At 60.5% G+C, this 276,380-nt stretch overlaps 4 protein-coding genes across 8 annotated transcripts; 3 read left to right on the top strand and 1 right to left on the bottom strand.

Moving 5' to 3' along the window:
• The first annotated feature begins 63,020 nt into the window (after positions 1-63,020).
• Positions 63,021-84,915, top strand: VIPR2 (vasoactive intestinal peptide receptor 2). Of its 2 annotated transcripts, XM_037516585.2 has the most exons (13): positions 63,021-63,083; positions 64,833-64,932; positions 71,130-71,237; positions 71,449-71,546; positions 77,532-77,629; positions 81,218-81,359; positions 81,724-81,874; positions 82,282-82,342; positions 82,808-82,877; positions 83,270-83,361; positions 83,997-84,126; positions 84,189-84,230; positions 84,684-84,915. In XM_037516585.2, the coding sequence occupies exons 1-13, from the start codon at positions 63,021-63,023 to the stop codon at positions 84,855-84,857; spliced, it is 1,329 nt and encodes a 442-aa protein (XP_037372482.1). In that variant the 3' UTR covers positions 84,858-84,915. The 2 variants fall into 2 exon arrangements, with proteins under 2 accessions (XP_037372482.1, XP_037372472.1); XM_037516575.2 differs by lacking the exon at positions 63,021-63,083 and having other exon boundaries at positions 64,626-64,932.
• Positions 84,916-89,265: 4,350 nt separating this feature from the next.
• DYNC2I1 (dynein 2 intermediate chain 1) lies at positions 89,266-113,847 on the bottom strand. 2 transcript variants are annotated; one of them, XM_037516562.1, is made up of 24 exons: positions 113,789-113,847; positions 109,543-109,596; positions 108,617-108,995; positions 106,976-107,064; positions 106,344-106,649; positions 104,602-104,657; positions 103,549-103,603; positions 102,402-102,479; positions 101,744-101,963; positions 99,732-99,834; positions 99,015-99,144; positions 98,127-98,238; positions 97,763-97,851; positions 97,283-97,412; positions 96,565-96,737; positions 96,168-96,330; positions 93,823-93,936; positions 93,688-93,749; positions 93,451-93,502; positions 92,304-92,364; positions 91,572-91,671; positions 91,353-91,484; positions 90,138-90,361; positions 89,266-89,591 (listed from the first exon to the last, which is right to left on the bottom strand). In XM_037516562.1, the coding sequence occupies exons 1-24, from the start codon at positions 113,801-113,803 to the stop codon at positions 89,417-89,419; spliced, it is 3,072 nt and encodes a 1,023-aa protein (XP_037372459.1). In that variant the 5' UTR covers positions 113,804-113,847; the 3' UTR covers positions 89,266-89,416. The 2 variants fall into 2 exon arrangements, with proteins under 2 accessions (XP_037372459.1, XP_054548759.1); XM_054692784.1 differs by having other exon boundaries at positions 101,765-101,963.
• Positions 113,848-116,912: 3,065 nt separating this feature from the next.
• ESYT2 (extended synaptotagmin 2) lies at positions 116,913-161,206 on the top strand. 2 transcript variants are annotated; one of them, XM_037516542.2, is made up of 23 exons: positions 116,913-117,242; positions 129,360-129,401; positions 130,069-130,203; positions 131,203-131,279; positions 135,039-135,111; positions 135,303-135,392; positions 139,574-139,629; positions 141,486-141,606; positions 143,352-143,528; positions 144,291-144,373; positions 145,306-145,354; positions 146,470-146,559; positions 146,832-146,927; positions 150,679-150,741; positions 153,431-153,505; positions 154,057-154,143; positions 155,688-155,837; positions 155,955-156,331; positions 157,226-157,324; positions 158,618-158,749; positions 159,861-159,966; positions 160,630-160,679; positions 160,780-161,206. In XM_037516542.2, exons 1-23 carry the CDS (start codon positions 116,913-116,915, stop codon positions 160,823-160,825), a joined length of 2,604 nt encoding a protein of 867 aa, XP_037372439.1. In that variant the 3' UTR covers positions 160,826-161,206. The 2 variants fall into 2 exon arrangements, with proteins under 2 accessions (XP_037372439.1, XP_037372446.1); XM_037516549.2 differs by lacking the exon at positions 150,679-150,741.
• A 7,654-nt stretch (positions 161,207-168,860) lies between these two features.
• Positions 168,861-210,592, top strand: NCAPG2 (non-SMC condensin II complex subunit G2). Of its 2 annotated transcripts, none has more exons than XM_037516530.2 (28): positions 168,861-168,888; positions 169,602-169,721; positions 172,824-173,009; positions 173,346-173,460; positions 174,901-175,055; positions 175,496-175,630; positions 176,229-176,323; positions 177,622-177,691; positions 179,992-180,078; positions 183,089-183,184; positions 183,550-183,675; positions 184,477-184,656; positions 186,705-186,857; positions 189,511-189,733; positions 189,836-189,933; positions 192,811-192,984; positions 194,343-194,413; positions 195,162-195,315; positions 195,394-195,567; positions 196,400-196,516; positions 196,622-196,762; positions 197,160-197,259; positions 200,075-200,262; positions 200,953-201,093; positions 201,943-202,046; positions 202,675-202,775; positions 203,668-203,767; positions 206,624-210,592. In XM_037516530.2, exons 2-28 carry the CDS (start codon positions 169,644-169,646, stop codon positions 206,673-206,675), a joined length of 3,414 nt encoding a protein of 1,137 aa, XP_037372427.1. In that variant the 5' UTR covers positions 168,861-168,888; positions 169,602-169,643; the 3' UTR covers positions 206,676-210,592. The 2 variants fall into 2 exon arrangements, with proteins under 2 accessions (XP_037372427.1, XP_037372418.1); XM_037516521.2 differs by having other exon boundaries at positions 189,836-189,939.
• The last annotated feature ends 65,788 nt before the right edge of the window (positions 210,593-276,380 follow it).

Genomic DNA, 276,380 nt, shown 5'->3' with positions numbered 1-276,380 from the left:
TCAACACTCCTTACTGCAGTATTTCTCCTCACTTTTTTCTCCTCAGAGGCCCGTCTTCTCCTCAGAATCTGCTTTCCAACGTGTCATTTCACCTCAGATATTTCTCCTCAACACTCCTTACTACAGTATTTCTCCTCAGATTTTTCTCCACTAGGCCTGTCTTCTCATCAGAATCTGATTCCAAGAGTATCATTTCTCCTCAGATATTTCTCCTCAACAAGAATTACTACAGTATTTCTCCTCAAAATTTCTCCTCAGAGGCCTGTCTTCTCCTCAGAATCTGCTTCCCAGGGGGTCATTTCTCCTCAGATATTCCTCCTCAACACTCCTTACTGCAGTATTTCTCCTCAGAGTTTTCTCCTCAGAGGCCTGTCTTCTCCTCAGAATCTGCTTCCCAGGGGGTCATTTCTCCTCAGATATTCCTCCTCAACACTCCTTACTGCAGTATTTCTCCTCAGAGTTTTCTCCTCAGAGGCCTGTCTTCTCCTCAGAATCTGCTTCCCAGGGGGTCATATTGCAACAGGGTGGTCCCCAGGAAAGGGGGAGGTTCCATGTTCCCTGCCCCACCCAAGGGAGGGTGGAGCTAAGCAGGAAGAGGAGAAGCTGGAGAAGAGACTGAGGAAGGAAGGAAGCAGGATGGAGCCAGGAGACCTGGAGGAGGCACATGGAGCCTAGAGACACGTGAAGAAACTGCGCTTGTCTTTTGGTCGTGGACTAGGTGACACAGATGTCGGTGAGACCCGTGGGGAGGTGACAATGGCAGCTTTTATCTTGATGTTGATTTTGCTCTTTTCCTTCCGGGCTTGTCCGGTTGTTTGTGACCCTTTGCTGTGGGTCCCCACTGGAAGATGCTTTAGACTTGTGGCAGGCTTTGGGGCCTTGTTCTGGGCCGATCCCATATGGATGGACTTTTACCCACGAGGAGATGGGTAACTTTGGGTGCTTCATTTAGAAACTAGACTCTTTGCCTTACCTGTGTTGTTTCCTAGTTTTATTAAAGTTCCTTCCCATTAAAGTCTCCTATGTTTTGTGTTGATGCGGCGGATGGCAGAACCCATTTAGAATAGGCAGGTTTGCGGGGTTTGGGCTGCCCCTCTCCCTGTCCTATAACAATTTCTCCTCAGATATTCCTCCTCAACACTCCTTACTGCAGTATATCTCCTCACTTTTTTCTCCTCAGAGGCCTGTCTTCTCCTCAGAATCTGCTTCACAATGTGTCATTTCTTACCTGATATTTCTCCGCAACACTCCTTACTACAGTATTTCTCCTCAGATTTTTCTCCTCAGAGGCCTGTCTTGTCCTCAAAATCTGCATCCCAGGGGGTCATTTCTCCTCAGATATTCTTCCTCAACACTCCATACTGCAGTATTTCTCCTCACTATTTTCTCCTCAGAGGCCTGTCTTCTCCTCAGAATCCGCTTCCCACCAGGTCATTTCTCCTCAGATATTACTCCTCAAGACTCCTTACTGCAGTATTTCTCCTCAGATTTTCTCCTACAGGCCCTCTTCTCCTCAGAATCTACTCCCCAGGAGGTCATTTCTCCTCAGATATTTCTCCTCAACACTCCTTACTACAGTATTTCTCCACTAGGCCTGTCCTCTTGCCAGAATCTGATTCCAAGAGTGTCATATCTCCTCAGATATTTCTCCTCAACAAGAATTACTGCAGTATTTCTCCTCAAAATTTCTCCTCAGAGGCCTGTCTTCTCCTCATAATCTGCTTCCCAGGGGGTCATTTCTCAGATATTCCTCCTCAACACTCCTTACTGCAGTATTTCTCCTCGATTTTTCTCCTCAGAGGCCTGTCTTCTCCTCAGAATCTGCTTCCCAACGTGTCATTTCACCTCAGATATTTCTCCTCAACACTCCTTACTGCAGTATTTCTCTTCACTTTTTTCTCCTCAGACGCCTGTCTTCTCCTCAGAATCTGCTTCCCTGGGGGTCATTTCTCCTCAGATATTCCTCCTCAACACTCCTTACTGCAGTATTTCTCCTCACTTTTTTCTCCTCAGAGGCCCGTCTTCTCCTCAGAATCTGCTTTCCAACGTGTCATTTCACCTCAGATATTTCTCCTCAACACTCCTTACTACAGTATTTCTCCTCAGATTTACTCCTCAGAGGCCCGTCTTCTCCTCAGAATCTGCTTCCCAACGTGTCATTTCTCCTCAGATATTCCTCCTCAACACTCCTTACTGCAGTATTTCTCCTCAGATTTTCTCCTACAGGCCCTCTTCTCCTCAGAATCTGCTCCCCAGGGGGTCATTTCTATTCAGATATTCCTCCTCAACACTCCTTACTGCAGTGTTTCTCCTCGATTTTTCTCCTCAGAGGCCTGTCTTCTCCTCAGAATCTGCTTCCCAACGTGTCATTTCACCTCAGATATTTCTCCTCAACACTCCTTACTGCAGTATTTCTCTTCACTTTTTTCTCCTCAGACGCCTGTCTTCTCCTCAGAATCTGCTCCCCAGGGGGTCATTTCTCCTCAGATATTCCTCCTCAACACTCCTTTCTGCAGTATTTCTCCTTACTTTTTTCTCCTCAGAGGCCTGTCTTCTCCTCAGAATCTCCTTCCTAGCAAGTCATTTCTTGACAGATATTCCTCCTCAACAATCCTTACTGCAGTATTTCTCCTCAGTTATTTTTTCCACAGAAGCCTGTCTCTCTTCAGTATGTGCTTCCCAAAGTGTCATTTATTCTCAGATACTTCTCAACAATCCTTACTGCAGTATTTCTCCTCAGATTTTTCTCCTCAGAGGCCTGTCTTCTCCTCAGAATCTGCTTCCTAGGGGTTCATTTCTCCTCAGAAACTTCTCAACACTGCTTACTGGAGTATTTCTCCTCAGAGACCTGCCTTCTCCTCCGAATTTGCTTCCCAACTTGTCATTTATCATCAGATATTTCTCCTCTGCACTCCTACTAAAGTATTTCTCCTCCCCCTTGAAGCCTGTGTTCTCACTATGTGCTTCACAATGTGTCATTACTCCTCAGACACTTCTCCTCAACACTCCTTACTGCAGTATTTCCCCTCAGATTTTGCTCCACTAGGCCTGTCTTCTCGTCAGAATCTGATTCCAAGGGTGTCATTTCTCCTCAGACATTTCTCCTCAACACCCCTTACTGCAGTATTTCTCCTCAGATTTTCTCCTCAGAGGCCTGTCTTCTCCTCAGAATCTGCTTTCCAACATGTCATATCTCCTCAAATAATTCTCCTCAACCCTCCTTTCTACAGTATTTCCCCTCAGTTTTTTCTCCTCAGAGGCCTGTCTTCTCCTCAGAATCTACATCCCAGGGTGTCATTTCTTATCAGATATTCCTAGTTCACTGCCTTTTCAAAAAGAAATAGAGAACACAATAGAATGAAAATCCTGTATTCCAAATCAACTGTCACAGATCGATATAAATCTACTGTCCTGCCAAACGGAACTCGTTCATTTTATGTCTCATCCTAGAAATGAAAACTTGATTATTTCAGCATAGGTTCCATCATTGACAGGAAAGAGGGTGGTATCAATTTTATATAGATTCTTTTGTGGTAGTTCAACAGTGGTTTTATTTCTGCATAAACTTGTAAACCGTACAAGGTCAGAAGTTTCATAAATGAAAAGGGTGCTAAGGCTCAAGGAAATGGAAGAAAAAAAAGAACAACTGGAAATAGTAAGAGGCATCAAGGAACCAAAGAATGCCAACAATATTTAACTCCCATTTTTTAAAAAGGGGATTTTATTTTTGGCTAAAAAAGGTACCCTTGAAATAAATTTTGTCCACTGTCATTGAAAGGAAGCCACTGACACAGAGCACACGGGTATTGCCATGTCTATCCGTGACCTTAATTGTTTCTGACACGGTGACTTTCAAGGTAGCAACAATGGCAACAGGTGTTCTAGTCTCAACCCATTTGAGCAATGTTGAAACGGAATTGCACACAGGCCCCACAAAATGGACATCCTCACCAACATTTCCACCCCAGACGTGAGGACACTCAAGCCTTCCCCATTCATCTTACATTTTTTTACATTGTCACCATCTTCGGAGGAAACATGGACTATTTACCTGTAGCTCACTTTGAATTTCCACACCGTCATGATGCAGGGGACTATCGGGTGGGTGTCACCACCATGAGTCCCATCCTGCCCTGGCCAGGCTCCCGTAAGACTTGGAGTGAAGTCCCAGCCTGGGCCTGTGGGGGGCAGGGGGGACAGTTAAGGGGGGAGTGGGGCCAGCATGGGTGGGGGCAGGAACCTGGTCCTGCAGGACCCAGCGGGGAGGCACCCTCTGCACTTCCATCTGGGCAGGACGGGAGCCCAGAGGGAGGGGAGAGTGAGGAGCATCTCCTGTGGGCAGCTGATGGCAGAGTGGGGGGCACTGGTCAGGAGGGCCCAGAGGAGGGAGGGCTGGATGTGGAAAACCGCCAGGCACTGGCAGGTTGGGTTGTGGGCATGGAGGAGGCCAGAGGTCCAGGTTCACTCCTGAGCAACCCATTGGGTCAGAACTCGCACTGTGAAGGGGGGCCAGGAGACCCACCAGTGCATGAAACTGTGCTCTGAGTGCTCTGAGCGCTCTGAGCGGAGGACCCAATGGAACAAGATAAAAATGCACCGCGCTCCACCCCGGAGCTCGCCCTGCAGCTGTGTCCACCACACCTGGGTCCCACTGGAGCTGGTCACCACCTGGGACAGAAGCTGCACAGACTCTCTGAGCCCCTGCACCCTCACCATGGCCGGAAGCCCAGCCCTGGGGCTGTGACAACCACACCCTCTCCTCACTGCCCACGAGGGATGAGCGCCCGCCTGGCAGGGTCATTCCAGGAGGCCCCTGACTGCTGAGAGAGAGGTGGGCAGGGCTGCCCCGGCACCTCCCCCCAGCTGGCACCAGAGCTGCGCCTCTGCCTGCACTGAGTTGGGGAGAGAGAGGTGCCGACAGGCCAGAGCCCAGAGACCACCCGCTCTGACAAAATGGAAGGTTCTACGCTCATCAGGGAGGCCTGGAGTTGGGGAAGATAGTTTATTCCTCTAATACCTGAGCCTCCATTTCCTTATCTGTACAAAGGAAAGTATCCCCTCGATTTGAGAGGCAGACAACCCCTTCACCTGTTGTTGCTGAGCGCCCACTGTCTGCTGGATGAGGACACAGGCTGAGCCGAGCCCACAGCTCAGAGCACCCTCAGGAGCAATCAGGGGCACAGGGAACCTCAACAGACCCACAAGAATTGTGACAGGGAGCTTGAGACGTCACAGCCTTCCCTGGAAGGGACACCTGACACGCTCCTGGCCGAGGGGGCGACCAGCAGGGCTGCTGCGAAATGACCCTTGACACCGTCTCGGTCAAGTGAATGGGGAAGCCGGAGAGAAGGAGGTTGTCAGAGAGGGGCCGCGGGCCTGACACAGCAGGAGCAGATGGCAAGACTCTCGTAAGCTTGTCTGGAGGCTTGGACTTTAGCCTGAGCGCAGACAGTGGGAGCCACTGAAGAGATTTTTGAGGCTGTAGATAAATGACGTGACAAACAGGTTGTCTTGTGAGGGCAGCGAGGACCGAGGGAAGGACTGCAGACAGCCCTCGGGAAACATCTGCTTCCTCCCTTTCCTCTCCCAGGGAGGCAAAGATAGGAGGACGTGACCCAATCCGCCCAAGGCAGCAGCAAAGTGCCCTTGCTCGCCAGGTACAAAGTCAGACCCCAGGCCCAGCTTCAGAAAGGACCATCCACGGATCAGTGGGTCTGGCCCTGCCTCGTCCAGTGGCGGGTGACCAGCCCACAATTGAGGACTGTGGATTTTACAGACACACGTGACCAGAGACGTGGCTCTAACTTCATTATCAACTTCATGTTTTCCAGTTTCACCTTTGAATTTCCTGACTTAATTCCTTTATAAAGCGTGCAAGTAAGTCACTTACATGCAACATTTTCTCTGGTGGCACCATGAAGCAGGTGACAAAGGGATGATCTTACTGAGCGTTCCATCAGCAGAAATGTGGATTAATATCCTAGTATTATACGATCAATAACTGGTCATCTATTCTATGATAAAATGCCATTGCCTTTCCATCTGAAACATCCTTTCTTCATCTCTAGAGAACAGACCTATTTTGTCTGTTTTAGAAATCATAGAAAACAACACCTTTTTAGAAATTACAGAAAATAACACCTACATTTTTTTATTAACACTCGTTTTATGAATGTTCCATAATTGGAAAACCGTAACAAACCTAGTTGCGACTTCCTATTTGTATGCAATTTACAGATTCCATGCAATGCCAACACAAATCACAATGGTGTTCTTCAATGAAATGGAACCAATAGGGCTCAAATTCATGTGGGATCACAGCAACCTCTAATAGTGAAAGTTCTTCTGACTAAAAGGGTGGAGGAGAAAGGAGCTATTGTTGCGTTGGGCAACACCACGCTGATAAAGAAACGGGGGTCAGGAGTCGTGGAGCAGGCTACATAATGCGGGATGCTGCTGAAGCACAAGATCCTGGCCTTCTTATTGATCCACAGCATCGGTTGTAAGGGTGAGGAGCAAAAGGAAAGGGGAAGGAGATGAAGGGATAGGAGATGAAAGAAAGGGGAAGAATGTAGAAGATCAGGGATTGTGAGTCTGCCCTCCAGGCACTTCTCATCTGCTGGATGACTCGGTATTGTCATGGAGGTCACACCCTAATCCCCAGCCAAGGTTCTAATCTTATCAACAAGGCTTCCACTGATCAGCTTCTGGGGTCCTTTGTTATGCATTGGTCCTCAGGTCCCCAGGCGTTCCTGGTCATACCTCGTGATGCATAGCCTTCCCAGCGTGATCCAGCTTTTGTGCTCTTGTTTGATTTGAAAGGGCACCTTGAAGGGTTGGGCTCTGCATCTAACTGACCAAGCCATCTTGACCTTGCTTAGAACTATAGGTGACAAAATGGTGGCCAAACAATCTACTTAGGAGTGGCAGACCCACAAGGTATTACACTCCCAGCCATCAAAGAATACTACAAAGCTGTTATAATGAAAACAGTATTAGAACAAAAACAGACACAGAGACCAATGGTGAACTAACCAATTGTTAGGGGGAAAGGATGTCCTGAGCTAATCCCATACAGGCTTTGTGGACTCCACCCCACTCCAGACCAAAGCCATCAGGACATTGGGAAAGACAAATCCTGTCACCACCAAAGGGAAGGTGGCAGGGACCTGAGGGAGGAGTTAAGCAGCCAGGGTTGGGTATAAAAACCAAACACGTGGGCCTTGGGGGGGGGGCTCGCTCTCTCGCTCGCCTCCTGGCTTCACGGTTCCTGGCTCGCAGCCAGCTCTCAGAGTACCATTTGGGATTCCAGATTGGTGGATTGGGTAGGATGCATTTAAAAATTTGTCTTCCATTTTTCTCCCTGAGTTGTACATTTCCTCATTTGCCCTTCCCTTGTAAATAAACCTTTTATTAACCTTTCGTGTGTGCCTGCAGTAGAGTATTGATAAGTCCTTTTAAATGCACGGGTGAGGACCCACAGTTGGGCAACCCGTTTTGTATTGGGGCTGCCCTATAACACTATGACACAGGAACAAAGAATATACATTGGAACAAGAATAGCCTCTTCCATAAATGGTGCTGGGGAAACTGGATTGCAACATGCAAAAGAATGGAACTAGACCACTACCTCACACCATACACAAACCAACTCAAGTGGATGAAAGACTTGCATGTGAAACCTGGCACCATAGAATACACAGAAGGGAACACAGGCCAACACTCAATGACACTATGCTCAGAAACGTCTTTGAGGTTTCTTCTCCAGAAGCAAGGAAACCAGAGAGAATGTAGACAGTTGGGGCTAACCAGCAAGAGACGGTCAACACAGAGACACCCGCCAAATGGGGGAAAATATCAGCACACCGCATGACAACTAAGGGACTGATATCAAAGATTTACAAAGAGCTTACATGACTCAACAAAAACATCCCAGTCAAAAAAAAATGCCAGAAGTAAAAAGACACTTTGCCAAAGAAGAAATGCAAATGGCCAGCAGGCACAGAAAAGACGTTCAGCATCACTGATATCAGGGAAATGCAAATCAAAACCACAATGAGCTGCCACCTCACTCCACTGAGAAGGCTCCACATTGAAAAAGAAAAACTGGAAACAACAAATGCTGGAGAAGCAGCGGAGAAAAAGGAGCCTCTGACACCGCTGGTGGGAGCGCAAACTGGTCCAGCCACTATGGGCAGATGTGTGGAGGTTCCACAGAACACTGAAAACAGGTCTACACATGATCTGGCATTCCACTCCTAGGAATCTACCTAAGGGACAAAAACAAAAACAAAACAGGAAACTTGAACTCCTGTGTTTATTGCAGCACTATTTACAGTAGCCTTGACATGGAAACAACTCAAATGCCAGAAAATAGATGAATGGATCAAAACGTTGTGATATAATTACACCACGGAATATTACTCTGCAATCAAAAAAAAAAAGACAAATTCATGCCGCATGTGGTGATATGGATGGAGCTGGAAGGGATGATGCTAGCCACAATAAGGCAGGGGAAAGATAAACATCAGATGGTTTCACTTACATGTGAAATATAGAGAAACAGAACAAAAGATAAAGAAAAAGACAACCCTAGCAGGCTGACCAAGACCTGAGGCATTCTGCAGGGAGGGGGAGGGAGGGGGTAAACAGAGGGGAGGGAAGAGCACAAGGTGATGGATCATGGGTGCTATGGTGGTGGGAGAACTATGGGGACCACCCCTGAGGGGAGAAACCAATAACTAGACAGAAATGAATAACTATGTAATAAAAGAACAAAAGGACCTCCCTGGTGGCTCAGGCAGTTGAGTGCAGCGCTGTGAAGCTGCCCGCAGCCTCTGCAGTGCTGGTTTGATCCCCACTGGCCACAGAGATGCTCACATGGTGCAGCAGACATCTCCTGTCTCCCCCAATGCTCCCCTCAGCAGTGTATTTCAGTCAATCTGCCTGCTCTGCTCCCCGCTCTGTCTCTGGTGACTCCTTTCACCCTCCCGTGCATCTGGCCTATACCCCAGTTCTTGTATAAATAAATAAATAAATAAATAAATAAATAAATAAATAAATAAATAAATCTTTTTTAAAAAAAAGAAAAGAAGAAAAAAAGAGATGCTCTTTAAGGAAAGGGAAGACCCTAAGACAGGGCCTCCCCGGTGGCGCAGCGGTTGAGTGCTGGGCTGCGAAGTTGCCCGCAGACTCTGCAGCGCCGGTTCGATCCCTGGCCCCCGGGTGAGAGTCCCACATGGCACACAGACCTCTCCTGCCACCAGCTGGTCCCCTCAGCAGTGTACTTCATCAGTATGCCTGTTCTCTTCTCCACTCTGGCTCCGGTGAATTCTCTCACCCTCCCGCATTTCTGACTGTACCCAGTGCTTGTATAAATAAATGAATAAATCTTTTTTTAAAAAAAGACCCAGGCCTCCCCGGTGGCGCAGCGGTTGAGCGCTGGGTTGCGAAGCTGCCCGCAGCCTCTGCAGTGCCAGTTCGATCCCCGGCTGCTCCCCAGCCACCGGAGGAGGGTCCCACATGGCGCGCAGACCTCTCCTGCCGCCCGCTGCTCCCCTCAGCAGTGTACTTCGGTCCTTCTGCCTGCTCTGCTCCCCGCTCTGGCTCTGGTGAATTCTCTCGCCCTCCCGCGCTTCTGACTGTACCCAGTGCTTGTATAAATAAGTAAATAAATAAAAATAAATCTTTAAAAAAAATAAAAAAAATAAAAAAAAAATAATAAAAAAAGACCCTAAGACAATATAAATAAATAAATGCTCCTAAAGGGGGTCTCATCCTGAACAATTTTGCAAGCACTGCTGAGGCATCCCCTCCTCACCAATTGTTCTAGATCTCCAGGAATTTTCTCTGGTAGGTGCAGCAATTAAACCTGCTGTGTGGGAATCATTAGAAAACTGCTGTTTTTAACTGCAGTCTCTTACGAGTAGCAATCCTGTTTGGGATGAGAGTCATTCTAAAACTATGAAGTCATTCATGTTCAATATTAATGACATCATCTTCACATGGTGCAATGCAACGTGAAAGTTTTGTTCTGTCTTGTTTTAGGTCGAAGCTCCTTCCTTATGGAGGACACCCAGCACCCAAGGACCTGTTGTGAGGATGGGTGGGGGCGCCTACACGCCTTCCCTCCCCCTGGCCTCCAAGAGGGTTACAATTTACCCTCATTTTAAAACCTCCAGTTCAGGACAAAATACAAAGATTTGGGAGTCCAAATATATCTGGCCCTTGTGCTTATTTTTTGATCTCAGAGAAGTCACGGATCCCTTTTGGACCTCAGGGTCCACGACTACAGGGTAGAAATAATATCTCTATAGCGTCATTAATGGAGATCATGTAACTAAAGCGATGAACTTGTTGCTCCAGCAGGTGCTCAATAAATGCTGATTCCTTTCTCCTTTGCAGAGAAATTCAACTTCTCTCCAAAGCAAGCATAACAGAGGGATTGGCAAGGAAGGAGGTAACATCAGTTTAACATATTAAAAGGTAAAGTGCAGCCTCCCCCTGCCCAGTGGCCTAGGGGTTAAATCTCAGTGCTGTCACCACAGTGGTCTGAGTTCAAGCCTGGCTGGGGAGCTACCCACCTGGTGCAGCAGACCTCTCCTGTCTCGCCTGATGCTCCCCTCAGCAGTGTATCTTGGTAGATCTGCCTGTTCTACTCCCTGCTGTGTCTCTGGTGAATCCTCTCACCCTCCCTCACCTCTGGCCTGCACCCCAGTTCTTTTATTAAAAATAAATAAACAAAAGCTTAAAAAAAAAGATAAAGTGGATTATCTCCAAAATGTCCAGTTCCCACATGAGTCACTGTGGTTTACGCAATCCCTGAAATAGGAGGAATCCTCTTAGCACAATCTATAGAGAAAAGATCTCAAGAGCTTGGAAAAGGGCCCTTCAGTGTCTCACATATTCCCCATGAAGAAACTTTCCACCCCAACTGGTGACAGCGCCCAGCTGTCACTGCTGTGGGGTTTCTCGGGTCAGTCCTTCAGTGATGCAGAGAGGGCCACTGCTTTCAATACACTGAATCGGTTAACAATAACCCATTTTAGAAAACCAAAGACTTGTAGCCAGAGTATGGCAGGCCATGTGGCTCCTGGTCACTCAAGGCTCAGGGAAGTCTGGATTCTTTTCAAGGGCTATTGTAAAGTCGCCTCATGAGGCAGTTTCCAGGGTCAAACCCCCTTCAAGGCTCTGAATGGCCACATCACCTGCACGACAGGTAGTGACGCCTCGGCCCCCAGACGTGGGCCCAGGCCCAGCACAGGCAGCATCTCAGACCCCATGAGAAATGCAGAGTGCCAGGCACCATGCAACCCACTTGGTCAGAACCTGCACCCCGGGAGACTGGGACTCGACTCTGCCCTCCTGCCTGCTAGACCTGGCGTGGGGAGGGGGATGTCAGCCCCAGAAAAGTTTACAATACGTTCCCCAAATTATATCCTATGTCCACAGAAATAAAGCACACAGGTCAATGGAACAGAATGGAGAACCCAGAAAACCCATCCGGGGGTTGATCAGTGCAGCAGGGAGGCGCCGGGAGCAAACACGGGGGACGAGCTTTCATTCAGGGGCGCTGGGCACCCACAGGGTCACACTCAGGAATGTCCTGACCCCCATGTTCCTCCAGGACCCAAAATGACCCGCGCAGAGCTCTCCACAGCCAGCCAGCCCCGCCCTGGGCCCCCTGACTCACCGCTCTGACGGCAGCCACGGGCAGGGAGATGTCCTCACCTTCCACTCCCTCTGGGGCGGCTCCTGAAGAAACCGGGTTCCCGCAGGCAAGGACTTCACCCAAAGTCCGGAGAAGCAAGTGCCAAGGTGAGCCCGGCCACTTGGGAGGCAGGAGCCAGTGTTGGGCTGGGGAGGGGCTGCAGGTGCAAAGGAGGGGCTGCAGGGGAGGGGCGGGGCTGCAGGGGCAGGGGAGGGGCTGCAGGAGCAGGGAGGGGCTGCAGGTGCAGAGGCAGGAGCAGGGGCAGGGCTGGAGAAGCAGGTGCGGGGCTGCAGGAGCAGGGGGGGGGGGCAGGGGCGGAGGGGCAGGGGCAGGGCTGCAAGTGCGGGTGTACGGGCCCCAGGGCCAGGGCACGCGGGAAGGCCCCGGGGCGCTCACGGGCGCCCCCGCCCGTCCCGCTGCAGCTGAAGTTTAGAAAATCCAACGGAAACGAGGAGAAGCGCCCACATCTCTGAAGGTGCCGTGACCCTGAAATTCCCGCAGCCATGGAAACAGCAGGTCGCGTCCACGTGCATCAAAAACATGCTGGGGACACTGACCCGCGGCCACAGAGGGCCCCCCAACCCCGCTGCCCCCCACAGTGAGAGCAGGAGTGTCCTGCCCGCCCCAGCGCCTCCTCAGGATTCCCCGCGAGGCCGCAGTTCCCCGCCTCGCCACCAGGCGGCGCGCGCTCCCCTCACTCCTGCGCGCTGCCCCCGGGGCTTCTCCTTCCTCGGCCCGCGGGCCCGCTCCGCCGGGGCGGGCGCTCCTGGCATCCGCATCTCCTCCACTTCCGCCCTGGCCGCAACTCGGCGTCAGTGCGCAGGGGCGTGACGCCAACACGCAGGGGGCGGGGCGGGGCAAAGGAAGGAGAGGCTCGCGGGGGAACCAGGGCTGGAGCAGCGGCGCGCGCCGCCTGGTGGCGCGGAGGGGCAGTGCGGCCGGGGCGGCGGGAGGCGCAGAGGGGATAGAGCCGCTGCCGAGGGGTGGGTCGGCCTGGCCAGGGGGGACGCAGCCCGGAGAGTCGTGGGGGTCCGCGCAGAGGGGGAGCAGGAAACGGGTGTGACGTCAGAGCTCTGAAGATGGGGAGACGGAATGACATGGAGGTAGGAACCCGCTGAGATAGGGGTCCTCGTGCATTCGGGGAAGAGCACAAGGTGGGGTCGCCCTTCCGCGGGGACTCGGGATTTAGCTGTTAGCACTTGGGACGTTACATAGATGAGTGTGTCTGTATTAAAGGAAATAGTAATTCAGGATTTGAGACATGAGCTAAGGAAATGCTTTCACACACACACACACACACACCTTTATTTGTAAACATGCTAACCAGCATTTTCTCATACTTACAAATACTGGAAACAATCTAAGTCAAAATTCCAGGAAACAGTGACATATGTAGCGCTATGTACATGAAACAAATGTAGCGATGAGGCACAATAATCTGAATAGTTTTAAATGACTTGGAAAAGACTTATAATGTTACATGAAGGAGGAGAGATATAAAATTGTAGGCATAGCATTATTCCAGATATAAAGTGAACATAATATGATTCATTTAAATTTTAAAGACCAGACAAAATTGAAATCACGTGTTGTGTCTGCATTTAGTGATACACACTTAGGTGATGAACTGTCATGAAGGGCAAGGGAAATAATTATAATGACAGACACATGTTCCTGCTTACTTGGGGAGGAAGATTATGATATAATGTGGTCTTAGGTTTCTTGACCCAGTTAATGGGAGTTCATTTTTGTAATTCTAAAATTTCACATTTATAGTCTCTGCCCTTACACATGGGTGTTATAGTTCACAGTACAAATTATTGGAAATTATGTGGAAGAAAGTAAGCTAATTCTTAAAAATATCTATTTCAAAAAGATTTATTTATTTTTTTTTTTTGCAAACAAGAACTGGGGTCTAAGCCAGAGGTGCAGGAGGTGAGAGGATTCACCAGAGACAGAGCGGGGAGCAGAACAGGTGGATACCCTGAAACCCACTGCTGAGGGGAGCAGCAGAGAAACAGGAGAGGTCCGCTGCGCCTTGTGGGTCAACTCCCTGGCTGGGGATCAAATTCAGGCCACAATGGCTGGCAATAGCTTGATAGCACTGAGACTTTAACTCCTGCACCACTAAGGAGACCCTAAGAGTATTTATCTTTTGAGGAAAAAAATCACAGTTCCCTGTTTCTCATTTTATTTCATTCTAATGTTCAAATATTCGACAATGTACACAGCTCCCTTTCAGTTTCAGAACCAGTCAACCAAAGCAAATTTAAACATTGGTGCAATCATTGGTGCAATTACACCCCTGCTCCTTGGCAGTTGAAAAGTAACCATAGATTTTTTTAAAGAAAGCCTTAAAAATTCTGTTGCAGTTACAGAAATTTTGAATGGAGCCCTGACTTTCCATTAAACAAAATTTGAAATAACTGATAAAACCTTCCTGTGATTAGTTCATTGCCTTTGCAAAAAGAAATGGAGAACACAATAGAATGAAAATCCTGTATTCCAAGTCAACTTGTCACAGATTGATATAAATCTACTGTCCTGCCGAACAGAACACGTTCATTTTCTGTCTCATCCTAGAAATGAAAACCTGATTATTTCAGCACAGGTTCCATCACTGACAGGAAAGATGGTGGTGTCAAAATTTATATAGATTCTTTTGTGTAGTTCAACAGTGGTTTTATTTCCGGGTAAACTTGTAAACTGTACAAGGTCAGAAGTTTATTTTTAAGATTCATGTGTTTATGCAGCAGCCGGGCAGGCCGGATGCGCGGGCAAGAGGCTCCGCCGAGCTGGGCGGGAGCGGGACGGGTGACAATGCAGCCGCCAAGGCGCGGGGACAGGAGGGGTCGCGCCCTGGGGCTGCCCCGAGGCCGCGGTGTGGACGCTCCCCAGACCGTGCTCACCCCGCTGCGCCCCGGAGGCCCCAAATACTTACTTTTTCAGAGGAAATAGTAATTTTATTTTTGGACATGACCTGAGGAAACGATTTCAAATTCGGATAAAAAAAATCTTTATGTGTGAAAATGCTCACGAGCACTTTACTTACAGCGCAAGGATTTGAAACTATGACTAAAACCCCCAGCAGACACAGCAGCGACTGTGACTCTGGACGCAGACAGGCTCCTGGGGTGTGGCCGTGGGGAGCGGCGCCCCAAGCGCCGTCGCCCAGGGAGGCGCGTTTTGGTGACCCCACACGCCCGCCCGCCAGCCCGCCCCATGGGGAGGGACGGGGGCGCCTGCGTGGGCGCTGCAGCAGAGAGGGAGCAGCCCCGCCTATTGGGAGCCACGCTACTCGTGTGTCTGACAAACGTCCGGGCATGGGGCAGATTTCTGAAAAATCAGGAATCGCGTTAGCTGACTTCAAGATTCTCCTCATTTGTTTATGGCTAGTTTCTACCATTGCTAAAATACGCATTTAAAAAGTAAAACAGCAAATACTGATCAATCACTGAATAACCAATTTGATGACAAATGGCACTGCATGATACAAATGTTATGTTTTTTAATAAAATTCGTAGTCCTCTGCCAAAAAGGCAGCAATTCAACATTTGGCTTTACATTAACAAAGGAAAAAACTTCTAGGAACAAAAGGCTGTGAACATCTATCGGCCAATTCTTTGATACAGAGATGTGGTCTCTTGAGGCAAGAGCTAATTGGAGAAAGAAATTCCTTTACTTTAAAGTTAAAGATAACAGTTGGGTGGCAGAGGTGAGCCATGCTCCAAGTATAAGAAAATTCCTGATAAACCAGGAGACGCCATAGTGACTCCTGCTAAATCCTTCCTGTTTGTTTAGGGCTAATTCCCCTGGATGTGAGAATTGGTATGACAGCTGTTAGAGTGTGCGTTCAGGAACAAGTCAACAGCAATGTTGTGAGTGGTTGAGCTAGACCAATGTTACAACTACTGATATGTCACATATGGACCATTTTTGAGAATCAAAGGCTATAACCATGTCCACCCTGCCCCTGATAAAATATTTGTGGTTCTTTAGAACAACAACCGGCAACCTTATGGAAGAGGAAATTGCCCCTGATCTTAAAGTTAAATACGAAACTAGGCTGACTAGATACGTAGAGAAGTGATAGGTAGAAAACTCTTCTGTTAGATTAGGAAACCTCCTCCCTTGATTGAGAGCTGGGGGCGAGGGAAGAGCCAGTGCGACTTGCCTGGCATGAACGCCCTCCAGGCCCTTGGTTCCTTAATATCAAATCAGTATTAAAACAATATACTATAAATGCTGATTTCTATATAAAAGCCTTCTGTTTTTTGCTTTAATCAATTAGTTATATGTTAGTCTAAACTTTATAGGTTAGTTAAAAAAACCTGTCTCCCTTCCCCAGGTAACTTCCTGCCCCTTGTTTCCTCTGGCCCATAGTTAGGCGTCCAGTGGCAAACTCAGAAATGTTAGTTGCAGACACGGGCTTTCTGCTCGTGATACAGTAACTGTTGGGTTGTTTAAAGTAAATGTCCTGAAAACATTTGTTTAGCAACGGTGCCTTCTTGAAGACAAAGAATAATAATGTCACAACCTCTGCCGGAGGCCACAGGCCCGGGCTGCTCCCGAAAAGGCGTGACTGTTACCGTCCTGCCCCGAAGCCCAGCTCGCGCCTCCGGGTGCGCGTGTCCTGCACCGCCACGGGCTGCGGGACCCTCCGCAGGACGATGTCCGCCCTGGCCAGGCGCCCGCGGCTCCTCGTCCGCCCCCCCCGCCCCGGCGTCCCCCCCTTCAGACCCCTGACCGCCCCTGCCGGGCTGGCTCGCAGCGCCCGCGTCCCCGCGGCGCCGCGCCTCGCCTCACGCTGCTGAGCGACCCCGAGACGGAAACAACGGGTTCATTCAAGTATCAGAATCACACAGAATTAAAATCACACTTTAGTGACGCAGCGACCCCCCGGCGGCCACGCCCGCCCCGCGCTGCCCCCGCCGCTGCCGGGGAGGAGGCGCCGCCCCGAGGGCGACACGTGCGCCCCGCACCACCCGCCCCTGCGGGGCTGGAACAGCCGCGGGCAGAGGGGGCCCGCCCGGGGGCGCCCTCCGGACCCCGAGGCGCGGGAGCAGCCCGCGGCCGCGGGGTCACGCTCAGGGCCGGGTCTGCCGGTGTCCTCCGCGCCCCGCGCGAGCCCCGGAGGCCGCGCCCCGCCCGCCCCGCCCGCCCGCCCCGCCCCGCCCGCCCGCCCCGCCCCAGCCCCAGCCCCGCCCGCCCCGCCCAGGCCCCGTCCCAGCCCGCCCGCTCCGGCCCCAGCCCCGCCCGCCCCGGCCCCCAGCCCGCCGCCGGCCCCAGCCCCGCCCGCCCGCCCGGCCCCGCCCCGCCCCGCCCCCCCCGCCCGCCCCCCCCCGCCCCGCCCCGCCCTCCCGGCCCCGCCCGGCCCGCCGCTCCGCCCCGCCCCGCCCCGCCTCGCCCCGCCGGCCAGAGTCCACCGCTGAGAAGGACGCAGCGGCCCCGCCCGCCCCGAGTCTCCCGGCCCGGCCCGCGCTGCCCGAGAGGAGAGGGCGCGCTGGGCCTGCCGGCCTGGGGAGCCCCGGCGAGGGACAGGATGGGAGAAGGGGGACGCGGGGGCGGCTGGGGGACGCGGGGAGGGCTCCCCGCAGCCTCTCTCGCGTCTCCTGCTCCAGCCGCACAGCCGGCGCTGGTTCCTTCAGACGGTGCAGGTGCAGTGGGTTGTGCCTACAATGTGCCCCACACATGGGTGCCTGGTCAAGATTTCAGTGGAGCCATGGGCTCTTGCCGGGAATGGGGCAAGGGGCGTCCCGTAGTCTCAACCTGCTGGGACCTGAGCTGCAGCCTCTACCCACCTCTTAAGAGGCTGTGCTGTCTGGGGTGGGCTCTGTGGCCACATGGTGTTCCTAGGCACAAAGGCAGGTGCAGAACTGGCGCCCCTGAGCCCCGAGCTGTGGTGGGGCCAGGCCTTGCACCCAAGCCCATGGCATGTGAGGGCTGTGCCCCTGGCCTGTGACTGTGGTGTTAGCAGGGCTGAGAAGAGGGGGAGCTCCAGATGTCTGGGGTGCAGGTGTTCTGTGGAGGAGGCCCTCTGAGCTCCTGCCTGTGGCCTCTGTGGGGTTGCCCCCACCGGCTTGGGGCCTGTTCCCCTCATGGGCTCCTGTGGATGGGGCCTTAACCCCCTAGTCTTCTCCCTGTCCTGATACCTCACTGCAAATGGCAACATGGGGTTGGGGGTTGCCGCCTGTGCCTATGTCCCGCAGGGGTCTGTGGCTGCACCCCCTGTTGGTGGGGTGCCCCGCCACACTTTGTAGGAGGTGGGCCCCGGCCTTGTCTTCGTGTGGTGGCCAGGCTGTGTGTATATTACCTTGGTGCCGTGGACACACTCACGCCGCTCTTGGGAGTTGGTTGTCCCCCCCTGGAGCCCTTCAAGCCAGGGGGATGGCCCTGCTCAGGGTGAGGGGTGCCCAGGAGGCCAAGGCTCCACGCCGGTGTGGCGACTGCTTGCCCTCAGTGCCGCACCCCACTCGCCCCCTGGCAGGGGCTGCTCGCTAGGAATGCCCCATCCCCCACTGCCACTCGGGGGTGTCGTGTCCCTTCCTGGATGGCAGATGACGCCCTCAGGGGTGGGGTGTGCATGGCCCAAGTCCGGGGCGCAGTTGGCCCGGTTCCACCAGGAACCGACACCGGGCGGCCTGGGTCCTGGGGCCCTCCTCCTCACTGGGTTGCCGGTGGGGAGGGGGCTGCGGCCGCTGCTGCGCCCTGCTGAGGTCGACCCCTTAGCTGAGACGGGACGGAGCGCAGCGGGACTCGACGGGACGCGACGGGGCAGGACGGGACGTCGCGGGACACAGCGGGACAGGACGGGATGGGACGGGGCGGGATGGGGCGGGACGGGGCGGGACGGGACAGGGCATGGCGGGACTCGATGGGACACGACACAATGAGACAAGGCGGGACAGGCAGGGAGCAGCGGGATGCGACGGGGCGGGACGCGAGGACAGGACGGGACGCCACGTGGATACAGTGACCCTATTCAGATTTGTGTCCTTTCCCTTTAGATGCCCCTTCTTGTTGGGGTTACTGCACCCCAGGAGCAGGATGGGGAGAGAACCCCCATTTCAAACCCGCATGTCCTCCTTTCTCTAGCATATCAGGGAAAGGCCTCGGAATCCCAGTCAAGTGACACGAAGGGACTCCCCTTCACCATGTCCTTGGGGTTTCTGGCGTGAATACCTTATTCTCGGTGGAGCGACGCTCTATTTCCATGTCCAGTCGCAGCCGCTGCGCTCAGACAGCACAAATGAGAAAAAAATTCTCATCCTCACAGGGTTTCCCGTAACCTTCATGGGCTTGGGACGGGGCGGGCCAGAACACAGCGCGCGCAGGGTCATAAGCAGAGTTTAGGGTTGTACACGTGGAAAATCAGCCTCAAATGTCCATGACACACACACACACACACACACACGTCATGATCCAGGCAGGCCGCAGCCAAGGCTTCCAGAAAGCTTGGGAAAGCAACGGAGAAGCCACATTCCCACAGAGCCAGAAATCAAGAAAATAACTTTTTGAGTCAGTCCAGCCATTGCGAGTTAGAAACAGGACGGTGGGACATAAAAAACACAGGGCAGCCAACTTCAGGATGCTGCTGAGGCTGGTTCTACCACGGGATCATTTGTAGTTGGAGAACACAAAGGATTCACCCTCCACATTGACACGAGGAGTAGAAGCACATTTTTTCAAACCCAAGACCTAACGAAGGGAAGCACATCCCAAAGCTGGAGGGAAATGGGTATAACCCATCCTGATGCTGTTTCTTTGGAGAAGTGAGAGGAAACTAGTCCGACACTTACAAATCGACCAAAGAGGGAAGGGTGACATGGTAAAACGAAGGCAAAGCAACAAAATCCATCCTCAGGATGAATAAAAAACTGCAAGGGATGCCGGGGAGCCAAGAGTCGGCCCTCCCTCGCTCCAGGACGTGATCCCTCAACAGCGGCCTCTTTCCAAATGTCAAGGAACCGACTCTACAAGCAGATGAAAGGGTGAGCGAGTCCTCAGCCGTGACCCCGAACTTGACAGACACGAGACTCCTCCGGAAACAAGACGGGAGGGTTCAGTACTTGGAGAAGTATCAAATGCCCCAAGGACACAGGTCAGGAAGCTACTAGCACTGTCCACCCCCCGAGCTACCTCCGTCCACCTTCTGCGAGGTCGGGCTGCACGTCCAGCTGGGGGCACCGGCGAATCCCTGCCCCCCCTCCCGGTGGGATAGAAAACGTTCGCATCGAGGATGACTTCGCTCAGGGACAGGGGTGCAAGGCCTCACCAAAAGGTTAAATGCAACAAAACAAATATCCCGATGGGTGCTGGGAGGGCACTTGGTCAGCCTCAGTGGCCTGTCCTGCCGCTAGCCCGGTCACTTCCTCCTGGACGCACAGAACCCTCGGCGGCGGTGGCACCGGCACTGTGGTCAGAGGAAAAGCACCAGGGGCCTCCCAGTCAACACCAGGAACAGGGGGAGCACACACACCACCAGGATGATGGCCGTCTGCTGGGGCGCTCTGGGCCACTCCAGGAAGCCCTGAGACAGAAGAGGGGGTGACAACGGCTGGGGGGGGCTCCCCCGCTTGCAGGACGAGGATTAGGCCCAGGGATGGCTCGGCCAGGCATGTGCTGAGCTGTTGCAATTTCAGGGGGACGCGACCGGGTGACAGATAAATACATAAGCCGTGTCCCGGGTGCCCGGCAGAGGGCGCTGCCATACGGTCCTGCCACACCCATGCTGCCTGGGGGGCCGAGGGTCACCCCAGCGGCTGCACCCTGGCGGAGGGAAGGGGAGACTGTCCCTGAGAGGCGGCTCCACGTGTTCCCCACTAGCAAGGCTCGTGGGGCTAGAGGCCGTTCTGATCCCAAGTTTCTGCACCCAACCCTCTCCTGAGCTGCGTCTGGCTCCCGCCTCTCCCCGGGGATGGCATGGGCTTCTTGCCATTTATGGAGCCCAAGTAGCCCAAAATCCCTCCACCCCACTCCAAAAGCTCCCCTCAACATCCCCTTGTCTCGGCTTCGGGCCCTTCTGGGCTGCGCTCCACCTGTCGCCTCCCCCCCAACACACACACCCCGAGGCTGCCCAGTTCCCCCACTCTCAACTAGGTGTTCTGCTCTCCACCCAGAAGGCCTCTCCCCCCGTAACCGGGGCACAGGAAACTCGCTTGAGCTCCCTGCAGCCTGACAGAGCCTGTCCTGGTGACTCAGCTAGCAGCCGGGGGCGGGTGGGGCTCAGTTCCCGGTGGGGAGAGAGGGGTCCAGCTTTCAGGCCTCTTTGCCTCATGTCACGTGGGGCGACAGGCCGAGGCAGGGGCGGGGGGCTAGGGGAGTTTGTGTCCAGGCCCCTGAAAGTGTGGCCACAGCATGAAGTGGTGGGAAGGGCCGGCCGAAAGAGGGACGACTCTCCTCCACGCAGAGAAAAGAATAAATTGGTACTGCCCTTCTGCAGGGAACTTTGAACTTAGGGGAAAAAAAAAAAAAAAAAAAAAAAATATATATATATATATATATATACACACACGTGTAAAAATTCAATTTTTAGGCAAAGACTAAGGAAATAATTTGAACCCCAAGTAAACATCTTTATGAAATTTTTCCCAAGCACTTTATTTACAGTAACAAATGATTGGACACAATTTAAATGAAAGCCCCAGGAAACAGTCCAATATATTACAATGTATACATAAAAGAAACTAGCAATTACTTACAATAGTTCTCAATAGTTTTTTAACATTTATTTATTTATACACACAAGAGCTGGTGTACAGGCCAGAGGTGCAGGGGTGAAAGGACTCACCAGAGACAGAGTGGGGAGCAGAGCAGGTGGATCTGCTGACATCCACTGCTGAGGGAGTAGCAGGTGAGACAGGAGAGGTCTGCTGCGCCCTGTGGGTCAGCAACCTGGCCCGGGATCCAGCTCTGCTGCAGTGGCTACGCATAGCTTCATAGTGCATCATCACTTCCAACTCCATCCATGTTGCCGCAAATGGCATGAGTTTGTCTTTTTTGATGGCCGAGTAATATTCCACTGTGTATATGCCACATCTTCTTGAGCCACTCATCTATGTTTGGGCATGTGGGTTGTTTCCACATCTTGGCTGTTATAAATAGTGCTACAGTAAAGACAGGGGTGCAGGTTTCCTGAGAAAGGTATTATGTCCAATTAACTGATGAGATAAATAAACCCAATGGGAGGTGGCAGAGCCATGAATGAAACCCAGACTCTTTAACTGTGAAGAAAACATTCTCAGGCAACAAACTTCACTGACTCTCAGCACCATTGTGCACCAGGTCACTTATGGACACTTCAAGTTGGAGTAATAAATTTTAAAAATCTTAAACAGCAATACTAATTGTAACATGTAATGAATTAGAACATAGTATTTTCATGAATTATATTATTGGTTTTAAGAGCTTCAGGCATCCAGACCCAGACCTTATTCTTAATTTCCCTTGAATTTGGTGGACAAATTTCTAGCAAGTTCTGAAGGTGCTGCATGCAGAACAGCCACACAGTGGCAGCAGCGGCTAACAGCTCGAAGCCTGCCTGCCTTTCTCCTGAAACTGGCTCTAACATGGTTTTCGGGGTTCAGGGTCAGTCTCGGGCCTAACCAATCGTGACCCAGTGGCCCGGAGGTATTTGATATTCTTGCTTATTATCACATTTAATTAGGAAATAATGACAACTTGTAGTCCACCTATTTTTCAGAAAGATTTTGGGTCACCTAACGGTATTATCACATTGAACAGTCCAGTTCAGAGAAAAGCAGAGAGAACCAAGAGCCCCAGCCTGGCGGGCCTGGAGCAGTGGCGGCTGGGTCCCGCAGCCCTGCACCTCAGCCTGCTCCTCCCAGCCCCCCTTCTTCTTCGTGACTCTGCATGGCTGGTCTTGACTCACATACTGTATGACTCACCCTGCATGCTGCACGCACCTCCCATTACACCCTATCCTGTCATTTAACTGTTTTTCTCATGTTTTCCGCTAACTGTAGTTTGCATCTTCCTAGTGATTTGTTGTCTTGTTGCTTTGCATGGCTTAGTTGGGGGCTGGGAAGACCCTCAGAGCATCAGGGGCCTGGGTCCAAGGTCTAGCACCGCAGGGAAGCCTGGTGCAGGCACTGCTGACCCAAAAGTGAGGCCTGGTGCAGACCCAATACCAAACGCCAGCCTCAGTGTCCCTCAGCCAAAAAAGGAAACAGAGTTGGAGGAGAAAGAAAGTAGTTTGTCGACAACTGAGGAGGGCAGCAGACTTGTGCCTGAAAGACCCCGTCCTGCTCTCCGGCAGAGGGCAGGGGTATTTATATAAAGGAGTAAAACAAAAGGAGAGAGCGAGGGTCAGGCAATGGGGATGTCAGTGGGCACCAGCTTGCCTTGTCCAGCACCTAATGTTTAACTTCCTTACTGTCCTTAGGGATGTCCTTCCTTCTCCTTAGAAGGCAGGAAGACAAACGTTAGCTGCAGCAGACAAGGGTGCTTATCTGGTGGGGCAGGAGGAGGGACCTGTCCTGTTTCACTGCATCAGGCCCTGCCGATCCGGAGGCTCCTGATGTCATGTGCTCTGTTTATAACTGAGTTTTCGCTTTTTCTGGCAGAAAGCGAGACACATTCAGAAATGGCGGCGTTCATTGTAACAACAAAAGCTGGATACAACACCAGTGTTTTTCGGTAGCAGAATAGATAAACAAGTTGTGGAACAGATAACAGAATACAGCCATAAACATGGTCTAAGAACAGCCATGCACAGCATCACATGTCTCACACGCATGGTGTTGAACAAAGGGGTGGAAACAGCTTAAAAACAGTCAACACGGAGCCGACTCTACTTTGCCAGACTTGGGGATGCAGCAACCATGCAGGAGGGCCGGGCCATGCCTTGGGAGTATGCAGGCTCTTGCTCTGCCCTGGCCAGGAAGTTTCCACTCCTGACTGAACTGTGGTCTGCACTCAGTCAGGTGGAGCACATACATTTGTCGCCAAGATATTTTCAACTTCCAGGGAGCATGTCAGGACATCACCGAGCCTGCAGGCTGGCCAGACCTGGCTTCGGGCTGGAACGGCTCACACTGCACCAGCAGAAGCAGGTGCTCATCCCAGAGACTCGGTGGGCCCAGAGCCACCAGGGGGTGGCCCAGGAGCCGCTGTGTCCAACAGGTGGGCTGGGGAGGGTGAGTAGGACTCAGAGCCACTGAGCCTGCCCAGACTTAGCAGGTCCAGGATGAGTTGTCCAACAAATAACCCAAAAACATCTAGTTCTGCAGAGGAAAAGCTAGTACCCAAATAAAGTGGCCTGCCTGAGGTCAGACTGGAAGGTGGCAACAGAGGGGCTGGGACCTGGAGTGGCCTCCAGGGAGGGCCGCACCATTCTTTGCCTGGAGGCCACCTTCCCCAGGAGACACTCGCCTCAGTCACCCGCCCAGCCTGACCCCTGCCCAGCCTGACTCCCGGCCCAGCCTGACCACCCCCCCCCACCACCCCTGTGGGATCAGGCCGCCCCACCCCCCCGCCCCATCGCCTGACCCCGGCACATCAGCCATCGTGGCCGTCTCCCGCTTGCACGCAAGCGCTTGGTGACTCTGCAGCTAGTTCCCAAGGAGACGGTTCCCAAGGAGGTGGAAAGCCCTCAGCAAGTGGCAGATAATTCCCTGTTGGGCTATTTATTGTTCTGATTGTTGGGACAGCAGGAGGGAAGTGTGGTCCTGGTGCGACAGTTTGGGGGTTGGGGCGGCATGTGTCGAAAGCAAGGCTGGAGGATGGGGGAAGGCCAAGCAGGGGGAGCGGGCCAGGGTGGGGGCGGTGCCAGGTAGGGGCAGGCCAGGGCGGGCAGCAGCCCAGCAGCAGGGAGCACGCGGTGAATCTTCTGCTGTTGGGACCGGGATCTGAAATGTGGGAAATGGGGATGGAGGCCCATGACCCCCTCCACCTTACGGGTAGAGCTGGAGGCGGAGAGTGCCAGGTCTGAGGGACAGGGACCCCAGCCCCCCAGTCACATCCCACAAAGCTGACTAGGAGCTGCCACAGGGGAAGTGTGGGCTGCGGAGAGGAGGCTGTGCTGAGCGGTCTCTGGGGTCTGTGGCTTTGATGAGTGGACAGTCTCAGAGATGGAGCCAGCCCCGCTGAGAAGGACGGAGGCCGCGGTCAGAGGAGGACGGTGTCTGGAAAGGGCCTCTCCTCGGAGCACAGGGGCACTGAGTCAGTCTCTGTGGTTGGAGCCTAGAAACCTGGACTTTAATGGGCCGCACAGGTGATCCCTGCGAAACAGGAGCGGTCGGGGCAGGAGGCCAGATGGGAGGACCGAGCGGCCGCCCACCTGCCTGGGCTCTGAGGCAAGAGGCGCCAAAGAGCCCCAAAAAGCCAAAAACCAAAGCCAAGGGCCATAGCCAGACGACACCCATAGGGCCTGTGGCTCCAGCTAACGAAGGTGGGCCTGGTGGAGGACAGGCCGCCCGCAGGTCCCCTAGCGCACAGCTGCAGGAGCCCTCAGGCTCCGAGAACAGCCACCCCGGGGTGCATCTTACAAACAGGGAGACAGAGAGCTCAGCGTGGCCACAGGTGGCGGCCGCCTCCCCCAGAGTGTCAGGGATGGTCGCCACCATCAACAGGAGTCTGGACAGCGCTGGCCAGGAGTGGCGGTCACCAGAGGTCCCCCAGCGGTGTCAGAGACACCCAGTGTCGCAGCTGTGGGAGCTGCTGGGCGGCACAGCCAGGCCGGTGCCTGGGTCCCCTCAGGGCATGAGCAGCAGGGCCGAGGCCGTCTCTGCAAAGGCCTTGGGCCCCTCCCCGCCCCTGCGGCCGGCGGCCGAACGAGGCTTTGCCTCAGAGGCCAGGCCCGCGCCTTCGCCTCCAGAGCCCGGACCCCTTAGGCCTCTGCCGCCGCCAACCCCGGCTTATGTCCTTTCTCGGGGTGTCACCCACAAGGCTGATTGGACCATTTTTCAATCCTGTGGCTGACTGGACCATTCAGCACCAATCAGCTCATAGCTCGCACCTGACTGGTCCCCTCCAGGAGGGCCTGTTACCTGACCGGTCCCTGCGGCAGCCCCGGGAGAGCCCTGGCTGCGCTGCGGCCGCAGGAGCCCGGGCGAGGCCGCCGGGAGACGGGCCGCCACGCGCCGGGCTGTCCACGTGCCGCACTGTCCACGCGCAGGACTGTCCACGCGCCGCACTGTCCACGCGCCACACTGTCCACGCGCCGGGCCGTCCACGCGCCGGGCTGTCCACGCGCCGCACTGTCCACGCGCCGGGCCGTCCACGCGCCGCACTGTCCACGCGCCGGGCCGTCCACGCGCCGGGCCGTCCACGCGCCGCACTGTCCACGCGCCGGGCCGTCCACGCGCCGCACTGTCCACGCGCCGGGCCGTCCACGCGCCGGGCTGTCCACGCGCCGCACTGTCCACGCGCCGGGCCGTCCACGCGCCGCACTGTCCACGCGCCGGGCCGTCCACGCGCCGGGCCGTCCACGCGCCGCACTGTCCACGCGCCGGGCCGTCCACGCGCCGGGCCGTCCACGCGCCGGGCCGTCCACGCGCCGGGCCGTCCACGCGCCGGGCCGCCACGCGCCGGGCTGTCCACGCGCCGGGCCGTCCACGCGCCGGGCTGTCCACGCGCCGGGCCGTCCACGCGCCGCACTGTCCACGCGCCGGGCCGTCCACGCGCCGGGCTGTCCACGCGCCGGGCCGTCCACGCGCCGGGCCGCCCACGCCCAGGCCGGCCTTGGGAACCGTCCGGGCAGACGCGGAGCCTGGCCCCGAGCCGCGGCCCGAGCGCAGGGACATCTAGAACCGGGCAAGCGCCGCGGCCCCGAGGCCTCCCCCTGCGACGTCCTCCGGAGACGCGGCCCGGGCGGGCGGGTCTGGGCGGCCTCTGCGGCCGGGGCGCCGGGAGAAGCGAGGTCGCGGCCGCAGGGGACACGCGGGGGGAGCTAAAGGTTTTGCTGAGGGCAGGGGTGCCCCGCGGGCACCCCGGAGGGACCCGGCGCTGACCGGCCCCGGCGGCCGCCGCCTCGACGGCTGCCCTCGAGGGCGCCCCGGCCGCCAGAAGCGGGGCCACTGCTGGCTCTGCGGCCGGACACGACCCCGCCCCACATTCCCCGAGGGAGGCGCGGGGCTGGCGGAGGGAGGGCGCCCCGGGAGGGGGAGCCCGACGACGCCCCCGAGCCCCTCGCCTTGTTTCTCCGGGCGGGTCAGCCCGGCCAGGCCCCGCTCAGGCCGCTGCGGGGCCCGCGGCGCCCCCAGGCCTGGCCGGAGGACACTGAGAGCCAGACGGGCGCGATCACCCTTCGGGGCTCCGGCGACGCCCCCTGCTCGCCCCGTGCTCGCGGGCGGCCGCCCCTGCCTCGGGCCGACGTGGCCTCGGGACACGGAGCGCGTCGCCCGGGGAGGAGAGGGCGGGGGGCGCGGGCCGGGCACCCTTTCCCGCCGGGGCTCGCGGGGCTCGCAGCGGCGGGGAGACGCCCCCCAGCTCCGGCCTCGGTGCCCGCGGCGCGGGGCGGGCCGGGGGGCCTTCGCGGACAGCAGGGTCGGCGGGCGCCGGCCAAGCGGGGGGGGGGGGGGGGCGCAGAAGGCCTGGCGTGTGGGCCTGTTTTACTTGGGTGGGAGCTCGGACTAGCCCACCCTCTCCCTCCCGCGGGGGGCGCTGCAGCTCTGCTCCGCTCCCACCTCTCTGCTCTCACTCCCGGGCGACCCCCTGGGGCGTCCACTGGACGCGGGGTGACGCGAGGCGGCCTCTGCTGGCAATCCGGGGTCGCCACCCCCCCATTGCACCGTGGCGATGAGACCCGCCCCGAGTCCCTGGGACACCGTGAGCGTGGCGGGTGGGAGCTGATGTTCCTGCGAGTGTGCACAGTGCCTCAGGCCCAGTGTACCCCTGGCCCCATGGCAGGGCCGGGCCAGTGCAGAGGCTGCGCTTCCAGGGCCACTGGCAGAGGGCAGTTCAGAGCCCACAGCCAACGTCGGGGACTAGCCATGTGGGCAGGGAGAAGGCAGTGAGCCCCGCTCCACCCTAACCTCGGGCTCAGGGCGAAGCCCAGAGACCACAGGGGTGGCTTAGCTGGAGCAGGACTGTGAGCCTGGCCACCTTGCAGCGGGTGGCTGGACAGCGCCCAGCCTGGCTCCGCCTGTGGTTTCAGGCCCTGGACCAAGTCCAGGCAGAGCAACTGAGCTGCTGGTGACCTTCAGTTGACCTTCAGCCTGTTTTCCTAAGAAGCAGTTGCTGTTCTGGTTCCTTCTTGTGGTGTCCCAACCACCTGGACTCATGGTTCTTGAAGCTTCGTTGTTATTAAACCTGGTGGCCAAGGAGAGGCCCTCCTCCCTGCGCTGGGCTCCACTGTTGTTCCTGCCCCCTCTGCACCCCCTCCCCCCAGTGGTCACAATTCTGTCCTATATTCCCCCCACGGGAAAATGTGTGGGCCTCAAATTTCATTTTCCAGAGATGTTTTTCACTAAATAATTGGAGATCAAATTTTTTGGCCACAAACAAATGCCAAGGTATTACTCATTGACATTGTCTAGATTTATTACCATCTCCTAAACTCATTTACATTTTCAGAAGAGAAATTCCTGGAAGTGCCTCGGCCCAGAGGGGTCCCTGCAGGATTTGCTCAGGTTCTGGGGAAGGCAGGAGGAAGACGCCTTCTGGTGACAGTATGTTCCAGCCCCGAGCACAGAGCTCATGATGGAGGCTCCGGTCTCAGTTTTACTTAAAAGACTTGTCATTTAGGGCCTCCCCCGGTAGCGCAGTTGAGCGCTGGGCTGCGAGGCTACCCGCTGCCTCTGCAGCACTGGTTCGATCCCCGGCCACTGGCGAGGGTCCCACATGGCGCGACAGACCTCTCCTGCCGCCCGCTGCTCCCCTCAGCAGTGGACTTCGGTCCTTCTGCCTGTTCTGCTCCCCGCTCTGGCTCTGGTGAATTCTCTCACCCTCTCGCGCTTCTGACTGTACCCAGTGCTTGTATAAATAAATAGATAAATCTTTAAAAAAAAAAAAAAGACATGTCATTTAGATTCTCATTTTATAAGAACCTTGCCACACAGGTTGTGGTTCTCCTTATTTCACAGCTGAGCACACAGAGGCCCAGAGCAGTCAGTGAGCCTGGCCACACCTCGGGGGCGGGCCCAGCAGGGGCGGGCATCTCGGGAGTCCCACCTGCTCGGTGAGCATCTACTCTCAGGGCTCGCCCTGTCTGCTCCCCACGAGAACACCCAGACTGCTTTCTGCCTCCTGCCTGTGATGTTGAGAAAGTCTGAGGGACTGGAGGGGAGACAGTAGAATGCCAGAGCCCCTGAAATGCCTCCTTTTCTTCTCCCAGATCTGAAGCTGAGCTTCCCTTCCCTGGCCATGAAGACAGTTCAAGTGGCAACTTTAAATATTTGTTTTATGTCATGTTTGAGAAAGAAGATGTGATACGAATGTTTGTTCTCCTGTGTTTACTTTATACTAATGGAGCTAAATGTGAGCTCCTTCCCTGCAGCCCGCTGGGCCTAGTGAGTCCTTGTGGCTCTTCCCACTTCACAGCGCAGATCTTCATGACGTTTTACTACACGCGGGAGGCCAGGGGAGGAGCCGCCCTGGCTGAAATGACGCTGAGTCCAGAGGACGGCTTTCACTCAGCGCTGGCCACATGCTGCCTGGGCGCCCCCAAACTCTGCTCCCAAGACCCTGGAGGGTGCCAGTCCCTGCACGCCCAGATGCAGGCTCAGCAGGGGCTGGGGGTGGGGCAGCTTCACCCACAGCTGACATGCACCGCGCGTGTGTCACGGCGGTGACCTCACAGTGAAGCTCAAGGCCAGACACACTGGGAGGACCTGATGCGAGTTTATTCCTTTTCATCTGGTTACCCTAGTTTTCAATCCCGGAATTTCTATTTAGGGTTTAATATATATATATATATATGTATATATATATATATATACATATATATATATACTTTCCGTCTTTTCACTGGCAGTCTCTATTCAATGAGAATTATTCTCGTATTTTCCTTTACTACTCAGGTATGGGGTTTTTATTTCTTTGACTACTTAAGACCCCGGACTCCAGCCCACCGGCGGCTGTGTCTCCGTGTGGACCGCCTGTAATGTTTCTTGAAAGCTGATTTTGAAAGAACATGACAGGGAAATGGGTCCGATGGCCCCTGGGCCTCTGCTTGTGTGTCCATCTGTGTTAGCAGTTGCCGTTTGCTTTCTCCTGGCGTTTCTGAGCTAATTCTGTGAAGTGTTTTCTTCCTCATTCAAGAACCCTGAAGTCTGTTGGGTTAGCTTAGGGGCCACCTGGGGACTCCAGGCTTGTCCAGGCTCCTGCATGGCCAGCGCCACCCCCCTTACCTGGCCCCAATCCCCTGCAGGTGCCACCCCGCCCCACACCCCCTCCGCCCGAGCCCTCCAGGCCTGGCACTCTGGGCCGCGGGTTCCACGGGCTGGGAGGCCTCGGGCCTTCTCTGGGCACGGCCAAGCTGGCCACAGCCCCAGGCAGCACCCGACCTTCTGGGATCCCAGCCACCAGACCTTGACACTGCGTCTGGGACCTCTCCCCGCACCACGGGCCAGGCCGCTGTTGCCCCAGCTGGACGAACCTCTGCACCAGTGAGGCTGAGCCGCTGGCACCGTTCCCTGTGCGGCCCGGCTAGCACCCCGCGGGCAGCCAGGAGCAGGCGGCGGGAGCAGGTGGCCGGGAGCAGGAGGCCGGGAGCGGGTGGCCAGGAGCGGGTGGCCGGGAGTGGGTGGGTGGCTGGGAGCGGGCGGCCAGGAGCAGGCGGCCGGGAGGGCTTCGAGCTCCCTATGGCACTGCTTCACCGACCACACTCCTGGTGTTTATTATGAGAATACATTTTTAAAATTCATTTGTTTCTGTTTTTACTCATTTTTTAAACTCCCTCCACCACAGCATGGGTGCCCACACGCCGCACCCTCCCTCCCAGCTTTGCGTTTAAACCGCGGGGCCAGGGAGCTCTCTCTGGCTTGTACCAGAAGGGAAATTCATAACCCTGCGCGCCCACTTGCGTGCTGCAAAACTGACAGCTGACATTAACATAAGCACCTATAAAGGATGCCTTCTCCAACATGCAGTCAGTGTTGACACTTTAAGATGAAATGGTCAGACCATTCTTTCATTTTTTTTTAAAGATTTATTTATATATGCATACAAGAGCTGGGGCACAGGCCAGGGATGGGGGGTGGGCCGAAAGGACCTACCAGAGACAGAGTGGGGAACAGAACAGGCTGACTGACTGAAATCCACTGCTGAGGGGAGCAGCAGGGGAGACAGGAGAGGTCTGCTGCGCCATGAGAGACGCTCCCTAGCCGGCCAGGGGATCAAACTCACGTGGCAGAGGCCCAGGACTGCCTCACACTGCGGTGCTTAACCCCTTGCGCCACCAGGGAGGCCCAGACCATTCTTTTAAATGTTGCCACTGAAATCTAAATACCGCAGCGGGCGCACACCGCTGGCGTTTACAAACACATGGACAAATTCCCTTGCAACAGATGGAAAGTTTACAGGGAGACGCACTCCTTTTCCTTTTCTTTTCTTTTTAATTTTATTTTTATATTCCCCATGCAATTGCAACCCCCTTATTTTGACCCCTTTTTCTTATTTACATGTCCACAGCATTTTATCTTAATGTGATATTTTTATGTTACCCAGTCTTTTATTAACTAGTGTATATAAATTAAAATTAGCTTTTCCCCCAATTTTTTCTGATACATGAAATGCTAAATATTTTTAAATGCCTGCTGTGTTGAGTTATAATTATTACTTGTGCACAATGGATCAAAACAAACATAAATTTTGGTATTTGTAGAACTGAAATAAACTTTAGATGCAGTTAGTTGCCTCTCAGTGAGATAAATGGGACTTTACCCAGTAATTAGCTCATGCACCTTTTTTTATTATTACTATTTTAATATTACTATTGCTAAAATTGACAGGACTTAATACCAATTCTATTCCTAGTTTTCACTTTAATAAATGTAAGTAATAAGAAATCTTGTTCGTATAGATAAATAGATACAAATAGGGTTTTGTTAATGAGATGTCACTAATATCACATAATCAGTTATCAATGCAAATTACTTTTCTGTGAGCTGAGGACCTGATTCTCATTCAACTTTTTGGAAAGCAAAGACTTGGAAACCAGAGACAGCACAGATCTGCTCCGGGCCCTCCCCTCCAGTCCTGGGCTGTTCTCCCGTGTCCAGGTGGTCCTGGAGTGGCCCTGCGCCTGGACCCAGGGCACAGCCCGAGGCGGTTGTCTTTACTGCAGAGCGTGTAGAGTTTAGATGCTGGACACTAGCTCACTTAAAACTGTCCATGTCAAGGACAGAACCAGCAAACACTGAGGAGGGTGAGGATGTGGCGAAAAGGAACTCCCATCTACTGCTGATGGGAATGCAAGCTGTGCGGCCTCTTTGGAAAGCAGGACGGAGATTTCTTGGGCCTCCCTGGTGGCGCAGGGGTTAAGTCTTGCCTGTCTTGCTAACTTGTAAGTGTCCCGTGGGCCCTGTTGGGTACAGCTCTCAGCTGCTGCTCTGCTGACAGAGCCTTGGCCTTTCTGACTTACCACACACGCTCTCGTCTCGACTTTGGTGGAAAGGCCAGCAATTGGCCTCTTCACACATTTTCAAATCATAAGGTTCTTGTGGCACCGATCCCAGTGCAGGACTCAAAAGCCATCCTTTGAGGTCCCTTGGGGCCTGTCTTCTTTCTTTGGAATGTAAATGCGAGCAGGTAACAGTGGGGATCGCTTGGGCTGGTAAAATGCAGGTATGTTCTTTACTGCTATGCAGGTCCATGCAAATGAAGGATCTGGTTCATATTTTAGAAGATTACCATTTTACTCTACACCAAGAAGAAGCGTTTAGATAGATGTCTTTTGATGGAAAGAAATCAGGTTCAAATTGTATATTTTGGAAAAAACTCTACTACTTAAAAATTGCTGATTGCTTTCACTGTCACTTGCATGACTATATCCGGGATTAAAATTATTTAAATATGGTCTGATTGGTGTTTTGTTTTAACCCTGGGCTGCGTTCTCCAAGGAAGATAGCGTTGACTTGGGGAAGCAAACACAGTAAGTTCCTTTAAAATAATCCCTGTAAACAGTTCTCCTGCAGCTTTGCAAATAACCTTTCAAACCCAGCCAGAAATGATCTTGTTGAGGCTATGGTTTTGCATCCATGGTGAGGACACAGATCACAGAAGCTAACAGTCCATATCAGCCCTACCGATTTGGGGGGAAAGAACAGGCTGTAAGTAAGAGTTCAAAAAGAAGGGTTTATTGGGGCACAAAAGTGTCTTGTGTGACTTTTAAGGGAGTAGCTCCCACTGGAAAAAGTCTTATTTGTTTCATGCAGTGTTTCTGAGCCAGCTCCACGCAGCTTAGGCTCAAGGGAGCCTCGGTAGGACACAGCTCAACCCGCCTGCCTCAAAAGGGTACCTGTATTTCCTTTCTGCCAAGGGAAGTTGCTCTGGGGAGATTATTTTAGGGGCCCTGAATCCAAGTAGTAACGATCTTCCCACCGTCCAGACTCCGCACTGGAATTGCTGTGTGAGGAAAGCCCACGCTTGCCCCAGTCTTGGCCTCTGCAATCAAGAGGCTTCAATCCAGTTGCTGACTGGGCTGTGTCCTCCTACTGGCCACTCTTGTGAGCTGACCACAGCGAGCGCATTGTGTCTGGCAAAAAGCCAGTGGCCAGGAGTCCTTGCAGTGTGGACTCGCCTGGCTGCTGCTAGCGATAAACCCATTCCACTTCCACGCGCTGCCTTCAGAGATTGGGGAGGGGTGGACTGTGTGACCAGTGAGAGACAAAATCCGGGCATCAGGAGCACAGGAAGCAAACGTCTGCAATTTGATGAAATCTGACCAGCAACATGCACAGGCGTGACTGCCCACCAGTTTCCAGCACACACTCTCCTTTCAGGCCACATTTGATAAAGGAAAGCTGAAAACAGCAAACCAGGCCCAGATGTTGACTTGTTGGAGGCGATGACAGTGTCCGATTCTGAGTTCAGGTCCAGAGTCTTGGGTTTCAAATCCAGACACCAGCAGCCACAAGGAGAGGTGGCCTTCACGCCGCAGGGGCAGTGCCCTCACATCACAGGGACGGTGCCTTCACCACACAGGAGTAGCGGCCTCACCTTGTCTCCGGGGACCCTGTCGGTGACCCGGGGTCACTGGTGGAAGCTTCACTGCTCAGTGTAACATGACTATTCACAGCAATGACGGCGGCTCAAGGGGAAAGTCCAAATAAGGTGGACTCAGTCACGGTCACCTCCGGGCAGGTGGACGGGGTCATGAGCCAAACGCGTCTGAGGTTGTTGGGAAGTTCACTTATAGATGATGTCAAACTGATAAATTCTTATTATAGAACGATTAAAAGCCCGGGACTTCCTCGAACAACGGGCAGAGGTATTGCAGGGCCCACCGGCAGCGGACAGCAACAGCTGGGACTCTCTGGGGCCAGTGTTGGGGCGGCCATGAGGCCCGAGCTGTGTCCTCAGTCCAGGCTGCGCTTCAGAGCCCAGCGCAAGTGGGAGCTCCCCCTTGGTGATTTCTTTTTGTTGCGTTTCCCCTGCAGAACTTGTTGGAAAAATGTGAAATGTAAATATTTTTATTAAACAAAAGTGAAGTGCTAATGCCAGATAAAAAGTTACTTTCAAAAGCCCATCCACTGCCTACATCGGCTGAAAAACCAGCTATTTGTGTATCTGAGAAGGAAAATTATTCTAGGCTTTGTCACTTTTAGAATAGATAAGTCGAAACCATCTTCAAAGGAACCCGTGGGACAGAGAAGCCCCGGGCAGGCCTTTCCCTGTGTCAAGAACTCTCTGGAGATGCTCATTTTCCAGCTCTCTCGGCTCCCCAGGTCTGGGGTTCACAGGTGGGGACCAGCGTGGCCATGCGCGCCCCAGGAACTCATGAAGATCGCAGATCAGGGCCACGAGGTCTTGCTGGGGCGAAGGAGGCAATCGGGTAGAGAAGTGAATAAAAAACAGTTTCTGTGGGGCCAGGCTGTGCAGCATGACGCAGGCAGGGGAGAGCTGGGGTGCTGGGGAGGCTCCCCTGAGGCTCTGAGAGAGAGCAGTGGCTGCGAGGCCTGGGGAGGGCCCAAGGAGGGGGAGGGTCGGCATTTGTCTCCCTGAGGAGGGAAGCCAAGGGGGAGACACGAGGTCTGGCCCTGTCTTTGGAAGTGACCTGGGAGCTGGGCAGGGGCGCATGGCAGGGAGCAGCAGCCTCTTCACTCTTTCAAAGCGGCTCCCTGAGGTCCTGTTGACAGGCTGGGGTCACTGGTTTCGGGGGAGACCACCAAGACCCGAGGTGGACTCCAGGAGGCCGGGCGCTCCAGGGACCATCCTCCGAGAAGGGCGCGGCTGGCGCCCGCTCCTCCAGCTCAAGCCCGGAGGCTGCCCAGCTGGACCCCCACCCTCCACCCCTGCCCCGGGCCACTCCCTGCGGAGCAGGGCTGGGGCCACAGCGGGCTGCCCACTACTGTGGACGCATCCGCTTCCTCAGGGTGTCCTGCCAAGGTGAGCATCTAGAGTCTGCGGCCCCAGGACTTTCGCCCTGACGCCCTGTCCCGGGGCTGCTGCCCCCCACCCCCAACATCTGCTGTCCCCCAAGGGTTTCCATCTCCATAGCTGAAAGTCAAGAACCATTTCAGGGTCTCCCTGGTGGCACAAGGGGTTAAGCACAGCATTGTGAAGCTGTCCGCAGCCTCTGCAGCCCGAATTCCGTGGTGGCCAGGGAGCTACCCACAGGGCGCAGCAGACCTCTCCTGTCCCCCGCTGCACCCCTCAGCAGTGCTTTCAGTCAATCCGCCTGTTCTGCTCCCCACTCTGTCTCTGGGGAGTCCTCCCCCACCTCTGGTGTGCACCCCAGTTCTTGTATGCATAAACAAATACATCTTTTTTTTAAAAAAAGAACCATTTCAAACACCCGCATCCTGCTAACAATTTTAATAGCCTTGTTTTAAACCACAAAACAAAATAAGTCAAAAACAAATGAAGTTAAAGAGCAATAATTGAGGCAGCTGAGATGTGTTGGTTTTAGGCTGGTTTTCTTGCTCCTCATGACAATGACAAGAAAAAACTATTAATTCTAGAACCTCCAAAGCAGCCCAGCTATTTTAAGTTTTATGCATGTTTTTTAAATTCAATTCAATTCAATTTATTTTCTAATTTAATACCAGTTTTACTCACTTTGGTCCCATTTCAAAATGCTGCACATGGATGCTCTTTTACTTCATAAGAAGCACTATCTCCCTTTACTCTGAATGTTTTTTCAATGTTTTTTAATTGCTGTTTTATCTAAGGAATAAGGCACAGACGTTCTTCACACATACAAGTAGCTCTGCGAGCATTTCAGTTTTTAGAAATGTGATTGATGGGTGTAATTTAAGATAAAATAATTAGATGCTTGAGCAGAAATCAAGACAGCTCCTCGGAGCGATAAATCCCGACAATAGGCGTGTAGAGCTGAGGTGTGTGTGAGACCTTCCCCTTTCACATGTCCTCCCTTCCGGTGCTTCACCTGGCTCTAACTGGCCCTTCAAAATTCCACCTCTGAGTTTTCAGATGCTTGAAGCAATGTTTTGTTGGGATATGTTTATGAATTTTCAAAAGGTTTCTTTGTTCTGTATGAAGTGAGATATGGGTGTCACATGTGGGTATCGGAAGCAGAGTGAGGAGACAATGATGAAGAGGAGCAGGGGGCACCCATCCTGGTGATGGGGGGATGGGGGGGGTTAGGGCACAGACAGCAGAATTTGCTGGTAGACAAATTTGCTGGCAGTAGGGAGGGCGGCAAGGAGTCAGGTAACTCCCAAGTCTCCGCCTTGGCGATGCCAGAACCGCCGTGGAGAGGGAGTGGGGCCAGCTGGGGCGGGGCTGCAAGGTCTGTCCAGGACAGGCTATGTTGTGGACATCTGCTGGACATTGAGGGCCACTCCGATGGACTGGGGCCTGGACCTGCAACTTGGACACAGATTTGGCTAATGCCGGACTAACGTCACCTCAGGGCAGGAGAACACTGTGCAGAGATGACAGAGTCCTGGTGCTCTCTGGCCTTTTGTTTCTGGCAGAAGATAAGGGTCCAGGAAAGGAAAATGAGGCGGCCCTGCCAGTGAGGCAGAAGGACCCAGAGGATGCAGTGTTGAGAAGAAAGTTTGAAGGGGAAAGAAAACTAAAGATGACAAAGTGTCCAACTATGTTGAATCCTCCCAAGGACAGAGAAGTGATGAAGCAGAGGCCAGCAGGGATGTAGATGAGAGCTAATCAAGGGTGGACACAGAGGCCATGGGTGCAGGTGGATGATCAGGACAGGTGCAGCCAGAAAAGCTGGGATTCAAAGCAACAAACATGGCACAGCCATTCTAAGGAGGTTCTAATCCTACTTTAGAAGTATTGCATCATGTGAGTTGTTTAAAATAGTTAGGCAGAGAAATGAGCTGGTTCCTTTAAGAGATCAGGCAATAAAATGGAGGCTTCATCTCCTAAGGAAAAGAGATTTCATCTGTGTCATAAGAAGCTCACAGACTGAAAATGTTATAGAGCAACCCCGATATAAAACAGGTTACCTGACTGTGGGTCCTCACCCACGCACTTAAAGGGGACTTACGAATGCTAAACTGCAGACACACACAAAAGGTTGATTAAAGGTTTATTTGCAAGGGAAGGAGAGATGGGGAAATGAATAACTCAGGGAGAAAAAGAGGGAGATAAACGCATAAATGCATCCTCCCTGTTCCGCTGACCTGGAATCCCAATGACCCGCCGAGCTGGCAAAAAACCGAGCACACCGTGTGGCCAAGAGAGAGACCCCCAGCCACATGGCCGGTTAAATACCCAAATCGAGAGCCTAGTTGCTTAACCCCACCCTCAGGTCCTCGCAGCCTTCCCTTTGGTGGTCATGGGATTTGTAGTTCCCATGTCTTGGTGGATTGGGGGTGGCGTCCACAAAGCCTGTATGGAGTTTACTCAGGACATCCTTTCCCCCTAACAAAAACATTATTTGCCTCTCTTTGGAGAGTGGAATTCGGAAAGGGGGTAAAGATGAAACAAAATCAACCAGGTGTAGATTCGGAGCAGGGCAAATGGCTGGCAAGTCGCACCAGCATCCAGGAACAGTAGGAGGATTTGGAGTAAAGGCAGGAAAATGCCCGCAGGCCACCATTAGGGCCAGGGAAAGCTGTGGCTGGGTAGAGCCTGGTAATAATAAGAAAGATACACTATTTGAACTTTGGAATATTTTAGTTCACCTTTGTTTCTACTGCTTAATTTTTTAAAGAAAGTTTGTTACAAAACTATGCCATCCATAAAATAAAGATTTGTATTTGTGTAGACCAAACATGTGTGGGGTCATATATTCTCCACTGACCCTCTCTCAGCCAAGCCCAAACTTGGTTTGCCCTCATCCTAACCCACGCACTATTAATCACCATTAGCGCCTACATAAATTACAATCATTACGGTTAGAATGGCATGAAGAGATGAAACACAGGCAAAAATTCCATGAGGATTCAATTTTCTGACCATGAATACACAGAGAGAAAATAAATTAAATGTGGCCAATGGCGTTCAAGTCCATTCACTTGGAGAGGTTCTTGCAGCCCTGCCATTATTATGCTTCAACTATTTTTAAGGACAGGCGGCGTGTTCCTTGCCCAGTCTCACCCGTCACCGTTACGGACACTTAGAGGTCAAAAGCTGCCTTTTACACTGGGAAATTGGTTCAAGCTATCTAAAGTGAAATGGAGCCTGATTCTAGGAGATTGAAACTCTCCCCAGCTTTCAGGTAACCTGCTCCAGTTTCCCCACATGCTAAAGGGGTGCTGAAGCCGTTGGCGCGAGGCTGGGCCCACCGTGGATGCCCAGGGGGCTCGCTCTCTGGGGGTGAGTGAGGGCTTCAGGAGAACTTCAGCTTCCAGAGCAAGTCCTGTTCCCTTTTTGGTCTGTTACATTTGGTGTCTCTGACCCATGAACCTCAAGCCCTGGAGGAGAACAGTGTCTCCTTCTGTGCGCAGACGTGGGTGAAGCCAGTCTGCAGAGGAAGGAGTCTGCATGGGGTTTGATTCTCTCGTCTTTGCCAGAATCTCTCCCCTCAACGCCAGTCACAACTTGCCCTGAAAACTAATGTCTGTAACACTATGCTGAGGTTAGAAAATCAATCATTTTAACTTGATATTTTATTGCCAAGCCCAGTCATCTGTTTAAGTAAAATTCTGTCTTTGGAAAGTTAAATCTAGTTTGAACTGCCCAAACCTGGGTTTTCCTACCAGGGTGAGGCTCAGTTAATGTTGACCCCTCGGTCCCCATCCAGGGAGGCCACATGGGAGGTTTGTAAACTGGAGACATGAAAGGTTTTTTCTTTGCTGAAAACATGGACGGGCTTGACTTTGCTGCGCAAGGTCGTGTGGGCCTGGGGCGCCACCGTGGGGCCTTCAGACCCGCGTCCAGACAACACATGCGAGCGCCAGCGCAGCCTGGAGAGCGGGCAGGCCTGTGAGGCCAACAAACAAGCGGGCCTCGTGGAAACAGTCTGTCTGGGCCACAGGCACAGGGCTGGGCCGAGCTCTGCTGTGTGCCAGTGCACGGGGCTCTGTACTCTGTTCTCTCAGAAATTGACTGGGCTGTAGGATTATGTGCAACTTTCCAGTCTCTCTCTGGCAGCCAAAAAGCCCATGGTTCGTGGAACTGGTTTAACAGAACGATCTCTGTCTGCTTGTGCACATAAGGCAGATACCAGCCAACCCTCCTTGGGCAGGCGCGGCACCCCCTGGCATGGGGGGGGGTGGTTTGGATCAGGGTGCAGAGGCCACACTCCCGCAGGGGCTCACCGTGAAGCCACCAGCGCGGCCCTTGCCCAGGTGTTCCCAGCATCAGCGCTGTGTGCAAAGTCAGGCTGTGAAAAATGAAAGACAGAACCACATATGTGAAATTATCTTTCACTGACCATCCTGAAGAAAATGGTGGCCAAGGTGTGCACGTGGACAGAACTGCTTTGAGATACAGCAGCTTCCAGGGAAACTGAGAACTGCAAGTGGGGTCTTCAGAGACCTCAACTGGGCGTAGACATGGCTAGAGAATTTTTATGAATCATTTCCTAGTCATTCTTCTTCTCTAAATTTTCTTGAATTACCACTGGGTTTTTAATATTCTGAAGTACCTGTAGGTTCCTGACCGCGAAGGCGGGGTGGGTGGGCCTGCAGGTCACACTGGCATGAGCGCGGCCCCGGCCAGACTCCACGAGCACCCCAGAAACCCACCATTCTTCCCGCTCAGTCACGCGTGGCTCAGTTCACCTCAAGCCAGTGTCTCAGCCCCTCTCTGCCTCCGCCATCTCGGCAGCCATTCATCTTCCTCCGTCATAATAAACTCCGTGCAGACTAACAGCCACAAGAGTCTTGGGGAGCCAGGCACGGGGGCTAGTGACCATGGTATCCGGGCGCAGGGTGCACGGGCTGTGGCACCAGTTGGGCTTTGACGACCCAAAATGTGTCTCCCCCTGACAGTCAGAGCTCTTGTGACCCGGCTTGAGTCACATCGAAATCTGAATGGGTCCAAGACCAGGCTGGACTGCAATCGATCCTCAGGAACCTTCTGTTCTGTAGCCCTCACCAAAGCCACCGGCTGTTCTGAGCAGACATTGTCAGAGTCAGCACATGTGGAACTGTCACATGGTTTATAACACAAATGATGAGTATCCACCGTAGGTGATTTGTTCAATACAGCTTTACAGATAGATGAACTGTTGTGCAGTCTTAAAACAGGTAGTATGGGAGTGTTGGTTGATAAAAAGAAAAAAAGATGTTCGCACTGCGTAGCTATAGGAAAAGTTTATGAAGTAACACACCCAGTATCTATTCCTGGGGAACTATCTGTTAGAACAATCTACACCAAATTGTTAGAGATATTTTATCAGATTATTTCATTTGCTTCTATTTCCTACAATGAGTATATATTCTTTTATAATCTATTACACTGTTCTGTCATTTTTATTCAATAAAATCCTTTCGCTTAAGTGTGAAATTCTGTGTATGCTGAAAAATAAACACAAGATATTAGCAGGTCAAGGTGGAGAACATCTCGGCACCCCGAGGCCAGGGTGGCCGCCTCCCGAGAATCCTTGGGTTGCAGGTCAGGTAGATGCCTGGGAGATGCTCTGTGTGTCCCCGCCTTGTTCCTCTTCACTGCTTTATCCTAGGACATTGTCTGAGGATGCACATGTTGCTTCCTCTACTTACCAGCTGAGAGACATTTAGTTGACTCCTGGTTTGGTTATTATGAAAAGATAAGCTGCTACGAACATTTATATGCAAGTGTCCGTGGACTTGGGTTACAATCGTGGGTAAATGATATGTGAATATTTGACTTGGTGATAAATCCCTCGGTTGTTTTCAAAGTGGCTGTTCCCACCAGCACTGCGTGACAGTTCCTGTTTTTTCACATCCTCCCCAGCACTTGGTTTTTATCAGTCTTTGCAATGTTATCCAGTCTCGATGTCAGGCCATGGCTATCTGTGTTTCCACTTTCTTCCTCATTTTCATATTTTAAATCAGATTGCATAGCTTTTTTATTATTGATTTTTGAGAGCTCTTTGTACAGTCTAGAGATAAGTACTGTTAGCGTGTGAACAGCAGGCATCCGAGGGCCCCAAACTGTCAAGGGGTGCGTGGTCTAAAGGGGTTCAGCCGTCCACCACAGAAAGACAGAAGCAGCAGACTCTTCACATGACTGACTTAATAAAAATTGGCTTGCAGAAAGGGGAACGGGAAGAAAGACTATTCCTAGTAATCGTTTCCCAGTAAAACTCCCCAAATTACCCACTCCCTTCTGGGCAAATGTCCAGCCAAACATGGTTGGCTTGAAGCGGGGCAGCTGGGGCCAGAAAGCTGCCCCACATCCAGGGCACCTTCTAGAGGGATCCGCAAAAAGGGGGTGGGCGGGTCCCGGAGGGCTGGGGCAGCAGAGGCCACACCAAGACAGCAGCAGCCGATGTCCACGGGAAAGCTCCCCGAGGCTGGCGCTGCCTCCCATCCCCCTTCCCAGTAGGGCTGGGCAGAGGAGGGTGCTGGCCTCGTCTCCTGGGGCTGCAGACCTGCCGCTTCCCGGCAGCTCCCGGGCAGGAGACCAGCCAGGGACAGGGCTGGAGGCCTGGAGGCTGCATGCAGACCGGAAGGAAGAAGCTTCCGACTGCGGCCGTGCCCCTCAGGGAGGCTCATCCTCTCAGTGCTCACCAGGTGTGGCTTCCCAGCCCGGACCTGCCTTCTAAAACGGCCTTAAAATAGTAAAGAGTTTTAATTTTGAAGAAAGCCCAATCGCTGGCTATGACGTATGCTTGCTGTGGTGCTACCGTACCTTTGCCTAGCCAAAGGCCACACAGCTTTACTCCCACTTATCTTACAGAGGCTTTACAGTTTTAGGGGTTTGGCTTTTTGCGACGACAGTGGTGTGCGTTGCTCATGATCTGGAGGCACAGGACAGGGTCTGCCTCAGACACGCTGCCACCTGACCCACCACCACCGGCCACCCCACGGGTCTCTCCTCTCCTGGATGTCTGGGCCTTGCTGTTAGTTTGGCTTTACCCCACCTCCTGTTTTGCTTCTCTCTACCCCACTTGGATATGACACCAGCCAGCGTACGTCGCAGTGTAACCCTCCAGTCCCGTCCAGCTTTCTGGCCTACGTCTACATCTGTGATGTGCTGCCAGCTCATTTTCCTGGTCTATGATGTAAGGGTCGACATCCTTTTTCCCATATAGATGTAGCTAATTGTTCAGTAATGTGCACTGAAAAGACTATTCTTTCTCTATTAGATGCTGGAGCTCGGTGTCAGATACAAATCGTGTAGAGTTATTTCTGGACTGCACTCAGCTCCGCTGGTCTACACACGAATGTTTCTTTTTCTTAACTAGTGGACACACTTTCAAATAATGTATTTTCAAGTCCTTCATACTTGAACTTTGTCAAAATTGTTTTGGTTCTTCCATATCTTTTGGATTAGCATGAAATTTTATCATTAACTTACAACTTATACAAAAAAACTCTCTTGGGATTTTAATTGGAGTTTTGTTGAATCTTTAGATCAATTAGAAGAGAGCTGACATTTCAACAGTAAGCCTGCCCATCCGCTGACGTGATCTCTTCTTAGGCCTTTGAATTTTGTCTGCTACTCTCAGTAGCAGCAGATCTCTCAATACTCTTTAAGCCTGCCCTTGAGTATGTCATGTTTCAGGATGCTATTATAAATGGTGTTATTAGTGTTATTTTAATTTCCAACTATTTAGTGCTAGTATGTAGAAACACAATTGGTGTTTGACCTTGTATCCTAAGAGATTTCTGAACTGACTTATTAATCTAGTGACTTTAGAATTAGCGTCTTTGAGATAGAATATACAGCAGGTGTGTTGTCTGTGGAAAGAGGGTCGGCCAGTTTCTTTCTAGGCCACCGGTCAGCACTGCCCTTTGCTGCTCGGGCCCAGGGGGCAGGCCCACTGCGCTGCCCGGTCTTGGGGGAGACCACCGGTCTCTTGCTGCTCAGTAGACTGAGTTCTAAGTTTTCTGGAATTTCCTTCTACTTCTGATTAGCTTAATTGATGTGGAATTCTGTCAAAAATGTTTTCTGCACCCCTTGGTTTATGATTTTTTCATTTTCCTTTCAGTCTCTTGATACGGTAACTCTGTGACGTGAGTTTTGAAGGCTGAGCAAGCGTGATCGCCACAGCCGCGTGATTGCCCTTACACGCCTTTGTGCCTTAACTGTCCTTCTGTTGAGGACTTTCCGAGTTCATAGGGAATATAGGGCTTATTTAAGTCTTCGATTGATTCCAGGTTAATTTTTAATATTGTATAAGGTAGAGCTCCAAGTTCATTTTATTGCCTCCAACCTTGATCTCAGAGCTTCCCCGCACCACTTGTTGAAATGGTTGTTCTTTCCCAGTTGAATGTTCTTGGCCTCCTCGTTGAATAAATCACGTTCAGAAATAGTGATGTCCGCACCCTCTGGGCTGCCGCGCCACCGGCCAGGCAGACCCGCCCGCCACCACTGGCCACTGCCCTGCTCGGCGTGGGGGTGGCCTCGGGCCCTGGCTCGGGCCTCTGTGTTGGTGGGTTCTTCAGAATTTCTCTCATTATGCCGTATTTTTTTTATGAACTTCAAGCTCACATTCAAACTTCCTGCCTTCAAGTATTGATCCATTGCTCCAGTTTGAAGCTTCCACTGGAAGTGCGTGGAGAGTGTGTGAAGTCCCAGGTCAGTGCATTCGGTCTTCTGTTATCAGGAAGCTCTTTGCAGAGAGAAGAGCAGGCGAAGTCTTGTCGATAAACAAAACCTTTGGTGGACTACAGCTGTGGCAGGAAGTTGAACTGTTTGGCTAACGTTTTGTGTGATGTCAGTTAATTCAACAGATATTTATTGAGTGTGTGTTACATGCTGGGAAATGTTCTGGGGATAGACTCGTGAGATAAACAGGCAAAATCCTTGTTCACAGGGAGGATATGTTCAACAAGAGGAGAAAACCGCACTCATCTGTACAGAGCAAACTCAGTGCTTCGGAATAACAGGCCCTTGATTCCGGCCAGACCCATCGAAGATTTCTCTCTGCACTTTATTTCAGTCACCCAACCCGCAGCAAACCCAGGAGCATCTTTTAGCACAGCTCGCACTGGGTCAGTGAGTGCATACGGCAGCTGATTTTTATAATTGTCATACAGAAATTTTTCAACTCTTCCAATCTTTCTGACTGAGCGACTTGTAAAGGCAACATTTTCTGGTGAAGTTTTGCAATTCATTTGACAACCCTTTTTTTTTATATATATATAATACTATTTCTTATTTTTTTTTAAGATTTATTTATTTATACAAGAGCTGGGGTATAGGCCAGAGGCCCGGGAGGGTGAGAGGATTCACCAGAGACAGAGCGGGGAACAGAACAGGCAGATGACCGAAACAGATTGCTGAGGGGAGCAGCAGGGAGACAGGAGAGGTCTGCCACGCCATGTGGGAATCTCCCCGGCTGGCCAGGAATTGAACCCACGCTGCAAAAGCTGCAGACAGCTTCAAAGGCGGCGCTCAACCCGCTGTGCCACCGGGGAGGTCCTGAGAACGCTTTATAAAACCTAAAACTCCAAAGCCTTTCCACCATGTGCTCCAGGAGAATTGCTCTTTCAGGAAGAGACTCCAGGTTTGCTGCTCGGCTTCTGCCAACCATGGCCTCCATGGCCATGGCCTCCATGCCAGTGTGGAGAAAGCTGCAAAGGCAGCAGCAGGCGGCACCTGCAGGCAGGGCAGGGCAGAACAGTCCGCTCTGCGTCCCAACACCTCCCTGGGGGTGATGGCACCGTGGGGCTCCGCTCCCAGCCTCCGCCGCTGCCCTGTGGCACTCTGCCCCGCGGTGGAGTCGGGAAAGCCGGCATCTGGGCTCTTCTGTGGCCCCTTCGGAAGGCTGAATTGGGGGGAGGAGGTGGACAAGCTTCCAAGGTGGCCTCAGGATCGGGTTCTGTCCTCGGGCCCCGTGTTTAAGAAAACTGCTCCCAGCCTCACCTCTCCCTTCCCTCCCGCCTCCAACATTGCACATCTGCCTCAGGGGACACCACAGTGCTGGACGCTGGACACTGTGCGGTGGGCCTGTCAGTGGCAGGCTGAGGAGTGCCAGGGACCCTCAAACCTGCTGCCCCTGAATGGGCTCTGCCACTGCCATGTGAAAACAAAACATGCTCTAGTGCACGCCACCCTCGGCAGAGCAGAGTTCTCATGGAGTCAGTGTGGAAGGGAGACGAGGGGGTGCGGGAGCCAAGTGGAGGGAGGCTGGTCTCCCAGAGACACCCCAAAGACGAAGGAGGCATTTGGGGTAACGTGGCCCCACTCTTGCTCCCCCACGGCTCGGCGCGTGCTGGTCCAGGAACCCAGTGAGTCTGCGGGCCGGGGGCGCTGCTGGGGTCCCCCAAGCCTGCGGGCCGGGCTGCGTGCGGGGTTCTGAGCTAAGGGCACCGCAACATCTCGTTTTTGAATGAAGGAAACTGTTTTCCTCAATAGTGAAGGGGAAATCCAAACACACTGTACTTGGTTACCTGAGGGAGGAAGGTGGCCCAGCAGCTTTCGAAGATGTTGGTTGGACAAAGCGTGTTGGGTCCTGGAGTTCCAGCAAGAGTCCCCTGGTTTCTGCTGACTCGGGGAGCAAGTGGGTGGCCAGAGGCTGGAGGCCGGGTCCGGGTGGTCTGGGAGGTGAGGGGCAGCCCTGGCCAGGGGCAGGGGTAGCAGGTGGGCGGGGTGGGGGGGCTCTGGCAGGAGGGGAGGGGCGGGGTGGGGCTCACTTTCTGGACACAGCAGTGGCCGTGGATCAGCCACCACGGTCCCAGACGCCCTGCCATCCCCTCAGGCCGGGTACCTCCCTGCTCCTCTTAGCCGGGTTTCCATACGGTTGGGTTTGTTTGCGGCGTGGGGGAGGCAGCCCTGTACTTCTTCAGGAAGGATCCAATTGAAAGGGAACTGGAGAAACTGAAAGTCCTTTCCCTGCGGTCATGCCTGTCCCCATCAGACCAGCTACCTGGGCACCGGCAGGGTGACCCTCATGCATATCCCGGGACTGCCCTGGGCTCTGAGGGGCTTGCAGGACAGGGGGGCTTACACTGAGTGGAGGCACAGTCCATCCCAAAGGCCCCCCGAAGTGGAATGTGACTTGGGTTTGCCTGGGAGGGGCCTGCTCCCTCCTTAACTGGCCCGGTTCTGTGGGGGCCCTGCCTCCCCTGCCCCCCCACACCCTGGCCCCCCCACACCTCCTACGCCCACTTCCTGCACGTTGCTCAGGGGAATAAACAGCTGCTTAACTACCAAGTGTTTTTCCAAGATTAGGGCCACATCTACAAGTCATAACGCAACCCCAGGTTCCTGCCAAACCACCAGCTCCTCCACTCAGCTGGGCCCCGTCAGCTTCGCTTCCCTTATTAATCACTCACGGCGCGTCTGGTCAGACTCCCTAGTGCGGGGCCCCAGCTCCAGCTGACGTGAGGTGCCCCCAGGTCCCACGTAGCTCGCGTGTCACCACTGACCAGGAGTGTGCCATCTGCGGGCTACCGGTGCGGGGTGGGGGGGTATGCGCCCACCTGGGGTTTCTGGAGGGTGCTCTCGAGGGTGCCCCAAGAAAGTGAGGAGGCACCCGGACTCTAAGCTAGTGAGACGGCTGTAAATAGTGATGGGAGTTGGCGGGGGGGGGGGATGCTTGTGATCCTACCACCTGGTTCCCCTGAAATCTTACAACCAGGGTTTTCTTAATATCAAGCACGACTGATTTCTTCGGCAGCTTCTGCTTTCCTGACACCATGCGCAGGGACCCCTTGTGCTCCCAGCCCTGCCTCCCTCCTCTCCCTGTCACCCCTGCTGAAATGGACGCTGATGAATGACTGGATTTCTCCTAAGAGCACCGGATTTGAAATGTGAGCTTTTGAACATAAGCTATCTTACAGCTCAAAGGGGGTGCACTTCAATCATCTGTAAGGGTGTAATGTCAGAATGTGCATCAGCAGTAGAGATGTTTGGAGAAGGCCCAGGGGATTTTCCCTAAATGTCCTTTAACCGGCGTCCCCACCACAGCCATACCCTCACCAGTGACCAAAGCAAAGCATACTGGCCACTGTCTGCACGACAGGAAGAGGTGGTCCCAAGGCTTCCACCACAAAGAGACCAGAGCTCAGGGTCATGGCCCCCAGTGGCCAAGCCACTGGCTGCCCAGAGCTGCGGTTCCCACAGGCCTCAGCCGGACACTGAGGCTCAAGAAAGCACAGCTCATGGGAGAAGGACTCAGACGGGGCAAAGCTCATGTCACAAATCACAAAAAGCAATTTTCCTCATCAAGGGAGACTTTTGGCTTTATGTTGTTGGGGGTTTTGTTCCACAGAGTATTCATCCAGCATTCGTGTGCTGATAGTTGAGTGTTTAATGAAAGAAAGAATATGGTAAGAGCCATCTTCTGTCTGTCTGTCAGTCGAGCTTTCTACCTGCAGACACATATCAAAATTAAAGAATCATAAATTTTCATAACATATACATAAAATATGTAAAGCATCCTGGTGAACATGAAAACACTAGCTTACTGTTCTTAAATTTTTCTTGCTAGTCATTTACAAGTCATAATCCAGTATATTTTTGAAAATAATTCGAATTCTGCATTTACTTTAATGCTGACTTCGGTACCAGGGAGGAATTTCTAAAATAAAAAAGTCAGAGGGCCTCCCTGGGTGGCACAAGGGGTTAAGACCAACCTCTGAAACAATCCACAGCCTCTGCAGCACGAGTTCAATTCCCAGCCAGGGAGCTACCCACAAAGCACAGCAGACCTCTCCTGTCTCGCCCGCTGCTCCACTCAGCAGTGGATTTCAGTAGATCCACCTGTTCTGTTCCCTATTCTGTCTCCAGTGAATCCTCTCACCACCACCCCCCCAACACCTCTGGCCTTTACCCCAGTTCTTGTATGCATAAATAAATCTTTAAAATAAATAAATAAATAAAATAAAATAATTAGAAACGAAAGGGCCTTCAGGACTTTTGTTTTGACTGATCTGAATATGGCTTTGAAAAATATTTTCTGCTTGGACCAAATTATCACTTGTGAAGCCAGTGAGATGTCACTTCTATTGGGTCTTGTTTAAATTTGCAGTTTTTGGCCCAAGAACGAAGGCCTGGAGCTGAGACAAGCCTTTCAACTCAGTTACACAGAATTGCACAATCTAACGTTATAATAATCATTGTTTCCAAATAAACCAAATTCTGGAAAACTGTGGGATGACAGGCCAGACTATGGGCAAATGTATTGTCTTCAGAAAGCTTCCAGTGCGAGGCAGGGTGCGCTGGGGCTGTGGAGCAGCAGGTATAGCACCAGGCGCAGGCATAGCCGAGAATCCCTCCAGGATCTGGAAACCTTGACTCGGATCGTGTTCAGTGCCAGCCAGAAGGGAAAAGCCCAGGAGTGGCCAGCCTGCATCCTCCCTGTGTGTCTGCCGGAGACAGGCCCAGAGCTGGGACAGCCAGGAGTGGGATTCAGGGGGTCCGAGGAGCACAGGGGGTGGCAGGCAGCCCCCCCTCACCCCTGCTGCTGTGTGAAGTGGCAGGAAGGCAGGTGGGAGCAAGCTGTGGCAAGGTCCCCGCCAAGCTGGACTCCATGCCGGGACTACCCAGCCCCAGGATTTTAGGGTCCTCTCGTTAAGGAAATGGGAATAGACCACTGTGGTCCCTGGGCTCCAAGGGTGTGACTGGGGCAGGGGGGTGGGGGCCGGGGCTCTAGCAATGGTGTAAAGAGGAAACCATGAGGCTCCCAGGGACAGAGGGCCTGAATCCCAGGGAAAGGAAGCAGCAGCGGGAGGGTCTCCAAGGGCACTGCACTCTCAGGAGGGCGCATCAGGAGGAAACCGGGGTTCTTGGCACTTCATGCCTCCCAGGGCGGTGACTTCTAGGGCCACCGACAAAGAGACCAGGTCTGGTGGGGAGAGCAGAACAGCGGTAGGGCGGCCAGTGGCCTATGAGCAGGGAGGCCAGGGAGAGTCGTCCAGTGGCGCTGCCTCTCAGAGTGTTCCGAGTCTCCCCTGACTCAGCCAACCCGGACCTGAGATGACAGACAGCCGTGCTCCCCAGAGGGGCTGAGCCACCCTGGCTGCCCACGGCTCTGGGCAGCGAGCACACTTGGCCTGCAGGCCAGAGAGGCGCTGATTCCTGTTTCCAGCTTCACTCACGGCTCATTTAGGAAACTCTCGTTGTGGGGTCTGTACTCTCTGCCGGTTTCCCTCTGTGCTTCATTCTTCTGAAAGTGAGCGGTGCGGCCACATGCTGGCCCAGACGTCCTCTCCAGTCTGCCAGGCATGGGGAGGAGGCTGTGTTAGCCCCGCCAAGGTCACGGGCTTTTTTGAAAGCATTTTTCCGAACATGGACTTACAGATCTGGGCCCTTGATTGTGTGAGTCGAGGTACCGCCTTACACCTGGGGAGGTGGGGAGCACCCCGCACCCTGACCAGCTGGGGAGAAGTGCTAACTCCTTGCAGAGGGCCCCTGACCTGACTCTGGCCCCACTGGACCTTGGGGCGGCTGTGTGTGGGCTTTTTCCCATGTGCTAGAATTTTTTTCTTAGAATCACTAAAACTGAATGGTTTTGGATCATCTGTTCTCACTGCTCATGTGTTCCACTGCTTTGGTGTTCCAAAAACACCAAAAGTTCCCCTTGCTTAGAGAACTTTTAAAAACATTAGGTATCAGGCATTTTCTAGATTCATCCTAACAGCAAAATTACCGTAGATGTGTACCCCGGCTTTAACAGTTAGGACGTGACAAACCAGGAATTTGCACTGTGATTTGGGAAAAATAGTTTTGATTCTAGTTAGTCAAACCTTCTCTTCAAGCCATCACACACACTGCTTTACTCATTTCAAACAGGAAAAAGAAGGGCAGGAGTCCAGCTCGGCCCCTGGATGTCCCAGTCTCGTGGCTGGTAAGTGAGAGCAGACGCACTGCACCTGGGCTGAGCGTCCCAGAGTGGAGGCCAGGACATTCTGGCCGCGTCCAGGAGAGACGACCAAGAGGTCGCACCGGCTCCCCGGCCCAGACCCGCCCTCCCCCACTGTCTCCGCCTGTGCTTGCTGCCTGCTCTTGCCTGAACTGCTCCGTGACCCTAGTGCGGCCCTTTATTTCCCTGGCTTGGAGCTTTATGGGCTGGAACAAAGGGGGCTCTTTGGCTCTGGCGGAGGAACGCCCAGTTCCTTCCAAGACCAGTAGAGCAGGCTGACTGGACCCTGCTGCCCAAGGTTGCGACGGCCGCGGCCCCTCTGTGACTGTGGGGCCACGGACCAGTGTGCTGGCCCGGCCAGGCCAGCTCATGGTGGGCACACAGGGGTATGGCCAGCTCTCCCACTCCCAGTGGTTTGATGGGCAGACCTTCCTGGTAGGGACGCGGCAAGCACAGCAGTTCTCGGCCCAAGCAGGTTCCCTTTCCTCACCTCGCTCAGGTGTTGACCTGGAGAGTCTCCCTCGGACCCCAGCTTTGCATTTCCTATTACCTCGGTTGTGTATTTATGGTAGTTTTTCCATCCTACCGAAATTATGATGTTTATGTCAGTTACCGTTTCCCACCTTCTCTAAATTCCATATTTCCTTCCTACACCTCTACGACTCTCGAAGTCTTCCTGCTGGCCAGCTTTCAACCTGTTTTGAGAAAGGGGAGCTGGAGTCTGCAAATATGTATGCGTATGTGTCACGTGTATAATGGCTTATATTAGCCTTCATTAATATCTGCGTCTTATATATTCAAGCTCTGTTTTTAGGCAGGTAGACATTTAGATTGTTATGCCTTCCTGGTTTTTTTTTTTTTTTTTTTTTTTTTGTGCTTGACAATTTTTTTTTTTTTTAAATATTAAATTTTATTTTTATATTGCAATTGTATGGGGGAATATAAAAATAAAATTTAATATTTTAAAAAAAAAAAAAATTGTCAAGCACAAAAAAAAAAAAAAAAAAAAAATAATTATGCTGGGGACTGAACTGGTGCTGCAGCATATTTTCCCTGGATACAGAATTCTAGATCGGCAGTTCTTTTCTTTTTAGCTTTTTAAAGTTGTTTTTCCCTTGTTTCTAGGTATCTGCTTTCCGGTGAGTAACCTACAGACATTCAAGCTATAATAGGACGTGTACGGACCTCCCTGGTGGTGCAAGGGGTTAAGCACTGCACTGCGAAGCAATCCGCAACCTCTGCAGCGCAAGTTTGATCCCCAGTCAGCCAGAGAGAAACCCACATGGCGCAGCAGACCTCTCCTGTCTTGCCCACTGCTCCCCTCAGCAGTGGGTTTCAGTCTGTCTGCCTGTTCTGCTCCCCACTTTGTCTCTGGTGAATCCTCTCCGCCTCCTCACCTGCATCTCTGGCCTGTACTCCAGCTCTTGTATGCATAAATAATTTTTTTAAATAGTAATAATAATAATAATAATAATAGTGGGGTGTGTGTGATATCTCATTGTTCCCCAGCCGCTTTCAAAATATTTCTTTATCTTTGGTCTTGTGATGTCGATTGTGGCGGTCCAGGTACAATTTCCTGGACCTGATTAGTTTGCCTTGGTTGAAGTTCACTGAACTTCTTGGTCTGTGAGTACATGTCTTTCACCATTTTGTCTCACTTTATATAGGTAGTAATCACAATATCAGCTCAGTTTTCAAGGTATTTGCTATGCTTATTTGGTTACGTATATGACAATTTTTGAGGTATAGAGTTTACATTTTTAGCTCCAAAACAAATCTCTTTTGGTTTTGCCCCATCAGTTATTTAAAATATGTATGTAATCGCTTTTTGTACTTTTGTATAGTTTTTTTGTATATATATTTTGAGAAATAGTCAAAAGGAGAGAAAATAGTGTAATTATCATTCATTTCCTTTATGATGAATTTAGGGTCATTCTACCAGATGATTCCATTATACCATTATTCATAATTATTTCAGCATGCTTCTCTAAAAGATCAGAACTCCTTTAAAAACATAGTTACATATCACACATTAAAAATAATTTAGGGGCCTCCCCTGGTGGCGCAGCCGTTGAGCGTTAGGTTGCGAGGCTGCCCGCAGCCTCTGCAGCGACAGTTCAGTCCCCAGCCACCGGCGAGGGTCCCACCAAAAAAAAAAAAAAAAATTTCGTAAAACTACAAGTCTCCACTTCATATAAAAATATATTTAACAGGGCCTCCCCGGTGGCGCAGCGGTTGAGCGCTGGGTTGCGAAGCTGCCTGCAGCCTCAGCAGCGCTGGTTTGATCCCCGGCTGCTCCCCGGCCACCGGGGGAGGGTCCCACATGGCGCGCGGACCCCTGCTGCCGTGCCCGCTGCTCCCCTCAACAGTGTACTTCGGTCCTGCTGCCTGCTCTGCTCCCCGCTCTGGCTCTGGTGAATTCTCTCACCCTCCCGCGCTTCTGACTGTACCCAGTGCTTGTATAAATAAATTGATAAATCTTAAAAATATATATATATATATATTTAACAGCTAAAGCTAAAGACAGTTTCTACTTGCTTTTCCCCTTTCATTCTAATAGTACTGTGATCATACAACATTTCATCTTATTTTAATCTCTCACAATCTATTCATCATACTTTATGACAATACATGCCACATGTTGGGCCTCCCTGGTGGCGCAAGGGGTTAAGATGCAACCTATGAAGCTGTCCACAGCATCTGCAGCACAAGTTCAATCCCTAGCCAGAGAGCTCACCCACATGGTGCAACAGACCGCTCCTGTCTCACCCGCTGCTCCCCTCAGCAGTGGATTTCAGTTAATCTGCTTATTCTGTTCCCCACTCTGTCTCTGGTGAATCCTCTCACTCCCTACACCTCTAGCCTGTAGCCCAGCTCTTGTATGCACAAATAAATAAATCTTAAAAAAAAAAATACATGCCACATGCACTCGGAAATGCACTGTGATGTTTGGGGGTAGCCAGCCTGTCCTCACACTATGCCCACATGTGGGGTTGCTCTGGGCTCAGATGCTCAAGTAGGGGTGCAGGGTCTTTATATATTTTTGAAGTTATATTACTTGGAACATACATATTTAGACTTTCTGGAGCTATTACGTATTATGTATTACCTCACGTAATACATTAATATGCAGCTACATAATCTTTCTTTTGATTCATGTTTGCATAGTATATATTTTTCTTTCAACCTGTTTTATCTTTCCGATTTACATATGTCTTTTAGAAGCATAAACATATGTTTCAGATTATCTTTGTCTTCCAATTATTTGTTCCCTTTACACATAATGTGATTATTGTTCTACTATGATGTGTCTAAATGTGGTTTTGTTTGGGATTCACATTAACTCTGGAATCTGCAGCTTAATGTCTTTTATGATCTTTTCAATGTCCTCAGAAAATTTCTCTAGATAGTTTCTTCTTCATTCTCTCTCCCCTCTCCTTCCACAAATGCAATTGTAACTACTCTAGACTTTTTCACTATTTCCTCTATGCCTCTTAATCTCTTTCTACAGTATTTCACCCTTGTGTTTCTTCATTATTTACTCTGTCAGTTTTCTTCTGAACTGTCTTTCAATCCCATTAATTGTGTTTTTGGCTCTCTATTAACCTCATCTGTTGAGTACTTAGCTTTGTTATGTTACTTTTTAGTTCTAGGATTTGCATTTGGTCCTTTCGTCATATATCTATTGATCTTTCAAAATATGAATCTTGTCTGTCTTTCATTACGTGGAATTTATTAAGAATAGTTATTTTAAAGTTTATTTTATCTTTTCTGATAGTTCCACTGAACTTGTGGGTCTGTTTCTATTGTCTATATTTTTTACTTTGTCAATCACATTACTTGTCTTTTGAGACAAAGGTATTTTTTAAGTTTATGCAGGTGTATTTTGTGTGAAAAAAATAGAGAACATGTAAGGCCTCAGATGAAGTGATATGTCTTCAGAGAGAATTTGTGCTTATTGTCAGCAGCAAGCTAGGCTGAGGGCATTAGCAAAGCCAGATCGCCTTAATCCACTTGCAGAGGCAAGAGGACTTGAATCTGGCTTCAGCGTTTGCCAGGGCCAGATGATTCTGCGTCTCTCTACTAGGTGAGCCCGTTTTACCACGTTCTTCATTTTCTTGGCAGACCCTAGATTCTAATTTTCATGTCTTTTTCCCTGAAAGACTCAGAGTTTCTGTTAAGCTGCGCAGCCTCTGCCTTCGCCTGTTGGGGGTCAGAAGCCCCTGTGCAGAGCCCTCTGGCTGCGCCCCTTCCCGGCCTCACTGCTCTGCAGCTTCTCATTCCAGGCAAATCTTCTCGCCCCTGTCCAGCTCGTGAGTGTTCATCATCAGTGGGCTTTTCCTGGATAACCTCTTTATCACTAACAAAAGTGGAATTCTTCCAAAATAATATTAAATTTAACTCTAATTGAATTTAAATTTAACTTGTAAATGCCTCACATAGTGATTATATTAGATATAATAGTCTGCATTAACACATGACAAAAGTAAAAAAAAAAGAAAACGGACCTTGACTTTTTGGGAAGAAACAGTTAATGTCCACTTGTCCTTTGACTTCTGAGAATAGAACATCTCGTGTTTTCTCTTTTCGGTGGGCTCGTGGCCCCCTGAAGTCGCCAGCGCCCTACTGGAGAAGCCCGCATCTGTGCGGGAGCCCCCAGGGCCCACCAACGCCCTGGCATCTGGGACGGACCCAGGAAGCCAGGGGAGCCCCGCAGCACCGGCCTCCTGCCCAGCGTGCAGGGAGCCAGGGCAGGCCCGGCCAGAGGCCGAGGACACGGCTTCTTCAGGAAGCTTTGCCGGAGGTTAGGAGAAAGTGCTTGAGAAGCCACAAGTTAGGAGTGATCTGAAGATGTTTTACACTTGTTGGATGTCTAACCTTCCCCCAGGAGGTGATGATTTGAGACATCAGGCTGGAGGTGAAGAGCTTACGGAGAAAGAAATGCCTGATGCCCTATGAGAATCGTACAAATGTGAAAAATGGAAAAACTGACTGAAAAAAGCTGTTCGTTGGCGTCTGAGACCTCCTGGCCTCTTCTGTGGCTTCATTGCTCAGGAGACAGAACAGGCAATAAACAGCCGTTCACATTTAAACCTGTTGTGTCTGAAAAGACCCAAAAGTAAGTGGGATCATTATGAAGCTCTCGTTCCCATGTCAGAGCCGAGCCAACAGCTCAGCGGCCACAGAGGATGGCAGCTGGGCCTGGGCCCTCGGGCAGGAGCGTGTCAAAACCTCCACTGCAGGGGCCTCCCCGGTGGCGCAGCGGTTGAGCGCTGGGTTGCGAAGCTGCCCGCAGCCTCTGCAGCACCGGTTCAATGCCTGGCTGCTCCCTGGCCACCGGAGGAGGGTCCCACATGGCGCGCAGACCTCTCCTGCCGCCCGCTGCTCCCCTCAGCAGTGCCCTTCGGTCCTTCTGCCTGCTCTGCTCCCCGCTCTGGCTCTGGTGAATTCTCTCACTCTCCTGTGCATCTGGCCTGTACCCTGGTTCTTGTATAAAATAAATAAATAAACCTTAAAAAATAAATAAATAAATAAATAAATAAATAAATAAAAACCTCTGCTGCAGGCGCCTCTGAACAGGGTCACTGAAAAGCCTTGATTTCATTCATTTTTCCAGACATAAATCTATGAGAAGGTCTGTACTCGTACTGTAGTTACTCGAAGGTCTGTACTGTACTTCACTGCAGACCAAATGGTTTAAATAAACAGAGCTATGCTTTGGTCTGCATTCCCATCCGAATGGAATTCTAGTTTTACTCGAGTGAAGTGTGCGGGGGGCCAAGGCAGGCAGTCCTACAGCTGGAGCCTTCACCAGAGGCAGAGGCCTGGCCCTCCCAGGCTCTGCCCCCCAGCCACTGCGGCCCCCACTTCAGGGGCCTGGGCCTGGTGGTGTTTTGGGGTCACACTTTATGGGTTATTCCCTTTAAACAGCTGGAGAGTAAGAGGCCATGGGCTGGCAAAAGCAGGCCCGGCCTGGCCCACCAGCTCCGTTGAATTCATGTTAACCATGGCTTGGTTTTCTGGCTCATCCATGCAATTTTCTCTTCAGCAAATAAGTAAAAATAAATATTTGTTAAGAGGGTAGAGGTCATGTTAACTGTTGTTACTATGATAAATTTTGAAAGAATTAATGCTATTTTTCTCAACAGAAGTTTTCCCTTCTCTGTCTTTAAGATTCTTCAAAATAAACTCAAGAGCAACACACACATGAATTTTAGGTTTTTTTTTTTCTTAAAAAAAAATATTTAGGGCCTCCCCTGGCGGCAGGAGGTTAACCGCGGCGCTGTGAGGCTGCCCGCAGCCTCTGCAGCGCTGGTTCGATCCCGGCCAGCCGGCGAGGGTCCCACGGGGCGCGGCAGACCCTCCTGTCTCCCCGCGGCTCCCCTCGGCAGTGGATGCAGTGGGTCCGCCGGCTCTGCTCCCCGCTCTGTCTCTGGGGAGGCCTCTCACCCTCCCGCACCTCTGGCCTGTACCCTGGTTCTTGTATAAATAAATATATATATTTATTTATGCCGACAGGATCTGGGGTACAGGCCAGAGGTGTGGGGAGGGGGTGAGAGGCCTCCCCAGAGCCGGAGCGGGGAGCAGAGCCGGCGGACCCCCTGAGACCCACTGCCGAGGGGCAGGCGGGGTCTGCCGCGCGCGGGCAGCTCCCTGGCCGGGGCTCGAACTCGCGCCGCAGAGGCTGCGGACAGCCCCGCGCCCCAGGGCGGCCGGTCCCGGCCGCTGCTTTGTTCTCAGCCTCAACCTCCACCCCGGCCGGACGCCCGGGCCGGGCCTGGTCAGGCTGCGGGGGCCGCCCTGCCGCGGGCGCCCCTCCTGGCCGCGGCCCCAGGCAGGCAGAAAGGGGGTGCGGCCCGGGGCGGGGTCACGAGTAGGTCCTGGGGGAAGGTCCGCCCCCGCCCCAGGGTCACTTCCCTGGACAGCTGGCTCCCTCCGGGGGCGGGGGCGGGGGCGGGGGCGGGGGCGGGGGGGGGGGCGGGGGGCCGGGGGCTGGACCGGGCCGGGCGCAGGGGCGGGGGGCTGGGCCGGGGCCCCCGGCGGGATCCTCCTTAAAACGCGAGAATCGAGAATCGCCGAAGCTGGACGGGGCTCCGGGTCGCCTCAGGCCCAGGCTGGGGGCGCCCCGCTCCCTGGGCAGCCGCGGGGCTGGGGGGGGGGGCAGGCCCGCCCCCCTGCCTCCTCCTGGGGCGGGGGACCAGCGGGGGGAGACGGGCTTGGCGGTGCCGCCTGCGCCCCGGAACCGCGCTGACTCCCCGCGGTCCGGGGCGCGCGGGGGGCGGGGGACGCTGCTCCCCCCGCGGCCCCAGGGCGGGGCCTCTTCCCGCAAGGCCGACCCCCACCCCGACGTTGGGTTCCCCCCAAGGCCACCCCGCAGGCCAGCCCCGGGTCAGGCTGACCGCAGGCCGAGCACCCCGGCCGCGTCCAGCCCGCGGGCCCGTCCTCCTCGGGGAACCGGCTGCCGGAACCCCGGCCCGGCTCGTCCTCCACCCCCGCGGCCGAGCGTCCCTGCCCTGGACCAGCCGTCGTCAGGCGTTTCTCCCCCGGGCCGCCCCGCGCACCCCGCCGGCCCCCCTGCCCGTCCTCCTGGGGCCACGGCCCTGGCCGCGCCCCGCCCTGGGCGGCCCTGGCAGGCCCTGGCGTGACCCTGGGAGGCCCTGGGAGGCCCTGGCGTGGCCCTGGCGTGGCCCTGGGAGGCCCTGGGAGGCCCTGGCGTGGCCCTGGGAGGCCCTGGCGTGGCCCTGGGAGGCCCTGGGAGGCCCTGGCGTGGCCCTGGGAGGCCCTGGGAGGCCCTGGCGTGGCCCTGGCGTGGCCCTGGGAGGCCCTGGGAGGCCCTGGTGTGGCCCTGGCGTGGCCCTGGGAGGCCCTGGCGTGGCCAGCGTCCGCCCAGCCCCACGCTTCAGCACGAGGCCACAGGTTGTCCAGAACCGTTTGCTGAAAAGCCCGTCCCTGCCTCTGGGTTCCCCGGGTGTCGTGGACTGCAGGGCTGTGCCCAGACCCTCGTCTCCCCGGCGGCACCGCCGTCCCTGCGCCAGGGCGGCATCTTGACTCCTGGCGCGGTGGAGCACGGATTCTCCAACCCTGTCCCCTCTCAGGACACTGATTTGGCTGTTGGGGGTCTCCTGCCTTTCCATATGAATTTTGGAATCAGTTTGCCTAGTTCTGCCTAAAAAAGCAGCTGGGCTTTGGTGAGGACTGTGATGGCTGCCTAGCAGGGGTGAAGTGTGGCGGCACACACTCGGGGAAGAGGCGAGACTCGCTCCCACTCACCCAGGGCTTTACATTTTCTTTCAGAAGCAGCGCTGCAGTTTTCAGTCTATTTACTTCGTTTCTTTTTTAAGTTTACACCTCAGTATTGTATTATTTTTGAATAAATTCTATTCATTTGTATTATAAATGTAGTTGTTTCCCTAAATTCCTTGGGGATTGTCCGTGCCCGGGTACAGAAACACAACAGGGTTCTGCACATCATTGAGTCTTGATCTTCTGTCCTACAACATGGCTACTGTTGATTTCAGAACTTTCTGCTTTTCCAAGCAAATGCTGGCTGGCGTGCGTCCTCACACTGCTCCACGCTCATGCTCTGCGGCCCTTGGGGGGGGCCGGGCGGCCAGACCCACGCTGGAGCCCGATGTCTGGCAGGCCTCGCCTGCCGCTCCAACCGACGAATGTGCCTCTGTCACCCCCTTCTCATCTGCAGCGACGGCGTCTCTGGTCTGACCTTACCTTTTGACTCCAGCACTCATGTTTGCCCTTTGCTCTGTATACTCCCGTTTTTACTTGTAATCTATCTGTCATTTTTTATTTAATTTGTTTTTTAATCCAGTCTGACAATTGCTGCCACTCAACTGGGCCTTTACTCTAGTCCATTTTAAAGCTACGTTACTAGTGCTGTGTTTACACCTGACAACTGGTTTTCACGTGTCCCGTGATTTTAGAGTTGCATGTAGGGAGGAATGTCTGGCCTGGCATCACGGAGTAGACTCATCCATGAGCAGAGGCTGCCCTTGCTCTGGATTCGCTTCTCGAGGTGCTGTGACAGCACCGAGGTGTGGAGGAACAGGCCACGTCTCCCTCCAGGGAGCAGGGAGGCCCAGTCACTGCCCAGCCGATGCCTCATCTCCCTGCAGCGCAAGCTCTGGCTCCTCGCCCGGCTGCTCTCCTCCAACTAGGACCCAGCACTGGCCCCTCCCCCAGTGATGGGGTGCGGAGAGGCCAGGGGCCCTGTGACCATGACACACGCCCTTGTCTATGCCAGACACCACGTCCTGCCGGCAGCTGCTTGCCCAGTGCCGGTGGAGCCTACGGGCCCATGTCGGCCTCCACGCAGGGCGTGGACATCAGGGAGACCCGCTGACCAGAGGCACCGGGAGCCCACGGGCGACTCCACAAACTCAGGGCACCTGCCTTCCTGCCTGGTCAGGCTTCGCTCCAGAGGACAGAATGCTCTGGACTCTAAGCAGCTGCGAGTCCACGGGACACACTGGCTCCCCCAGGGTTCCCCTCGGGAGCAGCAACCCGGGCAGCCCTGGAGGCCGTTCTTAGGCTTATGTGTGGCTCCCCCTAAATTCCTGCGGTCAGAGCAGCCACAGGCCCACCCACTCCATTTACAGGGGAGGGACGCTCGTCCCCTTTCCTAAGGGAGGAGCTTTGTCGTCACATTTTAAAAACAGCTACAACTTGTTGAATATTGAATTCCCCAGGGAATTATGTCTGCCTCTATTCCCAGCACATCACAGTAGACGGGAAGGATGGAAGGGAGACCTCAGGTCATGTGGCCAGTGCCTGTGGAAGCTCTGCAGGCAGCAGGTGGGAGCAGCCGTGGGGCAGGAGCTGGGGACACGGCCTGGCAAGCCCCTCCTGCCTGTTGGTCCATTTCTAAGGAAGCAGGACACAGGGCAGCCGAGTTTGGTTAAAGGGAAGGGGACTTGAGGTACAGGCCTCCTCCCCGGGATCAGGACTCCTGGCGCCAGGGCCCTGGGCCTCCGAGGCCCGCAGGGGTCCCGGCCAGAGCAGGGAGGGGCCGGGAAAGAGCCACACACACGGCTTCACGCTGAGCCCACAGCTGACTCTGCAACAACCCAAGACTCCCCTGTGTTCTTGGACGAAGAACCTGCAAACGTTCAGGCACTAGAGTTTCTTCTGTCTGGACAACAAAGCCAGAGCCCTGGCGCCCAGCGGGAGCCCGGAAGCTCTTCCTTTTGGCTAGAGCTTCCAGCCTCAAGGAGGCATCCAGGGTGCTGCTTTACAGACGCCCAGTTACTCAGGAAGATGGAGCTCCCAGGCTCAGGCCCTTGTTTTATGACAAGGCCCAGGGAGGTAAAGAGATTTGCACACTGTCTCCTGGGAACAAGGCTGGTTCCAGCTGCAGCCCGGGCCCTCGTGCACAGCAAAGCAAAGAGGCCACTGCCCACCCTGGCTGAGCTCAGTGGGCCTCACCGGATGCCTCACGGGAGCCAGCAGCCCGCAGCAGGGCTCAGCCGGATAGCTGGCCACCCAGTGCCCACCGGAGACTGCTCAGGGGACATTCACAGGGAAATTCCTCTTAAGCACCTTTTGAGGGTGGCAGCTGTGCAGCCGCCACGCACCTCTTGCAGCCAGTGTCGGGCCTGTCTCCTGGTGCAGCAGGGCCTCTCGGCCTCCCAGACACAGCAAGCCCCCGCCCTCCAGGGCGCGCTGTGGACACACCGCCTCTGGCCCCTCGGCGGGTCGGCCGAGCAGCTCAGGTGCTCCTGGCTGACATCCGTGTGAGGTGCGGGGGTGACCAGGCTGGGCTGGGCTGCCTTTGAGCACAATTTCCTCCAAGACTTGGTGCCTCACACGCATTTCATTGTATTAATGCTCAAAAAGGGGCCGGGGCATCCTCTGCAAGGACTCAGTGTCTCAGGTTCTCGCTGGCCCTACCCGGGGCTCAGCTGTGGCCCCTTCCTGGCCTCGGGGGCCGCGCCCCACCGCCAACAAGCGCCCCAGGAGAGCCAGGAGGAGCCAGCAGCACCTACTCTGAATAACTGAAAAGTGTGCAGTTAACTTTTTCCAAAGATTTATTTATTTATACAAGAACTGGGGTACAGGCCAGATGTGCGGAGGATGAGATGATTCACCAGAGACAGAGTGGGGAGCAGAACAGGCAGACTGACTGAAACACACTGCCGAGGGGAGCGGAGGGGAGCAGCGGGGAGACAGGAGAGGTCTGCCACGCCATGTGGGTAGCTCCCTGGCCTGCAGGGATGGAACCAGCACTGCAGAGGCTGCGGACAGCTCCACAGCGCTGCGCTCAACCTGCTGCGCCACGGGGGAGGCCCTGTGCAGTTAACTTTTAAAGGCAAATTGGCAGATCACTTAAAACTACAGCCCAAGAAAATGAATTTAAAAATCAAAACTATCTCATGAACTTTAATTTCAAAAATACGTTAACAGTGTCATTTTAAAGTGAGCCACTGGGCAGGTGGGGCAGCACAGGTGGGGTCCACCTACCAGCTGCGCAGGCCTCCTGCTGGGGGCCATCAGGGCTGGGGGTTCCTCGTTCTCCATTGGGTTCAGATGGACTTTCAGGCTCTCAGGCCTCGGGCTCTGGCCACCTCCTCGGCCAGCACCTGACTGTCTCCAGGCACCCCAGCCGCCTACCCTGCCTCTGGGACCCCGACCCCCATCTTGCTATTTTGCTGAGTTGGCCTCCTTTGCTGGCCCAGGCCCTCTGCTGAGAGGCCATGAGTCCACGCACCTGCAGGGGTGTAGGCCAGGGGGGAGGGACTGGAGAGTAGGGTCTTGGCTCCCCTGTCCGCTGAGGCCGAGCCCCTGCCTCCTCACTCACACCAGCCAGGCATAGGAGGCCGGTCCAGGGCCAAAGGGGATAAACAGAACGTCTGCCAAACTGGACTGGTCAGTGTGTTCCAGACCCACGTGTGGGCCTGCAGGCCAGTCTGGGCCTCTGGGGCTGGCCCTCCCAGGCGACCGGCGCTGCAGAGACGCCTGCTGTGGGGCAGGCAGGCAGACAGGTGGGCAGGTGACGGGCCATGGTCCCTGACAGACAGACGATGGGCAGACAGATGACCGGCAGGTGGCCAGAGAGAGGACGACGACAAGATGGGGTGGCCAGACGGGGCGGGAGGCCGACAGCCCAGGATGGGCCTGCTGGGGGCTGGGGGCGCACAGAGGATAAGTCAGGGCAGCAGAAAACCCCCGGATGAGAGAAAGGTTGACAGGGCTTCTTGGTGCTATTTTTACTCTGGTGTGTGACTCCGCAGTTGCTCCCAGCGAGGCGTCAACACCCGCCTCTGTCCCAGCGCTTCCCACGGGAGTCGCCCGGCGGGCGCAGCGCGGGGTGGGGTGCTGGGGGGCGGGCGGGGCGGGGCTTCCTCTCTCCAGGGCCGGGCCGGGCCGCGAAGACAGCCCCGAACTGGGCTTCCAGCCGCTTTCTCGGGCGCCTCTGGGTTTTACGGAAGGGGACCCCGCGGTGCGCAGACCCGCCGGTCGCGCCTGGACCCTCCTCCCGAGTCGGGGCTCCCCCACCCGCGCGCCCCTTACCTGCGGCACCCGCGCTGCGAGGGGCGGGCGGGGGAGGCGCGGGGCGCGGGGCGCGGGGCGCGGGGCGCGGGGCGCGGGGCGCGGGCGCGGGGCGCGGGGCGCGGGGCGCGGGGCGCGGGGCGCGGGGGCACGTGGGCGCGCGAGGACCGGCCCGAGGCGGGGCGCGCGGGGCGCCGGAGGCGCGGGAGGGGCGGGGCGGGAGGGGGCGGGGGGCGGGGAGCCGGGGAGTCGGGCGGGCGGCGGCCGCGGGGCGCACTCGGCGCTCGGACTCGGAGCCGCGCGGGACCCGACCCGGCCCGGCCCGGCCCGGCCCGCCGCGGGATGAGGGCGCCCGCGCTGCTGCCGCGCGCGCTGCTGGCCTGCTGCGGCTGGCTGCTGGCCCCCGTGAGTGCCGCCGGGGCGGCGGGCGGGAGCGGGGCGCCGCGGGGAGGGCGCGGGCGGGCGCACCCCCGGGGCTCCTCCCCCGACGGACGGCCGGAGCGCGGCGGCTGGGCCCCTCCGCGGGCTGCGCGCTCGGGGTCGCGGCGCTGCTCGCCGCCAGCGGCCGGTGCTGCCGGGGCGCCCCTGGGCGAGAAAGTTTCCCTGGAAAGGCTGCGGTTTTCCCTGGTGGACGCGCCGCGGAAGCCTGGCGCGTCCGTGCGTTGCTCGGTGCCGAGAGGCTTTTTCTTTACTTGGCTCCTTTTCTCGCAAAGCCGTGACCCTCGTCCTCGCGCTCCAGCCTCTGCGGCCGCGTCCTGCGTGTCGCGCCCCAGCCGTGTCCGCGGGGTCCGGCCCCGCCCCGGCTCCTGGGGACGCCCTGACGCGCAGGACGCGGTCGGTTGGCACCAGGGGCGCTTCCCAAACTGCCTGCCGGGTCCTGGCGCGCCGCAGGGCTTCACCCCCGGGTGCCTGGGCCGAGCTGCGGGTGGGGATTATCTGAGCAGCAGGAGCCGGTTTGCGGGAAGCGCAGACCCGCTGTGGCGCGGGGCTGCTCCTCGGACCTGTCCCCAAACAGCGTTGCGTCGCGCGTGTTGCAAGACACCACCCGCTGCTGCCCTGTCTTGCTGCTTTAACCAAAGTCTTTTCCTTTAAGTCAATTTCATTTTCCTCATTCTGAAACTGACCCCCCGCGGGCAGGAGGGTGGGCAGCCGCCCCTGGGAGGCAGAGGAAGCCGGGGTCAGCCCTGCGTCCTCGCTGCGTCCTGCTCAGTTGTCTTCTGGGCCGACGCCTGAAGGTAGATGCCGTGAGGGGCCCGAGCGTGATTTCCTGTGGGAACAGTCAAACCTGTTCAGCCCAGGGAGGGCAAAGCCCCAGTCGCGGGGTTCTTGGGGAGGGGGGGAGACGGGAGGAAGAAGGCCAGACCTTCCTGGAAGTGGACGTCAGGGATATTGTCTAAGGATGGGACGTGTCGTTTTGTCTTTGGGGCACATTGATAGACAAGAGTGTTCACTGTTTGTGGGCCCCGATGCCCTGTGGTGCACCTTTTGGGGATGCCCCATCACATCACCTACCTCTTGTTCAGTGGAAACAGCTAAGGACCCCCCAGCTTTCCCCAGTTACCCCTTTCATCTTTGCGAAAAGCTCCTTCACACCAGATTCTAAAGTTGAGTTTCAGTGGTGACCTGCAGCCTTGAAAAATAGGCCGTGCTGTTTGCCCCAGTGTGCAGAGGCTGGGGGGGTGCAAAGACTGCTTGGGGGTGCAGAAGCTGCCCAGGAATGCAGAGGCTGCTGTGGAGAAGCCCTGGCGTCTGCCTGGGGTGCAGTCATCAGGAACCGGCTCTGAGGAGCAAGCACTCACTTAATTAAATCAGGGGCTATGAAATGGAGGCTCCAATATCAAAATATTATTGGATTAAGAGCTCTATTGTCGCCAAATTTGTACTAATAATATGCAATGTATTATGTTGGTAAATTTGTTTTCCTGCTCAGAAAAAAAAAAATATCCTATTAGGTTTTGTATTTGTTTTATAATTCCTTTACAAAGTAGATGACAATTTTTTAAAGGCCATCCTGGGGCATGAAGGTGACGGAAACACATGTTAGCTGAGATGCAGTTCAGAACACGAGGTTCCCAGGGGATGGTCAACCCTCTGCCTGACTTTCCTCCTGTGGTGGGATTTCTACTTATTTCTGTTTCTTTTACCCTTGGCCAGGTCAGCGGCATCCATCCGGAATGCCGATTTCACCTGGAAATACAGGCGGAGGAAGCAAAATGTGTGGAGCTTCTGGGGAACCAGGCAGGAGGACACAGAGGTAAGTGGGCGGTCAGGAGGCACCCCCACCCCCCACTGCTCACACCTCCCGGCCAGGGTCCTGGCTCTCCAGAACACCCTCCCCAGCCCAGTGCACAGCTGGAGAGCCCAGCAGCCATTGGTCTGGTCTCAGGGAGCCTGAGCGAGGGCAGATGTGAGGCAGCATTTGGCGCCGTGGCTCCTGGCTCCATCCTGCGGGGCCGAGTCTCCCAGCCCGAGCTCTGGTCGGCCGTGGCAGTGCAGTGACAGAGACACGGGCCGAGGTGTGCCCACGAGTGCAGCTGTGTGCACAGCTAAGAGGGGAAGGCAGTGGATACAATTTCATTAATTATTTCAATTGTTTTTAAATTAGAACATATTAATATACAGTAATAAAATCACTGTATTTCATTAAATTATCCTATTGGCTCCGTTTTTCCAGGGGTGAGTATGTCTTTGCTTTCTTCACTGTAAATGCGTAGATACGTCACAGATGATCTTGGCCCAGTCAGGAATCAAAGGTGGAAACGCATCAGAAACTGTGCGGGAAACCAGGGCTGCTGTGAGCAGGGGGCGTGGGCTGGCTCCGGCGGGAGGGTGGGGGGAGTCCACCGCTGCCCAAGGGGGTTCTGGACCGCAGCTGGCAGCGTGGTCTTTGTCTGCTTTCTTTTCTCTGCGTTGCTGTTGTGTCCTTGTCAAGAAAAAATGAAAATCAAAGAGGACACTGCTGGCGCAGCCCGCTGGCCTGCAGGCGGCCAGGGCAGGAGGGTGGCCCCGGGCACCGGCCACAAGCCCAGCAGCAGTCAAGTACGGGCCACACGGGCGGTTTTTAATCTTCTAGTTGCCACATTAAACTAAGTGAAAAGAAACATGAGGTTAATTTTAATCATCTATTTTATTGATCCAAATGACGTCCCAGCCATCATGGCAACTTGTGATCAATATAAAACGCCAGTGAGGAGACTGGCCTCTCCGCCCTGTCCTGGCAGTGCACAGCGCTTTGGCCCACTGAGGCCGCCTGCGCAGGGGCTCCGGCGGGGACGCCCTGGACGCTGCAGACCCCGCCCTGGTGGAGCCCTTTGCCCGGAGGTGAGCAGGGCGGGGGCTGAGTCCCTGCCTGAGCCCCGGTGCGAGGCTTCCCTGCCTCTCACACTCCCGCCTCTCCGAAGCCTCCACCGACACAAGGCCCGGCTCTGGTCCCCGCAGCCTCCACAGACACCTGCTTCCCGGGGTGCGGGGGCCCTGGCAGCCACAATGCCAACGTGGCTGGGGGCGCGCTCCGCCCAGGGAAAGGCAGAAGTGACTGCTCAGCCCACAGCAAACGGCAAGTGAGATCCTGCCCCTGCCATGCCACGCCTGATGCCTGCCACTGGACCACGGGCTGGGCGGTCAGGCCAAAGCAAGCAGCTGCCACGCCCGTGCCTGGCCCTCCGATGAGAGTCAGGAGGCTTGGGGGTGGCGAGTGCTGAGGAGACAAGGTCTGGCTGCTGGGCTCCTCCAGCGAGCGCCAGCGCCCGGCAACACCCTGGGCAGCCTCCAGGCATGGGGGCAGGAGCCTCGCACCCAGGGCACCCAGCTCCACTAGAGCTGGCCAGGGACTCCCACCTGCCCCCCTCCGCCATGGCTGGTGGTGAGCACGGACCCCGGGGTGGGGCCTGCAGGGTCCACCTGGCTGTGCTGCTCCCCCAGCACCCTGGGGTGGGGACTCGGGAAGCTGCAGGACAGCACAGCCTCGCCCGAGGCACAACGCCCTGACCCGTGGTGGGGGTTATGTGCAGATCCTGCCTTCCTGCTGGCCTGCTTGGTGGAGGGGCAGCGGTCAGCCCAAAGCCAGGCCTGACCCCGGTGCTGGCCCCAGAGGGGAGGCCGCCTGGGAGTGAGCATCTGGGGGCAGCAGGAGTAGCGCAGGTGGGGCCACGTCTCCCGGGAGGGGCAGGTGCCACGGTCTGGCTCCTCCTCTGGGAGTCCAGGAACACGGCTCCTCTCAGCTGCTCCAGTTTCTCAGACGTTCACAATTAGCAGCTAATGGAAGGTTCTCAGGGAGCCGGTCCCACCTTAGAACGCCCCTGTTGCAGGGCTGGGACACCCCAATCCTCAGCTCCTCGGGCATCTCCTTGGGGCAGATGTGCAGGACGGGGCCTGGCCAGTCACTGCGTTTCCGGGTCCCCGGACCACCTGGACCAGCAGCCACCTGCTGCTGGTGGCAGCAGAGGCCCCGCCGCTCCCTGCAGCCTCAGGGTCTGGTGTCCGGCTCCTTGCAGGGACGACCCTCAATCCTCGCCCACAGCAGAGCGGGTGTGTCCGGCCGGGCCAGCGGGCGGCTCTCGCCCCAAACACCTCTTCCTCTCACTGTGTGTGACGCTGGGGCGTGAAGAGTGACAAGTCGTGGGGTGAAGAGCTGCAGACGTGGCCGGCCTGACCAAGAGGCCCAGGCCCTGGGCACGCGGCTGCGGTGAGAGGCCTGCAGGAGGCGGGAGTAGGCCAGCGAGCGGCCGAGTCAGACCCGTCAACGTCAGGTGCTTTGTATAAATCCGACGAGGAATTCTTCTTGCAACGCGTGGAATCTAAACAAACACTGAGCACAAACAAAAGGCCAAGACATAAATCCAGACAGAAGCGACTCCAGTTCTGAGCGCCATCCAAGGGTCCATTTGGTGAGAAAGAAGAGCTCGGGGTGTTGGCGGCTTCTCAGCCTACTGCAGATCCATCTGGGGCGGACTGGATCTTCCGGTATGCGCAGGAGGCGCCGGGGCCAGTCCTGGAAACACCCCCACTGCGGCCGGCTCCTGGCCAGACGCTGGCCGACCTACTGGAGAGGGGCCCTGCCCCGCCTCTGCACAGGCTGGAGGGGACCCTTCCGGGACTTGCTGTCACTCGTGCCTGGACTGGTGGGAGCCACAGTGGGGAGGGGGGGAGCGGGGACAGCGGGGACAGCCACGGTGTGGCCGCAGCCCAGACCTAGCCCAGGGCCCTACTGGATGTGGACTGGTCCTCAGGAGCCAAGAGGGGGCGCCCCACTCGCCAGCTGGCAGGGCCCTTGCCCCCAACTGCTGGAGTGGGGGCAGCCGGGGGGTGTCCCAGCAAGGCCGAGAGCCGGACACCCACCCCAGGCACCCCAGAGCCTTGTGGTGAGTGAGGCGGGGCCGGGAGCCAGGCAGGGCCACAGCAGGACGTAGGGCTGGACCACCTCGTCTCTGTTATGTGGGAGGCGGGAAGAAGATGGTGGAGAAACCACCAGTAAAATGGGCTTTTCCCATGAGCCGGGCAACAAGGGCCTAGTGGCTGACCCTCTGCGGCAGCCTTGTCTCAGCTTCTGCTCTGCCTGGGCCAGCGCCACCCGCAAGCCCGCCCCATTGGCCCAGTTCCTCTGCGGGCCAGGCCCCATGGCCCTGAGGCTGGGAGCCCGGGGAAGTCATCTCAGTCACCCCAGAGAGGAGAGCTGGCACTGACCTGTGGGGGCCTCACCCTGGAGGCCCAGCGGCATCCACTCCTGCTCAGGCGCCTCCTGCAGGCCACGTGCATTCAGAAGGGGTGGCCCCCTTGGGTTGCCGCCTGGCAGGGATGGCCTGGTGAGTCTCACTGTCTCCGCTCCGGCCCATCTAGGACATGGGGTGGAACCTTGACTGTGAGTCCTTCTTGTCACTGCACACCCTGCTGGGCCCCCCGCGGCGTGGACAGGGCCCTCTGGGGGCTGCGCTGGCCTCCACGGCCTCCCTCAGCTTCCACCCAACACCACCTCGGGGCAGGGTGGGCCTGCGGCTTGGAGGAGGACAGCATTGGAGGTGGGAGCAGCCTCCGCAGGCCTGGACAGAACGTGTGAGAAGGTCCAGCCAGGCCCAGAGCATCTACGCAATTCTGAAAGTGGCACTGGGCGAGACTGGGGCAGACCCCGAGAGGCGCTGGCGTGGCCCCGGGAGCAGAGATGCCCCTGAGCAGGCGGCCGTCCCTGTGGGAGCTGCGAACACGTGGTGGGTCCCGGGGCTGGCCCAGGGGCCTGGTCTCTGCAGAGACAGGACGGGAGTCCCAGGGAGGGGACAGGGCCTGCGCAGAGAGGAGAGTGTGGACAAGTGTGGACAGGAGCCTGCGGCCGGGGCCACCGGGGCAGAGCCTGGGAGACGGCAGCAGGCGGGCTGGGCCAGGCCTGCTCGGCCTGGAAGGACAGAGGAGGGAGGAGGGTCCGGTGTGGACGGCTGTCCGCCAAGGGGCCCCGGGACAGGGGAGGTGCCGCTCTGGGGTGCACAGGGCTGTGAGGCGCCAGGACAGAGTGCTGGCACTGACCGTGCAGGCCTCTGCCCTAGACTGGGCGCCGCTCCACGCTCCCTACCACCCGCTGGGGGTGCCTCCTCAGGCCGGTTCCTGCACACGGTCAGCTTAACTGTGCTGTGTGTGAGCTTGTTGTGTCACACTCGCCGGGACGCTGGGAGGTGCGTGGTCTGGGAGGGTCCTGGGAAGCAACCCAAAGCCTGGTCATAAATCTGGGGAGATTACCCTGGGACGGCGGCGGCTCCGTCTGGGCCGGGCATGCTGTTCCCATCAGCTTCTGGCGGCGCCGAGCTCAGCACTGCCGGGAGCAGAGGCCCTGCCTGCCTAGCAGCCCTCATGGGGGCCACCGGAATTGTGGACGCCAGAGGAAGCAGGGGGTACCGCCCGGGCGCAGGTCTCAGGGTGCAGGGGGACCTGCCGTGCCTATAGCTGGACAGCCTATGGGTCCAGGACCGGCCGGACAGCCTGCTGAGCAAGCACGCGTGTAGCCCGCGGGGTCCCCTGCCATGACAACTCTGACTGCAGCCTCACAGGCCTCCTGAGCACTGGCCTGGCTTAGGGCGCTGCCTCGGCCACGCCGTGTCCAGCTGTGTCCACTGTCGGAGCTGAAGCTCTGGCTGTGGCTGTGGCCGTGGTGATGGCCAGTTCCCACCACGGGTCTGACCTGGTCACCCGCCGGTGTGGAGTCGCTTCTTTCAGGCATCCTGAGTGTCATCAAGCAGCTTTTGCTCAGGTTTCTCTGTTTTTGTTCCAAGTTTTAAAAGTCAGGATGGCTGTGAGCTCGGCAGCGGCTCCCAAGTCTGTGGACAGAACAGTTTTCCTCTTTCTTTTTTTTTTTTTTTTTTTTTTTAATAGAGGCATGTTTTATTTATTTATTTTATTTATTTGTTTGTTTGTTTTGTTTATACAAGCACTGGGTACAGTCAGAAGCGCGGGAGGGTGAGAGAATTCACCAGAGCCAGAGCGGGGAGCGGAGCAGGCAGAAGGACCGAAGGACACTGCTGAGGGGAGCAGCGGGCGGCAGGAGAGGTCTGCGCACCATGTGGGACCCTCCTCCGGTGGCCGGGGAGCAGCCGGGGATCGAACCGGCGCTGCAGAGGCCGCGGGCAGCTTCGCAACCCAGCGCTCAACCGCTGCGCCACCGGGGAGGCCCAGTTTTCCTCTTTCGCCAGTCTTGAGTCCAACATGACCGAGGCTGCCTCCTGCCTATCAGGAGAGACTCCGCGTTGCCCCCCTTGGCCAGTGTGCTGGGCAGCCCGGCCACTGCCGGCCACACGCCTCCCCTGGGTGCCGTACCCCAGGGCCTCGGTCCCGGCTGCTGGGGGGCTGCCGCTCACCCTCAGCCCTCCTAAATGCCTCATCCAAACTGGGGCTTGTTTGTTGACTGAAGATTAAACAAAAGACAAAATCTCGGGTCGCAGGCCACAAGGGGACCCTGGACTCAGGTGTGGGTGCCCCCAGCTTGTGCTATTGGAGGTCGCTGCCCTTTGCCACCCGGCACTGCCCGCGGGTCAGATGGGGTCTGTGCGACTCCCCTCACGGGGCGGCCTCTAAACCACACGGGGGCTGAAGACCCCCAAGCAGGGCTGGTGAGCGAAGCCAGGAGCGGCGTCACTGATGTCCACCCCACTGCGTGCTCAGCTTGCTCTTCTCAGTGGCTGATCCGCAGATGACCCTTGCGGCAGGTTCCCTACAAGCCCAGGCCCTCCGACTAGGGGACCCCAGTTTCCCAGCCACTCTGACTCCGGGGGCTGGCGGCTCGGGGTCCCGACAGGGCGGCGCCAGGAGAAGCCGGGAGGAGAGGGCAGCGGGAAGGGAGCTCTGGGCCTTCCCAGCCGCTCCTTCCCCAGAGGGTCAGCGCCCGCGGCCTCTCACCAGCCCTCGTCTCACGAAATAACCCGAGCGTCGCCCCGACCCTCGTGGTTCCGAGTTTGCTCACAGGCCTCTCCCTTCCAGCCTGCAGCGGCGTCTGGGACAACATCACGTGCTGGCGGCCGGCGGACCTGGGCGAGATGGTCACCGTGCCCTGCCCGCAGGTGTTCAGCTCCTTCTACAGCCGCGCAGGTGCGTGCGGCCCCCGTGTGGGTGCGCCCCGGGGCTGAGCCGGCCTGGGCTCCCTGCCGGCGCCCACGGAGAGGACAGGCCCGGCGCACGGGCGGGCTGGACAGCCGGGCGGGAGTGACCGCCGGACATGGAGCTCTGCCCTGCAGCGAGGACGGGCGGGGCGGACCCGGCCTCCCCAGCTCGGGCCTTCCAGCGCGCGCTTTCCTGGCAGGGAACATCAGCAGGAACTGCACGAGCGAGGGGTGGTCGGAGACATTCCCCGACTTCGTGGACGCCTGCGGCTACCACGACCCTGACGCTGAGGGCAAGGTGAGGCCCGGCCGCGCGGGGTCCCGGGAGGGGGCGCCCCAGTCCTGCCGCCCGCGGTCTGGTTGGTGACCCCGCGCTGCTGCGTCCGAGGTCCTTGCTGGCCTGGAGGCCTTTGTCCTGTTGAAGGTCCCGCCCGTGGAGAAGCCCTTTGCGAGCGCAGGGCCTCGGGCGGCAGGGCCGAGACCGTCGCGGGGCTGCCGGGCTGCTTCCCGTGAGTTGGGGGTGCAGGGCTGTGCTCGGGTCAGCTCCGGCTCGCCCCGCCGTGGGGTCAGCGCGTGGGCCCGCGTCCCCTGCAGCGCAGACACCCCAGAGCCCATGTGAGGGGCTGAGCCAGCCCAACCCGCGCGCACACACACCCCCACAAACAGCAGGGTCTGCTCCCCGCAGCAGCTTCTTTACCGGTCTGCTGTGGCCTGCCCCTCCTCACCCCACCCTGGCGCTCGGGTGCCTGTGCCCCCCTCAGGGTGCGCTGTCAGGTGAACCCCTCTCCTGCCCGCCTTTTGCACAAGGGGCTCTTGTTTCTCAGCAGCACGCCCAGTCTAAAGGCAGCCTTCCCCCACCTCCCCACCCCCGGAGAGAGAAGCGCCTGGATTTAACCCTCACCACCCCCGCGTCCCGGCCCCGCAGTGAAGGGCCCCCCCCACCCCAGTCACTGCGGGACCCCGAGACCCCGCCCTCCGCAGCAGGAGGGGGCGGGGCGAGGCCATCCTGACCCCTCACCCGCGCTGCCCTGGCCCCTGCACCGGCCGCTGCGTGAGTGTCCGGGTCGCAGAGGGCGCCCGACACCTCCACGCTCACCCCACTGCCTGCCGAGGCGCAGTGACCCGACGAGGCAGGGGCTCTGGGTGGGGCCTCGGGATGCGGAGACCCAGGCCAGGTGCCCCCCACGGGAAAGGGCAGCTCCTCTGGCAGCCCGGGAGGGGGAGGCCAGCCCGGCACTGTGCTCGGCTGTGCCTGCTGCGCTAATCACTGGAATTAGCTTTTCTGTGTCGAGAAGGTGACATCCCCCCCTGCCCTGTGCTTAGGGGCGGCGTTGGGACCCAGTGGTGACAGCGTGTGGGAGTTTGTGCTGGGCCCCTAACCCCAAACACCTCAAAACAGGGGCGGGCCTGACACCCTCCACGTCCTCTCACTGCCTCTGGCGCGGGGGCAGCTCCGAGGGGCGACTGAGCCCCCAGCCCTGGCTGTGCCCGTGAAGCCGCGAGCGCTGGGCCCTGCAGCCTCATCCACCTTCCCCAGCCCGCAGTCAGGGTCACAGCAGACAGGCTGTGGCGGGGACGTGGCCTGTGGGGTGGTGCCTGCAGCATGGCCGGATCCCCGGACAGGCCTGTGACTGGCATCTAGTGTCTGTTTTGGGTCCCGCCTGGAAACTGGGAACGAAGCCCCTGGTCTCCAGTGCTGACAGCCCAGTGCAGCCCCCAGCAGCTGCCTACACAGCCCGGGGCGCACGTCTCTGGGAAGACACCCGGTCCCCAAACCCCCTGTGGGGAATTCTGTATCTGAAGCAGGACGCCACAGGGGCTGTGCTGCCAGGGCCTTGGGCTCTCACTGGACAGGCAGGGCAGGCCTGCTTTCTGGAGGCACACAGACAGACCTGCTGGACGTGGGGCCTGCTTTAGAGGGGTGGGTCCATGCCCCCAGGGGCACCCTGTGCAGGACCCTTCCCTCCGGGCACCCCCAGGCCTCACAGCTCTGGTGCCGCCCATCCTGTGCTCCTCATGATGACACTGAGCTCGGTGGGAGCCCACGTTCTCTGTGCTGGGCCCTGCAGAGCCCGCGGGGCGAGGGGGCATGGGTGGAGTGCCAGGCCAGCCCTGGGCCTGAGAAGCTCACTCGGGGTGCAGGCACAGGGCCTCATGCCAGGAAAGCTGGCACTCTCTCCTTGACTTAGCACATCAGAGGCTGCACACCCTGAACGCACGTTCTCTGCGGTGGATCGGAAAGTCAAAATACTTTAATGCACAAAAGTAAAGAAAATCACAGCAGGGGACCAGAAGGACGTCTCCCTCGGGAGCCCATTTCCGCCAATGGACACCTTGAGTAGCTGGCTGTCAGGGAGGGACTCAGCTGAGCCTGGCGCTGCGTGGGGGCAGGCCATGGCCCCAGCTGGACAGGGCTGACCACTGGGAGGCCAGCTACTGCCCTCGGGCACCTGGGCCCGCAGCAGCTCCCCTCCCTGTTCCGAGTTCTCAGTTGGGATTTCTGCTCCTGGTGGCCACTTTGCTCTGGTGTCTGCGTGCAGTTTCGCTTGTTTCCAAATGAATTAAACTGGAGGAAAGAATCAGCCCCTGCAGAATCAGCCAGAGACGCGGCTGCTTGGGGGATGTGGGGGGGTCGAGGTAGACTGTAGTCAGGCTGCGGTCCCCTGGGGACCAGGGTCTGAAGGCCCCAGCCCCACTGCGTGAGGGCCCCCAGCCTGCAAGGGCTGAGGGCTGAGCTCCCTGCTTGGTTTCCATCCCGGGCCAGTGTCCACACCTCCCTGGCAAAACCTGGAAGCGCCTAGAAATTTAGCCCCTAGGGTGGGTTTCTGTGGGCTGTGGGCCGTCTCCTTCCCGAGGGGCAGCGGAAGAGCCGGGCAGCGGGAAGCGCAGGCTATACCCCCACAGCTGGGGCTCCTCGACCCAGCCCCTCGCCGGGCAGAGTCGGCTCTGGGCAGCTGCCGAATGTTTTGTTTGCTGCGCGCCTCTTAATGAGGAGCCTTCGGCTAAATTTAGCCCAGAGCACCGCTGGCATTTCAGCCTTCCCATGCGTCAAACGGACACATTTCTTCCATATTATGCCATATTCCTAAAATATGTCCTCGCTGCCTGCCAGCCCCGCCAGCCAGCACCTGTCCCGCCCTGGTCGAGCCACAGCCACTGGCCCCTGTGGCCGGGCACGGATGTGGGGGCCCCACAGGGCATGGCCCGGGAGCGGGACCCCAGCACGGTGAGCACACGGGACCCCAGGGCAGACCCCAGGCCACTCCTGAGCCCCTCAGCTTGGGCCCCCACGGCTCTTGCTTCGCTGCAGGTCGAATGGCCAATGGCGGTGGGAGCTGTTCCTGGGCTCCTGGTGCACCCCACGGTAGAACGTGCATTGGCGGGCACCAAGGGGCCAGCCGGGCAGCAGGGCTGGCGCCAGGGACAGTGTCCCCAGAGCCTGGGCGCGTCCCGCAACCAGGGCCCTGCCCACCATGCCATCCAGCACAGCACCCCTGCCCGGGAGCGGGAGGCGGGCACCTGGTGGACACAGCTGGTCAGGTCCAAGTGTGCATCTGACGGGAGCACGACTCAACCGAAGGCGCCCAACAGAGGGTCACTGTCCTCGATCTACCTCCGCCCAGCTCTGCCCGCCACCGGCCGAGTCCTTCCAGGGCCAGGGGGAGGGGCAGAGGCTGGGAGGAAATTGCACAGATCCCCAGAGAGCACAGTCAGCCAGAAGAGCCCCCAAAGAAGGGAGACGAGGTCCAGGAATTGGGTCAGTGCAGTCCAGAAAGCACCAAGAGCACCAGGCTCCCCTAGCTGGGACAGGCCCTGGCACTGGGGGGCCGGCCACGGAGCCACAGCACCCACTTTCCCAGGGGACACAGGCCTCCCGGTCATGACCCTGGAGGGATCATGCAGGATGGCCAGCCAGGCCAGCAGGGGTGCCAGAAGGTGGCCTGGAAGAGGCCTGAAGCATCCACAGGTGGTGAGACCACACCCAGCAACGCCCGACCAGATCTCTGAAGGTACTTTTCACGCTAAATGCCCTTGCGGGCCCACCTGCAGGCCTCTGGCGTGGCCCTGAGCATCAGGGATGCTGAGTCTCTGCAAGGCTGGGGCTGCACTGGCCTGGCTGTCCCCGGGGGGGCTGCCAGCAGGGGCAACCATGGCTCTCAAAGCTGATGCTCGGTAACAGTCCAGGAGCCAGGATCCCCCAAGTCAGAAAGTCCTCTCACTGGAGTCACCAGTCGGGCCTGCACACGCGGGTGCAGGCTGGAGGGCGGCAGGCCCAGTGCCCGTACCCAGGGATGTGGGCTGCCCAGCGGGGTCCTGCCCGGCCCTCATGTCTGGCTGCCGCTGAGTCTAGGCGGCGGGAAAGCGGGTGGGGACTGGGGCCACGAACTGAGGATGAAGGGTCCAAGCGTGCAGGGGTCAAGGTGCTCAGACTCTGGGTAGAGACTTCTAGAAGCTTGAGTCCAATGTATAAATTCTTTTTTGACACCATCATAAATGGAGTTATTTTCTGATACATCTTGTTTGTCGTTTGTGTATAAAACGACTGAATTTTTGTATATTGATTGTGCAGCCTGACTCTGCGGTATTCATCTATTGTTTCTAATGGCTTTTGGTGGAAACGTCAGGGTTTTCTACATATGACATCAACTTGGGCACCAACAGTGACTGTTCCACTTCTTCATCCCCCTTGGCTTCCCTTTATTTGCTGTGTTTGTGTGATTGCTCTGGCCAAAACGTCTAGCGTGAGGTAACCGGAGGCGAGGGGCATCCTGGTCCTGTGCTTGACCCTGGGGGACGTCTCAGTGTTCCCGTGGGCTCTCAGACTGGCAGTTGGTCTGTGCGTGCGGAATATTCAGTATTGAAGTGGGTTCCTCTGTTCCCATCCCTTTTAGAATTTTTATCATAAATGGGTATTGAATCTTATCAAGTGCTTTCTCTGCATCAGTTGATATTGTCATATGAATGTTATATTATCTTTTGTTGATATGATGCATTACACTGATGGCTCACATGTATTACACCATCCTTGCATTCCTGGGACGAGCCCACTTGATCATGGTGTGTAACCCCTGGCATATGTTGGATTCGATTTGCCAGTGTTGTGTTGAAGATTTTTGCATCAGCATTAGCCAGAGACGATCGTCTGTAATTCTATCATCTTGGCAGTCTCTATCTGGTTGCAGTATTAGGATAATGCATCCTAAAGTATATTGGGGCGTGTTCCCTCTTTAAGAACACTCTGAGGAAGATGGGCATTCGTTCCTTAAAGGTTCAGTAAAAGTCGTTTGTAAAGCTCTCTGGCCCTGAGCTTTTGTTTTGGGGAAGTTTTGTTTGTTTGTTTGTTTTTTATTGCTGTCTCAATTTCCGTGCTTGTAACCAGTCTTTTCAACTCACCCACTTCTTCATGGGTTAGTCTCGGTAAGCTAGATTGATCTAGAAATGTGTCCATTTCTTCAAGGTTATCAAAGGTATTGGCCAGTAGTTGTTCATGGCAACCTGTGGGCCTCTGTGAACTGCCAGGAGTCCCTGCCGTCGGGTGTGAGTTCCAATGAAACACTGAAGAGTAAAGTGATTGTTAAGCATGAAACTGATAAACAGAAGCACAGAGGGTTTTTGTTTTGATCTTCATTTTTTACGGTAAATTAACGACAAGTTGTATTTAAATAGCTTTCTTGGGAAAATAACACTCCCTGGGTAAGAACACATGGATTATTTTCCGCTTTATATTGTAGGGTTTAGACCATTTCCTCAAGAAAAATGCAAACCAAGCAAGAGCCCGTAGGCACCTAGAGTGGTCAGGCCGGTCTCACAGGCGCCAGGGCCCTGGGGGTGCTTCTGAGGCTCCGCCAGAGCTCAGTCATGAGCAGATGAGTTCATGGGCATTGAAGGATCGGACCACGGAGACCCCCAACCCCAAAACACAAGCGGTGGGGCCTGCCCTGCCTGGTGGGTGGTGTCCTCTCCGAGGCCTGGTCTACCTGCGGCCACGGCTCTCAGGCAGCAAGCTCAAGCTCCAGGACACACAGAGCGGCTCTGCCCTCCCTCCACTGGCCCTTCTCACTGCCCTGTGCTCACTCTCCTGCCCAGGCGGCCCCGTGGCCCCCATGTAGTTGCTTTGCCGAGCAGCAGGTCCCCAGCAGTGGGTTCCCGGGAGAAGCTGGTGCTGAGGAGCAGACGTGACACCTGGGTCTGCCAGGGGCTTGCACTCCAGGCCTGGGCAGAGTCCCCGGGGCAGGGGGCGGCACCCCACCACTGGAGCCCACAGCACGCGTCCTCCCTCCAGGTGACCTTCTACGTTCTGGTGAAGGCCGTGTACACCCTGGGCTACAGCGTCTCCCTCGTTTCGCTCACAGCTGGGAGCATAATTCTGTGCCTCTTCAGGTAAGAGGGGGACACGCAATTCTGCAAAGGGTGGCTCGGGGGTGTCCGGCCATGCAGGCCGCACGCCTGGCCTGCCCCGGGCCCCTCCGCAGGTGAAGCCAGCATGGTGCGGGGTTGCGGACTTCCTGCACTGCTCTGCAGCTCTCTCTCAGGGCTCCACGGCCTCAGGGAGCTCAGGACCTGCCCTGCAGGCACTGGCATTCCCCCAGAATGTCAGTGCTGGGCAGGGAAGGCCCTGCAGATTCCAGTTCTTTGAAAAAATGCTGGTGCGGTATTAGTATTCGTCCCGCTATAAATGTTCAGTCTTCATATTGTTAAAGGTTAAAAAGAAAAAGATCAGAGGGTGGAGCGGGCAGAGCCCCGTGTTTAAAGACCCCCTTGTCGTGAGCCCACCACCCCAGCCTCCCCCCTACCCCGTCAGCCAGCGTCCCGGACGGGGCCTGGGCGTGTCCTTTGAGGGCCCTCGGGGGTGAGTGTCAGACACCCCTCTCCGCACCGTGGGTCCCGCGGGCGCTGCGAGACAGGCATGTCTGCGGCTGGTTCAGCAGACAACGGGCAGACATGCGGGTTGGTGCCGCCTCGGAGGCCGGTGCCCGCACGGTCATCAGGCAGTCGGCCAGCTGGAGCCAGGGCTTGCTCTATGCAGAGAAACGGCAGAATGTTCCTGAGCCCAGGGCCCAGGGTGGTGCAGACCCGGGCAGCGGTCCAGGGGCCCCGCACCCCTGAGCCCTCCCAGGGCCCGGCAAAGCCCAGCCACGAACCCAGAGCCTTCCTGTGTTTAAGGTGCATTTGCTTATAGTCCCAGACTTCCCTCTCAGGCCTTGGTTCTGTTTCTCGAGCTGCACGTTCCTGTTAGTTCTGCTCCTTCCAGCCCCTGCTGTGCTCCTGCTGGCTCTGGCCATGGGGGCAGCACCATGACGCATCGCAGCTGCTGCTCAGCTCGCTTTGTCGTGCTTTCTCTGTGCTTTCTCTGTTCTCAGGGCACGTGGACGGCCCAGCCCCTGAAGCCTCAAACTCCCACAGCGTGGGGTTTTGGTAGAAGTTTCCTTTTTATTTGAAAACAACGTGAATCCTGCCGTGGGGGTCTGTGCGCCGCACTGGTGCTTCTGTGGGTTTGTCGACCGCGTCATTTCTGTGTTCCAGACCTTCCTACATGCCTGATGGCCGCGCGCTGCCCGGGTCACCAGGAGCCAGGAGCTCAGTCTGGCTCCTCAGCTGTAACTGTGGGCTCGGGGCTTCTTGTTTCTTTGCTGTTTTCAGGTCGTGCTCTTGGGGGCAGCGTTTGACCTTCCTACCAGCTGGCCACATCTAGCGATGGCCCTGCCTTAAAATCGACTTTCTGCTCCCAGCCGTGCCAGCTGCTCTCCTGCTGGACCCTGCAGGGTCTGCTGTTCTGCGCTCATGGCACCTCCTGTCACAGCCGCAGTTCAGACGCAGCGTTTCTGTGCTGGCGGCGGCCACTCGTGGGCGGCTTTGGGTCTCCTCTGCCTCTGCCGCTTCCTTTCTGTTGTCTCTTTCTTCTTGGGCTTTCGCCTCCTGTTTCTTTTTAGTTGATCAAGTATTCTTATTATTCCAGCCTCCTGCCTTTGCGTTGTTAATTATACATTCTGCTCTGGAGAGAGTCACAGCACCCCCACGGAGTTAACCCCGACTGCCATCTCCACAGTAGATGGTGTTTGGCTCCATCTACCCTCTGGCCTCCGTGGCACCGTGTGCCGCCCACACCCCACGCTGTCGCTGCTGCTGTCCCGTGGGGGGGTCTTCAGGGCTCCCCGCACGGGGTCTTCTCTGGAGCTCCCTGTTCCCTCCCCGTTTCAAGCCCCACAGGCCCGTCTCCCGCCCCCGCCCCCACCTGCTGCTCTGGCTCTGTCCCTTTCCGCGCTGGCTGAGCATCCTCCTGGCCCCGACGTCATCTTAATTGTGCATTCACTGTCCGGGGATTGAAGTCTTTGTTGGAGTCACTTTCTTTCACCGAGTGGAAGATGCGTGTCATTATTTCTTTTGAAAAGCCGCTGCGGCCTTGCTGTTGCGGGGGGGCGGGACGGGGGACTGGTGCTGTGCAGAGCGGCAGCCTTGTCACCGGTTTCCAGGAGCTGTCGTCACGGGGCTTTGGCGAGCGGCTTTCTTTCTGCTTCCACCCGCTGAGGTTAATAGAGTTTCTTTTATCTGTTCATGTTTTTTTACCAGCTTGAAAACTTCTTGGCCAGTGTCTGTTCAGATCCGCGTCCACTGCTCACTCTCCCGTCCTTCTGAAACCCCGTTTTCATGGGCGTTCAATGTCCCTGCCACTTCGCGTATATTTTTCGGTGTCTGTCTGTCTGTCCCATTGTTTTCCTCCTCTCTGCCTTCACCCGCACGTTTCGCTTCTACTTTCCACTTCACAAGACCCTCACTAGCTGGGTCTAGCCTGGTGTCAGACCTGGCACTTAATCCTTGATTTCAGGGTTCGTTTTAAGTTTTAAAATTTCCATTTGCTTTTTTGTAATCTATCCCCCCTCTGCCCAAAGCCTGCATCTCCCCTCCACAGGGCTGGGCGGGCCTGCCTCGGGGTCTGCGTCTCCCTGCCCTCTGGCCTCTTTTTCTCTTCAGCCTGAATGTGACTGTTTGCTTTTGTCTTTGGCGTGCCGGGTGATTTTACTGACTTGACCGTCGACTCAATCGCAGAGGCTTTGGCTGACACCTGATGGGGGGCCTCAGGGATTCTGAAGGGCACCCCAAGCAGTGGGTGGAGCTGGCACAGGCTTCGTGGGCCACACGCCCGGCTCGTGGCTCTGGGGGAGGTCCAGAGAAAGCCTTGGAGGCCCTCGATTCTGTACCTTCTAAGATTTGCTTCTTGGCCGCTGCCAGCTGCCCCTTTCCAAACCTCTTGTCTGGCACGTGGCCACCCGAACGCAAGCCCATGCAAGCGCTGCAGGCGCTGCCTGCTCGGCCTCTGCCCCGGGTCCTCGCTCCCTGCTGCTTGGACCTGCTGCTGCGGACACCGCACTGGCCCTTTGTATCGGGCAGCACATGACCACTCACCTCTGCTGCAGGCAGCACTGCGCCTGCGATGGCCTCAGCAAGCAGCCTAGACAGCAGGGCCGCGGGGAGCCCGGTCCCAGGGGTCAGTCCGCAGGTCTGGCTGCTTCACATCACAGCTGGGCCTGTGGGGTCCTGGCACAGGCGGCCCCGGCAGGGTTGCTGGCTCTGCACTGCCTCAGGCTCTACAGAGCCCTGAATGCCGCGTGACCTCTGAGGCTTCTTCGTGGCTGACCCTGGACTCCAAACAGTTGACGGTGAGGGTAACATGGCTAGTGAAGCCGCTCCAGGGCAGCATCTACGGGCCGAGGGCTGGATGCGGGCAGCCCAGAGGCACTGCCCTGTGGGTCTCCCTCTGGGGCTCTGCTTCTGCCTCTACCCTGAACCCCAAGGAGAGGGAGAGAAATCGGGGAAAGGCCAACGTGCAGAGAGTGTGGGACGGCTAAGCTGAGACCGTCCTCAGCACACAGCCAGGGCTCAAGGTTGGCGTGGGAAGAGAGGGACCAGACGTGGAGCCGTGGTGGTCAGGTGGCCACCAGGCCGGCCTCGCTGACCACCCCCCACCCCTAGGAAGCTGCACTGCACCCGGAACTACATCCACCTGAACCTGTTCCTGTCCTTTGTGCTGAGAGCCATCTCCGTGCTGGTCAAGGATGACGTGCTGTACTCAGGCTCCGCCACGCTGCACTGCCCCGACCGGCTGTCCTCCTGGGTAAGGCTGCCCGGGTGCCCCTCGCCAGTGCCCCAGCGGCCCTCACTGCCCGCCTGGCTCTCTCCCGACGCCTCCTTATGCCGGGCCGGCGGGGTTGGGGGCAGTCAGGGCAGTGTGTCTGGCCTGAGAAACAGGACCAGGCAGAGGCAGGGCCAGACATGGTCCCACCCCCTCTGCAGTTCTGAGAACACCCTCTTGGGCATGGGGCCTCAGGTGGCCTCCCTCCCGCCGCACCAGCCCTGCCCATCGCCTGCCCAGCACGGCTCTCAGGGGCTGCTGCTCCCACCGGATTGTCTGGGCCCACCACGCGCGGAGCTGCCCCCGGTCATGGCCGCTGGCCTGGCAGCCCCTTCTGGCGTTGCAGGTGGGGTGCAAGCTGGCCCTGGTGCTCTTCCAGTACTGCGTCATGGCCAACTTCTACTGGCTGCTGGTGGAGGGGCTGTACCTGCACTCCCTGCTGGTGGCCGCCTTCTCGCCCCGCCGGCGCTTCCTGGCCTACCTCCTCCTCGGGTGGGGTAAGGAGCCCTCGCGCCCCATGGGTGCTGCCCACGCCTGCCTGGTAGATGCCGCACAGGTCCCCTGAGACTGTCCCCAGGGGCTGCTCTCGCCGCCCCCAGCCCTCGTGCAGGGCAGGGACGTGGGGCAGGGCCAGTGGAAGGCTCGGGAGCCCCTCCCAAGGTGGCTTCCGGTGCTGGCGGGTGGGAAGGGGGCAGCCCACGCCCCTGTCCATGGCCCCATCCTCTCCACATCTGACCCTTGACACCGCAGCCCCGAGAGCTCAGTGGCCATTGCAGCCACTTCCCGCACAGCCCCGGCGACCTGCGCCCCCATCAGGCCTGGTGGCATGCAGGAGGGGTCCCGGTGGGGCGGCCCCATGGCAGGGCGGAGCTGCAGGGCTGCGGCGACTGGCGTCCCTCCTCAGGCGTCCCCGGCGTCTGCACAGGAGCGTGGGCGGCGGCCAGACTGTCCTTGGACGACACGGGGTGAGTGTGCGGTGTGGGCCAGCCCCAGGCACCACGAGAACGGCCACTTCCCGCCCGGGTCTGCCGCAGCTACAGGGAGCCCGGCCACCCCTGGACACTCCCGGAGGCTCTGGGCCGGGCGACTGGGGAGGATCCTGAGAGGTGGGAAGCAGCCCAGGTCGGCGCGAGCTGCCGGGAGTGGTGGCCACACAGGGCACCAAGCAAGAGGCGGCACCGGCTGCTGGGGCCACTGTGGATGGGACCCCCTGGGCCCGGCTGGCCTGCCAGCTGGCGAGTAACCAACACAAACATCCCCGTGGAGGGAGCCGGTGCTGAGGCGCCTCCATCCCCGCCGACTGCATGGAGGAGGAGGGAGCGGATCAAAGCCACGCCTGCGGGGCGGCTGCAGCCAGTCCCTCTGCACTGGGTCCCACACCTTCCACTGGACATGATCAGGGTGACGTGGTCCTTGTCTCTCTCCCATAGCTGCTGGGACACCAGCGACCACGACCTTCCCTGGTGGGTTATTCGGACCCCGATTCTGATTTCTATCTTTGTAAGTGAGGGCTGTGTTGGGGCGGCTGAGTGGGCGGGGTGGCCAGTACAGGGAGGTTGGGCTGCTGGGCTGAGTCAAGAGCCTACGGGGCAGAGCTCCTGCTCAGTGGCCTGGCGAGCAGCCTCGGGAGGGCAGGAGCTCGGTGGTGGGCACCGCAGCCAGGAGGGCGCCTCTGGGTAAGGGGTACAGCGAAAAGCTCTCTATGCCCACTGTGCACTCAGAATGGCCTCGCCCACGAGTGTCGGGCAGGGGCTGAGACGCAGGACACTGCCCGGCTTCGGTGGTGGGTGCAGCCTCGCCCTGGGGGCCGACCCAGTGGGGCTGAGCTAGCGGCTGGCCATACCCACCTCCCTTGAAGCGGAGCCAGGCCCGAGCAGTCTCTCTCCCCGCAGGTCAATTTTGTCCTTTTCGTTAGTATTGTATGGATTTTACTGCAGAAGTTGAGGTCCCCAGATGTTGGGGGCAACGACCAATCACAATACAAGTGAGTATCAGCTCAGACCTGGTGCTGGTGTACCACGGCCTGCGGAGCCTGACCCCCGGGGGACCCCCACCCGCTTGTGCGGCCTAGATCCCCTGGGGAACCCCCAGCCTGCAGGGCTGGACCTCCAGGGGAACCCTGCCTGCCTGCAGGGCCTAGGCTGGCAAAGGAGGCCCCCAAATGGCGTGGGGTGTGTGTTCTCTGCTGGGGGTGGCAGGAGAAAGCAGTTCAGAGCAGCCCAGGCTCTGCGAGTGGGTGTGAGGCCCCTGCCTGGACTCCCAAGGGGCCTCCCCAGGCGCGGGAGCTGGGCGGGTACGGGGGGTGGGGGCACTCGCAGGGCCAGGGGCGGGGCGGTCGTCGGGGCCTGGCCTGCGGCATCCCGGCCCACGGTGGCTAGCTTTCTGGTGAAGGAGAGCCGTGCCCGCAGTGGGCAGAGAGCTCGCCCAGGGACACTGGGTCAGGCCTAGTCAGGGTTTCCTGCAGAGCCGCATTCTGCCTGGGACGACCAGCCTGTGTCCCTCCTGCTGCCGAGGGCTGGCTGTGGGATGGGCACGGGGCTGCGGCGTGTCCTGCTCGGGAGCTTGGGGCTGAGAGGCAGCCACTGCAGGATGCTCAGCCCACGCCCCCTTCCTCCCCAGGAGGCTGGCCAAGTCCACCCTGCTGCTCATCCCGCTCTTTGGCATCCACTACGTGGTATTTGCGGTGTATCCCACGGGCATCTCCTTTCGATATCAGATCCTGTTTGAGCTCTGCGGCGGCTCCTTCCAGGTACGCAGGGAGGGCGGGGCCCAGCCCGCGGTGGCGGCCTCTGATGGTCCTGTCCGTTGCAGGGCCTGGTGGTGGCCTTTCTCTACTGCTTCCTCAACAGCGAGGTAAGTCCTCAGACCCGCTGGAGCCAAGGACAGACACGACCCGTGGGGACAGGAGGCCATGGCTCCTGTGTGGCCCCCCCAGCTCCCACCCTGCACTTACCGGCCCGTCCTTGTCCGTCTGCCCGAGGGCCCAGCTGGGCATGCTCCCCTGGGTGGTGTGGAGGGCCCTGCCTCTGTGTGGTCACAGCTCTGCTCACGCCGGACCTCTCTGGGCCTCAGGATAGAGCTGTGAGACCCCGAACCCCCTGCTCACGGCTCACAGCTCCCTGGCCTCCAGCATTCTCTGGGCCCCTATGTGAGGCCCTCACTGCCCGCCCCAGACCCGTTAGCGTGTGCATCTCTATGTCTGTCCACCGGCCTGTCCGCCCACCTGGACCCCCGCCCATCTGGGGACAGGGAGGGCAGAGGGCCCTGAGCCGCATCTCTGGGACACCCATGTCCTGGCCACCCCAGGTGCAGAGCGAGCTGAAGAGGAGATGGCGCAGCACATGTCCGGGGCGGCTGTCTGGCCGGGACTACCGGCTGCATGGCTCGTCCATGTCCCGGAACGGCTCCGAGAGTGCCCTGCAGAGCCACCGGGGCTCCCGCACGCTGTCCTTCTTGCAGACAGAGACCTCAGTCATCTAGTGCCCACGCCGTCGGGGTCTGGGCACACCTGCCCGGCTGATGAGGGACCCCGCCCCCCCCGGGGCTGTGGCCGCCGCAGGCTGGCTCCGCTCTCCCCACCTCACGCATCTCCCGTCTCACATGGTGGCCCTGGAGTGTGGCCAGCGGACCGGCGGGGCCAGCAGCCGCAAAGGAAAGCCGCTTCCTGATCTGGGTGCCCCCTTGCGGGGAGCGAAGGCCATGCGTGACCAGGGAGAGACCACTCCCTGCGTGGCCCCCAGGACACCACCTCCACCAACCCCTGCTGCGTCCCTGCGGCCTCACCCCTCATCAGCGCCGCCCCCAGAGGACCCCTGGCCAGGGAGGGTGCGGCAGGCCCACGGGGACCCATCTTCCTTGTGAAAATATCCTGCAAGTCATTGTTTCAATGGAAAACTTTTAACAAAATATGAAACGCGCCCAGCACCCCTGTCCACGCCGGACAGTCCAGCTTCTGGTCCTTTCATCTGACTCCTGGGGAAGCAGGTCGGGGCCGAGTCCCTGCAGGTGCCAGGGGACTCCCAGGAGGTGAGCACCTGCAGGGTGTCCCGTCTAGTGGTACCTGGCCTAGGGTCCCCCAGACCCACCCCCGCCCAGCCCCCACAGACCCACCCCCGACCTGGGGCCCCCCAGACGCACCCTGGGATCCCCCAGACCCACCCCCGCCCAGCCCCTGCAGACCCACCCCCCACCTGGGGCCCCCCAGACGCACCCTGGGATCCCCCAGACCCACCACCACCTGGGGACCTCCTGGGGCACAGATCTTTTTAGGGTTTGGTGTCCCTCAATACAGCGGTAACCCCCCTTGGGGATGCTGGGGTGGCCGGCGGGAGTCGGGGTTCAATGCCCCTCAGCACGTGGAATCTAAGTCTAATAAACTCCTGCTCAGCCAAGATGCTTCGCTTCGCAAGGAGGGTCAGAATCAAATGCTGAAAATCAGACTCTCAGAGGCTGAGTCTGGAGAACGGCCCCTGTGAACTCAGGGGGCGCGTGGGGGTGGGGGTGGGGCAGCCCCCCGAGGTGGTGCGGGCGCGTGGGGCGGCGACGGGCACCTGGGTCCCTCTGGCGTGTGACGTCCACTTGTCAGGGAGGCAGCGCTCAAGGCCTTTGTTTTCCGGTCACAGGCGCGGGGGCCTCAGAGACCCTGGCAGAGACGGCCAGGAGTGCCCCGGCCAGCCCTGCCCTGGCCGCGTGGTGGCCCCAGCGTCTCCTGTGGCCTGGAGCCTCCCCCCCCACGCCCCCTGCTGCGTGGAAAGGTGGGGCCATGTGCAGAGGCTGGCAGCGTCTCTGCTCCGTTCCTAACAGCTGCGCGACAGCCCTGCCCGCAGCCAGCTGGGCCCCTTCCCTCTGCAGGTGTCGGGCTGTTCTGGGCGCCGACCTGAGCCCCCCTGGGTTCTGGGTGCCAGGCTCACAGCAGACTGACAGGGCGGGTCTGCACCCTCTGCCCTTCCCTCAGCCCCGTCTGCCTCCAGTTCTGCCTCCCGCTGAGCCCCAGACACCCCAACCCCGCTCCCCCCAAGAGTGTCACCATGAACCCTCTCGCCCCGGCAAATGAGGACAGGCTGGTGGAGGCCTCAGGTGGCGGTGCTCAGGGCCCCGGCGCTGTGGGGATCTAGGGTGTCCTTTGTACAGGACAGTGTTGTCTGGGAGATGGAAAGAGGCGCTCGCTTCCTGCACCCCGCTGAAGGCCTCACAGGAGGTGGGTGGCGGGGGGTCTCTGAGGCACCCCTCCCCGCCGGGGCTCACCAAAGTGGGCGGCCGCCCCGACTCCCTGCCCGGCCGCCCCAGCAGGCCGCAGAGCCTGCAAGCTCCCTGCGGGGCAGGGGCAGCTGTGGCAGAAGTGTGTCCTGGGCCCTGGCTCACTGGCCATCGGCCAGGAGGCTGGTCTGCAAACATGGGACTGTTCCGGCGCAACGACAGGACACAGTTCTTCCCCGAGCTTGGTTTGTCACGCAGCAGGGAGTGGGCAGATCTGTGGACCCCCCCGGCCTCAGCAGGACCCCGAGCAGATCCCTGGAGCCGCCTGGCTGCACCGTTGCACAAGTGGGATCACCGCCACGCCACGCCGGCTGGGCATGGGGACACCCCTCTCGCTCTTCCCTGCACAAAAGCCACATGTTTCTAAGTGGCCTTTGATATCAAAAGCGAGGCCTCCCCATCCCCGCCTACCTTCCCTGGCCGTCCCCGCAGCAGGGCCATCGCTCGCCGCCATCTGCTGAGTGTAAACCTCGTTAAACTGCTCGAGAGCGTCATCGAGACTTAATTACGTTTTTCTTGGGAAATGAGGTCCCCGATGTCCACGGGCAGGTGCTGCCAACACGATGCCATCTCTGACGCGCTGGAGTGGCTGACTGAGCAGTAGAAAAATGTTGGATGTGACCGAGCTCTGCGGAATGGCCCCCGTGGGGCCGGCTAACCGCAGGTCTGCTCCTCATACCGGCCACACTGTGGCCAGCACTGCCATGCGGCTCCAGCTGCCGCCCTGGTGTGGACGGTCTCTGGGTAGGTAAAGGCCAGGCTTCGGTTTAGGGCACGTGGGACCCCCAGAGCCGCCTTAGGGAGTAGGAGGGGACTCCCCAGGTGTGGCAGAAGTCACAGGGGAGCTGAGAGCCTGTCTGTGTCTGCCCAGAGCTGCCGGGTGCCCACTTCAGTGTCCCCTGAACAAACCCACCTTCTTTTGGGGGCTGAGACTGGGCTCCATTGCTCTCCAGCTCTCCCGTGAGACCCAGTTAAAACCGCTCCAAGTCTGCCTTTCACAGGGAAGCACTGGCAGGTATGAGCAGGCGTCACTGCCAGCCACGCTGACCTGGAGCCTGTGTCTTTCCGAGGGCCAGGAAACACCTGAGGCTCGCAGAGTTCCGGGGCGCCTGCGGGGTGACCCCCACCCAGACCCTCTGCTCTGAGCGGGCAGATGAACACCAGGACCTACAGGGCCCAGCACAAAGCCCGCTGGCCACTGGGTGCCCTCCCAGAGGACAGCCGTGATGGTTTGGGGGATGACACAGCAACTCGGGGGACACTGGCCCATGCCAGCCCATCCCTTTCATTTTTGCTGCTTCCGGCGCTGGCTCCTTGAGAAGGGCCCATCAGGGGCTCCCTCCAGGTTGTCTGAAATGAATCTCAGCGGCTTCAGCACCCCTCAGGGCCAGAGCTGTGCTGGTCAGAGGGCAGTCAAATATGGGTCCGGGGGCTGGACCCCTTCCCTACCCACCCACTACCCAGGCCCCGCCCCACCCTGGGCCCAGCCCCTGGCCCAGGACCCGCAGGCTGACGCCCTGTTTGCCAGGCGGCTCCCTCGCGCACACCCCCCGACCCCTCTGGCCCAACTCCAAGCTTGACCTCCGCGCCGCCCCTCCTGGCGCTGCATGCAGCGTCCATCCCCTGAGCGCCCGCGCCTGGCCACTTTCCGCCGGCTCTGTCCTCCCACTCCCGCTGGCGCCCCGGGGCTGTTTGGATGCGGGTGCAGGGGACGCCACGCCCCGAGCCGTAACCAGGACAGGTCTGATGGGAGGAAGACAAGTCCGGGTCCAGCCCCGCTCATCCGCACCGGGCTCAGAGTGGGAGCAAGGCATCTGGCACCTCAGGCCCAGTGGGGGCCCCTGAACCGTGGCCACCCGGGGCTTCTCCCGTGTCTGTGGCCTGAGAGGAGGCCCCTCAGGGCATCCGGCCACCCCAGGGGGGCCTGTGTCCGGGGGCCTGTGTCCGGGGGCCTGGGGCCAGGCATCGGGCCTGTGTTCCAGGAGGCGCAAGGTGCTGAGAGGCATCCCCTCCGGCCTGCGAGCCCACTCTGTGCACCCCCGGCCAGAGCCCTGGCTGGCCGGCGTCAGGGGCCGGCTCAGGGAGCGGCCCGGGTGCGTTCAGTGCCGCTTGGGGGGCATTTCTCCTTTCACGCCTTCTCCTGGTGCGGGAACGAGGGTCCGGCAAGACACTCACTCGAGGCTTCCACCAGAATTCAGGTCAGCCTCTCAGAGCAACAGGCTTGAACTAAAGGCCCCTCTGTTACCTGATGCCCAGCGGCCCGTTGGCACAGGCAGGCGGCGTGGCCGAGGGCAGGGCTGCCCCAGGGTGAGGTGGACACCGCCAGGCCCAAGTACGGGATCCCGGGTGCGCGCATGCGCTTCTGCCGCGTTCCTCGGTGACAGAGCCAACGCCGCGGGGACACAGCGGAGCCCTGGTGGCACATGGGGACGAGAGTCACAGCCCGTCCCTAGTGCCGTCTGGGCCGCCAGGAGCGAAGGCCGCGCTGGGTGATCCCGGGGCCGCGCTGTCAGACGCCCTGCCCGGGGCCAATAGCTGCAGAAGAGATGCGAGTCTCGAGGGACAAGGCCCGACGGAGGGCTGACCACACCTTCCCGGCCAGTTATTTAAATCTGGTAATAAATAGGGCCATGTTTTAAAGTCCGAAATAAGGAGAAATGTTCCAGAAGATGCAGGACACGCAGAGATGTTTGCGTCCATCCAAAAATAGTCATTTATTGAAGTGGCTTTGTTGTAAAACGTTATATACAGAACACGGGCCGGCCCACCAGCGCCGGCACCTCCTACAGTGCCTCCCGCAGCACTCGCTGCAGCTGCTGCTGCTCGTCCCCCACCGGCACTGCCCACTGCCTCTTCAGGTACTGGACGTCCACGCTGCCGGAGGCTCTGGCCAGCACCAGGGCCAGGAAACTGCCCCCGGCCCTGTCGGGCTCTCCCAGGACGGCCATGGCCACCAGCCTGCGGGGAGTAAGCACACGGGGTGGGCGGCCCAGTCTGGGAGCGGGGGGGGGGGTCAGGGTGCGAGAGTGGGGTGGGGGGGCAGGGAGGGGTGATGGGGGAGGGTGGCCCCGTCTTGGGGGGTGATGGGTGGGAATACTGGGCCGGCAGTGAGTGCGCCACCAGAGGCCGGTGTGGGGCTCATCTCTGTGGTCAGGGGCCTGCTGGGCAGAGGACCGCGAGGTCGTTCCCACTGAGGGTGCCTGCGGGGCTCCAGCCAGCCCCCCCCCTTGGTCCTCACCCCACCCTGGGCGAAGGGCAGCGAGGTGCCCATGTGTGGGTCCTTCACGCCCCCATGGTCCTCTGCTCAGGCCCAGCCTGACTCCCGCTCAGACACCCGAGCAGCTACTGCCCCTCACCCAGATGCCACGTCTCCGGGCCTGTGGGGTGGGAGGTGGGGGGGGATGCGCGCCCCATGCTGCCCCGCGCTCTCCAGGCTGCCCAGGGCCTGAACACACCTGGAGGCGGTTTCCCCTTGTTTGTGGCCCTGCCCCCATGTCCACTGACCTGTCTGGAGAGACGGGCTGCTTGGCCACGGGGCCCAGGTCACTTGCCAGGAGGTCCCAAACGTAAATGCAGGACGCGTCATCCTGCACCAGGAACACGGCCGGCCGCGTGCGGGACCAGTGCAGGCCAGTGACGGCGCGGCCACCCGTGCTGCCATCCCACTGCAGGAGCGGGCGCTGGGCGGCCAGCCGGTGCAGGCGGACGCTCCCGTCGGAACAGCCGGCCTGGGGCCAGAGCACAGCCACGGTCACTCGGCTCCAGCAGCCGCGCCACAGACGCACGTTTTTGTAACGTCGTCTGTGACCTACACACACCCCTCGCAGCGTGTGCGCAGCAGGGAGCTGCCCCCCGACAGGCTGCCCTCCCCACTCACGCCTCCACCAGCCCGCGGCTCCCACTCGAGCACGTCGCCTCTCAGACTGGCCGCTGGCCGCACGCTGGCCACCGGCTGGCATCCAGGCTGATGGAGGCCCCATCCGAGACAGCCCCACGAATGGCGCTGACACAGTATCGTCCTCCCAGTGGGGCGGGGAACGTGTCAAGATGACCCAGCAGAGGGTGGTCCAGGCAAGTGCCGTCCAGGCAAGCGCCTCCAGCGTGGGGCGACCCCTAACGGTCACTGTGCCATTCAGCCGTGCGTAAAGTCCAGTCTCCCGCCTTCTCTCCTCCCTTACAGCAGCCCACCCAGACTGACCTGGGGGTCCTCAGGCCCCCACCCGGGGCACACTGTCCACTCTCGAGGGGACCCACATGCCGCCCCGTGTCCCTCCCCTAAACAAAACCAGGCAGGCTTGAAGGCAGCAGCAGCTTCCACACCCGCAGGCCGGGAGAGCGTGCGGGGCCGGGCTGACCTGCGCTGGGAGGAGTGGCCTCTGGGCTGCAGCCCGCCTGGCCCGCACAGGGCGGCACCCTCTGCCACGGCCCAGCATTGCCCACAGAGGCAGCTCAGCACCAGACCCTCAGCGACTCTCCTTCTGGCTATGCGGGGGTCACTGACGGGCATGGACGTCTGTCCACCCAAGTGGAACGCTGCTCGGGGTCACCCAGCGGCCACATCGCCAGCGGCTGTTCAGTCCGTTGCCACATCCTGTTCCTCCCTCATGGACCCGAGAGACCTGGGCAAAGACCAGCCCCTAGGGGACCCCACAGTCCCTGCCAGACGCCCCCGGAGCAGGGAACACCTTCACCCCGACCGGCACTTGGGCGCAGACGTACCAGGAACACCGGCTCTCCGAAGGGAGAGAAGTCGATGGCGTTGACCCTCACTGGCCGCGCGCCTGGCTGCCGGGGCTTGAACAGCCGGGGGGACGCGCCCACGTCCTGCCGGGTGCCATGGCCGACGAGGCCCTGCAGCGAGGCAGGCAGGGTCTGCGTCACCCGAGGGCTGACCGCCATGCACCGGGCACACCAGGAGAAACCCAAAGCCAGACTGACCACGTCGGTGCCGACGACGAAGTGGTTGGGGTCGGAGGGCGAGAACTTGACGGTCAGCGTCTGCATGGTTCCCCAGGACTCCAGGGCCCCGCGGCAGAGGCTGGAAGAGCAGCAGCGTGAGGCTACGGGGGCAGCGGCGGCGAATCTCCACTCTGCCTGGTTCCCACCTCGGTCCTGAGGTCGCTTCCACTCCGCACCACCCCCGTGCCACGGCAATGATGGCCGGGCCTGCAGCCTGGGTGACCCCCCGGGCTCCCTCAGGGACCTGAGCCCCCAAGTGGAGGCCCCTTGCGGCCCGACCCGCAGCCTCTGGCTCCCCAGCCCCGGCCCCCAACGGCAGTGGGACCTCGAGTCCCCAGCCCCCGGGTGGCACCGGAACAGGTCCCGCCTGGGCAGGGGCCAATGTGTGCCCGCGGCCTCCGCTCCGGCTCCTGCCCAGGCGGGCGGGGCCCCTAAGGCCAGGCTGACCGCCCAGCCCCCCCCACACAGCCCGGAGCCGCCTGCACTTCCAAGCTGAGCCCTGGCGTCTGGGGTTTCCTCTCTGCAGAAGGCCACGCTTCACGGCTGTGGGCATTTCCCTGGCGCCGAGTATGTCTGTGACCAGGAGCCTGCGGCCAAGCACAGCGACGGCGCCCCGCGGTCCACCATGACAGGGTGCTCGAGGGTCCCTGGCCTCCGCTGTGCCCCCCCACCACAGTGCCACGAGGCCAGGCAGGCCTTGGGGCGGCTGACCTGTCACTCAGCTGGATTGCGGCGCTGTGGACGAGTTTGATCCTCCCTCCAGGGATCAGACCTGCAGACAGAGACCAGGCCCTGAGCACACCAGGCGCAGCGGCTCTGGGGCCGAAAGCTGGTCGCTGGGGCCACCCTGGTCAGGGCGCTGCAGGCGGGGGGGAGGAGCAGGGGGGGCGGCAGGGAGCTCCTAGTGTCCAGGTCTGGTGAGCTGAGGGCCCACGTGGAGTGGCCTCCCCGCCTGCGACCTCGGCTGGGGCTGCCCCGGGGCCATGGCTCCCACCGGCCAACTCACTGGTCTCCCTCTTTGGCCTGACCCTGCACGTGGGGACCGGCCACAGGGCACCGAGGCCCAGACCTGCCAGGTGCTGCCTGGGCCGCAGCTGCCACCGAACCAGAGGCATGGGGGGCTCTGCGTGGGCAGGGGAGAGCAGGCGAGACACAGCCACCCAGGCCGCACCGTGAGTCCAGCAGAGCCGCCCCCCCTCCCCCCGCCACCACGCCGTGCCAGGCCCGCAGTGTTCCCAGGATCCTTGTGCAGAGGGTTCAGCAGCAAGAGGCAGTTCATTCTAACTGGACCCCTCACGGCCCAGGCAGGGCCGAGGCCATGGCCTCTAGGGGTCTCGGCCCAATGCCAGCACCCGACTCTGCGGGCTCAGGTGCGGGTCACTGCCACCCTGTTTCCTGCTGGCCCCACCCAGGGGCCCGCCCAGGGCACAGCTCAGCGGGGGCCAGTCCCCGGGGCAGGTGGCTGCAGCGAGCGGGAAACCAAGCCCAGTAGGACCCAGGGCCCGCTTAGGACCCGACACCACACCGGACAGCGAGCAGCCACATCTACTCCGGCAAGGCTCGGGCAGCCGACGCGCCTCAGGACCTGCGACCAGGCTGACCCCACAGCGACGGGCTCGAGGCCAGCACGGCGCACAGGAGGCCCCGGGGTGCCCCCAGGACACCCTATGCCACCTGCAGGACAGAGGGTCGCCCAGACAGCGGCCAGCCCAGGCTCAGCTGGACACAGGGCCCATGGGGACCGCATGGCCTCCCCTTGGCCCCCAGACAACCTGCTCTTCAAGGCCGCCGCTAGGCCTGTGGCCTCTGTTCACTTTAGAAAACAAGGATTAAATTAGTTTTTCTCTGTAACAGTTACCTAAGTCGCTTGTCGACCCCGCGGCGTCTGCCCTGGGCAATTCAACCACCACCTGGAAACAGGACACGAGCATGGCCGCTCACTAGCACCCAGCACTGGCCCCGGGGAAAGGCCAGCACGGTGGCTTCAGAATGACCTGACACACCTGGGGCCCGGCGCCTGCACCTCGGTGCCGCACCCTCCCAGGCCACGACCCGTGTCCACCCAGCACCGGGGCACCCGGCGAGCCCCACTCACCCACACGTTGAGGACACCGCTTTCGTCCAGGGATGCAACATGGAAGGACAAGCCTGACATCTCTGAGGAGAACAAGAAGGCCGGGCTGCACGGAGCCGCGCGGGGCCGCCGGGGCGCTGGGAGGGGGGTGCTCACCTTCTCGCGGGGAAAAGGGAGAGAGGACGAAACTCTGCTTTTTGTAGACGGACGTGGACACAGGTTCGATGGCCTGCAGGGGACTTCGGTGGTTCACGGGTGTCAGGACGCCATCTGGGGTTCAAGCACAGGCCTCACCGTCAGCAGCGAGCCAGGCACAGGGACAGACGGACAGACAGCTCCCCACCACCCCACACCCGCACCACAGCATGGGACCCCCAGCCGTGGTTCCCCTTCAGGTGTGCGACCCTCTGAGCCGTGGGGCTGCTTTCACACGACTGCAAACAGCAGCCACGGACCCCCGACCGGAAGGAGAGAAGCAAGAGCTGGGGCTTCGAGTCTGAGGGAGGGGTCAGGGCTCCCCACTGAGAGGGAGCCTCAGGGTTGAGGCTGCCCAGACGCCCCCTCTGGTGGGGACTCTGCTTCGAGCACAGGCCCGGGCCGCGCCGGCTGGAAGTGCACAGGAGGGGGCTCAGCCAAGAGGGGACTGCACAGGCAGCATGCCCTCCCCAGATGCCATCCACACGACTGGACACAGGAGAGGCCCAGGGCCACAGGGCAACGTGGGAAGAGGACGTGCAAACCGAAGACCCACTGTGTGAAAATCTCCCCCGAAACAAGAAGGAAGCTGACCGGCGTCCGCGCCCGGCTGCTCGCCCGTGAAGGCGTTCAGGTGCATTTCAAGACAACAAACAACGAAAAACACCCACATCAGAAACCCAGACCAGAGAGACAGAAAGACCCGGCAAGGAATGGGAGTCGGCGCCAAATCTGGAAAGAAATAAGGGAAGGCGCGTGTCCCGGGGCAGACGTGGTGGGCAGGCGTGGGGGGAGACCTTCCCATGGGGCCAGGAGGTGTCGGGCAGGTCAGGGCCAGGCGCAGCGGCTGCAAGGGCAGATTCCGGCAGCACCCCAGGCTTGTCCACCCCAGCAGCAGGGGCGTCGCCCCCCAAAGGGTGGGGCTCAGTGAGGGAGGGAGGAGGGGCCGCTCTCCCCGTGGGGCCGCGAGGAGGGGCATAGGGCAGGTACAGTGGACACGTGCTGGTGGAGCGGGCAGAGGGCCTGGGCCACTGGAGCAGCCTCTGGGGGCCGGGCTCTGGGCCCCACGGCCCACGCGGCAGGATGCCCGGGACAAAGCCAAGGCCTGGCACTGGGTCTGCTCGTGGAGGCCCACGTGGCGCACGCAGAAGAGAGGCGGCCGCACCCCAGGCTGTGAACACCCCAGCGCCACCCACACGCCGGCTGGGGCTGCAGCTGGGCCCGGCACCTGCATGCCCCGCAAGGCTGAACGTGCCTGGGCGGTCGCCGGTCCTGACCACAGGGGCTGCAGACTGTCCACTCGGTCCTGCCCATCAGGGTCCCTGAACGGCTTTTCTGTTTGCCTCAAGTACAGGTGCCTGCCGCAGAGTGGGCCCCCAGGGCTGCTCGGGCGGCTGCAGGGTCAAACCTCCGCAAGACCAGGAGTGGACCAGCCAGGCTGGCCCTGTTCCTGTCTCTGTGCGCACGAGACCCTGTGCCCACTGCGCCTTCCCGGTCCCGCAGCACCACCCCCAGCTCCGGCCAGGCCCCAGACCCAGGCGCTCACCCCTCCCGAGACATGTCCGCGTACAGGCATGCGTGTGCTCACACGTGTGCTGGTGTGTGTGCTGGTGTGTGTGAGCGTGCATGTGTGTGTGTGTGTATGTGTGCATGAGTGTGGGGGTGCACTCGTGTGCGTGCGTGCTTGGGCATTTGCACTCATGTGTGTGCCCATGCACTAGTGTATGTATGTGGACGGCAGAGACATGGGGAGACGCAGAGCGGGGCTCGCGTCGCTGCGGAAACAGCAGAAGGCAAAGCGGTGGAGCCCGTGGGGGACAGCAGCCAGGTGGGCTGTGAAGAGGGTGACCACACTGAGACACGTCCTCGCTCGTCAAGCTGCCAGACTCGAGGGATGTTGGCCGTGGTACAGGACTAAGCCCGGGAGAGCGGGGCTGGCGGGGGCTTCTCAAGGACCCTGGGGGTGAGTGGCAGGATGCCCACCTGCCGAGGTCAGTCACCCACAGCATGGCCATGCTTGGAACTCGGACCACAGACACCCAGGAGTCCTCGTGGCCCATGGGAAAGGACTCGGGCCAATGCGGGCAGGCAGGGCTGGCCGTCGGGCCTGAGGGCAGCCAGCTCCTCGCGCCTGAGCCCTGCCAGCTTCCCAAAGCCCCAGGGCCCTCAAGGACACACCAGCTGCCCGCATCCCTGACCCCACACATGTGTGGAGCCCACAACACACGTCCCCCTGCAACTCCGGGGACAAGGGCAGCAAATGGACGCCATGGCTGCTCACATGCCAGACGGCGCAGGGCACTGACCGGTGGAGAACGTGGCCGTCCGCAGGGTCCAGAAGCCATCGTCCAGCCGCAAGAAGCGGTGCAGCCGTGCGTCCTCCCTGAGGTCCCACACGAGCACTGAGCCATGCTCCGTGCCCGCGAACAGCAGGAAGGCCGTGGAGGGGCTGACGCAACAGCAGGTCACCTGAGGGACACGCAGCTGGAGGAGCCAGGCCACTGCCCTGTGCCCCCCGTGGAGCTCGACCTCCCCAGGCCTGGCAGCCTCCCACCGCTTCAAGCCCCACAGACGCTGTCACGATCACTGTCCTCACAGCTCCCCACCCAAAAGCACTGGACCAAGAAGGACCAGATGCACATCAAACCCAGCGAGACCCAGCCCTGGCCCACGCAGAGGTGGCCCCGACTGCGCCAGCTGTACCTGCGACTCACACACGAGGACCTTCTGGGGTGCAGACGGCTGCCAGACGTCCCACACGCACAGCAGGCACCGGCTGTCCAGCGGCTGTGCGGGCGTGCCAGGGGCCGGGCCATGCACGGACACCACCGTCTGCCGCTGGACGGGAGAGGCGTGCAGGCAGCGCACGGCCCGACCTGCAGGGAGGAGAATGGTCCAGTGGGCAGGGAGCCAGGAGGGTCAGGCGCTCGCACCCCAGCTCCCCCAGGGCCTGGCCCACCACGGCCAGCCGTCTGCCCGCAGCAGAGCACACTGGCCTCGGGCCACTGCAGGACAGGGCAGCCCACGGCGACTCCCCAGCAGTGCCAGACCCCGACCTGCGTCGGACCTGGGGGGCGCAGCCTGCACAGGCCTGGGACGCGTAGGGACCAGGCAGTGAGGCCCCGGAGCAAGCCTGGCACATGCGTCCCCATAGCATGGCGCCAATGGCCCCCCACTGGGGCACCACCTCCACGCAGCCCTGGCCGCAGGGTCGCGCTGTGCCGCCTCCAGCCTGGCCTCCACCCACAGCCCCCTGAGGCCCCCATAGAGGCAGGTGGGCGGGAGCCGCCCAGGCCCAGCTCCTCTGACCCCTGCCCGCTGCCGAGCCCCTCCAGGAGGCCAAGGACTCGAGCAGGCGCGCGGCGGGCAGGGGGATGCCCTGGCTCCCGGAGACCCCGCGAGGTGGGGAAGGCGGCCTCACCCTGCAGGAAGGGCAGGCTGGTGTTCAGCGCCGAGGAGCTGTCGCTGAGGGGCAGCGTGTGGGCCCCTGGGCTCCAGTCGGGCTCTCCGGCCACGGCCATGCGGTCCTCCTCCAGCAGCACTGCCACCACCTGGGGGCAGGACAGCAGCAGCCTGAGTGTCCAGCCCCCACTGTGCCCCCAGCGGACGGCCCCCGCCAGGCTGACTCCGGCAGGGGAGGCCGTGGCTCACTCAGACCCAGAGACGTCCAGAGAGATGCGGCGTCAACGGTGAAGAGCCCTGACGGCCTCTCCTGCGAGGGCACGGAAGGCGGACATGGGGGGAGGCCCTGGGGGCCTCGCGCAGGGACGGGGACCCCCTACCAGCGCGACCCCTTGGGCAGCCTGCCTGTACTCGTGGGGAAAGGCCAGTGTCCTGGAGCCGCCCGAGACACTGGTGGGTCAAGGCGGCCGGGGCGGGCTGGGGCAGCTGGGGCGGGCACCTGGCAGGCCGCTCGCAGGAAGGCCGCCAGCCGGGGCGTGTCGATCTTGGGGGCAGCCGTGGCGTCCAGCGCATCTCCACTCTCGCCACCTGGAAATGCACGGGCGTCAGACCTGCCAGCGATGCAGCGTCTGGTCCACGGCGAAAAGCGGCGCCACGGGACAGCGGGCAGGAGCCTGCAGGGCAGCCATCGGGCGCCAGCTGGGACCGAGGCTCTCCGGGGCGGGCACCCGAGGAGGGGGAGCGGCAGCCGGGCCAGCGCAGGCCCGCATTAGCGGAGCACAGACATAGGCTCAGGCTCGGTCCTTAGCAAATTCTGGGCGTCTCCGTCCCCGCACCGGGGAGAGCCGAGCCCGGCTGCCTACCCCCACACACGGCGGCGCCTTCCCCGGGGTGCTGCGTCCACACCGACCGGGTCTCCACCTCCTCGGTCTGGGCGTCTCTCTCCACGCTGTCCTCGTTACACTGGACGTAGGCCTGGGATGGAGCCGCGGGGTCAGCCGCTGCCCCTCACCGAAAGGCCAGGCCGCTCAGCGAGGGCAGCGTCTGGCTCGGCGAGTGCCGGGTCAGGCCGCGGCTGCAGCACAGTCAGGACCGCACCTCCGGGGCACCAGCCTCGTCCCAAAGGTGTTTCCAGCCACATCAAGACAGTTTGCACAAAGGCCCCCAGGTCACTGGGGTCCGCCCTCAAGTCTTTATTTGCCAGTTCTGCCTCCGGCGAGGCTTGAGGTGGATGGGGGGGGGGGGCAGGGCCTGGGCCCCAGGGCCGACTGCAACTAGGGTCCCGGCGCCTCACTCGCCCGCCTGGCCCGCCCTCTGCGCCTGCTGCTTCCCCTCATCCTAAGGTTTTATCTATTCGGCTCTTCTTGGGCCACCCCCGACCTCTGGCCTCTTCCTCTGGAGGGCAGCGCACTGGACGTGCCAGGAAGGCAGCTTCACACAGGGCCGGGTCAGTGGGACAGGAGGGGGGTGCTAGCTGCAGGCGTCACCCCAGAAATATGCGGGGGCTGGGGACAGCACACAGGGCTCAGGGCCGCAGTGGCCATGGGGGGGTGGGCGGGGAGGGTGGGCTCCAGGAGGAAGGGGCGAGAGGCAGATCCACGCTGCCCAGGGGAACCCTGCGTGAGGACAGGCAGGAGGGCGGCTGGGCCTCCCAGGAGCCCCAACTGTGCCCAGGGACCCCGCCGGCCAGCCCCGAAGCCCTGCCCGGCCTCCCCGCACCCGCTCAGGGGCTTTGAAGCGCCTGCGCTGACCTGCTTGGTGTTCTTCCTCCCGAAGTTCCTGATGTACATGTCATACTCGCTCACGGGCGGCAGGTCCAGGAGGGCGAGAGTGAAGGAGAAGTCCAAGTCGACCAGCCGGAGCAGCTTTGTGCTGCGCGTCCTTGAAAGAGGGGCGTGACGGGCGTGACTCGGAGCCCAGAGCGAAGCCGGCGGCGCCTGTGGGGTCTGAAGCCGCGGGTGCGCTAGGGCGAAGCACTCCACTCTCACCGCCCCGCGAGTGAGTGGGGCCCCAGGGGCGTCCCGGACCAGCCGCACGTGGCACCCGCCAGCTGCAGAGCACAGCTTGGCTGAAGCTGCAGGCCTGGCGGGCTCACCCCAACCCCTCCGGGGCCCTCCGACGGCCCTCGAGGCCTCCTGCCTGGCCGCAGACACGTGTGTGGGGGCCGGTACCAGGCCTGGGCGTGCTGCCTGCCGCCGGCCCCTGGCCCCAAATCGCCGCCAAGTCCACAGTGGGGACAGGTCAGGCAGAAGGGCAAGCATGGCTGACCTGGAGCCTGACCGCCCTGCCTCAGCAGCTGGCCGCCCTGCCCCACCCCTCGCAGGCCCTTCGCTGCCCTGTTCCCTTCTCCTCGGGCCACCAGGGGCCACCTGCCCGCCCCACCGGTCAGCAGCCGCGCAGGGCGGCCAGAGCACAGGCTGCTTCTGGGGGTGGGGGCGTCCGGCTCAGGGCCCACGGCCGGCACCTACTTTTGCTTGAGGGCCTGAGTCCGGCTCTTCTGACGATGCGAGGCGGTGGCAAAATCCACAAAAATCCCACAAGCAGGAGCTCTGGAGGGGGAACTGTCTGCGCCTGTGCCGGAACGTGGGCCAGTTTTAGAAACGGGCGTCTGCTCAGCACAGAGAGCAGAGCCAGGCGAAGACAAGCGGAACCTGAGAAAGGTTCCGGACAAGCCTCCCCAGGGCGTTTCAGACCAACTCGGGCAACCGCCAGGCCAAGTCTCGCGGTGACGCCACCACACCTGCAAGTGACACCGGGGAGGTGAGTCCCACACTCCCCCCGCCCCCAAAAATGCTTGGTGAGGGGCTTGCGGCAGGGGCGGCCGGCCAGGAGCGCCCACGGCGGGCGGGCGGGGGTCGGAGCCCAGCCACACAGCTGGCGGTGGTGAAGGTCACGGACCCGAGTCCAGTGACGGGCTCTGTCACCCATCCTCCCAGGGCAGCTCGGGCTCTGCGGGGCTCACCCCTGCGTCTGACTCCCGCCAGCTGAGCTGGCTCTGCAGGGCCTGCGTGGGGGCCGCACCCCTTCTCGGCACAGCGCTACCACCCAGGACTGCTGTGCTCGGCTCTTTTAACAGAAGAGCCGCTGGCTCAGTCGCTGCCGTGATCTGGGCGTCTGGGCTCTCCCCCAGGAGTCGCCACACCAGCAGGCACCCAGTCCGCACCATCTGAGGCCCCCACCCAGGACTCGGAGACTCGAGGGGCTGTTTGTGGAAAGTGCCGGCCAGCTGCCAAGCACTCCATGCACAGCGAGAGACGACTGCTCAGCGCCGTTCCAGGTTAAAAGTGAGAACAGCCACCGGATCCAAAGTCGCAGGAGGAGGCCCAGGGAGGACCTGAGGGTGCCCCGTGCTCGGTAAGCCTCGCCAAGGACCACGGGGCCCGCTGCCGCAGGGGTGCCCCGGAGAACTCAGCACCTGGACAAGCTGCTCATCAAAGCTGCGTGTACCTACAGCCAGAAGGCGAGCACACACGCTGGCTGGGCAGCGGACACGGACCAGCCACGCTCTCCACGGGAGGGCCCAGGAGCACTCCCAGCAGCGCAGGGAGGGGTTAAACAGCACCAGAAGCCAGCATTTCCCGTGTGGCCGACCCTTTCAGCGCTTACACACGTCATACGCACACGTGTTTCTCCACCAGCCCCAGCCACCTGGGGAACAGCTCCGGCAGGTGTGACAGGCGAGGGCACAGAGCCCAGAGGCTCAGGGGGCCGAAGCGACGCTGGCCAGTCACTGCGTCTCTCAGGCGCAACTGTCACAGCTGCCGCAGGAGAGCTGGGCACACACTCGCCTCCCTCCGCGGGACCAGGGCCACCAGAGTGACCGTCCCTCCAGCAAGACAGGGCCCTGAGGGGCTGTACATCTGGCCTTGAAAATCAGGCGAACCGAGTGATGAAGAGATAAACGGGAACTTTGGGGACAAAACCTGCTCACTTCTCAGCAGCCCCCAACAAGCAAGCCAAGGAGGCCCCGTGGACACGGCCCAGTGCCGGCCTCCATGGGGGAATCACGGTCTAGGGCTGAGCTCGGCATGACAGGCCAGGGCGGCGTGGCCGGCTGGCCCCGGGGCAGCCCCTCCCGGCCTCTGCCCTGCAACCTTCAGCAGCAGGACACTGTCTTGCAGCCACCGTCAGGATTCTTACAGTATATTAACCACTGGCCATGAGTACTAGTTACTAAGTAACAAGGTGCTTTATCACCCAATGACTTTTTATGTTCCCTGGAAACAATTTTAAAATAGCCCCTGCTGAGCCCGACCTCGCAAGGAGCCGCGGTGGGGCCTGGGGCCCTGCGGCGCCTCACAGAAGGCTCTGGACTCGGTGCCACCCTTGCGGGGACTCGGCTGCAGGCCAGACTGCACGGGGGCAGGCAGGCAGGCTGGCGCGTGGGCTGGGCTGGGCTGGGCCGGGCCCGCCCACCTGCCTGCCCACGCCACTCACCTGCCCTGGCCCCCCCACCTACTACCCAGGGCTGCCCACCTACCTGCCCCCGGCTCCCACTCACGCTCTGCTGGACCTTGCTTCCCCAGCAGCCTGGAAGACAACTCGCCGATCCTCTCGTTCTCTGCGTTAATAGCTTTCTGGATTTCTTGAATCTCCTTTTTTCTGGCCGGGGGAAGGTCCTCAGTGTCCTCTTTGAGCTCCGGCTCATTAGCACCGTCGTCGTCCTCCCCATCACAGACCTCAAAGTCATCTTCATAATCCTACAAACCACGCGGGTGGGGCTTTCAGAAGCGCTACACACGCGAACTGCGGCGTGGGGCGAGACCCACCGCAGCCGGGATGGCTGGAGGCTCCCTGCGCATCGAGCTGAGCGCCGGCCGCGTCTCTCTCCAAGCCTTAGCCGGCCACTCAGCACTCTGCACACTGAAAGCTGCTGGCAGCGGTGTGCACACACCTGTGAGCCGAGCGTGTAAAGTGTAATGTGCATAAACCGTGGACTGTACACATGCAGGCACAGAAGACAGGTTTACAGGTTGCATTGTAGGGTGTGGATCGCATCACATCACAAGCAGAAATACGCCCCTTTCTGGGTAACAGACCTAAACCAGCTATGGATTATCAAGGGTAAGAAAAGAGAAAAAAACAAACTAAAGGATTTTAAGAACAAGTTTTTCAGTAATTTTTTACTTTATACATACTTCAAAATCATCCTCGAAGCTTGCTATGCATTCCTCAGCCTCCGCCCTCTCTGCCTCGGTGCCCTCCTTTTCGATTTCCTGCAGGGAAAGTCAGACGCGTAACCAGAAAATTCAATCATAAATTTGAATCCTGCAAACAGGCTGGGAAAATGTGTTTTCATTTGCTGGGTTAATTTAAAAATATAAGAATTTTATAAAACTAAAATATTAACCTAAATGATTTAAGGAATGCAAACTTGCAAGTAAGACCGAACAGCAGGAAGCTAGCAAGCAGTTTCCGAGGCGCCTCTGTAACTGTCATCCCACCCCTTGGCGGCCTGCGTGGGGTCTCACTGGACCACGCCCGCCTGCAGGGCTGGCGCAGGGACCCTCCAAGTCCTGCCTGAGGCGCTGGGTCCTGATCTCTGGAGCTGCCCAAAGGCCATGGCCTGGGTCTTAAAGGCCAGCAGGTGTGACCAGGCCCCCCACCACATGGGTGCCAGGCTACCCGTCATCCGACCGGCCGCCAGCAAGGGGCTGGCCCCCCTTCTCTGCAGCGCCGGCCCGAGGAGGCAATGGCCACCCACAGGAGCTCCAGCGTCATCCTGTCGCTTCCTGCCCAGTCCCCTCAATTCCTCCCCACCTTTCTGGACGCAGAGCAGAGTGGTGGGGTACAGCCAGGCCCACCCAGCTACCCTCCCACGGAGGAGGCCTGACCCTGCTGTGAGCCCAGACGAGCCGCTGGCCCAGAGGCCCTGCCGCAGGGATTCTGCAGGGAGCGCTGGCCCGGCCCCGTGGAGGGGCCACGGAAGGCCCTGGCCACTGCAGTCGCCCACATGGCTGTCCTGCTTGAGGGCTCCTCTCTCCCGCTCCAGATCTGCCCCTTTGTCCCGCCACTGCTGTCAGCACGGCGCTGCCCTTCCCCAGAGCTGGGCACTGCCACCCTGCCGCTGCGGGCTTGCTCGGAGTTGCTCTGCCTCAGGAGGAAGCTCACCGGCAGGTGCTGCCCCACCCCCCACATGCTGCAAGGCCAGGCGGCCATGAGCCACCACCCGAGGATGCCCCGTGCCAGCTTCCCAGGTCCCCAAAGGGCTTCCCCAGCACCTGCTGGGGCCTCTGCCTCCCCGCGCAGTGACCTGCGGTGACAGAGGCAGCACCGAGGGCTCACCTTCCCCCTGGGGTCTCGGTCTTTCCCGTCACTGCTGGCCGAGCCCTCCGCGTGCCTGGAAAGCACAAGATCGGGGTCAAACTCCGCTTCCGTTGTTGAGTCTTCATTCAACTTTGCGGCTGGGCACAGGCGCTCCCCAATATTTGGGCGTAAGAACTGCTGAGCCTGGCAACATCCAAAGCCCCCTGGGAGGCGCGGACACCAGCCCATTTCAGCAGTGACCCAGTGACCCAGGCCCCTGTCTTCAGCAGAAAGACAGAGCATTGGCCTCTGTACCCACGCAGACCTGCACCCCTCCACGAGCCCCACAAGCCCCCGGCGTTACCAGCCAAAATGTCATGGTGGACATGTTTGTGCTTCCAAAAGAAAGCTGTCTTGCGGCACGGTCTTTTTAAGCCAGGCTTTATATGTAAGGTGGGAGCTATAATTAAGGCTTTGGAATTGCACGTTCACTCCTTCCTGTGAGAACCTAAGTGCGGGTTAAAGCAGGCAGAGGAGGAAGACGCCCCCAGGCCTGTGGCAGAGGCCAGGCGCCCGGCCCTGGTGTAAGCCTTTCAGGAGCTTGTTAAGGATTTGAGGAAGGCAAGTGCTGGGTTCTCCTCATCCGCATGAGACTTGCCCAGCGTGCTGTCACGGAGACCCCACCGAGCGCCCACAGACAATGGGGGCTGACTCGTGGCCCCGTCGTGTCCTCCCTGAGCCCCACAACGCTGACATTGGGGTTCAACAGCACAGCTGGCACCCCCAGGCGAACCCCATCTGCACTGCAGCCACCCCAGAGTGCCCACCTCCTGTCGGGGGGTGGGGGCAGGGGTGCCGCGGCACGTCGCTGCTTGGCGGAGGTGAGTGGGCAGGACACACTTCGCCCGGGCCCGGCCCTGCAGGGCGTCCCTCACAGCCTGGCAAGTGGCTGCCGCTGTGGGGCTGGGGTCATGCCTGGCGTGAGCAGCAGGGTCGAGGCTCAGGCTCACGTGCAGACCCCCAAGGCCTGCGGGGAGGCCCCACCCATCTCGGGCAGCCCCATGAAGCCGGGCAAAGACATGCACTTCTTACTGGCCGCCAGTCCCGTCTCGCTTCGAGCTTGTACCCCGATTTCTGTGTTCACCATTCTAGCAACAAAAAGACCCAAAACCATTCATTAGTGCGACGTCGTGAGTCAGCACCCTCTGCAAATGCACGCCACCTCTCCCCAGAGCACCCACACGTGGGGTGTGAGCTAAGTGTTGCGAACTCGAGCCAGACGCCGGACCGTGAGCTCAGGCGCATGCTCCATGCACCACTTAACCTCAGAGCACCTAAGCGGGGCCTCCCTGGAGCCTGGTGGTAGAGTCTCAGGCTGTCACTGCTGTGGCCTGAGTTCGATCCCAGCCAGGGAGCTGCCCACAGGGCACAGCAGACCCCTCCTGTCTCCCCACTGCTCCCCTCAGCAGTGTGTTTCAGTGGATCCACCTTTTCTGCTCCCCACTCTGTGGGAAATCCTCTCACCCCCCACATCTCTGGCCTGTACCCCAGCTCTTGTATGCATAAATAAGTACATCTCTTTAAAAATTTTTTAAATGAATGAATAAACATGAGGGTGGCACAGATCCATGAGCCCACAGGAAAGCGACTCTTCCCTCAATTAAGTCAATTTTTTTAAATACAGCTAGGCGGTTAGACTATACATCACTGCATGTGGGTCGGTGGCTTACATGGGAGGCCAGGAGCAGCCCTGCCAACAGCACAGCGAGAGGGTAGCCTGCGGCTGGAGGAAACGCTCAGCCTGGGGCCACCCAGCATACCGGGCAGGACCACACAGGGCCCAGGCGCCACATGTGACCAACCCAAGCGCAGGCCACTCCCTGTGTCCAGGCCCAAAGAAGCTGAAAATGGGTCCTGGCTCAAGTTGGCAGCACAGGAAGACCCTGAGCGCCCGTGGTCCGGGGAGGCCTAGGGACGAGAACCACATGCCCAGAAGACGTGAGAGCGGCACGGGGCAGCAGGGAGACAGAGCTGTGCCAGGAGCAGCCCCAGAGGTCTGCACGCCGCCCCACCAGGCCTCCAGCCCTGCCCTCAGGCCGCAACCTCCTCAGCTGAGCCACCACCCACCCAGGGAGGCCGCAGGCAGACGCACACGCACACACACACACAAGTAACACATGCACATGTGTAGAGACGCACGCACATGTATGCAGAGACACATGCAGACACGCATGCACACGTGGACACAGAAAGACACGCATGTACGCACCCAGGCACGCACACATGCAGGTGCACGCATCCGTACATTGCACACACATATTCACGCACAGACGCACATGCGTGCTCGCAGAGGACGAGCTCTCGGGACCAGCTCTGGCTGAGGGGCCTCCACCTCGCCCTCAGGTCAGGCCCCGGCCCAGGAGACCGCCCACCTGAAAAGGGGCCCACGGGAAGCCGCAGAGCATGGACACCACGCCCCAGCACAGCAGGTGCGTGGGGGCCGAGAGGGGCCGGGGACCAGGGAGAGGGCGCCAAGCGCCAACGACCTGGAGGAAACGGGCTTTGCCATCAGCAGTTTTCAGCGTTCTGTGTTTGAAAACTACCGATTCTGTCTGAAACACAGTGCTGAGCCTTCCACCTCAACAACAGCCGCGTCATCCCTAACGCTAAGTTGCCAGATCTTAGCACAGATTTCGGACACATGCCCATGGAACGCACAGCTTGAGGGGAAGACGGGCTGCTCCAGGCGCAGCCCCCCCAGGGACCCACCCCGGGCACAGCACCCCAGGGGCCCACCTCAGCGCAGCCCTGCCCACGCCGCCTCAGAGCCATACCGTGGCCTCCCTCTTCCTGTGCTCCTCCTTCCGAGGCTTCTCCCTCCTCTCCCCGCCGCGGCGTGGCTCCTCCTCGGGCCGGAGGCTGTCCCGGTGCCGCCTGTCCCGGTGCCGCTCGTCGCCCTCCTTGTCGGAGAAGGAGCCGCTCTGCTCCCAGGAGTGCCTGTCGCGCCTCTCCCTCGCGCTGCTCTTGTCCCGGTGCCTCCTCTCTCGGTCGGGCTCTCGGTGCCGGTGATGCCTGCGCTCGCCTTCCTCCTTGTACAGCCAGTACTTGAGGGGGTTGTCTCTGCTGTCCCCGTACTGCAGCTGGGGGCCAGGGGGTAAGCCACAGCCCCACGCAGCAGCCGCCCGGCCCCCACCACCAAGTGAGCCTGCGGGGCAACGTGGCCCAGCTGGGTGGCAGGTCCTCTGTCCCCCGCTGGGCTGGGGCTGCATCAACCCGTCTCTGGGGCGCCCATGCCACCGCCCCTCCTGCCCACGCTCAGCCGGCCACGGCCGCCTGCATCCCGCCCCCGTGGGGACCCCGGGCCCACCCCCGCAGCTGCGGCAGTCCCCCCACCCCACCCCGCCGCCCCTCTCGCCAGGAGGGCCCGGAGCCCAGCACTCCCGGATGCGCACGCCCTCCCACACACCTTCCGCTCCCGGTACCGCCTTGCTCGCTCTTCATCCCTCTCGGGCTCCTGGTCTCTTCTCTCCTTCTCTTCGATCCTCACTTTCGCTGCTGGAGAAAGGAAACACCTCAGCGTCCCCAACCCTCGGCGCTCTCCCCACGCTGCCCTTACCCAGCCGGGGAGAGCAGGCGTCCAGCCGGGGAGAGCAGGCGTCCAGCCTGAAGACACCCTCCATCAGGACCCCGCAACCCAGGCTTCGGGCCTGAGGGGCTGTCCAGGGAGGCCCAGCATCACTGCCACACCCTGCTCCAGTTGCCCACCTGTGGGCCTCAGCCCCAGAACCCCGGGCCCAGCTGCAAGGGGCAGGGCCAGGCCTCCCAGTCCGGCACCCCGGCTCCTGCACCCTCTGGGGTTGGCAAGGCCCTGCCATGAGGAAACCGCCAGGGCCTGCCCCTTAGAGCCCCCAATGCCGAGCCCCACACCCCACTCCTTGGAGACCCACACCGTATGGGGACACCCCGGCACCAGGCACCAACGAAACGCTGGGCCTCCGCTCTGGGTGCACACAGAAAAAGTCACTGGGCCTAAAATGAAGAGAACGGACATTTCAGAGTTGATCCCAAAGAACAAATTCAGACACCAGACCCAAGCACTGCTCCGGGAGCCTGGGCGCAGCAGGCCACATGCGGCGCTGGGCGCAGCTGCAGACAGGGGCCAGGGAGGCACGCACCTCCCCAGAGCTGAGGCCCACGTGGGGGTGACCAGCCCTGCAGGGGAGGGGCGCAGCCAGCGGCTGAGGCGGGTCGGCAGCACCATGGCATAGCGTGTAGTGCACCATGTCATCAGACAGCAAAGCACCAGAGGACACGAAACCCAGAATTCAGGCTGAGGGTCGGGGGAGACCAGAGAAACGGCGTCGAAAACCACACAACTGGGGTGGCCGCGAGGGCGAGGAGGCTGGAGGACACAAGGAACAGGGCAGGGCCAGGAGCTGCGGAGGGGCAGGCACAGGTCCACGGCCGGGACACGCCTCTGCCCAACAGGAGTACAGAGTTCTCAGGAATGAAAGGTGGGAGGAAGAGGCAGCGGGCGGTGACCACGGCACTGTGACGCGTAGCCGCGGCCCATCACCCCGCAATCCTACCCCGGGACACAGCGGCCCCAGGAGGCCCCGCGAAACCCACCTGGGGTCACCCCCACCCCTCCTCCGCCTGTCTCCTGCGCCTCCCTTTCTGGTGACACTGGCTAGTTTGAAGTTTTTGTAAGCATCACGCACTATCTGGCCAATAAAAAATGTGAAGAACCCTCCACGGGGGAAGGGGGAATATGCGCCGTTTCCTTGCAAATCCCAGGAATGAAGGTGAATAGCATTAAAATGCTGCTTAAAGAAAACATCCGTCTGAGCAGCGCTGGAGCAATTCTTGCACGAGCATCGTGCTGACCTGCAGCGAGGGTCGAGACCAACTGATGCCGCGAGTCTGAGCCGGCCTCAGGGTGAGACCCCCGCGACCAGAGAGGACCCGCCCGGCCAGGCCAGGCCGCACTCACCTGACCCCAGAGGGCGCCCAGCGCCCAGGGCCATCCCCAAGAGGCCGCTGGGACCCGTGGCCCTGGGGGGGGACAGGGACGGGTGCAGGGGAGGGTGGGGCGCGGGGGGCGCACCTGCAGGGGCGCGGTGCTCGGGCGGGCGGCCGGGCGTGTGGTGGGGCCGCGGCTCCTCCTTCCTGGGCCTGCGCTCGCGCTCCTTCCCGCGGCTCTGCGCCTTGTCCGCTTCCGCCTCGCGGGCCTTGTCCCTGGTCCTCTCCCTGTCCCGCTCCCTGCCGTCCTTCCTCCTCTCCTTGGGCTTGTCTCTGTCTCTGTCCCCACGGAGGTGCTCGCGGGAGGGCTGGCCAGCCCGCTCCACCGTCCTGTCGCGGGGCGCGGGGTCCCGCGAGGGGTCCCGGGCCCGCTCCCTGCCGTCGGGAACGTCGGGCTCTGCCTCCCTGCGCAGCTTCTTCTCCCGGGGCTTCTTCTCGTCCCTGGCGGCCCCTGCCAGTGCGCCCTGCAGGGGAGGAAGGGGCCCGGCTGGCTGTCCCGCCCCACATTGCCCTCCTCGCGCCCAGGTCCTGGCAGCGCGTGCCACCAGCCTACAGCCGGGACCCACAGAGTGGGGTCACCTCTGTGCTGGCCACTGGGCCGCGTGCCAAGTCCCCCAGCAGGCCAGGCAAGCCCGGAGCAGCACTGGGTGCAGAAGACAAAGGAAGCCAGGGCAGCCTCTGAAAGCTGAGACACTGGTCCCACTGAGAGAGCAGGCGCGTTATGGAACCCCAAGGGGGTCGCCATCTCAGCCCCAAGTCCCTCTTCATACAGACATCCCCCAAGCACCCACAGGGGCAGACACACCTGCAGGGGCAGACACACAGAACCTGAATCTGAACTCGATAGAAACGGACAGAGCCAGAGGGCCAGGCTGGGGGCCACCATCCCCCCCAGCTCCTAACCAAAGTGTCCAACCCAGCCGCTGGGAGCCAGCTGGGGGCTAAGGGGGAAGGCTGCAGGGACCGTCCTCCCCGAGCAGCCCCGCCACACACATGACAGTTGTCACCCACCACCAGGTGCCTCCTGAGCTCGTCTGCTTTCCAGGTGTCATCTCTGGTCCTTCTCTGAAAGGAAATCATAGAGTCAGCACCTTGGGCGTGGACGGTGCTCGGAGCTGACGGCCAGGGCCTCTGCTCCTGGACAGCCCATGGCATCTCCGCTCCCGGGTAGCCCTGGAGTGGCCCACAGGGCTGCTGCATCTGGAGCAAAGGGGGAGCATGGCTGTGCACAGCCTGGCACCTCTGCTGCCCACTGCAGCCTGGAGCGGTGGAGTGGACCCACAGCCCCCGCCGGCCGGCCAGCACCCACAGGTGCCTCAGGGGTCTCCACCACCACGATGCCCAGCAGACCCTCTGGACTCTCGCCACGCCCCAGCAGACACTGGGCAGCAGGACCCTTTGCATCCACAGTGGACGCCAGCCTGACCAGCGGCTCACTAAGCCAACCAGCCGGAGGCGGCTGCAATTTTACAAAACTAGTAATTTTACCTTGTCTTGCAAAGGAAAAGAATCACATTTCCCTTTGACAGCACTGCATTAAGGGCATAAAAAACATTTTGCTTTGTTTGAAATGTAAAGAGAAGGTAGTGCAAAAAAACCCAAAACCTTATTCATGAATAAACAACCAAATTGAAATTTGGGCAAACAGAAAAAAAAAACCTACTAGCTCATAGATAGACTAACTAGAAACAAACCAAAGCAAGTGTAAGACCTCACCAGGGCACGCTCCCCACACAAGGCCCACCGCCTCCAGGGAAACACCATCCTGTTGAGAAACTGTTTAATTAAATAAATCAGGTCCATAGTAAAATGGCTTAAGATGAATGATTATGGGGGCTCCCCGGTGGCGCGGAGGGTTGAATGCAGTGCTGTGAAGCTGTCCGCAGCCTCTGCAGTGTGGGTTCCATTCCCGGCCGGCCAGGGAGATTCCCACATGGCGTGGCAGACCTCTCCTGTCTCCCCGCTGCTCCCCTCAGCAGTGCTTTCGGTCCATCTGCCCGTTCTGCTCCCCACTCTGTCCTGGTGAATCCTCTCACCCTCCCGCGCCTCTGGCCTGTACCCCAGCTCTTTTTTTTCCTAATTTTTTTTTAAGATTTATTTATTTACTTATACATGCACTGGGTACAGTCAGAAGCACGAGAGGGTGAGAGAATTCACCAGAGCCAGAGCGGGGAGCAGAGCAGGCAGAAGGACCGAAGTACACGGCTGAGGGGAGCAGTGGGCGCTGCAGGAGGGGTCTGCGCGCCATGTGGGACCCTCGCGGGGGGGCTGGGGTTCGAACCGGAGCTGCAGAGGCTGCGGGCAGCTTCACAGCCCAGTGCTCAACCACTGCACCACCAGGGGAGGCCCTCTTTCCTTTTTTTTTTTTTTTTTAAAAGATTTATTTATTTTATACAAGAACTGGGGTACAGACCAGATATGCGGGAGGGTGAGAGGATTCACCAGAGACAGAGCAGGGAACAGAACAGGCAGACTGACAAAATACACTGCTGAGGGGAGCAGTGGGCAAGGCAGGAGAGGTCTGCGGCACCATGTGGGTCCCTCGCCGGCCGGCCGGGATTGAACCTGCGCTGCAGAGGCTGCGGGCAGCTTCGCAGCCCAGTGCTCAACTGCTGTGCCACCAGGGGAGGCCCATACCCCAGCTCTTGTATGAAAATAAATAAATCTTTAAAAAAAAAGAAAAAAAAAAATGGATGATTATTTAAAAATATGTAAATCAAAAAAAAGTTAGGGTTGTTAAAACGTGTAGATTCTGGGCCTCCCTGACGGTGTAAGGGAGGCCTGTACCGCAGCTCTTATATGCATAAATAAATAAATAAATCTTTAAAAAAAAAAAACTGGCAAATTTGAACTTTAAAGGGTTTTTTCCCCACAGTGTCCAGGCTGTAGGCAGCGGCAGCAGCTCGGCTCTGTCCCGCATGTTCATTCTCGAGGCAAACTCGGAGGCAAGAAAATAAAGTCTCACTCTTGGGGTGACGCTGGGGTCTCCAGGCAGCCCTGTCCTGCTGCCCTATTTTGAGGAAAGCAGCTTCCCAGACAATGATGTGACATCACATCCAACCGAACAGTCCAAGCAGCTCTCAACCTGCCTATGGGGCCGGAATCAGGTCATTCCGCTGGTCTCAGAAAGCCAGCCTGAGCCAGGACCTCCCGCAGGGCGCATCACTCAACGCAACCTGGGAGGCGCCCCACAGCCACTGCAACCCCAGAGAGGCCTCTGGAACAGAGGTATAAGAGGCTTCCATGCAGGTTGGGAGGGGGCAGGAGGCTTCACTGACAGCTGTCAATATTTTACATATTTTCACCCCAGAAGCTTCTTTGTCCTTTGGGCCATAATGGCCCAAGATGATTTCTTTGAGGTGCAGATGATGCTGGTTACCTGTTGAGGAGCGCAGAGCTGCAGGGGCGGCCAGCACAGTCACAGTACAAGCCCACCGGCAAGAGGGCTTGGTGGGGCGCTCCCTGGGTGTCTGGGCTCCCCAACAGGCTGCGGGTGGCAGAGATGCCTTCAAGTCCCGGCACCACCTCAGCTGAGCATTAGTGAGCAGTAACCAATGCACAGAGAGCCATGTTGCTTTGGTCTGCAGAAAAGGCTTGAAAACAATTGTCACTGCTCCTCAAACCTTACTAAGCCGCTCTCCCTCAGGACCGGCCTCTCCTCCCGGCTGCACGTGGCCCAGGACTGGGCTGGGGCCGGGGAGGTGCCTACTCAGAGGCCTGGTTCCATGTCAGGTCCTATGACAATCACGCCCACGTCCTAGGACACCTCAACATCCCCACAATCCCCCAAACCATCGTGGACACAAGAAAGCAGAGCTGCCTGCACACTGTGGCATCCAGTGTCTGCACAGGAATCTGCCTTCCTATCCAGTCCACGGCCACAGCCCCAGCCCAACTGGCCCTTGTGAGCCCACCTCCTGCCTGTCTGTGGCACCACCAGCTCACCCCAGACCATCTGTGTTGGTGCACCACGGGTGCTGTCCCAGCAAGAAGTCCCAGATTACAGGTCCAGACACGAGATAAGGCACACAGGAGCACAGGATGTGAAAGCCAGGAAAGATAATGTGAACACACTGCAAATTTCCTGAAGAGACCTCAACATCCCCACAACCCCCAAAACCATTGTGGACACAAGAGAGCAGAGCCGCCTGCACACTGTGGCATCCAGTGTCTGCACAGGAATCTGCCATGGAAGGCAAAGCCGGCCTGTCCATGCCCATAGCCACTAAGGAGCCGTGGGGATCTCACAAGTGCCCCGTGTGTGTCTCTGCAGGTGCCCTAGGAAGAGACTGGTCCTGCGTGGCTCATCTGGACCTAAAAGCCCCTCCTATCAAAATTATTCACATTCTCGATGTTGGCAACTCACTCATCCCACCTACATCAGCTAAATCCAAACGTGTGGCTGCTGGAACAGCTCTCACAGGGTGCATCAGCCTGTGAACGCTTCCCGGGCTCAAGTCCTCACTTTGACTCTCTAATAAACTCTTTGCCTGACTGTCAGAGATGGTCTTTCCAGTTAAGAACAGCCAGCAATTGCTGAGCGTTAATGACAATATTCTAAGCATTTCTCTAAACGCTTTTGTGAACAGGATTCATTAATCTTTGTAAACACCCTATAAAGTTGGGGTTGTAATTGTCCTAACTTTATGAACTAGGGGAAAAGACCGGTTAAGTAACTTTCCCAAAGTCATACAACACAATCCAGCCAGCGCCAAGCGCTGGAGAACGGGCTGCAGCCTCGGCCTCTGGCGCCTGGCACAGCGCCTCAAACGCACGCCCGTGGATTTAAATGAAAAGAGGTAAAGCTTAACTTCGGAGATATTTACTAGTCACAAAAGCCCTTTAAAAGTGTTTCTCAAGCGTACGGCTTTGGGGTCCAGAGCGCACGTTCTCCCTGGCTCCAGCCCGGCAGGGAGGGCCCCGGGGGCATCGCCAGCGGGGTCACCCGGTGGGGTCACCCGGGGGGTTCATCGCGGGGTCCCCAGGGGGCCACCCGGCGGCAGCAGCAGCGGGGTCACCCCGTGGGGTCGCCCGGGGGCAGCAGCAGCGGGGTCACCCGGCGGGGTCACCCGGGGGCGTCATCGCGGGGTCCCCAGGGGGCCGCCCGGCGGGGCCCCCCAGTGCTGAGGGAGCGGGCAGCGGGGACCGACCCCGCGTCCGCCCGGCCCGGCGCCGCGGCGGGCAGGTCCGGCGGGGTCCACGGCGCCCACGGAGCCCCGAGCCCGGCCGCGCGCAGCCCCTCGGCGCCGGCACCCACCTTCCCGGGCTCCATGGCCACTCGCCCGCGGCCCGCGGCGTCCCGCCTCCTAGCAACCGGCGGGCGCCGGCCGCCCAGCGCGGGAACCGCGGCCCGGCATGCCCCGCGGCGGCGCCTCTGGCCCGCCGGCCCGACTCCTAGCAACCGGCAGGCCCGAGCAGCAGACAGCCGAGCGGCGCCGGCCGTTTTGCCCCGCGGCTGCCCCAGCGCGCCTGCGCGCCTCCGACGCCTAGCAACCCGCAGGCCGGAGCAGCTGAGTGCCGAGCGACCGCTGGCCCGGAACTCCCGCCGCCGCAGGGAGGGGCGCGCGGGGTGCCGCCAGGTCCGCGATCGGTGGGGGCGGGGGGTCGCGGGCCGGCCTGGCGCGCGCGCCCGGGGCGCGGGGACACAGCTGGGCTGCGCCGCGGTCAGTCTCAGCCGAGAGCTGGGCAGCGTCCCCGAACACAGGGGCGCCCACGAGGAAACTGAGGCGGGCCTCCTGCGGGGCTCCTCGCCGGCGCCGCCCCGGCCTGCCCCTGCCCTGCCCGCGGGGCAGCGGCTTCTCGCCCCCGCTTAGGAGCCAGAACGTGAACCCCCAAAGCGGATTTAGAAATTGCAGCAGGCAGTGAAAAGAACTTCTCCTGAGCCTTTGGCACGACGGAGTCTTTCCCCAGATACCGACATCTCGGAAGCACGCGCTGCGAGAGGGTCGGGATCACAGTGTCTGTAGAGTGACTTTCACGGAAATGAGAACTGAGACATTAAGACAAGTACTCTGCGCTCAGGTTTATCCGGCTTCTTTTCTTTTTGGGGTAAAGATTTATTTATTTATGCATACAAGAACTGGGGTACAGGACAGAGATGCGGGGGGGGGTGAGAGGATTCATCAGAGACAGAGCGGGGAACAGAACAGGCAGAATATCTGAAATCCACCGCTGAGGGGAGCAGCGGGGAGACAGGAGAGGTCTGCCGCGCCTTGTGGGTATCTCCCTGGCCGGGGATTGGGGATTGCGTCCTAACCCCTGAGCCACCAGGGAGGCCCCTATCAGGCTTCTTTAATCTAGGCTGGATGCGGGTCCTCCCACATTACTGCAGCTCTCGGGGTGGGGCAGCATCCATGGGCATGTCACTCAGTCTGTGCCTTTGCTGTTTCTGTAGAAATACATTAATTTTTCAGATTTTTTAAATTCATCTATTTGGTGGTAGAATCAGTTTATAAATTTACGGATCCAGATACAAAGACCATTTCTTTAGCTCCTTGCCTTAAACTTAGCATCATTTCCTCTCATCAGCACTTAGGAAGAAGGGAAGGGGGGAGGGCAGTGCCTACTGTAGTTGTGATTTATTTAGTGGTTGTACCAAATAGGGCACCAGACGAAAACTTTCCACCTGATCATTCACTTCTCATAGTGCAGAGGAGGATCAGCACTTCTGGGCCCAGAGAAAAGGAAAAATATTGACTTGGGGGATGGGCTGCGAGCACCTGCAGGAATGTTGCGTCCACTGCTCCCCCCAGCAGTGTATTTCAGTCGCTGTTCCCCGCTCTGTCTCTGGTGAATCCTCTCACCCTCCTGTGTATCTGGCCTGTAACCAGTTCTTGTATAAATAAATAAAAATAAATTTAAAAAAAACACCAGAACCTGTTTCACAATATTAAGCACCAACTTTACACTTCTCCTGGCCTCTTTAGTCTCCTGGCACTCGTGGGATCACTGTGATGTCCACGTGCTGCTGTGCCACAAAGCCTAGCCTGTGGTAACTGATGCAGCCGAGGCATCTGTGCTGAGCTCATGGCCCTGGTGGGTGGCAGCACCGTGTCTATGGGCCGTTTGCCGCCGGCACCTCAGCTCACTCATCAGTGAAAATGGAATATCAGACGCCTACTGTGCAGTGACTGGGTTACCCAGCACATCAGGGTCTCCATGGCACCTCACACAAACCAAGGCCTTGACAGATGTTATTAATACTTTTATTATTGTCGTTTTCAGTCATTACCTGAACTCCAAGCATGGGGAAGATGAAATAGGCAAAATTACAGCCTCTCTTTATAAATGTAGAAATAATCTGCTACTATTTGAAGCCATAGTTGGGGCCCACGAGTGCCCCCCTCTTCTCTCAACCAATGAAGAGACTGGTAGGGAGTGACCTGAACGGCCCAAGGGTCCTGCCCCTGGTGTCCGAGCTCACGTGGGCAGACCCTGCAGTGATACGCCACGAGCAGGCAAGTTCTGCTTCCCTGGAAGATGGACAAACTTCCAGGGAAGAGGGACACCGTGGAAGGAGGTGAGGACGGCCCAGCTGTCAGCAAGCAGAAACTGGACAGAGGCAGGGAACTGAATTCTGCCTGCAGCCTGAATGAACGTGGGGCACTGTTCGGGTGCCTTCTCTAGGGGAGACCCCCGCTCATCAACACTCCAACGTTCCTTTGAGACCTGAGGAGAGAGCTGCACTCGTTATTGATAGAGTCGGGAATGGGGCTTGACATGTGGATGTCCCACCTCCTCCGGACTCCCCCAGGGCACAGGGCACCATCGGTCGGGGGCGCGGGGCCAGGAGTCCACGTCCATCAGAAGTCCCGGGCCAGGAGCCCACGACCATCAGGGCGCCCCCGGCCCCGGAGCCCGGCTCCATCAGGGGTCACGAGCCCGAGCCCACGCGCGGATGACGACCGCGGAGGATGGACTCGTCGCCCGGGGCCACAGGTCAGCTGGGGCGGCCCTCAACACCCAGTGGCGCTCGGCGGCCACCACGGAGCGCGGCCTCCGCCCCTCACCGCCGGGCGGGGCCTGGGGCGGCTGCGTCACCCCGCGCGACGGACGGTCCGCGCGTCAAACACCCGCGCCGGAGAACGCCCCGCGCGGTGACGTCACACGCCCGGGGGGGCCTCACCCGCTCCGGGGCGGGGGCGTCGCGCGCTGGCCCGCCGCCCGCTGGGCGTGGCGGCCCCCGCCCCCGCCCGCCCGACGCCCCCGGCCCCGCCCCCGCGGGGAGCGCGCCGCCGCCCCGCCCGCCGGCGCGCTGACGCCACACGCCGCCGACTGGCGGAAGCGCGGGCGGGCGGGCGCGTCGCGGCGGCCAGTCCCCTCAGAGGGGCGCTGGCGCGGGGCGAGCCGCCTCCCGGGACGGAGCGCTGGGCGGCGGGGCGATGAGCGGCGCCGGCGACCAGGGCCCCGAGGCCGGCGCCGCCCGGGCCGGGGGCGGCCCGGCGGCCGAGCCCGCCGGCCCCGCGCTGAGCGTGGACGTGCCGGGGCTGCTGGCGCAGCTGGCGCGCAGCTTCGCGCTGCTGCTGCCCGTGTACGCGCTCGGCTACCTGGGCCTGAGCTTCAGCTGGGTGCTGCTGGCGCTCGCGCTGCTCGTGTGGTGCCGCCGCAGCCGCGGCCTCAAGGCCACCCGCCTGTGCCGCGCGCTGGCGCTGCTGGAGGACGAGGAGCGCGCCGTGCGCCTGGGGGTGCGCGCCTGCGACCTGCCCGCCTGGGTGAGTGCGGGGCGCGGCCGGGGCGGGGCCCGGCTCCCGGCCGCCCGCCCGAGCCGGGCCCGGATCCCCGCTCCGGTCCCGACGCCGACCCCGGGCCGGACCCCGGACCCCGAGCCCGGACACCCGCCCTAGGACCAGACCCCGACCCCGAGCCCGGACACCCGCCCTAGGACCAGACCCCGACCCCGAGCCCGGACACCCGCCCTAGGACCAGACCCCGACCCCGCACCGGACCCGGAGCCCGGACACCCGCCCTAGGACCCGACCCCGAGCCTGGACATCTGCCCTAGGACCAGACCCCGACCCCGGACACCTCCCTAGATCCAGACCCCAATCCCCACCTCGGACCAGACCCCGACCCCCGACACCTGCCCCAGAACCAGACCCCGACCCCCGCCTCAGACCAGACCCGCAGGCTGCGCCCACCGGCCCGCCCTCCGCCCTGACCCCACCCCCCTCCTGCCCGCCAGGTCGGCCCCCCCAGCTCAGGGGGCCGTCAGCACAGCGCGTCTCCCTCCCCGCCCGCCCGCGTGGGCGCCCCCAACACACCCCGACATGGCCGGGCCACTCGGTCGCGCCCAGGTCTAGCCCCGCCGGCCCGCGCCTCGCCCTGGCTGACGGAGAGCCGCGGGGGGCGGGCTGGGTGGCTCCTGCTCCGGCGGCCCCGGGCGGGCGGCCCTCCCGAGGAGACGCGTCGTCTTTGGGCAGTTTCTGACGCCACCGTGGAGCCCGGGCCGTCCCCAAAGCTCTGTCGATACTGAGGTCACTAAACCTTCGGTTCGTTTTTATGCCAGCGGCGGGCGAGAGGGCAGCTTTGATGGGGAGCGAGCTGGGGCGGGGAGTTGAGGGACTAGGAAGACCCCCCCCCCCTTTGGTTTAAGCATTTTCGCCCCAGGCAGTTTTCTGCTTCATTTACTTATGGAGAAGCCACTTCGTTGGCCTGTCCTTTCTGCTCTCCCTAATTCTGAGTCAGGAGTTGGTGTCACCGTTTAAGACGACAGAAAAACGTGTGTATTTTCAGGAAAATGGTATTTACCTTAGGCTTAGTGGAAGGGGCGTGTGGCGGTCCCTGGGCTGGTGCGGTCGGTCGTGGGTGCCTGTGACTCACTGCAGTGAGACCCTCAGGGTTTTAAAATTCTGTTCCTTTGTGGGGGATGTGAGCCCAGTAATTTGAAGAATCAAACAAGGGTGTGGTCAGCTTTTAGCTACAAGCAGGAAACACAGGGGGAGGAAGTTATAGCCCAGGTGGGGCTTCCAGGATGAGCTCCCCTTTGGGGAGCCGGGAGGACTCTCCTGTCTTAGCTAGTATTTTGTTACATCCCATCAGATGATGCCAGAGGTAGCTAAAAACACAGTAGGCATGTCCCCAAAATAGGCATGTGCGGCTGGAAGTCTCAGGTGTCGGTGGTGCTGACTTGCATGGACCTTTGGCTGTAAGCAGGTGGTTAATACTGAATTTGTGCGCAAAGGTTCTTGTGACATAGTAAATTAACAATCTTGTTGCCATATTGAAGGACTAATTTTTTTTTTAAAGATTTATTTATTTATTTATACAAGCACTGGGTACAGTCAGAAGCGCGGGAGGGTGGGAGGATTCACCAGAGCCAGAGCGGGGAGCAGAGCAGGCAGAAGGACCGAAGGACACTGCTGAGGGGAGCAGCGGGTGGCAGGAGAGGTCTGCGCGCCATGTGGGACCCTCCTCCTGTGGCCGGGGAGCAGCCGGGGATGGAACCGGCGCTGCAGAGGCTGCGGGCAGCTTCGCAACCCAGCGCTCAACCGCTGCGCCACCGGGGAGGCCCAGGACTAATTTTTTTTAACAAAGTGTAATAAGCCAAAGAGTCTTCTCTTAGATTTTTCCTGTGACTTGCACTGATTTGAACCATGGTGTTCATCTCAGAGTAAGGAATTTGTTTTCTCCAAAATTTTTCACTTGTATATTCCAGGTTTTTATCCGCATCCACGTGCACACATGTTTAATCACGCCAGCGTTAACTTCGAAAACTTTCTGGGGGGATTCACATGAAACTTGCCAGTGGTCACGCTCAAGACAGGCACTAGGAGTCCAGAGTTTGAGGGAGGTTTTTTGGATATCCTTTTTAGTGTAACACCAGTATGGTATTTTCATAATAAACCCAGTGAATTTGTTACAGGGCAGGGAGAAGGGCAGCCCAAACCCTGCAAAATTGCCTATTCTAAATGGGTTCTGCCATCCACCGCATCCACACAAAACATATGAGACTTTAAGGGGAAGGAACTTTAATACAATTAGGAAACAATACAGGAAAGGCAAAGAGTCTAGTTTCTAAATGAAGCACCCAAAGTGACCCGTCCCCTCGTGGGTAGAACTCCATCCAAGTGGGATTGGCCCAGAGCAAGGCCCCAAAGCCTGCCAGAAGCCTAAAGCATCTTCCAGTGGGGACCCACAGAAAAGGGTCAGAAACAACCAGACAAGCCTGGAAGGAAAAGAACAAAATCAAAATCAAGATAAAAGCTGCCATTGTCGCCTCCCCACGTGTCTCTAGGCTCCATGTGCCTCCTCCGGGCCTCCTTCTGGCTCCATCCTGCTTCCTTCCTTCCTCAGTCTCCTCTGCAGCCTCTTCTCTCTCTCAGCTCCACCCTCCTTTTGGGTGGGGCAGGGAACCTGGAACCTCCCCCTTTCCTGGGGACCCCCCCTGTTACAAATTAACACTGCCCATGACTCTCTGCTCTTGCAGGGCCAGGTGAGCAGCAGAAGTCAGGCGTGAGACAAATATGGCTTCTATGTTAGTAGCACTTGGGGTTTTTGCTGTAGAAACTTGGCTTCCCGGGGTTCAGAACTTTGGGCTGGTATTTTGCAGTGAATGGGATACACATTATCACAGTGTGTCATTAACAGTGGTGATGGATCCCCAGAAGGGGGAAGAGAGGAAAACACGAATTAATGTGGGGCTCACTTCCAACCCCACTTCGGTGTGTTCACTGATAGTGTTTCTTTAATTTAGTAAAATAAGACTTCACGTTGGATACAGAAAATGAGATAGGAATATTAATACTTTGAGGGGAAAAAAAAGTATGCTGTTTCAAATGAAGACTATTGGCACATGAAAAATGACCCTCCTGGTGAGCTTCGGTTCTGCAGGTTTAATGCGGACGACGTTGCGGTTCATTCCTCCGGCCCCATCAGTAGGTGACGGCCCGGTAGGGTTGGGCTCGCTGGCCGGGACTGGCCCCGATGTGTGAGGTCTACCCTGCGTAAAGTTAGACTGTGGGTGAAGGCTAGTCTTGAAGAGTTGTTACAGAGATGAATGGGATGATTTTCCACTACTAGCTGTATTTGAAAAGTTAGAATTTGGTAATGTGAAGTCTGCCCGTTTGCGCTTCTTCTGCTGCCAGGACGTGCTGCGACGGTGGCCGAGAGGAAGAGACGCAGGCCTGTGGGAGCCGGCGGTGCTCATCCGTTCTGACCGCTGCTCTGTCGTGAGTCCTCGGGCTGGGATTCCAGCGGCCTCGCTCTGCTGTGCTGCACTGTTGTGTGCACGCTCTTCTTTGGGAAGAGCTTTCTGCTTCCAGTGGTCTTTGGGAGACTCGGGAGAATTTAGCGCTAACCAGAACCCAGTGTCTATAGACTAAGAGCCAGAGAAACAAAAGGTACACTCGCACCCAGGTGTTTGCCTTTTCCTTGGTGTCAGTCTTGGATTTACATCTTAATCATTTCTCTGAAGGCTTGTAACAGAAAACAGTCGTTGCAGGAAAATCAGGAGCCATAGTTTAGCTATTTTAAGCTGTGGCTGCAACCTTGCCACTTAGATCCTAGAGTGATTTCGTGTTGGATGAAATGGTGGCGTTCCTCATAGCTTGAAGGGGCTTTGGTACTGCATTGGGTCTCTGCGCTCACACCTGCCCTTGTGTTGCTCTATGTATGTGGTGAGTTGCTTTATTCAGTGAGCACTGACACCCCAGGATGGCTAGATATGAAGCAGCAGATGTCTGATTTTAGTTTTTTTTTATTCCTCCCTTCTTCCCTGATTTTTTTTTAAATAATTTTTTTATTGATCATTTGTATGTTTATGATCTTGATATTTTTTTTTTAAATATCTATTTATTTATACAAGCACTGGGTACAGTCAGAAGCATGGGAGGGTGAGAGAATTCACCAGAGCCAGAGCGGGGAGCAGAGCAGGCCCTTCTTCCCTGATTTTTAACTAAAAAATGGCCTTAAATGCAGGGTGTCTAGGTCCATCAGGTTTGTGTGCTCTGATTTTAGTAACAGCTCGTCCGGGTGGATATTCGCCTCACTTTAAACCTCAAGGTGGGAGAATATAGAACTCGGACTCAAAAGCAGATCATTCAAACACGAGTTGAAAATGTTGGTAATGTATTTATGTTAAATCATTAAATATATTTCCTCTGTTGTCATAAAAGCTGATCTCAATCCTCTGACGAGCTTTTTATGGAAAATGACAAGGTAGAGCCCTGTTGGGCCCAACGGGCCATGCCTCATTTGGGGCGGCTGTGGTTCTGTCTGCATTGCCGCCAGCAGTCAGCCGGGAATAATAGTGTCATGAGCTGAGCAAGCTAGAACCACTGCCTCACACGCTTCAGTGAGGGATATTAGAACATAGGCATTGAGTTTCTTTTAAAAATCAGTAAGTGGCAGAGATGAGCAGGTCCAGCATGAGGCAGGCTGCGCTGCTTTGTTCATGGGGTTCCAGCCAGAGGGGGTGCCGCTTTTTAAATGCGTGTTCTAACTTACATTTGCAGATATCCGCACTTTAAAGAGCATCGAAGGGGATGGGATTATGATATGAATAAAAAGCTAGGTAATATTTCCATTTAAGCCTAATTTTACTTCAAACACTGATACTATATACTATATAAACAAAATCTAATGGAATAGCAGTAGGAACAGTGCTTCAAAGATATAAACAGCCTGGTTTTCTCTGATATTCTGAACTCTTAACTTTGAATGGAGGTGTCCATCTGTAATAAGCATCTTTGAGAGGTTATTGTTTGGTTTGTTATATATTAGCTACATTATTATATCAGAGCATGATTTTAGGGTGTACTGTTCTGGTCTTTTGTTTGTTGTTGTGTTTGTTGAGTCACTGTAGTTTTAAATCACTTAAATCACTGACAGTTAAATCATCAGACAGTTAAATCACTGTCTCTGTAGTTTCCACGACAGATGACTTTTCTTCCTCCGTTCAAAGCTCTGAGGGCCTCCAGCGCAGGCTGGGTGGGGTCGTCCTCCTGGAATGTGACTCTTCCAGGGGAGAGGCTGGCAGGGCCCCCAGAGACAGGGATGTGGGAGCCGTAAGGGGAGCGCACAGGTGATGACCCGGGGTGGGAGCATGAGCACCCAGTAGGGCAGCCTTCCTGTCCAGCGGGCGCTGCGTGGGAGGTGACAGAAAGGCGAGCAAGGCCCTGGGCGAGGAGTCAAGCTGTGGGCGAGGACCGGGTCTGCTGGCCGTCTCCCAGGGAGCCCTCACTGGGCACAAGCACTGCTGTCCCGCGTGGGGGTCATGGAGTCAGGAAACGGAGGCCCCTGTGGGTGCTGCGCACTTCTGCTGGCGCTTCAACTACGGACAGACTGCCAAGACTGCACGTCAGGGAGGTGCTGAGAGCCGAGCCAGCTTCCTCCTAGGGAGCCTGGGGCGAGTCACCTTCCTGGGAGCTGGGCGGGGCAGATCTCAAATGTCACCCGTTCCCTTTGAGTGGGATCATCTTCCACAGAATGGATTTTACTTAGAAGTTTTTTTTGGTCTTTCTTTGTTCATTTGTTTTCCCTAACTTAGTGTCCTGTCATTGTTGTTGGAGGAGACTGTTTATTTTGGTGAATTTTTCCTAGCTTAGATGGCGTTTGAGGAATTAGCCAGTTTATAGGTGGGATTAAAAGTGATCCTTCAGGGCCTCCCCTGGTGGCGCAGCGGTTGAGTCCTGGGCTGCGGGGCTGCCCGCAGCCTCTGCAGCGACGGTTCCTTCCCTGGCCGCTGGCGAGGGTCCCAAAAAATAAAATAAAATAAATAAAAGTGAGCCTTCAGTGGCTTCTCCCTCAGCTGCCCTCTGTTAGCCTCCCTCTGACTCGGGTGCCGTGTGAGGTGGTGAAGACAAACGAGCAAGAGTGTACTGGGTGGCGATGACACAACTCTTTGTGATAATAATACACACTCGTTTTTGCAATTCAGGAAAAGAAGCATTAAAAGCTTCGTCACTCCCAAAGGCCATCATGTTGGCTGGTGGGAAACCATGACCTTGAAGGCGTTTCTGTGAGTGTTTTTGCCCATCCTGCTAAGTCACACTGAAAATCATTCTCTTGGGGAAATAGGTTTTGGGGTTTAAGAGCTTTCTCACCTCTTAGCTCCGTATGGGCACAGGAAGCCGCGGCTGCATTATCATGTCTCAGCTGCGGGGGTGGGAGACTCGCTTTTAAAAAAGATTTTGCCATTTAGCACATTTTGTTCATTCTCTGAAGTAGTGGCTCAGCGCTTTAACGACCTGTTTTTGAATGAAGACAGTGGGGTTTGGGGCCGGCCTTCCCCGGCTCCTCCCGGAGGGTGACCCCGCGGGGCAGCAGGTGCCTTCAGTGTAGTGCTTCGCCCTGTGAGCGCGGCGATGCCCGGAGCATTGGTGACAGTGGTCGCGCGTGGCTTTGTACCCGAGGTGGTGGCTCCCTTGTGCCCGCCGGCCACCTGCTAGGGCCCCCCAGCTCTCTGTTTTCACGGCCACACTGTCAAGACGCCCTTACCGGGAGGTGGGGCTGGTGCGGAGGAGGGAGCCCTGCTGCCCTGGGCCTGGCCCGACGCCCCCACTCCACAGACGCGCTTGATTTCCTGCGCGTTTCCCACTTGGAAGGGCCCTGGAGCAGCTTTTCTGGGCTGAGCGATAGGGGCGCTGTGCACAGAGACTGGGGGTGACTTTGCTGTGGGCCAGAGCCACGCGCACTTGCAGCACTAAGATGCAGGGCCCCAGGGCTCTGGCAAGAGCCCAGGGCGGCTCCCCTCGGTGGCTGTGCCCTGGTGCTAGGTGAGCGAGCGTGCGCCTGCCCAAGGTGCGCCCCAGACTGGAGGGTGGCTCCCTCTGGCCCCGCCGGCTGCCCCAGTGACTGGTGTCGTGCCTGGGGAAGGGCAGCAGGCCTCAGCCGCAGTGTGGAGACCTGGGCAGGCCTTGGGGTGGAGCTGACCCCTACAGTGGCTCAAGGCTGAGGGGCCGGGCACTGCCCTCTCCCTGCCCCTGTTACTCTGGTGCTTACTTCTGCACAGGCGCCTCAGGAGACAGTCCCGCCTGCCCGCCTTCATCCCCACCCCATGGCTGCCCGCAGTCACGCTGTCCCTTCCTGCCGCTGGCCAGTCAGAGCGGCTCAGGCCTGGCCCCGCAACCCCATCTGCTCTGGCGGCGCTGCGGGCCCAGCCTGGGGTCTGTGGCTGCTGGGCCTCGGGTCCCAGTGGGTGGGCAGGGCCCTTGTCAGTCCCTGACGCTGTCGGCTTCCTGTAGAGGGGCAGGCGTGGCGCTTGCGCAGGGGCAGCCCGAGGTGATGCGACCAAACGCACGCCCGCCCTCCCTGCCTGCCCGCACGTTGTCAGCACACTTCGTTGGTTGTTTTGTGCTCTGTACGGGAGGAAGAGGCTTCCTCTGTCCGTGCAGCAGCCGCGCGCAAAGCAGGCAGCGCACTTGGGAGTCTCGGGAGTGGCTGCCATGGGGACGAGTCGCCGTGGCTCACCAGGTCTCTCTGTGCACGGTCAGTCACTGCCCGCGCCTGCGTTGCTGCTGTGCAGAAGCTGTTCACATGCTTCACGTGTGCTCGCCGAGAGCCTCTCAGGTTCACGTCTGAGCTCGAGATTGAAAAAGCCAAACCCCAAATATAATGTGAAATAGGAACCAAAAGTGGCCACCCTGTTTTTGGTTATCTTCTCAAGCATGCAAAGGCCTTGAAATCCACCCAGCAGAAAGTGCCGGTTTCACTTGAGGCCTGAGTCAGACCTTGGTCCGCTCCAGGGACGAGGGCGTGGGTGTTGCTGGGATACAGGACGTCTTCAGGATGGCGTGGAGGTTGCAGTTTCGTCGTGAGCAGAAGGGATGCCCACAGCTGTCTGTCGCTGCGCCGCAGCAGCGGGCACCCCCACGAGCCGCAGCCCGGACCTGCCCTTCATGGGTCTGGAGCCAGGGCCCCGCCAAACGGGGGAAGGTTAGGGGGAAGCACCTCCACGAGCTTCTGTCGCCAAAGCTCCTCCCCTTCTGTGTCCCCTCCCCATGAGCAAGTCCTGCTGTTCTGAACCCAGCTTTGGGGCTCCGTGCTGACCTCCGCCCCCTCCGGAGTCGATGTTCTCTCGGGGTACCCAAGGCGCCCCCTGCCAGGTCTCTCCCCCAAGCCTCTGCTGCCCAGAGGGGGTGGCCCTGGGCGTGCGGGTGGCAGCAAGCACTGGGGAGCGGCTTCCCGGGACAAGGCTTATGCAGAGCTGGGTGTCCCGGGCCCCGGGAGAGCAGGGCAGGAGCGCCCGTGGGTGGGGCTCGCCCAGCCGCTTTCCATGCGCGGTGCCCTGACCACCGCCAGCCGGAGGCCCGGTAGTCGAGCCCAACACAGCCAGCCACAGACCGCTGAGCTGCTTCCCGTGGGTTTGTTGCTTTGTGGCTGGATTGCCTGTTTCTCAGGACTAGAAATTGATTCTGTTATTTTGTTCATTTCAACATTACCATCCGAAGGCGCGATTGACCGCACTGTCCTCTGTCCGCTGGCTCCTCGCGCCTGACCTTGAGCGCATCTTCCTCCTGAGACCCTGCGCTGCCCAGCACCCACCACAGGGACGCAGGTCCCCCTTCCCCGTGTGCCCCAGGCTGTGGCGGCCTCGCGCTGAGTTTCAGCTCCTGCACCGGGCAGCCTTGTCCCCCAGCACCTGATACTGCTGCCAGGGCTCATGACGCGGCTTGAAGACGCTGTGGTGGGTTTTGCTCCAGGCCCCGTGTGTCCCCACAGGCCTTGCCCGAGGGGGCTGAGGTGTGTGGCCCCCCCCCGCCCCGGGGGCCCTCTGGAGAGCCGGCCTCTGCCCTGGCGACACCTACCCCTCCGCGTCCTGGGCTGTCCAGGAAAGGACTGTGCAGGTTGGACATGGGCTCCTGGCTTGCTGGGGTGTGGGTCAGCATTTCTCTGGGCACTTTGACTTGCTGTAGGTCCGTTCTAGGCCAGCCACCAGGACTCTGCCTTGGGCCCTGGACCCGTGGGTGGGCAGTGCTCACCGTGGAGGGGCTGGGCCCAGTGCCCATCCCACTCTGCCGGTGTCCAGAGACGGGCCCTGTGTGGTTCAGCCAGGATGCGTAAGCTGTGTGCACCCTTCCGCCCACCCCCGTGTCTCTGGATAAGTGGCTTTCCTCCGTGAACCCCTCACGCCATCCGTAGTGAAGCCGTTTATTGTCACGAGGCTGCTCCAGGGTCAGGCAAGGTCATCGGGGTTGCGTTTCATGGAGGCGACACCCTGTCTGTTTTATTTCATTTTCTCTAAACAGAACAACTTTGGTAACATCAACATCATATCGGAATTCAAAATATGCCTTTGTTCTTTCAAATGTGCGACTAAGAGGTCTCTTGGCAGGTGTCAGGTCTTCAGTACAGCCAGACTCGGGTGGGTGGCCCCGCGGCTCCGTCTGGTTTCTGGGCAGGAGCAGCCACGGGGTGTCTGTGCCGGCTCGCGGCTGTCGGCGTTCCCGCGCTGGGGTGGTAGGCAGTGGCACGCACGCAGCCGTCCTGCTTTTCCCAGCCTGTTTTTAGGGCAAGGTCTTGGACATGGATTGCTGGTTTTGTTTCAGGGCAGGAAGAGGGGCACCCCAGCACCTCCGAGCCTGGCTTCTGGGGTTCTAAATAGGTTTTGCCGTTTGCTGCATCAAGACAGAACATACTCTAGTGTGCGAGCCCATCACGGGAAGGGGCTTCGGCACCGTCGCTGTGGGGCCCGGCGAGGGGAAGAAGAGAGTCTCCAAATCCAGCGCCGGGAGTCGCCCCTCCCCTCCCGGGGCCGTGTCCAGCCCCACAGGGGTGGCCCAGAGCAGGGCCGCGGGGCCCGCAGCCGGCCGGTCTCGGCCCGCCCCGGCGGGACCCGTGGCGGAGGGTGAGAACAGACAAGTCTGGGAGGAAAAGAGCAACATCAAAACCACCCTAACCGCGGCCCCGTCCCCTGCCCCGGGCTCACCCCCGTGGGTCCCGGCCCGTCCGGGACCAGGAAGCCGGAGTGGCCTGGCCACAGGCCTCTGCTCCTGGGCTCCCCGGCTCCTCCCGCCCCTCCCTCCTTCCCCGCCTCCCCCCGGCTTCTCCTCCCCGCTCAGCTCACCCTCCTTGGGTGGGGCGGGGACCTGGAACCCACTTTCCCCGGGCACCCCCGTTGCAGTTTGGGGTGGACGCTGTGGCCCTCATTAGCTTCCCTCCCCGGGGAGTTGCGATTTCCTCCCTGATCCCGCCTGTCAGGGCTCCCATGAGGCGCGCCCTCGGGCGGCGTTGCAGGCCAGGGCCCTGAGGCCAGCGGCCGAACAGCCTGGACAACAGCTTGGACATCCCAGCTTCCCACCTCAGCCCCGGCGTCCAGACGCACAGGTCGCTCCAAAGCGCGGCCTTGGGGCTGTCACCTGGCTCTAGTCACCCTGCCTTTTGCGCTGCCCGTGGCAGGGGTACCCGGCCCCAGAGAGCGCACAGGCCATCAGCACAGGCCTGGTGCCACCTGTGCTGGGAGCCGGCCTGTCCTGCCCGTGGCCTCCTGCCACGCTGGGGTGTGCTTGGGTGGGCGGGACACGGGCGGGCGGGCGCTGCACTCGTCTTCTGCGCGGGTGTGAGTTGGTAGCTGAGAAGAGGCCGAGAGGAAGTGGGGAAAGGCGAGTGGGAATGCAAGGGCGCATCTGCGCTTAGGGCCGGAGTTATTTTGGTCAAGCTCAGCAGGTGCGATGAAAATGCACGTGACGAGTGGAGGGGTTCAGCACCCTCTGCCCTCCGGGGTGACTGTGTCGGCCAGGAGGTCCCAGCCCGGTGGGCGGACGAGGCTCCCCGTGGTTACAGTGGCGCCTGGACTGAGGAGGGTTGGAAGGGGAGACTCGCCGCGCCACAGCTTCATCCTGCTGCGCCCGGGCGCTGCAGACAAGCAGCACAGAAGGTGCTGGTCCCGCCGCCCAGCTCAGTGCCTGGCCTGGGGTCGCGTCCTCCACGGAGGCCCTGGGCACGCAGGTCACAGCCACGGAGGCACAGCCTCAGCCCCCGTGAGCACGGCGGGCCCCTCCTGTCATGGCCTTTGCCTTCTCGCAGTCGGTTTCCCCACCTCTCAGCCCTCTTGCCTCGGGAGGTCTCCCTCCTTTGGTGTTGTCCCAGCGCGACGTCAAGCTCCATCTAGAAAACCCGCCTCCTCTCACTGCGGCACGCGCTGGGGCCAGACCGGCTGAAGCGCGGCCCGTGGCGGTGTGTGAATGCGGGCCCGATGGGCCTGGCTGCCCGCCCTGCCCAGGGACCACTGTGGTTGGGCCCCCCTCTGTGGGTCTTCTCAGGACCCAGCACAGAAGCCGGCTGGTTCTGACACTGCGTCCTGGGGTGGCACTGCCCTCGGGACAGCAGCCCCTCTCCACCCCTCCCAGCCAAGCCTCTGTGGGCCTGGCTCCCGGGGAAGCCGGTGCCCTGTGCCCCGCATGTGTAGCGGAGCCACCCGGGGCCTTGTTGTGGTCTGGAGCGCGCTGGCAGGCCGCCAGTGGCCGCTGGCCTGGCCAGGAGGCTGGAGGCCCCGGTGCTGTGTGCATCTCCCTGGCAGCAAAGATGCTTCTTACCTTGGGTGGAGCAGCTTTGCTCTGCCTCCAGCCCCTCCCTCTGTGGGTGCGGCCCTGTGGCAGCTGTAGGGGGGAGAAGAGCGGGAAGGGGAGGAGTCTGGCTTCTGCAGTTCCCGGGCCTCAAGCGCAGGAAGGAAAAGCCTTCTGTGGAGGAGCCATTGTCTACTCTTGGTGGGGCGGTCCAGTGGCTGCCCTGAGCCTGGAGCAGTCCTGGGCCTTGGTAAACTGAGGTTCCCGGTGTTGGGGTGGGGCGCCCTTAGGGCCTGGGTGAACTGGACCCCAGCCGGAGGCTGCAGCCGCCCCGCGCTCACGCTCAAGCTCACGCAGCCGGGCTAATAGCCGCTGTTTCTGTCCTAGGTTCACTTCCCCGACACCGAGAGAGCGGAATGGCTGAATAAGGTAATGCGCTGGGGTGGGGGGTGGGGGGGCGCCATGTCTGGGACGTGGGTCTGGCACGTGGGCTGAGCGGCTGCTCCCAAGGCGGCTCGGCTATGCCCGGCTGTGCTTCCCTCCCCTGAAGAGAAGGAGTCCTGGGCGCGTGGGGGCTGCCCCTGGGTGCGTGGGCCGCCGTCTTCTGTCCTAGCCCGCTGTCGGCCCCGCACGCCGCTGTCCGCGGCCCCGAGGCCCAGTGACAGGCTGCTCATCTCCAACGGGGCTGCCATGTTGCGTGCTCCGAGCGCCTTTCTTCTGCGCTTGCTGTGTCTCAGGGCTTAGAGCAAGCCTGGCCAGGCCTCCCTGCAGCTCTGGGCAAGCGGTGAGAGGCTCGCCCGGGTCTCCAAGCCGGGTCAGGGAGGACACTCAGCGGATCAGGCCACAGGCTTCCTGGTTTTTCTAAGCCGTGGCTGCGTGTGCCGATGCGTTTAGACGGAATGTCTGACCAGAAAAGCTGACCCCTGCAGCTACTTGCCAGCACTTTTTATTACACAGGTTTTAGATTGAGTTTGCAAAACCAAAAGGACCCCTTGGTTTTCAGAAGTTCCGGCAAGCTCCGGGGCACGATGTCCGTGACGGCGCAAGTACTGTGGGCTGTGACGCTCTCTTGACACCCGTTCTCTCTCCTCTTCAGACCGTGAAGCACATGTGGCCTTTCATTTGCCAATTTATAGAGAAGTTGTTTCGAGAAACCATCGAGCCCGCTGTGCGGGGTGCAAACACCCACCTCAGTACCTTCAGCTTCAGCAAGGTGGATGTGGGGCAGCAGGTCAGTTTCCTCGGTCCTTACCGTCCACAGGCTTTCAAGCCATGACCTTTCTTCTGGCTACTGCAGGTCACCCTGAGGGGGTCCCCTGGGAAGGTGCAGGCCCTCCCGCTCCGTCCCTGGGCGCTGCTTCTGCTCTGCCCTCCTCCCCGCTCTGGCCTCAGCCTTCCTTGAGGGCCGAGAGGCTGCTCAGCCTCAGGTCTCCAGTGCCGGCTCAGGCCTCTCCTCCGCCCTGCGTGGCAGCTTGCGCTTCAGCATCTGTAACCTGCCCAGACACCAGGTGCGTGCAGGCCAGGCCCAGCGGGAGGGCGCCAGCCCCCGGGGCAGCAGATGAGCCTCCCCTACAAACCACTGCTCGCCTCTGAGGGCAGGGCTTGCGGACGAAGCTGCGCGGAGCAGTGGTCTGTAGCCCGGGTCTTCGCTTGAGGGGCAGAGCCCACGTAAGGGAGTTACGACGGCTAGGAGCCAAGCAGCTGCCGTCGCCCCTCTGCACAGTCATTTGTTTCTTTTTTTTTTATTATTATTTTTCTATTCCCCATACGAGTGCAACCCCCTGATTTTGACCCCAATTCCTCCTTTCCCCCCTCCCCCAAAGTGTGTCTCTGGTTCATAGTTGTTTGTTGATTTTGATTTTTTTCTTTCTTATAGTTACTCTTTTTCCTGGTCCCTTATGAGTCATTTGTTTCTTGACCTAAGGCCATGGATCAGGTGTTGAAATCTTACCCAAACAGGAATTTCTGATTCACTCAAAAGCCCCATTTTTGTGGAAATCTTAGGAATGGAAAATGACCAGACAGAAAAATGGAAAGTGGTTGCGTTTCAGACGTGGCAGTGGGTGCAGAGGTGGGAAAGGGCCAGGCTTGGGCGAGGAGCCTGGGCTTGGAGGAAAGCAGGGGGTGCCACAGCAGGATGCCCCCCCCCTCCACTGTGAGTCTCAGCAGACCACCCCCCCCAGCTGGGCCCTGCCCGCCGGAGCTGAAGCTCAGGCACGTCTTGTTTCAGCCCCTCAGGATCAACGGCGTCAAGGTGTATACTGAAAACGTGGACAAGAGGCAGATTATTTTGGACCTTCAGATCAGGTAAGTTTTTGTTGTACGTTTATTTCCTGCGAATGGAGCATAAATCACTTCGCTCTAAGGTGCAGGTTGCCAGAGCATGTTCTTGCTGCAGTTGGGCAGAATCTGACCAAATCCTCGTTGGAGACCTAATGTCGCTCAGCTCTGGGGCTTGACTGTAACATTTTCCTCGCTAGTTGCCACCCATAAGCAGGTCACACAGGATCAGCGAAAGCCTTACAAACAATCTTCAGATCCTATCCCTTATACACTCTGGCGCAGAAGTCCTCGGCAGCCCTAGCAAGCCGCGCCAACACAGCAGCATGTTACATGGGATCCTGTGCCCATGATCGAGTGGAAAGCAGGGTGGAAAGTCAGAGTAACGCAGCCGTCAGCAGAGCACACGGCCGTCTCAGGGACGTGGAAGCATGTCTGCCCAGATGACCTCTCTTCACGGAGACGCCCCAGGCCCGGAGCAGGAGGAGGCGCCTCCACACAAGAAAAGGCAAACAGGACCACTGCGGCGCCACCCCCGGGGCGAAGGCCCAATCGCCGCCCCACAGCTCAGGAACAGGGAGGGTATCTGCTTCCACCAGCGGTCAGCACGGCCCTGGCCGTCTTGGGCAGGGCAGTCAGGCAGGAAGAAGAAATGAAGCGTCCAGGTTGGAGAGGAAGACAAAGCTCTCTGTTCCCAGACAGTGCAATCGTATACACAGACAACCCTGAGGCTTCACGGGAAACCTCCTAGATCTGCTCAGCAGAGCAGCACGGTACAGAGTCAGCACCCAGATCAGCTGCCCCCCTCTCCTCGAGAGGGGGTCACCCACCAGGGCCCAGCACTGCCGCTCATTTCCAGCGGGCCCGGAGGAGGAGACCTAATAGGTGCAGGGCTGGCGCGGCTGAGACGTCGGCATTGCTGAGGCTCAGGGGGAGGCTCAGGAGCGAGCCCCGTCCCATGGGCTTGGCACCATTGAGATGTCACTTCCAGGAGGTCTGTGTGATCACATGACCGGTAGGGTCACTGTCTAGAATGCTGAGAGAATGCCTAACCCCAGCAACAAACAGAACGGCCTGACTCAAAAGTGGGCCAGAAGCTTCATGGACATCTCTCCAAGGAAGACGCGTGCAGGACAGTAAGCCATCGAGGGGTCCCAGCGCCTCGCGTGTCAGGGCTGCACATCCAACCACGGCCATCTGCAGCCTCGCGCTTCTGGTGGCTGCCCCGGAAACCAGACATGGCGGCCATCAGCTCGCGCGGGAGTCAGAGCTGGCACACTGCTGGTGGTGCAGGTGGGGCAGCTGCTGGCGGTGGTGGCATGGCCCTTCCTCAAAGCCTTAAAACTTCCAGGTGAGGACCTCCCCAGTGGCGCAGCGGTTGAGCTCTGGGTTGTGAAGCTGCCCGCAGCCTCTGCAGCGCCGGTTCGATCCCCGGCTGCTCCCCGGCCACTGGAGGAGGGTCCCGCATGGCGCACAGACCTCTCCTGCCGCCCGCTGCTCCCCTCAGCGCACTTCGGTCCTTCTGCCTGCTCTGCTCCCCGCTCTGGCTCTGGTGAATTCTCTCACCCTCCCGCGCTTCTGACTGTACCCAGTGCTTATATGCAGAAATCAATCAATCAATCAATCTTAAAAAAATAAAATAAAAAAATATATATTAAAAAAAAAACTTCCAGGTGACCCAGCGCTCCCACCTCTGGGAGTGACCCAGAGAACTAAAAGCAGGGCCTAGGAGAGATATTTGTAGAACCAGGTTCATAGCAGCATTGTTCACAGCAGCCAGATGGCAGAAGCAGCCAGCGTCCCTGACAGACGGGCGCATGGAATGTGGTGGCCCTGTCCTGGCGTCTCGCTTGGCCTTTAGCGGGGGGGTCCGGCATTTGCTTGAGGACGTTTTTCTGAGTGAAGCAGGCCAGTCGCAAAGACAGGCTCTGATGACCCACTTGTGCGAGGCACTGGAGCTGCGGTTCAGAGGAGCAGACAGGGCCTGGGCTGGGGTGGGGTGGGCGGGGTGGTCTTAGCTTTGCTGGGTGAGAGGAGCTCACGCAGTGGCACGAGTGGGTGTGGTGCCGTGCGCCTGCCTTCCCGGATGCTCAGGGTAGTCTGCTGCATGTTACATGCATTTACCATGATTTTTTTTTTTTTAAGATTTATTTATTTATGGGTCTCCCTGGTGGTGCAGTGGGTTGAGCGCAGCACTGTGAAGCTGTCTGCAGCCTCTGCAGCGCGGGTTTGATTCCCTGCTGGCCAGGGAGAAACCTATAGGGTGCGGCAGACCTCTCCTGTCTTGCCCACTGCTCCCCTCAGCAGTGTCTTTGGTCTGTCTGCCTGTACCGCTCCCCACTCTGTCTGTGGTGAATTCTCTCACCCTCCCATGCCTCTGACTGTACCCCAGTTCTTGTATAAATAAATAAATCTTTAAAAAAAAGATTTAAGCATACAACAGCTGGGGTACAGGCCAGAGATGTCGGGGGTGAGAGGATTCACCAGCGACAGAGTGGGGAACAGAACAGGCAAATTCACTGAAATACACTGCTGCGGGGAGCAGTGGGGAGACAGGACAGGTCTGCCTCGCCATGTGGGTTGCTCCCTGGATGCTGGGGATGGAATTCATGCTGCAGAGGCTGCTGATTACTTCATAGTGCGGTGCTTAACCCCTTGCGCCACCAGGGAGGCCCCTTACCACAATCTCTTAGAAATAAATATAGGAAACATCTTCCCGGTGGTTTCTTTAATTCTTATGCTGGTTCTTCAGGTACCTTTTTTAATCCTTGACCAAGGATTGTTTTATTTTCATAACATCATTGATTTTCTGCAGACTCGGGACACGGTAGATGTAGGGCTGGGACCTGTCACCTTCATTTCCTAGCGATCGAACATGGGAGAAGGCACAACTTCCACAACTTCGGCAAATGTTGTCCTTGAGGAGCCAGAGAGGACCTTGGGCCTGACATCGGCAGGGCTGCCCAAGGCCGCCAGAGGGTCTCGTGAGGAGCCTTGCAGCCCAACCGAGATGCGGCGGCATCTCGTGACTCTGTCTACACCAGAACCGTCGCTAGGTTGTTAGCGGCAGAAATGGAAAAGGAGCAATAGAAAGAAAATGACAACATCAACTGGTCAAGTCTTAGGGTGAAGAAGAGAAAAGTTTCAGGATGGCTTTATAACAAGTTACTCGTGATCTCACCAGCCGGGTAGAGCACCATCTCGGTGACAAAAATAATAGCCCGATGCAACACACAGCACTAGACCCTTGGAAGGGTCTCGTCCCAGGTGCCTTTTATTAATGCTTTGCTCATCTGTTGAGATGCTCTGTCCAGAGTTTAACAGGCTGCCGGGAAGTTCTGCGCCAGGACTGAGGCGTCCTGAGGAGGGGTCAACGCACAGGACCCACCAGAGTGGAGCTGATGCGCCATGCCTATCGTGGGGATGAACGCACGCCTGTGCTCATGTTGCCATGCCTGGTCCCTGGGGCAGGCAGATGCCTCTCGGCTTTGAGAGAGGTTCACGCAGGCCAGAGAAAAAGCGTCCCTCCCCACCAGGGCAGTGGGCATGGAAGTCACTGTGCTTTAAGAGATAAACGTTGTAAAACAGCATAGTTGCTTATCAAACCAGTGAGAAGTGCGCTCCACCAGGGCCTGCCAGAGACTAGCCTGGGCCCCTTGCTGAGAAGTGGACAGAGGCCATGTCTGGAGTGGCGGCCTCCCGCGGGGCTTCGTATCCTTTTACTCACCGCATGCCTTGCAGGTGTCTGTGGGTGAGAGAATGTAATTCAGATCCTTTTCTTTACAGTTTTGTAGGAAACTGTGAGATTGATCTGGAAATCAAGCGATATTTCTGCAGAGCTGGTGTGCAGAGTATACAGGTGAGTTGTAAATTTCACTGGCTGCTGAGATTCTCTGCTGTATCCAGAAAGAAAATGCCGTTTTATTCGCTCTATGTCTGTGCGGTGAGGTCTCTGCTTGTAGACCATGCTGAGAGCTGGGGCAGCCGCGCACCGCTCTGCCGGGGTGCTCAGGGCTGCTCTGTGCCAAGTGTGGTTCTGTTTGGATCTAGGTGCACGGGACGATGCGGGTGATCCTGGAGCCACTGATCGGGGACATGCCGCTGGTGGGCGCGTTGTCTCTCTTCTTCCTGCGGAAGCCGGTAAGTCCCACAACTTCGTTCTTGCGGGTCCTGGAGGAGCAGAAAGTGGAGACGCGGAGCCCTTGGCCCATGTCCTCGTGCTTCTTCACGCCTTTATTTCTTGATACGCAACTTTCCTCTCTGATTTTAAAAATAATACATTCATTACAGAAAATTTGAAGACATAGACTATTTTAAAAGTGCAGGTTTCGCTAGGTGACTGGTAGACACAAGCCACTGCTCTGCCGCTGCCCCCCTAAACGTGAGTCTCCGAGCTCTGTTCGCTCTGGCGCAGTCCAGGCTCCCAGCTCCAGCAGGTCTGGGCGTCTGCGTGGAGACCAGCCCCGGTGACACAGGCTGCTCTTCCTGTGCGGGGCTCCCCCGAGCCCTCCCCCAGCCCTAACCAGCTGCCTGCATGCAGGTGTTGCCTTCCTGCCCAGGGTTGATGAGCTGCACCACAGCTGGATGCTGATTTTAAGTCATAAAGAGCTTTTTTTACTGAATAATATTCTAACACTTGGATAAACCATAATAAATGTTAGTGTTTCACATTGTAAGATATGTCTGCTATTCCAATGTTTGTTACAAGTAGCCAACATTCATTATTGGCCACAAAAATTAGACCAACAAAAATGTCATTCCTACCGTGGCGCCACCAAGGCTGGCTCGTCCTCCCAGGGCTGTCTCCTCCTCCTTTGGCTCCTCAGCTGCTGGCTTCCTGCCTTGGCTCTGTCCTCAGCAGGCTTCATGCTTAGGATACTGTTCCCACCAGGTCTTCTGTCCTTGCTGACAGGATCCTGGGGTCTAGAGGGATCTCTCTCTAGCCTCATTTCCCAGCACCGTCCCGTGAGTACCCAGGCTAGCCAGAGGGACAATGATGGTCACCTACCCCCACACCACCCTCCCAGATGCCTTGGGGCGTCTCTTCCTGCAGGAGGCATCTTGTACACCGCCCCCCCTTGCCCTCCACCTACTGTAAAGCCTGAAAACCACCCCCATGTCTGTCTCCAGACCACTCTGTGGCATCTGATGCACAAATTGATCTGTTTCTCAGATCTCTCTTCACGACCAGTTTATAACCCTTGACAAATTCTTTCTGGAAGCACCATTAGCATCATGTGTAGTTTTAAGTGGGAATGTTAATTTGTATAACTCAATACAGATAACTTAATGCAAATTACTGTGGTTGGAGTTTGAGAGTGTAGGTTTATCCAGCTGAAACTGTATAAAAACACAGAAGGATTGTTACCATTTTCTGTTACCATCAAAATTATTGCTCTCATTTGTTGTTTTTATTGCTTAAGTTATAGGCTTATTTTGAAAGTATTTTAACCACACAAAACATGATAAAATTCCAAAGCTGTTAAGGAACCTCTTTGTTAACATTTTGAGAAAAGAAGCAGCTCATGAAAGCTGTAAATCCACGTTTTTCTTGTGCACACAAGAGGCGCTGGATGCCCGCACGTTCAAGGAGCTGCCTTCGCTGACAAGCGTGAAAACCTGATCTTTAGCAAATTGCTAAGTATTGTGAATTTACAGGGAATTTTTGACACTTTAAAGAGAGACCTTTTTTTTTATTTTTAGTCCAAAATATAATGAAATCCTAATCTTTAAATCTTCCTCAAAAGTTAATGGTATTTGGGCCTCCCCTGGTGGCGCAGTGGTTGAGCACTAGGCTGCGAAGCTGCCCACAGGCTCTGCAGCACGGGTTCAATCCCCGGCCACCGGCGAGGGTCCCACATGGTGCGACAGACCTCTCCTGCCGCCCGCTGCTCCCCTCAGCAGTGTATTTCATCAGTCTGCCTGTTCTATTCCCTGCTCTGGCTCTGGTGAATTCTCTCACCCTCCCATGCTTCTGACTGTACCCAGTGCTTGTATAAATAAATAAATAAATCTTTAAAAAAAAAAAAAGTTAGTGGTACTCTGTTGGTTTGGATCTCCCATAGGCGTGTTTACTTTTAAAGTTTATAATAACTATTTCAAGTGAAATGTCAGTGCTCAGAAAAGGACGGTCCTATGAACAATCCAGAATCATTCATTTCCTTATTTGGTCAATACAGACGCTTCAGAGAGCAGGGAGTTTTTTCCCATTACTTTCAGCTGGAAAATATGAGGCCAGCATGGCTGCCAAGTCATTCTTCCTCGCTCCCCAGCGCGGGCTGCGCCTGCAGGGGCGGGGCGACTGTTCTGATGACTCAGGACTAGCACCGAGACCCTCACAGAGCCACCACACATGTCCTGCTGGTTGATTATGTTGCTAGCTTGGACAAGGTGCTGCTTGTTTAACAAAACTGAACAGGGAGAAGGTGGGTGTGGTGAAGGGACTGTCCTCCCTGGCTGTGTATGCCGCTTGGCTTCTCCTGGCCTCCGTTTCCCCATCTGTCACCAGGCTGCGGCGATGCCCACCTCACGGGACGAGAGGTCCATGATGACTGCTGGATCAGTGCACGCCTACCTGTGGGAGGCCCTGGCCAGGTGCTATGGACGCGTCCCAGGAGCTCATGGCCACTCAGGCTGCCTGGACAGCTGTCGGGTGTGCTGCCCTTGGGGGCATTTCAGAATCTGTAGGGCATCTTTGGGTTTGTCCCAAGAGCAGATCAGACTTGCAGGACTTCTCCAGGATGCGCACGGCTCATTGTGAGGTGTTTCCCGGACGCCTCCACCAGCTGAGGCCTTGAGCCAGAGCTGGCTTTTCTGTCTTGCATTCAAGTCACTTCTCTCCAAAATCCCACCGAGTTCTGTCCTCCACTCACCGGCTCCTGCTGTCCAGCCTCTCTGCACGTAGTGGCAGGCAGGTTCCCCTCGCCCAGACAAGGGCTACTGCAGGCTCCACCCTCTTGGTCAGGCCCCTCCAATGACCTACCTCCGAGAGGCCTCCCTAATCTCCGGGGCTCCTCGCTCTGTCTGTGCAGCAGGGCCCAGGCCTGAAGGCAGCTGTTTTCTCAGCACCCCAGTTCCTCTTAGTGGATATGTATTCCAAGGCCATATTTGGGGTGCTGAGGCAGAGCTGGCTCCTGGGTGTCCTTGCTTCTAGGCCTGTTCTTTAAAGGGGGAGGGGGCATGCCCTCATCATCTTGCAGTCCCATTCAGAACCACGTAGGCTTCCTCCTTGACTCTTGTATTTGCATCCCGTTCCTCTTGTGCTGTAACAACTCAAGTCTTTCTGTGCTTTTAAAATTAGTCGCTTTTTTGGGCCTCCCCGGTGGCGCAGCGTTTGAGCGCTGGGTTGCGAGGCTGCCCGAAGCCTCTGCAGCGCCGGTTCGATCCCCGGCTACCGGGTGAGGGTCCCACATGGCGCGCAGACCTCTCCTGCCGCCCGCTGCTCCCCTCAGCAGTATATTTCGTCAGTCTGCCTGTTCTGTTTCCCGCTCTGGCGAATTCTCTCACCCTCCCGCGCTTCTGACTATACGCAGTGCTTGTATAAATAAATAAATAAATAAATCTTTAAAAAAAAAAGTCGCTTTTTAGTCTGGGTGTGTCCGAGGCATCTTGACTGTTTCTAGTTCATATTTGTTTGGAATTGAGGTAGGAGGGCAGTTGAGATCTTGCACTTTCCTTAGCATTTCTCCTAAAAACAGCACAAGTCGTTGTGTGAAGTGCTCGGTTGAGAGGAAACCGTGAAGTGCTTGGATTTGATCAGGAGTTTGGTCTGCGTCCTCTTCATGGGAGCTTGGCTTGTTGTGTAGGAAATGATCGCAGATGAATACCCACCAGAGAAATGGGCAAGAAAATATGCTAGCTGGGTTGGCTTTCGTCTCAGGCCTTTCAGTGGGAACATAAGTCAGCACATTAACTTTTTATAGGACAGTGAGGCAGTGTTGATAAGAATAAGCATGTCTTTGACCACAACTTCCACTTGTGAGTGTTAGCACATGCGTGCAAGACCACTGGTGGAAAAGTGGTCACCGAATCATCGCTGACAACAAAAGAAAAATTATCAACACTCGAAGGACCTGTCAGTAGGATGGGTGAGTGGATTGTTCCGTGATTTTGCGAGGAAAATCCATGTAATTATTAAAAACATAAAACAGGCAGCTTTCCATGTACCAGTTAGGCAAGATGGACTTGGTGTTTTTATACAGTGGAAAATGAAGTTGGCCGCTCTCGTGTGCTAACTCATGCCGTTTATGCAGAAGGAAGCCTGTGTGCTTAATTCAGTGACTGGAACTGTGTTATTAATGTCCCCTCCCCCTCTTAAACAGCTTTTAGAAATTAACTGGACGGGACTGACGAATCTTCTCGATATCCCTGGATTGAAGTAAGTACCGCCTGGCCCAGGCATCGTTAGCTCCCTTCCTCCTCGGCAGGGCAGGGGCTATACAGTTCAGGGGTGACAGGCCGAGACCCCTGAGCTGAGGTCAGCGGCTTTGGGATGTCACACCGAGCTGCATGGTCACTTTCCGGCCATCATGTGGCAACTTCTGGCTTTGGTGTTTTGGAGAAACGGCAGCCCTTTAGTTCCCTGTAGATTTTCAAGTTTGGATTTTATTATTTTCCCAGAAGAATAAAGCTTTAATGTGAATATGTTTCAGAACTAGCCCTTTCTGGGTTCTTTCCACGTGGTCCCCCACATACCTTTTGGGCTTTCCTGGGCCTCCTGGAGGGGACCAGGCTGGGCAGGAGTTTCCCATATCTCTGTGAGTCCCTTTGGTGTTCTGTAAAAATCTAGTCCGTGGGAAATCTCCCACAAAGAGCGTGTAAGCCGTGAGGCCACCCCCTGCCAAGAGGCGGGTCGCACCCCACCATCTGCGGCCTCCGACTCCACCGAGCGACTTCTGGGTCACGACGGGAGCCAGCCCTGGGGCCGCTGTCGTGTCCAGGCAGGTGCCCCACGTGCAGTCAGGGACAGCCTCCCGGCATACTGTTCCTCTCGGGCCCCTCTTCCTGACGGGGCCAGGTCACATCATGGGGACTCAGCCGTTACGTGGGGACACTGAGCTGCGCATTCACTGGGAAGCTGAGCAGAAACTACAGGTGTCGGCTGCTTGGCTGGCATGCCAAGTCTCGGGGTTTGGGTCTGATTTTCTCCCTTCCTGTGATTTATGTCCTGAAACGTCCATTAGAAAGAATTTTGTTTCAGTATCAGGGAAGATTTAGAAACTTAATAACCTGAGGCATAATCAGAAAAAAATGTCTTCTTCGGATAAGTAAGTACCATGTTTTAAGGACTGTTCACTCTCCTGTAAGCGGTACCGAGCACCTGCTCCGAGCCAGCAGCGCCCAGGGCTGCGGCCCCCACACCCTCCCTCCCAGGCACCTTCCCACCCGCACACCCAGGAGCCAGGTGCCGGTACCCACCTGTCGCCATCAGGGCTCCCCAGGAGCTCCCAGCTCCCCCGCCAGCTTAGCAGCCTCAGTGGACAGAGCTTTCCTGCCAGTTCTAGCAGAAGTTCCTGTACTCTGTGCGCCCCCCTGCCTTGGACAGACGCCCGCGCTGCTCGTGAGCAGATTCAGGTCCCGCCGTGCCCCAGTGCTGGAAAGGCCCAGGCTGGGGGTCACTTCGCCACTGGGAGGGAGAGCAGCAGAGGACAGGGTCCCTGTGGTCTGGGGCATGTTCTTCGCCTGCTCCATCCCCAAGGGTTGAGGGGCATCTGCTCTGCAAGCAAGGAGGTTGATGCCAGGCCTCCTGTTTACAAGGTGCTGTAATCTTGGGGTGCTGCCCACATGAGCGGTGTTGCTGGAGTCAACAGTCGAAGGCTGCTGACTTGCTGCTACTTCTGACACTGTCAGCTCCGGGGACACCTCTACCTCCGTGCACCCCAGCCTTGCCCACCCCAGCTCGATGCCCTCTCCTGCCCGCCCCCCGCCCCACCCCGGTCTTCCCAGAGTCTACGAGGCTTTGTTGTTGTTATTTGCTAGTTTGTAGATCACACTGTGGTCCACTCGTGTGGGCACCAGATGGTCCTGTCGCACAGCGGTGTCTTAGCCACAAAGTCAGTGATGAAGTGTCAGCTGGGCCCCGCAGGACGGAGGCGGGTGTGCCGGCTCCTGCCGTGGCCCCGTGGCCCCAGCTAGAGCCAAGTGAGCTGGTCACAGGCGTTGTGCTGGGGACAGGAGCACCAACTCGCCCCTGACGTGCATGACAATTTGTCCTCCCCGCCTCCCTCTCAACAGCGGCTTGTCAGACACCATCATCTTGGACATAATATCAAACTACCTGGTGCTTCCCAACCGGATCACAGTGCCTCTCATCAGCGAGGTTCAGATCGCACAGCTGCGGTTCCCGATCCCAAAGGTCAGTGAGTCTGAGCCCCGGTGACCACACAGCCAGATGCTGCAGGGGCGGGCCGTGCTCGGGGCTGGCTGGCCTCTGTCATGCGGGGCAGGTGGTCCGTACTGCCACACTCCCGGGCGGGGGAGTGGAAAGCTTGTCGTGGGGTCCAGGGCCGAAGATGCCGATCAGGTTACTTTCCCCAGCAGCTCTGGCCAGTCCCGGAGGATGCTGTGGCCACTCGGTCATGTAGCAGGAGCACACCGCATGTGTTTCCGAGCACAGGACTTGGGGGCTGCAGGGTCTCTCGGCTCGGAGACTGTGGTGGGCCTGGGGTCCTGGAGGGATGACGTGGCTTGTGCAGGCCCTGGGCAGGCGTGGCCAGGCTTGGTTTGGGTCTCCGCCTGCCCCACTTCCTGCGTGTTGGTGGGTGTGCAGGTGACAGGTGAGGCCTGGCTGGCGCATGTAGTCTTGGGGTGGGGGGCTTCCTTTTGGGTACATGAAGTGATGCACTCAGAGGCAGCAGGACTTGGTGGGGGCAGGGGGAGGGGTGGCTGGACCTGGAGGGTGGTGCCTCACGGGCACCCTGAGGGCGCCATGGCACTTGTGCTGCCCCTGAGCCCATTGGTGGTGGCCTCCACGCTGCAGCGGACTTAGAAAAGGGGAAGGACACTTTGTCTCTCTCGGGGGCTTCCTCTAGGAGGTGCGGGCCCTCCCCGGCGTCTGCTCCTTTGCAGCTGGAGCTTTTGTAAAACTGACACAGAGAGAACAGACCTGCCAAACTGCTCTTCCTTCCCTGGGCTTTTTTGTTTGTTTGTTTTTTAAGATTTATTTATTTATTTATACAAGCACTGGGTACAGTCAGAAGCACGGGAGGGTGAGAGGATTCACCAGAGCCAGAGCGGGGAGCAGAGCAAGCAGACTGACGAAACACACTGCTGAGGGGTGCAGCGGGCGAGACAGGAGAGGCCTGCCGTGCCATGTGGGACCCTCGCCAGCACCCAGGGATCGAACCGGCGCTGCAAAGGCTGTGGGCAGCTTCGCAGCCCAGCGCTCAACTGCTGCGCCACCAGGGAGGCCCTCCTTCCCTGGGCTTTGGGGCCATTTCTGCTTAAATATGTTGCCAAATTGTCTTAGTTTTTGACATACAGAAATATCAACAAGAGATTGTATTTTTTTAAGTTTTGTTTTTTTGGTTTTTTGGGGGGGGCAACACTTAAAAAGCCCTTATTTTCTTATGCTGACAGGATCAGAATATTACCCAGCAATTTTTCAAAAGATTTGTGGGGTGAGAGCACTACCCTATAGAAAGGTAATTTTACCACTTTATTTGTCTTAAACTTGAGGGCACATCTGTAGTTTTATTAGTCAGGCAACGTTTGTGAGCGGCACATACTTCAAAATCTTTGTCTCCATGTGATATTATCGAGACAGCATCTCCAAGGGCTGTTCTAGAGGTGGAGCCAAGTGGCCGCTGCGTTCCACTGGCTCAGGGCTGGGTCTGATGTCCGAAAGCTCCAGCTCCTGCCTCTCGGCTGCCAGGCATAGCCTTGTCAAGGGCCTGGCTCCTCGGCCCGCGGGCCTGGGCATCTGGGCTGGCACCCGCCTGTCCAGGTCCACCTGCACCACTGCCCCCACCGTTGCTGGTTGTCCCCGGAGTGTGCTCCTGGCCTGCCGGTACACACAACAGGGCCTCTGCCCCTCAGCACACAGTGGCGCCCATGTCCCCAGATGGCTCAGCAGAGAGCCTGTGTCCTATTCCTTTTCAGGGTGTTTTAAGGATCCATTTTATTGAAGCTCAGGATCTTCAGGGGAAAGATACTTACCTTAAGGGGCTCGTCAAGGGAAAGTCAGACCCCTACGGAATTATCCGAGTTGGCAACCAGATCTTCCAAAGCAAGGTCATCAAAGAGAGCCTCAGCCCAAAGTGGAATGAAGTCTACGAGGTGAGCGTGTCCTGCCGAGCAGCTACCCTCTGCTCCCCAGCCCGCGAGGGGCTGGCTGAGCGCTGGCTTGAGTTGCCTGTGCCACTCCCCTTCCTCGGGATGGGATGGAGCGTCCCTCTGCCCTGCCTTCTGCTGGCACATGCGGACCCGCCCCTCAGCTGCACAGAGCTGCTGCAGTTGTGACCGCAGGAGGGCGTCCCTGCATGCAGGACACGTGATGTGCTTGTCAACACAAGCATCAGTTCTGTGCTGTTTCCCGACCACTCCTCCATCTGGCGCCGGGGCACAGTGGCCTTGCTTACCCTGCCGCTCATGGGCCACACACCACTCATGGGCCACACCCTCCTCCCAGCCGGGCTGTCCTCGGTGCCCTCGAGGAGGGTTCACTGCAGAGTAGAATGCTGTGTCTTCTGAAAGGCCTGCTACGTTCTTGCAAAGTTGTTCTCCAGAACAGGAGGCAGCTTGTGTTCCATGAGCATCCATCTTGGGTGGCGCTAAGCAGGTCACGCGTGCATGATCCCCAGAACAGCGTCCGAGTGGGCCTTCGGATAGTGACACGTCCAGGCTGCCGCCAGATGTGCAAGTCATGCTGTGACCCTTGTCCTGGAGCAGTTGAGCTTGACCCACTGAAGATGCCCTCGTTACTAGAAACAGAACCTCAGACTCTTGCACTCAGGCAGATGGTCACCAGGATGAAAACAATGGTCTGATGGGGAAAGGCCGTCGTCTCGACAGCCATATTGACCCCCCTACCCCTTCCAGGCTCTAGTTTACGAGCACCCGGGTCAGGAGCTGGAGATCGAGCTGTTTGATGAGGACCCAGACAAGGACGACTTTTTGGGCAGGTGAGTCCTTGTGTCTGTGAGGCGGGCGTCAGGGCCCTCGGGCTTGGTGGCCCAGCAGAGCAACCCTCACCTCCCGATAAGGCACGTCTGTCCCTGACCTGTCTTGGATTTAGCGAACAAAGGAAGGGCCTCGACGGAGGTCGGCTGCTGCCCCTGGCCACGGGGGCCTGTTCACATGAAGAGGACGCAGCCACAGCTGGACCCGTCCCCCACCTCCCCTGTGGCCGGGTCCTGTCGTGCCGCAGGTGCTGTTCGCACTGCGCTGCGCGTGGGGCGATGGTTTGTCTATGTCGGTGAGGCAACCGGCGTAGCTGAGTTTTTAAAAAATGCGTGTCTACCTGATCGTTATTAATCTACTGCAAGAAAGCCAGGCCTCAACGACACCAAGGCGGGGAGCGTTGGCAATGAGCCCGGTGTGCGGCTGGGACGCGGGCCCCTTGGGAAACAGCTCGGTGGGAGAGTTTGGCAGCCCACAGCAGGTCAGGGTTACCAGCCAGTAAAACGTCTGGAGGCTGTCCGCGCCGGACGAGGCAGGAAGGAGAAGTGAGTCCGGTGTGAGGCAGAGGTTTGGAGGTGGCTGCGAGGGAAGCCGAGTGTGGTTGTCTGGCTCTGGGATGGCCGCTGCTAGTGGTGGGCAGTTGTCCGGGGCGTGGGTGGGTTGGCTTGGACCTGCTGGGCGTGAGCCTGAGGCAGGGTTGAAGCCACAGGGTCCATGCCTCTGACCAGGGCTGCAGGCAGGGAGCGGACACTCCCGTCCACCCTCTGCCCTCCTGGAAACAGCCGCGCTTGATGCCTCTGCTCCCGGCCTGAGCAGCCTCTGGAAGCCTATTCTTGGGGCACTGCAGTGTTGTGCTGCATTTCTGGGAGATTTCCTCACAGTAAATGGTGCAGCAGTTTCTCTGTGCTAACGCTGCGTGTTACTGCCTCTGCAGCCTCATGATCGACCTAACTGAAGTGGAGAAGGAGCGCCTCCTGGACGAGGTACGTCGCCAAGTCTCGCTCTGCCCCCACGGAGGCCCCTTTCCCGAGACCGCAGCATGAGGGCTCTGGTAGCTGCAAAGTGGAAAACAAGCTGAGAGCCAAACCGGGGATGCCACATTCTGGGGGGGTATCAGGATGGGCTTGGCCAGCAACCCAGGAAGCAGGTCCCCTGCGGAGGCCACAGCCAAGTGCGGCGCATGGACAGGCCCCGCACACAGGGTCAGCAGGGGTCTGGCCCGAACCAGAGCATAAGGAGTGAGCAGTTGTGGTGCTTTGGAGGGGTCGGCTGGCCGCTAAAGCGTGACCTCCCCCTTGGTGCTGAGAACTGCCTCACAGCAGCAGCCCCTGCAGCGTCCTGCAACCCTTCCCATAGCTGCAGGCTGTGCTCGGGCCCACGCTCCTCAGCTCCTCAGCTCCTCCGCCCGGAGGCTGGGGCCATCTCCCATTAATTCTTTTTTTTTTTTTTTTTTTAAGATTATTTATTTATTTATTTATTTATTTATTTATTTATACAAGCACTGGGAACAGTCAGAAGTGTGGGAGGGTGAGAGGATTCACCAGAGTCAGAGCGGGGAGCAGAGCAGGCAGGCTGACGAAGTACACTGCTGAGGGGAGCAGCGGGCGGCAGGAGAGGTCTGCGCACCATGTGGGACTCTCGCCAGTGGCTAGGGATTGAACCGGCGCTGCAGAGGCTGCGGGCAGCTTCGCAACCCAGCACTCAACCGCTGCACCACCAGGGAGGCCCTTCCATTGATTCTTGGCGGCTTTTAATCTGAAAGAACAGTTTTTTGGTGACGATGTGGTGCTAAGTAAAGACAAACACACTGGCTGGCTGGATGTGCTTTCTTGGCCATGAGCTCTATGAGAATCCTCATGGAGGAGCCTAACCTCACTGGATCCTTCTAGAAAGCGTTTGTATCCTGGGGCGCACATGCGGGTAGAGCAGCACCTGGCTTCAGGGCCCGGGCAAGCCTTAGGCACCTCAGCGCAGCTCCCTCTGGGCCGCGGCGCCCCCCTGCTCCAGCCTTGCACCGCCCAGGCCACATGCCACAGCCTGTCTGCTCTGCGTTTCGCTTCAGGAGGACGCTGGCTAAATGTGAACACTCTCTCCTCAGTGGTTCGCTCTGGACGAGGTCCCCAGAGGGAAACTGCACCTGAGGCTGGAGTGGCTCACCCTGGTGCCCGACGCGTCCGGCCTGGACAAGGTACTGGGCGCCCTGACCCTGAGTGCCAGCAGTGGCATCATGGCGGGGAGGGGGCAGCACTTGCCCAGTGAGACTGAGCGCTGCGGGGCGCAGCTGAGCTGGCTGCAGCAGGTGACGATCTCGTCGCTTCAAAGCTGATTTTCTTTTCATTGTCTGGCTTGTTCGGATGGTTTGGCTGCTCTTCTATTCTCCTGGGTGCTGCAAGCGGAGCTGCAGGCTCAGCCTGAGGTCGAGCGGTGATGCCCTGCTGAGGCCGTCTCCTGTCCCCACAGGTGCTGGCGGACATCCGAGCAGACAAAGACCAAGCCAACGACGGCCTCTCCTCCTCGCTGCTCATCCTATACCTGGACTCGGCAAGGAACCTCCCGGTAGGTGGTGCAGGGGCTCGGGCGTGTCCTGGCAGTGCCTGGTGGTGTGCGGCTCTCCACACCGCCACTGGGTTGCTGTTTGAGCTGGCGCCGACCTGGAGAGCAGCAGCGGGAGGGACGCGGGGCTGGTGTCCACACGTCACCTGGATCCGCCCAGGGTGTTCCGGTACTTTCCACAGACGTGTCTGACAGACTCCAGTGCACAGAAGTGCCTGGCCGTTAGGGGAGAAGATATTCTGTAGAAAGTCACCGGTTTCTAAATTGTAGGGTCTGGAGAGGGGAATTGTCTCTGGCCTGTTTTAAATGCAGCCCCGTGCTGAACCCCCTCCCGGCGGCAGCGCACAGGTAGGGGCCCAGGCCGGCTGACCGCCCACAGCAGTTCCCTCCTCCGTGACAACCAGGCCATTGTTGAAATTTCCGTAGATTTTTCTTTGCGTGCCCATCACTCTTCTCCTTCGTCTCATTGTGTCCAAGACCAGTTCTGTTGTGAGACTACGCCCCAGGTTAGGGCGCCCCTCTCGGGACGCCGCCCCAGGACACCCCACCAGGGCACAGCCAGGACTGTCCCTGCCCTTCCCGGCCTGGTGTGGCGCCTGGGGCCACGGCGAGGCTCTGCATCTACACAGCCACAAGCCCCACTGGCAGAGTCTGAGCCTCTGCTGGCTTCCTGCGGGCAAGATGCGCCTGAGCGCTGCAGAATCGCGGTGGTTGCTCGTTCTTTCTGTGAAGGTGTGACTGATTTTCATGTCTTAAATTCTGAATTTCTCTTGCTGTTTTAAACTTGGGTCAGTCCTCCAGTCTGAAATCTGTGACTTTAGCTGTTAAAATTTCAATTTGGGAAAAACTGTTTTACTGTTCCTTGACCTTTCTACAGAATTTCTTCTATGGCAGAACTTCCATGGGGCCACGCTGTATTTGTTACAGAGTCTGTTGTGGTGCCTCATGAAATCAAACTTGTCTGCTTTAGGGTGTAGGACGTGGGGGTGGGTTGGCCGGAAAGGGTCAGTTCTCTGTAGAACTGTGCGTTTGTCACGCCGCACTGACATTTGAGTCACATCACAAAGAAGTCAAAACAATGGCTTCACTTCCCATGCCGAGGGCACCGTGTGCACGCAGCGGCCTTGGCTGTCCGGTGGGCCGAGGGGCGGCTCCGCTCAGCCTCTGCCCCGCCCCTGCACTGCTGCCTCCTGTGCTGACCAAGCCCACCATTCTCTGCTCTCTCCCCCGGTTCCACTGTCCTAAGAGCATCTACGAGGGAAGCTTTGGGTGTGGCTACTTAAAAGAGAGGCGAGCGTCGGGACTAGTGTTCTGTGAGAACACTGCCTCGGTCTGTGGCGCGCTCCTTGTGAGTTCCTGGTGTTCCTCCTTGGCTTGCTGGGGTGTGCCCAGCCCCAAATGCCCTCCCCCGTGTGCCGTGCGTGTGTGCGTGGTGTGGCGTGTGTGGTGTGTCCTGCCCTTCCTGCATGGGGTCCCGCTATGTGTGTGGCTTGTGCTTGTTTCCACGATGCCCGCTGCGTGGCTCACACGAGCTCACGCCTGGCCCCAAGCTGCACAGGCCAGGGACTCATGGCCATGCCTGAGCTCCCACCGCTGCAGGCCCGTCCCAAGGGTAGAAATTCTGAGGCAAAAAATGATGCCGTGATGATGAAAGTGGATCTTCTCCTGGTTCGCCTCAGCGTGTGAGACATAAACATCTCTTTGTAAACTTGAAAAAAAATTCCTTAAATCCACTGTCTTCCTGAACTGCTGAAAAGAGCCGGGCCTGGCTTGCCCACCTCTTGGCACCCACACGTGGACAGGGACGCCCAGAGTCCACTGGGACCCCCCAACCCCCCGTGACCGGAGCATTGGGGAGATGACTGGGCTTATGCTCCGCTGGGCTCCGGAGCCGTGGCCTGGGGGTGGCAGTGGAGGTGCCCGTGCCTCCGGACCGGGTCTGGGGCTCACTGGGCGGTGCCAGGCGCAGATGTGTCCCGTGGCCGCATCTAGTTTCCGTCTCCATATGCATTTTCAGTCTTCATATTTTTCAAAAGAGGGAAAGCAAAAGTTTAGGAATAGACTTTTGGCCCATTTTAGGGAGCGGGTGACTCAGACCCTCAGGGCTGGGCCAGCTGCTCCTCGAGCCACAACAGAACAAACGCCACCCCCAGCACCAGGCCAAGGCCCTGTGCACTGGCTGGGGCGGCCATGGGCACCGGCCTCCTGCCCGCTTGGCGTCCGCACCACCCTCATCTTAGGTCCCTTCTCTCAGAGCTTCCTAGGTTGGTTTTTCAAGCAAATGTGTCTGAATTGTTTAGGGTGTTATGGCTGCCTCTGAGTGCCCAGCCATGAAGCTGTGGGGTCACAGCCAGTTTCCCTCCCACATCACAGCCCTCGCGACGGCTCCCTGAGCCGGCCGCTCGCAGCAGAGTTCCGGGGCGAGCTGACCGCTCCTCGCCAGGGCCCTGGTCTTGGCGAGGATGGGCCGGGGCACCTCAGTTCTCCTCCGAGGCCGAGACCACGACGGGTGTGTGCGGCTCTGGCTGCTGCCGGCTCTGCCTCCCGGTGCCTGAGGGGCCCAGAGTGTCCATGCCCAGAGCGGGCGGCTCCCATCCACCCAGGGTGCCTGTCGCCTCCTGGCCCGTGCGGTGTCTGTGCCGCCTGCTCTGGGCGAGGGCTTACGGGCTCCCTCAGCTCTACTGGGCAAGCGCGGTGGCCACTTCTGCCTCCAACTGGCCAGTGGCCTAAGGGTGGGGGTGCAGTCGGGTGGGCGCCCGAAACGACTCCCCACCTGGCCCGAGCAGCTTGTACGCCTCCACAGCTCCTCTGCCCTTTCCGCACCACCCCTCCCCACGCTGGCCTGAGCTGCGGTGTCGGGGCCGCACGAGTGGCTCCACGCAGGCTCTGCGGGCCCTGCAGCTGCCGTCCTCCCCACCCAGGGCTGTGAATGTACTCCCGGGAGCTGCTCCAGACTCTCTCCCCGGCGCTGGGCATCGGTGCTGACCCCTCTCCAGCCAGCGTCCGGCCCTGGCATCTGGCCCAGCCAGCCCCACTGGGGCAGACAGGCAGCTGCTGTCTCCTTGACTATAAAGTCTGCTGCTCAATGAGAGAGTAATAAAATTCAATCCATTGTTTGAAGCTGATTACAGCTAAAATGATAACACGTTTAACTGTAAATGTTGGTCCTTGAAGGAACTCGCGAGGACAAGAGAGTATGAACTGCAAAGGAAAAGTTTAGAAATAGGACACAAAACCCATAGTAACAGAACTCTAAAGCCAGGAGGAAGGTTTGGGGTGATCTCACCCGCCTTTGCATTTGAGTTTCGGAAGAGGGGTGAAGTGGAGAAGCGGAGAAGCCGTCAGTGTCAGCAGGGAGGAAACGGCCTGTGGTGTAGCCCTTTCAAGTGCAGCTTAGACAAAACCCACGTGGGGGCAGGAGGGTGGGCACGCAAAGAAGCGACCCGACCCCTCCTCTGACATCCCAGTCTTGAGCTTCCAAGTCCCAAAGGCAAGAGGGGTGAAGCAGAAGCATAGACGCACGGGCCTGAGGACGTGTGTTTGGTATTTACAGATGAAAGGTTGGTTCTGAGGTAAAAGCTTGAGCATGGAGAATTTCACAACTGATTTCTGTTGGTTTTTGTGTAAGTCTTGTTGGTGACTTTTCGTTAAGCATTTTTTGATCGCATACGGTTTCATGTCATTAACCTTCCATAAACTCCTCATTGCATGTTTTATTAACCCTTGGAATATTCATTTTCTTCTGACTTGAAAGAGTAACCCATTAGAATTTAACCCTGATGTCTTGAAGAAGGCTGCAGTTCAGAAAGCGTTCAAGGTAAACTCTTTCCCTCAAAGTGGAGAAGTCGATCAAATCTATTGCGAGAGGTGATGTTCTGGCCCCGTGGTGCTGTCAGCAAGTTGCCCCGTGCTCGTGGCCAAGTCGTGTCCAGCTCGAGAGGTCGAGGGGACTTGTGACCCAAAAATTCGCAGAAGAATTTAAGTCAACTTGGAAGACAAATTTTACAAGTACCAGTTTGGTAAACTGCACCTCTGTCCTCTTGCCTTAGGAAGCAACACCTGAGGTGGATTTAAATCTATATTTTGATTGGACCAAATCAGTGAAAATGGGGAAGCAGAAGTTCTACTAAAATCTTACCTGAGGGCCTCCCCTGGTGGCGCAGCGGTTGAGCACTGGGCTGGGAGGCTGCCCACAGCCTCTGCAGCGCCGGTTTGTTCCCCGGCCGCCGGCGAGGGTCCCACAAAAAATATATATAAATAAATAAATAAAATAAAATCTTACCCGACCCGCAATTGGGGTCCTGGGTGCTGGTGCACGGCTGCCAGCCAGAACATCTCCTCTTCCAATACGCGGCCAGGTGGCCGGGTCGGCCTCTGGGCTTTGGTGCTGCTGGGCTGGGGCACAGATCTTTCAAGAAGCCTTAAATTTCACTCAGTGAGGTGTATTGGAAACTAAGCTCCATCCTTAAAATGACATGGATGTGAATTTTCTGAATAAAGTGCTGAAGTCATCAGTAACTTAGGATGGTTTACTCCCCTGCAATTTCTTTGAACGTTTTAGGCTTAAATATTTGGGGGGGGGGGATTTTGAATGTAATTGTTTTTATAAAATTCTCCCCCACTAATTCAGGAATTGTTTTTAATCCATTTCATCTAGAAAAATACGTTGAATTCAAAAGCAAGGATGACCGACCCCCGACCCCCGCCCACAGAGGGGTACAGAGTGCTGGCCTCCGGAGGGCACCCTCTGGGCTGCACACTGGAGGGGTGGGGCTGCTTTATCCCAAACTGGGTGAAGAGTGAGCTTCCCCCCTCCCCCCCGCCCTGTGCCAGGGCCTCGCGGTCACAGCCACAAGCTTCCTGGTCGCTCCCCGTGGCCTCAGCTGAGCCTCTGGGTGTGCCTGCCCCGCGTGTGGGTGAGAGCGCCTGGGTGACTGGGTGGCGGCAGCCAGGCTTAGGTCAGCTGGGCAGACCTGCAAGCTCACGGTCTGGCCACCTCACAAGTCTGACTGGTGCTGGTACAGCTGCGTGTTGGGTCACAGTAGAAAGCACAGTGATCGGACTTTATTTCAGAGAGTTGACGCCACTATTCGTTGCGCCCCTGAGGAGCACAGTGCCAGTTAAAGTTTAATAGCATTGACTTCTTACTTACTGAAGGGTTGGTGAACTCAGGCTGAACACGCATGTGTCCTTCATGCGCTCACACGCTCGCACAGGAGAGGGAGCCGGGTAGCCCCGCAGCTGTGGCCGGAGGCTGGAGCTGTCTTCAGTCCCAGGTTTCTCTCTGTTCAGAGATGTGAGAAAGTTCTTTAAAAAGTCTTAAAATCCCCACTACAGTAACTCTAGGGATGAATGGGCCGTGTTTTCAGAGGTGAAATGACTGTGTGAGTTTGGAAAGAAACTCAGCATCTGCACCAAAGACCTACAGTGTGTCACGTAAACAGGCCTGTTCCTGCAGAAACCCCGTGAGCGCCTGCAGGCGAGAGAGGGGCATACCCACTCCTTCCCGCCACAGCGGGCCCGGGTGGCCGCTTGGTGCAGAGGATGCAGGTGCACTGTGAAAGGAGGAGAAAATGGACTTAGGGGGAACCCTCTTCTCTGCCTAAGGAACCTAGAGCCTGCGGTTTGTCATAGTATTCACTTCGCTTTGCAGAATTATCCACATCAAAAAGATGAAGCAGAGAACAGATTCTCACAATAGGTTTGCGCTAAGAATATTTTATTCCAATAATTGTATGATTTTGGAGCTGGTTTCTATCATTGCCCCAGTGTTGAGGGTTGACACTAAAACTATCTAGAAAAAAAAACACATTTGTGCCTGCTGATGTCCACTAACAGACACTTGACCGCATCCTCTGGTGTGGCTGAGTTGTGGACAGTGCCTGTGGCAGTGCTGCTTCTGGGCCGGTTGCTGAGGTCTGCTTTTTGCCATTTTTTTCCTCATTCCTAAATCTTTCATCTCTGCTTAATTTAATGTGATTCTAGGTATTCCTTTTTTCTGTCAGAATTACTTAGCAGCCGAGAGCAAGACCTGGCAGCCCCATGAGCAGACTGACTGGTTCACAGTGCAGGCCTGTCCTGCACTTTGGGGGTGCCGTCCGGGAGCCTCTGGGGGGCACCTTCTGGTGTGTTGCCTGTCTGCTCCCCACTTGTTTCACTCTGTTCATTTTGTTATCAAGCAAGATAAGTTTTGGGAGCTGGGATTAACATTAAAGACTTTGAAAAGATTCAGTGTTTACAAAGCAGCTTGCTATAAAAATCAAAGGCTTCATGACACTTAAAAATTGTGTGAAATAGAAATTTTCTTAGTTATTTTTATGGCGAGTAGCCATGGCTTTGGCATGTGCCTCGCAGTTGGCTTCTAAGTGAATTGTCCCAGACGGTCCCATGACAGAAGCGTCAGAAGTAAATAGAAGTGGCTGTTGGTATAAACCAACCAGTTAGTTTTAGTAAACCTCACTTCAGGATATGTTTGTTTATTTTGCCTGTTTTTTGTTTTTGGATAGTCGGGGAAGAAAATAAACAGCAACCCGAATCCTCTTGTCCAGATGTCCGTCGGGCACAAGGCTCAGGAGAGCAAGGTAATAGGCAGCCCCGTCCCCTGGGGGGGCCAGCGCTGATGCTGACCCTTCCGTGGCCATCAGATGCGTAGCCAGCTGCTTAATTGGGTGATAAGTATACTGTTCATTTTAAAAAATAACATTAAAAAGTAACACATGAATATACTCTTGCTTGAGTTCATGGGTCGGTGACATATGGGGCAGCTCTCTTAGTTTCCTCTGAATGCTCCATAAATACCGTGTTTCAAAGATAATAGTGCTTAAAAAATCAACACACTCAGTCCCAGGAATCGGGAGCGGGAGCTGCTCACCCCCGGGAGTGACAAGCTCCTGCAGACCGCAGCTCCGTCCCGGGGGCTGTTGCCACCCGGTTTGGTGAGAAGTGGCTTCACAGATGCACACTCAGCATTTGTCTCGAACATTTTGCACAATGAACACGGAAGGGCAGGTGCTCAGGCCGTGTGTCTTGGAATTTCATCGCTGCCCTGAGCTTTCTGGTGCGGAGAGGGCGGTGTTGGCAGCAGCCCCCTGCTCCGCACTGTGGTAGAGCTGCTGTTTGGGGTTTCCTTCAGATTCGGTACAAAACCAGTGAGCCGGTGTGGGAGGAAAACTTCACCTTCTTCATCCACAACCCCAAGCGCCAGGACCTTGAAGTCGAGGTACGTGGTGGGCTTCCGGCAGGTGTGTCCAGGCAGACAGTGGGCACTGAACAGCTGCCTGGGAGGGACAGGGGGCTGCCGCTGTCAGGCCCCACCCTGCTGTGGCCCCACTAATTCAGGCACCCTGAGTCTCTGGGACCTTTTGGTACTGTGAGTCGGCGTTTCTCATCTTCAAGCCTGGTCAGCTTGTCACCAGTCTACATGGAGCGGCTGTGCTGGGCCTACGTCCAGCAGCTCTGTTGGTCAGGCTGGTACGCAGGCGCCCTGCTGTGTGGGGCCTTATCGACTCTGTCTGGGGCCTCGGGCCTCTGGTCTCCTCCCCCACCTCCCAGGGTAGGGCTGTGTGCAGGGAGCCCCTTCTGGGCCGAGAGTCTGGTCCCGGGGCAATGTGCAATCCCATTAAAGGCTTTCCTGCTAGTGAAAGGATCATGGAGCTTTTCTGCTTAAGTCCACAGATGCTGACTCCCAGGTGTCAGTAGCAAACTCGCAGTGGCTTTTGAGCTTTCACGTGAGAAACCCTGCAGGCACCCCTGGAAGGTCGCCACGAGGTGCAGCCCCTGTGTCCCCAGCCAACACGGGTGGTCTGTGCCGTGTGCTAGACCCAGCCACTGCCCCTCTGAACTACACAGACCGTCCCCGGGACCCCGGCGCCTGCCTGTTCACGGCATTTACCTTGCATTGGGTGTTGCCATCACCAAGAGACACCTGATGGTGAGGGGCCATTGTACCCCAGGACTTAGCATCTGAGGGGTTCCTGGAACATCCCCCCTCCCCGGGACACCAAGAATCAGCTGTGTCCTGTTATGTGTTCCGCTTAAGTTGCCAACACCTTCCAAAGGGTCTTTGTATCTCAGTCATGAAGGCTGTTCCCGGGCCCTGGTACCAGGGCGCTGCCGGCTCCTGGGTCACGAGGAGGGTTCCTCCCCTTTGGTTTTCTGGAGGAGCTGGTGTGGAGCTGATGGTCTCCTCACACCCCTGGTAGATTCACCAGGGAAATCACCTGGGCCTGCAGCTCTCACACAGATTCGATTCTGCTCGTGGCTTCACCCCGCCCGGGTTACCTCCTCCTTCTGGAGGACTCGGTGTCACGTCTTCCGAGGAAGCCAGCCATCCCTCTGAGCTGCCGCGTGGCCTGGCCCGCCGCCCCACGTGGCCCTTCCCTGTCCTGTCCAGATACCGGCTTCATGGTTGCTGATTGTGGGCATCTCGCCTGCTTTCCTGGTCAGCAGGAGGGTGGTTTTACCTTCTCACAGAGAAGTCTTTCATCTGCTTCCCGCTGTCTATCGCGCGAGGAGGCCTGTCCGAGGGCAGCAGACAGCAGGCGCTGCGGACTCTGCAGGCGGCTGAGTGGGAGGCCTGAAGGCACTCAGGAGTGTGTGCCGGTGCATGGGCGTCTCTGGGGCCGGTGCGCCCGCCCAGGGTGTTTCCATCCCCATGGCAGGGCGCTCCGGCCACGGGGCCCCTCGCGCCCTCTGCGCTTGAGCCTCCTCACTGGCGCAGCCCCGCGCTCAGGTGCGTGTCCGCCGTCCCGCCCCGCTGTGCAGGTGAAGGATGAGCAGCACCAGTGCTCGCTGGGCAGCCTGACCATCCCGCTCAGCCAGCTGCTCGCCAGCGAGGACATGACCATGAGCCAGCGGTTCCAGCTGAGTAACTCGGGCCCCGGGAGCTCCCTGAAGATGAAGATCGCCCTCAGGGTGGGTGTCCGCGGCGGGCGGGCCGGCGGGCCGGGGCGGGGGCGGCGCGGAGAGGCGCTGCGGGGGGCGGGGCGCGGAGAGGCGCCGGCGCCGCCCCCCTGACGGCGCCCCCCGCAGGTGCTGCACCTGGACGCGCGGGCGCGGGCCGCGGACCGCCCGCACTCGGCGCAGGTGCGGCGGCCGGCCGCGCCCCAGGACGGGCGCCGGGTCTCCGTGCGCTCCCCGGCGCCCGCGTCGCCCGGCGGCCCCGCGGCCCCGTCCGCGCCCGGCGCGGGGGCCGGCGAGCCGCCCGGCGAGGAGGAGCCGGGCGCCGCCGCCGAGCCCGGCCCCCCGGGGCCGCGGGAGCCGGGCCGGAGCCCCGCCAGCCCGCCCGCCGGCGCCGCGCCCTCCCCCGGCCGCGCGTCGCCCAAGGAGCCCACGCCCAGCATCGCCTCCGACGTCTCGCTGCCCCTCGCCTCGCAGGAGCTGCGGCAGCGGCTGCGCCAGCTGGAGAAGTACGGGCGGGCGGGGCGCGGGGCACGGTGGGGGCGGGCGGGGGCGGGGGCATGGCCGGGCGGGGCTCCCAGCTGGGGCAGGGCGGGCCCCCTGCCCCCTCCACCCCCCCAGCCGCGGCCTCTTGCGGCACCGCAGGCTTCTGGGGCCCACGTTGTCTCGCGTGAAGAGCCGCCGGGGCCAGGGCTCCCTGAGGGGCCGGCGCCCCCGTGTCCCTCCCCGCGCAGGGCCGCAGGGCCCAGCGGTGGGCAGCGGCAGCTTTGCCCGGGGTCAGCGCCCTCCCCTGCCCAGGGCGCTGGCCTGCGGGATGGTGGCGGGGCCCCTCCTTCGGGTGTCGGGGTGCAGGTGGCCGCGGGCTTTTGGATGAGCAAGAACCGGCATCTCAGTCACCAGCAGCCTCCGCAGCGGCCTCTCCCCCAGCCCGAGCGAAGCCGCCTCCAGCGGCTCCTGCGGCCTGTCGTCCCCACAGGCGTGCGGTCTGGAGGGCCAGGCCTGGCTCAGCCCGGGCCGCACACGCCCTCACCACCTCTGCGCCCGAGGACAGCCAACTCTGTTCTCTCCGCTTCTAAAGGACCTAGAGCTTTAAACTAGAAAACACTTTTTTCTTAGGAGAGAAATTTAGGGAGTGACTGAGGTGATATTTGGGGGGGTCATGGCTGTCTTGGGGGCCATGTTCACCTGAGAGCTGGGGATCCCTGTAGCCGGTCACTGGGCCGTGAGCACCGCTGTCCCGGGTGCGCATCCACGGGCCAGGTGTGGGCTGGCGACAGAGCTAGGAGGCCGCTCGCCTTGTCCCCATTCTGGGCCCACACTGGGGGCGTCAGCTCGGGCCTGGGGGCCCCTGCGCAGGGCGTGCCAGGCGCCCTCAGCGGAGGCTGTGCATGTGCTTGTTGCAGCGGGATGACCCTGGGCCAGTCGCCACTGGGGCAGATCCAGCTGACGGTGCGGCACAGCTCGCAGAGGAACAAGCTGGTGGTGGTGGTGCACGGCTGCAGGTGAGCCCAGCACCACACCTCACATGAGACCCTTCCATGGACAGTCCCCGCCGTGGCTGTCTTGCCGCCCCGTGGCGGCCTGACCCGCGCCCCGTGGTGCACAAGCCGTCCCTGGCTCGGCAGGAGGGTTGTCCTCGCCTCCTGCCACAGGAGTGCAAGCGCAGCTCTCCCACAAAATCGAGGGCTTCTCAGGGTTCAGTGTGCAGGAGCAGGTTGGTGTCAGCTCAAAGGGTCCAGAGGGTTGGTGGCATCCGGGTTGGCCGGACAGTCCAGTCCCTGTGAGCACTGGGAGGGTGGTGCTCTGTGGGAGGGGTCACTGAGCATGCTGGCGGGCGACTCACCTGGGGCCGCGCTGTTCTATGGAGTCTTGTCATAGGCCTCTTGTGGAGTGACTTACTTTCCTTTGATATGACTGGTCTATAGTTATTTGAAATAAGACTGGTCTTTAAAAAGTTGTTCAAGGGCCTCCCCTGGTGGCACAGTGGTAAAGCTGCCCGCAGCCTCTGCAGTGCCAGTTCGATCCCCAACCACCAGGCGAAGGTCCCACATGGCACGCAGACCTCTCCTGCCGCCCGCTGTTCCCCTCAGCAGTGTCCTTCGGTCCTTCTGCCTATTCTGCTCCCCGCTCTGGCTCTGGTGAATTCTCTCGCCCTCCCGCGCTTCTGACTGTACCCAGTGCTTTGTTGGAGGGCCTCCCCTGGTGGCGCAGGCGGTTAAACACAGTTCTGTGAAGCTGTCCGCAGCCTCTGCAGTGCTGGTTCAATCCCGGCCGGCTGGCGAGGGTCCCACAGGGTGCGGCAGACCTCTCCTGTCTCCCCGCTGCTCCCCTCAGCAGTGTATTCCAGTCCGTCTGCCTGTTCTGCTCCCCGCTCTGTCTCTGGTGAATCCTCTCACCCTCCCGTGTATCTGGCCTATAGCCCAGTTCTTGTCTAAATAAATAAATAAATCTGTAAAACTAAAAAAATTTTAAAAATTGAAAGTTGGTCAACACACAGGAAAGCAGAGTTCTTTAGAAACGGGGCTCTGAATGTGGCGTCGAGTTCCTTTTGGGTTTCTGCTCCTCAGAGGGACGGGGCCCAACTTAGCATCCTGCAGGGCTACTCCAGTGTGCAGCGGCCAGCCAGTGGTGGCGGGAGGTAGCGCGAGCCTGCAACCTGGCGGCCCCCGCTGCCCGGGCGGGAAGCTGTGAGGGCGGCGGGCTTGGCTCTGCGCTGGCTCTCGGCAGCCGGTGCCCCACAGCCCAGAGAGCGGAGCTGCGTGCAGCTCTGACGCCCCCCTGCTGTGCATGCTCAGGAACCTCATCGCCTTCTCAGAAGACGGCTCCGACCCCTATGTCCGCATGTACCTGCTGCCCGACAAGAGGCGTTCGGGAAGGAGGAAAACTCACGTCTCCAAGAAAACCCTGAACCCTGTGTTTGACCAGAGGTAGGGTCCTGGTTAAGGGCATAACCCCCAAGTCACGCCCATGATCGCTGCTGAGCAGAGCGAGTGGTGAGACCCTGCTGCGTCTGACTGGGTGTGGGAGGGGCCGTGGGAGGGGGCGCCGTCAACCCAGCCGTGGCCGGCCGCCTGTGCTCACGGGAGCACTGCCCAGGCCCCGAGCAGCTCTCTTGTGTGGGGTTCCAGCTCTTGATTTTTTGCTAAGTTACTCATGAAAATTAAGAGTTTTAAAATATATACTTTTTAAAGTTCATTTTAAAACAATACTCTATTAACATCTTAAAATGCATTCGTGTGTGCACAACAGTAAAACAATGCGGGAGAAGCTTGGTGCCCTGCGGCTCTCTTCCCCCGTCAGGACTCCTGTCTGCAGTCAGACTCAGGGCTCGTCGGGAGCCGTGGCGCTGTCTGACTCTAGTCTCTGTGCCAAGCACCTGGCATTTGGGATGAAGCCCCTACGTCCGTTGTGCTCCGTCCCAATCACCTTAGTTGCACCAAGGCCAGAGACCACGGTCTGGTGTGGCCCCTTCTCTTATCCGCAGCCTCTGAGAACTGGGGGCCCCATACGCACATTGGGGCTCCAGGCTGCTTGCGGGGTGGGAAGGTGGCCCCATTCTAGCGGGTCCCGGGCAAGTTGCCACGAGTTCCCCAGCCCAGAAGGACATGGTTTCCTGGGGGCAGCTTTGTCTGCAGAGCTGTCTGCTGTGAAAAATGCTGCTCCTAAAACTGCCCACGCCCCCCTCATCTTCTCTTCCACCCCCCAGCTTGGCAGCTGCTCCCTTGTGTCCTCAGGGCACATGAGCTCAAGACGCCCACCTCACACCCAGAGCCCAGAGCCAGGCTCTCCTGCCGTGCAGATTTGGCCATTGATGTCCAGAGAACACCCACCCTCACGGGAGCCTTCATGGGTTAGGAAAGCTAGAAAACAGTTTCTAAGAAACAGTCTTGGAGTCTTCATGAAATGCCACCTCCAAACATCTTGCAGAACTCGGTTTCATTGGAAAGCAACGCGAACAGAAATGTCGTGTTTTTAGACGTGACGAAGACATGGCAGAATCATGGCGCCGTTAACGGAAGGTCCTCTTGTCCGTTTCAGCTTCGACTTCAGCGTCTCGCTGCCCGAGGTGCAGAGGAGGACGCTGGACGTGGCGGTGAAGAACAGCGGCGGCTTCCTGTCCAAAGACAAAGGGCTTCTCGGCAAAGTCAGTGTGAAGACAGCCCGGGGCGCTCTGTGCTCCCCAAGCCCCGAGTTCAGGCCGGGCGGGTCGGTGGGGACGCCCTCTGAGTAGCGCCCATCAGTGAGCAGTGCCAGGAGGACCGTCACTGGGGCCGCGCACTGTGAAGACACGCTCAGGTGTTTCCACGTGTTTCTGTTGTGCGCGTACTAGTCATGCTAACACCACGGATGTAAGTGGGAGGAAAGGTTTGGTGTTGGGTTTTTTGTTCAGGCATCACACTAAAAGAAAACACAAAGGGAGATTCTCGATTCTGCCTCCCCAGCTGCTCACGCTGCCTTTCCTGACAAATCGTTCTCTTCATTTTTCTGAATTTTTCTCGTCTCTGTCCATACTCACACCCAGCGCTCACGCAGGAGCATACGCTCCAGCGTGCACGGCAGGGACGGGGGTTTTGTGGCAGGCCCAGTGCCGTCGTCCGCGTCACCGCGGTGGCACCCCATGACTTAGCTGCACTGACATGGCTCGTGACCTAAGGCCGTGGGGTACAGTGGGCCGCGCAGTTTGTTGGCAGGTCACACGAGCAGGAGAGAGAGAAAGGAGACTCAGGAGAGCGGTGCTGCCCAGATGGTGGCGAGAGGTCCGGAAGGAATCGCTTCAGCCATTTGTATACGCTCTTTCAACCCACAGGTACTGGTTGGTTTGGCCTCTGAGGATCTGGCCAAAGGCTGGACCCAATGGTGAGTGTCTGCACAGTCCCCTCCCCCCCCCCCCCCCCCGAGTCCACGTGTACAAAGCGGCACTTTGCACGCTGACGGCCTCTTGCCTGGGCCCTCGCAGGTACGACCTGACGGAAGACGGCGCGCGGCCCCATGCGGCGACGTAGCGGAGCCCGAGGAGCAGCTGCACCTGCTACTTTTATACTCCCCTGTGTCCAGTTACACAGACCCAAGCTGTTTCATAAAACATGTTGACATTTTAGTCATATTTGGCCACTCTTGTTAACTTTTATATGTTACAGTCGCCGCCTCGTGGTGGGACAGCTACACGCTGCTGCACAAGCCGGGTGTCGGGGCTGGCCCTGCGAGGCAGCAGAGACGCTGACTCCGCAGGCCTTGTTTCCAGCGGTGCAGTGTAAATACAATATTTTTTATAATCGATGCTGGTGGGAAATCAGAAGAAAATGAATCTAGGAAATATATATTTATTTTCTTCTAAAATGTAATAAATTCTTGCCACAAAGTTACCAGTTTTGTCTTTGCAGGAAAAAGTTCTGTGACCCATTTTGTGGTGTTTCTCTTTAGGAGAAAAGCGCGGGGTCCAGTGTTGGTTATTTCTGCCCATGGCGGGGGGCGCGGGGCCGAGCCGCTTCTTGCCCCGGTCTCTGGCCGCGCGTCCGCGGGTGGCCCAGCCCTTGTCCCCCCTCTGGAGCCGGGGGACGCCCTCCTTGCTGCTGCCGGGCCTGCCTTCGCCCTCCCCCGCGCCAGGTCACCTCTTACAGCAGGTGCCCTGGAGCCCTCGCCCTCCCAGCCCTTCACTGCCCAGCTGCGAGCTGGGGGCCGCCCGGGCCGGCACTAGGCCTTCTGGTCCAGACTCCCAGCCGTGGCTCCGCAAGCTGCCCCTCCTCCCTGATGTGACCACTCGGCCTTCAGGCCGCCTCCACCTGCAGATGGAGGGGTGAGCAGGCCAGGCCGCCTCCAGGCCTTCCAGCCCATCTCTGAACAGAACCCCGAGGGGGCAGCCGGGCCACAGCTGGCCGGGGGCCGCTGCCGCGCAGCGTGGGAAGAGAGGATCCCGGGCACCCGTCCAGGCCAGGAGCTGGTGCAGGGAAGGGGCGCGCCGCTGGAGAGCCGAAGGACGGGGGGCGCAGGCTGAGGTTCCTAGCTGAGGCCTGAGGCTCCCAAACCAGAACAGTCGGAGCTCGAGCCCGTGGAGAGAGCCACACGGGTCTCCTGTGTCTCCACGGAGGAGGCGGCTACTCGCGGCCGAGGCTGCCAGACACCTGCCTCACCCCACCGGCTCTGAAGGCGCAGTGGGCACTCGGCACCGGAGCAGAAGACGCAGAAGCAGATAAACAACCGGGAGCACCTCACGTGGAAGAGCTTCCACGGTGGAAGGACACCAAGACCAGTCAGCCTCTGGAGTGGGCGCACATGCAGCGCCCTCACGGGGCAGCATCCAGGACCTTACTCAGTTTAACAAGAACCCCGATGGGCAGTAGCTCTGCCCAGACGGTTCTTCGGAGAGGATTCCAGAAGCGCAGACATGCAGGAAGCAGTCCTTGCCTCCAGTATGTCAGACGCAGGTCAGCACACGGAGAGGCCCCCCCATGTCCGTGGGGACACACCACCAGGACCCCAACAAGTGCAGGGGGTGGGGAGGCGTCCTGCCCCACTGCTGGCGGGACTGTGATCTGGTGCGGCCACCATGCAGAGTGATCCAGAGTGGCTTTAAAAAGCCGAAAGTAGAGGGGCCTCCTGGGGGCGCAGGGGTGAAGTCCCAGCACTGTCAAGCTATCAGCAGCCACTGCGGCCTGAGTCCATCCCCGGCCAGAGAGCTACCCACAGGGCAAGCAGACCTCTCCTGTCTCCCCGCTACCCCCCTCAGCAGTGGATTTCAGTGGATCCGCCTGTTCTGTCCCCCACTGTCTCTGGGGTATCCTCTCACCACCCCCCCGCATCTCTGGCCTGTACCCCACCCAGCTCTTGTGTGCATAAATAAATCAAATCTTTAAAAAAACTAAAAAAAAAAAAAAAAAAAAAAAGCGAGGCCGGCCCGTGGCCGGGTGGCGTCCAAGAGCCCCGGCCCACATAGCTGCCAGCAGCCGCGCTCCCCAGGCCAGCAGGAACCCACGAGCGTGGCAACAACGCTCCCAGGCAGGCGCCACGGGAGGGGGAGCAGCAGCCCCGTCCGGGAAGCAGCAAGACCCAGCACCCCGGCTCCGGGTCACCAGCGGGCGCCCGCCCAGCCCCGCGGGCACGGCCGGGGCAGTGCCGCCTGCGCCGCGTGTATTTTTCCTTTTCCGACCTTTCAAAAGGCTTGTTTGTCCGTGGATGCTTGTCATCTAGTGACAGCTTCAGGTACTCGCGGAGACCTGGCAGAATTTGAACACAAGAGGTGACAAAAGTCGGCCTCCCGGGGGCGCAGGGGCTGAGTCTCAGCCTGTCAAGCCGTCTGCAGCCCCCGTGGCCTGAGCTGGACCCCCGGCCGGGGCGCAGCGGACCTCTCCTGTCTCCCCACCGCGCCCCTCGGCAGTGGATCTGCCTGTTCTGCTCCCCGCTGTCTCGGGGGGGTCCTCTCACCCCCCTCACCTCTGGCCTGCACCCCAGCTCTTGTATGCTTAAATAAATACTTAAAGAAACAAAAATGGAAATTCCACGTGACCAGTGTCCCCCTCAAGGCACCTCGCCCAGGAGCACAAAGCCTCTGGCAGAGCTGCCCACTCTGCGTACTCAGCTCCAGGTGCTCCCTGCCAGCCGGATGGGTGCCCTGGGCCTGGCAAGGGGCAGGGAGACGGGGATCTCTATGCCGCGGGGTGTCCCCAGCCCTCAGGAAGATGAAGTCCTGCTCTTTACAGAGAAATGAAGGCGCTGGAGGGGATTCTGTGCAGTGGGGCGTGGGTGACAGGACTCTCTTGGACATGCTCATGGCACAGGTGGACACACAAGGGAGTGAGGCCTGGGGGCGGGGAGAGGGTCCTCCTCCCCCAGAGTGGTCGCCAAAGCGGCATCCTCTGACCTCAGCGCCGCTCGGTTCGGAACGAACACCGAAGGCCAGAAACTTGGACGTGTCCTGAGAAACAACAGCGAGTCCGCTGAGGGCCGCGGCGGCCGGGCGGGGCAGCAGCAGGCGTCAGGCCTGGCTGCACAGCGCCTTGGCCACGTCCCTTTGCCCAGCTCAGCCCTGCTGGCCCAGAGGGGAGTCTTGTTAGCGTCAGCGTCGTCCTGCCACTCGCCGCGGCCGGCATGTAGATGTTTGTTTTCGGCGTTGCTGTGAGGTCCGCAGGAGCCCTCGGCCTTCTGAGCAATGAGTGTTGGTTTCACCTTCAGAACAGGGTCAGGAGCCCTCCTTGGCGGCACAGGCTGCTAACGCAATGGCCGCAGGGCACCGCGCGTCTCCCCAGCGCAGCCTCGCAAAGCCTGCAGGACAGGACGAGTAAGCGCAGCCGCGCCCACCCTCTCACTGTGCTTCCTTCCTCTGGACACTGCGGGGAACCAGGTCTCTGGGGTCCGGCCCAGGAGTTGAGCCAGGGCACGTCTACCAGGGCGCGCCGTGACTGCGGTCACTCACACGTGACATCCGGATGGAGTCCCCAGGACCCACCTCTGGCCCAGCCTGTTGGGGCGGGACGCCAAGCTGACCGGGAGCCGCCGTGTCCCAGCGCTCTTGGGCACGTACATGCAGGCTCCGGGGACCCACCCCTGGAGCGGAAACGGTGGTGGCCTCCTCCCGCCCCAGGACCCGGGCTTCTGGGCCGCAGCTGGCAGGGATGGTGGGGGCAGGGGCGCCCCCCGCAGAGCCCGCCTGCTCCAAGCCCTGCAGGGCCCGGTTTTCTTCCACGCGCCCAGTCCACACAGGCAGCGCGGGCGGTGGGGGCTGAGATTGTCACGTCGTCCAGAGACACAAAGAGTCTGCAAGAGCCGTGAGGCTCCGAGAACCACCGCCACCCGCCGCACAACCAGGCCCGGAGGAGCCCAGCTGCCCACCGGCCACGGGGCCAGCAGCCAAGCCCTGCCAGGCAGCCAAGGCACGCAGGGGCGTTCACTGTGGGGAGAGCCCGGCACTGAAACGTGAGGACAGACTTGGTGGAGCAGGCCCCGGGCTTTGTGCTAGGAGGAGACGGAGGCCGCCTGATTTCAGAGTGACCAGTACAGGACCTCAGGCCCCACAGCGGAGGGGAAAGCGGGTTAAATTCGTGAACCCAGGGAGCAGAGACTGGGGAATGGGGATGGCGGACGCCTGCTGGTCCCTGCTCCCTGACAGCCTGGCCCGGCCTCCCCACTCCAGGGGGCTGCCTGTGGGGGTGCCGGCCCGGCCATCTGGGCTGCTCTTCCCTGCGGTGGAGACGCCGGCCCGCGCAGGCCCCTGGCTCACGGGACCACCAGCCCTCGGCCTCCTCCCGCCGGGCCGCCTCTCCTTCCTTGGGGCCTGGCCACACGTTGACGAGCACTCGCCATGGCCGCGGCCGTGGGGCCAGCCCAGGCCCTGGGCACCCCTCCCGTCAGCCCTGGCCCTCTCCTCTCAACAATGTCTCCCCGAGGCCAATGAACATTCACACAAAAGGCCTGGGCCTGCCGTGTCCCTGTCCACAGAGGGGTCCCCCACAGGTGGGTGGCTGTGGTGGGGGGGCGTGCTGAGTTTCAGAACCCTGGAGAGTCAGGTGCAGGAGCCGAGTCTGCCGCTGGCCAGTCAAGCGCCGTCTCCTGGAGGTTCCGGGCCCAGTGCCCCGGGGCTCCCAGGCTGTGGCGTCCGGCCCATCCAGCCACAGTGCAGCCCGCTGGGCACGGAGCCCCAACACGGGGGACTCGCCGGCCATGCCCTGCTGGCCTGTGCACCAGGTAGTGGGCCCTGCAGTGAAGTGCAGGGTCCTGGCAGGCTCGCAAGGCGGTGCCCATCACACTGGATGTTTCCCTCCCCCAGAGAGGAGCCCACCAGCGACCCCACCTCCTGCAGGTCCACCCTGCTCTCCATGGCTGCTGGCCAGACCCCACGCCCCACCACAGTGCGGCCGGCGGCCCCTCACTTGAGCCTGTGTCAAGGCCTCGCACTGGAGCCCTGTCAGCCTCCCCCGGCACCCGCAGCTCCATGGCATGGGGGACACCAGCGGGGCCACGTCTTAGGGAACCTCGTGAGGACTCAGGGTGGCCGGGCGAGACCCGCCAGCCACTGACCCAGGTGCCCGATCACCATCGAGACCAGCTTCCACCTGCACGGCAGGGCCTGGTGCCCAGATCCACGAGGTATAGAGGTGTGGGCCCCACCCGCCCCCAATGCAGCAGCGTCGCGTCCTATGCTCAGTCCAGGACGGCCACCCACCCTGGGGGCCCCCGGGATGGCCAACAGCCTCGAGGTGCCGGGATAACACCCTAGGGTGCTGGTGCCACAAAGGTGCCTTGTCCGGGCCGAGGGGAGCAGGCCGACGTCTGCTGGAGCCTGAGGTCTTGCTTCAGCCAGCAGATGAAGAAATGCAGTGAGCGGCCCCGCGGAGGAGGCCCGGCCTCAGCCACTAGCCTCCTGGCCCTGGTGTCACAGCCAGAGACCCCCAGCCAGGCCCGCCCGTCTGCAGCAGCCGCCCGGCCGCAGGAAGGAGACTGCCCTCCTCAGGCTTCCACGGTCACCACCGCAGGGGCGAGGAGGCCACTGGTGTTGGTGGGCTCTCAGGGCGCCACGCAGCCCCTCGCGGTGATGAGGGGCGCCCTCCTCGGCCCCTTCCCGCCTCGGGGGCAGACAGAGCCACGCCTCGCTTCCCAGGCTGCGCGTTTACTCTTAAAGTCGCACGAAACCACACAGAGGAAGGAAGCGCGTCCACGCGGCCGCCCCAGCGGGCACCCCTTTCTCGGGACCTGCGACTGGCTTCCTGCCGGCCTCTGCGGGCGCCCCGCCCGCCCGCCGGCCGCACCGGAGGGCAGCTGGCGCCGGTCTCCCCCGGCGGCGCGGCGGGCGCTACTAACGGCTCCCTGCCGGCTGCCCGGCGACGCACAAGCCCGGCCTGCCCGGGCCTGGGGGCCGGAGCCGCGTCCCGCTGTCCGCGGCGGCGCCGGGGCGACCCGGCCGGGCAGCCCCGCGCACAGGCCCCTGCTGCCGCGCGCCCGGGCTCCGGGGATCCGCCCGCCGTCCCGCTCTGGGAGCCCCTCGGGCCGCCCTCCCCTGCGCTGCACCCCGCTCTTCACGACAAATAAAGTGAATTTTTAGAACGTGAGCCTCGTCCTTGAGAACAACTTTGCCCTTGATGCCTTTCCAGACGTTACTCGGCGGCGCTGGGGCGGGGCCGGGCGGGGCGGGGCCTCGGGTTGGGGACGGGGACGGGCGGGGCCTCGGGTTGGGGCCGGGCGGGGCGGGGCCTCGGGTTGGGGACGGGGACGGGCGGGGCCTCGGGTTGGGGCCGGGCGGGGCGGGGCCTCGGGTTGGGGCCGGGCGGGGGGGCCTCGGGTTGGGGACGGGGCGGGGCGGGGCCTCGGGTTGGGGACGGGGGCCGGGGCGGGGCCTCGGGTTGGGGGCCGGGGCGGGGCCGGGGCGGGGCCTCAGGTTGGGGACGGGCGGGGCGGGGCCTCGGGTTGGGGGCGGGGCGGGGCCTCGGGTTGGGGACGGGGACGGGGCGGGGCGGGGCCTCGGGTTGGGGACGGGGCCGGGGCGGGGCCTCGGGTTGGGGGCCGGGGCGGGGCCGGGGCGGGGCCTCAGGTTGGGGCCGGGCGGGGCGGGGCCTCGGGCTGGGGACGGGGACGGGCGGGGCCTCGGGTTGGGGCCGGGCGGGGCGGGGCCTCGGGTTGGGGACGGGGACGGGCGGGGCCTCGGGTTGGGGCCGGGCGGGGCGGGGCCTCGGGTTGGGGCCGGGCGGGGCGGGGCCTCGGGTTGGGGCCGGGCGGGGCGGGGCCTCGGGTTGGGGACGGGGACGGGCGGGGCCTCGGGTTGGGGCCGGGCGGGGCGGGGCCTCGGGTTGGGGCCGGGCGGGGCGGGGCCTCGGGTTGGGGCCGGGCGGGGCGGGGCCTAGGGTTGGGGACGGGGACGGGCGGGGCCTCGGGTTGGGGCCGGGCGGGGCGGGGCCTCGGGTTGGGGCCGGGCGGGGCGGGGCCTCGGGTTGGGGACGGGCGGGGCGGGGCCTCGGGTTGGGGACGGGCGGGGCGGGGCCTCGGGTTGGGGCCGGGGCGGGGCCTCGGGTTGGTTCGGGCGGGGCGGGGCCTCGGGTTGGGGCCGGGCGGGGCGGGGCCTCGGGTTGGGGACGGGCCGGGGCGGGGCCTCGGGTTGGGGACGGGGGCCGGGGCGGGGCCTCGGGTTGGGGGCCGGGGCGGGGCGGGGCGGGGCCTCAGGTTGGGGACGGGCGGGGCGGGGCCTCGGGTTGGGGACGGGGACGGGCGGGGCCTCGGGTTGGGGCCGGGCGGGGCGGGGCCTCGGGTTGGGGCCGGGCGGGGCGGGGCCTCGGGTTGGGGACGGGCGGGGCGGGGCCTCGGGTTGGGGCCGGGCGGGGCGGGGCCTCGGGTTGGGGCCGGGCGGGGCGGGGCCTCGGGTTGGGGCCGGGGCGGGGCCTCGGGTTGGGGACGGGGACGGGGCGGGGCGGGGCCTCGGGTTGGGGCCGGGGCGGGGCCGGGGCGGGGCCTCAGGTTGGGGACGGGCGGGGCGGGGCCTCGGGTTGGGGACGGGGACGGGCGGGGCCTCGGGTTGGGGCCGGGCGGGGCGGGGCCTCGGGTTGGGGCGGGGCGGGGCCTCGGGTTGGGGCCGGGCGGGGCGGGGCCTCGGGTTGGGGCCGGGGCGGGCCTCGGGTTGGGGACGGGGACGGGGCGGGGCGGGGCCTCGGGTTGGGGGCCGGGGCGGGGCCGGGGCGGGGCCTCAGGTTGGGGACGGGCGGGGCGGGGCCTCGGGTTGGGGACGGGGACGGGGCGGGGCGCGTAGTGGGCGGGGCGGGGCCATGGGGCGGTGTCCCTGGCCGGGCTACGGAGGGCGCGCGCGGGTCCTCGGGGTGGGGCCGGCGCGCGGAGCGGAGCCGAAGGCGGGCGCGGGGCGGGGCGCGGGGGGGGCGCGGCGGGCGCGGGGCGGGGCCAGGGCGGCGGGCGTGTGGGCGGGGCTCGAGGCCGGGGGGCGGGCGGGCGTCCCCGGGGCCCCGCCCAGACGCCCCAGCTCTCGCGAGAGCAGCGCGGTGACGCGCGGGCGGCGCGCGGCGCGGCGCGGCGCGGCGCGGCGCGGGCGGGCGAGTTTGAATGTGGCCGGAGCGCGGGAAGCGGCGGGGCGGGGGCCGAGGTGAGCGCGCGCGGCGGCCGGGCCGGGCGGGGGGCGGCGGGGCCGGGGCCGAGGTGAGCGCGGCGGGCCCGGGCGAGGCGGGGCGGGGCGGGGGCGGCGGGGCGGGCGGCCGCGGCCCTCCGAGCCTCCCCGGGCGGGCTGCGCCCCGGGCTCGGGCCTGTCCTGGGCGCGGAGCCGCCGGCGTCCGCGGGGAGCGGCCCCGGGCCCGGCCGGCGCCTCCGTCCCGGGCGGCGGCGTCGGGCCAGCAGCGCCGCTGCGGGAGGGGCGTCGGGGCTGGGGCGTCCCGCCGGGGCGTCGGGGCGGGGGCCCGGAGACGCCGGCGGAGGCCCGGAGCCCCGGCGCTGCCCCCAGGGGCCGTGCGCGCGCAGCCGGCCGCTGACGAGCTCGCGGGCCCCGCGGGGCTCGTGCCGAGGGAGCTGCTCCCACGGGCCGGCCTCCCCCCGCGGCCCGTGCCGCGCGCCAGCCCTGGCGGGAAGGCGCGCCCGGAGGCTGCTGGAGCCGCGGGCCCGCTCGCTCGGGCAGCTTCGCGGGCAGTTGATGACGAGGTGACCCGCTGACCCCGTCGCGGGGCAGGAAGCGAGTCAGCGCGTAGAGGCTGCAGCTCGCCCTGCGGGGTGCTGGGCCCCTCTGCCTTGGGGTGTCGGAGCCGCATCGCGTCTTGCAGGAAAGGTGTATTTGCAAATGCGGGCGTCAGCGCGACCGTGTTCCCCCAGGGTCCCGGGGTAAGCGCCGCAGGAGCCGCGGTTTCCTCCATCATGGAGAAGCGGGAGACGTTCGTGCGAGCAGTGTCCAAGGAGCTCGTCGGAGAATTTCTGCAGTTTGTTCAACTGGATGTAAGTTTCGTGTTTAGCTTCCTTGTGGCTTTGGCTGTTAGTGTCAGGCGTTCTTCTGAAATCAGCGTGTCCACAGATGGGGTGCAGTCACCTCAGTGAATCCAGAGCCATCAAGGTTTACTTAAAAAAAAAATGGCGCTGTTCCCAGGTGGACCTGCTCTGGGCAGCTGCTCACAGAATGTGTTTCCTGCTTTGTTTTCAGAGAGCGGTGGGGTGTGTGTGAGTGATGAAATAACTTGCTTCTTTCTGCTTACAAACACCTGTGGCTCCTTGCTGTGTGCCCAGGGCGTGTATCCGTGCGCGCGCGCGTGTGTGTGTGTGTGTGTGTGTGTGTGTAAGGCGGGCACTTGTTTTGCCCTTAGGTTATTCAGTGTTGTAGTGGGTCTGGGTGGGTGCAGATCTGCAAGGCTTATAAAATGTATCCTGTGAATGTAGAAATAACCACATGCCCCCCAGGCCACACATCTGCAGGGAATGCCTGAGAGCAGACTGTGTAGACGTGCCGTTTCCTGTGGGTGACTTGGATTCGCCTGCAGTGCACACATGGTTTCATCTAAAGGCTGATGCTGCGAACTGCATACCCAAATGTTGACTGAAATCACAGCAAACTAAACCGACCACGATGAGCTGTTAATAGTAATTTAAATACAGAAAGCAAAACAGCCACATCTGGGAGGTGCAGCTAGCTCCAAGGTACCGGCACTGTGGCGACAGCACCTTTGAGGCACCATCCTCCCCCGAGCCCTACCTAAGCTGCTTGGCAGTGGGTGCCTGGGGAGTGCTGAGCCCCTGCTAGAGTGTCGGTTCACAAACAGCAGGTGTAGGCACACTTCACCTAGTGCCTCGGGCACCGTGCAGCTCTTGCCTAAACGTGAAAATGAAAATATTGTACGATGTGCGCTGCCTGGTGCGTCAACCCGAGTGCTGTGGCGTGCCCTCCTGCAGGAGGGGTAGTTCAGTGCTGTAGTGTCACACGGTCTGCCTGATGGGACTGAGGAAAAGTCTTCTTGTTTTAAAATGCCGTGACGCTGCCTGGGTGCACCCCCCAAACACAGTCCTTCCTGCTGTGTGGAATGATGCACTCCCAAAGCCCTGCTCGGCACAGTGTTCAGCAAGGACCCGAGGGCTAGTGGGCGTGAGGGGTATGAGGCATCGCTCCCACTTCAATGACACACCAGGAGAGAGCACCTTGTGAGAGCCGCGCTGCGGCTTAGACGCAAGGCCTGTGGGGGGTGGCACCGTGCTCTGCGGGCAGCTCTGACCCGGGCAGGAGAGATGGGAGTGACGGAAAGAGCTAGTTCCCCGGCGGGATCCCTCCAGCGCTGGCCATGCTTCTGCGTGGCCGTGTATCACCCCTGTGCCCTCAGCTGCCATCGGGCGATCAGGCCGACCTGCGCTCGGTGGTCGTGAGTAACCTTGGTGAGCCAGGCTTTTGGGCGTCTTTGCGAATGAGGGCTTTGTCTTCTTCAGGTCAGCATCCAGGAGCAGGTTACAGGGTTGCCCGGCAGTTTTCTTTTCAACTTTTTTTTTATAGATTTATTTATTTTTTATACAAGAACTGGGGTACAGGCCAGAGGTGCCAGGGGTGAGAGGACTCACCAGAGACAGAGTGGGAAGCAGAACAGGCAGACTGACTGAAATCCGCTGCTGAGGGGGACAGCGGGCGAGGCAGGAGAGGTCTGCTATGCCATGTAGGTATCTCCCTGGCTGGCTGGGAATCGAACCCACATTGCAGAGGCTGCGGACAGCGTCATAGCGCAGCGCTCAACCCGCTGCACCACCGGGGAGGCCTCTTTTCAACTTTTTGAGGCGCCTCCATAGTGTTTGTTCTCCATGGTGGCTGTGCGGTTTGCATACCCTCAGCTGTACCGCGGGTGACTTTCCTCCGCCCTCCAGCCAATGCTTGTTTCTGGTCTTTTTGTCTGTTTAATGTTGTTCCATCGACGTGACGTCGCTCGCATCCTGGTGCTTCGTGGTAAGTCGGCATCCATGCCAGGCCCTCACGGTCGAGGCTGTTCTCATAAACGTGAGCTGTTGCCTTGTGTGGCTCGGCCTCCATGCCCACGAGTGCGTCTCCTTGTGCCAGGCCCGCCTTCTTCTGACCGGGCTTTTCTTCGTGGCTGCTGGCTTGCGAGTCTCTGGAGGGGGCCCTGGTAGGTGTGTGACGTGAGGTGTCTTCTCTCATGTGGTGGTGCCTCTTGCTTGCGGTGCTTCCTTTGCCACGCAGATACTTTTTACTTTGATGTTTCCCTCACTGTGGGGCCACATCCCAGAGGCGTCTCTGATGCTGAGATCAAGGCACTGAGTGAGCCAGAGCGTGGATGTGAGGATACAAAGCAAACCAGCAAACACTGCAGCCCTTAGCCTGACCGCGCTTGGGAGGGGCGGGCGCAAGACGGGGCAGGCTTCTGTTTTGTCCCTCCCCATTGCCAGGGGTCTCGGCCCGCCCCGGCTTCGTTCTCCCACTGTCCTTGACCTCATCAGGGTGCTCTGCGGCCCGTCCCCTGCACTGCTGCCGACACTGGGCACTCACTGTCATTGCCACGCCCTGCTGGATTTTGTTCCATGGGTTACCATCCGGGACTGCCACTCCCGGTGCTCCGGCCACCCCAGATCACCCCAGATTAGCTGTGGTTTGCTCCTTTCAGCTGGGTTCCCTGCAGTCTGGTCAGGTTCTCTGCTTCCTCAGACTGGACAGGAGGGAGGTGCAGTGGTGATGAGCTCTGGGGCTGACCGGCCAGCAGGAGAGAGGTCTGGAGAGGGCCCTGGGCAGTGCGGGTGTGCCCCCTGCTGCTGCTGCTATCACAGTGGCTCCTGGGCACTGGTAGCCCCGTGGCCTGGAAAGGGTGGGCATCTGCACACACTGGTTTTTTTGAAAGGATTTGGCAAAGAGTGAGGTGCCAGGGCTGATGAGTGGAGGGATCTGCTGCTTTCTGTCCAGGAACCCCCGTGCTTTCCCTGGCAGGGATGGGTTTTGAAAACTACAGCCAGACTCCTGAACTAGCAGCCAAGTGAGCACTGGGACGTTTCCTTCGATGCAGTTACGAGAGGGATAGGCTGATGTTTTAATTCGAAATGTAACACGTGTCATTTATTTTACAGAAAGATGCTTCTGACCCTTTCAGCCTCTCTGAGTTGCTGGACGAGCTGTCAAGGAAGCAGAAGGAAGAGCTCTGGCAGAGGCTCCGGGGCCTGCTGACCGCGGTGCTGCTCGAGAGCCCGGTGGACGGCTGGCCGGAGGCGGCCCCGGGGGAGAGCGACGTGGAAACAGAGCACACGTTCAAAACGGTCGTGTCGCGCTTACAGAACTGAAAATTTTTCTTCTTGTGAAAAATGATTGTTTAATCTGTATAATTGATTTAAGTTGCGGCAAAATCTGATGTCAGGAGTTACAAGTATTTGAAGTCTGTGATCGCTTTCTCTTTTCCAGCCCTTTCTTTATAATCCAGTATTCAGCACTGATGTTCTGTTCAAACAGCCAACTTGTATCAACTTTGATTTGCTTTTAGAATGAGCTAGAGGTGTGGGCTTGGTTTTTTTTAATGTATTTAGTAAATTTTAAATTTCCTTAAACAATTGCTTTTTAAGTTGATTTAATTGTACTTTGATTTTTTTCACCCACAGAAAAATAACATAGAGATAATTTATGCAATTACCTCTGTGATCCTTGCCTCTGTGTCTGTGATAAACGAGAGTGAGAACTATGAGGCCTTACTGGAATGCGCCGTCATTTTAAACGGTGAGTGGACATGGTCACAGCGCGTGGTGCTCAGAGGGAGCCAGGGAGAGGCCTCTGCGGAGCTGGGTGCATGCGGTGCGACCTGCCTCAGGCACCTTTTCTTGCCCTGGGAAGGAGCAAAGGAGTCGCTTTTACAGGCTGCCCTTAATAACAGCCCTGACAGTGCTCGCTTCGGCAGCACATATACTAATAACAGCCCTGACAAACGGGTTTGCTTTGGCCTCAGCAGCGGTTGAGGGGGTGAGATGTGCTCTCAGAGCAGCTAACTGCGCCTCTGGGCTACTCGGGGGCTTGTGCACCTCCCCCAGCACAAGCCTGTTAGGGCGAATAGTACAACCTGGACTGTCGTAGCTGGTGATCAGCCCCAGAGTTGCCTGCTGACCACGCATGGTGACGTTGCATGTTCCCCTTACGTATGCCATCAGCGTGACTCGAGCAGTGATCGTTGACTCTTGGGGAAGTTTTACTCTACTAAATTCCTGTCTTACTATTTTTCAGGTTTTAGCTAAACTGAAATTGTAGTCACTAATTCAGAAGGAACGTTAGCCTGAGTTAGTGAGGAGATCTCATTATAAATTTGCAGGTGTGAAATATGTAAAGGTCATTTTAAGTAATGGTTTTGAGGAGAAGCCTCTGAACATCTCCCCCCCACCGCCGCCCTCTGGGAGTGTGTCCGACAGGCTCTCTTACTAAGCCTTTTGTTCTCGGGGCAACTCGGAGTTATATCTGCTGTTTCATTCAGAATTCTTGCCTGGAAATACATGCTTATTAAGAAGTTGCCTCTAATCAATATAAAAATAGCTTCCAAATGTTTTCTGACTGCTGCTGCTGGTTAGAAGCGTGACCACTGTCGAGGGAGTAGTGCTGATGCGGTCCTTCTCCCGGCTTCCCAGAACTTGGGAGCTCTGCGTTAGGCCAGTGGCACTCAGGTAGCTACAGGCTAGAGTGAGGAGCATGTTGTTAGTATTATTAGTTTTTCAACTTTTCTGTTAATGAAGTACCACAGCTTTATATTCATCATAATAGCTGCTTTTATTATTTTTCACCAATAAGCCAGAATTGGAGGCTGGTGTGTTGAGGGACTGAGGTGGCAGTATCAGGTCGTCAAGGCTGACTCTCTGGGGCTTCATGTGGCCCTGGGCATCCCCGACCTACCCTGGAGTAGCCCCGGGTCTGCCCACCGAAGCCAGGGCCTTGGGCAATGTTGTCTACCGGCGTCTTCTAGATCTAAAATTCTCTATTCTTTTGGATTTGCTTTTTAATAGTAGGAAAACAATTTTTTAATTGTCACCATTTGCATTCCCCAAATAAGGTGTATAAGTCTTTGGTAAGTTTAAACTGGAGTTTGCTTTAATGACGTCTCTGCGAGTCACAGTCGCTGCACTGTGGAGCCGAACCCACGTTGGTTACTCACCGACTGACCGTCACTGTGCTCTTTAGGGATTTTGTATGCATTGCCTGCGTCTGAGCGGAAGCTGCGGAGTTCTATTCAGGACTTGTGTGTCACGTGGTGGGACAGAGGCCTGCCTGCCAAAGAGGACATGGGGAAGACTGCGTTTGTCATGCTGCTGAGGCGGAGCCTTGAGACAAAAACAGTATGTCCACTTCCAGCAGCAGATACTTGCCTTGATGCTGGCGTGTCTGCGTGCACCGCACCAGCCGGGGTTGGCTTGCTTGCGAGTGGCCTGACTGCAATGTCTTCCCAGTTAGGGATTTTTTTTTTTTTTGCATGTAGGTGAACTGGGGTACAGGCCAGAGGTGGGGGTGTGAGAGGACTCCCCAGAGACAGGGTGGGGTGCAGAACAGGTGGATGAGGGGAGCAGTGGGAGAGGTCTGCTGCACCCTGTAGGTCAGCTCCCTGGCCAGCCGGGGATCGAACTCGTGCTGCAGGGGCCGCGGACAGCCTCAAAGTGCTGAGACTTAAGTTCTGTGCCATCAGGGAGACTCCAAATAAAATAGTCTCACAGGTAATTTGGAACGGGACCTTGCCATTTATAAGCAGCTTCTCATGTTCTCTCTCTTCGCGCTCCGCCAGGGTGCAGACATATGCCGGCTGTGGCGCCTTCACCAGGCCTTGTATTGCTTTGATTATGATCTGGAGGAAAGCAGGGAGATCAAAGACATGCTGCTCGAGTGCTTCATTAGCATCAGTTACATCAAGAAAGAGGAGGTGAGCGGCTTCTTTCTGGTTTGCTTATGATCTGCTTTCATTGCATGCTTTTGAATCATGTACGTTCTTGCTGAGGTAACGGTGTGCAGCACTCGGGGTGGCTGCGGGCTCAGAACCGCTTCCAGTGCTGGCTGCCTGTGTGCGCTTGCTGTGTCTGCACAGGCGGCCACCCCCTGGAGTTGTGCCTGTGGGTGGCAGGGTGAGCCGGCACTTGCAGCCGCCTCGCAGCCCGTCTTGGACGGGAGCTGAGGCCGTACTTGCACTGAAGGAAGGCTGGGAGGCCTGTCATGTGCCCGACTCCACTGAGTGGCATCTACCCAGAGAGTTTGGTGCACACAGGCCCCGGTTTCTTGCCCAGCACAGGTGGGGGTGCTTCTGGCTCCTGCTGCTCTGCGGGCCCAGCCCAGGGGCTGGCCTCTGGGTAAGCGCATGGCTTGAACATGAGTGTGCGGGGGCTGGGTCGTTCATCTCCTCCACCTGTGCCTGTCCAGTGGTGCCCCGGGTGTGTCGTGTGTGCTTCCTTGTGAGAATAGCAGCTTCTCCTTGCTCAGTGTCCAAAGATTGGTTTGTGTTTGATTGCACTGTTTTTCACTTACAGGGAAGAAGATTTCTTAGTTCTCTCTTCAATTGGAATGTAAATTTCATCAAAATGATCCATGGCACAATTAAGAACCAGTTACAGGGACTGCAGAAGTAAGTCTGAGCCGACTGTGTCGGGAGCTTCAGAGTGGCTGCGTGTTACACCATCCACCACGTCACTGCGTCCCCGGGTGTCACCGCGTAGCTTTCCCCTACATAGGCGGTCATCCTTCCCAGTAATGGCCGTGGAAATTCAGGTTTTAATTGGCAGTGTATTTCTTTTCTTTTCTTTTTTTTTTTTTTTTAAGATTTATTTATGTATGTATGTATGTATGCAAGCACTGGGTACAGTCAGAAGCGCGGGAGGGTGAGAGGATTCACCAGAGCCAGAGCGGGGAGCAGAGCAGGCAGAAGGACCGAAGGACACTGCTGAGGGGAGCAGCGGGCGGCAGGAGAGGTCTGCGCGCCATGTGGGACCCTCCTCCGGTGGCCGGGGAGCAGCCGGGGATTGAACCGGCGCTGCAGAGGCTGCGGGCAGCTTCGCAGCCCAGTGCTCAACCGCTGCGCCACAGGGGAGGCCCTATATTTCTTTTTTTTAAAAAGATTTATTTATTTATGCATACGAGAACTGGGGTGCAGGCCAGAGGTGCGGGCGTGAGAGGATCCACCAGAGAGAGAGAGGGGAGCAGAACAGGCGGATGTGGGTGAGCTCCCTGGCCAGCCAGGGATTGAACTCGTGCTGCATTGGCTGCGGACAGCTTCATAAGTTGCATCTTAACCCCTGCACCACCAGGGAGGCAATTGGCTGTATATTTCTAAGTAACTAAGTTCATTACGGTGGAGGCTGAACCTCAGCCTCCACCCAGGCCAGCCGCATCCCAGGCACTGTGAAGCAACTGAACGAGCCCGTGCCCCATGCTCCGGAGTCTGGAGATGCAGCCTGAGCACACCGGGAGCCCTTGCCCTGGAGGCACCCTGGTCCCTGGTGCCCACCCTCGGCTGTGAATCTGGCCTCCAGTCGCAGAGCTCCTCCTGCTGTCACCTCCCTCCACACACTTCTTTAAACCTCGATTCTAAGGTCCAGGGAATTAGTAGCCTGGAAAGTCCACAATGACTCCTAGTTGAAAAATTCATTGATATGTAAACATGTTTTACTTTAGAATTTGGTTTGGGGCTATGTTCCCGTGATTTCCCAGGAAACTGCAGCCTGGGGACACCTGGGCTAGGAAGCGGGAATTGGATTCCCCTTCGCAAAAAATCTTCCTTCCCCGCGCCAGCTCAGCTGGAAGCGTCTCCCCAGGGCTCTACAGAGCCTTGGTCTCGGCCCAGCCCCTCCTTCCCTGTGGGCACACCCAAGCTGGCCCTTGGTGGGGTGTGAGTCTTTACGCCCGCATTCACCTTTTTTTCTATAGGTCTTTGATGGGACACATTGCAGAAATTTATTTCAGAGCTTGGAAAAAGGCTTCAGGGGACATACTGGAGGTATTTGCATTTTATGAAATGTTAACTTGCAGTGGTAGTACGTTCTGGTCACTGAGTAACTGCTCTCAGAGGGTCACTTACACCTGGTGGGACAGAGCCAGTGGTGAGGGCCCAGTGGGCATGCGGGACTTTGTGGGCTTGGGCGCAGCCCAGGGCCCTCACAGGATGTGCGGTCTGGGTGAAGTCAGGGTTCCCCTGTGACTGGTCATCGCAGCTGAACTGCCAGCCACGTGTGGCTCTTGGGGTTTAACCCAAATTGGGCTGTGTGGTAAACGCGAGAGAGACTCGGCCTTGGATGTAGAAACCAAGAGCATAGAGCAGGGCGCCTTGTCTCCCGGGGCGGTGCCGAGCGTGGGCTGAGAACGCTGGCTGGCGGCAGTGTGTGCGCTTGGCCTCTTGGGCTGAACCAGAGAGAGCGTTCAGGTGCCTTTATCCACAACTTCTGTGTTGACACGGCCCCTGGAGAATGTGGCGTGCGCCTGGGCTTGCGCCCCGGGGCCGCGATGCCCGTGTGGAGGTTGCGCGTGTGGGTCAGTTGCATGTGTCCAGAGGCCATTTTGGCAAACCAGAGGAAGTATCTATGACGTCCCTGTGTCTTCCTCAGAGCCGGTTCTGGGGTGTTTTCTTTCCCTCAGAGTAAAATCTTCGCTGCACCAGAAAGGGGTCTCTGGAACCCTGTCTTCCTCCTGCATGTTTTGCTGTCTGGGGAACGGTCAGGCCCAGGGTGTAGGGGCGAGGCCGGCTGGGCCTTGTTGCCAGGGCCTCTCTGGCTTCTGCTTCCGGAAGACAAGGCCTGTTTGCGGGTGCTGACAGCTCTCGGAGTAGTGTTTGGTTTTCAGTTGGGGAAGTTTTATTCCTCGTTTTCTCAGAGGCCTTGTCCTCTTTCAGTTTTTCAGTGCACGATTTTTTTTAGGGGGAAAGGCAAGGTTAAGACACTGCTAGTGCATTTTTTTGTGTGACATTGTGACAGGAAACCTGTTCACAGGAAAGAGCGTCCTTTTTCTCCAATAGTGGTTTAAAAAATGGAGTTTATAATTAGAAACTTATTTTGTGCCAAATCTGTACCAGCAAGTTGTACTTCTCATTTTCTCTCCCTCCCTTCAAGTTTTTAAAGCAAATTCCAGATAGATTTCATTTCAGGGTGCTCCAGGGCGTCTTGGAGTACGGGGCTGCGAGATGCCATTGGCACGCCTGTTGCAAGTGACAGTAATTCTTGGGTGCCTTTATTTATTTATTTATTTATTTAATCTATTTATGCACACAAGAGCTGGGGTGCAGGCCAGAGGTGCGGGGGGTGAGAGGATTCACCAGAGACAGAGTGGGGAACAGAACAGGCAGACTCACCAAAGTACACCACTGAGGGGAGCAGCAGGCAGACAGGAGAGGTCTGCTGCGCCATGTGGGTAGCTCCCTGGCCGGCTGGGGATCGAACTTGTGCTGCAGAGGCTGCGGACAGCTTTAGAGTGTGGTGCTTAACCCCTTGCACCACCAGGAAGGCCCTCTCAGGTGTCTTTAGAAACAATCAGGCCACATTGAATTTTCTCTCCTTTGTCTCAGGGTGTCTTTTTATGGCTATTTTGGAGTCAGAATCCAGGGAGTCTCCCGAGGGCCTTTGCTTGCTATTTCGCTTATGTCTCTCGGAGTGGAGTGTTCTTCCCCTTCCTCCTCTTCATTTTCACACCTGCGCCAGGGCCTGCTGAGATTCTAGTCCTCTCGGCGCTCCTGGCTCAGGTGTCGGCAGGTGGGCCCATGGCCATCGGTCGTCCTGGCTGGCTGAGGTGTGAGTGCCCCGGGGGAGGGCATGCTTCTGCAGGTGATGGGGAGAGGTTGAGACATGGCTGCGACAGTGGCATCCTGTAGTCACCTGTATCGCCATGGGCCATCCAGGTGGGGCAGGGCCCTGGGCCACAGGCCACAGCCCCCAGGTTCCTGGCCCTTTCTTGGCTCCATGCTCCACTCCCCGTCACGCCCCTCCCTGGAAGACATGGCTCTGGTCAGTACTGACTCTTGGCCCAGCTGAGAAGTTGTGCGGTGTCCGTCTGGGGAGGGACTGAGGTTATCTGAGTCAGGGTGACATGGAAGAGTGGGCTCCCAGGCCTCGCACAGCCTCTGAGCCCGTCTGGCTTGGACCAAGCTGCCTTGCAGTCGGCACAAAGGTGGTGTTTCCTCGTATTCACACGGCATGTCAGCACTAAGGACTTTGGCAGGGTGTGGGTCGAGGGTCAGCTGGGCCTCCCAGAACGGAAGGTGACGGAGCAGGCTCTGTTCTACACGCCCGGCTCACTCTGCTGTTCTTCCAGACCATCGAGAACACCTGCCTCCAGGACCTCATGTTCCACGGGATCCACCTGCAGCGGAGGTCGCCGGTGCACGCCAAAGTGCGCGAGGTGAGCAGCGCCAGTCCCACCTTCCCTTGGCTCGGCGTGTCCTTGCTGTTGCGATCGTTTCCACGGAGGCTGTGCTTCCACAGGTGTCAGTGCGGGGTGTCTGGGACCTGACAGTCGGTGCCCGGCGGTCTGTCCTGCCACCGAGTTTCACCCGGGAGCCGGGGTGCGTGCTGGGTTGGAACCGGCCCGTGCTGACCCTGGTGCACGGGTGTCTGGACCGGGCCCTGCTCACTGCTGTCACCACGTTTCTCAAAAAGAGGGTGTTTGAGGATTTTTTGCCTTAATACGTGTAAGTTCCCATCTTGGTGTTCTGCAAACCAAATGGAATGAATGTTTTGAGTTTCTCTTGATAGATTTTGTTTTTGAGAGGTGCCCAGAATTCAGGTGGGTTTGTCCTTTTATTTCAGGGGCCTGACGAGGCCTCCAGGAGGACTCAGCCTCCTGACCCCACTGCTGGACTTGGGGATAACGTGCCGGGAAGCACAGTGTACTCTTGTAGGGTGAGGGTGCTGGTGCTTAGAGTGCATGGACCATGTGGGGTCGCAGTGGCTGTGAACACTCCTGACGGTGATGAGGAGTGGCTTGAGGCATGCAAGGATAAAGAGCCCAGAGAGACTCCAGAGTCCTCTGCGCCTGCGCACAGACAGCCGGTGCCGAGGCAGAGTCGCGGGTCAGCCCGGGGTCAGCATCGCGGTGTCCGGTCCCGTTGAGGAGCAGGCCGTGGGGAGGTGACGTGGTCGCTTCACTCTGGCCCCAAGTCACTGAGGACGCTCCTGTCTGACCTGCGGTGGCGGTCACATAACGAGACATGTAAGTGCAGATGTCACCACTCAGTGGCTTGTGGAGAAGTGCACAGAATTACAAGGAAGACCCTGGACGTCACTTACCGAGTGAAATGCGTCCTGGACTCAGGTACTGCACGGCGGCTTCCACCACACTCTCCTTCAGGTCGCTCTTTGATGGACATTTTTATGACTAAACGCCACTGACTTGTACACTGTGAGAGGGTGGCTCTCACGGCACTGCATCACAGGATGAAACTAAAAACCTGTGAAGTAAGGGCCCAGTGATACCAGCCTTGGTGACACCGTATGTAAAAAACAAGCTCTGGACTGATGTCACTTTTTGCCATCAGTAAAAGCTCCTGAGTAGGAATCAGACAGGAAAGTCCATGCTGCGCTGCCTTTTTAGAAGGTTGACCGTAGCTCACTTAAGGCACAGGGGGCTACTTACAGCTAACGTGTGACCGTCTTAGTTTTCCCGCTGTCACTGATGCTGGCTTTGAGGGTGAATCGAGGAAGGCAGCCCGGGGGTGTTGGAGATGCGCTTCCATGGAGAGCAGGGTGTGGCTGTGAAAGGGGCATGCATGAGAGCAGGGTGGCTCTCGCACGCCTGCGCCTGACCTGTGAGGCTGCGCCGAGCAGAGGTCACCGCCCCGCAGGGAGCCCTCCGGGTGCCTGCTAGGCCGCGAGGTTCAGAACCCCATGTTGCCCGGAGCCACGCGGGCCGAGCCCCAAGGCCATCTCCAGTGCGCTGTGTGGATCACCGCCAAGAGCTTAATCTCTGCTCAGTGGCATTTCACACCCCAGTCCGTATCCAAAAGCCACGTCAGCCTATCCTCAACACTTTTGGAGGAAGAGCATCAGAGGGGGAGGGGCAGAAAGCAGGGTCTCAAAAGCACTCCCACGGCCCACCTGTGACTGCAGGTGCTTCTTTTCACCAACTGTCTCCCTCTCGGGGCAGCAGCCTCCTGCCCGCCCGTGCCCTGTACCTGCCGGGGCTTCTCCTCACTGACCTCCTTAGTGGAGGCTGCTCCCCTGAGGGCCGCCCGCCTGCAGCCACCCAGGCCTCTCTCAGCAAACCTGTCTCTTTCGAGGCAGCTCGTCCTGCCCGCTGGTATCTATGCAGGTGTCTTTTACTCTTCTGTCCCTTTTCTAATAAACCTGCTCTTTAAACATCAAAAAAAAAAAAAAAAAGAAAGGAGGAAAGGAAGAGAAGGGGAGAGAAAAGAAAGCAAGCAGGGTCTCAGTGGGGGCTCCAGCTGTGAAAGACACCGGGCAAGGGTGGACGAGGTGGCGCCCACAGGTGGGTGGGAGGCTGCCCAGACACCTTCTGCTGCTGGCTTCTGTGGGCTGATGGACGCGGTGGGCCCATGTGCAGCCTGGCCTGGTGCTCAGGGCCTCAGCATCTTCCTGCGGGACTCTGCAGTCTGCCCTGGAAGTCCTCGTCTTCCTCCTTTCTCACTTAGGAAACTCAAGAGCTAACAGCTCAGTGCAGCTTGGGGGTGCAGCTGGCTTGCTCCCACCCTTCCACTCCACCGTGCCGGGAGGGCTGAGAATGGTTCCCCTGGGGACCAGCCAGTGTGTTCTAGAAGATTCCATGCGGAGGGTTATGGGCTGCAACTCCTCAGCGCATGGTCTCTTCTTGGCAGGAATTGTGGGGAGAAGCAGGACGCGCGCTGATGTCACAGGCTGCCTCTGGCATCTGGGCGTCCCTGGTCTCCTGCTGGTTGGGACTTGGTCCCCTTCCTGGAGTCTTGCTCGAGTGCATCGGAGTCTGGAGTTACCTGAGCGCGGGGCTTCCTGGGTGTGAAAGTCAGAGCTGAAGCTGGGCCAGCTGGTCATGGTCTGGGCGGTGCTGGGCCCCGGGTGGCAGGAGCAGCGGGCAGTGCAGGAGCCCACGCGGGCTGTTGTCCTCCTTGTGCCCTCATCTGTTTCCTTCGGATCCTGAGGTCAGAGGGCCATGGCTTTTTACGTGGCTCTGCAGCCGTTGGTTGAAGAACAAGAGCCAGAGCCCAGACCTGTGACAGTTCAGTTCTTGGATTCTTCAGACCTGATGTGACCAGCTGGGTTGGGCCGGGCCGGACGCACCCCTACTCTGGGAGAGCCCATCAGGCCTGGAAGCGCCAGCGTGGAAGCTTGACCTCCGCTGGCTTTGCAAAGCCAGGCTCCTCAGTGCATTTTTTTAAAGAACCACATTACCTTTCTCTTCTTTCTCCCTTGGCTGCTAGGTGCTGAGCTACTTCCACCACCAGAAGACGGTGCGGCAGGGCGTCGAGGGGATGCTGCACCGACTCTACCAGCCCATCCTCTGGCGGGGCCTGAAGGTGCGTGTCTGTGGGAACTGCACCCTGGCGTTGGGGGCTTGGGGCAAATGTTTAGTTCTTGGGTCAGAAGCATTTCTCAGGCTCGTTAGACTGGGAATCCGAGTTGCTTTAGTGCCGATCACGCCGTCAAAAGGCAGCAGGCGACTCAGTAACCCAGCAGAGGCATCAAGGCCCAGCCCTGAGGGGGCCCCTCAGCCACCGCGTAGGGTGGGTGGGCTGGGAGGTCACAGTGAGGGGAGGGTGCAGCCTGACAGGGTGGGTCCTGTGAGTGGGGGCCGTGTCAGCACCGGGGTCTCTGGCTGGTGGCGGCTGGTGGGGTCCAGGAGCCCTGTCTTCGCTGTGACCTGAGGTCCCTCCTGCTGCAGGCCCGGAACTCGGAGGTACGGTCCAACGCCGCACTGCTGTTCATCGAGGCCTTCCCTGTCAGAGACCCAAGCTTCAGTGCCGCCGACATGGACAGCGAGATCCAGAAGCAGTTCGAGGAGCTCTATGTAGGTACCCTGGGCCGCCCGTGCAGTGCGCTCCTGCGGCAGCGCCGTCCCTCCTCGGCTGTCCTGTGCACATTAGCCCTTCGCTCTTTTAAGTGTTTGGTGTCCCTTCCAGCAGAGAGGCTGAGCCTCAGTGGCTGCCGCAGTCCCCGGGGTGGGCTCCACTGTCACGGAGGCGCCTTGGGGACGTCACTGGCTTTCTGTCTGTCCGTGGCATGGGCCGGCGTCCCACCCCCTGGGAGCTGGGGTTGGGGGAGCAGCACTGGCTGCGCCCCAAGGGGCGGTCACCCCGCCTCGCTCGTGTGGGGGTGGCAGGCCGTGCGGCTGCTTCTGGCTGGGTGGTCTGCAGGCCCAGGGTAGTCGCCCTGTGTGTCTCGTTCCAGGAGCTCGAGTGACTTTCTCGAGCTGTGATCTTAGTGCCAGGCACAGGGCGGCGGGAGTGTGGGTGGATTCCAGTCTCTGGACAGGGCCTCGGGTTCTTAAAGTGATCTCCGCAAATCATGTGCCTTCACTTTCGTTCCTCTCATTGAACGCAGGGTGGGTGACTGGGAGCTGCGCCACCATCTGGGCTGATGCCGGCCGGTGCAGTTGCTGCGCCCACTTGCTGGGCTCTGCCCTGCCAACAGGAGCTGGGTGCACCCGGCCGGCAGGAGTTGGGGAGACGCCACCACCGTCTGGGGGGCACATTTTGGCACTGGGCTGTGGATGACGATGGCCAGAGGCCTGTCGGGCTCGGCGTTCCCGCCTAGGCACTGACACCTGTAGACTGCACAGGGTCTCCAGCCACTTCCTTCCTGCTTGCAGGGCCTTTTAGAGGACCCTTACCCGGTGGTGCGTTCCACGGGGGTCCTCGGCGTTTGCAAAATAACGTCCAAGTACTGGGAGATGATGCCTCCGACCATCCTCATCGACCTCCTCAAGAAAGTGACCGGAGAGCTGGCCTTCGACACCAGCTCCGCCGACGTGCGCTGCTCCGTGTTCAAGGTGAGCTGGACGCATCACAGGACCCACGCACTGTCAGGTTTCAGGTCCCACGGCCCCGTCTCAGCACTGCAGTGCTGCTGGTGTTTCACTGCGCATTCACGGTAACCTCAGAAAGCAAGTTAAAGGTGCTTTCACAAAAGGCCTCCTTGGACAGGACTGGTTCTCGGTGTGCAGCAGCATCAAGTCACCCTCTCTGTCCACGTCTTGGGGAGAAGCCGCACGGGCTGGCTGGGAGACGGCTGTAGGTCTGCTGCGTGGCCCCTGGCTCTCTGCCTCGGGGCCTCGTCCCCTGAGGGTGCTCAGGTCCTCGCCCTGCTCAGGAGCCTATTCTTCTGTCTGGTCCCTGGGCCAGCAGCTTCGGCTGCTCGGGCTCTTCCCACGAGGGCCTGCCGAGTGCCCGGCACTGCCCACACAGAGGGGCAGCGTGGTAGCCTTCATTCCTTGTTGTTTTATTGAGATGTGATTGAAGTGCTGTTTCGGCTACAACACGAAGGTTCGAGGCTAGTTGTGAGGTCGTAGTCACACCAGCGCTGCCGCCACCAGTAGCTTAGCTTGCAGGAACAGCTCGCCAGAGTCCTGGCCTGGCAGGGACCATGACTGGACGTTTGGCCGTGGTGGGTGCTCATGGGTCTTTCTTTCCCTCTGCTGCTTTGGTGATAAAGGTATGGGGGGGCATGGCGGGGAGCCGGGCTGTGGGAGGGTGCTGCTGGGAGAACCTGGAGCTTCCGCCTCTGACTGGCTCTAGGCTCTCAGCAGACTTCGCCCTCAGAGAAAGGCCTGGACCCTCGCAGCCCGTGTGTGCCCTTCCTGGCACCTCCCTGTGGCCCCGGGACGCTCCCAGGAGTTCACCCCACGAGTCAGGGTCCTTCTTGGGGGCTGGGGGTCTTGAGCCACGCAGCACAGCCCCGGGCGGGGCCTCCTCCAGGCTGCACTCCCCGCTGTCTCCCACACCTCCTCCCCCACCCCAGGAGGAGGAGGGCTCAGCAGAGTCCACGGGGGCGTGGGGGGCCGAGTGGTTGTGCATGCCAGGGGAGTGTGTTGGGGGGCTGGTTGTGGTCCAGGCTGGAGGGGCTGAGGCAGAGAAGGGGAGGCTTTGCGGTGTTCTAGGATAACTGTGTGCTTGATGTTTTAAAAAGTTATACGTTAAAATTAATTTTTTGATGTACAGTGTGTACTTTTAATAAGAACCCCAAATACCCTGCCTCCCGTCACCCCGCCTGGCGCTGCCACACGCCAGCACCTCCCTGCCTGCCTCGAGCCTACTCGGAAGCTCCAGACACCTCAGCCCTTGGGCGCAGTCCTGGCGGCTGGACGGGGTTGAGGGGATGCCTGGGGTAGAGACCTGGTGCCCAAGCGCAGGTGTCCCTCGGCACCACCCTGGGCCACATGGAGACAAGGCCTGTGACAGGCCGGGCCTCTGTGCTCAAGACTCGGGGCTGTCAGACAATCACGAAGTGACTCCTGGACCAAGCCTCGGAGCCCACCCTAGCAGCAGTTGTTTCTTTCGACTCTAAAAGTCCCTGATCAGTTGGCTGAGAGAAGCTTTGAGAAACTGTAACTGCTTTGACATTGTTTGAACGGGACTGTGGATGAGCTCATTAGGGTATTTCTTATATGAAAGTTTTGGGAAAGTGTTACTTTTTGAAGGTATGTTTGTTTTCCTAATAGTTCTAGAAAAGACACAGCTAAATATTTTCTTTTTAAAAAAGATTTAAAAAGATTTATTTATGCATGCAAGAGCTGGGGTGCAGGCCAGAGGTGCAGGAGGGTGAGAGGATTCCCCAGAGCCAGAGCGGGGGCAGAACAGGCAGACGGACTGAAATCCACTGCTGAGGGGAGCAGCAGGGAGACAGGAGGGGTCTGCTGCTCCCTGTGGGTAGCTCCCTGGCCGGCCAGGAATCAAACCCGTGCTGCACCGCTTCACAGCGCTGCGCTCAACCTGCTGCACCACCGAGGGGGCCCCTAAATGTTTTCTTGATTGAGTTTTTCTTACCAGAGTTGTACTGTTTATGTTCTGACTTTGTGCCCCTGGTCCTTCTCCCCCGTAGTGCCTGCCAATTGTTCTGGATAACAAGTTAAGCCACCCGCTGCTGGAGCAGCTCCTGCCAGCGCTGAAGTACAGTCTCCATGACAACTCGGAGAAAGTGAGGGTGGCCTTCGTGGACATGCTGCTGAAGGTCAAGGCTGTGCGGGCTGCCAAGGTGGGCTCGGCCGCTGCTCAGGCTGTTTCCCCCACAGCAAGAGTCGCCACCTGCCCAAAGGGGGCCTGTCGGTCGGGGCAGTGTGTCCCGGCCCGGTCACCAACTGCTCGCCGCCACATTTTATTTGCTCTGTGGTTTTCACTGACATTTCTCGAAACATCACCATGTGCGCTTTTCTTTTTTGAGAGACCTCGTGCAGGCCGCCCCGTCGCCGTAAGTGGCTTTTGTCACGTACTTGAGGAGCTTTGCTGGGGCCCCTCAGCGCTGGCTCAGGGTGAGCACTTAGACGTCAGCGGGAAACGTGGGCTGTGGACGGAAGCTGGGGTGCTGGGGTAAGGCTCTGAAGGGGGTTCTTCGTTATGCTGGCTCTTCCCCGCGCTCGGCTGAGAATGCTCGTTGTAAGGTTCGCGAGTCTGTCACCCTTGGTTACTGTGCATTTTCTTTCTCCGCACAGTAGTTCTCTGAAATTTATTTAAAATGCCGTTTTATCATGGTGAGGACACGCCCCCAGGGCCAGCCGCTGGACATGGAGTGTCCATGCAGCAGATGCTGCTCTGAGACCATGTGCCCCGGCTTGGGGGAGCTGCTCAGACATCAGCCTGTGAGCCCTGAGACGTGGGGCATGGTGTTTCTGCGTTAGACAAACCCCAAGAATGCTGCACCCCCGCACTGAGCTCAGCCCCATGTCTGCTGAGGATCTGATGTGGTCACTGTCCCTCTGCAACTGGTCCTCGGGCCTGGTGGGCAGCCTTCCTGCTTGTCTGTAGCCTCGGGCCAGCTCTGCTCTGACTTTGGAGCTCTTTGTCCTGCTCGGCTTTCCATGTCCCTGTCATGTCAGCGTCGCCATGTCCATCTTGCCCAGAGCCAGCTGCAGTTCTGCGAGGTTTGTCAGGACACCCCGTGAAGGCCGTCGTCTCGAGTCTGAAGAGAAATGGGAGGTCAGCCTGTGAGAGAGGGCTCAGCTAGGGAGCCGGGAGAGGGCAGGGCAGACGGGACCAAGGTGGCCCCTGGGCTGCCCCGGGGTGCCGCAGCGACTACAGGAGCTGCTGTCCATGTCCATGTCTGCAAATCCTGGCAACGTGGCCACAGGCCCAGAGAGCTGCAGCGCTGGCGCCAGCTGAGTCTCCTCCAAGAGCAAGGGCAGGGGCTGCTGGCCTGTCTGTGGAGAGCACCCCTGAGGGCAAGCTCCCGCCTGGGGTGCTGGCAGGCTCTGCGCCCTCAGCCACCAGCCATGCTGGGCACTGGTGGGCATGTCTGTGGGTGGGACCCCCACAGCTGGTGGGAGTGCCCATAGCCTTCCCCGTGCACCCTGAGTGTGGAGCCAGCTGCCAGCTAAACTCAGGACCAGCCTGGTCTGAGCCTCGCACGTCCTGGCCCGGGGCTGACACATGGCAGGTAACAAAAGCTAAGGACACACGATGGCATCTTGTGGCAAAGAGCAGTTTCTGGCTGGGCTAATCAAGTGCTGAGGATGTTTCAAGGCTCACCTTTGCACTCCTTGTGTGTCTGGGGTGAGGCTGGATCAGCAGTTACTGGTGTTGAAACGTTTTTATTAAGGAATCAGAAAAGCCTCTGGGCCCTTAATGTGCAGCAGCAACTCGAAGTGATGTGGCCCAGCCTTGGCCGCGGCAGGTGTCAGCCCGCAGGTGGCCTGTCTGGGTAAAGGCCCCAGATGACTGAAGCGGGAACCTGAGTGATCACAGGTGCTCTGTGATCAGAGACGGGGGTCAGGGCAGTGAGCTGCAGCTGGGACTCTCTGGGTGGAGGCAGTGCCGCCATCCATCTTGGGGGCGTGCGAGGCCAGAGTGTGGCTGCTGTCCACTTCAGGGTGAGCCGGCCTGGCCGCTCCTGACTGTCCCATTGCTTTGATTTCCTGTGTAAAGCAGTGGCCGAAACCCCCCAGGAAGGGGCAGGAGCGACAGGAATATCCCAAGTGGAGTTTTGGGGGGGTCTGCTCTTGGGGTTGCAACCATGTGAACAGACTCAAACACCGCTGACAAGAAAGATGCCTTGAAGATGCTGACAGAGGGGACGTCGGTCAGTGCCAGTCCCTGGGGAGCACGGGGCCTTCCCCAGGCGCTTGCTTGAGGTCACCAGCGACACCCACCCAGGCAGGATCTGGCCAGGTGCCTCAGCGCCACCTTCTGCTTGGCGGCGTTCCCCCACAGCAGTTCTATGCTCGCGAGGTTGCCCTTCCCGCCGGTGAAGGCCTGATGCCCTCGCAGTCGCCCGAGGGGGCCGGGGCAGTGTGCACTCTCAGGCCTGTGCCTGGAGCCGGGCCAGGCAGCCGGGGCTTCTGAGGGAGCTGCTCCTCCAGGCTCGGGGCTCCTGGGCCTGCTGTCCGCACGCTGGTGCATCACTCGCTCGCTTGCGCGTTAGTGGGCCAGAGTCCCGGCATTCTGGGAAACGTCTGTGTCATCACACTGCGCAAGCAGGTGGGAGGCAGTCACGGTGAGTCCTCTCAGCACCTGCACCGTGTGCTTCAAATTCAGGCGTGCTTCCCTACAGAGAAGTCAGACCCTGTTGTGGTTGCTTGGAACGACTCTTCTGGGGTGTAGCGATTAGTTCCTTTCTCATTTAGCTCTGGGAATCGCACATGAGCACCTTCAGGGCCTGGGTGCGCTGACAGTGTCGGGTCTGTGCTTGTATGCAGTTCTGGAAGGTCTGCCCTATGGAGCACATCCTGGTGCGTCTGGAGTCGGACTCCAGGCCCGTGTGCCGGCGCCTGGTGAGCCTCATCTTCAACTCCTTCCTGCCGGTGAACCAGCCCGAGGAGGTGTGGTGTGAGCGCTGCGTTGCACTGCTGCAGATGAACCCCGCGGCCGCCAGGAGGTTCTACCAGCATGCCCACGAGCACACGGCCTGCACCAATGTCGGTATGGCCCTGCGCGTCTCACCAGCCTGGGCACCATCGCTTGCTGCTGGGAACTTTTGTGGAAGAAACACGTCAGTTCACCCCTGATTCTCTCACGTTGCAGCTAAGCTGATTCACGTGATCCGCCACTGCCTAAACGCCTGCGTCCGGAGGGCGCTGATGGAGCACCACGAGGACGAGGAGGAGCGGGAGAAGGAGAACGTAAGCGTAAGTGGCCCCGGCCTCCATGGGCGTGGGAAGGGCCGGCTGAGTCGGAAGCGCTTCCCAGGGCTGGTGTGTTAGGGCCAGTCCTGCTCCCTCCTGCTCCTGTGGTGTTGGCCCCCAGATTACCTGGTCAGAACCGTCGCAGGAGAATTGCTGCTTGTCTTGTGAAGTTCACTTTGGCATTGGGTGGTTGGGTAGGATCGCAGGAGAATTGCTGCTTGTCTTGTGAAGTTCACTTTGGCATTGGGTGGTTGGGTAGGATCTAGTGCAGAGGGCAGTTTCTGCTGGGGACAAGCTGTCCCACACCTCTCGGGCGGGCTCCCTCGACGCCGCCGAGAGGGTTGGCTGGGAAGGGCCTGGAGTTCTCTTTCTGGCAGCGAGCTTTATGCAGGTTCTGCTTTAGAGAGTGTTTTATCAAAAGTCAGTCGTCAAGGGGACTGTTGGGCTCTTTAGAGTCCAAGTGACCAGTCACGTCATGGGTGAACGTCTGAGAGCAGCCACACGTCCAGCTTCTACACAGCAACTCGCTCCCGGAATCTGAAGTGAAAGTGCAGCTTGCCCGGTCGTGCCCAGAGAGATCAGGACACTGGCTTTTAAAAGGAAGTCACAAAAGAGAACTGACCCTTTTGCTGGAACCTGGTGCCCTGGGGGCCTGTGGGGTGAGGCCTGGCCACGAGTCCCCCAGGGCCCGTCCGCGAGCCCGCTGGCAGGGTGGATGTGGCTGCCCAACAGAGCAGAACGCGTCTTGTGGCGTAGTAGCCGAGAGACCGTTAGGTTTCTTAAATTCCGAAGGAGCCCTCCACCACCCCTGATTAAAGAACTGAGCTATAGAGCGCGAGGCCTCTTGTGACGCTTGGGGCCCAGGTCTGTGCCATAGAGACGATGCTTGGCCTGTGCATGCTGGGGGGACGCACAGTCTGCTGGGGCGCTCTCCCCACGGCTGCGCGGGCAGCGCGGACATCCAAAGGGTCTTGTTTTGTTTTTTACTTACTGCTGCCTCCTAGAAAGCACAGTGCTTCCTGCTAAAATAAAAAGTTTCCTTTCTTTTTGAAGGATTAGGCCTGGTGCACCCCCTGCTCCTGAGCCCCGCGGGGCTTGGCGTGCTGCTACCAAGAAGCCGTGGTTCTCGTGGGGCTCGCCGTAGGGCTGCAGGCTTGGACTTGGGTGGTAGAAGTGAAACTTAAATGGAGGATTTGTGGATCTTGCAGTATTTTCTAAGCCTTTGGTAGCTTCACTGCTTTTAAATTTGCTTGGTTATAACTCAAACTTAAGTGCCTACTGAGAGCTCTAACTTCGTACAGAATTGACTTGACTTTTTTTTTTTTTTTTTTTTTTATTCATACAAGCACTGGGTACAGTCAGGAGCGCGGGAGGGTGAGAGAACTCACCAGAGTCAGAGGGGGAGCAGAGCAGGCAGAAGGACCGAAGGACACTGCTGAGGGGAGCAGCGGGCGGCAGGAGAGGTCTGCGCGCCATGTGGGACCCTCCTCTGCCGGGGAGCAGCCGGGGATCGAACCGGCGCTGCAGAGGCTGCGGGCAGCTTCGCAACCCAGCGCTCAACCGCTGCGCCACCCGGGAGGCCCTTGACTTGACTTTTGTGGGTACCCTCTTCATTGAAGCTTCTTTTCTCCCCAGTGCAGTAGGGAGTTAGCCCAAAGGTACCAGTTCCTGAAATGAAGCACTTGGCACCTCAAGGCAGCGCCCTGAAGGCCATTTCCTGACAGTCACTTGCAGGTGGTCAGACTGTCCTTGAGCGGTCACCAGACTCCCTGTGAGCGGACCTGCCGGGCCGGGCTGAGCGGCTTTGCCGTGTATAGCCGGGTGCAAGAGCCACCCCTCACCCCAGTCTCAGGCCACCAAGGCTGCGCGGGCAGCGCGGACATCCAAAGGTCTTGTTTTGTTGTTTTTTACTTACTGCTGGCCAGTCTCAGGCCACCGCTCTGCAGGAGAGGGGGCTTGCTGGGGGCATTTGTGGTTTACTTTTTTTTTTTTTTAAGATTTTTATTTTTTTAATTTTGCGTAGAAGAACTGGGGTACAGGCCAGAGGGACGGGGGGTGGTAAGAGGACTCACCAGAGACAGAGTGGGGAGCAGAACAGGCGGGTCCACTGAAATCCACTGCTGAGGGGAGCAGTGGGGAGACGGGAGAGGTCTGCTGCGTCCTGTGGGTCAGCTCCCTGGCCTGGGATCGAACTCAGGCTGCAGGGGTGACAGCCTGAGGCTCCACTCCTGGGCCCCAGGGAGGCCCGCATTTGTGGTTTAAGCTAGCCGTGAGGAGGTGAGCGTGTTGCTCACGTGCCAGCATGGGCTTGGAAACACAGACGGGGTGGTCATTTTAAAACAAGCCCGGGAAGACGCGTGGGAGTGGGGTCGGTCATGGTGCCCGTGCCGGGGCTGTGCCCACTGGGCCCCATGGGGCTGCCGGCCTGCCACAGATGCTTCTTGGTCTGATCTCGGGGGCTGCAGTCACATCTCAGTAAGTTAAGGTTTCTGTCCTCCCCCAGGCCCCTGTCTCCACATCCAAGCTTGTTGGAGAAGCAGCATCTTCTAGCAGATGTGAAGGTGGAGGGAGGGAAGCAGCCTCTCCTGCTGCCTTGGGGCCTCGGTGGGGACCACATGCAACTCGTTCATTCTGAGCTTCAGAGGGTGTTTTTGTTCGTATGGACTGTGTATTTACGGAATCTAAAATAAATTTAGAATGTATCTCTTGGGTGAGCTTTAAAAACATACTTTAACAAGGATTCCCAAAGTCATTACACTTGATGTCCTTTACGTTTTCGCTCTAGGTCTAGAATTCTGCAGTGGGCTTTTAAAGGTAGGGCTGTTATCTGGGCTTGTGGTTTGAGTCTCTCACAATAGAACGCTTGTCTCTTAGGTTCTGGACAAGACACTGTCAGTCAGTGATGTCGCTTCCATGGCTGGCTTGTTGGAAATTGTTGTGATTCTCTGGAAAAGTATTCACAGAAGTATGGAAAATAACAAAGAGGCCAAAGTTTACACCATCAACAAGTTTGCCTCCGTGCTGCCTGAGTACCTGAGAGTGTTCACGGTGAGTGTTGCGCGCCCGAGGTCGTGCGTCCCACGCCTTTCCTCCCGAGGTCGCTCCTCTCGTGCCGCGGACCAGCACAGCAGTAGACGATGAGGCCACCTCAGGGTTGAGAGAAGCGTGCAGGGTGGTCAGGGCGTCGGTGAAAGAAATGACACACAGACACACTTCAAGAGTGAAAATCTGAGTGTCATTTTCTTTGAGTCTGTGACCAGTATATATATGTTTTCCAAAAGCACAGGAATGAATATCAATGAAATCAGCTTGCTCCTGGGCTCAGTCTATCACCATCAGGGAGGTGATCTACATAACAAACAATGACCATTATAGAAGAAGGAAGTTTAGAAAGACAAATAAGGGATTAAAGTTTGTAGTTCTAGAAAGACCGGATAAGATTTTTAGCATTCTTGTAGTGGTTCTTGGTGGTCGTTATCTTTTGATAAGCTTCTGCCTTTTCAGGGAACTTCCGCTGAACTTCCTCTGCTTCAGGCTGTTCTCCCCCTGGCTGGTTGCCCAGCCAGATCTAGGGACCATGGCGAAAGCCATTCCTAAAGATCACTGCGGGGGGGAGGTGCAGCAGGTAGGGTTTTGCTGTTCTTCCCCTGCGCGCTGGTTGCCCAGAAGGTCACTGCAGGGGGAGGTGCAGCACTCTTGGCCAGCTTTCTGGCAGGAAAACCAGGCGTCCAGCCGGCGCGTTGCCTGTGGGGCAGGGTCTGCCCACCTCCCTAGGGTCTCTGGGGCCTGCAGCCCTGTCCTAGCGCCTGCCACGCTGGGCATTCGGCGGGGAGGGGCTGGCCACCGCACACAGCAAGTGCATCTGTCTTGAGACGCTTAGCCCAGGCGTGGGGCTTCGTAGGGGTGAAGGAGGCCTCCCTGACTCTCTGCTCAGAAGGGAGTTCACATTTAACAACAAATAAAAATAAGACTGATGGCTGGAACTATCATTTTATTCCTAGTTACAAAGAAAGCGTGGCTTAAAATGGAAAGACTTGCCATGAATTTTCACCCCGCTGGGGACCGGGTCTCTGTGCCTCGTCGGCATGGTGGCGCCGTGACATTGGGGGACCTGCTGTGCTGCAGGGTCCCCTCAGCAGCAGGGCGGAGCAGGTGCTGCAGCAGTGGGAGGCCGGGCATGGCCGCTGGGTGCCTCCCACTCAGCGTGCCAACCACCGCGTCAGGTTTTTTTGGTTAGTTTTATTCTCTTGAGCTTTACCTTCAGGATGCCAAGTACACACAGACTCATGTCTCCTTACCCTCGTTCCTGCCAGGCGAGTCCTAGCGCGGGGTGTTAGGAGCTGCATGGGGGCCCGGGGGCCCTCCTGTTTACACACCCCCGTTTTGTTTTCCTGTTCGTGTTGCAGGATGACCGCTGCAAGACGCCCTTGTTCATGCTCATGTCCTTCATGCCCGCCTCTGCCGTGCCGGCCTTCAGGTACCCACACGTCGGTGCAGCCGCATCCCTGGTCTCGGGCCTGCTGACCCTCAAGTGCAGCAGCCTCCCGGCCAGCCCCGCCCTCCACCGCGGCAGGAGACCGCGGTTGCCCTGGCCCATGTCTGGAGCTGCAGAGACAGCTGCTGTGCATGCTGGGTGCCCCGGCCTGGGACCCGGCGTGAGGAGATGCAGCAGCCGTCGGCAGTGCTCTCCATCCCTGCATTTTAGAACGCCACTTTGGATAGATCGGGTTAAATGAGGAAGTTGTTGAGATTAATTGTGTCCATTTCTTTTTATAATGCGGCTACTAGAAAATATAAAATGAGGTGGTGGCCTGCTTTTGTGGCTCGAGACTTAGTTTTTATTGGACACTGTTACTGGAGTTTTGGTTACTATCTCTGTAAAAATTACTTCTTTTTTGTAAAAAAAAAAAAAAGTTTTGATGCTAAATAGAATTTGTTTCCCCCAGATTAGGACTCTTTGTGCTTGAGTCTAGCCACGGCAAACGCAGCCCTGGCATGTGCAGTGGCGGGTCCGTGGCTGGGTCCTGGTGCCGGGCTGTGCTGGCTTCAGTGCCCTGAGCTGCTGGAGTTCAGAGCCTTGAGCTTGGACTTAGCCCCAGGGTCCTGCGAAGTGGGGTGTCGTGGAGGGCTGGGGTCTGTCTCATTCAGTCTCTTCACCTGCCCCTGCAGCACGTAGGGCGTTGTGGTTGCGACACCGACCTGACCTTGTGCACTTGGCATTCCAGCGGGGGTGTGATGTCCACGCTGAGGGACCAAGAGGAGGGCGCTGCAGACAGGGCATCCTGCACCCTGCTGGACTGCCTGTGCTCCTGGGGACACGTGGGGCGTGTACTGGAGCTCCTGTGCGACTGGCTGCCCGGAGAGCAGCCCCCCGGAAAGGTGCTCGCCCCCCGCCCCTGTGCAGGTGAGGGTCTAGCTGGTGGGCTGCGTCCTGACCAGTGGCTCTTGGTCTCGCAGGGCAATTCCGTGTCGAAGCGCAGAGCCAGCGCCCAGGACACTGGCCCGGTGAAGCCCGAACTGGCGCTGGTGTACCTGGAGTACCTGCTCACGCACCCGAGAAACCGGGAGTGCCTGCTCTCGGCTCCCCGCAAGAAGCTGAACCAGCTTTTGAAAGCACTGGAAACGTCGAAGGTAACCTGACAGAGCCAGCGCCCGGTTTTCTAGGCCGCGGGGCAGGTGACACACTGGGGCAGGTGAGGACTAGCCACACCCGCGGACCCCACCTCCACCAGCCGGAGTCTGGTGCGGGGTGGCCAGCAGGGAGCAGGACTCCAGGGCTGTCCTGTCAAGCTCCGGGCGCTGCTCCTTCCTCTCCTCTGGCCTGGGGCTGTCTTCTTGGACCTCTGGAGACTGTCCCTGCAACTTCACCAGCTTCCTCCTCTCCTTACTGGCAATTTGGCCATCTTCCCCAGACCAGGCCTTGGCCCACTCCTCGTGTTACTGCGTTTGGCTGTGCCGGGGGTGGGGCCTCAGACCTCAGGTCGCCACAGCCACGGATGGGAAGGGATGGGCCTGTCTTGACCTGACTGCAGCTTCAGGGTCTTCCCAAGCTTCACGTGCAGGCAGGAGTAGGTAGGCCGTGACCTTGTGGGTGGACAGGCTGGCGCTGACTGCCCTAGTGTAGAGCGGCAGCGCCTGTGGCCCAGGGGTCCACCCCTCAGGCTTTCCTAACGGGCACACGAGGTGTTTGTGGTGTTACCACCCCCCCGCTGTGACACATCTGAGCACAAGGCCCTGCTGTCTGGGGCTCAGGGTGGGGAGTCTTGGTTGTTGGGGTAGAGCCACCCTTGCCCTCTGCAGGCTGACCCCATTCAACCGGTGGGCTTCATTGCAGGGGCCTTGAGCTGGGGGAGTTGCCTCCCTGACCTTGGGGAAGGAGAAGAGACTGTGGATCCCCTCTGGCGGTGCTGCTTTGGGGGGCCTGGGGGCCAGGCGTGTGGCCCTCAGCGCTTTTGTTTCACAGGCGGATTTGGAGTCGATTTTGCAGTCCCTGGAGGGGAAGCCTCACGCCTTCAGTGAAGCCACCGCACTGCGAGCCTTCAGCCTCCATTGCCGGCTGAGCATTCACCTTCAGCACAAGGTGCACAGGGCCAGCTGAGCATCCTCCCAGGGCTTGGGGTGCACCGGGCTGGATGAGCAGGCGCCTCACCCGCTGCGCGCGGCCCCCCCCCCCCCATCTCTACAGTTCTGCTCCGAGGGGAATGTGTACCTGTCCACTCTGGAAGACACGGGCTTCTGGTTAGAGAACAAAATCTTGCCATTTATCCAAGACCAAGACGAAGAGTACCTGAAGCTCCATAGAGTCGTTTACCAGCAAACCATCCAGGTTAGAGTCCTAAGACGCGGGAACTTCCTCTTCACCGAGCCTGTGCCGGGCTGCCAGGCTGTAGTTTCTATTCTGAAGTTGGCATTTCGACCTCGTGTTACTGCTTTAAGTGCTTACACCGTATATGGCATTTAAATATCTGGAATATATAAACTGGAGACTTTAGTGTAACCTCCATACTGTCGGTAGTAGGTGTTGGTCATGTTTTTAGAGTCAGGTGGCTCGTGGCGTTGCTAGGGGCCTTACAGAAACAAAAGCGCCTGTGAAGCCCCCATATAACGTCTCTGCAAATACCTGCTTTTTGAGCTGCCTAGAAGCACGTCAGCTCATGGTTCTCTTTTCTTTGCCCTCCTGCGGCCTTTGGTGGTGAGTGACATCAGAAGTCTGTCTCTTGCAGACCTACCTGACCGTGTGTAAAGATGTGATTATGGTCGGCCTCGGCGATTACAGGTTCCAGATCCAGCTTTTACAGCGGAGTCTTGGGGTCATGCAGACAGGTACGCTCTGCCCGGAAAGGGCTCCTCCAGCTGTTGGGCCAGAGCCAGCCTCCTCCTCCTGCCCCGTTGGTCAGGGGGTGACACATACGGAAACCAGTTCCTATCCAGAGTGGGCTGATGCGGTGGGGAGTTGAAGGGTGTTTCTGGTGTCACGTGGGTCGGGTTGGGTTTTGTCCATCCTGCAGCCACTCCCTCTGGCTTGCTGGGCTGCAGGCCCGCCAGTGTGTGACAGCCCCAGCCTCCGGTGTCCTGAACAGAGCCCACAGCAGCCTCTCCTGGCTCTGCTCAGGCCACAAGGTAGGGTGATGCCCAAGTTTGTTGGGGAGGGCAAGAGCCCGGTGTGCTCGCTTGCTGTGCGCTAGATGCTGAGGGGAAGTCGGCCTCCTCTGGGTGGCCTTCGAAGCAGAGCCCGTCCCCAGAGCGAGACCCGGTGATGTCTGAGCCATCCTATGAGGGGTCCCAGCCAGAGAAGTGGGTGGGGTCCTGGGGGTTTGCTAGCAGCACCCCGCTGTGGTTGAGTGACTACCAGAAGCTGCAGATCGCTGGCTGTGACATGTCTGGGCTGTAGACCCTGTGCTGGTTTTTTCCTGAGATCTATAGGGATTTACTTATTTCTTTAAGTCCAGATATGTACTAGCAGAGATAGAAAATTATATTTTCAGTAGATTCAAAATTAAAATTTGAAAATTAGATTTGTTGCGTCGAGTCAAGTTTATGGTCCATGGCCTGCAATGTCGTCACGTGGGCGTCCTCGCACCCCTCCTGGCCCTCACACGGGGCTTGCGTTGGGGCTGGCTGCGGCCCTAGGCTGCCGGCGTCCCTCCCTCAGACTCGGCCGCCCGCTGTTTGGGTGAAATGTGCAAGTTAAAGGCTCGTGTTAAGTGGAACAGACAGTGTGTTAAAGTCTGTTTTTTTTTTAATCCTTTATAACTATTGTGAAAATAGCACTTTAAAATTAAGTTTAATGATCGAGACATTAAAAATCATTTGCATATTTTTAAATTTCATTTATCGTTTAGGAATTATTTTTGCCCGAGGGCTGAATCTGTTTTTAGTATTTATAGAATGTACTTTCCTGAGGCGCTGACAGGAACTTTAGGTCTCAGCAGCCAGTTTAACTGCAGTCACCTGCACCCCAGCTGTGGGACGGCAGAGACCCCCAGCCCCCGACGCCTTCCCCCGACTCCCTGGAAGAGCCCCGCGAAGCGTTTTAATGAAAACATCACATTCTAGTGTCGCGTGTGGCGTCCTCCATGCCCAAGCGTGTGCGGCTGAGCCCCTGCCCTGAGTGCCGTATCCGCTCCCGCCCTCGTTCTGCAGAACCCACTCCGGCCACGACAGCCCTGGTGGGGGCGGCTGCTCCATGGTGTGGTGAGGCGGCGCAAGAGGTGACATCACAAAGGACGCAGCTAGAAAGGAGGCTTCTAGAGGGACTGTGTCTTAAGCAGAAAGCAGAGGGAGGTTGGCAGAGACCATCCCCCGCCGAGAGTGGTGGGGGCCGCTGGGCGTGGGCCAGGGCTTCCCTGGCTGAGTGTCCCCTGAAGGGACCCGGTAGTCAGGGCTGACGCCCTCGAGCTTGTGTGGCAACCACACCAGAGAAGCTTCTAGGCCCGGGTCTCACTGACGTCCTCGAATCCAGCGTTTCTTCGGCGACGCGTCCTGTTCACTCAGCAGCGGCCCATGTGCCTGCGGGGGCGCGCGCTGCCTGGCCGTGTGGGTCGGCTCGCTGCTGAGGTTTTAACTTGAGGTTTTGTCAGTAGTTAGCGTGTGGCTCTACTGCGGACCGTGTAGGGCCCTCTTGGCACCTGCCTCCTCACTGCCGTCCCCCGGAGCCCCTGCCCACTGCGCTTCTTTGTCTCCTGTGGGTCCCAGCGGTGCCCGTCCTGCAGCCCCCCACGGGACCGGCCGTGGGCTGTGCGAGTGACCAGAGCTGAGGCCGGCTTGCAGGGCAGCTGCTCTCACTCCGTGAGCAGTGATGCTGCCTCCGTCTCTGGCTCTCCTGCATCTTATGATGCATTTTATAGGCTGTGGGGCCCGGCGTGAACCCCCAGTCCACTTCCCGTGGGGAGTCACAGGAATCAGCGTGAGGTCGTAGGTCATCTTTGTCACCAGATAAGTGTTTCTTAGCTAGGGCGTTACTCTGTGCCTTTCCACGGGACAGGTCTGCCTGGCAACATGAACCCACGCGTGAGGGTCGTGCACTCCTGCCCGTGGGAGGTCTCCGTGGACACGGCACCTGCCACTCAGGCCCGTGGGGCAGTCGGGTTGTCGAGTGAGGCCGGGACACAGCGAGGCTCATGGCTCTCTGGATGGCACAACCCCCACCTCTGTCTACACAGGATGGACAGAAGCAGACATGGGAAATCGGGGCCCCCGGGTGGGTCGAGGGGTCAGGCTCCCGTGGGGCAGCTGTTCGCAGGGAAGCGGCCACTAGAGAGAAGGACAGCACACTCAATACCCCTTCCTTGGCCTGGCCTGCAGTGCCCGGCTGACCCCCGTCCTGTGTGGAGCGGGAGTCCAGGCCCTACTCTGCAGAGGGGAGGCAAGCATCTGGGCCGCGTCCAGTAGCACACGCTGGCACCTGGTGGGCACAGCCCATGTGGGGTGGTGTGGGGTGAGCTGCTGGGGTTGAGGCGGGGCTGTGTTTGAGCAGAGCAGACGTGCTCGCTTAGGCTGAAATTCAGTCACCTGGCCGGCCTGCTCTGGCTGATCGTCGACGGACTCTCCAGTCACCGTGACCCGCGGTCACGTGAAGTGTGTGGAGACTTCTCCAATCCATGCGGCTGCATAACTGGCTTTCCTGTTTTCTTTCCAGTGAAAGGATTTTTTTATGTCACGTTGCTTCTGGGCATCCTGAAGGAGGTGACTGGCAGTTCCTTGATCCAGAAGACAGATTCTGACGGAGACGTTGCAGTGCTGTTCGATACTGTCCAGAAAGTATTTCAGAAGATGCTGGAGTGCATGGCCTGGAGTTTCCGGAAGCAGCCAGAAGAAGGCCTGCGGGTACCCACTCCTTCCCCGGGGCCCCAGACGCTGGGGGCCAGCACAGAGCACGCGCGGGGAGGGGGCGCTTGCCTCCGCGGTCAGGCATGATCTTGGCCAGTGACCGTGCGTGCTCAGTTTTCCTCTTACAGCACTTCCCGAGTTAAATGCACTTTGTGAGCTCGCTGCTCTTGGCTCCATGTAGATTGTGGGGCCTTCCCCAGATGAAAGTTAGCCTCCACCCAGGGCCGCCTCTGGGGGCGGGGGCCTGAGGAGCCTCTCCCAGGAGGTGGACCCAGGCTGCCTGCGGCACCTGGCGCCCCACAGGGCCAAGTCGTGATTCAGAAATATGGACGTGCACTTGCTTCAGCCAAGATGCAGGACAGTGCTGGGGGGCTCAGCTGGGCAGCAAGTGCAGACTGCTGCCCGGCCCCCCAGCCGTGCTCATGCTCGGGGCATGTGGGTGTCTGGGTGGTGGTTTTGGCATCAGGTGTGCGCAGGCCTCTTTCTCACCAAATCTTCGCCATTGCGTCGCAGCTTCTCAGATCACGTGGCCATGCCGCCGTCTCTGTGTTCGGTGGGGCCCCGTTTTGGGTGTTCCCGTCCCTGGGGCTTTTCCTTTGCTTTGGGGAAGAGACTAGCGGGGGTCCGCCTCCAGCAGCGGTGGGCAGGCCATTCTTAGCCCTGACCGTGGCTGTCATGTTCCTGCAGCTCCTGTATTCTGTCCAGACCCCGCTTCACGAGTTCATCACCACCGTCCAGTCGTGGCACGTGGACACGCCGGTCCACAGGGGCGTGCTCTCCACACTGATCGCGGCGTCCGTGGTGGAGATCAGCCACCGACTGCGCAAGGTGAGTTGGGACGCCGCCACTGGGGGCTCCCACCCCAGGGGCACCAGTTCAGCAGCACAGAGTCCTGCTGTGCGGCCCCGTGAGCCTCCAACACAAGCACCTGATCCACCAAAGAACGAGAAACAGCAGGCGGTGAACCAGGACACACACACCGGAGGGTCGCGCTTCGGCCACGTGTGCCAACGCTGCAGTAAAATCACATAGACGAAAATGTCAAATGGATTAGCGGCCTGAGTCGGGGGTGACAGTCCCAGGCAGAGCACGGGGAGGCTGTTGGGTTTCTGTCTGGGTGTGTCTCCACAAAGTGCCCATGGTTGGCAAGCTTGGGGCAGGTGCTGGTGCTGGGCCGTGGCCTGCGGGCAGGCAGCTCCCTGCTGTAGCTGCCATGGGTGGAAGACGAAAGCTTGTCCCAGAGCAGGGTTCTGGCAAGGCCCCCCAAGACCTGCCTGAGCAGGCAGGGCCCCCCACACCCTGGGATTCAACCTGCCAGGCCAAGTGCAACCGTTGGGCGGAGTGGCACGCACTGGGCAGCTGGGTCGTGGGTGGTGTTGGGAAGCTGCTTTTGTTGTCCCATCTGGCAGTGCCCAGGGCCCCCCAGCAAGGCACTGTCCCATGTGCAGTGTCAGTGGTGCCAGTGGGGAGGAGGCCTGGCTGGGCACACGAGCAGCGGGCGGGGCTCTGATGAGCGCTCGTCTGTCACCACGATGCCGGAGCCCTGACTGTGGCAGCAGATTCTTCACAGCAGCTCATGGGAGTCGCTTCCACGTTTCCAGAAGGCCTTTCTCGAGGGTCGAGGAGGCGCCGGGACATTGGCCTCTCAGTGACGGCTGACCTGAGCCCTCGTTGCAGGTTTCTGATGTCGACGAGCTGTCTCCCCCGGATGCCCTGGCGGGGCTGCCGCCGTTCTCCAGGTGCCTGGTGGGCATCGTCATCAAGTCCCCGAGTGTGGTCAGGTGAGCGCTTCTCCCGCCGCCGCCAGCCCCTTGCCTGCAGGCGCTCAGCCGCCTCGGCCGTGCCCTTTCGCTCAAAGTTGGTCCAGAGTGTTTTTTCTGAGAAAAGCATTTTGCAGACTTTGCCCATTTTATCAGCTGTTACAAGTGTTTACCTTAAACGTTCACAAAGGTAAACTCTACCTTGTGTCAGAGTCATCCCGTGGCTGACGGTGAGGCTTCCGTGTGGGGCTTCGGCTGGAGACCGGCAGGGGCGCCTGGAGCACGCGTGTCCCTGTGTGGTGGGCGCCCAGCAGCCGCTGCGCTGGGGGCCTGGTCCGCGGAGGCTGGTTTGCTGATTTCCAGACCCCGGGAACTTACCGGCAGATAAATTCAGTGACTGTGAAAAATCACCATCCGTAGTGGCCGCGGGTTTAGTCGCGTGAAGTCCTCTGGCGTCTGCTGGGCGCAGAGCTCCCGACTGGGCGCCCTGCCTCCTGGCAGCGTCGGGACTGACGTCCCACTTCGCGTGGAGCGTGCATTTCCTGGAAACCAGGCTCCGTGGTGCTTGATGAATTTTCTGGCTGTCTTTCTAGAAAACAGGAGGAGATCTGCTATGGGGTAATCCAAGACCTTGGTTGATTTTTTGCAGGTCATTTCTGGATGAGTTGAAGGCGTGTGTGACTTCGGACGACATTGAAGGCATTGTGTGTCTGACGGCTGTTGTGCATATTATTTTGGTTGTCAATAAAGGTGGGTTGAATTTTCCCTCCCGCCATCTAGGTGTCACCCCTGGAGCTGGGTTGGGGTGGGGGACTCAGCCCCTGCTCGAAAGGCTCTCAGCTCCTCCGCCGGCTGCCTCGTGTGTCTTCCCGCCACGCCCTGCGTCCCCCCCTCCCCCGCGGGGCCGCCGGCTGCCCCCTCTGTGCCTGGGAAAGGAATTCCTGCCGTTTTGTGACTGTTACCTGACTTTACAACCTGCTTTTGCTTTTGCCAATGATGGTGCTGTGCTTTGGCGCTAACAGTGACAGTGTCTACAGCTCCCTTAACCCTCAGCCTTGCCTGTTCTGAGCACCCCAGTTGTGAACCACCCCAGTTGAAATAGTGCTGGAAAACCCATTGGGAGCCGCTTCAGCGTATTGGGACAGCGTGCAGGGCCCCTGCTGTCAAGTTTGTGTCTGTCTTGCTTGTGTTAGCCGATGCTGGCAGCGCTTTCTAAGGTGGGACACTCAGAACACGCCTCACCGACACGCTTCCCCGGCTTGGGTGCTGGTGTTCGTCATGGTGCTCCGGGATGCCTCTGACTCAGGCTGGGGTCACGAGGCCCCTCCCCCAGACTCCCCCCCACAGTGAAATCAGTCCACGAAGGCCTCCCGGGGGCACCCACGCCAGGGTGTGAGGGCGAGGGTGGGCACCTAGCACTGGGCAGGTGGAAGTTGTTGTTTCTCACGGTGATGTGAACACCCTGGGCTCCTGCCCCTGGGCTGCCTCAGGGCCTTCCCGGACCCGCTTGGACCTGGCCAGTCTGTGCGGCTGCCGCAGGCCACCGGGCAGCCCGGGGGTGGAGCTGGGTCTGACTGAAGCGCCACAGGCGCGCAGGTCGCTGCTGTATGGGGTGTGAACATGCTGTCGGGACGCCCCACAGGTAAACATCGGAGCTCGAAAGTGAAGGACGTGGCAGCCGCTGTTCACAGGAAGCTGAAGACATTCATGGAAATCACGTTGGAAGAAGACAGCGTGGAGAGGTAAAGCTGCCCTGGTACAGCCAGTGGGAAGCCCCAGCTGCTCCCGGGCGTGGTCGGTCCACCCTCGTCTGTGGGGACAGGACTGCGTCTGCAGGCAGAGCCCCTCGAGCAGACGTCTCACTTCCTGCCTCTGTCCCCAGCAGCAAGACGGTCATTTACAAAGCTGCTGGGGAGTCCGGGCAGACGACACACGTCTTCCATAGCGCACACGTGTCTGGGCGTTCCTGAAATACAAGTGCCCTGTCCTGGGCCGCCCCACTGGGGTGAGAGCCCCGAGCCCAAGGTAGTGGGTATCCTGCCGGCCTTCCTGGCGGCACGGCTATGGGTGCTGCTCGGTGGACCTCCACGGCAGGCGAGCCGCTGCTGACTCCGCTCGTTCTGCAGAGTCTGTGGAAGGTGGCTTTGGACGCAGACCCGCCGTGCAGCAGCGTCTCCTGCTGTTCTAGAACTTCGGGAGCCGTTGCGGGGCTCTGGGGCTCGTGCGAGGTGTGCCTGGGGCACTGGCCGCTGCCCACAGCCCCTGCTCCTTGGAGGAGTTTCTCGGAACCGTGTCGGCTTCTTCCCGCCTCCCCGGGCCGTGTCCCTCTCGTCTGCTCTGACCGCGCTGGCCGGCGCCCAGGTCGTCAGGAGGCCTGCTGCGACTCCACCCCATCTGGGCCCCACGAGAGACCTTCCTGTCTTGCGTCCTGCATGGCGCTAGCTGTGGGGCATCAGGTCACGAGCTCCCCTCTGCTCAGCGTGCTGGGCTCTGTCACCACCAGTGGATGCTGGATTTTGGTAAAAAGCGGCTTCTCCGCGCGCAGGTGGCTGTCGGCTGACTCATGTTGAGTGTTGACCCACCCTTCGTGCCCGGGGAGTTCCGCGTGGTGGCGTGTGATGCTTTTCACTCCTCGCGGGGCTGAATCTGCTGACACTTGGTTGAGAAGGTCCGCCCGGGCTGGGAGAGCGGACAGCGTCTGGAGCTTTCTTTTCTGTCTGTCCACGTGGGTGTGGCCGAGTCCCTCCGCCTCCGGCCTCTGAGGGGGAGTATGGGGGTTGGCTTCCCTTTTCCCTAAAATCTCAGTCCAGCAAGCGGTGATGCCTCCGCTCAGTGTGATCCGTGCCGTGGACGCGGCTGCCCGCCCCGCCGTCTCTGCTGCGGGGGCCTCCAGGGGTCCGTTTTCCCCCAGGAGGTCAGAGCCATGGCCGGCGTGTTCGGAGCCCCTTCACTGCCCTGTGAGGGGCCCGGTCTGCGGGATGCCCCTCGTCCGCTGCGGGACCCAGGGTGTGTCCCCGCCCCCCTCCCTGCTCCCCACGCCTGACTAGAGACAGATTTTATTGATCTTTTCAATTTTCGGTTTCACTGATTTTTTCTTTATTGATTTCCCATTTTCAATTTTTAAAAAGTTTCTGCTCTAATTTTTAAAACTCTCTTTATCTGCTTTGGATTTACTTTGTTCTCTTCTGTTTTCCTAAGCTGGAAGTTTAGTGACTTTGGGGCTTTCTTCTTGCCGATGTATAGTCAGTGCTGCGAGTTACCCCCACGCTCTGCTGCTGCTGCATCCCAAGAATTTTGATAATGTGTGTTTTCATTTTCATTTAGCACAAAATATTTTAAAATTTCTCCACACACAGTCGCTTAAATGTCTCTTTGACTGTGAGTTATTTAAGCGACTGTGTGTTGTTTAATCTCCACACACTTTGGAATGTTCTGGCTCTCTCTGTTACTGGTTCTGGTTTTCACTGCCCTGGGGTCTGAGGGCAGGCACTACGATTTCAGTCCTTTACGTCTGTTGAAGCCCCGGTAAGGCCTTCTTGGTCAGTGCTGTGCGTGAGCTGGAGGGAATGGGACTCTGCCCTGGGTCAAGCAGGCGTCGCGAGTCCCACTGGCGTGTGCTGTGCTTTCTCTCTGCGACCACCTCCCCGTCGAGCCGGAGGCCTTGCTCCTTGTGTGTCTGCGCTGCCGACGTTAGAGGCTGGTGGCTGAGACCGGCTGTCACTGGAGAAGAGGCCCTTCTCCCTCTAGGGGTGTGCTTCCCCCTTCATACCCAGGCCACTCCGGGACGCTGGCTTCCAGGCAGGAGGCTGCGGCGGCCAGGGCAAGCTCCTGCGGGGCCGCTGGCGTAAGGGCTGCTGTCCATGAGGGTTCAAGCCACTTCTGAGTGACCAGAGGGCACTCCAGGCCTGAGGCCTGTCCCTGCTGGGCCTCCAGTCTTGGGGTGATTGGGCCCAACCACAGCGAAGTGGGGGGACTGCTGGAACTTCCATGCACACGAGGGTCAGGAGCTGCTGACTAGAGGGATCCTTTGGGGTCTGGTGGGGACAGTGGCCTGGGGTGCCTCTGTCTGGTGTCCTGGGGGAGCTGGCCCTACAGGAACTCGGTGTGACAACACTCCTTCCATGTGTCACATGTGGGCTAGGATCACCGCCCTGGGGTTTTTACTCTGTTCCACGTGTAAGAAATGACCGGGGCAGGTACTGATCCTCCAGTTTGGCTTGAGGCGTGTCTGGCTGCAAGCGCTTCAGACTCTTTTATGAAAACACACTCTCGGGGGCCTCCCCTGGTGGCGCAGCGGTTGAGCGCTGGGTTGCGAAGCTGCCCGCAGCCTCTGCAGCACCGGTTCGATCCCCGGCCGCCGGCGAGGGTCCCACATGGCGCACAGACCTCTCCTGCCGCCCGCTGCTCCCCTCAGCAGTGGACTTCGGTCCTTCTGCCTGTTCTGCTCCCCGCTCTGGCTCTGGTGAATTCTCTCACCCTCCCGCGCTTCTGTCTGTACCCAGTGCTTATATAAATAAATCAATTTTTCAAAAAAAAAGAAAAGAAAACACACTCTCAGGTAATTTGGGCAGCTAATTGTTTCTTTCATCGCGTTTCAGGTTTCTCTATGAGTCATCGTCAAGGACCCTGGGAGAGTTCCTGAGCTCATAGCCAAGCCGCAGCCCTGGCCAGGTGGGAGAGAACAAGGACGCACAGAGGCCACGTGGAGTCGCTCGCTGTTGACGTGAGCGGCAACGGCCACATAATGGGGTGTGCAGGTGGGAGGGTCTTTTGGGGGTGTGAGCGGGCAGCTCTGAGGTTCTACACTTTGGCCCGGTGGTCACGTCCTTGACACAAAGGGCTCCAGGTCAGCGGCACAGAAGCCACGGGGCAAAGCCTTTCGCAAGACACCGGGTTGTTTCGGAGACACCTGTTTGTGCACAGTGTTGCCTGCCTGCCTGACGCTCGCAGGCATGCTCTGCATAAAGACAGGGTGAGCTCCCTCTTCGTCCTTTCACCACGCGGGGGTTCCGAGGCAGTGCAGGCACAGAGCCCGCTCACCTGTGTCCTTGCGCTCAAGCTGTCGCTGGGCTGTGGCCCACCCCCCGCAGGCTACCAGCAGCCTGTCAGCTCGGCCCTAAGGGGCGGTGGGCACAGAGGCCTGTGTCCTGGGCACCCACTGCAAGGGCAGGCATCAGCCCAGGTGCATTCTGTCTTCTGCCCCAAGCAAAAAAGTATAGAAACCCCAATTTTCCCATGCTTCTGTCACTAAGAAGGCACAGAAAAGGACCAAACACTTACTGGAGCTTTGAGCACTAGGGTGGGTTTGCTGAGGGCTGGGGCGGGGGTGTGAGCATGCAGCTTTGTGGGCATCGTCTGTCTAAGCCAGGTTCTGTGTTTGTGGACGAGGCTGGCACAGGCGATAGCTCTGCCGTCGGTAGCGCAGCCACTGGGAAGCACCTATGCCAGTGTAGTAAGACTGAAGATGAGCTGGTTCCGTGATGGGAGCCACTCCTCTCCCTCTGCGACTCCTTCTCTCTGACCCGGGAATACAATCCGACGCGTCAGTGGGTGCCTTCTCGCCTGCACAGACGCACTTGCACCTGGGTGTGACCACGCACCTAAGTGCTTCGCCTGCAGCGGTCGTGAACGTGCCCAGCACTTCCCGGACGTGCTGTGTCTGCACTGATGTTCTGCCTGGACGCGGCTGTGCCGACTGGCTGCCACTTCGGATTGTGGAGTAGGGCCGTGCCCTCAGGGGGCGCAGCTTTGAGCCCGTCCACACACCGTTGTTCAAGCCCCGGCGCCTCTGAGGCACGCGGACAACCAGGCTTAGCCCTCGGTCGAGAGCCACACTTTGCAGCGGTCTGAGGGCTGAGGCCCTGCAGCCTGGTCCTGACGTTCCACTTAGCAGTTCCACTCACCATGCTGCTCCCGCTTCCACACCAGCGTCCCTTGCACCAGGCTACCCGGAGGGCCCAGGCGCTGCCCATCTCCCTCGTGAGCCTCTGTCACGGAGACAGTCTTCCCGCCCTTGAGACTCGGTGGAGAGATCCGAGGAAAAGCGGGGTCAGATGCACTGGTGGCCAGAGGCACTGCCAGCGCCGGGGTTCCCCTGGTCTGCTGACGCAAAGTGGGGCTGAATTGCGCCTCTGAGTACAGGCGGCTGATAGGTGACCATGGCCCTCGCGGGGGCACGTCAGCCCTCCATCCGTGGGGCGTTACGATGCTTGAACAAAGTTGCTATGAGCATCAGGGGTACAGGCCTTTGGGGGGTGTTTTGGGGGGTGGTTTTCTTGAAGTGGAGTTGATGTGTGGTATGTTTCACTTCTTCACGAGCTCCCGGCCCTTCCAGAGGAGTCACAGCAGAATGTGCTTCCCGAGCCCGCTGCGTCCGCCCCGGGCGCGCACTGCAGTGTCTGACTGCGCTCCTTGGGCGCGCGCGGTAGCTGGTGCCACGGGACGTGCGTGTGGGTGAAACGCCGAATCAGCTCTGGTGTGACGGTGGATGGATCTTGTGCTTGAGCGGGCGGATCCTTGTGCTGCAAACACAGCCTCTGCTTGGCCACAGCACGTGGCCTGGTTGCCTTTGAAAGAGCAGGAGTTTGAAATTTTAATGAACTGTAGTTTATACCTTTATAGTTTGTGCTTTCTGTGTCCTGTTTCAGTGCGTGTGAGAGTGAGTGTGTGTGACGCACGCTTTATCTTGGCTTGCTCAGTTACCAGTGGAGCTTGCTGCCTGCCAGTGAGAATCCTGCTCCCTTCCTCCCTGCGTCTCTTGCTCTTGGTGTTCGTCTTCCCTTTTTCTCTGCGCCTAGAAGGTCAGCTCTCCTGTTTATCTTGAGGTAATTTTTGTGTGTGGCATTTGGTAATGGTTGATTTTTGTTTTTACCATATGGATACCTAGTGGCCTCAGCACCGTTAGAATATGATTTTTTTTTTAATTGCTGGCTGGGCTCAGAACTTTATCATCCCCTTGGCTGACGGAGGCACTCTCGCCTCAGGATGCTGCCGCCCCGGCCTTCCTGCAGCTCCCTCCCCATCCGTTTCAGCTCATCCTGCCCTGTTGCTCCTCAGCTGCCACTTTCCTCCCCTCCTGCACCCAGGGCCCCGGGTCATTGTGGGGCTTGGCTCCGCAGACCGCGAGGAGCAGGGCAGAGCAGTGACCGCGCTCGGTGAGTGGAGAGACCTGCACAGGCGGCACCACCTTGTCCCTGCGGCTCACACCAGAAGCAACAGAAGATAGTGTTTTCATTAACTGTTCGGCGTATCTCACCCTTACTTCCGTCTAGATCAGCAGTTTTGCCCCCTTTGGGCAAGGGGGGGCGGGGGGTTGTTGCCATCCCCGAGTGAGGGGATGACTCTGCACTCGGACTGCACCCCAGGTGCAGGCATCGTCATGGGGAGACCCCGTTCTGGCATCTTACTCAGCCTGTAATCTGTTTTACTTCATTTTTGCATGTGGCGTGAAGTCTCGGTACCCTTTTATTCCGCCCCCTGCATGATTCCCTGACTGTTCCCGCACCCTTTGCTGGCGTTTCCCTTTCCCCACGAGAGGACCGTGCGCGCCGTCATCAGCTGTCCGCACGCGTGGGCGTGTTTCTCACCACTGACCAGTCTCCTGTGTATTTCAGAGCATAGGACACGTCCTCCCTCTGCTCCTCCCGCAGTGCCTTTGTCTCCTGTGCATGTTTAGAATGACTCGATTTCTGCAGGAGAGAAGAATGGAGGAGGTTTTGCTTGGGATTGCCTTGACTCTGTAGATGAGTTTGTGGGGAATCTGAACTTCAACAATATTGATGATGATTCTGATCCATGACCATAGTCTATATTGTAAGGAATTCTTTTTCTCTCTTGAGTATTTAAATTTTATTTTGATTTAAATTAAACATTTTTAGGAATTTCTTTAACTTCAGTAAGATATTGTTATTTTCAGAGCACAGGTTTTCCATATATTTTACCAAACGTATCCAAATATTTTTTATGTATTTTGAAGCTATTGTAAATAGTATTTTAAATAGTAGCTATTGTAAATAGTAGTATTTTTACATTTTAAATCTCTAGTTCATACTAGTATTTCGGTAGCATTGTCTTTGTTGGTTTTTACCTACTTTAAAAAACTCACTGGTGAGTTGTGGGAACCTATTGCTAGATCCTCAGGACTCTGCGACTTCCATCCTCCTCGGGACGCGCTGTCCTGCCCTCACTCCCCACCTGTGGGTGTCTCAGATTACTGGCCTCTCTGCACAGTGGAACCGGGTGGAGGGAGCGTTTCCTGTTCCCAGGGACTCCTGAGCAGGAGCATTTTGGTCCTCACTGTTGGTGCAAACTTCGGGTTGTATGTATATGCTTCTTATCAGCACAAAGTTTCTATTCTTAGTTTTCTGAGAGCTTTTGTCAGGAATTGGTATAGAATTGTATCAGATTCTCTTGATGCCTCTATTAAATATATCTGCCTCAAAAATATTGTTTCCTCATGAACAGTGTAATTGTCCTTTATTGCTCCTCTCCGGTGTGCTGTCATCATCATCATGCACTTTACTTCTACGTATGGTATTCATCCCAAGTAATCTTCATTAATTTTGCTTTAAACTGTTAACCTTTTTTTTAAAGATTTATTTATTTATACAAGAACTGGGGTACAGGCCAGAGCCAGAGCGGGGAACAGAACAGGCAGGCTGATGAAACACACTGCCGAGGGGAGCAACGGGGAGACAGGGGAGACAGGGGAGGTCTGCTGCACCATGTGGGCATCTCTCTGGCCGGCCGGGATTCGAACCCATGCTGCAGAGGCTACGGACAGCTTCACAGCGCTGCGCTCAACTGCCTGCGCCACCAGGGAGGCCCTGTTAACCCTTTTTTGAAGAATTTCAAAATACAGAAAAATTGTCCTTCCCTTTCTTGAACTTTAGCAGCCTCTGCTTTGTATCTCTGGCTCCTGCCTATAGGATTGGGATTGAGTTCCGAACTAAAAAATACAAGAGAATAATCCAAATCGGGAAAGACGTGCAACTGTCACTATTCACAGATTATATGATAGTATATATAGAAAACACTAAAGACTCCACCGAAAAGCTATTAGAAACAATAGATGTGTATATAGCAAAGTGGAAGGTTATAAAATCAACATACATAAATCTCTAGCATTTTTGTAAACAAATAATGAGAAGGAAAAAGATCAAGAAAATAATACTATTTATCGTTGCTTCGAATAGAATTTGATACCTTGGGAGTTGACCTAAGGAGGTGAAGGACCTGTACAAAGAGCTGCAAAATGTTATTAAAGGACTTAGTGACGTAAGAAAGTGGGAGGCCTTCCCCGGTGGCGCAGCGGTTGAGCTCTGGGTTGCGAAGCTGCCCGCGGCCTTTTGCGGCGCCGGTTCGATCCCCGGCTGCTCCCCGGCCACCGGAGGAGGGTCCCACATGGCGCGCAGACCTCTCCTGCCGCCCACTGCTCCCCTCAGCAGTGTACTTCGGTCCTTCTGTCTGCTCTGCTCCCCGCTCTGGCTCTGGTGAATTCTCTCACCCTCCCGCGCTTCTGACTGTACCCAGTGCTTGTATAAACAAAACAAACAAACAAATAAATAAAACATGCCTCTATAAAAAAAAAAACTGACATGTCTTTAAAAAAAAGAAAGTGGGAGGCCATCCCATGCTCGCAGATAGGGAGAATCAATATAATCAAAATGACCATGCTGTCTAAACTGATATATCTTTAACACACTCCCTGTTAAAATACCAACGATATATTTCAAAGAAATTGAACAAAAATGTTGAAGTGTGTATGAGACCATAAAACCCCTTAGCAAAAATTATCCTGAGATAAAAGTAGAGAAATGGAGGTATCATGTTACCTAACTTCAAACTTTACTATAAGCAACAGTACTAAAAGCAATATAGGACCGGCGCAAAAGTGGGTCCATAGATCAGTGGAACAGAATCGGAAGTTCAGAGATGACTCCACTCACACGTCAGTACCTAACTGTACAGACATACGATGGTACAAGGGGAGTAAGCAAATGGTGCTGGGAAGCATGGAAAGCCATACGTAAAAAGCATGAAGTTGGATCACTTTCTAACACCACACACACAAGTAAATTCCAACTGGATTAAAGATTTAGCTAGGGAGGCCCACAACAATAAAATACATGCACATGACAACATTGGTGGTATGTTCCACGCCATCAACAGTGAGGACGTGTGTGGAGACAACCCCTGTGGCAAGGGAGATTAAGCAGTTGGGATTATCTCAAGTTAAACAGCTTTTCACAGGGAAAGAAAGGTTAAAGACACCCTACTGAATGGAAGAAACTTGTCGCACGATACGTAACAGGCAAGGGGTTAATAGCCCAAGATTTGTGAAAAATTCAACTAGTAAATGGTCAGCAAATATGAACGCACAGTTCACCAAAGAGACTATGCAGAAGACCAGTAGACGCGAAAAAAAAAAGTGCAGTATCATTCCCGATTAATAGACAGTGACTACAAAAACTAGTGGACATTAATAAACAGAACTCGGGTTCAGAGGGAGGGGGGAGAAAGGGACGTGGGAACAGAAGGGATGGTGAGGCAGGTAAAAATTTCTAAATGGAAGAACAATGCAGTAGAAGGGGTCATCCACAGATAGACTATCAGGTAGAATCACTAGACAGAATCCAAACAGAAAAATGAATCATAGAAAACTTTCTAAGATGATTCGTGGATTTCTCAATAGAAGTCTTACAGGCAAGAAGGGAATGACATATTTGAAATGCTGAAAGAAAAAAAATTTCAACCAAGAAATTCTATCCTGCTAGACTATCACTGAGAAAGGAGGGATAAAAATTTTTACAACCGAAGATTGATGTATCACCACTAAATTGGCCTTGCAAGAAATAATAAGATGTATCACCACTAAATTGGCCTTGCTTCCCCGGTGGCGCAGCGGTTGAGCGCTGGGTTGTGAAGCTGCCCGCAGCCTCTGCAGCACTGGTTCGATTCCCGGCTGCTCCCCGGCCACCGGAGGAGGGTCCCGCATGGCGCGCAGACCTCTCCTACCGCCCGCTGCTCCCCTCAGCAGTGTCCTTCGGTCCTTCTGCCTGCTCTGCTCCCCGCTCTGGCTCTGGGGAATTCTCTCACCCTCCCGCGCTTCTGACTGTACCCCGTGCTTGTATAAATAAATAAATCTTTAAAAAAAAAAAAAGGAAATAATAATGGGACTCAATCAGAAGGTATTCCACCTAGAAGATACAAGAAACCAAAAACACACAATGGGCGGGTCAGGGGTGAGGGAGAGAATAAAAATACCAGTTGAATGAGCTCAAGAATAATCTGCCTAATAGGTAAGAAGCATAGAACCTTACACATAAGCCTCATGGTAACCTCCAAACAAAAATCCATAGAAGTAACAAATTGAGATGAGGACTCAACAGAAAAGGAGGTTGTTGAAGTACAAAAGAAGAGTATAAGGACAAATACACACTACAAACACACCCATAACAAATAGTACAATGGAAATACTTAATTTTCAATAATTAACAAAATGTTAATGGTCTGAACTCACCAGTCAAAAAAAGGTAGAGTGACAATTGGTCAAAAAACAAAAATCTATTATCTACAGGAAAATCATGTAACTATTAAAGATAATAGTCTCAGAATAAATAGTTGGAAGACAATCTTACAAGCAAATGGTAACCAAGGCAGGCACTTAGATAAAATAAGCTTCCAGCTAAAAAAAGTAATAGGAGACAGAGTCAAGTGTTATATGATTATGGGCTTAATACCCCCAAAAGATATAGCTTATTAATATATAATACCTGTGCACCAAATGGTGGAGCATCAAAATACATAAACAATTACTAATAAAACTTAAGAATGACATTGACAGCACAAGAGTGGGAGATTTTTACGCCCCCCAAAAGAAACCATGTACAAACCAATAACCTCAAATGACGAGCTGGACCAGATGGGCATCATAGATATTTGCAGAACATTCCACCCCCAAACAGCAGAATTTACATTTTTCTCAAGTGCACATGGAATGTTCTCAACAAAACAATTGTCAACAATTTTATGAAGATTGAAATGCCAAGTAGTTTGTCTGATCACAACTCTAAATCAATCACAAAATGAAAGTTGGGGAAAAGTCTCCAAATATGTGGAGACTAAGTAATGTGCTTCTGAAAAATTATTGGGTCAGTAAGGAAATTAAAGCAAAAATAAAAATACTTGTAGATAAACGAAAACAAAGGTGAGTTATCAAAACCTATAGGACACAGCAAAAGTAGTACTAAGGGGGAAGTTAATGGCAATACAAATTTACATCAAGAAACAAGAAAGGGGGCCTCCCCTGTGGCGCAGCGGTTGAGCGCTGGGCTGCGAGGCTGCCCGCAGCCTCTGCAGCGCCAGTTGGATCCCCAGCCGCCGGGCGAGAGTCCCACATGGCGCGCAGACCTCTCCTGCCGCCCGCTGCTCCCCTCAGCAGTGTCCTTCGGTCCTTCTGCCTGCTCTGCTCCCCGCTCTGGCTCTGGTGAATCCTCCCACCCTCCCGCGCTTCTGACTGTGCCCAGTGCTTGTGTACATAAATAAATACATCTTTAAAAAAAAAATAGCACTGGGATTTTGGGTGTGTGTGTTGCCTTAACCACCCTTAAGACGGCCGCCTTAACCGCTCTCTGCTGCCCATCCACGAACAAGGAAAGCGTCCATCGCTGTTGCGTTGTCTCGGGGACGGAGCTGTCCTTGCGCAGGCCTTCCACTTCTGCGTTAAATTTATTCCTAGGTGCTTACTCAGCTCTCGGTTCCTTGCTTTTGTATTCTGTTTGGTTTCTGTCATTTATTTCAGCTCCGGTTTTTATTGTTTCCTTCCTTCTACTTTCTGGTGTCAGTTGCCTTTCAGCTTTGCAGAGGTATAATGCGAATTAGCACGTTTTTCTTCAAAGATTTACTCATTTTATTTGTGCATACAAGAACTGGGGTGCAGGCCAGAGGTGTTGGGGGGGGACAGGATTCCCCAGAGACAGAGTGGGGAACAGAACAGGCGGATCCACTGAAACACACTGCTGAGGGGAGCAGCGGGGAGACAACCCAGCGCTCAACCGCTGCGCCACCGGGGAGGCCCCACCAGTGCTATTTTTTTAATGAAAAAGAAAAGTGTCGAAAATTTATGGAACCGCAAAGGACCTCAAAGAACTAAAGCAATCTTGAGGGAAAAAGCAACACGAAGGCGTAGCGTTAGACTTCAGGGTCTGCCGCAGAGTGGCCGTGGGTGGCAGCGCGTACTGGGGTAGCCGCGCGGGCCGGTGAATGAAGTCGTGCCCAGAGCTCACGAGCCCCCGCGGGCGGCACTTTTCAGTCTGAGGCAAAGGAGTCGTGACCGGACCACGGAGGAAACCTTTTGAACAAATGGCGTTGGGCAAACTGGGCGGCCACTTGCGAAAGAATGAAATTGGCCCATTCTTTGCTCCACACACGAAAATAAAAACGGATTAAAGAGGATGTAAGATCTGAAAATAAAACACATAAAAGAAAACAGGCAGCGTGTTGGGCGCCCCAGCACCGGAGCGCCCCCCGGGGGTCCGCCAGCGCCGCAAGGGAAATGAAAGCAAACTCGGCAGCTGGGGAGCTCGAGGTCGGTTGCTTTTTAAAGATGTGTTTGCTTATACAAGAGCCGAGCCGGGGTGCAGGCCAGAGGCGCGGGAGGGTGAGAGGATCCCCAGAGCCAGAGCGGGGAACAGAACAGGCAGCGGGACCGAAGGACACTGCTGAGGGGAGCAGCGGGCGGCAGGAGAGGAGGGGTCCTCCGCGCCATGTGGGTAGCTCCCCGGCCGGCCGGGACGCGAACCCGCGCTGCAGAGGCCGCGGCCAGCTCGACAGGCCCCGCTCAGCGCGCTGCGCCGCGGGGGCGCCAGGATAGCGGGTTTCGAAGCCGCCAGGGGAAGAAAGGCGGCAGGAGGGGCCGGCGGCGAGTGGGCGAGCGATGCCCAGGGCACGTGGGGGTCGAGGTCGAGAGGCCCGGCGGGGAGCAGGACAGGCGCGCGAGAGGCCCCAGGTCTGGGGGGACGCCCCGGGCAGAGGAGGAGCGGGCCGAGGTGGCCCTGCGGGGGACAGGCCCGCGCGCCTCAAAGGCCGAAGTGGAGCTGCCCTCGGGCTCCGGGCCGGGGCAGCGCCGGGACCGCAGGGCTTGCGCGACATGGAAGCCCAGCGCGTTGGGGGGCGCGCGGGCCGGGGCGCCGCGGCAAGTGGGGCGCGCGGGCCTGACAGCGGCCCGGGTGCGCAGCGGGCAGGGGCCAGGCGCGGAGGGCTCATAAAGGGGCGCAGGACCCCGCCGGCTGGGGTCTAGGAAGCGGGGGTCGCCCGCCCTGGCCGCTCGCGGTGGGGGGCAGCAGGAGGCAGGCCCTGGCGGGGACCCCGGCCGTGCCCACGGGGGGCTCCTGCCCTTCCAGCCCCCCAGCCCCGCCCGGCCTCGGCCCCCACCCCAGGCCTCCAGTCGCGCCTTGGGGGCCGCAGCGGGTGCACAACCCGCCTCAGGCCAGGCAGGAGCAGCGGGCGGAGCGGGGTTCAGGGCGGCGCCTGGGGTGGGCGGTGGGAGGTGGCAGACCCCTGGGCGGAGGGGGGTGGGGGGGAGGGGAGTTGGAAGGGGGGAGGGGGGCTGGGAGGGGGGCGGGGAGGGCCCCTCAGGTGGGAGGGGGGGCGGGGAGGGCCCCCTCAGGCGGCACGCTGGCCTTGGGGTGAGTGAGGGTGGGGAGCGGGGGCTGGCCCCGAGGCGGAGGGGCGGCACGGGTTTTGGGGTGAGGGTGGGGAGCCCTGAGGCGGAGGGGAGGCGTGGGCTGGGGGGTGAGGGTGGGAAGCGGGGGGCGCGGCCCTCAGACGAGGGGCGGCGGGGCTGTGGGGTGAGGGTGGGGAGTGGGGGGCCGGCCCTGAGGCGAGGGGCGGCGCGGGCTTGGGGGTGAGGGTGGGGAGCGGGGGGCGCGGCCCTGAGGCGAGGGGCGGCGGGGCTGGGGGGTGAGCGTGGGGAGCGGGGCCGGCCCTGAGGCGAGGGGCGGCGCGGGTTTTGGGGTGAGGGTGGGGAGCGGGGGGCGGGGGGGGGGTGAGGGTGGGGAGCGGGGCCGGCCCTGAGGCGAGGGGCTACGCGGGCTGTGGGGCGAGGGTGGGGAGCGGGGGGGCGCGGCCCTGAGGCGAGGGGCGGCGGGGCTGGGGGGTGAGCGTGGGGAGCGGGGGGCCGGCCCTGAGGCGAGGGGCGGGGGGGGGCTGGGGGGCGAGGGTGGGGAGCGGGGGGCGCGGCCCTGAGGCGAGGGGCGGGGGCTGGGGGGCGAGGGTGGGGAGCGGGGGCCGGCCCTGAGGCGAGGGGCGGGGGGGGCTGGGGGGCGAGGGTGGGGAGCGGGGGGCGCGGCCCTGAGGCGAGGGGCGGGGGCTGGGGGGCGAGGGTGGGGAGCGGGGGGCCGGCCCTGAGGCGAGGGGCGGGGGGGGGCTGGGGGGCGAGGGTGGGGAGCGGGGGGCGCGGCCCTGAGGCGAGGGGCGGGGGCTGGGCGGCGAGGGTGGGGAGCGGGGGGCCGGCCCTGAGGCGAGGGGCGGCGGGGCTGGGGGGCGAGGGTGGGGAGCGGGGGCCGGCCCTGAGGAGAGGGGCGGCGGGGCTGGGGGGCGAGGGTGGGGAGCGGGGGGGTCGGCCCTGAGGCGAGGGGCGGCGGGGCTGGGGGGCGAGGGTGGGGAGCGGGGGCCCCGGGCGCGGGCGGCGCGAGGTGCGCGCCGCGGTCTGTCAGGCAGCGCTGAGGGCCGCGCCGGGCCGCGCGGGCGTGGAGGCCGCGCTCGGGGTGGGCGTGGCCGGGGAGCCGGGGCCGGCGGGCCCGGCGGGGGCGGGGCCGGGGCGGGGCCGGGGCGGGGCCGGCGCGCCGTCCCGCGTCCGGGGGCCGGGCCTGCCCGGCGGGGGCGGGGCCGGGGCGGGGCCGGGGCGGGCCGGCGGCGCTGTCCGGTGCTGAAGCCGCGGCGGCGCCGAGAGCGCGGGGAGGAGCCGGCGCGCCCGCTCGCGGGGCTGAGGCGCTCGGCCGCCGACATGGGGCCGCCGCTCGCGCCGCCGCCGCTGCTGCTGCTGCTGCTGCTGTGGCGCGGCCCGCCCGCCGCCCCCGCGCCCGCCGCCCGCGGCCCGCAGCTCCCGGGGCGCGTGGGTGAGTGGGGGGAGGGGCGCCGCGGTGGGGGAGGGGCGCGCGGGCGGGGGCGTCGGGGCGGGGGGTCCCGCGTTCTCGGCGCCGCGCCCGCCCCGCGCGCCGCCCCCGCCCCGCCGCGGCCCCTCGCGCGTGGACCGGCGCCCGCGGGCGCGTCGCGTCCTTCCTGCGCGGCGGCCTCCCCCGCGCGTCCGCCGCGGCCCCCCCGGAGCTCGCGGGCCGCCGGGGCGTGGGGCGCCGGGGCGGGGGGGGCGCCGGGGCGGGGGGGGCGCCGGGGCGGGGGGCGCCGGGGCGGGGGGGGGCGTCGGGGCGGGGGGGCGCCGGGACGGGGGGGGCGCCGGGGCGGGGGGCGCCGGGGCGCGGGGGGGGGCTGGGGGGGACGCAGGCGCGGGCTGGCGGGTTGCGGGGGCGTCGCCTGCTGGAGCAAGGGCAGGACCGGGCCGTGCCCCCACCTGCAGGAGCGGGGTGGGGTGGGGGGAGGGGAGGGGGCGGGGCCTCCCCAGAGGCCCCTAGAGCGGGGGGCGCCCCCCTGGCGGGCGGGGCGCGGGCCTGGGGCTCAGCGGGAGGTGGGGCCGCCCTGGAGGTCGCCCAGCCCGGCCTTTGTGAGTCGCCCCAGGACAGCGGCGCCTCCAGCAGCTCCCTGGACCCCAGGGAAGGGCGCAAGGGCCGGGCCGGGGCCAGCTGCCCGCCGGGCGCGGGGCGCCTGTCCAGGGCGTGCCTGAGGGGCCTCACCCTGCCGGCCGGCCCTGCGGGGCAGCTGCGGGCCCAGTGTCCACACGGCCCCGGAGGCCTCACCCACCACCTCCCCACACCCCAGCCCCCCGCGCCTGCAAGGTGGTGCCGGGACCCTCCCCTTGGGGACCTCCTCCCGCCTCCGCCCTGTCCCCTGGCTCTGGGGCCTCCTTGGAGAATTCACGTTGGAACCTTCAGGAAGCGCCAAGGGCCACGCTGGCCTGCCCGTTTCCCTGGTTGGCTACAGGGCGCGCCCCGACGTTCCCAGTGTGGGCGCAGCAGCCACGGGCAGAGCTGGCCCCGCCACAGCGCCCAGACATGCTTATTTGTTTAGCTGCTCACGCTCAGGCGCAGAGCGAGGCCTGCGGACGCGGGGAGAGGCCAGGCATCGCTCCCGCCTTGCATCATGTTGCTGAGAGCGCGGCTGGTCCCATGCCGCCAAGACCCAGCCCTGGCCCGGACCGGCCGCGCGGAGCCCGCAGTCAGCACCTCTGCCGCGCCGCCTGGGTCTCGGGGCTCTGAGCCGCACCCTGAAGCTGGCAGCACCCCTGTGGCGGTGGCCGTCCCGTTCTCCTCAAGGGCACCTTTGCCCCTTCGTCCCGTTGGCTCCCTCCCCAGCACCACCCACTCTGCCCACGTCTCCCCGTGCAGAGGCCTCCCTCGTGCCCGAGGAGCCCCTTATCTGTGGTGCTTCGCCAGAGCCGGGCGGGTGGACACAGGCGCCCTTTCCAGCCGTGCGTGGACTTTGCTTGTTGCCAGAACACACCGCCCCGCGGGGCTGCCGGGCCTGTGCGCTCCCTCGTCCTCCCTCTGTGGCTCCCGGGGCTCCCTCCTTCCGCCTTGCTCTGCGTTTCCAAGACATCCTTTTGTTCAGGACGTTTTTCTGAGTCTGACTTGAAGGCAAGTCCTTTGTCCTTAAGCGATTCTTCAGGAACAATTTGTGAACCTGCCCAGGCAGCCAGCCCTGCTCGGAGGGCGGGCAGCCTCGTCAAACCCCCTCCTTTTGCTCAGGCGGCGAGTGTCATTAGCCCTCAGACGGAGGCGGGAGTCAGCCTCGCCGGCAGATGCTGCTCCGAGGGCCCCGTTCAAAGCTGGCCGTTGCATCTGGTTTTGAAGACTGGCGAGTGTTTATTTTCCTCCTTTGTTTTTGCCTCACGACTTGCCCACACGCATTTTCATTCACGCGCAAGCCCACACGCTCGAGGCGGAGGAGCAGCCAGCAGCAGGCGTCCCCTGGCTTTGTGAACGAAATGGCGTGATTGCTTATTTTTAAATCAAAGGATCCTTCCTGCCACAAAGGCACAAACCCACTCGGCTTCTTGGGGCCCTGAGCCTGTGACTTTGTCTGTTGCCTGGCGTGACGGGCCCCTCCCCCGGGGGCGGCTCCTCTGCCTTTCCTCTCCTGAGCCTCAGGTGCTCCTGGTCCGCAGGCAGAGGACTGGGGGTGCCAGACAATGGGCTCGCCCACAGAACCAGATGCGCCAGGTAGGAAGGCGGTGCAGGCTCCTGTGTCCGCGAAGGCAGTCGAACACGCCAGCTTGGGAGGACGGTGCCGGGAGTAGCAGGTTTTCGGCTGCTTTCTCTCCGTGCTGAGCCGAGCTGCAATCTCCGTGGCTTGGGCCCCCCGTTTTCCTGCCGATTACCGCCACGGCCACTCAGCGGTGCTCGGGGACGGGGCCGCGCCTGACTGCACGGCGCTGCTGGGCCCCACGTCCACAGGCGCGAAGCGTTTCCCTCTGTCAGAGAGAGCAGCCCTGTGGCCCGACCTCCCTGGGGAAGGGACCCAGCCTGACAGCTGCGGACTCGGGATGGGGCAGCCCCTCGTGCCCAGAGCCTGCGTCCCTCAGCTCTGCAGCCACTGTGGGTTCTCTCACGTGCGATCGTGTGTGTCGGGCTTGTTCTGCGCCGCTTTCCACGGGATTTCCTGATGTGTGGCTAGCTGTTCACCTACTTTTCTTCGGAGTGTTGAAAGCTAGGAAGGGGGTGCAGGAGGGAGCGGGAAGGAGAGCAGTCCCTCCACCCGGCTCGTGGCACAGGGTTTCTGTTGCTGCCCTGGGCTGGCGCGTTCCCTGAGAATTTCGACATTCCTACATGACTGTCTGCAGGCTGAAAGGAGCCTCTGATTTTGAGTGGCAGGTGCTGGAGGAAAGCCGGCCTTGCGGACAGCGCTAGCCCCGGGGGCCTCTGCGCAGCGAGGTGAGGGAGCCTCGAGGGACAGGCCGCGGTTTCACGCAGCTGGGCCTGGCCACGCCGCTGCCGAGGCCCCCGGCTGGGCCCCATCTTATCTCTCCTGACAAGACGTCCGGTTTCCAGCCAGCAGGCAGCGGCCCCGAGACGGCCCGGCAAGCACGTCTCCATGCGCCTCCCACAAACAGACCCGGCGGGGCTTATTTTTCAACCTTGCTTGATAGGAGGCCAGAAAACCCAGGAAACAGAAGTCAGTCCGCTGCTCTGCTGCCTGGAAACGGAGTGGAAACCGAGTTTGTTGAAGGAAGGAGGACATTTTTCTGTAGCTGCTGCGCGTGGCTGACAGCTCTGCTGTTGTTTGATTGCCTGGCCGGGAGAGCCTGGACCCATTCGGTGCCAGGTCACCTCCCCGTGGGTCACCTCCATGCTAGCAAGAGGGCGAGACCCACATTCGGCCGAGACCCTGAACTTTGGACAGAGGCGCCCGCGAGCTGGAGGCCCCACCTGTTGGGTCCGGTGGGCAGGCGGCGCGGTGTGCCTGGCAGGAGGCCAGGCCACCTTAGCGCTGCTGTGGTGGTGGATTCGGGCCTCTGCTTGAGTTGTTTTTCTGTTCCCTCCAGCGGTCTTGACTGTGGTTGAGAAATGCAAGGACACCCCTTGGCAGCACACGACCGGCAGCGGTTCTGAGAGGGCAGCTGAGGGGCCGGGCGGGCAGGAGGGGTGAGCGCAGAGCCACAGAACAGACAGGCATGTTCTCTTTTTAATTTAATTAAAATTATCCTACAGTGAAATAGGCTTTCCTAGTATCCCGGTTGTGTCTGGGTTCCGGTGACAGGTGGTAGAATAGCCCCGTCGCCCCAAAGCTGCCGTCTTCTCTCCGCAGCGGTGGTGGCTTCTCCCCTGACCCCAGCAGCCCCTGGTCTTGGTGCTCCCACGAGCAGGAGCCGGAGAACCTCAGCGGCAGGCGTCTCTGTGTGAAAGCTGGACCCGTGGAAGTAGCTGCCCTGTGCTGAGCTGGTCCTCAGTCTTGGGCCTGGGGCCTCCTGTCTTTCCAGCAGATGATCCCAGAGTGGGACAGGGGAGCCCCGAGGATGAGCCCCCACGGGCCTGCTCGCGTGGTCGAAAGGCCCCTGCAGCGACGAGGCTCAGGGCTGTGTGCTCCTCTGCGGGGGGCAAGCCTCTCCGGGCTCAGGGCCTCCCTGGCCCTCGGGCCTGTTCCAAGGCAACTTGAAGACTCTGGTGTGCGGGGTTGGGGTGTCAGTTTTCCGAGTTGGGTTTTGTTCTGGGTGTCAGAGGCAATGATTTGGTTTGCCTGGGGAGGTTAGGGTCTGGAAATTAGTGAGTGTGGATGCCGTTGCCTTCCCACTGGGGCTGACTGTGGGGCCGCCGCTGTGGGAGTCGCGGCCTGGTGTGTCCACGGACACCCCTGCTCAGGGGCTTCCATCAGCTTTTACATGTGGCCACGCAAACGCCAAGGGAGCCTGCTCTCGCCATGACAGAAACGCTCTTCGGAGCGGAGAGCAAAGTTATGGTCACCCCTTTTCATAAGAAATGTTTTTTTTAAGACATGTTTCAGAGTAGTTTCCATTAAAGCTTGACTCAGGGTAGCGAGCGGGCAAAGGGACGGCTCTTTCAGTGGCTCCTGTTGTCTGCTGAGGTGACAGGAAAAAAGAGGGGGACTTCTCAGGCTGTGGCGCGGGCGTCACTGTCACCACATGGCCCTCAGGCACCCGTGTCAGCTTCTAATGCCACGTCCTGCCTTCGGTGCGGCGGACGCTGGGAAGTCGTTGGTTTGGCAGAAGGATTTTCAGAAGAAAGCTCACCTGGTTTCCAAAAAACTGTTCCTCGTGTGAAAGGTGCAGCCACTTCCGACCCCGACACTGAAACTAGTCACCGTGGAACGCCCGGAGCAGCCGGTACAGCTCGCGTGGGCTGCTAGGGACTGGCCACTGGGGTCTGTGGCTTCAGTCCAGCTCAGGGCAGCAACAAATGTTTGGAGCCAGGCCAGGGAGTGACACGTTCTCTGCAGTGGCCACGCTGTCGTGAGCCAGGTGAGGCAGGCCTGCGAGGGCTCCGCTTGCCGGTGGCAGACGGGAGTGGGGCTGGTCACCAGCCTCCCGCTCCGTCCAGGGCAGGCTTCTGCTTTGACCCGACACTTCAGGACCACTGAAAAGAGCTCTGGTATGTCTGAACATCTGCTTGGCGGGCAGACGCTGTGGCGCGTCCAGGTCTCTGCCCAGTCACTCCTGGGACGGCGAAGGCATCCCCGCTGCGTTTAAGTTGTGGTATCGTTTGTGGGTTTGTTTGTTTTTTAAGATTTATTTATTTATACATGCAAGAACCGGGATACACGTCAGACACGCGGGAGGGAGAGAGGACTCACCAGAGCCAGAGCGGGGAACAGAACAGGCAGAAGGACCGAAGGACACTGCTGAGGGGAGCAGCGGGAGACAAGAGAGGTCTGCGCGCCATGTGGGACCCTCGCTGGCCAACCGGGATCGAACCGGCGCTGCAGAGGCTGCCGACAGCTTCACCGCACTGCGGCTCAACCACCTGCGCCGCTAAGGGAGGCCCCGGGTTATTGTTTTTTTTTATGGTATTTTAAATTTTTATTTATTTTTGTGTAGAAGACCTGGGGTACAGGCCAGAGATGGGGGTGAGAGAACTCCCCAGAGACAGAGTGGGGAGCAGAACAGGCGGATCCACTGAAACCCACTGCTGAGGGGGCAGTGTGGAGGCCGGAGGGGTCTGCTGCGCCATCTGGGTCAGCGCCCTGGCTGGGGATGGACCCAGGCGGCGTGAGAATCAGCCTCCAGGCCCCAGAACAAACCCGTTTGTGCTTCTTAATACACATATTTTTAAAAGACCCACCCACCCAGGGTACAGACCTGACGGCTTTGTAACAGCGAGAAGAGCTGACGGTAGTAACACATGATCCCTTCAAAGAGCTTGCAGCCCTTAACGAGAGAAATAGCGCTTGGCTGAGTCACACGAATTCCGTCCACATCCGAGCAGAAGGAGCAAGCGGGAGGCGCCCTCCAGGCCCACGGGGCACTTGCTTCCGCGCAGTGTGTGGGCATCACAGGCTCAGCGCTGCGGCGAGTCCGGCGTCTGCCGGCGTCTACACCCGGCTCTTGGCACCGAGGGCGCAGGGTGCGTGGCCAGCGAGGCCGCGCCTACTCTCGGCAGCAGCTCTGGGGCCCAGCGTGGCAGCACTGGGGAGCCATGACCCCCGCTGCTGGGGCTCGAGCTCCCCTCGGCCCGCTGCTCCCAGGGCCGCCTCTGCTCTGCCCCCTACCACCCTGTGGGAGAGGCGCCGGGCGGGTGGGCTTCCTGGCGGGTGGGGCTCAGGGTGCACGGACGCCCCAGCCCCGGTGGCCACGCCGCCCAGCGGCGTCCTCCGTGTGTCACAGGCTCCTGCTCGCCCGTGGCGGCTGGCCAGCGTGCCCGTCCCTGCACTGGTTTCGGGGACTCTCGCCTGCCCGGGGAGGACGGGCTGTGGGGAGAGCAGGTGCGAGTGTTGCGGGGGGCTGGGATTCCCGGTGCCCTCTGGGACCTGCCGTGTGGGGCTCGGCGTGTGGGGCTCGGGCGCTGGCCGGGCCCTGTCACCCGCTTCTCCCACAGCCTCTCTCGGGAGGACGCTGGGGCTCGCCGGGCCACGCCGGGGGAGCCCTGGCCTCCTCCCTTGCCCCGACGCAGCTTCAAAGTGAAGGTGCAAGGGGCAGGAAGACGCAGCGGCCGGGCGTGACGGGGGAGCTCCCGGTGTGTGCACGTCGTGACTTCCTCTCGTGGCTGCGGCACGTCACTGCCCAGGGGACATGGTCGTGGGTGTTGGTGGGGGGCGGCCAGGGGGGCGGCGAGGGGTCCCACGGGAAGCCCTCGCGCTATGGGGCTCCAAGTCTGGGGTCGAGGACAGAGCCCCACGTCCTCAGCCCCTTATGTCCCGCCTGTGGCCTGTCTTTAAAAATGCCTGGAGGAGGCTCGGGCTGGAGCGGAGGCCGTGCTGTCGGGCAGCGCAGCCGGGCGTGGTCAGCTTGCGCCGGCCGCCTCACCGCGCCGTTGGCGACAGCACGGCTCCCTTTCCAGGCCAGGGCAGGCCCCAGGCTCCCGTTCGCGTCACCTTGTTCGGGGGCGGAGCCGGCGTTTCGGAAGGGAAGCTCAAGCTTGGAGGCTGCAAACCAGAGCCGCTCTGCCGGGTGTCCCTGGCCGGGCGGCGAAGCACACGGAAGCCCGGGGCTTGAGCAGCGAACCCGCCGTGAAATGGGGAAGTCAGTCCCCAGAACGGAGGTCAGGGGCTCGGCTTAGTCCCCTAGGAAGCAGGTCTGCGTGGCGTCCAAAGCCTGTGCGTCAGGACCTGGTGTCCCCTGAGCCTGGCTGCAGGGCCGCGGGCGCGGGGTGGGCGCGCTGGGGGCGAGTGTGCCCTCCTGCTGGTGCGTGGGGCCACGCGCGTGCGAGCGGCGGCTGGGTGCCTGGAGGACAGGCCACGCTTGGGTTTATTAGTGGGAATTAGGGGGACGTGTCACGCCCAAGGTGCCGACTCCAGCCGGGAGTGGGTTCTGCTGCTCTTCCGGGCCCGGGGGACGCGAGGGCGGCTCCCGGGGCTCCCGCTCTAGGGCTGTGCTGAGAAACGAAGCGTGCAGGCAAGCGGAAGAGGGATGTTTACGTCAGGTGCTCGCTCTTACTCTCGAAGACTCAACTACAGATGTGGGATCACTTTAGGGAGCTCGCGAGCAACGTGCTACCGTGTGCCCGTGACAGGGAGCCCACCGGGACGTCAGGAGGACGCGCGAGGCCCACAGCCACGCCCAGGAGCACACGTCCCACCCGGGCACTGTTCTCAGAGGAGCTCTGCAAGGCCAGCTAGCCAGGGAGAACTCAGAGTTAAGCATTATGGAACGAAGAACGTTCCAGACTCTTAGTGGGGTCCTGACACAGAATACTGAGTCTCATGGAAGTTGTGGACGGTCGCGTGAACACGGGCTCCAAATCCAGGGTCTGCCCGGCGTGCTGTGGCCCTATCCCGAGAGTCGCCGTCTCGGGACTGCCGGGAGACGCTGCTGCGCTGCGCGAGGGCACGACGAGGAAGGGGGGAGCACCATCCTTCCCGGCCGGGGGCGGGCTGCCGTCGCCGGCTACGGAGGAGAAAGGGTCACTCGTGACCGGTGGCTTCCCTGCCTTCTGGGGACAGTGTGGTTGTCCAGCAGGCGGGGCCCCGGGGAGGAGGCAGGACGCCGGAGCATGTGGCACCGCCCCGGAGCAGAGGGACAGGCCTCCTGAGCTCCCCCCCCCGGAGGGAGCTGCTGGCCCGGGCTCGCGGGCAGGAGGGGGCTGCACAGCAGGTGAACTGTGATGCCGTCCTCCACGCCAGCAACAGCCCCGCAAGGACCCCTGGATTTTCTGCTTGGAGCCTCCGCAGGCCTCATGGAGGCGCCAGGTGCCCGGTGGTGGCTCCCCGGCTCCTTCTGCCTCGGCAGCCCAGGGCTGAACGGTGCGGCCGAGGGAGGGCGGCTGTGCGCTCGCGAGCTGTGTGAGTGCTCCCAGGCCCAGCGCCTGCCGTAAAACAGACAAGAAGATTCGTTTCGAAGGACGAGGCATTAAACATTACCAGGGTCCGAATACCGTGGCAGGAACAAGGGCTGAAACTGATGACGTTCCTCGTGTTTACTTCTTAAATGTCCCTTTAATCTTGCCGGTTTCAAGCCGCCGTTATCGGTGTCCAGGGCACAAATGCAGCTAGAACAGTGCCCGCCGTCCACGGCTGGCCGCAGAGCCGTGTTCGAGAAAGGCCCAAGGGTGATTGCAGTCTGGGCCTTCTTGTGCACCAGGTCGCCGGCCGAGCCTGGGGCCCCAGACATGGCTGAAGAGCAAGGGGTGTCGGCTGAGCCCCTTCCTCACCTGTCGTCGTCGCCAACCTGTGCTTTGCCGGGTGCCAGGTGCGGGCGACGCTGCGCGTGGGAGGGCCACGGTCCGTCTGCCACGTCGCAGGTGTGAGGCAGGGAGAAGCCGTCCACTTTTCTTCCCGGAACATGGGGGCTTCGCGCTGGCGAGGCCGTGGGTGGTCCCAGATCAAACATGCCCAGTGTCAGCTGGCCTGCGGTGGGCACGGTCCGTGGACCACTCAGTGCTCTCTGCTGAGTGAACGAGTAGCCAGTTATGGACCGTCAGAGGGGACAGGCGCCCGGCGCAGGTCTGGAGCCTCAGCCCTGCGTGCCGAGCCCACGCCGCGCCCAGACTGCCGACAAGAGTCGGGGGCTGGGAGCCTCCCGGCCCGGCAGCCTCTGAGGAGAGCGTGGGTGGGAGTCGGGCCGAGCCAGCTGCCCTCCCAGGCCCCTGCCGAGTCCCTCCCGGTTCCCTGAGGACGGGCCTGAGCCCGGGTTGGTGACCTGCGGTGGCCGAGGAAAGACTAGTCTTACCACAGTGCCGTCGAGTTTTGAAAATCGCTCGACTGCGCACGGACAGCCCTTCTTGCCAGCACCCGGCGCCCTGCTGGGAAGCGGGTTCCCTCTGCGGCCAGCGCGACACGAGCACGCCAGGGGCAGGGCTGTCTGCTGGGGCGTCTGCCGAGCGGCCCCACCTGGCCTGGTCCTCCACACACGGCCGCCCTCCCACCCAAGCTCCACTCCCAGGAGCACACCCCGGCCCTCCGGCGTGGGAGGCGATGCTGGGGCGCAGCCCCCAGCACTGGAGATGAGCTGGCCTGAGCTGGCCAGCCGCCGGGCGCTCCGGGCTGCTGAGCAGAGCTGGGGGCTGTCTCAGGGCGGTTGCGGGGCTGACGGTGACGGTAATGGCGCTGGGCGCTTAGGGGGCGCGTCGCTCTGACCCTTTGTCCCGTTGCGGTGTCCAGGAGGGCGCTGGCACGTCCCCAGTGGCTTCAGCCACTGCAGCCACTGCAGGGAGGGCCGGGTCACATTCACCCTGGCCCTGGGGAAGGCCCACCTGGGGGCAGGAGCCTTCCCGAGGCCGCACCATCTTTTCCCAGCTTACGGTGGCTGAGAGAAGGGGGCACACCAGGGCCCCCTCCGGCCAGGCCACGCTGTGCTCGCTCAGCCCCGCAGCCTGGGGGACCCGAGGGACGGCGTGGAGCAGCGGGGATGCCCCGCGGGGGCGTGGAGACCGCCAGGGCAGAGCACTGAGCTGCCAACGAGCCCGTCCCGGGAGATGGCGCCACCAAGCCCTGTGCCAGGCCCTGTGGCATGTGCCAGGCCGCCATCGCCAGGCTTCGCCAGGGGCATCACGCCTCTTCGCCCCTGGCGCACCCACATAGGCTGACTCGACCCAGGCACAGGCCGCTGGAGCCTGATGCTGCTTGGGCCACGCCTCCCGGCAGCTCGGGCGTCTCAGGGACCCCATCCCTCCGCACCCCCTGTGAGGGGCAGGAAACACCTGCCGGGGGCCCCGCCCTGGCCCTGCTGTGCGGGCTCAGCCCGCGCGTCTCCAGAGGATGCCTCACCCCACAAGGGCTCTCTACGGCCTGCCCTGTCCGCGCCTGAGGTCCTGGCTGCCCGCAGGCGTGGCGAGGCCCGGTGCCCCCTGGCAGCCCCTGCCCGCGCCCGCGGAGGTGGTTCGTGGGGACGGCCTCGGTAGTTGGAGGCCGTGGTGAGCGGAGAGCTCTGGCGTCCACTACTCGACACCCCCAGCTCCCGGGTGAGCGTGAGGCCATCTCGTGAGGCTGCGGAGCCCCAGGCGAACTATTAATAATGGGCTGTTAGCGCAGCTCACGGCGTGTGCGGGCGGCGGGGCGTCGGTGCGCACGGGCTCCCCTGCGACCGGGTGCAGCCTCCCTGCCCCTCCTGCCGAGGCAGGTAGTGGTGCAGGGTCGTGTCGCCGAGGGCTTTCAGCAGCCACGTCCACGCCCTCCCGGACATGCTGGTCTCACGTGGGGTCTGCGCTGCGGGCGCCTGAGGCAGGGCAGGGCACGGCACCTCCCGTTGGCCCGCCTCAGCCCCGCGCCCCACTGAGGCCGGGGCACAGGCCCCACGGGCCAGCCGGGTGTGTCCCGGCGCTGCTGACCCAGCATCTCTGGGCCCACTTGGAGCGAGGCCTGGTGGTTCCAGGGCCCGGGGGCTGGGCAGCTCCAGCCGCGCTGCCTGGGGACCAGGAGAGCTTCCAGGTGCTTTAAAGGAAGCAAAACCACACGAGTAAATTTGTGGAGACCATTTGGGCTTGGGCTTCCCTCTTTTTAAAATTTATTTATTTATACAAGAACCAGGGTACAGGCAGATGTGCGGAGGGTGAGAGGATTCACCAGAGCCAGAGCGGGGAGCAGAGCAGGCAGAAGGACCGAAGGACACTGCTGAGGGGAGCAGCGGGCGGCAGGAGAGGTCTGCGCGCCGTGTGGGACCCTCCCTGGCCAGCCGGGATCGAACCGGCGCTGCAGAGGCTGCGGGCAGCTTCGCAGCGCTGAGCTCAACCGCCTGTGCCTCCGGGGAGGCCCATTTGGGCTTCTCTTTAAAAAGCCTCTGGTAGGAAAGGCGGTGAAGAGTGTGCGCGCAGCAGACGCCCCCATCCCACCGCCTCAGCTGACTGGCTGCTCAGGAGCCACTGGCAGTGCTAATTTTTAACTTTGAAAATGGCCCTGAAGCGATAATCAGGACGGGGTGGGGGGGGGGGGTGAGGGGGTGGGGGGGTGACGGCCTCGGGACAGCTCCTCGCTCGTGCTGATGCCTGGTCCTGAGGCCTGGAGGTGCAGTGACTGGCTCCGTGGACGAGGTGAAGAGCTGAGAGGAACGAGGCTGCGGTCCAGCCCACCACAGGCCCATCCCCTCGGGAGCCTGCACAGTGGGGACACCACAGACCGCCTCGCCACAGAGGAGCCCCCGCCGGCCACACCTGGTCACCCAGAGGCCTGGCCCTCTCTGCGCACAGCCCCCCTGCCGCTGGCCCCACGTTCACCGGCCATCAGTGAAAACAACAGCCTGCGGGTGCCTGGTGAGACATGACGCACACCTCGGTCCCCCGGAGAGACCTCACGGCCCACGCGGGCTCCTTCCAGAGAGTCAGGAGCTGGACCACCGCCAGGAGCCAGCCAGGCCGCTGGGAGCCCGCCGAGGGCGTGGCTGGTGGGGCCACAACAACGTGGCTTAAAAAGGACAGAAGCCCCGACACGGCTTTATCTTGGAGGCGCTCTGGGGCCAGAGCGTGAGATGCTGATGCCGGGGACAGGTGCTGGGAGGCCCTGGGGTCAGAGACCCACGAACAGCGCAGCTGGGCCGGGCGGGTGGTCGCGTCGCAGGGAAAGCCCCGGTGGGGACGAGGGGAGGTTCTGCAGAGCTGCTGCGCCAGGGGTGCACGTGGAGGGTTCCCGTGGCAAGCTCCGTGCTCTGCCTGCGTGGTCTTCGCCTCAGTGAGGACGGTAAGATGGGGGTGGGCAGCAGCGGTGAGGAGACGCAGTTTCGCGCCCTGTACTCTGTGGCGTTTTCTCTGCAGCTCCGGGGCTCCGGGCGGGGGGCAGGGCATGGGCCCCCAGCAGTCCTGGGGGTTCCGGCCTCATGGAGGCCACGTGATGTCCTGTCCCGCCCGTTTGCTCCACAAGAGTGAGTGCGCAATGGCCCGTCTCCTCCTCGTTTCTCTTCAGGTGGGGTGATGAGGAACAAAGACCATTTGAGAGAAGCAGCTTCCCCAGGACTGGCTGCCGGCCCCGTCTCTGCCCCACAGCCGTGTCCAGGGGAGGCTGGAAGTGGTGGCCCGGCCCAAGCCCGCATTGGCTCCTGCAGCCCGGGAGTGCCCGCTGTGCCTGTGCCCTCCGGCCCTCCCCTGGCGTCCACGGGCCTGTTGGCCTTTGCAAGTCCACAGCCCGTGCGATTTTCACAGGGAATCTGCGCCCCCAGAGCGCCCCCGGGAGGGAGCACGGTGTTGTGTTCTGCGTCTTCTAAGCATGCTTGCTCGTGCTCACGCACACACATGCACACACATTCGCTCACACACACGTGCACATTCAGTGTACACATGCTCTCACCTTTGTACACACTCCACACACAACACGTGCACATGCATGTGCCCACAAGCACGCACAGATGCTCGCTCGTACTCACATGTGTGCACACGCGCACACATGTGTACACACTTGCTCTTGCGTGCATACATGCACATGCTTGCTCTCAAATGTGCACACGCACACAATAACACATGCACACATGCGCACACATAAGCATACACATGCTCACTCGCGTGCACACACACGAACATGCACACACTCTCTCACATGTGCACACATGTTTTGAAAACAGACCTTCACCCGGGTGGAGAAGGCCCCCAGGGGCTGGCATCCTGGGTGCTAATTGTGGGACTTCCTCTGCCATCCCAGCTGGGTCCGGCCGCCTCTGGGGGTGGCAGCCGCCCTCAAACAGCGCCGGGCCACAGAGCTCCAGGAAGGGTGGGCTCCCGGTGCTGAAATGCCATCTGGTGTTCGATGCCAGTCACTTCTGGTTTTTTGCTTTCCCTGCCCAGCCAGGAGCTGGGGGTGGGGGGGTGCAGGGAGTGGGGTGAGCTCCCTGGCCAGTGCACCATGTTGCTGGTCAGGCCACGCAGGGCCTGGCTATCTGAGAAGGAGCCCGTCCCTGCTGGGCCCCAGCCCCCACCTCATCCCGGAGCCCTCCGCCACAGAAGCCTCCCGGTGCCCATGCCTGTGCTCACTGAAGGGAGAGCGGCCTGCCGTGGACCTCCCCCCAGGCTGGCCCGTGTGGACACGGACAGCTCAGGCCCAGGCTGGCCCATGTGGACGCAGACAGCTTGGTGTACCCGCAGGGGGTGGGGAGGGGCTGCACCGGGGTCTTCCGCAGGCTTTGGGGCGGCTGAGTGGTTAGGGAGGCGGGAGTTGGGTTCAGGGTCAGTGATACACCAGGCAGAGGGTGGGAGATGGAGGCCAGGGGGCACCCCCGCCCGACACAGAAATCTGCTCTTTCCCCACCCAGTGGGCGGGGGCGACCCAGCCTGTGCGTTGGAGAGTCCCCTAAGGTGCCTGAGGCCTGGAGGAAGCTGGCCTCGTTTCCACCCCCCACGGGAGGCTGAACCACCAGGCCCCTCCTAGGCCTGTGTGTGCGCGGGGTCCCGGCACGGGGATCTGTGCTCCGGGCCCTGCCTGCCACATCCAAGGCACTGAAATCCCAGGATCTGCCCGGACCCAGGGGGAGTGCCAGGAACTCTCCACTGACGCCCCAGGAGGCGCTGCCTGGCCCTGTAGAAAGCGCTGTCCACAGCTCCAGGGAGAGCCTCCCTCTCCCCGCCCCGGCTTGGCCAGGGGTTACGTCAACTTTGGTTCTAAAAATAAGAGTCCTCTCCCACTAAACAGAGCCTGACTCACGCATGCAAATGCTCCCACCAAGCCCGCCTCCCCCTCGACATTCCAGGCCTGCCTGGGGCCGACTTTCTCTGTCTCCTTCAGGGCACCGCCTGGAGGCGGGGTGGGGCAGAGGGTCCTGGGGGATCCTGGAGGGGGTTCAGACCCCTCCTGCCCAGCATCTCCCACACCCGCCTGTGCTATGCTGAGGGTGGCAGGCATTGTCCAGAGCCAGGCCACGCCATGCGCGGCTGCCAGGGCGGCTGCCCCCGTCATGGGTCATGGCCACGGCGCATGGCCGCGAGGGCGCCAGGCAGCCGAGGCACTGGGCAGGGAGCCTTCCTCGACTCCTCCTCAGCCGCACCCGACGGGAGCCCCGGGGCTGGCTGCCGCCAGAAGGGCATGGGGCAGCGGCACCGGAGGTGGCACTGATGTCCGACACGCCGTGTCAACAGCTGTCAGTGACCCCGACTCAGAGCACAGAGCAGGGCAGCCCTGGCCACGTGCGGCCAGCACTGGACATGGGGAGTGAAGGCTGCAGCAAGTGGCCGGGCCGCGCCACCCAGCTGCTCTTTGGACACAGGCGGGGCCTCGCACCTCCACGTGGCCTGAGGAGTCGGCATCGCCTCTTCCTCCCCAGGTCAGGACCAGAGTCTCTTAGCTGCTCCCCCGCCCCACGTCCTCCCTCGGGGTGCCCACCCACCTGCCTGACGGGCATCTCAGGGCCTGCGGGGAACGTGGCACCTGTGCAGACCCAGCTGTGGCCTGGGCTGGGTGCTGGGAGCCAGACCTGCCCTGGGGGGCTGGAGCCTCTCTCTGCACCTGGTGACCCTTCGGCAGGGCCAGCGTGACCATGGGTGGGGGGGCTGCTCCCCGGGGCTGACGTGGTGACCCAGGGCTCCGGGCCTCTCTGCCCGAGCAGAGCTCCCTCTAGGGAGCCAGGCGCTGGGGGGCCATGGCCCCTGGGTGCATGCAGGGCCCTGCCACAGCCTGAGCCCAGCGGGGCCGGCAGTCAGATGGGAGAGTTGGCAGCTCTGGCTCTGTGGTCCTGGTCTGCTGGTGAGGGGAGCCCTGCAGGCCTGGGGGGCATTTGCGATTTCTGCCTCTGGCTCCCTCCTACGGCTCCTGCCATGTCCTCACCAGGCAGAGAACAAGCTACGCTCCCTCCCGTCTATCGGGCCGCCAGCCTGGGCTCACGCGCGCCCCTCACGCCCTCCTCCCGGCTGCACCATGGGGCGGGGGACTCTGTCCACGGCACCTTCCCTCCCACCCCGGCCTCTGGATGTCACTGGCCCAGCCCCGCCCGCCTGGCCGTGGAGCTGGGCTCCTCCTGCGTCGCCCGCCTGGCCGGGCGGCTCCCGGTACAGGGCACGGGGCGCTCAGCCAGCCTCAACTTGCCCAGCCCTGCCTGGCCGGAGCCGAAGGGGCTTGAACAACGAACGCCACAGCGTCTCAGACACGCGGGGCTGTCAGCCCTGGGTTCCAGCTGCTCAGCCCCGGCGGGTGGCCCCGCGTCACCCCCAGTCCCCGCAGGTGTGCTTGGGGGGGGGTGCGGCTGGGGGCGAAATGCTAGGCTTTCGGGGTGAATGAAAATTGCGTTTTCCCGGTTCGTGTCCCCAAGTGTGGAGCTGGCCTTCGGGGTGCTCGGTTCTGAGTAATGTTTCTGACGTGAGCACGACACAGGCTCGTGGGGCGGGGCCTTCTGTCAGGGTGAAGAGCAAGAGAACAGGCCGTGGAGGCTTCCGTAGACGACGCCCCGTTCCTTCCTGCGTTGTTTCTTTCAGATTCATGATTTGAAAACCTGGGTCGGCACCACGTGTGGCAGCAGGACCCCCTGGCTGGGCTGAGGTGCCCTCCTCCTGGTTCCGAACAAAGAGCCTCGGACACCAGGGTAGGGTCCTCCCCCTGGGCCGCTGGGGCGGGGCTCAGGAGCGCTGAGGGTGTCGGCGCGCCCCGCCCCGGCCGCGGGGTGAGGGGCAGCAGGGTCTGTCGCTGCCTGGGTGCTCCCAATACCCACCCGTCCCGCCGGCCCCCCAGGACGGGGCGTACTGCCCTCAGGGAGGCTGTGGAAGGAGGGGAGTCTTCTCGCCAGGGGACCTGGAGCTTCAGCACTCCCTCTGGGGACAGGAGTGGGGCCACGCGTGGCCTTTCCGGGCCGGCAGTCTCTGGGCCGTGACGCAGGGAGGCTCTTGGGGGCTGCGGCCTCCTGGGCTCCCTGGAGGCTGCTCTCCAGCCCGTGTGCGCGAGACCCGCCTGCTGAGCCGCCTGCAGCTCCACCGTCAGCCCTCGGCGTGAGCCCGCACCCGCTCTCCCCTGCCCGCGCACCCTCCTGGCCGCAGCCCGGACCCGCCCTGTCCCTGTGCGGAGGCGCCGGGGCCCCCCCATGGCCTTGAGATGGCGCCGGTGGCCGTGCTGGATGGTGGAGACGGCAGGAGGGCCAGGCCCAGGGCTCCGAGGGCTCCTCAGGAAGCTCCCGCGCGGGGTCCCAGACCCCGGAGCCCGCGTCACCCTGTGCACGCAGCCTGGCCGCGGAGGCGCTGAGCTGGGCTCTGGTGCCGCCCAAAGCCTCTGCTCGCTTGTTTCGGGGGTTCTGCCGTCTCGGGCTCCCTCCCATCGCGTCCTGCCTAGGTTGGCGGGGGCTGGGAAAATGGCTTCGCGTTGCTCTTCTCCTGGTTTCTACTCCCGCGCCGCCCGGCTTTTAAACGTTGGCCTCGGCTGCTGGGGCCCGGGGCCGCGACGTGGACCACGGGGGCGTCCACGGGGGTGCTGAGGTTAGGGGGCCGCCTGCAGCGGGGAGGCTGCTGGTTCCTTGGCTCCGCTTCTGGGGCCGGGCGGGGGGGCTGGTGGCGCCTGCCTGCGGGGCCCTGCGCTCTGCTTTCCCGGGGCTCCTCGGCCAGGCCACTCTGTCCTCCTTGCCTGTCCCTGGCCCAGGGCTGCCCTCGGAGGGCGCGGGACGGGTCAGGCCGCTGTGGAGGACAGTCCTTTGGGCAACGGCTCCAAGACTCCGCGGCGAGAAGCACTGGCCGGCTCCCCCCACCTGCCGGCTCCTCGGCGCTCTGGGCCGGACCCGTGGCCCTCCCTGGCCGGACACGCCTCGTGGCGGTGGCCGTCACGGCGCGGCGGCTTCATCTCCTGAGTGCTCTGGGGAAGGGTCTCCCCAGCGCTGCAGCCACTGAGGGCCTCACAGGCCCCGAGACAGGGCGGAGGGCGGGCGGCTGGCAGGCGCCTTCGTCCAAGGGTCTGGGCCCCAGGACCAGCGCCAAAGGGGAACAATCACGTTTGCCAAGGGGTGGATCGGGACTTGCAGGAACCAGGGCAGTGCCTCCTGCCAAGGTGGGGGGCACAGGGGTTTCAGGGGACTGGGGGTGTGGGGGGCGGGGGCTGGAGGAAGGGGGAGTTTCAGGGGGTGGGGGTAGTCAGGGAGGTGGGGGGCAGGGGGCAGAGGGTGGAGGACAGGGGAGGGTTTAAGGGGGTGGGGGGCTGGGGTCGGGTGAGTCAGGGAGGTCAGGGGGCTGGAGGACGGGGGAGTTTTGGGGGGTGGCAAGGTAGAGGGCAGAGGGTGGTTTTGGGGTGTTGGGTGGGGGCTGAGGGGGAGGCCCCAGCTGCAAGGGGGGAGACTCGCCTGTGCCCCTGATTCTGCTTTCAGCCGCTTCTCCTCACCCCGGTCTCCTGACCGGAGCCGCGCCTTAAATTTGCATGTCAAAGACGATGCTGGGTGGAAGGCGCTGGGGGGGGGCGCAGAGAGGGCGCGAGCGGGACTCGAAGCTGCGTCTTGAATTTAGCTCTGAGTACGCGGAAGGGGGGGCGCCTCCTTATCCCGGCCGGTGCCTCGTTAGTGGCGTCCTTGGTATGAACCAAGTCACTGCCGGGGTCTCACGAAAGCAAGGCCAGGCTTGCGGTGGGGCCAGGAGCGTCATCTTTGTACGTTCGTTTTTAAAAGAAGATCCAGCCGGGAGGTCCCGCCACGATTCCGTTTTTCAAAAATGACCAATTCAGTCATTTCTGACAAGAAATACAGGTGGAAAGTGTCCCCCGTTTCCCACAGGCCCAGCAGGCAACCCGAGGGGTCCCCCGGGCTCCCCACAGCCGCTGAGGGCTCTGGACGTCCCAGCCCGGGCTGCCCTCAGCCCTGCCTCCAGGAGCACCCCCTTCCTCCCGAGCCCCAGCGTGGCCCCCAGGCTCAGCTCTCCTGGGACACGGTGACAGTGTTACAGGGCAGCCCCGATGTTGAACGGATTCCCGGCTTAATAAAAGGTTTATTTACAAGGGACAAGGAAATAAGGAAAATGGACAACTCAGGGAGAAAATAGGGAAAGAAAGTCTTTCCTGCGTCCTACCCGATCCGCCGACCTGGAAACCCAAAGGCACTCTCCGAGCTGGCCGGCCGGCCGCTGCGAGCTGGCGGGGAGCCAACATGGGGGACCCCCCAAAGCCCACGTGTCTGCCTTTTATACCAACCTGGCTGCTGAACCCCACCCTCAGGTCCCAGCCACCTTCCCTCGGGTGGGGATGGGATGGGATGTGGAGTTCCCGGTGTCTTTGGCTTTGGCCTGGGGTGGGGGTGGCGTCCACGAAGCCTGCGTGGAATCAGCTTGAGGACAGCCTTTCCCCCTAACAACAGCGCGGCCGCTCCCGGGTGTGGGCGCTCCTGGAAAGGCCCGGCCGGCCCAGGGGCAGAGTGCGCTTGAGTTCTGTTTCCGCAGGACGCCTGTGTCCGCAGCAGCCAGGGCCGCCCCACCAGCCGCCGTCTGGGGCTCTCCCCGAGTCCTTCCCGGCCTCCTGGTGTCCGAAACCCGCAGCTCCAAGGGGAGCCTGCCCATGTCTGTGCCGGCAGCCTGACCTCTCCTGGCTCCTCCCGGCAGCAGGCGCTGCACTGAGCTGGTGGCTGCTCCCCAGGCCTGTGCCCCGGTGCCCTGGGAACTGTCAGGTGGTGGTGTCGGCCCCCGTGGGCCCCCGGGGGGCGGTGACACTCACCTGTGAGGTCTGTCCCGTGGCAGCTGTGAGCCTGGAGCAGGGCTGGTCCCGAGGGCCAGGCCCCATATCCAGGAATCATCCGGAATGTTCGGTTCCTTTGGACCCCCACACGGTTCTTGCAGGGAAGGGCGCTGACTGGCGAGTGCCCCCTCAGGGCAGCCTGGCTGGGCCTCACAGAGCAGGGTCAAGGCTCCCTGTTGCCAGCTGCCCCCCCCCAATCCTCATCCCCTGCACTTGGAGCCGCCGGGGCTGCCCCCAGGGCCGCAGAGGCATCCAGCACCTCTCCTCGGCAGAAGCGGAAGCGCACCCGCTCCCCGGGAGGGTGCTCCAAATTATCCTGGGGAGCTTGCTCTGGGCAACGGCGCCACGGGCAGTGTCCCCCGCCTGCCCCCCTCCCCCCATCCCTGGAGGGCCTGATGTTCCACACGGCCGGTCAGCCCGTGCTCCGCCGGCCCCACGAGTGGCTGGTGGGCCCTGCAGCACTGTGGGCAGCTGCGCGGCATGCCTGCTGGCTCCCGGCTCACCCAGCCCCGGGCTGGGCCAGGCCGGGCGCTCCGTCCATACACACACAGATGCCTGTGGCCAGGCTTAGTGGACTGCCCAGGCCGGGCGCGGAGGCGGGAGCGCACACGGGCACGTCAGCTGTGCCTGCGCCTGAGCTTCCCAGCTTCTGTTAGTGTTTGGGACGTGGGCAGGTGCCCACTGTCCCTCACGTTTCTCGGTGGCCAGGGGGTGCGCTGGGTGATGCTCGGGCATCCACTCGTAATCGGACGCCTGGCTGCCTGGGGACGGGTTGTGGAGCTCGTCCGCAAGGCGGCCTTGGGGCTGATGCGTCTTCGGCCAGAGGCGTCCTGGCTCGTGGTTTTGTCTGCTGTGAGTTTTGTGGCTGGTGCTGGTGCAGGCTGTAGCCCGGCGCTGGGGAGAAGAGGGGTGTCCACCCCACGGCGCGGCGCAGCTGCTGGGTGTCCCAGATTCTCCCAGCGACGCCTGGGGGTGGGGGTGGGGCGGCACTTTATCCTCCACAAAGTAACACGCCCGCGGGGTCCGTGAGAACATCTCTAAGGCGGGCGCTCTTGCCTGTGACATTCCTTTGTGGGGATTTATCCCACGTGGGGGAAAATCCGAGATATTCCCAAGACCTTGCCGTGGAGACCCAAGATTTTAGCCTTATTTGCAGTGCGGAAACCACTTAAGGTTATTTCAGAGGAACTTGGCTGAGCAGGTCACGTGCGCGCGGTTAATTATCATGCAGTGATTAAGATTCACCGTGATGAGAAATATCAAGGGCAGGAAATTGCAAGATATTACAACTAAATGCGCAGGTCATAAAATGGGGCGTGTGTGAGCCCAGCTCTTTAAAACACGTACGGAAAGACGATGGAAAACCACAAATTAACAGGCGCTGTCTGTGGCTGGGGGGCAACTGGCGCCGGACTTTGCTCCTTGTGGATTTTCTGCATTTTCTCATTTCTCGCGGCTTTTATACGATGAAGCGTCTCCAAGATGGGCATAAGTAACCGGGCGTCCCCTCTGTGTGGCCTCGCTGGCCGGCCAAGCAAGCGCGGCCTCGTGGCCCGGTCAGCCTAGAACCGTTTGCCTTGCAGGTCATGCTTTGTGGGGTGACCCCAGCGTGGGCAGCCCGGCTCCTGCTGGGAACCTCTCCTGCCCCCCACCAGGGCCGTGGGCCCTCCTTTGGGCCCCTCTCCCCACGTCTGGGCGAAGAACAGCGTCGCCGAAACTGTTGGGTTCGTCTGGTCAGCGTGTCGGGCTCAGAAAGTGGGCGTCACTGGTGGACGCAGCTGCCCAGCATGCCGTGGAAGTCCTGCGGGAGCGGCCGGACAGAGGGGCCAGACCCAGCGCCTGCAGGACGTCCTCCAGCCTCTGGCTTCCAGTGCACATTTGGCCCCGAGGGCTGGCGGGCACTGTGGTGTGGGGCCCCGGGCACCCTTGACCAGCGCCCACCCCCGCCGGCTCCCACTGAGCACCCCTGGAGAGGCCCCCGACCGGCGGTGTGGGGACAGGGCCTGCTCCAAATGCCGTGTCTGGGGCTCCCTGCCCCCGCCAGAAACTCGCGTGGGCCCCACAGCCCCTCCTGAGAGGCCACTGGCTGCTTAAGGTGGAGAAGCAGAGACCCAGGGTCCGGCCCCTCCCGCTCCCGCCCTGCCGCCTGGCGGCGGCCCCGCGGGGTGCTGGGGAGGGCCTGCCCTTGGCTGGCGGCTCGGGCCCCCTTGGGAAACCTGGGCCCCAGCGGGAGGCGCTGAGAGTCCTGCCGCGCAGCTGGCCGGCTCCCCGAGTCCGCATGGCGCCGGCCCACCCGCGGTCCGGTGGCTCTCCTGTGCCAGGGCAGCCCCCATATAAAAGGGGGGCCTGCCTGGGGGTCCCCGCGCGCGCTGGCAGGGACGAACACCCCACCCCGCTGCCGGCGCACGCAGAGGGTCCACGAGGCTCACTCCCGCGGGAGGGGCCCGTCTTCCTGCGTCCTCCCCCGACCCGGACCCGGGCAGCGCGGCCGGCCCTGAGGCCAGGGGCCAGCGGGAGCGCCCCGCCCCCGCCCGGCTTCCCTGCCGTCCACTCTGCCGCGGCCGCTCCCTCCCCCCGGGCCCGGCGCCTCCCTGGGCGAGACCGCACGTGCCCTCCCGGGCCGCGACGCCCCGGCCCAGGCTGCCCCCGCCGCCCGCGGCTCTGGGCCCCGCGGGGCCGCCGTCGAGCTTCCCGGCGTCTCCTGCGGGGAGTCCGGGGCGCCCCTGGCCCGGGAGCCGCGGCCGCTCCAGGGACAGCCCGGCGCGCCCTTCCCGGGCCCGCGCGGCGCCCCTCGGGGCCGGGGAACGCGGGCGGGGCCGCCGGCCGGGCTGTGTCCACGCCAGGGGCAGCGCGATGCCCGGCCGGGCCGGGACGCCGCGCCTGAGCGGGCGACGGGCCGGGGCGCGCGGGCGGGCGGGCGGGCGGCCGGCGGGGTGAGGGGCCCCGCTCCCAGGCCCCGGGGCGGGGCGCGTGCGGCGGGCGTGGGGCGCGCGGCCGTGTCCAGGGCGCGTCCAGCCGGCGCGCAGACGCCCACGGGAGCCGCCGGGAGCCGCCCGCAGCCTCCACGAGCCCCCACGGGGCCTTGTTCGCGGGGGGCCGCCCCGCCCCCGCTGGCTCGGCCGACCTCGGGGTGGGGTCGCCTCGGGGTGCGGCCGGGGCTGGGGCGGCGGCGCCTCCTGCTGGCCACGCTGGCCGTCGGCGCCCCCGGGGCGCGCGGGCCTCTGCCGGGCTGTGCGGGCGCTGCCCGGGACGCGGGGGGCCTCGCGGGGGGCAGGCCCCGCCCCCCGCCAAGCCCCGCCCCCCGCCGTCCCCGACCCCCCCCCCCCCGCCTCACCCCGCCCCCCTCCCCCGCCGCACCCGGCCTGGCCTTGGGGCCCCCGGGCGTCCCGGGGGCGGCGCCGGTCGCCTCCTCGCCAGGGGTCCAAGTGGGGCTCGTGCGCCCCTTGCGCTGTCCCCGCTGGGCGCCCGCGGCGGTGCGGGGGGCGCGCTGCGCGGGACAGGCGTGGGGTGCGCGTGAGCTGGGCGCGCCGGGTGGGGGAAGCCTGGGGGGCGCCGGGAGGGAGAGCGTGGGGCGCGGGCCGGGAGGGGGGACCCTGCCTGGCTCCCCCTCAGGCCGGCTGAGCCCCCCTCCTGGGGGCGTCTCCCTGGGGTGCAGGGAGGAAGGCGGCCCTCAGAGTGGACAGCAGGGCCCGGGGCTCCTGCTCGGGGCGGCTTCTTCCCGCTGCGCAGGTCAGGGCCTGGCTCCGGGACCCCGGCCCGGCCGGGGTCCCTCACCCCGAGTCGGGGATGGAGGGTCAGCTCGAGGACACCGAGGACAGTGGCTGTGGGAGGCCTCACCCTGGGCGGAGTCTCTGATTAAGGGCTGCCCGCAAGGCGTCCTTTCGCCCGTCCCCCCACCCGAGCGCTGTCTGCACCCGGGAGGAGCCTCGGAGCCCCGGGGAGGACGACGTGAGAACCGACTTGGGGCCCGGGCCTGAGAACTGGCGGTGCTGCCGTGGACGCCCGCAGGACTAACCTGCCAGTCCCCCAGGGGAGACCCCTGGGGCCTTGGGGGTGAACACGTGTCCGCTGGGGAAAGCGAGCGAGGCAGGCGGCGCGCTCAGCGGTGTCCGGCTCCTCGGCTGTCCTCCCTCCAGAGAGGGCGCGACTACCGGCCCGGGGCCTCGGCACTCCGAGGCCTCCCCCAGCCGCCAGCCCACACAGCGTCCACCCCTGGGAGAGGGGGGCCGCGTCCCACTGTCCAGCTCCACCGGCCCAGCCGGACCTGCCTGCGAGGCTTGGGGGCCGCGGCGGGGGACCCACGACGCTCCGGCCCTGACTCTCCCTTCTCTTCCCGCCCAGGCTGCCTGTTTGAGGATGGACTTTGCAGACCGCCTGAGACCTGTGTGGATGGTGAGTGCGTCCCCTCCCGCCGGCGTGGGCCCGTGTGCCCCTGCCCACCCGCCTCGGGCCTTGAGGGCCGCTCCGCGGGGAACCCAAGGCCGCTGGTGGTCTCGGCTGCTCGGCCGGCTGGAGGCGAAGGTTTCTTCGGAAAACTCCTGCCCTGGGAGACGAGCTTTTGCCCGCGGGGCCTTTTGCGGCCCATGTGGTTGCTGTTCTCAAGGGCTATGTGCCGGGGTCGGGGCGGCCTGGTTCTCCTTGTGTCCACAGTGCTGGGTCCCTCTCCTCGTGAGCGTCCACCTTCTGATGGCGCTGCCCTTCCAGTGGGGCTGGGCTGGGGGTGCCCCTGGCCTCTCCATGGGGCGCTGCACGCGGGAGACCGTGCCCCCTGGAGCCTGGAGGGTGGGCTGGTGCCCGTGCCCTGGCCTCGTCCCAGGACCCCGGCCGCAGGCGCTGCCTGCCGGGGCGCAGGAAGCATTGCAGGCCCGGTGGTGCCTGACCCTGGCCTCTGCGACAAGGCCTCCTGGTTCGCGTGTGCAGCCAGAGGCGGCCTGGCCTGGCCAGGCGAGGGGGACGGGGGACGCGTGTCCAGGCGAGTGTATCTGGAGCGGCTGCGTGGTGGCCGGGGCCCCTCGTTGAGATCCACACGGGATCTAGAAATTCACACGTTACTGAGCTTCCAAAGATTTGTTTCCTCTTTGCTTTAATAGAGAATCGGCACGTTCCGTTTGCGTCGGCAGCGCGGGTCCTTCCGTCAGTCGGCTTAAGACAGAACAGTCGTTTGAAGGGTAGGAAGTTGGACCCCCGTGTTTTAGGAGCCACGGTGCGTGTGTCACCAGTGAGCCGTGCCGGCGCCTTGCCCCCACGCGCCCTGGTCGCCCTCCATTGGCCGCCTTCCGGCTGATGCCTGCAGCACCAGAGGCGATGCCAAAGCCTCCCTTCCGGGCATCCTCCCGGCTGGCCGTTCGACTCCCTCCCCCACCGCCCCGGCCCGTGTTCCCGGCAGCCCTGCGTCTGGTGCGCACCCCGCGCACGTGAGCCCTGCAGCCCGGGGTCCCCGTTGTGTTTAAGGGCCAGCGTGTCACTGGACACACGGGATCATCAGTGCCACGGGCAGGTTGGAGGAAAGGATGAGGCGTGAGAGGAGGAAGGCCCAAGGCCCCGGGGAGCGGAGTTGTGCGGTGCGCCGGGTTACCCTGCTCGGGGGATTTCTAATAAGAAAAGTCATTGTACTTTCCAAACTATGACTTACAAGGCCTGGACATAGAAAAGAGTGAGGGACACATACAAGTGACCTCAAGGCGAGGCACAGCCCAGTCGCCTCCCCGCAGGGGCTGGCACAGCCCAGTCGCCTCCCCGCCCGGGGGGCCGGGCGGCTCCGGGTACTGGGGCAGCCTGGTGGGGCGAGGCCACCCCGGTGTGGGTCACAGAACCGGACAGTGCAAAGGGGAGGTGTGAGTCGCTGACGTTTTCCCAGCTGTTCTCAAGCTTGCGAAGAGCGAGTTGTACGAATAACGTGTGGCTCTGTCGTTACTAAACACGAGCAGTGTGGAAATTCACAGACTGAGAAGTGGGTGTCTCCCCACGACACCTGGTCTCACCCCGGTGGAGGTGACAGGCGCGCCTTGGGCCTGTCCAGGGCACAGGCAGCAGCGCCTGAGCGGTGCAGGCGGCCACTCCCGCCATGTGTCCCTCCTTGCGGGGGGGCCGAGGGCACCGGGCGAGACGGCACAGCTCTGCTTCCTTCCCCAAATTCCAATTAGTCAAACCTTAAAGGGATCGGAAATTAATTACCGAGTGAGGCGGCGGGAGGCAGCGCTAATCGCCTGTGTGAATGGGAAGGCAGCGGCTGGAGCCTTCTCAGGAGTGGGCGAGTCTCGCTCCGGGTGGGTGCAAGCCAGGCCTTGTCCCCAGGGCCGGGCGCCTCCCTCCCAGGACTGGCACCTGCTGTCCACCCACCAGGGCGGAGGCCACGGCCCAGGAGGACGAGCGGGCCTGGCGTGTGTGCAGCGCCCCGCGGGCATCTGTGGACACGCTCCAGCTTTGCTTTTTCTCTCTCCCCGGTTTCCAGTTGACTTGCAATTGGGCAAATTAACTCTCCAAAATCGCTGACTTTGAAGACAGATGATACTGGGTCTGGGGTAAACCCAAAACACCTGTTTTTGAGCTTTTATGGGGGCAGTTAGTGCAGTTTCTGTGGGTGCAGCCCAGCCCTTCCACCTCCATCCGATTCTTTTTTTTTTTTTAAGATTTATTTATTTTTAATACAAGAGCTGGGGTGTAGGCCCGAGGCATGGGAGGGTGAGAGGACTCCCCAGAGACACAGCGGGGAGCAGAACAGGCAGACGGACTGAAGACACTGCTGAGGGGAGCAGCGGGGAGGCAGGAGGGGTCTGCTGCGCCCTGTGGGGAGCTCCCTGGCCGGCTGGGAAGGAACCCGCGCTGCAGAGGCTGCGGACAGCTCCACAGCGCTGCGCTCAACCTGCTGCGCCACCGGGGAGGCCCCTCCATCTGATTCTTGATCGGTTTTTGGGTGAAGGTGCAGATCCCACGCCAGAGGCCCGTCTGTTGATGGGCAGCTGGCTGGACAGGTGACCACCCGGATGGTGGCCAGAGTGGATGAGAGCCCCGTCCTTCCCACACCCACTGGGCACCTCTCCCAGGTGAAGCCCCGCTCCGTGGATGCTCTGGGAAGCCCCTCTCGCGGCAGAGGGAGGCCCCGCTGTGCCTCCTTGGGGTCCAGGCCCCAGGCGATCACAGGACAGGTCCCAGCGGTGTCCGAGGAGGAGCCTGCCTGGCCAGCGTGGGAAGGTGAGGGCCTGGCCTGCCTGCTGTGGACATGCAGGCGCCGAGACGGTCAGTTCAAACCAAGCGTGGCTTCCTGGCTGGGGGCGCAGGGCCAGCAGGCTGGGCAGGTTCTCCATGGGTCGGGCGGACCGTAAAGGAGGGTCCTGGCGCCCCAGTGGCTTTTTTCAGGCCTTTCATGATCTTTCCACACCATCCGCCGTGAGGCATCCAGGCGCGGGGCGGGGGCGGCAGAGGCTGGGGCCTCCCAGCGCCCGGCAGTCTTGCTCTCTCTGGGCTCCCTGCCTCTCTCGTGGCTCTTCCCTGCCCCCCGCTGCTCCCCGCCGCCCTGACACGCACGTCTCTCGTCTCCGTGCCACCTGCGCCAGGGCCGCAGCCACGCTCCGGGCCGTCAGGCCTGCATGTCCGAGCACAGGTGTCCCCAGAGGTGCTGACGTGGGCGGGCGAGAAACCCCACGACTTCCACTTACCCGACGGCGGTCTCGGGTTTTCACGTGTTTTCACGGCTCCTTCTCAGCAGGCCGCGGGGTCGGGACTTGCCGGGTGCTGGAGACCCCGGCCGTCCCCTCTGGTGTCCACCTACCCTGCGAGCGGGCGGGCGGGCCGGGCGGCGGGGGCCTGGCTTGGCGGCGTCGGTTCCGGAGGCGAAACCCCGGCGCGTCGGGCCCAGTGACCGCAGGACACGCGCCGTCCTCGGGTCCGGAGGTCGGGCCGGGCCGGCCGGAGGCGTGAGGGGGGCAGCAGCGTGGGGCGCCGGCTTCCAGCTTCCCGCGGGGAGACTCGGGGCGCCGTTTCCAGCCCCCGGCTGCCCGCAGGGGCTGGGGCCGCCTCTGCGCCCGTCCTCGCCCCCGGGCGGGTCGGGCGCCGCGGCGGGAGGCCAGTGGCCGTCGCCGGGGAGGCCGCCGCGCTGCGGGCCGGGGGGCCGGGCGGGCGGGGCTGCGCGCGGGTGGGCGGCGGCAGCGGCGGGCCCGGCTCCCCCGCGCTCGCCGGGCTGCGGGGACGACTCGCGGGCGCGGCCCCGGCGGGCTGTGGCGCGGGGCGGCAGCGCCGGGCAGGCCCGTCCGGACGGCCGTGGGGCAGGGCGGGCGGGGGGCGCCCCCCCGCCCCCGCCCCCCGCCCCCACCCGAACCCCGCGAGCCCCGCGGCCCGGCTCCGTCCCCCCCTCCGTGGCCCGCGGCCCGGGCGGGCCTGGGGACCTCGGCCGTGGGGCCCCCGAGGGCCCGGCTCGCGCTGGCCTCCTCCTGTCGCGCCCCGGGGCGGCCCCGGCCGGGACCCCGAGGGGCTCCCGAGGAAGGAGGAGGATGACCCGGGCGACGGGCGGACGCTCCTAGCGGGCCGGGCGTGTCCAGCCGGGCGTGGGCGTGTCCAGCCGGGCGTGGGCGTGTCCAGCCGGGCGTGGGCGTGTCCAGCCGGGCGTGGGCGTGTCCAGCCGGGCGTGTCCAGCCGGGCGTGGGCGTGTCTAGCCGGGCGTGGGCGTGTCCAGCCAGGCGTGGGCGTGTCCAGCCGGGCGTAGGCGTGTCTAGCTGGGTGTGGGCGTGTCCAGCCGGGCGTGGGCGTGTCTAGCTGGGTGTGGGCGTGTCCAGCCAGGCATGGGCGTGTCCAGCCGGGCGTGGGCGTGTCCAGCCCGGGTGTGGGCGTGTCCAGCCCGGGTGTGGGCGTGTCCAGCCCGAGCATGCGCAGATATGTCCAGGCACGTGGCGCGTCTTGGGGAGGCCATCTCCGGGGGTGCCATGGTGGGGAGGCATCCGAGGGGGCCCGTCTGGAGGGCCATTTAGGGGAGGCTGTCTCCAGGGAGACGAAGGGGGGGCATCTCGGAGAGGCCGTGGGGGCCCATCTAGGGGAGGCCATCTGGGGGGCCATCTAGGGGAGGCTGTTTGGGGGGCGTCTGGGGAGGGCGTCTCGGGGAGGCCGTGGGGGGAAGGCATCTCGGGGAGGCCGTCTGGGGGGCCATCTAGGGGAGGCGGGGGAGGGGGTCGTCTCAGGGAGGCCGTGGGGGGCCGTCTAGGGGGACGTCTTGGGAAGGCTGTCTCCGGGAGGCGCCTGGTCCGGGTGCCCCAGTTCCGCGTCCTCGGGAGATCATGGCCCAGAGCACAGGCTGAAAGCACCCCGGAGGCCCCCTCGCCTCCCGGTCCGCAGCCTGCGGGAAGTCTCCTGCGGTCCTGGGCGGAGCGCAGCGGTGCTGCCCTGTCCTGGCTGGCGGCCAGAACAGCGGGTGTTTCTCCAGTGGGGCCAGGGACCCCAGAATGTGAGCAGTTGTTCATGGCACAACACACGCTTGCAGCACGGCACCGCGCGCACACACCCCTGGCGCTGGCACGGCCCAAAACAGCCCGCACCCTACCACCACCTCACAGCACCACCCTGCGCACGCGACAGCCACACCCCAGGCACAGCACCGAGGGGCCACCCGGCCAAACTCCACCCCAGGCGGATGACGCAAGACGGGCCCAGCACAGCAGGCGGCTCCACCAGCTCCCCGGACAGCATGACACAGGCCCACGGCCTGACGGGCCAGAGAGGGGGCCTCACCCCAGGCTGTAGTGGGGTTGTGTGGGGGCTCCCCGACATCCTCGACCCTCGCCACCCGCTCTCCTCCTCCCTGCCGCTGCGCCCTGGGCCCAGCGCTGGACTCACTGGATGCGGGGTTGCCGTGAAGATGCCTTCGCCAGCTGCCCCCCACACCCCAGAGTACTGGCCGCTGCTCCCACGCTCAGAGCTCGCAGCTCGCACACGCGGCTGCCGGACGCTGGCCGGTCCTCTTCCAGGGAGAGCTGACAGCAGCGGAGCTGGGGGCAGCCGGACAGCATGACAGAGACCTTGGAAGAGCTGGAAGAAAACAACTGCTCTTGTGAAACTGTGCTCGGGGAAAGACCACCTGAGAAGACAGCGGTCGGGGGCAGCGTCACCCTATCAGCGGTTGGGGAAACGGATCGCTCGCTGCCCGGCGGAGCCAGCACCGAGGGGTTCTTGAGGTGGAGAGTTTGCGGCCCTGGAGGGAGATGTGGTGTGAGGACGGGGCCTGCAGAATGGCCGGAAGACTGGACATCGCAGCCCCCCTCAGGTGCCTGGGCCGGCAGCACTGGGGGTCGCAGGGTTTAATGTGTTACGTCCCCCTCCCTGCCGGCCTCGTGGGGAAGCCGTCAGAACAACAGGAACGTCGCCTTTGAAAGGAAAGTGGTTTTAAACGCCGTGTGGAGAATTCGATGAGGCTGAACAGCAAAGTTGGGAAGACAAGGCTGGTGCTGGCCAGTCTCCCTGCGTGCTGCGGGGTGCCCTGCGCCTGCCGGGACAGACAGATGGACAGACAGCGCGGGAGGAGAGAAGAGACCAGGAACAGACCCAGCGCGCAGGGGCGTCTGGTGTGTGGTGATGACGACACGTTACGCTACTCGGTACTGTTTGGGGACAACTGGCCAGACGCTTAGGAACTCTATAGCCGGACCCCTCCCCAACTCCTCACCCCGAAATAAAGTCCCGATGGCTGGAAGACTTGCTAAGGAATGATGGGATTCTGTAAGCCCTAGAGGAACGCTGGGGGGATCCTTGGTAATTTGGGAGGGAGCTTTGTAAAGCAAGACGGGAGCCGACGTCCAGGAGAGTCTCAGGGCGCCGCCGACTCACCCCGGGACGTGTCCTCAGCGGGTGAAGACCCGGCTCTGGAGGCATCATTTGAAACCTTTCGCAGAAGACGGGATCCCTCACATCAGGTCCACCCTCGAGGGCCGCACGCAGACAGGCCGCGAGACAGTCTGTCCTCTGGCCCCTGGACATGAGGAGACGTCCGGCTTCTGCGGCCGCCGGGCCCTGCCCCGCCCGGCCCCGGACGGCCCCGGACGTGCCCGCGGGCTGCTGGGGGGCGGCTCACCGCAGCGCAGCCGGCGTGGGGGGGGGGTCGGGGTGGTTTGGCGGCAGCGCGTGGCTGACCGTCGCCCTGGGGGCAGGGGCTGGGGCGGCCTCGGCCCCCCGTGTCTGGGTCTGAGCCCGCGGGGCGGCCTGGATGCCCGAGTCCGCCCCTCGCCGGCGCCCAGCGCCTCGCGGCCCTCCCCGCTGCCCTCCCTGGGCCTGCTCGGCCGGCGCAGCTCTCCGGGCACGTGGAGGCTGGTCTGTCGGCCGGGCCAGCGGGCGACGGCGACCTGGAGTGGTTCGGCCCGCCCGGAGGACACGCCGGCCCGCCCAGGGCCTGCCGCCCCCCGCGAGGCCCCGAGGCCTCCTCGGCTTTGTCTCCGCCAGAGCCTGCCCGGCCGGGTGCGGGAGGCACGGGGGGCGCCTCTGTCCGGTTGGGGCGCTCTGGAGAGCAGGCCCCGCTCGGCGCCAGGCCAAGCTGCGGCCCCGCGCTGCGACCTGGGGGGCGTCCGCATGCCCCTCGGCTCTGCACTCGCTTCTGAGATGCCCACTGCCGGGGCGCCCTGCGGGCGGGTGGGCGGGCACCAGTGCCCTGCGTCCTGCGCGGGGCAGGACCCGGCCTCGCCCTCTGAGTGGGCCGCGCTGCAGGCGCAGGGCGGCTGCCTGCCCTCCCAGCCCCGGGCCTCCCACCGCACCTGCCCGACCACCGCGGGGCCGGCCAGGGCGCTACAGGGGCCGCCGTCCAGGCACGAGGCCCTGGCCGGGTGGGGGCCTCGCGGGGGCTGCCTGGGCTCGGAGCCCGATGGGCGCACACCGCCCTCCACCCTCCACTGTCCGGAGCAGCGCGGCCGTGGGCACTGCGGCAGCGGCACAGCTCGGCAACTCCTGCTGGGTCGCCCCTCGCCAGGCACCGTCTCTCCGGCGGGCGGCCGTGTCCCGCCATGGGCTCCCCAGGGCGTCAGAGCTGCGGGCCTCAGCCCCTGCGCCCAGCTGTGCCTGTGGGGGCGCCCCCACCCCACGCACCTTCTCTGGTCCAGGCCAGCCCCAACCCCCTGCCTAGCCCCCGCCCCTGCTGGAGCCCACCCTGACCCCTAACCCCGGCCTGGCCTTAGCCCCTGCCCCTGCCCTGCCCCAGCCCTGCCCCAGCCCAGCCTCAGCCCAGCCCAGCCCAACCCAGCCCCAACCCCGACCCCTAACCCCAGCATGGCCCCAGCCCAGCCCCCCCAGCGCGGCGAGGCTGCAGAGGGCAGCTTCTGCAGATGCCTGGAGCGCGTCTCTCTTTCGCCGCCTCTGTCTGAAACCCGGAAAGCCCCGCAGGTGAGGAGCTGCTCTGAGCCACCGTCACGCGTGGGATGAACATGCTTGTTCCCTGGCTCGTCAGCAGCGGAAGGTGTTCCTGGGCTGTGTCGGGGTTTCCGCGCCCCCCCCCCAAGAGGGTCCCTGCGGCGCCTCGGGAGGGAAGGCCGGGCCGCCAGGGGTCAGTGTGGCTCCAGGCAGCGCCGCCTGGCAGGCCCGGCCCGGCCGCGGGCCACTCCCCTTCTCTTCTGGTCCTTGCGAGCAGGAGGCGCTTCGGGGCGCTGTTGGGGGGCTGTGGGGTACCCCTACCCATCTCCCCTGCTGTTGGCGCGGGAGCCCGGAGCCCGAGGTGCCGCGCGGAGCCGCGCCGTGGCAGGCCAGGGGCCGGGTCCAGGCGAGCCCAGGGCCTCAGGTCAGCGCCGCCGCCGCCTGCCCCCGCCTGTTGGACTTGGGGCCCGAAACCCGAGCCCGAGAGGGAAGCCCGAAGACCAGGGCCGTGTGAGGCTGCGAGCGACTCGGGGAGAGCGGCGGATCCGCGGGCTGCCTGGACACGGTCCGGGCGGGTCACCCCAGGGCCTCTGCGCCGTCCTCCCGCGGCCGGAGAGGGCTCCTGGCTGCCCGGGCCCTTCCCCGAGCCCTCGGCCCTTCCGTTTCCCCGGCACCGGCTGGCGCGGCTCCCCGGCACGGGGCAGGGCTGGGCGCCGGCGAGGGCCCCACACGCGGGGCTCTGGGGGCCGCGGTGCCCCTGGCCGGCAGCGCTGTCCGTGCCTCAGCTTCTCGTCCAGGAGGTCGATCCTCCTCGGATCCTGCGGCCGCCAGGAAGCCGTGGAGGGAGGGGTCGCCCCCCCCACCCCACCCCGCCCCCCGCCGCGCCGCCTGCCTGCAGCTGCGCCGGCGCCCCCCTGGGCTCCTTGCTGCCCTCTCGGCGAGCACCCCCCTCCGTGACCACCGCCCCGGGGTGCTTTCCTACGGCCCTGCCGGGCACGCGGGGGCCGGTGCAGCCTCGTTCTGCGTGAGTGCGGGGCCGGGCTCCCCAGGGGCGCGCTCCTGAGGGCTGCCCTCCGGCCCCAGTGGGCAGCCGTCTGTGCCTCTCGCTCCCTGCCAGCCTGCCCCAGGGCGGGGCCCCCGCAGCAGCAGCAGCAGCCGCCCAGGCCGCAGGGGAATGACGCCGAACAGGCCGTGGGGACGGAGGCTGCGCAGGTGTCTGCGGCCGGGTCACCCATGTCAGGAAACCTCACCAGACTCTGGGGGGCTGCCCTGGGGTGGGTCCGCCCGCGTCTCAAGTCGAAGTTTCCCCGGACCATCCCGGAGAGGGCTGGCCACGGTCCTGGCCGCCGGGGAAGGGCCGGTGTGGAACCCCGGGACGTGGGGGGAGCCTGAGGGTGGCGCGGCTTGAGGGCGGAGACGCGGGGCCGGGGTCGGAGAGGCTCTGCTGTGTCTGGCGTCCCCGGTCCTGCCCTGCTGCGGGCGGGCCGTGTCCTGGGAACCCAGACCGGAGCCCAGGGCCAGCGCCGGGGCGGGCTCGCTGGTGTGGCTGCGAGGAGCCGTGGAGAGGGCGGCCCCACCCGGACACGGGCGAGCCGGGCAGACACGCGGGGGCGGCGCCGGGCCGGGGTCTCTCCGGGGAGCGCCTGCCGCACCTGCCCTGGGCCCCCCGCGCCTGGGGAGGAGAGTGAGTTTCCGTGGCCGCCCCGCAGGCCGCACAGGCGGGTCTGCTGAGCCGGCGCTGCCCGTTGGTCCGCGGCCGGGCGTGTTGTTCCACCGCGGCCGCTTCCCGCGGCTCCGATGCCTGCTGAGGTCAGACGCCAGACCCCCCACCCCCGCTCTGCCGCCTTGGCACCCCCAGCCCCGAGCCGCACGAGAGGGAAGTGCCCCTGGCTTTCAGCAGCCCCCGTCTCCTTTAGACGCCGGCCGGGGCCGGGGCCGGGGCCCTGCTGCGCGTGGCCGCTGGGCAGACGGTGTCTTCGCGGCCGCCACAGCCTCTGCTTTGGGGAGCATGTCGGGAGCGGGCCGTCGTGCGTGGCGCGCGGAGGGGCGCTGAGGGGTGGGAGACCCGGGGTTGCCCAGTGTCCCTGACTCCCATGTGCGGTCTGGGGGACACAGGGTGGGGAGTCTGGTGCTTATGCAGACCCACAGCGGGGACACAGCACCAGGCGAGGCAGCCGCCTGGCCCTGAGGCGCTGCGGACGGTCAGCCTCAGCGCCGGGCCTGAGAGGCCTCCTGCTTGCCTGGCTCTCCCGACCCTCCCTTCAGCTGCCGTAGACCCTGAAGTGACCTGGAGGAGCCGCAGCCGAGGCTGTGGTGACCCCCGCGGTGCGGCAGGAGGCCCCGGGTGTGCCTTGACAAGGGCCGCGTCTCCCTGGCAGCCTCCTGACGCGTGTCCCGATGTGGCAGCAGCACCCACGAGAGCGCACATCAGCTTGACTGACAGAGATGCGGGGTGGCGAGGGGACGCCCCCTCTTTCCACCTGCAATTATCTCTCCGCGTCAGATGGCACCTGGATACGTCTGGAAGAGGCTGAGGTGGACGAGGTGAACAAGGCGCCCGTCACGAGGGGAGCGTGACAGGGCAGAGCCGCATCGAGTTAATTGGGTTGCAGAAGAGTGTTGCGTCTCTGCCCATGCGGTGGCCGTGGCGGAGGCTGGATGGGAGAGGAGTCGAGGCGGCTGAAGGAGCCCACGCAAGCGCGGCTCTGCGCGAATGGCTGGAAGTTGCAGGAGATGGAATCAGAGGCAGGTGTCCACGCTGCGCGGTCAGCCCAGAGGCGCGGCCCCCGGGCCAGGCCCCGGTCCTCTCGCAGCTCGCAGTGGCAGGGAAGTGGCAGGGGGGTTTTATCTTTGTTTTGCAGAGTTCACCAGCCAGCGTGAATCTGGCTGCTGGGAGTAGGTGTGCTGAAGGCACAAATGGCAAGTGGGCACCTTGGGGCCCTGTTTTAGAAGAATATAATTTTGTGAAAGATGATTACTTGTTACCTTGGGAAAGACTCTGCGCTTTAATTATATCTGCAATTACGAGCTGTGAACATTCTGACGGATGTGCTCGGCCCTGCTTCAGGATGTTGGTGCAGAGGCACGAGTACCTGGTGGCTCAGCACATGGCACCCCCCACTGACCACTGAGAGAGTGGGAGCTCCGTTCACATGGGGGGACTCTAGTCGTCGTCAGACAGACGGGGGGCTGTCCGTGGAATGTCTGTTCACAAAGGATTTACCAGGTTGTGTCTAACCACGTGCAAAAATCATCTCAGGCTGTTCACCGGAGCTCACATCTGGAAATCCATGTACAAAGAAAGGAGAAAATGATTAGTGGAAAAGCCAGTTTACTGTAGTGCTAGTTTGTCACTCCAAGTCTTGTTTTTCATATAATTTGGGAGACTAATGCATTTAAAAGAATTGTTAGTTTATGTTTTTGCGTGCACAGTGTATAAAGATGCAATTTTAGGACATCAGCAGCTGAAAGGGGGGCAGTGGAGCTGCGGAGGAACAGGATTCTGGTTATTGAAGTTGAGTTTCTGTAAATGGAAGTCAGAGCGCTGTAACTCGAAGATCGTAAATGTAATCCCCGTAATAACCAAAAAAGGCGAGAACTATCGAATATATACACAAGGAAATTAAGAAAGAATTTAAACATTTTACCGCAACAAAACATGGAAGAAACGGGGAATATGGGAAATGAGGGACCAAAACTCTACCGTGTAGGGAACAAACAGCACAGGCCAGAAGCAAGGCCCCCCGACCCCAACTATGTTAAACATAAAGGGTCAAAATTGTCCAGTCAAAAGTCAGAGATTGGCAAAATAATTAAAAATACAATCCCCGGCCTCCCTGGTGACGCAGAGGGTTGAGTGCTGCGCTGTGAAGCTGTCTGCAGCCTCTGCAGCGAGGGTTCGATCCTCCCCTGGGAGAGGGAGATACCCCCATGGCGCAGCAGACCTCCCCTGTCTCCTCACTGCTCCCCTCAGCAGTGTCTTCAGTCAGTCTGCCTGTTCTGCTCCCCGCTCTGTCTCTGGTGAGTCCTCTCACCCCCCCGCACATCTGGCCTGTACCCCAGCTCTTGTATAAATAAATAAATCCTTAAAAACACACACACCCAATCCCAACTATATGCTGTTGCCGACTCACCATCCAAAGGCGCACAGGTAGCAGTGGAAGGACAATGAGAGGGCGCCTGCGGGTGGCCAGCAGTGGACAGCAGCACAGGTGCACGAGCAGCAGAGAAAACAGGCTCTCGTGGAAAGTGTTCACAATAACAAAGGACTTTATATATTGCATAAAATTCAACCAGTGGTGCTGGGATGGATGCCTGTGTGCAAGAGGATGAAATTGGACGCTGGTGTCACACCACACACAAAGATTTACTCAAAAGAGATCAAAGACTTAAATGTCAGACCTAAAAGCACAAGATTCCATGAAGAAAACTCAGGGCAAAAACTTCAGGATGTAGCTTGGCCGCGGCTTCTTGGCTGTGACACCAGAGGCACAGGCAACAAAAGAAAAAAGGCAAATTGGGTCTCATGAAAATTACAAAAAGCCCCAGCTTCAGAAGACACTACCCACAGAGTAAAAAGGCAGCCCCAGAACGGGAGAAATATTTGCACTTCAAATATCCAGAATATATAAATAGTTTCTGCAACTCAACAGCAATAAAACAACCTGATTTGAAAAATGGTAAAGGACTTGAATAGACATTTCTCCAAAGAAGAAGCGCAAAGGGCCTCCCTGGGGCCTGGGGGTGGAGTCTCAGGCTGTCCCCACTGCGGCCTCAGTCCATGCCCGGCCAGGGAGCTCCCCACAGGGCGCAGCAGACCCTCCTGTCTCCCTCTGCTCCCCTCAGCAGTGTCTTCAGTCCGTCTGCCTGTTCTGCTCCCCGCTCTGTCTCTGGGGAATCCTCTCACCCCCCGCACCTCTGGCCTGCACCCCAGTTCTCCTACTAAATAAATATTAAAAAGAGAAGATGAGCAGATCAGTTAGCACAGTTAGCACCACAGTTAGCACAGATGAGCACACCAGTTAGCACACGCTCGACATCACTAACCTTTAGGAAATGCAAATGAAAACCGCAACCTGGTCCGCCTTGGGACGGCTGCTGGAGGGAGCCCGGAAAGCAGCAGGTGCTCCCGGGCATGTGACATCTGGGGGTGGGGAGGGGGTAAAATGGTGCAGCCACCGTGGGATAGGGTGGTGTTTCCTCAGAAACTTCAAACAGGGATTACTGCGTGACTCAGCCGTCCCACTTCTGGGCCAGGACCCCGAGAATCGAAGGCGGGTGTCAACAACACAGGTGCACACCCTGCTCACGGGAGCAGCAGAAGTGGGGAGCACATAGGCGCGCCCCCGGGAACAGAGCGGCTTGAGGCGCAGGGGAACACCTGGCGGCCTCAAGAAGGGAGGAGGAGCTCCGCGTGGCGTGGAGCGAGGACCCTTACGGAAGGACGGGCCCCGTGGGCGCCGCGCACGGCCCAGGGCCCGCGTGGGCGTGGGTGGCAGGCGCCGGGCGAGGGCAGCGGCAGGTCTTGTCGGTGCAGCTTGGCGAGCCCCAGGCGCCTTCCCCTCTCCTGTGTGTCCCTGGGGGAGAGAGAACAGCAGGTAATCGCGGGGCCGTAGGGGGAGACGCGCGGGTCCTGGAGCAGTTTGATGAACCGCAAAGGCGGCACCCGTGAGAGAGGAGCTGCCACAATGGTCTTAAATAGCCTCGGGCGGCTTGTCATTCCTGGGCAGAGAGCGAAGGACGGAGGCCCGGGATGAGGGGGCCGCGCCCCACGCCGCTCTGCGAGGTTCTCTGTGGAGGAGGCGGCGCGGCGGTGGGAACGGCCTCCTCGCTCCTTCAGAGGGTGCGTGGGGCAGGTCTCCAGGCAGTGTGAGCCCAGGGTGTGCTCACCCTGAAGCAGAAGGCAGTGAGCTTGCACACACCTGCACACAAGCGCACTCACACCCACGCACATCCCACCCGTACACACCCACATGCCCACATGCCTGACTGCGCACCCGCCCTCGCGCACATCCGCACACCCACCTGCACACACACCTGAATGCCCGCCCGCACACACCTGCACGCACCGCACACCCGCCTGCACACCCTCCTGCACACGCCTGTGCACCTGCCCGCGCACACACAACTGCATGCCCGCCCGCACACACCTGCACACACCTGCACACCCGCCTGCACACATACCTGCATGCCCACCTGCACGCACCTGCATGCCACCTGTATGCCTGCCCATGGGGAGCCATCCTGTGTCCAAGTTGGGGAGCAGCGGAGGACACAGGCCTGCTCAGAGCAGAGCACATGGGAGCCCCGCGTGGCATGACCGGGAAGCTGCTGCCTAGCTGATCTGTGCACCCGACACGGGCACTGACCTTGACGGGATCTGCTATGGGGCGTGAGTGTGTGATCTTGACATGGTCGGGGGCAGCCCTGGGAGTGGGGTGGCAGGACGGCTCTCCAGGGCTCTCGGCACCCACCAGAGCAAGGATGGAGCAGGGCCAGGCGCAGCTGGCCACTGGTCAGTGTCTGGGGGCCTCTTGGAGCACCACCCTGGCTGCATGGCCTCAAGGGACTCAAGCCTGACTCTGGTGAGATGCCGGGTGGCCCCCGCCAGCCACGTCTGGGGGAGAAGGGTGCCGGCTGCTGGAGAGAGGCGCGGGGGACTGGCGTGGGCGTGCGGTCCTGCCCGCTCCGGTCGGCCACGCTGCTGCCCTGGCCCCAGCCATGGGAGTTCTTCTGGTCACTGTCCCTCCATTTCCTGGCCTGAAGTTCCCACCACACAGCGGCGAGGGGCGTGGGGAGCCCGGCGGCTGCGGGGGAGCCGCCGCCCCTCCAGCTGGTCGTGGCTGTGCCCCTGCAGCGTGGCCCCAGAGCACAGTCCTGCCCCAGTGTCAGGGAAGATTGGCCCCACAGCTCGAGGAGGCCCCGGGCGTGCCCCAGCTCAGCTCTGGGGGGGCTTGCGGCCCTGCCTGCTCCCAGCAAGGGCCGCGTGACACCGAGGTGACCCCGGTGCATTTGCTCCCAGCCACCCCCAGACTCCGGTGTGGCTCCAGCCAGGGACCACCTCCAGGGCCAGTGAAGGCCCTGCGCACCTCGGGGTGGCCCTCTGCTTCCTCGTTGGGTGTGCCCCAGGTTTGGATAAAAGCCGGTTAAGGGCAGCGGTTTTCCAGTGACCAGAGCCAATGACAAAGGTCGAGAAGCAAGAACTGCGCCTGACAGCGGCTGTGGACGAGCAGAGCGAGAGCCACGAGGCACTGCCCCTGCCGCCAACAGCCGCGGTGGCCGTCCGGCGCCTGGGCAGGTTGCCATGGCAACGCTGCCTTCTCACCAAATAGCACAGGGAATCGGGGTGAGCTGTTGACAGTTTTGAGCCCTGCAGTTTCTCCGTGATGGTTGTGCGTGAGTGTGTGCATATGTGTGAGTGTGCACGGTGCACAGTGCACTGCATGTACATATGTGTGCACGTGTATGAGCATGCACATGTGCATACCTGTACATTGTGCGTGGCACGCACACACATGTGGGAGTGTGCACCAAATGTGTGCAGTGCATCACATGGATATGAATTCTGAGTGTGTACCATGTATGCAGGTGTGAGTACATGTGTGTGCATTGTGCATATCATTGGCACGTGTGTGAGTTGTGCCATGTACTGTTGCATGTGTGTGCATGTGTGCACCATGCCAGTGTGCATTGCATATACTGCATGTGCATTTGCACACATGTGTACTGTGTGTGAGCCTTGCGTGCACATGTGTACCACATGTGTGGATTGCGCATTGCATACATGTGCATGAGAACATGAGCGTGTGAACGTGTACATGCATGTGTGCACCATTTGCTTGTGTGCAATATGTACGCATGCATCTGACTGCGTCTCTGTGTTATAAGTGCACGTACAATCACGTGTGCGCCACGTGTGTGCATGTGAGCACCGCATGTGAGTGCACTGCACACACACGTATGTGACTGCGTGTGTGTGTGCATGCGTGTGCTTTGCAGTTGGACGAGTGGGCGTGTGTGTGCATGTGTGCACCACGTATGCCGCTGAGGAAGGAGCTCCTCGAGCCCTGGAGATCTTCTGCCCGCGCGCGGGGCTGTGCAGGGGACACGCGTCTCCTTCCCCAGGAGCTGATGGGGAGCCCTGCGCTCCAGAAATGCGTGTGGCGTGTCTGCGGGGGGCGGGCGGAGAGACGAAGAAAGCGCAGCCCTGCGAGGAGCTGCGCTGGGACCTCAGGCTCAAGCCCACAGCGCCCGGGGCGAGCTGCCCGGCCTGCGCTCTCTGTCCGGGTCGGGAGATGCCGAAGCTGGGACTCTGCCAATCGCTTCCGGGGGCTGGAGGTGCTGCCTGGAACAGCCAACCTGAGTTTACCGCGACTCGGGGCGGGACAGGCGTGCGCCACCCTGGCCTCCCTGCGCAGTGTTTGTCCTTCCACGGCGCCGGGTGCAGGGGCCCCCTGGGGAGTGCATCGCAGGCAGATGCTCCTGGCAGGGTGGCACTGCGCTCTGGGGCCCTCCGGGCTCCATCTCTTTGCTTCCGTGTTGGTCCCGGGAATATTTAAGGCTGGTTCTCTCGCCAGGCGCCGAGCGCAGCCAGTGGGAAGGCCCCTGGGGGTGGCGGCGGTGAAGGCGGGACTTGTCCATCAGCCCCTGGGGACTGGGTCAGGGTCAGCAGGGAGTGTCCAGCACCTGGGAGGTGCTCCAGGCTGGTGCCCAGGCCCTGCAGAGCGCGGCAACCCCTTCGGGCCCAGCACCCACATGCTGTGGCGCCCCAGAGGGCTGGGCTTCCAGGCAGGCTGCGGCGCCTGCTGGCCATGGTGTCCTCAGCATCCTGACAGGGCCGGGCCCTCAATGATGTACCAGAATCGGGGGGCAGGAGGGTAGTGGCAACACGAAATAAGGGAACTCGAGTCCCTGAGTCCACTCGGGGCCGTGGGCGCGGTCAGGAGGGGCAGCGGTTCTCCAGCCCCGAGCACAGAGCTCTTGGGGAGCCCAGGCTGCCCGCTGGAGCGGGGCCAGTGGCCAGCGGGTGTCCCACGCCCGCTCGGGAGCCGCTCCAGGCCCCGTGGGGGGTTTCGGTCCCGACTCCACAGCTCCTGCCCCGCCACTGGGACCCTCTGGGGCTGCTTTCCTGCCCGGGCGGCTGCGGCCAGGCCCGCCGAGAAGGCCGTGGGGTCTCCGTGCTGCCCCGCCGCCGGCGCCGACTGAGCCCAGGCCTTGGCACATCCAGCGCGGGGTGGGCAGCGTGGCAGCGTCCCCCAGACGGCCCCCCAGAGGGACCCCCAGACGGCCACTTCACTCCAGCCCGGGCGGGGGGCGCGGCGGGGGGCACGCGGCCGGCTGTCGCGAGGGCTGGCTGCCATTCTTCATCATATTTTAATTTTCAAATAAATTGCTTTCATTATCCTTTCATTTGCGAGACCGCGGGCGCCTTCCTGCTCATCAAGCCGCGCGCGGGGCTAGCGTCACCGTCGCAGCCGTGCAGGGTCGGGGCACGCCCGGGAGGCCACCAGCCTGGCCCAGACTCGGCTGTTATTTGTGGGTCCACCGTGTACAGACAGCAGAGCAGCCTCGTCCACGCGGACCCGGCGCCCCGTCCCCCGCTCAGCGTGTCCTCCCCGGCACCGTCACGCTCCCTCCCATCCAGGGTTACCCTTGAGAAATGTGAGGCAGGGCCTCCCGCGTGGCGCAGCGGTTGCATGCTGGGCTGCATAGCTGCCCTCAGCCTCTGCAGCGCCGGTTCGATCCCGGCTGCCGGAGGAGGGTCCCACATGGCGCGCAGACCTCTCCTGCCGCCCGCTGCTCCCCTCAGCAGTGTCCTTCGGTCCTTCTGCCTGCTCTGCTCCCCGCTCTGGCTCTGGTGGATCCTCCCACCCTCCCGCGCTTCTGACTGTGCCCCGTGCTTGGATAAATAAATACATCTTTTAAAAAAAAAGTGAGACGCACGGAAACAAAACCCACAGCTCAGCCATTCTAGCGGGCGGCGGGCGCCCCCTCGCGCTGCTGTATGTCCAGCTCCGGAACTTCCCTGAAACTGCCCCGCTCGCCTGCTGCCTCTGCCCCCGCCGGCCGTCTCTGTGACCCGAGGACCTGGATCCGCTCAGCGGCCGCGAGCCTCTGTCCTCAGCCTCGGTTCCTCCCTAGGGCCAGGGCGTCTGTGGCTGGGTGGCTCCCGGGCTGGCCGCGTGCGTGAGGCCACCCCGTAGGCAAGTGGACGGCCGCCCTCACCCCGGCGTCCTGTGGGGCATCTCCGTGGCCTCACCTTCCTGCGCCGGGTGGGGGGGCAGGGCCTGAGGGTGATCCCGCCTGAGGGGGCATAGAAGAGTGGGGGCATCCCCACCACACGCCCAGGCCCCTCGACAGAGATGCGGACAAGACCCCTGGAGGTGCCCGCTGGCCGGGAGAGGCTAAAGGAGCAGCGGCCCTGTCCCTCCCCTGTCCTCCCCACGTCTGGGCTCGTGGCCTGAGGGGGAAGCAGGGACGTGTGCCTGGACCTTGGCCGGCAGGGACAGGGCCGCTCCCCGGCCACGGCAGCCTGGGACCTCCGGTGGGCGGGCTGTCAGGGAGGACCTGCCCTCCCCGCAGGCCGGGGCCTGGCTGTGGACCTCGTGCCCCAGCCCACTCTGCAGGCAGCGTCTGTCCACGGTGGCCTGAGAACGCAGGGAGAGGTGGGGAACAACGACAGGGCCTCAGCGTGTGGTGGGCTGGCCAGGTGGCCCCCCCAAGCCCCGGGGGCAGCCCTGGGTGCTGGCCAGGACGGGCCAGGCCCGGATGTGTCCTGATGGCCGCAAGGCTGGGAGTGGAGGCTGCCGGGGCGGCCTTGGGCCCCCGGGGGAGTGGGGCCCCCACAGTCACCTCCTCTCTCCTGCAGGCTCCTCCTCCCTGTCCTCCCCCCACCGAAGTGGGCGGGCGCCCCTTGCGGCGGCTGCAGGGGCACACCAAGGTGGGTGCTGTCTGCGCCCCGCACGGCTCAGGCTGGGGCTCAGCCGCCTCCCCTCGCCCCACGTGAAGCGCCATTTCCCGGAGCCGCGCGCCCTTCAGTGCTGCAGCCGGGCCGGGCTCGCTGATAAGAGGCCGTTACCTGGCAACGGGCTGAGCCGCGCTGATGGGAGATTAGCTGCCCGGACGCCGCCCCTTCCTTCCGGCTGCTTATCTCAGCCCTGCACGGACGCGGCGCTGCCACCCGCGGGATTTGGGGGCGCCGGTGTGGGCCCCAGCGCGGGCAGCCCGGGGGGCGCAGCTGTGCCAGGGCCCCTACCCCCTCCGCGGCAGGGCGGGAGCACGGGTGGGCGGCCGGGGTGCCCGCTGCTGCCCTTTCTTGGCTGGGGGAGGCTCCTGGAGGGCAGAGCGCGTCCGGTGCCCACGGGCGTCCATCCCTGGGCACTGGCCGTCCCCGCCAGGCCGGGGATACAGGCGAGTCCCGCTGGGAGCTCCGTTTCCACCGTGTCCCGTGTCCTCCTCCGCGGGCGACCCAAGTGGGAAAGCGAACCCGCGGGGCTGGCAGCCGGCGCCCGAGCAGCAGGGCGCCCTGGCCAGCACGGCTCGTGAGCTTCCCGGCAGGCGGAAGAAGGGGGAGACGAGCGAGTCCGGCGAGCCCTCATGCAGCGGAGCTCGGGGGGCGGGGGGCTCAGAGGAGGGAGACGCTGCTCCCGGGAGCCCGCGGCCTGGGCTCCACCTGCAGGAGGAGGGCGCCCGCTGCCCTCCGCGCCGCACCCCGCACGCAGCCCGGGGCCCGTGTCCTGCCCGGCCCTGCGGGGGCGCCTCCCCGAGGCAGCTCCGCCCCCCGCGCTGGAGGCTGTCCCGGCAGCTCTGGGCAGCGGGCGCGCCCGGCCGGGAGCCTGCCCGCTGGGGCCTCTGCGCCCACCCGCCTGTCGCACCCACAGGGCCGTCCAGGGCAGGGTTAGACGCTGCGGGAGGGCCGGCTGCCGGCCGCTCCGGACCGTGCTGCCCCCACGCGCGGTGCAGGGCCTCGCCGCCCGCAGGGAGCGAGAACGGCGAGGCGCTGAGGATACGGCTCCCGGGCGGGCGCCGGAGCACCCCGGGGCGGAGGCAGGCCGGCCACTCTGTCCACTGCGGAAGGCCAGCCTGAGAGAAGCCCTTCCCCGCGCCTCAGCCGATGCGCTGCCGCCCCGGTCGGCCGCGTGGGGCCAGGGCGCCGCAGGGGACGCAGCGGCCAGTGGGGTGCAGGCCTCTGCGGGACGCTGCGGCTTAGAGGCCGGGGTGCTGCCCTCCGCCGCCCCCCTCTCGTGGCCACCCCAGGCCCTCAGAGCCGGCGCTCGGGGCGAGGGTCCGAGGGGCTGCCGGCCGCGCTGGCGTCTCGCCTCAGCCAGGCTCTGTGGGGCGTCAGGTGTCCGCCGGTGCCCTCCGCCCGCTGCCCGCCTGGGACCTGGTCTGGGCTGTGTGCTCACCAGGCCTGCCGCCCAGGCCTCGGCGTGGCCCTTGGGGGACGGGGGTGACCCGGCACCCGGGGGGACCCCGAGACGGACACCGAGGCCGGCGGCTCCCTCTGCTGTTGCAGCCGCGTCGGCCAGGGCCCCTCTCCAGAGGCTCCTCAGCGGGGTCCGGCTTCCGAGGGCCGTGACCGTCCGGGAGCTCTGGGGTCCCTGGGGTCCCTGAGGACAGGCAGTGACAGGGGTTCTGACCTGGGCGCCCGGAGGAGGGAGGCGCCCAGCGGCCTGGGGTGGCGTCCCCCTCCTGCTCAGAGCCCGGCTGGGGTCGGGCCGGCCTCCTCCCTGAAGAGCTGCCCCCGTTGGGTCTCAGGGCCGGGCCCCTCCTGCAGGCCAAGGGACTCTGGCCCCGGGAGGCTGGGCCCACCCAGGCGCCGAGCCCCACTGGTGCCCCCACGGCTGCCCGCGTGCTCCCTTTACCTCCTGGGGTCACAGGCTGGGGACATGGGGGTGCGTGGCGGGTGCTGTCCAGTTGGCCCGGCCCCGCCTGGGTGAGCGTTCGGGGTCCTGTGGGGCGTGCGTGCTTGGGGGCCTCCCTGCTCTCTCCTGGCAGCGGCGCTGCGTGTCTTCGTGGCAGGCAGCAGCTGTGGGGCCGCCCCACTGTGCGCCAGTGTCTGGGGGGCGCCCCCTGAGCCTGGTGGGTCTGGAGGGGTGTGCAGAGCTTGGGGTGCTCTGGCCTAGGCGGGCCCTGCGCTGCAGGGAAGCGCCCACCAGGGGTCACTGCTGCCGCTTCCTCCTGGCCAGCTGTGGCCAGTGGGAGAACAGGGTCGGAGGAAGATGCTCCCCAAGGGCCTGGCCTGCCCAGCGCTGACTCCTGGCCGCTCCCCCCGCAGCCATGGCGGCGGTTGCAGGTTTCTGGGATGCTGGGGCCCCGCGGCCAGGTGGGCTTCCTTCCTGCGTGTCCCGAGGGCGCTGCTGGCCAGGTCAGGCAGGCTCCGCTGCCCCTTTGTCCAGAGGGGCGGGTGGCCGCGGAGAGGTGGCTGCGGGTCGGGTCACTGTCTGCAGAGTTCTGGCACCTGGACGCAGGCAGCCGCTGGGCCCAGGTGGGGGGCTTTACCCCGGCACCGCGTACCCCACACGAAGCCGCGGCCCCTGCCCGCCCCGCTCCCCCCTCGCCACCGTGACTGCCCTCGTTTGCAGGAGACTCCCCCACCCCCGCCCCGGAACCCCCCTCAGCCAGGCCACCGCGGCGTCCACCTGGCGCAGGCTCGCTTGGCCTCCAGGGTGCCCCGCCCCCCGCAGCTGCTCAGGCCCAGGGCCCTGGGGTGTCTGTCACCCCAAGTTGTAGCTCCTCTTCCCGCGGGGTCAGAAAACAGCGTCGGTGAGAGGAGCGGGGACAGGAGGCCAGAGGAGCGCCCGCCCCCCTCCCACCTGCAGTGAGTGCGCTGGTGACTGGGGGGCTCAGCTGGGGGAGCGCCCGGTAAGGGGGGGCGGCCAGTAGTTGGGAGGTGCCTGGCTGGGGGGACGGCCGGTTGTGTGGGGAGCAGCCGGCGGGGGAGAAGCCACTTGTTAGGACACTCCACAGGCTGCGGTGTCGGCTGTGCCCTCTGACCTCTGCCCTGTGCCCGCAGAACCCGGGGCGGTGCTTTCCCAGCGGGCGGCCAGGGCCCTGGTGGCTGTGGTTCCGGTCAGCTGTGGGGGGCCGCCCAGCCCCTGTGTGTCCAGCGTCGGCTCTCAAGACTCCGCTTGGGACCGGAAGGGAGGCTCGGGCCTGCCGGGCCGCTCCTTTGTCTCTCTCTGGCCTCCTCTTCCCCTCACGTGTCCCCCAGGCTCCGGGTTCTTTCAGGCCAAACCCAACACTGGGTGGTGCATGGCCCGTCCCTCCAGGCCGGCTCGGGGGACCCCAGACGCCCATTCGGAGCCCAGTATGGGGAGGCCGCGGTGGCCGTGGAGGTCGCCGTCTGCCCCAAGATCTGGGGCTGTGCCCGGGCCGCTGTGCCAGACCCTGGGCTCCGCGCACACGTCTGTCCAGCAGCGATGCCCGCCCACCGGCCCCCACCCTGGCCCCTCCGCTGCCCCTGGGGAGACCAGCTGTGGATGGTGACCAGTCGCCGGGACTGGCCTGAGACCGCAGCCCCCGCAGGGCATTTTCAGTGTCTGCCCCCAGGGAGCTGGTCTTAGAGCGAACGGTTTCTCAGCGAAGACTGATTAGGATCGACCGAAGGTGTGGCTGGCAGGAGGCTGATGGGCCGGAGCCAGTGTCGGTCCCCACGCGGGCCTCACCGTGCGGCCCCCCGCAGCGCCCGCCCTGGGCATCCCGTCTCTCTGCTGGACACCGGCCCTGCCCATCCTCGGCTTGTGCTGCTGTCAGTCGGAAACGTGGGGCCGGGCGGGGAATGAGGGCAGGTGGGGTGGGGATCGCGGGGAGGCTGCCCGCGTCCACCTCTCCCCGGGGCCGGTGCCGCCTGACGAGCCCGGCTCCCGGAGCTTCTGCCTCGCCCTGGCCCGCCTGGCCGGCCTCAGTGGACGCGCTTCTGGGAGCGGAAAACACCATCTCTTCCCCTTCTCTGCCGCTTCTCTCGCAGACGGAGTGTTGGGAAGGTGCCAGAAGCTTCCGCTGTGGGACGCCCACCACCGTGCAGCGTGGCCGGGGACGCGGCAGGGCCTGGTGGCCAGCCTAGCCAGCCTGCAGGAGCTGTCCCGCGCAGGTAGGCCTCTGGGGCAGGCGGGGGTGGCCGCGGGGTGGGTGCCCGGTGTCCCCTGGGGCTGTGGCCGCAGCCAGGCAGGCTTGTTCCGGGCATAGGCCAGACCAGAGCCCACCTCTCCGACTCAGCCTCTGGCCAGTGCGAGGAGCAGCAGCCGGGCCTCCTGCCCTGCCCACATGAGTGTTTCCTGCCGGTTCCGGGAACTGCCTGGACACACACCTGCAGTGGCCCCGTCTTCGTGGCTTCCCAGCACAGGTCGGACACGCTAAGTGTGCGGCGTCCCTGGGGTCGTGGGCAGCCGTCCTGTGGGTCTCCCTCCTGTCAGCCCTCCCCGCACCCCCTTAGCGCACCTGCAGTCCAGCCCTGGCCGCGATGACTGCTCCGTGGTCAGTGGGGTCCTGTTCCTGTCCTGGGGCAGCGGGGGAGCCCCTCCGGGTCTGCTCCCTGTGGAGCGGGTGCGGGCGGCCCAGGGGCTGCCTAGAAACAGGCTGGGGTGACAGGCTGCGCTCCCTACTCCCTAGTTTATGCCCCCAGTTGTCATTATTTGGGAGTTTTAATGTGTCCTACTTTGGGAGACAAAGGGAACTAAGCCATTCAGGAGAGGGTCAGAGACAAAGGAGGTGAAGCGCCTGTTGCCTGGTCTGCAGGGGGCAGAGGTCAGGGACTTCCGCCCCCGCCAGGTGCAATCAACTGTGTTTGCAGAGGAGCCGCAGGGCTCAGCTTCCCCAGGTGCCTGCCCCAGGCCCTTCCCTGCGGTTCCTTCCCAGGTGCTGCCGTCACTCACCTGTGAACCGAAGCCTGCAGGTGGAAGCGACATAAGTCCGTTTCCTTTGGGCTCTCTGAGGTGGACAGTCCCTTAACCACTTGGTCTCGTCACACCCGAGGGCTGCACGCTGTCATCTTGAGAGTGGGGCACAGCGGTCGCGCTGGACAACCTCGACAAGGTCACAGATTACAAGTTGGGCTTTCCCGTTCTCTCTCAGGTCCAGTTTTCAGTCGTGAGAACAGCCTGGTTACCCGCGTGTCCCTTTCAGGAGGCAGCCCTGGACTCAGCGCCAGTCGCGTCCCCTTTCTATGGGAGCAAACAACAGCGGGCTGGGACCCGGGGGCTGTCCCTGGGGCCGTCCCTGGGGCTTGGGAGGCTGACGCCTCCGTGGGCCGTCAGTGTCTGCCTGAGGGGGTTCCCATGGCAGCCTGGAAGCTCTGATTTCCAGTAGGTGGCCCGGGAAGGGGACAGTCTTTGTTTCCAAGGCTAAGTGTCACAAACCAAAAAGATGAGGAGCAAAGAAACCTGGAAAATGTTAGTTTGCAAAGTCATAGTCAGGTGTTAGACAAATTCAGGACGCAGCCCAGCCTACAGGTTAGAAACCAAAAGCTTCAAAAAGATTTGTGGACTGGGATCCACGTGCACAAGAAGATGTTTATTGACCCGCAATTTCCTCCCCACCTTCACGCTAATTTACCCAAATAATTATAGCAAAACAAGCTTATTTGCACAGCAGGCTGGTCGGTGAGGCGCGGGTCCGTTCAGGTAGCTCGGCTCCGGGACCTGCAGGCGACACAAACGGTTTGTTCAGAGATAAAATCTCTTTAGTTCCAAAAGGAAGCCAGGCCGGCGGGTAACACTTGAACAGAGCGATCCGGATATTTGGTGAACGCCCATTATGGAAATTAAGAAGATCCCAGTTTCCGGGAGATTCCGGCGAGGGCGCGCGCACAGCTGCAAGAGCCGGCTCAGGCAGGGCCGTCCCCGGCCCGGCCCCCCAGCCTCGTCCCCAGCTCCGGCCCCCAGCCCAGGCCACGGTCTTGGCTCCTCCCACGCTGGGCTCCAGCCCGCCCCACCCCAGGAGGTCATCAGACACCTCCCGCCCTTCCTTCCTGGGCACCCTGCACCCCCAAATCTACACCGGGCTGCGTCCACCCCATACCCCATCCTTTTGTTGGTCACGAAACAGTCGTTTTACTTGACAAAATTACTTCCTGTGTCCTCCTTTCACCAAAGTAAAGCCCCTGTCCGTGAGCCCCTCGCCAGCAAGCACAGCCTTCCCGCTGGTCTGCGCGGCACTTTCAATTTTTTCATCCTTTCCAACTCGTAGCTCCTAATGGATAGCGAACGTCAAGCATTTCAGAAGCCCCTTACTGGTGTCTCCCCTTCAGCCTTTGCGAGCTGTTTCGGTTTCTCCTGGAACGTTCCTGTTCCAAGCCCATGGGAGCCGCAGCCTCAGCCGCAGAAGGCGTGGCTCCGCGACAGACCCGAAGTGGCTGCAGGGGGCGCCCCAGGCCTCAGTTTCCTCTCAAGACCCGCGTCTCCCGCAGTTCACGGAGGGGCCAGGCTCCTCCTGGCCACGGGCTCGACAACGTAGTGGGCGTCTGGGCAGGACACGCCCGCGGGCTGTTTGGCGAGCGGAGGCTGGAAGCCCCAAGGCTCTTCCCCGAGCTGCACATGTACTTTTTCCGGGAAGAAACAGTGTGTGGAGGTGCCCGCACGGAGGCAGACCCCGCGTCCCAGTCACGGGCCTTGCACCTCCCCTCCCAGTCGGCCCCGGGCGCCCCGAGCCGCAGGTGAGGCCGGAGCCCCAAGAGCCGCAGACTGCGGCGGCCGCCCCGCGCCCTCAGTGCACCCTGACCGGGCGGCCTGTCCCCTGCACCCCGCCTTGCAAAAAAAGCGCCCTGCCGGCCTGTGCCCGCCACCGCTCCCGCCTCCCTGCCCTGCGGCTGTCTCTGCCCTGGAACCTGTGGCCGTGGGGGGAGGGGAGCCCGGCCACCCCACCCGGGCTGGGGCCACGCAGGCGTCTGGCTTCCCGGGCTGGAGCCGGGCCGCGTGCAGCGCGTCCTGGCCGGTGCTGCTTGCCAGGCGTTTGGGGAAGTTTTCATTCCTGTGAAGTCAGCGGTTCCTTAGCTGACACGCTTTGGTCCTTCTGGGTCAGGGTCCTGGGGTGCCTTGTGTTGCTTCGCGGTGCGTGGTCGTGTGTCCGCTACAGACAGTTGTCTCGCGCGTGTGTCTGGAGCGCCTCGGGAACGCGGTCTCGTGGCACGAGTCCCAGTGGTTGCCGTGACATTTCTGCTCTGACTCCGTCCTTCGCTCTCGTCGTGTGCTGGATCCCCCGCCCGGCTGCAGCGCCAGCTCCCCGCGTTGCTTTTTCTCGTTTCCTTGTATCCTCGACGCCGTCTTCTTTACCTCGTAATTACGACAAGAGCTGTTTGTGGCGAGCTGCTGCGAGCCTCCTGGCTGAGCCGACACTCTGAATGATTTTCCCGCTTCATTTCTCCCTCACCCTCAAGCTCTGCACCCTCATCTCTCAGTTTTTCTGACTCCGACCGGCGCCTGCCCGCCTGCCTCTGAGCTTGCTGCACGGGGGCGCTGCGGCCGGCTTTGTTTCCTGTCTGCAGACGCCCGCGAGGCGCGTGTAACCGCCGGAGCCTCGCGAGCTGAGCCTGCGCCCTCCTCCGCGGGGGACGGCCTTGCCGGCCAGTGGTCACGCCTGTTGTTCTGCAGACGCTCGCTCTTCTGTGCTTACCGTCTTCATGCCCTTTCTCTTTCCCAGCCTTTTATTTCCAACCCATTTGTGTCTTTGAAGATAAAATGTGTCTCGTGGATGGCATGTTTGGATCGTGCTTTAAAGGTCTAGCCTGCCAGCAGCGTATTTCTCCTTGGCGTGTCGGACGTCACTGCTGATTAAGTAGCGTTTGTGTCTGTCATTTGCTGTTTGTTTCCTTTATGTTTGACGCCTTTTTTGGGTTTCTATTTCCCTCCATTACTGTTGTCTTTTGTTTAAAACCTGTTTTCTGGTAAACATTAGACATTCCCTCTCTCCCCACCCTGCCTCCCAGAGAGGTGTCTTTTTTTTTTTTTTAAGTTTATGAAAAAGGGAAAATGCTCTAGAAAAGGGAAATTCTAAAGCAGGGAGGGCTTCCCGCAAAACAGGTGTGTGGTCAGATGGGCTGGGCTGGCATCTTCCTCTTTTTGGGGGTCGCCTCCGAGCCGTGAGGACAGTCCCTCCAGAGTCCTAGTTCCCGGCTGTTTGTCCCCATGCCCTGACGGCCGCCCCCCACCGTGCGTCCCTGGTGGGGCCCCACAACTGCAGCAGCGCCTCAGGCTGCTGGCTCCGGGGCTGTCCCTTCTCCACAGCGGCCTCAGCGTCACTAGCCTCGTCGCGCGTGAGGTCCGCCCGTGGGGTCGGCTCTCGAGTCTGCCGGGCGTGTGCTGGTTCGGGGTGCGGGGATTTCACTTGGCCGGCGTGGCTGTGCCCGGTGCACACAGCCAGGCGGCGGCGGGGACGGACACTGGAGTGGACACTGGAGCACACGCACGGCCCGGCTTCCGCCACGGCGGCTTGTGAGCATGGACGACCTGCCGTAGCCCCGAGGCAGCACAGGTGGCCAGGACGGCGGAGGACGCTCTTCTCCAGCTGCCTGTGTCTCCGGCTCCTTCGCCACCCACCCCGCTCAGGGCGGCCCCTCGTGGCTCGGAGCGGGCAGCCGCGGCCTGGGAGAGCAGGACCCCCGTGGACACTGAGGCCGAGGGGCTTGCACGCCCATCCAGCGAAGGTCCCTCGTTTCTGTCCCTGGACTCCGCCGTCTCTTCTCACGGTTGGGTATCGGCTGCAGCTCTCGGTGACACGCTCCGTGTCTCGGCCGCGACCGCAGGCACCCATGGGCCCGGAATGTCTGGTGACCCTGGCTCGGCTTCCTGCCCGGTGCCAGGTGCTTGAACCGTCACATCCTCCTGTGTGTCTGCGGCCAGCTGTGCTCTGCCCCCTCTGGGGCTCATAGAAGGGCCTGGTTACTTCCAGTCCGCGGCCCAGCGCCACTGAGGCCCCTCACACCAAGTTCTCACCTCCCGCGGAGACATCGGCCGGCGCAGGGTAACAGGATGAACTGTGCCAGGCCCTTAGTCCCTCTTGCTTTTTGCAAAGGGTATGTGGCCTCTTGGTGGCCGCGCGTGGTCACCTCCTGGTGACCAAGGCCCCGTGCACACCCTGCATGCTGTGCTGGGCGCCCGAAGTCCGTCTGCGAGTGGGGCCACATCAGCTCATGCTCACGGTGCAGAGGCTGGGGCTCGTGGAGGGGCAGAGGGCGGCCGACGCAGAGCTGTCCACATGGCCCCTCCTTCAGCCGGAGTGCACCCAGGCCCGAGGACCAAGGTGGACACCAGGGCCCGGTGGTTTGCAGGGGGACAGACATGCTGCAGCCTACTCAGCGGCTGCTTCTCGGTGCTGGTCAGCAGTGAGAGCCCCAGATGTGATGGGTTTTTTAAGCTTTTTCCTCTGCAGCCCGGACAGCCACAGGCCAGAAGCCGAATGTGCTCCGTGTGTCCTGGGACCGGCGCCGAGGGCCTCAGTCTCTTGCCCTGTGAGTTGCTGTTCTCTGTGGGCCCCCAAGAAACCCAGGTATCTATGCCCAGACGTGTCACTCTGACGCCACAGCAGAGGCCCAGAGGCCCAGGGCAGGCGTGGACGCGTGGAAGTAGGGGTGTGGGATTCGCTGCCCCTCCGCCTCGGGTCCCCCCATGCCCGCCCACCTCCCACGTTGCCAGCGTCTACCCGCACCTCAGAGGGACAGAGATGCGGTTTCGCTGTGGAAGTCTGTCCTGCAGGAGACTCTGCTGGGAATCACGTGACTTGTTCTCAGGGCCGGGAGGACACAGGAGCCCAAAGGCGCCATCTGAGCTAGTGTGCGATCGGCTGGCAGCGGAGTGGACCTTCACTTGCAGGCACAAGCGGTCAGTGCCAAGACGGGCACCTCCCTCCCACCTGCTGCTTCGGGAAGATTAAAGTCGTTCTCACGTGTGTGCATCTGAGGGCATGTGGCGGCTCCCGGGCCCCTGCAGTTTCAAGAAGTGAACGTGTTCATCGCCCTCACGAGGAAAATTTCTTCCAACAGTGTAAAATGTTGCACTTTTCTCTGATGCAAACTACAGATTTTGCTTTTCAAAGCATGAGGTCAGGTAGACCTCACCCCTATTTCAGACTAGAAAGGCTAAAAGCTTGACTCGGGCACTGCTCAGCAGGGGCGACAGTCCCCTCCCGAGAGCGAGGCCCTGCGAGACCCGCGGCCGCCCGGACGGCACCGCCGCCAGGCGCCGGGAGGCGGGAAGGCGTGAGGGGCGCTGTGTGGGCCGCGGTTTCGTCCTCACCCTGACTAAAAGCTCCGCGGGTCACGGAGACAATTAGGCTTTTATTCTCTGAAATAATTCCTGCTACGGCGCGTGTCTGACTTGCCTCCTCGCATAAAAGCCTTTAGCCGTGTGGACAGATAATTACAGATTGATTTCTGGACCTCTCATTTCGGAGATGGTTTCCCCCTCCTCTTCGCTCCCCCGCCCCCCCCCCCCGCTATTAAACATCCTTGTGATGTGGTCAGGCCCGGCTGCAGCGTGGGCGCCCGCGCGGGGCCGCACGGCGCTGGGCCCCAGGAGTCCGCGCGGCCAGGGCCGCAGGGGCCGCGGGGCTGTCCCGCACTCGGCCACAAAGGTGCCGCCACGCTGGGTCTGCGGCTCCCAGACGGGGGCGGGGCGGGCGACGCCTCGCGTGAAGCGCTAGAAGCCGGCCCAGACGAGGGGCTCGGGCCTGGGGCCGGGAATGGAAAGACTCCACCAGGCGCACGCCCCAGAGCGGCCTCCTAGGCACCCCGTCTCCTCATCGGCGGCCGCGGGGCTCGGCGCCCAAAGACCCGCCTCCTGCCCGCTCCTGGGGCCGGCGTTCCACGTGGGCTGCGGACCAGGCTGCGCTGTGGGCGCGGCGGGGCTGATGCAAGTGCAGCTCTCCCGCGTGGGGCGCGCCTCCAGCCTGTCCCCAGAGGATGCCTCCCCCAAGCCGCCACGGTGTCCCCGTTTCGCCGGCTCGCTCTCCGCAGTGCTCCAGGCGTTGCCGGCTGAGCGGCCGCTGACCCCTGCTCCCCACGGGTGCTCGCGGGAGCCGGATGGACACTCGGGTGGTGTGTGGGAGTCGCCGAGAGCAGGGGCATCTCAGAGGCTCTCCCTGTCGTCGGTCCCGCACTCAGGCCCCAGCTGTGTGTTTCCCTGCAGGCGCTGTGACCCCACCGGGCACCCTCACCCTCCAGGGCCAGAGCCGCGCGGACGGCGGGCTCCTGCGGCTGTGATGCAGCATCCAGGCTCGGCTCCCACCGCGGTGGACGGAGCCTCTTCTCACCCTGTGACTTGGGGCAGACGCCCTCGTGCGGGGCAGGAGGGGAACTGGTCACGTGAGGAGCGAGGTGGAGCCAGGGCGGCGTGCTGGGCAGGAGGGCGGGACAGGCCGGAACGGCCACCCACCTGCCTGGGCTCTTGACAAGAAGACCGCCAAGAAGCCCCAAAAGGCCAAAACCAAAGGCTGCAGCCGTAGGGGCTATGGCTGGCGGAGGACAGGCCTGACGGAGAACAGGGCAGCCTCTGGGTCTCACCGTGCAATTGCCAGAGGCCTCGAGCTCTAGGAACAACCACCGCAGAAAGCGTGTTGTAGCCACAAGTGGCGGCGGCTCGCCCAGCACCCACCAGACCTACCAGCAGAGCATCAGCACCTGTCAGCAAAGCTGGCCAGCGCTGGCCAGCAGTGACGGTCACCACCGGTCGCCCAGAGGGTGTGTCAGAGATACCCAGTGTTCAGAGCCCTCTGCCTCCCGCTGGTCGTGACCCACCGGCCTGACACCGCGGCCCTCCAGTGGCGGGGGGTGCGCGGCAGAGGGGCGGGGTGGGGGGCGGCCGGCCTGCGAGGCCCCACCCTGCAACGCTCCGTCCTCCCCAGCTGCGCACCCCACCACGGCGGCACCAGTGGGTTTTGGGGAAGTCTTGCCGTCGCATCCTGGAAGACGAGCTCTCTGACACAGCGTGCTTCTGTGTCTGAGGGGATCCTGTCAGCTCAGAGAACAACTCAGGGTCGTGAGTGAGGGCTGGAGGGCGGCTCTCTGGGAGGGACATACCGGCCTCTGGCCCCAGCCCTGCGGGCCGCTCCCATCCCGCAAGGCCGCCGCAGCCCCACGTGTTCCAGAGCCGTGGGGGCGGCCGCTGAGGGGCCCCCTGCCGTCTGCACCGGGAGGCAGGGTGAGTGTTCCCACGGGCTCAGGGACAGGAAACGGGGGTGCCTGGGAGGCTTCCCCTCTGCCCATGGCGCAGGCCTCTCTGCAAGGGCTGCCCTCGAGGCCCTGCCTTTCCCTGGCCCAGCCGCGCCAGCTGTGGCAGTTTGTGTGGGAGCCCCCCGCCCCCCCCCCAAGCCCGCACAGATGGCACCTCCTGCCCACGAGCAGCCATGGAAGGAGCACGCACCATAAAGAGGGCCCTTGGCGGGAGAAGGGCCTCGGGAGCACTGACCTTTTCAGCCTGTGCTGATTGGCCTTTGAGTGGAAACAGCAATTGCACCTGCCAGCGGCGTCTCCGTGGGTGGGAGCAGAGGGTAGGGAGCAAAGGGCAGCACATCCCCGCACAGACCTGACTGCGAGCAGAGGGACCGAGTGGAGACAAGGCTCACCTGTGCTTTAAGCGTGAACAAGAAAAGAGGAGACAGAGCAGCTGGACCTTCTCAGAGGGGGTCACAGGGGTTCGTGACTTCCCTGGCGCAGAGGGCGCTAGAGCCCTTCATGCTCCAGTGTAGCCCCAGGGCCGCTGTCAGTGCAGAGGTGGGCGGCAGAGGACCAGCCCCTTATTTCACAGCCCTGCCGCTGCAGGCCACGCCCGGGGACACGGGGGCAGCCCCCGGAGCAGGGCGGTTGTCCCTGGCTCTGGCATGGGCTGAGCATTTCTGGTCTGTCCTTTGCCCGGGGCTGCGTGTCCAGGTGGAAGCAGGGGCATCGCCTCAGGGGCTGCTTCGCTGTGCTCGACCCTCCGCCCGGGGTGGGCCTGTCACTGCACATCCCCAGAGGCCAGCAAGCAGGTGTCCGGCCCAGGGGAAGCTGACGAGCAAACAGGAGTGCTCGGGGCACCCTTGGCGGCAAATCTTGCACCTTAACAGGGTGAAAATCGGATTTAAGCAGCTTTGGAAACGCCAGTCTTTACAATTCCCCACGCACAGGGCTGAGAACGCCGATAAAACACCAGGGCGCGCTGCCGGGCACAGACGGGCACAGACGGGCGCGGGGCCGCCGCTGTTCGGTGAGGCTGAGAGGAGCGGCAGGAGAGGCCCGGGCAGGTGTTCTATGACCAGCAGCCGTGACGGGGCAGGAGTCCTGGAGCCCCGGCGGCCTTTCAGGCTTCTCCTGGGATCCCCAGGTCCAGGCAGGCGGGGAGCGGGGGCGGCGGGCGGGTCTTCTCCCCCGGGCCCTCCGGCCTCTCGGGTCTCTCTGCCCTGCTCGCGGCCCCGCCTCCGTGGCCCAGTCCTCGCCCAGGAGAACCCGCCCCACGTGCCCGCGCTGCAGGGCCGCGGCGGGAGCGGAAAAGCCGGACGCCGCTCCCCGGCCCCGCGCGAAGGCCGGGAGACGGCGGCAGGGGCGGCCGGAGGCCCGCGGCGGGCCGTGGCCGCGGGGGGCTCGCGAAGGGGCCGAGCCCGCGTCGGCGACCCCGAGCCCTGCCCCGCAGCCCCGCGCCGCCCGGGCTGGGCCCCGGAGGGCCCCTGGGGGGCTGGTCCGGCGGGGCCGTGCGGGGCGTCTGCTGCGGCTGCTCTGCCGGCCCCCCGCGCCCCGCCCCCGCGGCCCCGGCAGGACGGAGCCCACAGCCCGGTGCCCAGGGCCGCGGCCGCCTGCGTCACCTGCTGCGCCCGCGGTCGCGCTGGGCTCCCGTCACGGCGCCAGGGCCGGCCCGTCCAGCGGGCGACGGCGGGGGCGGGGCGGGGGCGGGGCGGGGCGGGGGCGGGGCGGCCCATGCAAATGAGGCTCCTTGGCGCTGCTGATGGGTGGGGCTCGTTGAGGGTGATTGGCTGAGCCTGAGTGCTGGGCGGGGCTTGGTGGGTTTCCGGTCTGCTCCGCGTGGGCGCGTCTGCGACGCCCGGGCTGGACGCGCCCTGGACGCGCCCGCACGAGGCGCCCGCGCCGGCCGCGGGCCTGGCCTGGAGGCGGGTCCGGCGGCCGCGGCCTCAGTCCCGCGCGGCCCGCGGCCTCCGTCCTCGCCCGCCAGCCGGCGCCGCCTCCCTCCTGGCTGGACGGGCCTCGCCCGCAGGCCCCGGGCCCGCCGCTCTGTCCCGGAGGTGCCGCCCCCGCGGCCTCGCACCCCCCCCCTTGGAGGGGCCCCGCTGGACCCGCGCGGCGCGGGGTGAGTCTCCGCGGACGGCGCAGCACGGTCGGGCGCCCCCGGCCTCTGCGGCCCGCTCAGGGCGGGGCGTCGGGGCGGCCCCGTCCCCCTCCCCGCGTCCTGCGGCCCCGTCTGGCCGGCGTCCGGCGCCCACAGCCCAGGGTGCCCGCGCGGGCCCGCCCAGCGCGCCTCGTCCGCAGCCCGGAGCCTCCCGCCGGCCCGCAGGACCGGGCCGCCGCGCGGGCTTCAGCTTGGCCGCGCCGGCCACCCGGGAGCCGTCGAGAAGGGCCCGGCCCCGGCACGCAGGGGACCCTCTGCTCCGCGCCCCCGGGGCGCGTGGCTCCTGGGGAGGCCGGTGCTTCGAGTGGGGCGAGGGGCGCCCCCCCTGCGCCCGCAGGCCGCCTGCGCCCGCCTCGCTCTGCGTGGGGCGAGCCCGTTTCGGCGCCGTGGGATTTGCCCAGGACTGAGGCGTCTCCAGCCGCGATGACGCCTACGGGAGCCCGCGCGCCCTGCCGCCCTGCTGGGTTCTCCAGACCGTGTCCTCTCTGGTGGGGACTCGGGGGACCCCACTGCTCTCCCCAGCTCGCTCCCCCTGGGGCGTTTCTGCTGGTGTTTCTGGCCGTGGTCACGCGTGGCCAGGTGCTGGCCGGCGGCATCAGGCCTGGTGTCTGCTGGGCGTCTCCGACCGTCCAGGGCGTGGGTCTCAGAGGGGAGACTGGCGGGGCCTGCGTGTCGTGTGGGGCCTGGAATCCACGTGGACTGTGTTCCACGGCTCTTCCCTGCATGCCCCGCCGGGTGGGGGTGCGAGGCCGGCGCCCATGACCTGCCTGACACCGGGCAGTTTCCACCTCCCGCCCCCGCTCCTCTGGCACCAGGAGCAGCTAGCACCGGGGCCGAGTCAGGCTTCCTCGGCTGCCCCTGGCACCGGGGCGGTGGGGACAGCCTCAGGAAGGAGGCTGCCCAGGGCTCTCTGGAATTCCTGGCCTGGGTGGTGGCTGTGCAGTTTGGGGGGGCAGCACTGTGAGTCTGTTGCCCCTTTCCTGGGCCTCTGACGGAAAAGCAGAGGCTGCAGCTGGGGCCCTGAATCTGCAAGGCCAAGAGCCAGGGCAGCCGCAGGTCCAGGGTGGGCCCTCGTGGTCACACCTCCCCCGCCCGCTGGCCAGGGCGCCAGGGTCTCGGTGGGGAGCACGGGGAGCATCCTCAAAAGCTGATCCTCTCCAGGGACTGCCTCCTTGTGGCCTGGGCTGTGCCCACCCCGCCGGCCCAGGACGGTCAGAGACCAGGCGGGGTCAGGCCCTGCGTGTCCCCACGGACGCCCGTGAGCAGCCAGCTGTGGTTCTGGAGCCACTGGGCCCTCTACAGCCCAGACCCTCGCGCTTGTCAGACAAAAACGCCATTGACGTTCCATTATTTATGTTTCTACAGTGAATTTGGGCAAAGTCCCTTCGAGCCCTGGGTTTTCTGCTCCCTCCGGCGCCGCCTCCTGGGACCCGCCGGT

Source organism: Talpa occidentalis, unplaced genomic scaffold, assembly GCF_014898055.3.
Source record: "Talpa occidentalis isolate TD23 unplaced genomic scaffold, MPIMG_talOcc4v2.1, whole genome shotgun sequence".
In the NCBI taxonomy this organism is placed as follows: Eukaryota; Metazoa; Chordata; class Mammalia; order Eulipotyphla; family Talpidae; genus Talpa; species Talpa occidentalis.
The sequence above is the reverse complement of the archived record's forward strand: the minus strand, read 5'-3'. Positions and strand labels throughout refer to the sequence as shown.

Excerpts from the sequence above, each read along its gene's own strand:
- VIPR2 (XM_037516575.2), top strand. The coding sequence starts at position 64,716 with ATGTTAGCTGAGATGCAGTTCAGAACACGAGGTTCCCAGGGGATGGTC. Across the intron at positions 81,875-82,281 it reads CTACCTCCTCCTCGGGTGGG|GCGTCCCCGGCGTCTGCACA; the intron begins GTAAGGAGCCCT and ends GTCCCTCCTCAG. Across the intron at positions 82,878-83,269 it reads CGATTCTGATTTCTATCTTT|GTCAATTTTGTCCTTTTCGT; the intron begins GTAAGTGAGGGC and ends CTCTCCCCGCAG.
- DYNC2I1 (XM_037516562.1), bottom strand. Across the intron at positions 108,996-109,542 it reads AGCTCAGGAGGCACCTGGTG|GGCGCACTGGCAGGGGCCGC; the intron begins GTGGGTGACAAC and ends CCTCCCCTGCAG. Across the intron at positions 103,604-104,601 it reads CGAGACGGGACTGGCGGCCA|GCACGCGGAGGGCTCGGCCA; the intron begins GTAAGAAGTGCA and ends TGTGCTTTCCAG.
- NCAPG2 (XM_037516521.2), top strand. The coding sequence starts at position 169,644 with ATGGAGAAGCGGGAGACGTTCGTGCGAGCAGTGTCCAAGGAGCTCGTC. Across the intron at positions 177,692-179,991 it reads CTTCAGGGGACATACTGGAG|ACCATCGAGAACACCTGCCT; the intron begins GTATTTGCATTT and ends CTGTTCTTCCAG. Across the intron at positions 196,517-196,621 it reads GCATTCACCTTCAGCACAAG|TTCTGCTCCGAGGGGAATGT; the intron begins GTGCACAGGGCC and ends CCATCTCTACAG.
- ESYT2 (XM_037516542.2), top strand. The coding sequence starts at position 116,913 with ATGAGCGGCGCCGGCGACCAGGGCCCCGAGGCCGGCGCCGCCCGGGCC. Across the intron at positions 130,204-131,202 it reads AGGTGGATGTGGGGCAGCAG|CCCCTCAGGATCAACGGCGT; the intron begins GTCAGTTTCCTC and ends GTCTTGTTTCAG. Across the intron at positions 154,144-155,687 it reads GCCAGGACCTTGAAGTCGAG|GTGAAGGATGAGCAGCACCA; the intron begins GTACGTGGTGGG and ends CCCGCTGTGCAG.